Source organism: Macaca nemestrina, chromosome 15 (genome assembly GCF_043159975.1).
Source record: "Macaca nemestrina isolate mMacNem1 chromosome 15, mMacNem.hap1, whole genome shotgun sequence".
NCBI classification, from domain to species: Eukaryota; Metazoa; Chordata; class Mammalia; order Primates; family Cercopithecidae; genus Macaca; species Macaca nemestrina.
Window position 1 is genome coordinate 102,756,295 of NC_092139.1, and position 264,225 is coordinate 103,020,519.

The 264,225-nt window shown below is 47.3% G+C and overlaps 2 protein-coding genes and 1 long non-coding RNA gene across 13 annotated transcripts; 2 read left to right on the plus strand and 1 right to left on the minus strand.

Moving 5' to 3' along the window:
• Window positions 1–361: 361 nt before the first annotated feature.
• Window positions 362–96,821, minus strand: LOC105493978 (uncharacterized). 2 transcript variants are annotated; one of them, XR_011614110.1, is made up of 7 exons: window positions 96,694–96,821; window positions 86,027–86,143; window positions 72,070–72,122; window positions 52,848–52,963; window positions 51,574–52,774; window positions 3,828–4,514; window positions 362–3,150 (listed from the first exon to the last, which is right to left on the minus strand). It is a non-coding gene; the product is annotated as an uncharacterized lncRNA (long non-coding RNA). The 2 variants fall into 2 exon arrangements; XR_011614111.1 differs by lacking the exons at window positions 362–3,150; window positions 3,828–4,514 and adding an exon at window positions 49,535–49,908 and having other exon boundaries at window positions 50,416–52,774.
• Window positions 96,822–122,248: 25,427 nt separating this feature from the next.
• LOC105494012 (HMG-box containing 4) lies at window positions 122,249–176,388 on the plus strand. 5 transcript variants are annotated; one of them, XM_071080491.1, is made up of 11 exons: window positions 122,249–122,327; window positions 141,121–141,219; window positions 141,883–142,031; window positions 142,617–142,695; window positions 143,469–144,424; window positions 163,927–164,008; window positions 166,236–166,300; window positions 167,900–168,005; window positions 168,793–168,962; window positions 173,251–173,373; window positions 173,869–176,388. In XM_071080491.1, exons 2-11 carry the CDS (start codon window positions 141,189–141,191, stop codon window positions 173,911–173,913), a joined length of 1,806 nt encoding a protein of 601 aa, XP_070936592.1. In that variant the 5' UTR covers window positions 122,249–122,327; window positions 141,121–141,188; the 3' UTR covers window positions 173,914–176,388. The 5 variants fall into 5 exon arrangements, with proteins under 5 accessions (XP_070936592.1, XP_070936590.1, XP_070936594.1 ...); XM_071080489.1 differs by lacking the exon at window positions 122,249–122,327 and adding an exon at window positions 136,265–136,351; XM_071080493.1 differs by lacking the exons at window positions 122,249–122,327; window positions 141,121–141,219 and adding an exon at window positions 136,278–136,351.
• A 2,621-nt stretch (window positions 176,389–179,009) lies between these two features.
• LOC105493977 (target of myb1 membrane trafficking protein) lies at window positions 179,010–227,540 on the plus strand. 6 transcript variants are annotated; one of them, XM_011762018.3, is made up of 16 exons: window positions 179,012–179,574; window positions 198,583–198,667; window positions 202,658–202,736; window positions 203,728–203,877; window positions 204,197–204,331; window positions 204,469–204,615; window positions 208,474–208,590; window positions 211,211–211,344; window positions 213,836–213,869; window positions 214,259–214,352; window positions 215,188–215,308; window positions 219,561–219,636; window positions 223,739–223,792; window positions 225,265–225,324; window positions 226,500–226,542; window positions 226,631–227,540. In XM_011762018.3, the coding sequence occupies exons 1-16, from the start codon at window positions 179,523–179,525 to the stop codon at window positions 226,783–226,785; spliced, it is 1,536 nt and encodes a 511-aa protein (XP_011760320.1). In that variant the 5' UTR covers window positions 179,012–179,522; the 3' UTR covers window positions 226,786–227,540. The 6 variants fall into 6 exon arrangements, with proteins under 6 accessions (XP_011760326.1, XP_011760320.1, XP_011760322.1 ...); XM_011762020.3 differs by having other exon boundaries at window positions 179,013–179,574; window positions 226,500–226,539; XM_011762024.3 differs by lacking the exon at window positions 198,583–198,667 and having other exon boundaries at window positions 179,010–179,574.
• Window positions 227,541–264,225: the final 36,685 nt, after the last annotated feature.

Genomic DNA, 264,225 nt, shown 5'->3' on the forward strand with positions numbered 1-264,225 from the left:
GTGCCTGTAGCCCCAGTTACTCAGGAGGCTGAGGCAGGAGAATGGCGTGAACCTGGGAGGCAGAGCTTGCAGTGTGCCGAGATGGTGCCACTGCACTCTAGCCTGGGCGACAGAGCGAGACTCTGTCCCCAAAAAAAAAAAAAGAAAGAAAGAAAAGGAAGGTGGACACTGGATTCGAGCACAGATCCCAGCCCCAGATCCCATAGCTGCTAGGGAAGGGTGCAAATGTTTTCTACGAACAGCCAGATAGTAAATAGTTTAGGCTTTATGGGCCTTAGGATCCCTGTCGCAATTACTTAACTCTGGAGCTGTAGCTCAAACGTAGCCAGAGACAACACATCGGTGAACGGCATGGCTGTGTTCTAATAAAACTTTATTTACAAAATCAGTCTGTGGATTGGATTTGTCCCACAGGCCATCATTGGCCCTTGGTAATCCCAAAATATTGCTGGCCTCCGGTGGTGTTAAAGAGGATTTGAATACAAAGTTGCTGTGACTGGCCATTTTTCTCACCACCCCACAAAATCTGCCTTGCCAGTGACACTCAACTGGATTCTGAGAAATCCCAGTTAGAAGATGCAACAGCGCCTTCCTTCTTCAGACCAAGCTCCCAGCTGGGTGACGTTGGGAAAGTCTTCCCACCTCTCTAAGCCTCATTCTCCCCTCGGTAAATGTACTTATTGAAAGCCTCCCCTAGGACCAGGCACAGTGGCCAGGTACAGCAGGGTATCCAGAGAACAGTCCCAGAACATTGGCACCAAAATCCGCCTTCTATGGAGGTAGAAATTGGGACTCAGAGAGGTTAAGCAACTTGCCTGAGATCACAGAGCTAAGAAGTGTTCGTAAGGGAACTAGAACCTAGTGCTTTGGGCTCCAGAGGCCAGAGCTCCTACCTCTGCCCCTCTCAGGCTAGGATGACTCCAAGGCCCCATCGGGTCCATGTCTCTGAGTGCTGGGAAGGTGCAAAGTCCAGCAGGAGAGAGCATGGGGATGGTAGAGGAAGACCTGGGAGCCGCCTTTGCTATCCACCAACTGTGTGCCAGGATATAAGCTCAGTTATGGGAGGTATTATCCTCCCCCAGGAAAAGGTGTGGAAACAGGCCCAGAGAGGAAGAGGGCCTTGCCCAAGGCCACAGAGCCAGTAAGTGGTGAGTCAGGACATGAACCCAGGCCAAGGAACCCCATATGGCCAAGCTCAGCTGACTTCCCTGGCCACACTCTCCACCCCTCCCTTTATGTGCCCAGAATGAGACAGGAGCCCGGGGAAACTTCCTCCCCAGGTGGCATAGAAGTGAGAGCCCAAAAAGGTGCACCCCAGTCCCAGTGCCCTGACTTGGGAACACCACTCAAGCCTACAGGTGTTCATCAGTCCAAGTTGAGAACCATCAACAATGGCCCCCTTCATTCAGACGCTGAGAAGCCCCAGGACTGGGGCGCAGCCGGGTTCAGCACGAGGAGGATTATCAGTCACCCAGGAAATGCCTGGAGGTCTTGAACTTCTGAACTCCTCTCTCACCTCCACCTGAACCCAGCAAAATGGCCTCTTTCCTGTTATTACTTTATAGCCTTGATTGTAAATTCTTTCCTGATCCCACATTACAGCTGCAGGATAAAAACGTGTGCCCCAGGCATAGCTTTCAAGGAGAGCACCTGGTTTATAAAGTGGTGCTGTCATAGCACAGAGAAGGGGTGCAGCTCAGCCGGCCAAGGCAGTGCATCCTGGGGCTCACTCCTGGCATCCAGGAAGGGCAGGCTGACCAGACTCTGCCAGGGCACCGAGCCAGGTACGCTGCAGAGCCCTGGAAGCCGGGCAGCAGTTCCCACCCTTACCAAGGATGGCAGCATGCCTTTGTTCACTGCATCCTCGAGGCAACCCTGAGAAACAGGCCACGTGCTATGGCTACCTTCACTCTACAAGTGAGGGGGCTGAGGCTGGGAGAGGTGGCGTGTACAGGACCACACAGCCAGGATGAGAACTCAGACCCAGAGCTCCTTCACCACCTGCTCTCTCAGAATAAACCCTCGAGTGTCTACAAGACAACTCATCTCAACAGAATTGCTTCAGCCTCATTGAATCCTCATCCATCCTGGGAGCATGAGTATCACCCTCCCCACTTTGCAGACCCTCTTACTACACAGGTGTTTACGAAGCATCCTCTGCCTGCCCTCAGCACCCCACTCCTGGCCCTGCTGCCCTCATACCTGTGGATTGATGGGGAAGAGAAGCGGGTCCCCTGCAACGATGCCCTTTTTTCTTCCCTCTCTCTTAGGAGCCAGATGCTCAGATAGAGGACCTAAACCCTTGGTCCTCTATAGGGATCCCTGTCCATAGATAGATTCAGGGAAGGGCGGGGTACTGTGCCCACCCAGCCAGTACCCCGGGTGGGCTATGAAACCCTGGCCTCCGGATTTAAGCCCCATTCGCCATGCTAGGCACTATCGGTAATGAAGGTGCTATTTGGGCTGCCTTTCTCCATCATCTTACTTCCAGATGCAGGCCGAAGCTGAAAGATGGAAAGTGCTAGTGTGTCTAGATGATGGTCAGATCCAACAGAAGCGAAGACCCTCTCTCTCACCATAACGACAGTCCCTCTCAGTACTCCTTCTGCCATAACTTTCACAATTCCTTGGTCCTGGGGTGTTTGGAGGCCCTGACTTGTGATATAATCAAGGCTGGCCAGAAGAAAGTGGCCTGTGGGAGGACAAGGCCATAAGAGGGGGGGACCAGGGAGAAACCAGAGCTGCCCAGGAAAGGGATGGCAAGGCTCACATTCAAGGCCATGGCTGCAGAGCAGAGTGGTACGAGAAAAAGCCCCACACCAGAGCCGGGAGATCCGCTTCTAGGCCCCACCCACGCTCAACACGCCCTTCACGCGCCACCTCAGCTTCCTGGGCCTCAGGTTCTTGACTCACCTGTGAAATGGGCGAAGACAGGGCACGGAACGAGAAGATCTCAGGAGATTGTTCTAGAGCTAGGATTCTGCACCTTTTCCTTCAGCTGTGACTCTCAGTCCAGGCCACACGCTAGAGCCTCGTGGGGAAGCTTTTATCAACACCGATGCCCAGGTCTTCTGACTACCGTGCTATAATGATGTCCAGCCTCAAACTGGGATATGTTGACTTTAAAGCCAAGAACAGAAGCTGGAAGGACTATGAAGAGGTGATACCAGGAGATGTCCAAGCGTAAGAAACAAAGATGAAATAAATATCAGCATAGTAGGTGAGAGCTGGGTTTTGGAGTCAGACAGACTTGAGTACCAAGTCCTGCTTCCTTACTCACCAAGAAAGGCCACCCAGGAAAGCTACACCTTCATTACCGATAGCACCTGGCATAGAGAATGGGACTTAAATCTGAAGGCCAGAGTCTGACAGCCCACCCAGGGCACTGGCTGAGGGGGCACAGCCTCCCGCCCTTCCCTGAATCCATCCATGGACAGAGATCCCTATAGAAGGCCAAGAGCCTTCAGTGTCAGGTGGCCTAAGCTCAGTAGTGAATCTGCCCCGTGACTGGGTCTAGGTACTTGACTCATTTTTTAGTCCTACCTGCTTTGCAGCATTGAGAAAAGGGATATGAAAGCCCTCTGCTACACACCTCTGAATGTTTTAACTATAAAATGAGCACAATAACACCTTCTGCCTATGACTGTCCTAGCGATTACATTTTTAAAGGGGCCAGTGCATGGCATATAGCACCCATTCAGAAAGGGGAGCTTTCTCATTAAGAATGCACTGCGCATGCCCCATTTCCAGGGCAGGTGGGCATGCATTACCGTTAAGCAGATGGACTCTGGAGTTGTCATACCGGAATCAAGCTCTGCCTCACTCACCGGCTAGCTGTGTGTCCTTGGGTCTGCCAGCTCTCTCCTCTGCGCTATAGCAAAGCTGATGATAGTGTTAGCTTTCTGGCAGGGTTACATTAAGGAGTAAGTGAAAGTGTCTAACACAATATAAAGCTACTGTAGGTTTTCAGTGCGTGTTTCCTTTCCGTTTCCTTTTTCTGCAGCAGTGGTCCCAGGATGCCAGCTATGTTGGTGACAAGGATCCTCTGGTCCAGGAAGCACTTGGGGCTCCCCCTAGCCCTGGCCTTCAGTGTCAGGTGGCCTAAGCTCAGTAGTGAGTCTGCCCCGTGACCGGACCTGGGCATTTGACTCATTTTCCAGTCCTGTCTGCTGAGCAGCATTGAGAAAAGGGATACGAAAGCACTTTGTCGATATGGAATACTTTTGCAGAGGCACAGACCAAGGCTGGAAAGAGACCAGAGTGGCTGGAGAATCTAATCTGTGGCTCTGATCCCCACCACCAGTGTGCTGAGCAAAGGTCACAAACTCTCAGCAGCAGGTTTGACATCAGAAACTTCCTCTTCAAGGTAGAGCCTGGAGGGTCCCTCTTTCCATCTGTCTCAGAATCCAGGAGGAGAAAGAGAAGTGATCTTGGAGTCAGACAGCCCTGGGCTTGTGTGTCCTGGTCCCACCACTGATAAGGGATGTCCTTCTCGTGGGCCTCATTTTCCCCACCTGTAAGAAGAGAACATGTCCCTAGCCCCAGGCGTTCATTTTAAAGATCAACTGAGAGCATGTCTGTGCAAAACCTTCAAGAAATCCAGAGATAAGGCTCGTTCTTACCAGCTATGGGACCTTAGGAAAATTACTTCATCTCCCACAGTCTCAGTTTCTCAATCTGTAAGACAGGGATAATGGTATTCACTTCACAGGGCTGTTAGTCAAATTAAATATGATAATGGGAGTCAACACTTAGGTCACTGGCACATAGTAAGTGCTCAATTCACAGCAGCTAGTGTTACTGTCACTGTAGCTTATCCCATGGCACCTTCTTCCCCCAGACCTAGCCCCTGGAGGGCAAGCATGGCTGTCTCCTCTCTGCGGTTGAAAAAAGCTTTTGGTCCAGAAGATCCAAGCCTTTGGTGGGGGTCCAGCCTCCCAGAAGCCCCCCGCAGGCATTACCCCTTGCACCTGGGAATGAAGCCATTCTCAGCTCTTACGCTCACTCATTGTTCAGCCTGACTGGACATAAGCAGCTCTACGTGGAGTTATTTTAATCTTTCCTCACAAATCAATAGCTGCTTACCTTGAAGCAGTTTTAATTAGTTAAGACCTGCTGAGTGCTCTGCTGATAAACTAGCCTGCTATTAATGCTAAGTATCTGCCATGTGGTTGCTATTTTTATTATTGTTGTTCTTATGAAATCCTCATTTCCTGAGCCACACAGCTGGGACTATTATTTAAAAATCACCTTAGGCTTGAGGCTCCTTCCCTGAAACCTGAAGAAAGGGCCGTTTCCGGACAGCTCAGCTCACCCCGTCCCATGCCTACCACATGCAATACCCTTATCACAAAATTATATTAATAAAAAGATGCTTCCTTCAATAACAGAAAACAATAACAATAAAACATATACATAAATAACAGAAAAACCTCCACGACTTTTGATTTCTGACTTCTGTAGCAACAGAGCCCCCTAAGCTCTGTGAGCCCCAAGGTGAGGATCACCTCACCCGCTTAAATCAGCTACCAGTGAGGAGGGAATATTTATTAAGTGCTTACTGTGTACCAATGGCACACATTGCAATGGTGCAATGTGCTTACTACTGGGACCTCATCTAGTCTTCGGAGCATCCAGAAATGCTAACATGAGCCCTGTTTCCTCAGTGAAGTAACTGGGGCTCAGAGAGGTTAGGACATTTGCTCAAGGTCATTACATCAGCAAGTAGGGAAATGTGGAGCTAAACTTCTGTCTGTCGTTCTAGTTCCCACTGGGGTAGGCCCCTGGGAGACCTTTCCTGGCCTTGGCTTTCTCCCACTCTTTTTTTCATTATTATTATTATTGAGACAGGGTCTCATTCTGTTGCCCAGGCTGGAGTGCAGTGGCGCAATCTCGGCTCACTACAACCTCCACCTCCCAGGTTCAAGCGATTCTCCCATGTCAGACTCCTGAGAAGCTGGAACTACAGGTGCACCCCACCACGCCCAGCTAATTTTAGCATTTTGGGGTAGAGATGGGGTTTCACCATGTTGACCAGGCTGGTCTCAAACTCCTGACCTCAAGAGATCTGCCTGCCTCGGCCTCCCAAAGTGTTGGGATTAAACGCATGAGCCACCAGCGCCTGGCCCTCTCCCACTCTTTATACCTCTTTGTCGTAGGCTCTAGGACCCCAGCCTGCCTATTTGTGTTGCTCTCTTTCCCACTGCCTCCTCCTACGCCATCTCTTGGTTTTATGGCTGGTAGGGGAGGATTGGGGCATGGTCTTTCTAAGTCAAAGACCAGCTTCATAAACCTTTGTAATCATTGTTCTGGTAAAGAGACAAAGGACACAAATAAAAACAACAACCAAAATCCATCTTGGAAGAAGAACCAATATCTGGGCAATGTGACAAAGTAGTTTTGAACCTGGGCAGGGAGAGCAGGAAAGCCTGGGTTCAAATCCCGCGGGTGCCTCTTATTAGCTGTGTGACCTTGTAAAGCTTGCTGAAGCTCCCATTTTCTCATCTGAAAATGGCCTTTCTGGTAGCATCTTCCTCCCAGGGCTATTATAAGGATTAAGTGAGAGAAGTTATGTTAAGGGTTTGATGTGTAAACCGTTATGCAAAGTTGTACTTTTTCTTTTTTTTTTTTTTTTGAGATGGAGTCTTGCTGTGTCACCCACGTTGGAGTACAGTGGCGCCATCTTGGCTCACTGCAACCTCCGCCTCCCAGGTTCAAGCAATTCTCCTGCCTCAGTCTCCCAAGTAGCTGGGACTACAGACGCCCGCCACCACGTCCAGCTAATTTTTTGTATTTTTGTAGTGACAGGGTTTCACCATGTTAGCCAGGATGGTCACGATCTCCTGACCTCGTGATCCTCCTGCCTCGGCCTCCCAAAGTGCTGGGAGTACAGTTCTTTTTATTGTTAGTAGTATTATTGCTAACATATAACAAATGGTTACCATGTGTCAGATGCTGTTCTGAGTAACTGTCTTGTTTCATTTCATTTATTTACAGCAACACTCTGTGGCATTTCCATTTTACATTTGCGAATCTTTGTATCATCTCCATTTCACAGATGGTAAAATCTAAGGGTGAGTAACTTGCCTGAAGTCATGCATTTTTTAACTAAACTTTTTATTTTGAGATAATCGGAGCTTTATATGCAGCTACAAGAAATAATATAGAGAAATCCCCCAGTGGTAACATCTTACAGAACTACCACAGCCAGGATATTGACTGATATAGTCAACATACAGAACATTTCCATCACCACAAAGATCCCTCTGGTTGCATGTTGCCCTTTTATACCAATCCACTTCCCTCTAATCCCTACTGCACCTTAAACATTGTTTAGAGAATTTCTCCTGTCCATTCTTTTTTTTTTTTTTTTTTTTTTTTTTTGAGATGGAGCCTTGCTTTGTCACCCAGGATGGAGTGCAATGGCACAATCTAGGCTCACTGCAACCTCTGTCTCCCAGGTTCAAATGATTCTCCTGCCCCAGCCTCCCGAGTAGCTGCGATTACAGGCACCTACCACCATGTCTGGATAATTTTTGTATTTTTAGTGGAGATGGGGTTTCACCATGTTAGCCAGGCCAGTCTGGAACTCCTGACCTCAGGTGATCCACCCGCCCCAGCCTCCCAAAGTGCTGGGATTACAGGTATAAGCCACCGCGCCCAGCCCTTCCGTCCATTCTTTTAGGATAGGTCCGTTGGTGGCAAATTCTTATTTTCCTTGATCTGGGAATGACTTGATTTCCCCTTCATTCCTGAAGGATATTTTCACTGGATATAGGAATCTGGATTGACATTTCCTAGGAACTCATCACTCGATTTTTCCTCAGATCCCAAAGTCCCTAGCCAGTCTGCCCTCTTCTCCACCGTTTAGTCTTGTGTTTGTTTTGTATTTCACGTCCAGGGTTTTTAGTGGCATGTAGCAAGAGAAATAAGGAAAAGTATGTCTGTCCTACCTTCCCAGAAGCAGACATTGCCCACACACTATTTTATTTTATTTCATTTTTTTGAGACAGAGTCTCGCTCTGCCGCCCAGGCTGGAGTGCAGTGGTGCCATCTCAGCTCACTGCAAGCTCCACCTTCCGGGTTCACGCCATTCTTCTGCCTCAGCCCCCTGAGTAGCTGGGACTACAGGTGCCCGCCACCACGCCTACGCCTGGCTAATTTTTTCTATTTTTAGTAGAGATGGGGTTTCACTGTGTTAGCCAGGATGGTCTCGATCTCCTGACTTTGTGATCCGCCCGCCTTGCCCTCCCAAAGTGCTGGGATTATTACAGGCATGAGCCACCGCACCCGGCCGCCCACACACGTTTTAATAAGTGATTGAGTCTGGATTCATCCCTGAGCAGCCGCAGAGCCCATGATTGTAACCTGGGCTATACTGCCCCAGACCTGGCCAGGCCACCTGAGTTTATTCAGGTGTGCTCCTCTGGAGACACAGGCCAAAATCTCTTCTCAAGAATAACAGTGGAAAGTCCTATTGGTTCAGCACAGACATCTTTGTAGAATGTGGACAGACACCTCTCAGAGGTCCCACGCTCACATTTCATTAGCATGTGAGCTAAGCCATTTAAATATACATGTGAGACCCTCTTAGGAAAGGCCAGGCACTTACTCTTTTCTTTCCTTCATCCATTATTTATTGAAGGCATGTAACCAAGGATACAAAATCATAACTGCCTTTTAAATTGTTCTCTTATTTTGTACCAGAAACTTTGCAAAACACTTTACATATTGGCCACTCCTTGGACGTCACATCAAATCTTATCAGCTTCGTCTCTTATTCCAGTCACTGTTGTGAAGAGCAGAATTGTGCAGGCTTAGATCAATTTCATGAGTGTTAAACCTGACCTGTGCCTTATCTCAGGCCCCTACTATGCATTTCTTACCTCCTGACCCCAGGTGCCTGGGAAAAATCCACTCAGCACTCACTAACATGCAAACTGGAAGTGGAAGGCAGCTGACCCCCTTCAGACAACTCTTGACCAGTTGGGGACAGACACCCCCTTTCTTTCCTCCAGTAGATGGTTCTGAAACCTAACCCAGGCTTTTAGAAGGAACTCTGGGCTGGGCACAGTGGCTCACACCTGTAATTCCAGCACTTTGGGAGGCCAAAATGGGCAGATCACCTGAGGTCAGGAGTTTGAGACCAGCCTGGCCAACATGGTAAAATCCCATCTCTACTTAAAATACAAAAATTAGCTGGGTGTGGTGGCACATACCTGTAGTCCCAGCTGAGGGACTTTGGAGGCTGAGGCAGGAGAATCGCTTGAACCTGGGAGGTGGAGGTTGCAGTGAGCCGAGATTTTGCTACTTCACTCCAGCCTAGGTGACAGAGTGAGACTCCATCTCAAAAACAAAACAAAACAAAAAAAAAAACAAGGAACTCTGAAATTTAATAAGTAGTCTTCCTTAGGGTTGGCCAAACTCATCGGAAGGACAGCAGGTCTTTGTACTGGATTTACTTCTTCCCTGTTTTTATTCCCCCCTATCCTCACTCCTCCTTCCTGGGATCACATTTCCAAATAAACTGTCTTCACATAAACCTTCCGGAAAACCCAGGCTAAGACTCTGAGTACTGGGAGTGGCCCTGGAAAGCAATCCTGAAAGTTAACATTCTGCAGCTATTAATAACCCCTGAAATTCCACAGTATCACAACCACTCAGGCCTCCATCTGTGGTTGAACAGAATAAGGTACAGCTGGATAGTGAAATTCTGAATTGTGTAGTGACTGTGGCACTTGACCAGCCTAAGGGGAAGAGTAAGTATGAAGATTATGCAGTGAGCCAGCTTTTCTTCACTGCTTGAGAAACATTAAAAACAACAAATGACAGGCTCAGATAAGCCAACTGTCAATTCAAGGCAGAGCTGTGCTGCATCTATGGCACTATTTAAAGATACCCTCATCTCCTGAAGCTGCCTGGCAAACCATGCTGAGAATCAGGCCCGGATCTGACTATAAGAGTGGAAGAATTACAGAGGAACCTGAATGCACAGCCACAAGACTCCTGTGATCATCAGAGGTCTCAGGGGAAATGAGTGGGACCCTGAAATCCAGAATGAGGACAGTTAGGTAAACTAGCCTGAGAATATTGGACCCCACATGCTGTGAACATATCAGGCCGATAGAAACATCCCCTTCCGGCCGGGCAAGGTGGCTCATACCTGTAATCCCAGCACTTTGGGAGGCTGAGGTGGGTGGATCACCTGAGGTCAGGAGTTCAAGACCAGCTTGGCCAACATGGTGAAACCCTGTCTCTACTAAAAATACAAAAATTAGCTGGGCATGATGGCACATGGCTGTAATCCCAGCTACTCAGTAGGCTGAGGAAGGAGAATCGCTTGAACCAGGAGGCAGAGGTTGCAGTAAGCTGAGATTGCACCATTGCACTCCAGCCTGGGCAACAAAGCAAGGCTCTGTCTCAAAATAAAAAAGGAAAAGAAAAGAAAAGAAAGAAACATCCTCTTCCCCTCTACAGAGCAGTGCTATATTTCCTTGCCTAGAGACCCTTCAGAGACTGAGGCTGGTATCTCACAAATTGATGCTTGTCCTCCTCAAGATCTACTCCTACAGCCCCTCATTACCTTCAGGATGATAAACAGAATAAAGCCTAGGCACAGCCCAAGCAATAACATACAAGTGCGGCTCTGGGTTGGGCTAGTTTTCACACTGAAGGAGTTGCAAGATCCAGCTAAAAAGACTCACGGGTTAGGGAAGAATGTATTGACACAACAATACTTGATTGTGACCTGTTTTAACAAGGATACTGGGGCTCATCCTAACACTCTGTTGGGACAGCTCCTTGTAGCTGGAACACAGTGATTTATTTGTTGGGGTTTTTTGTTTGTTTTGTTTTGTTTTGTTGTTTGAGATAGAGTCTCACTCTGTCACCCAGGCTGGAGTGCAGTGTCGTGATCTCGGCTCACCTCAATCTCCGCCTCCCAGACTCCAGCAATTCTGCCTCAGCCTCCCAAGTAGCTGGGATTACAGGTGCATGCCACTACCACCTGGCTGATTTTTGTATTTTTAGTGGAGTCGGGGTTTCACCATGTTGGCCAGGCTGGTCTTGAACTCCTGACCTCAAATGATCCACCTGCTTCAGCCTTCCAAAGTATAATTAGATGAAGTGAAGATGCTAGAACTGCTCTGGCACAATATTGAGAAAGGGACCAGAAGGCTTAGGGAGGCAGGGCAGCTAGCTAGATTTATTATGTGAGATGAGCAAACCCACCCTCCACTGAGGCAATAAGCCACACGCTATTGGGAGGGAGGCAGGCAGGCAAGGGTGTAGGAACTGACCTCTGCAGGCGTCAGTTCCAAAATGAAATGTCATCTGGAGGATTGCTTTCAAGGGACACTTTCAGTTCCCGATGTTTATCCTGGATTCCCCCAAAAGTTAATGTGGATAGTTTATTTGGGAATGTGATCCCAGAATGAAGGCATGAGGATCAGGGGGAATAAAAGCAGGAAAGAAGGGGAGCTAATACAATGACCTCTTATCCTTTCGATAGAGTGGGAGATGTTGCCGCGGAACTGGTAGGTCCAGTGTTGGTGGACATGGTGAATCCCAGTCAAATGGCAGCTGCTCATCTTCAGAGGCCAAGTGGATGAATTCACTGAGATAGCAAGGTTGAGTGGCAATGAAGGGATTCACTCATTATCCTTGGACCCAGGCTTTCCTTTGGGGGAAACCCAGATTTATCTGGCTGGGGACATTATCTAATTTTAGTATCGCTGAATCCCACTAAGCTGAAATAGCCCCAGTCCTTTTTACAGGTGAGGAAACTGAAACTCTGAGAGGTTGCCTAAGGGAGGGATGAAAAGAAGCGCTCTGACCACATCCTGGCCATCATCGCCACAGGATTCGAGGAACAAGCCCAGGGGAGTTGCAGTATCCTCTCTCTACACTATCTATGTGACCTCCCTTTGTGGTTTTAAATCCCACTGCTTGCTGACAGATTTGTCACCTGTTGTAAGGGCAGAATCCATTATTATTATCAATAGTAGTAATGGATAATTAAACAATAAATGCACTAGTCTCATTAAGCCACTTATTTAATTAATTTATTTTAATTCATGTAATTAGTTAATATGATAATGCTTCCTTTCATCCAAAGGCAGCCTGCAGGCTCTCCAAGCATGGTGTATTATGATTAATGGATTTTCACATGTTGAGAAGGAAGGAGTTTGGGGAGATCTCAAAGTCAGAGTTGCCTGGTGGGGGTCGCTTAGCCCATGGAGAAGCCCACTGCTCTCTATCTGATGACTGTTCTCCCACCCACCGGTGCTAAGCTCTCACTGGCTTTCTTGATTTTGCACTAACCTGGAAAGTCCTCTCCTTTTCTCCCTGAGTAGCAATACCACCCATCCTTCAAGACTCAGCTTAGGGGTCACCTCCAGCAGGAAGCCACCTGACCTTTCCCAGCTGGATGAGACAGCTATCCTGAGATACCCTGTGTAGCGCATGTCACAACTATGGAATGTCCCCTGCTTAAAAACAAATCCTTTGAGAGAAGGGGCTGGGCTATGACTACAGCATCAGCAACCACAAACGCAGCAACCACCATTATTCACTAAGCATCTATTCTGCACCATGCATCTTCCCAAGCACATTGCAAAGATAGTCCCTTTCCATCTTCCCCCAACATCAAACAGTGGGAATTGTTTCCTTGTTTCTTTTGGAATAAGGAAATAGAAACTTCAAGCAGTTAGATAACTTGCCCAGAGCCACCCACCAGAACCAGGATTCGAACTCAGGTTCAGATGGTCCCAAAGCCTGAATCCTTAAGCACCATGCCAGACCTCTTACTTGTCTTCGCAGCCTCCACCCCCAGCACAGGGCCTGCTTACTCAAAACTTGTATAATGAATGAATGCCCCAAAAGCTTTCTTAACAAATTTGGATCTCATAGTGAGAGAAACGAGAAGACCTTGCGGCTGAAAGAGCAGTGATCACCAGAGGATTAGAGGAATTCTGTTATTACGTTGATCTTTCATGGTAATGTTTAAGGACATTAAAATTTTCAATACCGTTGATGGAATTACATTTTACTCTAAGGCCTAAAACCACAAACAAACAGAAATAGTAATTCCATTAGTGGTTGAAAATGGTAATAATCCTGGTGAGTACAAATTTTATTGCTATAGCAACTGGAAAGCCCAGAAATGATAAATAAAAAGTTCTTGCATGCTGTGAGGAGTACATTTTCGTTGCCAATACTCCGTCAAACATTATAATTCCATTAGTAGTTAAAAATTGTAATGATACCCTTGACAATAATTTTTATTGCTATACCTGTAAAACACAAAGATAAATAATTTTGTCAACTGGAACGTGGTGATCATAACTCAATGGTATTAGTGAGAAGCCCGTGGTTCAGTTTCAGTGTGACTAGCATCTCAATTTGGAGCCTTAGCACCTGAAACCGTGACTCAAAAGCCATTTCAAACTTAAGCCATTTCCCTCTTTCATTTCTAGTGTTCTCATGGCAAAGAAAGACCGCACTCAGAAGTAGGTTGATGGTGGCTCTGCCACTATCTTGTGACCTACCCTGGCTCTCAGTCTTCTCATCTGTTAAATGGGACTATATAGGCTCTATTTTAGTTTAGTCTAATACCTGGGGATACAGTCATGTATTATGTAGATGGTGACCCTGACTACATGGAGCTTATGGTTTGGGGGGAAGATGGATATTATTTATTATCAGCAGCATTGAAGGTAGTGATTTTCAGGAGCTCGCCCAGAGGCCACCAAGAAGCTCCTCCACCTGCGACCCGGACGTAGGTGATTCTCAAGAAGCTCCCCTGGAAGCTGCTTCCAGGCTCAAGCCTGTACACCTCCCTCGCTGCTATGCCTCTGGAGAGCAAAACCTTCTTCCTCTTCCATGGCTCCTACTTCCCATGGGCACTTCCATTGGCCAACTCTACCCCAGAACCATCTTAGGAAGGGCATTCTAGGAAGGCTTCTCAGAGGAAGTAACATTTAACTTAAAAACCAAAGGATGAGAGGAGGCCGAGGCAGGCGGATCGAGAGGTCAGGAGATTGAGACCACCCCTCGCTAACATGGTGAAACTCCATCTCTACTAAAATTACAAAACAAAATTAGCCAGGCGTGGTGGCAGGCGCCTGTAGTCCCAGCTACTCAGGAGGCTGAGGCAGGAGAATGGCGTGAACCTGGGAGGCGGAGCTTGCAGTGAGCCGAGATTGCGCCACTGCACTCCAGCCTGGGCCACAGAGCGAGACTCTGTCTCAGCAACAACAACGACAACAACAAAAAGGATGAGTAACACGTGGTCAAGGGAAAAGAATAGAGAGGAGCTGGGGAGGGAGAGGAGAAGGAAAAATAATCCCAGGTAGTGGGAACAGCCTGTGCAAAGTAGAGCTTTGCTGTCATTAGCAACCTCTAGGGATCTCCTTCCTGCTGCTCAGTGAAATTCCCCACTGGTGGGCTGGGAGTAGGGTAGGGGATGGCACAGCGGTTTCTCAAATGTGGTGATGGAGTTTACTCCATCAATTCCATCAAGTGCTAGCATCAGTAGATTTCACCATGGTGCATATAATTTTTTTTTTTTTTTTTTTTTTAAGACAGAGTATCGCTCTGTCACCCAGGCTGGAGTGCAGTGGCGCAATCTTGGCTCACTGCAACCTCCACCTCCCAGGTTCAAGCAATTCTCATGCCTTAGCCTCCCAAGTAGCTATGATTACAGACATGAGCCACCACACCCAGCTAATTTTTGTATTTTTAGTAGTATATTTTTATATAGTATAGTATATATTTTATAATACATTTTTAGTAGTATATTTTAGTAGGAATTTTTGTATTTTTCGCCATGTTGGCCAGGCTGGTCTCGAACTCCTGACCTCAGGTGATCCACCTGCCTCGGCCTCCCAAAGTGCTGGGATTACAAGCGTGAGCCACCGCACCCGGCCACTTATCATTTTTTTATGAAAAGTTCGCCATGAATATTGCATCTCAGAGTGAACAGAATGGTGACTCATGTTTCACAACTTGTTTCTCATCTAATTTATTTTTGACAGTCCTGTCATATTTTTGACAACTAAATAACTTTTCCCTCTCCTTGGGATTTAAGGTCATGCAGCCTCCATGACTCCTCCCACCTACATTGCCTCAACATTCTCCCACATCAGCTGGCTCAGGATTACAAAAATATTTAGAAGAAAGACTAAACAGAACCAGGTCTTTAGGGGTGGTGTGGAGATGGGGAACAAGGAGATCATGGGTTTAGTTTTGAATATGTGGATTTTGTGATCACTGGAGACATCCAAGTAGGGATGACAAGGGACAATTTATATGTTGGTCTGGAACCCAGCCGAGGGAGCAGATATAAATGCTGAAGACATGGGATGCAGGTGGCAACTGAAAGCATGGCAGCAGATGAGAATGTAGTGAGGAAGAGCAGAGGAGGCAGGATGGAGCTTTGAAGAACATCAACATTCAGTGCCTGGTAAAGGATGCTCAACCATAATGAAGAAGACAGAAGACAAGCATCCAGAGAACGAGGAGTTGAGCCAGGACATTCTTGTCTCAAGTAAGCCACCAGGGAGCTGTTTCAAGGAGATAGGTCTGAAAGTGTCCAGGACTTTGGCAACGTGGAGAATGTCCATGATGCCCTCCATGAGAGCTGTTTGTTGGAGACAATGGGGAAGAATCCAAATAGGGGTGGGTTGAGGAGGGAGAGGATGGGGAGAAGGAGCAGTGATCAAGAGTACAGGCAACCTTTGAAGAAGTGTGGCAGCCAAGGGGAGGAGACAGGCGAAGGAAGCCACAAGGGAGTGTGGGGCCAAGGTTGTTGTGATGGTGGTTGTTTCAAAACACAGGTGGAATTTAAGCATATTTTAAAGATCCAAGACAGTAAAATGCAGGGTGAGGGGAAAGGCAACTAAAGCAAGGCTAAGCTAAGGCAAGGGAGGTCCATGGCGAGTAGGGGGTTGGGGTGGTAGCAAAACTTAAGGAGACACTCATTCCTTAAAAGGCAAGGCCAGCGTTTGCCCAACGCTGAGAGCATGTGCCTCCTTAATTTCGCATTCTATAAGCCTGACTGGCTTCACCCTGGCCAGAGCCCAGAACTGAGATCTTGGAGTCCTTGAGGTGACAGCTCCAGAGCACAAGGGTGACTCTCAGAGTGCTACCCTTTTCCAAAAAAAAAAAAAAGCTTGACAAGGAAAGTTATAACCAAACTTTTAAGACTTGAAAGAATCCTAGAGGCCACTTCCTTCTGTGGCTTTTCAGGATGTCTTTAGCTATGAAACACTTCCTTTAATCTCATGTGGAGGCCCAATAAGTAAAACAGGAAACACAGATGGCTCTAGAGGAAGCTGGGAGCCAGGAGCCTTGAGCTCTGGTCGCTGCAACACCCGGATCCACAGAAAGCTTAAGCTGCACGGATCACAGTTTGCAAACCTCTGGGCTGGTTCAAGATTTCCATATATTCATTTGTGAGTTCATTCCAGCTTTCAGTGCAGCCTCTGAGGCTGTTGGGGAGGCTCAGCAAAGGGAAGCCCGACAATAGCCTTGCATCTGCGGAATTGTCTCGGTTTCATAGGTGGACTTTGCTTCTACTAACCTGACACATTTAAATTAAATTTATTTATCTCTGCCCTGCCTTGTTCCCCAAAGGATTTGAGGTAGTGTACCAAGATATACATGAGACACAAGATAAAGCACCTAATAACATAAACAAGGAGATAGTAAAATAAGGAAAGGGAAGTTAAAGGAAGAGAGGCTTAGATCTGGGATTTGCTCAGTGTCCCAGCCACTTGCTGCAAAGTGGTCACAGATTTGACTCTAAGCTTTCTAACAATTAAAGCAAACAATGCATCTAGCGGACAAAGGCCAGATAATTGAGGATTCATTTGCCCATTTAAAAACAACACCATCAAGAAGATTTGAGTTAGAGCCACGAAAATATAATTTGATAGGCCGGGCGCGGTGGCTCAAGCCTGTTATCCCAGCACTTTGGGAGGCCGAGACGGGTAGATCATGAGGTCAGGAGATCGAGACCATCCTGGCGAACACGGTGAAACCCCGTCTCTACTAAGAAATACAAAAACTAGCCAGGCGAGGTGGCGGGCGCCTGTAGTCCCAGCTACTCGGGAGGCTGAGGCAGGAGAATGGCGTGAACCCGGGAGGCGGAGCTTGCAGTGAGCTGAGATCCGGCCACTGCACTCCAGCCTGGGCTACAGAGCGAGACTCCGTCTCAAAAAAAAAAAAAAAAAAGAAAATATAATTTGATTTGCAAAATTTTAATTTACTCCTGACGTTCTAAGAATGTTTCCAAGGTTTTTAAAGCAAGGTAATCTGTCATGAAGGAGGTCTGACCAGATGTTGAAGGGTCAGAAGCTACCCTGTGTTAAAAGAGCTAGTGCCTACTAACTCCTCTCTTCCAGAATGTTCTGGGTCCTTGAGATACAAGTGTGGAGGCCATGACAAGAACAGAAAGTTCAAGATGGTTGTCCCTGGGGTGCTGAGAGACTGGGGGTCTGTGTGTGACAGGAGCACCTTGCCTACTCTAAAGTTTCAGTTAACCTTTTTTGACTCCAGGAATTCACCCAGGAGCGTTGGCTCTTCATACAGTCTCCTATGTCCACTTTCTCCTATGAAGCAATATTTTCTACTATATTTATTCATGAATTATTTTATTCATCAAACATGTATTAATGTCTACCATATGCCATTTATTTTCACATCCGCTATCTCACTCAATCCTCAGACAACCTTACCCACATGAATCTTCCCATTTTATAGATGGGAAAGTTGAGGCTTAAAGAAGTTAAAGTAACTAATTCAGGATTTCACAGCTAGTAAGTGGTAGCGCTTAGCTTTGAGCCAAATCTCTTCACCCCTAGCCTGGTGCCTTTTGCGTTTTATCATAGAACCACCTGAGCTGAACACATCAAGTCTGAGCATCAGAGATTGCTAGTGGCTCCCAACCCAGCTGATATCTGAGAACCAGGAAAACCAAACCAGGGGACCAAGAGGCTTGTTGGAGTGAAAGGGAAGTCTGCTGTCTTGAGATGGTAGGATTAGAATCGGTATCCTTGTGTGCAAAATTCAAGCAGTAATCTCTCCTTTGCAGGTTTGCTATTGTTTAGAGCCACCATGTACATGTGTGCAGGTCGTGCACTGCACGACTCTAGAGGGTACCATTCATAGCAGCAGCAGCGTGGATTTGTATTTTACTATTATGGTCTTCAAGTAGGCAGCAAGAAAATGTACCAAAGAGTAGGCATATTTTCCTAATTTGTACATAGATGCCCGGTATCAGCAGGAATGCTGGTGTGTGCCTCACAGGTGTATGTTTAGTGATTGGCACAGAGAAAGCCCTTGATAAATGTTAGTTTCCCATATCTCCTTCTGTAATATGAGAACCATCAAACTTGCTCAACCTGCCTTACCACACAGTTTTGAAGATCAAATAAAATAATAGAATTGAAAGTGTTTTCATAGACACACTGGGCCACTGTTGAGTACAAGTATAGGGAATTAATGGTTTGGCTAAGGAAGTTGAGGGGAGGCTCTGGCCCCAAGGCACCGAGACATCAAGGCTAGGTCCCAGTCCACTCAGGGAACAGGTTATGTGCTTCCCATGGAGTCCGCTGCCAGCTTGGGCTTCTGCAGTTGAGTTGGGAGCAGGGCCCCTGTGCCGCTCACTGGCAGAGGAAACAGGGAGAAGCAGAGGCTACCTGGGCCCTCATGTAAAAGCAGTTTGCAGGGAGGGAGGAAGAGAAGGGGAAGCATAATATCCACAGAGCAGCGGGAGATGCAGAAGGCAGACAGAGACTGGAAGATAAATGAGAGGGAGAGAGGTAAGGAAAGAGAGCAAGGGAGAGGCTGAGAGGGATGGAACAGGGCGGCCAGAAAACAGAGAGCGAGAGCAGGATGAGATGGAGACAAGGGCAGAAGAAAGGAGAGAGGCGACCTGAGGAAGACCCAGGAAAGAGGTGAGCGAGTGTGCATGTGTGTATGCATGCGTGTGCGTGCAGGTGAGAAAGAGAGACAGAGAGGGGAAGAAAGGAAAGAGAAGGGGAAAGGAGGGCCCTGAAGGAGAGGGGAGGGAAAACGAGAGACTGGCGTTCCAATTCCAGCTCTTCTCTCTACTGTCTCTGGAAGGTCCTAGTCTCAGTTTCCTCAACCATGAAGTGTGGATAATAATCTTTACTTCTCCCTGCCCTCCCTCCACCCTCCCCAGTCCCACCCACTCTTTGGACTGCCTTAGGCATCAGGAGATGACAGATGTCAGTCTCTGGAGTTTGACTGATGTGGGGAATGCCGTTATGTTCCTGAGAAACGTGAGTTTTTCTACTCAGCCTGGCGAGCTTTGCGCAGCCCCTTGATTTGACTGGGCTCAGGGAAGTCCCAGTGCCTGTTACAGGGCCTGGCAAGAGGACCATGAGGATGGGGGCTTTGTCTGGATCTAGGGGAGCTAGATTCCTTTCACTGCTTCCTTTCACCAAATGGAAAAGCCAGTTCTGGGATATTTTCTCGCAACGACCCTGAAACTCTCAGACAGCCCTCAGGTGCCTTCCCTATGTGGGCTCCACCACACCTGGGTTTTGGGACTCAGGAGTGGTTGACAAGGAGGTAACTGTAGAATAGAAGCCTCAGAAATGAGATGGAGGTGGCCGGCATTTCTCCTCTCTTTTCTGAGTGTGAAGAGGCCATAAAACAATTAGAGCTCCATGTTGTTCTCCCAACAGAGGAGGGCGGGTGTCTCTGCCTTGTTGAGTGCAATCAGCACCGAGATAAGGGTTCCCCTGCAACTGTAGGAGAAGATAGGCTGCCCCATAAACCTGGGTCACCAGCAGGGCACCGGGGTGAAAAGGTAAAGGGAGGAGCCGTGGCACCTCGTGCTGTCCCAGGGAAAGCCTCCAGCTGGAATTCTGACCTGATAGGGGAGGGCCGCAGGCCCCTCGGCCTGAGTACCTTCTTCCACCATGGGGCTTGTCCCAGATTTGGGGAAGATGCCTGGCAGGTGGGCATCAGAGGTTAACCCACTTCTCACCAACAGCCAGGGTAAGTCTGGAGGCACAGGGACAGGCAGACCATTTGTCATTGAACCATTTCTGTTCTAAGTCTGAGCCTCTGCCACCCTGCCCCTCCCCCAGGGCCAACTACACCATCACTACCTTCCCCCGCCCACCCCCTCCCCACCCCACCCCACCCCCCCCCATCCCCGCTTCATTCAGCCTCAGGAGCCACAGGGGGTCTCTAGGACTCTGCTCTAGCTACCGTCTACATCAGCCCTGCTTGGACAGTGCCGGGGTCCTGCTGGTGGTTAAATATTCTAAATGCCTCCCCTGCCAACAACCCTGATTTCCTGAGCGTGAAGATCTTAGAGGAGAATGGCTCCATCTGTATTTGAAAGCAGGAGGCCAGGGAGAGGACAGAAGAAGGAACAGCCCTTTCGCCTGCCCCTGGGGAGTGACTGTGCCTTTCATCAAATGCTTTCTTTCATTTATTCCTAACCGCAGGGAAGTGGCGCTGCTCTTTGAGAGTAACAAGAAAGAGAAAGTAATTTACCAAATCTCCTTCTGTGTGTCTTAAGAAGAGACTCTGGCAAACTGAAGGTGAAGGGTGAAAGCCCAAACGCTCAGCCATCCTGACCTGGAAAAGAATTCCAGATGGAACATCAGGGCCTGGTCGCGGCCTAGATGTTGTTGCCATTTGGATAGGGTTCGAGAGACCGGTGGGCAAGCACTGGGACCAAAACCCTTTGAGGGTGAGATGCAAACAGGGTCAGGAGGCCAGTAAGCTGACAGTTTCTCTTCATGACTCAAAATGTGTCCTCAGCTGTAACTTCCACCCCATGGTTGTCAATTTTCTCATCTATAAACTGAGAGGCTTGGATTTGTTGATTCCAATTCTATCTCCTCCTTCTCTGATTCTATGATTCTCATCCAACCACTTATCCACTGGATGGAAGGAATATCTGTGAAAGAGGCAAAAGAGGAGGTGATTCTATCTGGCTGCAAGATGGCCCAGTGTGTCTTGAAGAGCACAGGATGAGGAGACAGACCTGGACAGGGCTGTCATGTACGTTTGTTGAAGTTCCACACTGCACAACAGTGCTCAGCTGAGGGGACCGGGGGGGTTGCAATATAGCCTGGGCTCTGCTCACCAAGCTGTGCATGCTGGTATGGGGTTTCATCCACCTGAGGAAATGTACCTTCTTCTAATCTGTGCAAATATGCCACAAAGGCTGGTGGCAACTCTGACCTTAGGAGAAGACGAAAAAACCACTAGGGAGAGGGAGCTCATTAAATCCAAGTTTTGAGACTTCCTAGCTCTATGACCTCAGCCGATTTAAAGAATCTGAACTTCGTTGGGCGCAGTGGCTCACGCCTGTAATCCCAGGACTTTGGGAGGCCAAGGAGGGTGGATCACCTGAGGTCAGGAATTCGAGACCAGACTGACCAATATGGTGAAACCCCATCTCTACAAAAAACACAAAACTAGTCGGGCGTGGTGGTGGACGCCTGTAATCTCAGCTACTAGGGAGGCTGAGGCAGGAGAATCACTTGAACCCAGGAGGCAACGGTTGCAGTGAGCCAAGATTGCACCATTGCACTCCAGCCTGGGCAAAAAGAGCGAAATTCTGTCTTAAAAAAAAAAAAGAAAAAAAAAGAACCTGAACTTCAGTGTTGTGATTAAAAACTGGGCTTGTTGTCATTTCTTGGCAGAAATGATGTGAGGCTGAGCCCAGAAAATAAATCTCCAGCATGAAGCACAGAACCTGAACCATAACAGGTACTCAGTTGAAAGAGTTTTCTTCCCACCTCCTCCCTACCTGGGTTTCTCTTGGGAAAATGTTCATCAGTGTTCTGGTGTTGGAAATGACTTCCTTTGCCTGGAAATTCTTCCCTGAGAGTCCATCTGCTGGTGGCAACCTCCCTTACCACCTGCCCTCACCTCCCAATGTTATTGCCTTAGCATTCCATTTCCATCTTAGAATGCTCACCAGGGTAAGACATGAAGCCTCCCTACGGCAAGAAAGTCGAGACCAGGAGGAAATCTGGTGAAGGTGTCACACACAATAATTGTAGGATTGGATTTTCATTTTTGCATGTGAACCCAAGCGCTTTCAACAGGTAGCTCCCTCTCTCTAGTGGTTTCTGCATCTTATCTCCCCTCTCCCCACTTGAGAAACAAAGAAACTATGCATGGATCATGAATGTTCAAGCTGGAAGGCCTCAGAGAGGTCATCTGGTTCCATCTATCCACCAAGGATGCTTTAAAGCATCATCAGGCATTATCCAATTATCACACTCTCTTGAACTCACCCGCTGACTGTTTCCCACTGTGCTGAGCACAAGTTGCTAACAGCTTTCTCAGTGGGCGTAATTACCCAATTTTAGGGCTGGAGAGGCACTGAAAGGTGCCAATGGGGATGCACTTAGCAGTACTGTCCCTGGTTACACTCTCCCGCTGTGTTCTGGGTTACTCGTTCTTGATCAAGTCTTGCCTTCAAGACTTCACCACCAGAGGACTTTCATCTCTTAGAATTTAAAGAACAGGGATACGTCTAGAAAAATCTGAAACAGTGCTTTGTGTACACTGGGCCCTGCTTCCAAACTTTCAGTGGCTCTCTATTGCCTACAGGATTAATCCCGGTTCATTTAATTGGCCTTTTGTTCTGTATTACGGAAAAATAGAAACAAATGGCACTCAGTTTATCCTCTTAAGGAGTCCAAGTTCTACTGAGAGCGATGGGTACAAAGAAGGTCAATAAGTAAGTCAGGAATGAATAAGACAGCAACCACAATAATTGCTGCCAGTGGACAGGGAGGATGGAGGAATGGCATGTGTGTAGGGACTTGTGGGCCTTTGACGGTGGAAAGTATTTATTCAAATGTCATTTTATAGGCAGAGTATGAGACCCAGAGAGGAAAAATGAGTTATCTCAGGTTGCACAGCAAGACAGAGGCAGAGCCAGAACTAGAATCCAGGACTCCTGAGTCCATGTTTGAGTTCTCTTTGTTCTGTTTCAGTGTTTCTTTTATAGAGTTCTTAATTATTGAGTCCCCACCTTTCTAGAACACAGCTACAGCCTGGCACTGTGAAAAGCGCACCAGGAGACTGGGTAAGGGGTCTGGAGTCTCAAGTGTGAGTCCTGGCTGGCTCTCTGCCCTGTGACACTTGAGAGAGACGCTTAAGCTCTCTGAATATTCTTTTTCTGATCTGTTGTTCATCTACCAGAATTCAGCTCCATTAGGGCAAGAAAAACATCTCATTCATCTTCCTCAGGATAGGTCTGGGGGTCTTTGAGAAAGACAGTAACAGATCACAAACAGGAATATTCAGCAGTCTGGGGCTTGGGAGACAAAACTGTGGGGGAAAATAAAGGTTTGGAAGGGGCCAGCATATTGACGACTTGGCAATGGACTAATGGAAGACGGGGAGAGGAGAATGTGAGGGGGGAAGAAGGGTCTCTCACACTGTTGACTCCCCCTCCAACACCAAGGAAATATTGAGAAAACACCTATTAAAACATGAAGGTTGGCCAAGGGTATAGGCAGCTCACTGCTCAGGCCTCTCCCAATTACAGAACCAGAGAGATGCTGGGACATTTGTTCTAGCAGGAAAAGCTTAGGGGATTCCACTCCATCTCTGTCTTTGCTGACAGCATCACCACGGACAAGCCACCACACTGCTACAAGCCTCAGTTTGCTCACCTGTAAAATGGGGGTTGTACTGACTCAGAGGCTATGGGAAGGGTTCCATGTATAGACAATCTGGGACAGAAAGGGGTGGCTAGCATTGCTCCGGGCACCTTGCAGTTATCAACCCATCCTAGTCCAGGCCCCCGAATCATATCTGATGAGCTGTGGTGATCAACAATGCTGGAGCTGACTACAACGAGTGCACTGCCACAGCAATTGGCCCTTGTAAGGCCATTTGTCTCATTCTCTTCCCATCTCCCAACAGGTGGCGAGGTTGAATGCACCACATTCAGAATGCACAGGAAACCCAGAATGCGATTGCTTAGGAGTCAGGCTGTGCTGCCTAATTAAAACAGGGGCATTTGTAGACAGGAATGTGGCTCTCTTGAAAGTCCAGGAATTCTGGGTAATCAACACTCAACCATCAACAAACACTCTCCATTTCAGGCACTGGTAATGCCAAAAATAAATAAATAAATAAGTCAAAATTTTGCCTCCAGAGGTCCCATGAGGCCCTCGTCTACTGGGGAAGAAGACAGGCAAGTAAATGGAACATCACAGCCCACAGCAATATGTGTCAAAAGACCAGGAATGTCAGGATCACGAGAGTGCAGGGGAAGCGTGCCAAGATGTAGAAGAGGTGACACCTGGGCTGAGTGTTGAAGGTTGAATAGGAGTGTGCCACCCAGGGTAACTGCATTCCACAGAGAGGAGATGGCCCAGATCAGGTCTAAGAGAGGGAGGCCAGGAGAGAGAAAATAAGTGCCCTCTCAGTCCTGCCATAAGGAGGGCCAAGGGGGTTCACCATCGATGATATCATGCGACAGCCAGACCACCAAGCCAACTCAGGCCCCTTCCTGAGCAGCCCAGTGGCCAACTGGATCATCCAGCTGGCTCCAGATATTTTATACTAGACCTCGGGCACCTCCCAGCCCAACTGCCTCATACCCCAACCTGCCAAACACCTGCCCTCCCTTCAAGGCAAGTCCAAGGGACACCTCCTCCCAAAAGCTTTTCCTGAGTTTGCCAGAAGACCTCTGTTACGGAACTCGGGGGTATTAGAGTCAACCATCTGCATCTGCACTCAGCTGTGAGCTCCTTGAGGGCAGGGGCTGTGCTTCATTATAATAGCACAGTGTATAGAACCCAGAAGGTACACAATTAATATGAAAAACAGTCATGACGACTGTAATGACTCACAGTAACTGAGCACTAGTGCCAGACATCAGGCTTAGGGATAGGCTGTAAGTATCATCATCATCCTCATTAGCTTATTGAATCCTCACAAAAACCATTTGAGATAGTGCTATTGCTATCCCCATTCTACAGATGAAAAGACTGAGGCTCAGAGAGGATGTGGCTTGCCCAAGGTCAGACAGCTAGTATATTTCAGGGTCAGAATTCAAACCCCAAAGGCTGGGTCTTATCCACTGAGTATCATGCTCTGTTATGTGATAAATTTGATTGAACCGAGTTGATGCCATAATAAAAGGGGGGAGCCAGCCAAGCACAGTGACTCACACCTATAATCCTAGTGCTTTGGGAGGCCATCACAGGAGGATGGCTTGAGGCCAGGAGTTCGAGACCAGCCTGAGCAACATAGCAAGCTCTCATCTCTACTTAAATAAAAAGTTTTTAAGTGGGGAGCAAAGTTATTCAAACGAGAAGAAAAAACTATAGGAAATGACATTTCAACTGCGCAAGGAGCATTGTCAGGAAGGTCATTCCAAGAAGAGGAAATAACAGGAGCCCAAGGTTAGAAACCGCTGTTTGAGGAGTGTGTTCGGCATGTGCTCGACAGTAGCTCATTATATGTGTTTTAAAATTCAAATTGAGGCCAGCCGTGGTGGCTCGCACCTGTAACCCCAGCACTTTGGGAGGCCGAGGTGGGCGGATCACCTAAGGTCATGAGTTCGAAACCAGCCTGACCAAATTAGTGAAACCCCGTCTCTACTAAAAATATAAAATTAGCCAGGTGTGGTGGCACATGCCTGTAATCCCAGCTACTCAGGAGGCTGAGGCAGGAGAACCACTTGAACCCGGGAGGCGGAGTTTGCAGTGAGCCAAGATGGCACCATCGCACTCCAGCCTGGGCAATAAGAACGAAACTCTGTCTCAAAAAAAAATCAAAGTGAATTGGAATCTGTGAATCATCATGAGTAATAACGTGTAAATTGCTCAGAAGAGAGTAGCAGGAGGAAGGTCTGGAAAGACACAAGGGGCCAGCTCAGGAAAGGCCGGGAATGCCAGGCTAAGGACTTGGCTCTGACCTGAGGCTTTGAAGAAAAGATCTTCACTGGGAAAGGAGACTTTGGGTTTCAGGGCTGACTCGCAGGGAACGGAAATTTCACTCCTAATGAGAGGGATTATGGGGAGACAGCGCCCCCACATGGGAGAGCCGGCTGCTCCCCTGAGTAATTCAAGCCTGCGATGTCTTGGGCCACATGGCCCAAGGGGGTGGATCAGCTCCATGCCTGACATTTGTGGGGTCTAGAGTGAGAGTTTAAATAGAGCCCATATGGCATCCCCAGTATTGCCCCTAGACCACTGCATGTTCCAGGGGCCCCTCACTGTACCCTGCCGTCCGCAAACACTCTACATCCTCCGCCAGGGCCTGTGACCACCCAGGGCCAGTAGTGCAAACCTAGGGGTGCAATCCAGGCCCAGGCTGGGTCCCACGTGGGCTGCAGTCCCCATTTCTCCCCTGTGGGGCACTCTCTGACCGTCTCCCTTACCCCAGCCTCCGTCCTCTGGCCCAAGGCCAGACTCCTGCTCCGGAAAGGAGCCAACAAGCAGATGGCTCCCACTGGCCGGTTTTTCTTGCATGAGATGACCTGTGATTGTGCCAGTAGACTGGTGCTGACACTTATACGGGGTGACAAATTGTTTAAACAGGGACATTAAAATATTTGCCCCAGGCCAGGTGCAGTGGCTCATGCCTGTAATCCCAGCACTTTGGGAGGCCGAGGCAGGTGGATCACTTGAAGTCAGGAGTTCAAGACCAGCCTGGCCAACATGACAAACCCCGTCTCTACTAAAAATACAAAAAATTAGCTGGGAATAGTGGTGGGTGCCTGTAATCCCAGCTACTCTGGAGGCTGAGGCAGAAGAATTGCTTGAACCTGGAAGGCAGAGGTTGCATTGAGCCAAGATCGCCCCACTGCATTCCAGCCTGGGTGACAGAGTGAGACTCTGTCTCAAGAAAAAAAAAAAATTGCCCCAGCTCCTACACACCTTAGAAAAATTTGTCCTAGCTCCTACACACCCAAGAAGCAGCCTGACAATACATTAAAATATTTGAAAGTTATCACTCAAACTAAGTTCATAAAATGCATTCTATCCACCTATCATGACAAATAGACCTTCATAGCACCCTAGAAGCCTGGGTCCAAATTTAGGCTACTCCAACTCCTTGGTGTTCCATGCTAGAACATGGTGGGGAGAGGGTTTGAGGTGTGAGCCCCCAGCGTGCAGCCCCTTGTGTCTCTGTCCTGAATCCTGTGTTCCCCAGTCCCTACCTGCACATGTGTGGACCTTCTGCCTGCACATCCAAGCTCCACACACCCCCCACCAACTTCCCCCTGGTACCCTCTGAGCTGGGAGCGTACCCACCAACAGTGGGGTCCACCTTGTAAAGAATAAGGACAGGAAAGAGGCCTCCAGGTACCGGAAGTTGCCTTGAGGCCCTTTGGCCAGAAAATTCCAGGGTTCTGAGTACCCAGAGCATGATCTAGAAGGGAAGAGAGCACAGCTCTGGCTATCCATGTTCCCTGAGAGAAGGGACACAGCTGGAGGAGAGCAAATAAGACCTTTTAAAACACAGGACCCCTCTTTCCCAGGCCTAAGTCACTACCAGACAGAGCAACTGTGCCTTAAAGGTAGGTCCCAAGAATCAGCCTTCTGTCATTACCTGGGCCCATGCAAAGGAGGATCTCCTCCTTCTCATTATGCCTTCTAGAAAAGTTCCCATCTCTCAACATCACTACCACCAAAGCAGGCTCTAGGGCCTTCTACACACGGCTGATTCGGTGACAGGATGGAAGCCTGCTCAAGCTGCAGAGGAGAGAAATGGGACCTGAACCTCTCCTCCCACATGGCTTACCAGAAAATCCTACATTTAGGATGGAAGTTCGGGGCTCATTTGTCAGGTATTTGCCTAGCATTAAAACTTCTATACATTTCCCATCTGGCTATTATTTCGTTACAGGGCCTACCACAGATGGAAGACATTAAATTAGTCAATTGCAGTACTGAAACTCCAGCCCTGGCTATCCTATCTAAAAGGTTTGTGCGAGACTGAAGTCCAGTTAGAAAGACATGTAGAATTTGTTATCACTCCTCCGTATTTTATGCAGGAATACTCCTATATTTTCCAGTCGTCCTTGTAGCTGGCTGACCATGTGATTGATTCAGGGCAATGCAATGGAGTGGGAAGTATGTAAGTCACCTCCAAGGAAAGGCAGTAAAGTACCTGGTGTGCCTTCCCCTCATGCACACAATTGGAAGAGAAGGACTCCAAGATGGTCTCGTGATGGATGAAAGGGGCTTGGATCCCTCAGTCACCACTTGGAGGAGGGAAGCCTAAGAGAGCTGCCCAACCCTCATCAACTTGTTACGTGAGTGAGAAATTAACTTTTACTGTGTTAAGCCACTGAGGTTGGCGATTGTTACCACAGCTGATGAGTGTTATTTTATATAATATGGAACCTGTCGGAGTAGTCAAGGTGAGACATGGTAATGTTAAGGCAATAGTAGGATGGGGTGGATATGAGAAATATGAGGGGGAGAGATGCTCAGAAGTGAGGGAGAGGGCAAACCGTGTTCCTGCATAAGTCTAATCCAAGGTGGACGATGACAAGAGCCAAATGGGAGGTTCACACACGGGGCTGTGGGCTGTGAGGAGGACAAGCAGATGACACCGAGAGATCACAGAGGCGATCGGTGGAAGAGAAACAGAAGAAAATAAAGAAAATTTCTCAGTCTGACGACTCCCCAGCTGCAATGCGCTGGTCGCTTCTTCCAGAGTGGTGCGCCCTGCTGGGACATGGACGAGTGGCCGTTCCAGCACCCCCCAGGAAAGGGCTCCTCTTGTCCATGGACACACACAGAGCCAGCCAGCCTGGTTGATTCCATGAGCAGATGTCCTTGGGGTCTAGCCCCAGGTCTGGCTGTGAATCATGGGACAGTCAGCCCCCTTCTCTGGGCCTCAGTTTCCCCTATGTCAAATGAGGAGGTGGGTTTGATCTAAGTACCTAATAATGACATTGACGGTGAAGGAAACTAAGCAGAAACAAAGGTGGAGGGATTTATGGCTCTTCCAACGGAATCATGATGATAGAGGAAGGGGTGAAGGGGCATCCCCTCAAGAGAGGCCAACTCAGGGGCTGAAACACATCTTTGTCTGTGTCTCTTTGCCATCACCTTTATCTTCTCTTACCGCAGATGAGCTTTCTCTGTGTGGCGAGCATGCGGCCCCAGCATGCTCCAGGTCCCCTAACATACCTGTCTGAGGACGAAGCATTCTGACAGGTCCAGGCTGGATCTCATGCCCCCGCTGTGGAGGGGGGTGTTACCAGGAGAAACAGTCACAGAACAGGTTTATGTCTGCTGTCCTCCCCAGATGCCTCCTGCCCCGATCCTAGGTGATGCGACCTTCTCGGCCCAGCAGACTCTCCCACCTGCACTCGCCTGGTGGTTACTCCTGGGTAGTGCCTGGCAAAAGCTTTTCCAGCTCTTCTCAGAGGTGACCTCCCCTTCCAAGAAGGTGGAGATGGTTTTCTCACCGATTTGCAGATGGAGCCATCAGGTCGGAGAAGGTTAAATAACTCAGCTGTGAGAGGTCACCAGGAAAATTGGAGACACCTGGGGTATGCGCACGCCTTCTTTGCTGGCAGTTTGTTCAGGGCTTGGCCCGCTGTGCTAGTTCAATGGGCTTGAGGAGGCCTTTTGCTTCCTTGGAACTTCCTGAGGAAAATGATGTCCAGCCAGCATAATGCTCAAACACGCAGATGAGTGGTGGGAGCCATGCAGACCCCTACATCCATCTCAGCTCCACCTGCCCTTCCTAGGCACCCACCTGGCAGAAGGGAAGATGGAGGAGGAAGAACGCACTGACCTCGGGCTCCTGCTGGGTGCCACATTCAGACACCCTTCATCTCACACTTTAAATGTTTTTAAGGTGGCATTAAATTACACCAATAATACAACAGCCTTCTAGTAAAAAATGTAAAACATTATGGATAAGTCTGTAAGTGACTTTGATCACTGTAACCTCCCTGCAAACTCTCCCCCAGGAACCACTGTGACCATTTAGCCAACATCATCCTGTCTTTTCTCATGCATTTACTTTTAAGCACATATGTTAAATTTTGGGGGGTTCCTAACATAAATAGTATCAATTGTACCAATTTTGCATGCAGATCATAATACTGAATATATTTTTTCTTTTCTTTTTCTTTTTTTTTTTCTTTTTGTGAGATGGAGTCTTGCTGTGTCACCCAGGCTAGAGTGCAGTGGCATGTTCTCGGCTCACTGCAACCTCTGTCTCCTGGGTTCAAGCGATTCTCCCACCTCAGCCTCCCGACTAGCTGGGATTATAGGCGTGCACCACCAAACCCGGCTAATTTTTGTAGAGATGGGGTTTCACCATGTTAACCAGGCTGGTCTTGAACTCCTGACCTCAGCTCATCTGCCTGCCTTGGCCTCCCAAAGTGCTGGGATTATAGGCGTGAGCCACTGCACCCTGCCCTGGACATGTTTTATATAAGTGGCAGGCTTGTGAAAACCACCAGCTTCAATACTTCCGGCTCAGATTCCTGGCCATGTCAGTGTCCCTGGATTTTGGCAGCAACTCCTCTAACCTCTGACACCGCAGATCTTCCAGCCATTCTGTCAGTTCCTGCTTCCGGCAGTCCCATAAGCCCCTGCAAACTTCATGCCTGGAACGCAGAGAGGTTCCTGTTTTTCTGACCAAACTCTGACCAATATAAAAGTTAATGCCAAAAAAGAACATTGACTTTTGACTATTGATTTATGAAAAGTGTTGAAACTTTAGAAAGAGGTTTCTTTATGTTCTATTAATTCCCCAGAAGGGCCATGATCCAGAAATGAGCTGAATTCATAACGCGTGTCCAAAAGGGAGCTGAGCTTTGGGGACAGACTTGCAAGTGACCATGACTGGCAGGTGAATGGTGACCCAGACTGGGCCTCTCCCTACCAGAACTGTCTCTGGACCATTTTGTCTTTGGAATCCCATTTTAGGAAAATTGAGGGATGCACAACATAGCTCTTTTTCAGAGGGTGCAGGAGAAGCAGGGAGAGGGATGAAGGCAGGGAAGGAAGACAAGACCCACTCTGACCACACAGCTGACCTCCACCCAGACTGCCCCCGGCTGTCATGCTGGATTGGCCTGGGAAGCCCTGACGATAGACCATGTCTCCCGCCAGCAGCTTGGCCTCCCAAGAATGGCTCACTCCATTCCTATTAGGTGTGGCAGGCTGAAAAATGGCCCCCAGAAGATACCAAATCCCTGGAATTTGTAGATGCACCTTATTTGAAAACGGGGGTTTTGGAGATGTTATTAAGTAGAGGATCTTGAGAAGAGGAGCTTAACCTGGATTATCCTGGTGGGCCCTAAATATAAAGATTTCAGACAGACACACAGAAGAGAAGACAATGTGAACATGGAGGCGGAGATTGAAATATTGCGGCCACAAGCCCAGAAGCATCAAGGACTGCCAGCAGCCACCAGAAACTAAGAGAGAGGCACAGAATCCTGCCTCTCCAGAGCCTCTGGAGGGAGCGCAACCCTGCTGGCACCTTGATTTCAGACTCTGGCCTGCAAAGCTATGAGAAAATAAATTTCTGTTGTTTTAAACCACCAAGTTGTGAGGGTCATAGGAAGCTAATACAGGAAGATATACTGGAGGGACTTGGAGACCCTCTCATCAATAATCTTTTTGTTTGTTTTTGAGACAGAGTTTCACTCTTTCACACAGGCTGAAGTGGTACAATCTCGGCTCACTGCAGCCTCCCCACGGCACCCCACGGGTTCAAGCGATTCTCCTGCCTCAGCCTGGAGAATCGCCCGGCTAATTTTTGTATTTTTAGTAGAGACAGGGTTTCGCCATGTTGGCCAGGCTGGTCTCGATCTCCTGACCTCAGATGATCCACCCACCTTGGCCTCCCAAAGTGCTGGGATTACAGGCGTGAGCCACCACACCCGGCCTGGTCAATAATCTTTAAACCTTGCTCCTCAGAGGGCCTTTTGGGGTATCTTCAGGCAGGAGTGCAGGAGTGCATGGGACAAGTAGGTCAGATTCCATGCCAGCCATCCCTCGTGGAGCAGAGCAGCTCCCCCACAATCTCCTCTACACACTGGGCAATGAAGTAAATGAAGTAAGATTAAGAACAAGCGATGGGGAACTGGGGGGAAGCAATTGTGGAGGGGGTGCAGGTGAGTTTTCAAGCCAAATATCCAACTGGTCCCTTCGGTTTTCCATTTTCTCAGACAGACGGAGTGACTTGCTGCTGGTCATACAAGTTAGTAACAGAGCAGCAATCAGAACCTGGGTCTCCAGCCTTTGCACTGCAGCGCACAACCCCATACTGCACAATTTCACAGCGCCAAGGACTAGGATTGGAAGGGACTGCAGGAGGATACGTTATCTGTCTCCTGTCCTCTAATTAGATGGTGGGAAGGTTGTAACTTAGGTAATTTTGCTGAAAAGGAGCTGCAGCGTCTGCTGACCAGCTGTCGTGGCTTTTCCTAAGCAAGGTCTCTTCCCTTGGCTGGCTGTGCAGCCAGTTGATCAGCTTCTCTCATAGGTCTGTGAACAAGAAGGCTGGAAACCCAGGTGACCCAGGTCATTGACACGCAAGAATCAGCTTGCTTCTCGGATTGGGCTCACTAGAAACTGACCCTGAGGTGGAGAAGTGCATGTAGGCAGTTCCTTGGGGAACCCTTTCAGAAATACCATTTATAAGAGAGTGAAAGATACAGGATTGGGGAAAGGGTAAGGGAAGAGATGAGCTGAGATGCAATTAATGATGTAATAAACAGAAACTCGGTTCTACCAAGGGAAGAGACTTTGCTTATGGGAAGCTATGGCAGCTGGTCAATACATGCCACTGTTCCTTCTCGCCTGTTACATAAGTCACCACCTTCCCACCATCGAATCAGAGGTCAGGGGACAGATGACATAACCTCCTGCAGTCCCTTCCAGCCCTAGTCCTTGGTGCTGTGAAATTGTGCAGTGTGGAGTTTCTAGTTGCTATAGAGCTGGGACAGACTTAACTGTCCAAACTTGGGAGAAAGTTTTCCTACATTGTATTCCTAAATAGACCAGTCACTGGATACAGATATCCCCTTGCGGACGGGGGCAAGCAGGACCTAAGACAAAGCCACTCCCTTCAACCCAGTGCAATTCCAGGAAAGGGATCATAAGCCATCAGCAGCCCGCAATCCTGGCAGCTGGGGGAAAGAAGAGAGAACCCCAATCCTAAAGGGGAGAGCTGGGTAGCACGCAAGAGTGTCCACTACATACATACATCTTTTCAATCATGTAGAAAAGATGATTTGAAGGACTTGGCAAGAAGCCACAGTAAGGAGAATATTATGGCTGTTTTGATCATAGGATGAATATCCGTAAGATTTAATAAGATATCAGTGTTGGCATGAGCCTTAGAGTTCATACAGTCCAGAGAGGTCGAGTGGCATGTTCATGGCCACCCTCCCAGTCTTGGCCATGGCAGACATCCCCAATTGAGTACAGCCATTCTTTGAAGAGTCCCATGTAGCCTCCAAACCCTTCTCAGCGTGACCTTCAGGCAGCCAGTCAAACAACACTGACCCGCAGGAGAAAACCTACTCCCTCATTTTCCAGAGGAGGCTCTGCTTAGAGGAGTGGCTTATTCCCCAGCACACGGTCAGTCCTGGAATGGGACTGAACTGGGATGGGACCCAGAGCTGGAATGGGACACCCAGTACTCTTTCTGACAGTGCCTGTCTCACTGGGTGAGTGAGTGAGCAGCAGGAACTCAGCTCCCTTCTCTTTTTGAACATCTGCCTCACCATACCAGGCCATAGCAGCAGGCCTGCTGGCTGCTGGAACAAGTCCTCACACCCCCTGCTCTGACGGCCCTGCACGAAGAGGGGGTGGGTTTGTACCTGTGCCGATTTCTATCATCCTTTCAGCGGGTTAGCAAGAGCTTAAAGTAATCTGTGGCCGAGGCGCTAGGAGGCCCTTCATTAAGCATTATCAGATAATCCTGATTGTATCAAGGAATCTTTCCCTAACTTGGGAGAAAAGAAATTGGCATGCACAAAAAAGACAGGGGATGCATCCAAACAAGTTGTCATCATCTGTCATGCTGCTATTTTTATTCCTCTATGACAGCTGGAGATTATGTCCAGATGTGGTAGCTTGGCAGCCCCCTGGCAGAATGCTAACTGGAAGGAAGTTAGGGAGCAGGGGGCAGAGCATCTCCGTTCCACAGATGGGGAGTGCCCAGAGCTGACAAGTGACAAGCCCCAGGACACCGCTGCACCCACCGAGTCCCCTCCAACCCAGGACTCTAGACATTCAGGACAGGGCTGCTTGTGCCACTCTGCTGCCTCTGAACTGGGGTCCTGGGTTTGTGCCAGTGACGGGGTGGGAAGCCCCCGGCTTGCCCCAGCAGGTCTGGCTTCCTGCACTGGGGCCAGTGCTACGAGCTCTGGCTCCCCCTGCTGGCAAGATCAGAAACGAGCTCAGCGTGATTGTCCAGTGTCAAAGACTGCAGAAGGAAGCAGAGGAGGGAGGAACCAGAGGAGGAAGATACCACCATCACTGCCCCCAGCCATGCAGCCTAAAAGTCAACATCCTTTCCTCTCTTAGAGTTTTTTCGTCCAGCTTCCACCCCCATCATAGTAACAGAAGGAGCCTTGGGCCCAGTTACAGCTAAATTTTGTCCTCGTCAAAGTTTGTATGTTGAAGCCCTAAACCCCAGTACCTCGGAATGTGACTGTATTTGAAGATAGCACCTTCAAAGGGATAATTAAGATAGAGTGAGGTAATGAGAGTGGACCCTAACCAATGTGCCTGGTATCCTTATTAGAAGATATTAAAACACAGACACACACAGGATGGAGACCATGTGGGGACCCGGGGAGAAGACAGCCTTCTACAGCCGAGAGGTCTCAGAAGAAAGCTGCCCTGATGATCTAGAACTGTGAGGAGTGAATTTCTATTATTTAAGCCGCCTAGTGTGTGGTACTCTGCTTTGGCAGCTCCAGCCGACTCGTCCACCCCTAGTCCTTTTCCTTCCTGGCCTCCCGGCCTGCTTCTCCCCTCCCTCTCCCCTGCCCTACTCTCTTTTTCTCTCCATATCTGAAGATCCCCCTTTGCTCATTTATTCTCCAGATATGTACTGAGCCTGATGATGGACTCGTTCCTAGAGATAGAGAAATGAGTAAGAACTTTTATTCACCAGTAAATATTTACTGAGCACCTACTAAGTACCAGGCTGTGTTGTAGGCACTGGGTTATGATGACACAAGGCAGGCATGATCCTCAAGGTGCAGTCGGTATGGGTGGGGTTGGGGGGTGTCCAGCCTGTCTTCCACTGAGCACTGGGTGCAAATCCCATACGGAATAAGGCAGAACCCAACTCCCACAGAGTGGGGAAAAAAGAACCCAGGAAGCCAGTAAATAGAGGTGAAGTTTGTGCTAAGCTTTGAGGTGTAAGGTGGAGTTCTCTCTCTCTCTTGTTCTCTATAAAAGTCTATCACTAAGCAATGCTCAGTGAATATATGGTGACCACATGAGCAGAGAAATAGGATTAGTGACACGGCTCTGATGAGTGGATGAACACCAAGGCTCTTCGTCTAGAGTCAAATTAGATAAAACGACACGGACACACATGGAGTGGTTTTAAGGAGCGGAGAGTTTGATAGGCAAGAAAGAAAGGAGGAGACAGAAGGAAGCAGCTCCCCTGTACAGAGATGGCAGGGGGGCTCCAAAGCCGAGAGGGAAGATCCCAAGTGCCGCAGAAATCAGCCAGGTATATGAGGAGGCTGGAGGAGATGGTGTCTGATTTGCATAGGCCTCAGGGGATTGGTTTGACCAGGCACATCATTCATGTAGCCCTGGGAAAAAACTGGCCCTCCCACCCTGGCTTTTAATATGCAAATACAGGGTGCCATGATGTTCTACACACACAGGGATATGTAGGGGCGGCCATGTTGCCAGGCACATGTAGGGACAAAGGCAAGAGGACAACAGTGGGAATCGCCATGTTGGGTGGACCCACTTTCTTTTTTTTTTTTTTGAGATGGAGTCTCGCTCTGTTGCCCAGGCTGGAGTGCAGTAGCTGAATCTCAGCTCACTGCAAGCTCCGCCTCCCGGGTTCACGCCATTCTCCTGCCTCAGCCTCCCGAGTAGCTGGGACTACAGGCGCCTGCCACCTCGCCCGGCTAGTTTTTTGTATTTTTAGTAGAGACGGGGTTTCACCGTGTTAGCCAGGATGGTCTCGATCTCCTGACCTCGTGATCCGCCCGTCTCGGCCTCCCAAAGTGCCGGGATTACAGGCTTGAGCCACCGCGCCGGGCCTGGACCCACTTTCTAATGGCCTGCATTTGCATATCAAAGGTTGCCAGTGGGCCAGAGCCATGTCTCTAATCCTATTTCTCTGCTCATGTGGTCAACATATATTCACTGAGCATTGCTTAGTGATAGACTTTTATGCAGAACAAGAGGGAGAGAGAGAACTCCTCCTTATACTTCAAAGCTTAACACAAACTTCACACACATGGAGATATGTGGGGGCTGGGGCTTTCCTGCTAGACAAGAAATGTTTCTGGAGCTGCTTTAAAAGACAGGAAAACTTTCCAAGGACCCCTTTTCCTCTCTATCTGGCCAATTTCTTAATAACTCCTACCACATTAGGATGCAAGTCTAATTGATGGGGGAGGGGAGACACAGGTGAGGGACACGCAGGCGGCTGCAGGAAGAAGAAAAAGAGACTTGCCCCAGAGGTGTGAGTCCTCCCCAAGTTGACATTTGTTCTGATCTGAAAGTTAATTATGATATTTGGACGTTTTATTTTCGATCCTGCTTAATAATTACAACAGAACCCAAAGTGTGAGATAACGCTGAATCATTAAATGGGATTTAATTATTCTCCCGACTCTCAGGAATGAAGGGGCTTTGGAGGAAACGCATGCTTTCACATAACAAAGCACGTGTTTCCCTCTTAATTCCTCCAGTCTCTCAAGGCAGAAGGCAAAGGGCCAAGATAGCAGCACGTGTAGCACAGTGGCTACAGGTATCCTGTCTGTGCAAATGGTCTAGGTGTTCCACTGGGTTTGCAGTATTCCCTGCAGTCAGGGCAGTAGATATGCTCATTCAGCCATTCATTCACTCAGCAGAAATTCATGGAGTGCCTACTACTACATGCCAGGCATTGCTTGTTCTAGGCCTTAGGGAGACAAAGTGGGCAAGGCAGACAAAATCCCCCCTCAAACCCTGATTACACTCTAGTCATGAAGTCTAGACTAATAAACAAGTGGAATATTGGACAATGAGAAGTGCTGCGCAGAGAATTTCAATAAGGCGTTGGGCCAAGAGGGGCTGGCTAGATGGCCACTTCAGACCACAGGTTCACCGGGGAGGTGACAGGTAAATGGAGGTCTGAATGGAAAGAAAGAGCCAGCGCTCCTAAAGCAAGCTCAGGGACAGCAAACGCAGAGATCCTAAGGTGGGAATGAGGGACAGAGAGTAAGAGGGGATGGGATGAGTGAGGGGTGAGCAGGACCCCCTGCATAGGACCAGGCAGCAGGAGAGCCTTGCAGCTCAGATAAGGAATTAGGTTTAATTTTAAGGGAAAAGGGAAACTGCTGAAGAGATTTCAGGGGTGGGTGGGGTCATCCACTGACTTTTTACTTTAAAATATCACTCTGGGTCAGGTGTGGTGGCTCACACCTGTCATCCCCGCACTTTGGGAGTCCGAGGCGGGCAGATCACGAGGTCAAGAGATCGAGACCATCCTGGTCAACATGATGACACCCCGTCTCTACTAAAAATACAAAACTTAGCTGGACATGGTGGCACATGCCTGTAGTCCCAGCTACTCAGGAGGCTGAGGCAGGAGAATCGCCTGAACCCAGGAGGCGGAGGTTGCAGTGAGCCGAGATCGTGCCACTGTACTCCAGCCTGGCAACAGAGCAAGACTCTGTCTCAAAAAAAAAAAAAAAAAAAGAAAAAAATCACTCTGGCTGCAGTGTCGAGAGTGGGACAGGAGCTGCAGCTGGGAAAACAGAGAGGAGACCGCTGCAGCTGAGACAATGTTGTTGTCAACAGCTATCTACCCTGCTGCAAAAAAAAATTACCCTTTATCTCCTCGTAATGGCCAAATCCCCAGTCGCCCCTCATTTTTTACGGCACTCTGCAGCTTAGAAGGTGCTTTTGCTTTATAATGACATTTGATTTTGATGCTTATAATAAACCCAAGAGACAGATACTGTCATCCCCGTCTCAAGGGCTCAGAGAGATTGAGTGACCTGTCTCAAGAAATGCAGCCAGTGAGTGGCAGAGCCAGAGACTGGAAGAGTATCAGTCCCTGATCAGAGAGACGGCTTAAAACAAAAAAAAAAAGCGGCCGGGCGCGGTGGCTCAAGCCTGTAATCCCAGCACTTTGGGAGGCCGAGACGGGCGAATCACGAGGTCAGGAGATCGAGACCATCCTGGCTAACACGGTGAAACTCCGTCTCTACTAAAAAATACAAAAAACTAGCCGGGCGAGGTGGCGGGCGCCTGTAGTCCCAGCTACTCGGGAGGCTGAGGCAGGAGAATGGTGTAAACCCGGGAGGCGGAGCTTGCAGTGAGCTGAGATCCGGCCACTGCACTCCAGCCTGGGCGACAGAGCGAGACTCCGTCTCAAAAAAAAAAAAAAAAAAAAAAGCTTTGGGAGAGAGTGTGATGTCTAGACCTGCATTGCCCAGTAGCGAGTTTTTCTGAACAAAAGGAGAGAAGTTCTACAGCCTCAGACCTTTGTGCCTACACTTTTTACAGAAGTCCCCAGTACAAACTAAACACTGACTCTAACAAGGTGCTCCATGCTCAGGACATTTCTGGAGCCAAGGTGCAGGGGCAGAAGGGACACGGGCTTTCTAGTCGAAGATCCTCAAAGAGGATTCCAAGTCAGTCACCTCCCACCTGGACCCTCTGTCTCCTCAGTGACAAGGTGAGTTAACCTGGCTTTGAGGATGTCTCCAGGTCCTGAGGCACCTTCTCTGAATCTTCTCTGTGGGGGACATCTTTATCCTGAAGGTTACTTTTTTTTTTAAAACATTCCAGAGCCGCTGGGAGTAGGGGAACACATGGGTGCAGGCGGAGGGGATGCTACTTGAAATCCAAAACATTTGTGCCATCTGGCTGAGCCGCTCCTCGCTCTTCTTCGCAGGCATCCCACTGCTCCAGCCATTTTGTCCTCGGCCCAGGCAACACCCCCACCTAGTGGCTACCTTCTCCTCTCTCTCCAGGACTGGTGAAGAGTCAGGCTGACAATGAGGCTTCTCACCGTGCAGACAAATCACCTGGGGATATTGCTAAAAAGCGGATGCGCATGGGGCCTGAGATGCTGCATTTCCGAGGAGCTCCCAGCAAATCCTGCTACTGTATATCCTCAGACCCCACTTTGAAGGGTGAGGAAAATGGAATTTCTGAGCTGTGCTGACCAGTTGCCAACTTGCAAGGGCTCATCTACGCTGCTTTTGTGTGGTTCCAGTGTGGTTCCAGTGTGCCCAGCTTCCCCTTGATCTGACCCAAAGAAATAGAGTCCGATTGAGGAACACATGAGGCAAAGCTTTCAGTATCACCAAAACATTGCACACAGGAACAGTATCTGCACAAGCTACCAGACACAGGGCCAGGTGCTCAGGATGCAAAGGACGAGGTGCTCCAGGTGGCTGGTGGTCGTGGAGAACTGTGAAAGTTGATTCCTGCATATGCTTAAGAACAGCGACTATTTCCAGAAAAGCCAGTAGGAGGCAGTAGAGGGATGGTGGGGCAGAAAAAGCTCTGGAGATAGCACTCAAAAGACAAAAATTCTCATCCTAGTTGTGCCATTACTAGGTTGCATGACCTCAAGTAAATGAATCCCCCTCTCTGGTCCTCAATTGTTAAAAAATAAATAAATAAATAAACATGGAGGAGGGGGTGGGGTGCTGGCTGAGATCATCTCCAAGGCATTTTCCAGTAATAAGATTTCAAAATTCTCAAGAGGCAGGCTGTGGACATAGTGGTTAGGCACACAGACAGCTGGACTGCCTGGGTTTGCAGCTGGTCTCTACCACTGGCTAGCTCTGTGACCTTGGCCAAGTTACTTAACCTCTCTGTGCCTCAGTCTCCTGATCTGTTAAAAAGAAGAAGAGTCCCTACTTCATGTCTCTTAGAATACGTGAATTGATGTGTAAACTATGTAAAACACGACCTGGTCCTCCTAAGTACCCATGAGTATTCACAACGCTATAAGGTGAGGTGTTCTTAACGTCCTTATCAGTCCTTTGAAAACTTCATTAAGCCGTGCCGACTGAGAGGAATTCTAAAATGGTGACGTCACGGTTCTAGATTTTTGGAATACTTTGAAAGCGAGGTAGTTCTAAAGTGTCCAGCATACATACTTTCCTTGCCCCATTTTCCTGACAACAGAGCAGATTTTCAGGAAAATCCCATCCATCCATGCCAGCCTCAGCAATACCCTAAATCCTAAACACATACACATACATACACACACACACACACACACACTCTCTCGCTCAAGGAATAGCCATGTGACCAAGGTTTGGCCAATCAGAGCTCTCCGTCCCCCTGGCTCAGTGATTGGTTCAGGAATGGGCACATGACCTAGCCCAGGCCAATCAAAGGAATCTCTGGGGCTTTTGCTAAAAACCCTAGAGAAGGGAAATACTCTTTTCTCTGGGATCAGTAACTATGAAAAAATATCATTATGGAGCTACTTGATCATCCTAGCTGCTACAGGAAGAGTGCGTGCCTGAGAATGGGATCAATACAGAAGAAAGATTAGCCAAAGGGTGGAAAGAGACGGAGTTCCGAGGGCATGATTTGACTTCCTGGATCCAGGCACACCTGACTCCAGACACCCAAACTTCTGAGTTATACAGCCCAGTCATTTCTTTTTTATTTATTGAGCTGGGTTTCTCTCACCTGAAACTTGACTAAAGAGTCCGAAGATACGTATTATGGAATGTCTGATCCAAACAAGGTTACACAGGTGGCAGAACTTCATTGAACCAGTGTAGGCAGCTTTAAAGGTCATACTTTCTACATTAATCCATATTGCCTTCTGTGAACCACCCACTCCCTCAGGAGGAATTACTCACTTGAAAACAATGACGTCGGATGTTGATTGGTGGTCCACAAAGGGTGGTTCCTGGTTCTGCAGCAGCAGCATTGCCCGGAAACTTGGAAACTTGTTAGAAATGCAAACACCAGGCTCCAGCCCAGATCTACGGGGTCAGAAGCACTGAGGGTGGGTCCCATGAGTCTTTTTAACAAGCACTCCAGGGCATTCTGATGTACACTCAAGAATGAGCACCTCTGCCAGAAATGAGCAAATCAACTTCGTTTTGGTTTAATCATTTTCTGGGCACTGTTTGCCAGAGCTGGGGGAGTACAGATAAGGCAGATGAGGCTCTTGACCTCAAGGACTCCGAGTCTGGTGGTGATAGCCAAATCAGCACTGCACATCCAGCCAGCCATCTCTGAGTTGGAGGCATTTGCAACCAGCATCCATGTTTTCCTGGTTCATGGCAAACTTTCAAACCTCCAGCCCTTCATACTCATCTCCCCTGCCTCCACTCTCTCATCTGAAAGGCTCCTCCTCATGCTTTAATACCCAGCTTCAATATCCCCCTCCCCAAGGCCTCCCAGCAGAAATAATTGCCCCTCACCTGAGAAGGGTCCTGTAGCAGGGCCTTCCGTCCTTGCTCAGGATGTAATCACATTGCATTAGCAGTGCTTGTTGGACAGTAGTGTCTCCAGCCCAGCTGTAAGTAATTTGAGGGTGAGCACTATATTCCCTTCATCTTCTATCCAGAGCCCAGCACAGGGCCTGGCACATAGTAGAAACTAATAAATGCTTGATGAATGAATTAATACACAAATTAAAGGCAGCTCTGAAGGACAGCAAAGGCTCACATGCACAGCCTGAGAGAGTACAGAGTTGACCTGAGTGGGAACCCAGAGCCCGCACCCACACACCCAGGAGCTTGTCAGCAACGCACAGTTCAGGACCCACCCCAGACTTACTGAATCAGAGGCAGCTTTCACACAAGATGCCCAGGGGACCTCTGTGCCTTTTAAAGTTTGAGAAATTCTGCAAAGGGCAACCTTACCCTTCTGCATTCATAATTCAAGGGATTATAACCAAAGTTGATGTCATCTACACAGAACACCTATAGAGGCTCTGTCAGTTGAAGCCACTTTCTCCTTCCCTTGGGAAAACTCCCAACTTGACCTGTTCTGGAAAACTGAGGGGCCCAGGGAGAGCCCTTTATCATCTCTTACCCAGGACATAGCTGGTGGGTAGCATTCTGAGAAGAGGGCAGACACCACTTCCTCCCTTGGCCGAACCCTTGGCATTGCAAAGGCTTCCAAGAAAGATACACAGAGCTTAGTTCTGGTCGAAAAGTCGCCACTTATCTAAGAATGCAATCAATAATGGCAAGGGGAAATCAATGGGGCCAGGAGATCTATCTCTCTGTGTATTTATGGAGCGTGGATCCCTTGTTGGCAGGAGGCTTTAGCGGACCGGATGGAGCCTGTGCCTGCTTCCCAGAGATCCTGATTCCCTGTCCAAGAATTATGGGGTGTCCTTTGTCTCTGGTCGTTAACACCCTGGAGTTACAGAGCCATTTAGAAATGAATTGGCTCATTTTTCTCCCTCCCCCTTGCTTATAGTGACAGGTCATCCTGGCCAAGGAGTTATTAAAGGGATAGAAAGAACACTTTGTACGTTCCATCTGGCCCGTGTCTGGCTCCACCAGCCTTCCTGTCAGCGGCAGGCCCCAAAGCTCTAACTCCTTGTCAGAGATATAACATTCCAGGAAAAAAAAAAAAACAGGTAAAAAACTTGAGGCAAGGGTATTTTATTTTATTCCTAGTATTTTTTCCATAAAATTTCCAATTATCCCTCACCTCTAAATATGCATTTCCTAAAAGTCTCATGAGCAAACTGAATGACAATGCATGGTTTATTTTTCCCAAAGTTAGCAAAACCATCTCCTAAAATTAAATTTACCTCCAGAGGAGAATTTAGACAAGTCACTTAACCTCTCTGGTTTCAGTTTCCCCATCTATGAGAATGACAATCCCGGCTGCTAAAGTCACTCAAAGAAAGTCCTTCATACGGTGCGTGGAGCCTAGGAGATACTCAACAGTTATTCATTCATATTTATCTACAAAGTATTATTATTAGAATATTAATCGCCATTTCCTGAGCTCTTACATATCTCAGGCTCTGTATGAAGTTGTCAGAACTTTTCACCGGCAGTGGCTTGAGCAGAGGTTGAAGCTCTGGCCCTGCCACTTACTAGCTGGGGATGGGGTGTTGGGCCATCACGGGAAAATCAACATCCCTCTAGGCTTGGACCCAGGGCGCCTGCAAGGTAGGGGTGGAGATCCTGCATGAAGCCGCGCTGAGATGAGGGTGCCTAATGTAGACTCAGCTCCACTCTCTGCAACCACAATTCTATTATGCCCTCCAGAGGGATCTGAGCTCCTCCTGGAAGCCTCTGGTAAGGATTCTGAGGTGATGTTGTGTATCTCAGTCCCTGGGGCTGGAGCTTTTGGGGTAGTTGGTAATACTAATAAATTCAGAGCTGTATTTAAGTTCTGGTCCTTAATGTTCTCTACAGCTCACGTGACTGTCTCCCTGTCCAGGGCTGTGTTATGGCTCACTAGAAGGCAGCTTTTCCAAACTTATCAAATGGGTCCTGTCCAGCTCATCTCTGTAAGAATGGAAAGCCTCCTGAGAATGTGCTCTATGACCTTCCACTCACCCCTAGATTAGGATATGTGGGATGCCCATAAGACCCCAAATCCAAAATACTCTACTCTTGCAGAGTTAAAAAAAAACAAACAGAAAACACCGCCGGGCACGGTGGCTCACGCCTATAATCCCAGCACTTTGGGAGGCCAACGTGGGTGGATCACGAGGTCAGGAGGTCGAGATCAGCCTGGCCAATATGGTGAAACCCCGTCTCTACTGAGGATACAAAAAATTAGCTGGGCATGGTGGCGCACACCTGTAGTCCCAGCTACTCGGGAGGCTGAAGCAGGAGAATTGCTTTCACCCTGGAGGCGGAGGTTGCAGTGAGCTGAGATCGCACCACTGCACTCCAGCCTGAGCGATAGGGAGAGACTCTGTCTCAAAATAAAATAAAATAACACCTATATTCTGTAGCAGACTGGCTGACAAACTGATTCTGTAACAGAACAATTCTTCCTCCTTCCAAGTATCCATACCCTTTGCCAGGTAACTGCCCCACACCCTTGACTCTGGGCTCAGTGATGGGGCCTTGTCCAGACATATAAGAATGCACCTGCTCATTTTGTTCTCACTCTTCCATTTGCTGTCATGAGAAGGACATGCTTGAGACAGCCCGCCATTCATGACAGCATAGATTTTTCTATTTATTACAACCACTTCCTGGCAGATGGCAACAAAATTTCTAATTTTCTCAAAGGTGGGCTAGCAGAGGTCCCAACACCATTCTTCCCCACACCTCAGTATTGACTTCACTTCCTGTGTATTTCTCAAAGCAGTCCCCCTTCTCTACTTTCATGGTTTGTCTTTTTAATCCCCATCTAGCAGCAAGTTTTGCGCCTTTTTTTTTTTTTTTTTTTTTTTGAGATGGAGTCTCACTCTGTCGCCCAGACTGGAGTGCAATGGCACGATCTCGGCTCACTGCAACCTCCGCTTCCCAGGTTCAGGCGATTCTCCTGCCTCAGCCTACTGAGTAGCTGGGATTACAGGCACGTGTCACCACTCTTGGCTGTTTTTCGTATTTTTAATTGAGACAGGGTTTCACCATGTTGGCCAGGCTGGTCTCGAACTTCTGACCTCAAGTGATCCGCTTGCCTCAGCCTCCCAAAGTGCTGGGATTACAGGCGTGAAAAACCGCGCCCAGTGCTTTATAAATATGTTCTGAATGAATGAAGAATCAGCAATAGAGACATTAGCAGAGAATAGTAAGATAAGAATATGAGAAAATATTAAATATGTTGTTGCTGCTGTTGTTGTTTTAGACAGTGTCTCACTCTGTCACCCAGGCTGGAATGCAGTAGCACGATCTCTGTTCACTGCAACCTCCACCTCCTGGGTTCAAGCGATTCTCATGCCTCATCCTCCCAAGTAGCTGGGATTACAGGCATGTGCCACCACACCAGGGTAATTTTTTGTTTTTGTTTTTGAGATGGAGTTTCACTCTGTTGCCCAGGCTGGAGTGCAGTGGCACGATCTCAGCTCACTACAACCTCCGCCTCCCAGGTTTAAGCGATTCTCCTGCCTTAGCCTCCCGAGTAGCTGGGACTACAGGCACGTGCCACCATGACCAACTAATTTTTTGTATTTTTAGTAGACATAGAGTTTCACCATGTTGGCCAGGCTGGTCTCAAACTCCTGACCTCAAGTGATCCGCCCACCTCGCCCTCCCAAAGTGCTGGGATTACAGGCATGAGCCACCGTACCTGGCCTAAATATGTTTTTAAATCTGGGACTGCCTGCCCATGAGAAAGGTAGGGAGAAGGGAATTCCCATGGCAGTAGCATCCCAAGGCAGTAGCAAGGGGAGAGGAGGGAGAACTAGGGCCTCCCAAGGCAGTAGCAAGGGGAGAGGAGGGAGAACTAGGGCCTCCCAAGGCAGTAGCAAGGGGAGAGGAGGGAGAACTAGGGCCTCCCAAGGCAGTAGCAAGGGGAGAGGAGGGAGAACTAGAAAGAGAACTTACACCTTTGGATAAGGAGCTGTTAGTGGGAGAGTTAAGGGGAGCTTCCAGGGGAAGTGCTGCAGAGAGAGATCTTTGCTGTGCAGGGGCCTGCAGGAGGGCCTTGGATCGGGGTCCTGTGGGGCAAGGGTGGGCTGGGTGGAAAGGTGGGTAAGCAGGCCTGACCCTGCGGCCAGGGCAGGTAAAGCACAGTTGCTGCTCCTCCGCCTGCGTTGCCAGAGAGCTGCATGGTTAAGATGCAACGTACAGCACCCTCGGGAAGCTGGGCTCCAAAGACTCCCGGAGCCCTTTCCTCCCCCTACACCTTCCACTCCCACAGGGGTAAAGAGCAGGCCACTCTCTCTCCTAAGCCTCCATGGATGGAGGACTGAGTGGGGTTGTTTAGGCCCTGCCTTTCCTGAAACAAGAGCATCATAAAGTTTCTACAGCCCCCTCTGCCCCCAACTGCCCATAGCCCTCGTCCTGGGCCATCTCCAGTCCCATTCTGTGCCCACGTTGTGCTCATCTCCTGACTCTCTCAGGTCCAGGGAGGACAGTGCTGTCTCCGTTTCTGCTCTGGTGGAGCTGTAACCACAACATGCCATCCTGCTAAGAACATGCTTCTACTGGGCTGTTTCCATGTGTGACATCTCCTTAGTCTACTGCCTTCTTCAGGGTAGAACTCTCTATTTCCTCAGTCCTCACTTAGTGAAGCGTGGCTGCATCACCAACCATCTGTGAGATCTTACGTGACTCTGGCCTTTTTTCCCCCACATTGAAATTACCAGATCTGGAGCGGGTGATGGACAATGTCCAGGATCTGTTTCCAAGAGCTGTCAGTCCATTAGAAAGATTCCTACAGCTCAGAATTTTCAAAGGGGGTGGGAGAAGGAAAGGAAAGATTCTCCTTTCTCTGCTGAACTACTAAAGGATCATTAAGTACTCAAAAGTCTAAGGCAACACAAAAATGCTTAATAATTGCCAGGGATTATCTGTGAGGAATGGAAGACAGGAAAGAAATGGGGAAATGAATGATCTCAAGCTGGCAAAGTGGTTTTGCTCCCAGAGGATCAACAAAGATGCTTAAAATTCAACTCCTTTTGAAGACAAAATGAAGGATTCAGCGAGCCAGGGGTTGCAGGTCGGGGGCTAACTCTATGGAGAAGGATGTGGGCCAGTGCCTTTCTCAAAGGAAACTGGCAGGGTTGGGGGTTAACCTGAATGACACTAGCTCCCTGCCCCTATTTGAAAAGAAGCTTTGAATAAAGAGAACAGGTTTGCCACAAGTATTACAGAACCAGGATTAATACCACTATATGCAAATATATCATACAAATAGATAAGAAGAAAAAACCATTAACCCCAGTAGATAAATGAGTGAAGAACGTAGACAGTTCATAAAGGAAAAAATAAGTCACTTTTCTGTTAATAAACAAAATACTGCAAACCCTCACTAACAAAGACATGTACATTAAAATGACAATTAGACACAAAATTTTACCCATAACATAAACAGAGTTGTTTTCTATTAAGGAATGTTCATTATTAGAACATGTCAAAAGCTGAGATAATATTGTCTTAGTTTCCTTGGGCTGCTATAGCAAAATACCATAAACTGGGTGGTTTGTAAATAACAGAAATTTATTTGTTACGGTTCTAGAGGCTGAAAGTCCAAGATCGAGTACTAGAAGATGCAGTGATGCTGAGGACCCATTTCCCCACAGACGGTGACTTCTCACTACTGTGTCTTCACACAGTGGAAAAGGCATGAGGTCTCCCTCGTGTTTCTTTTATAGAGGCACCAATCTTTGTACAAGATTCCCACCCTCATGACCTAGGGGTCATGAAGCCCCACCTCCTAATACCATCACCTTGAGGGTTATGATTTCAACCTATAAATTTTGGGAGGACACAAATATTCAGACCACAGCAGATTCACTTGCTAATAAGTGGGTAAATGTGTCCAATCTGCTTTGAAATATGTAACAACAGTCATAAAAAGTTCATATCCTTTGACCCTGTAATTCTATCCCTAGAAATTTAACCCAAGAAAATAATTAAAGATATGAACACAGTACCTATATAGGAATAGTCATCGCAAGATTAATTACAGTAGAGAAATATTGAAGCAACCAGGTTGTCAAACAAGGAAATGGCTAAGTGAAGTAAGGTACGTTCACATGAAGAAATACATGAAGGCATTAGAAGGCACGTTTTCAAAAAACACTTCAATGGCATGAAGAATTTCTCCTAATGTTGAGTGAAAACTAATGTTTTCACTCCTAATGTTGAGTTTTCTGGCTCATAAGCCAGAAAACTGAGTATGTCGTAATATCCATAGGTAAAAATGTGTACTTTTGGAATATATAAGCATGGGCATAGAAGAGAAGGTGGAAGAAGCCAGGCGCGGTGGCTCATGCCTTTAATCCCAGCACTTTGGGAGGCTGAGGCGGGTGGATCATGAGGTCGGGAGATCGAGACCATCCTGGCTAACACGGTGAAACTCCGTCTCCACTAAAAATACAAAAAATTAGCCAGGCATGGTGGCAGGCACCTGTAGTCCCAGCTACTCAGGAGGCTGAGGCAGGAGAATCACTGGAACCTGGGAGGCGGAGGTTGCAGTGAGCCGAGATCGTGCCACTGCACTCCAGCCCGGCGACAGAGCAAGACTCTGTCTCAAAAAAAAAAAAAAAGCGGGGGTGGCGGGTGGAAGGAAATACATCAAAATGCTAACAGTCATCAGGACTGGGGAAAGCAGAGCAGAAGAACCTCATAGTGGCCAACATCCACCAGGAAAACAAAGAAACAGAGAAGCCTATTCAGACTGGAGAGGAAGACCACCCTTGGGAGGAGGAAAAGACCACCAGCCTACAAGAAAGAACAAACAGAAACAGGCTCGCCATCTTGCCCCTAATTTTCTTTTTTTTCTTTAACTTCTGGGATACACGCGCAGAACGTGCAGGTTTGTTACATAGGTATACCTGTGCCATGGTGGTTTGCTGCACCTTTCAACCTGTCATTTAGGGTTTTTTTGTTGGTGGTGGGTTTTTTTTGTTGTGTTGTTTTTGTTTTTGTTTTTGAGACGGAGTCTCGCTCTGTTGCCCAGGCTGCAGTGCAGTGGTGCCATCTCGGCTCACTGAAAGCTCCACCTCCCGGGTTCACACCATTCTCCCACCTCAGCCTCCCGAGTAGCTGGACCTACGGGCACCCATGACCACGCCTGGCTAATTTTGTTTTTGTATTTTTAGTAGAGAGGGGATTTCATCGTGTTAGCCAGGATGGTCTCGATCTCCTGACCTCATGATCCGCCCATCTTGGCCTCCCAAAGTGCTGGGATTACAGGCGTAAGCCACCGCTCCTGGCCCGTCTAGGTTTTAAGCTCTGCGTGCATTAGGTATTTGTCCTAATGCTATCCCTCCCCTTTCCCTTCACTCCCCCAACAGTCCCCAGTGTGTGATGTTCTACTCGCTGTGTCCATGTGTTCTCGTTGTTCAAACTCCCACTTATGGGTGAGAACACGCAGCGTTTGGTTTTCTTTTCCTATGTTAGTTTGCTGAGAATGATGGCGCCGACCTTCATCCACGTCCCTGCAAAGGACATGAACTCATTCTTTTTTACTGGCCCCTAATTTTCAATGGGCCATACCCAACAGGCAGGTCACTGATGGGATGGATAGAGGTGGAGATGATATGGGAATGTTCATGGAGAAGATGAGAGGAATCAGGAGAGAAGAGGGAGCTACAATTGAGGAATTGCCTGTGTATCCTTATGGGAAGCTCTCTAATCCCCATGACCATCATGATGAATTTTGCCTATGCCTGGACTCCTGCCATTTTCCATGAAGTTAATATTGTGAGTCCCATTGTGTTATCTTTCCTTGCATTTTCCTAATATGTCTTTACTCATTTGCTGTGAACGTTATGTTTTTTCCATGTGTCAGGTGAGTCTTGTGCTTCTAGCTTCTAACTTGATGTTTGTAGATAATTGATAAATATCAATAAATATAGCCTTTGTACCCAGTGTAAGTTTCTGTCATCAGTAGAGTTTTGCTCATTTGCATGGAAAAATATAAAGTTAATAGAGCAATTAAAAAGCAATCTATACATTTATTATCGTCTCATTAAGAATGTATACTTACATGTAACATACAAACCAAAAAAAAATCGGAGATTAAATACACCAGAGTGTGTGTTAGGACACATTTCTGCATGGTAAGATGATATGTGACATTTTTTTCCTTTTATCATCTGGAGTTCAAGAAAAATGAAAATAATTTTTCAGTGGCATCCTATGAATGTAGTACAGATACATAATAGTTACTGGCTCAGCAAACTTAAAAAGTAAACCTTAAGTATCTTCCAGTCTTAACTGGAATCATAAAAATATTATTTTTATTTATACTTTATAAAAAATAATTTTTATTAAAAATATTTTAATATAAATATTGGTCAAATATATTTAAATAATTAAAATATTCCAGTTATTTAAAACAAATATAAAATATGTTATATTTTATATATCTTTATATAAATATTTTTAAATACTAACAGTGAGTTATAAATAAGAAATAAAATTTTCAGATATAAAAGGCCTTCAGGCCAGGGACGGTGGCTCACATCTGTAATCCCAGCACTTTGGGAGGCCAAGGCGGGAGGATCACTTGAGGTCAGGAAATTTGAGAGCAGCTTGGCCAATATGGCAAAACCCCGTCTCTACTAAAAATACAAAAACTACCCAGGCATGGTGGCACACACCTGTAATTCCAGCTACTTGGGAAGCTGAGGCAGGAGAATCACTTGAACCTGGGAGGCAGAGGTTGCAGTGAGCCAAGATCATGCCACTGCACACCAGCCTGAGCAACACAGCAAGACTCCATATCAAAAAAAACAAAAAAACAAAAACAAAAAAAGCCTTCAGATGAAAGTTGAGATCCTACAGGAACAATTAAGCTCAGATGATATTTCCTTCTAAATTATATAATATAAGCCTTCCACCCTCTCTGAATAGAACACTGTAAATATATATATAATATTACATATTATATATATATTAGCCATTTATTCCACAAACACAGAGCACATTTGTGTCCAACATTATGGTAGATTTTAAAGATATGAAGATAACGAAGTCAGAGACCCTGACCCCAAAGACTTTGCAATGGGGGTTGGGGGAAGTACACTAGTAATTACGGTAGAATACAAATGGCACAAAAGAAACATGCTGATGGCGAGACTAACTCCCCAGCCAGTGATGGGAAAGTTTCTTGGTGGGAAGTGGGGGAAGTTATTTGAATGGGTCTTCAAAGACGCATAGAGGTTAGCCAGATAGATAAAGAGAAGACAGGAAATTTCAGGTAGAAGGAGTTGCGTGTGTGTGGTAGGTAGAATGCCCCCTGCCAACCCATCAAAAACATTCCTGTCTTAATCCCCAGAACCTGTGAATATGCCACTTTAAGGTAGTGAGCTTCTCTGATGTGATTAAGGTTAAGGCAATTAGCCTGGATTACCCAAGTGGGCCCAATCTAATCACGTGGGTCCTTAAAATCAGAGACTCCCCTGGCTGTGGTCAGCGGGAGATGTGGCTACATGAGAATGCCAGAGAGCTGAGATATTGCTGGCGTTGTAGACAGAGGGAGGGCTGAGACACATGGCAGCCCCCTGGAGCTGGTGATGATAAGGAAACAGATTCTTCCCTAGAGCCTCCAAGAAGGAAAACAGCCCCACCAACGCTTTGATTTTCAGCTCAGTGAGACATGCTCCAGACTTCTAACTTATAGAAAAGTAAGACCATTTGTATTGTTTCAAGCCACTAACCTTGTGGTGATTTGTTACAGCAGCAACGTACACTAATGCATCTGCAAAGGCATGAAGACGCAGACTGAAATCACATTCCTTGGCCCTCTTGGCCCTTACCTCTGGCTTTTTCTGCAGACCACGTTCAGCAGCACCTCCTCCAGGAAGCCTTCCAAAACTTGCCCGGACTAAGCAAACTCTTCTCCCCCATGTGCCCCCACTGTGCCTCCGCACACTTCTCCTACTGAATGGCTCACCTGAGGACAATGGGGGTCTGCATCAGAGGCTGGTCACATGCTAACAAACTCGCCTCTTCTTCAGCTCACAGCCCATTGGTGTCTCGGTGGGACCCTGTGCCTCGTTCTCACTGATGGAATCTGAGCAAAAGTGAGGGATCACTTCCAGGTCAGGGCAGTCAAGGGCAAAACGGGCTCCTCCAGGCTCTTCTTCTTCCCCCTCCTCCTCAGATGCTATGTATGAGCTCCAGATGGAAGGAACCAAAGCCCTGAGTCAGCACTGGGAAGAGACCTGCCTAATAGGAGCCTCCACAGAGGTCCGCACATAAACAAGAAATTGGTGTTTATTGTCTTAATTCTTTGCATCTGGGCAAATTTATAGCAAGAGAAAGCTAAGCAACTGGCCAGGCGCGGTGGCTCACATCTGTAATCCTCGCACTTTGGGAGGCTGAAGTGGGTGGATCACCTGAGGTCAGGAGTTCAAGACCAGTCTGGCTAACACGGTGAAACCCCATCTCTACTAAAAATACAAAAAATTAGCCAGGCATGGTGGTGGTGGGTGCCTGTAATTCCAGCTACTCAGGAGGCTGAGGCAGGAGAATTGCTTGAACCTGGGAGGCAGATGGTTGCAGTGAGCCGAGAGCGTGCCACTGCACTCCAGCCTGGGCAACAAGAGCGAAACTCCATCTCAAAACAAAGACCCTCACCTCGTCCAAGACGTCTGTTGTTCCCGAGCTGATGCTCTCTGATCCCCAATGCCTGTGGGCTCCCTGCTTCTTTGTAGGTGCCTTGCTCTGCCTGCCACTGACCAGAACGTGAGATTTTTGCCCCCTCTTCAGTTTATACACACTTACATAAAATGCTGCTCAGAGAAACACATTGTGAAGATTGGCAGGGGATCAGAGGGGTTCCCACTGCAGCAAGGCCCCCTCCCACGGGAAAACCCCTGGCCCTTGTCCTCATCTGGTTCCAGCTTGCTTCCCTGTTTCTGGTTCCTCTCTCTCCATCCTCCATTCTATCTCAACTCCTATTCAGCAGGAAAATCAGTATCTCATCCAGGTGGCTACGCCTCTGAAATCCTGCACCTGCAAAATATCAAAGCCACCTGAAGCAGAGATTAAGCAGACCAGACTCCTGAACCTACTAAATGACACTTACCTGTGGGATGTGGTGCACACCTGGCGTCTTTCTCAGAGACCGGCCAGGTGAAGCCACGTGCTTCTCAGCTGACCGCCCATTCTATTCCCCGGGGAGCTTTCAAACAGCAGCTGTCCCTGAAATTGATTTAATTGGTGAGAGGCAGGGCCCATCTCATAAGATGACTATAATGTGAAGCCCAGCACGAGAGCCCCGGCAGAACCTCCACTTTGGGATGTGGGAGCTCAACACTGTGATCTCAGTACTGAAGCTTGAGCCCTACCAAGGCACTTTCCCAAATGAAGACCCTCCCTCCCTTAGGGGAGCCCCCATGCTGGCTGTTAAGACTTCTTTACCTTATTACCTCTGATTCTGTGCCATTCTCCCTCCCTGGGCTGCGTGCTGTCTGCTCCTGGCTGGGGGCTGGGTCTTACCCTTCTGGATGAAGCAGGTGCTCAGCCAATGTTTGGAGAGGGATGGAGTGGGCGGGAGTGGGGCAGTGGGAAAGGGATGGAATGGCAGGACAGGAAACCCAGCCCAGAGGATGGAACCAAGGCATCACCAGCCTGCTTTCAGAGAGACACTTCCTATTGCAGAAAGGGTCTGGGTCCCATAACCCAGTTAGACTAGCATTCTGCACCGCAGCTGAGATGGAAATTATGATCCCCTGGCTTTACTGCCAGCCTGCTTCTCCTAGAGCACCATTAAATGCAGTTCTACTGACATTTTAGGTCAAATAATTCTTCATCAGCCTAGGAGGGATGTCCTGTACATTGTAGGATGTTTGCAGCATTCCTGGCCGCTACACACTAGGTAACCCAACTGAAACAACTAAAAACTACTTCAGACACTGCCAAATGCCCCATCGGCAGCAGAATCACCCCAACTGAGAACCACTGTCCTGGAGGTTTAGGGCTTCTCAACTACAGCCCCTGCCCCAGCCGCATCCAGGCTCCCATGAGCCGCTCACAGCAGTTTCGAGAATAGAATGAGCTTTATCTGGTAATGTACTTAGCACAGCACTGGGTAACTACTGTGAAGGACTTAATACATGTCAGTTACCAGTAGTACAAACTCTGAGAGACAGACTAGTCGCATGCATGGGGAAGGAAACCGAGCTTCAGAGTCACAGGTGACATGCCCAGGTTCACACAGCTGGCATCCAAGTTTAGACCTGTTTGACTCCAAAACTTTTGTCCTATTCATCTGAGACACCGTCTCTCTTCATCAGGCAATGGAAAGAGGGCATCTGCTCCCACACCTGTGAGCTGAATCCATCATACCATCCTCAGCAAGGTCTGCAGCCAGGATGGCCCAGCCAAGGGCTGAAATCTGTAAATCCATCAAGGCCCCAGCCCTGAGGTCAGAGTGGGAGTGACAAGGAAGGACTCCCATGACCTGGAGGAGAACCACGTCTCTTGCCATCTCTGGACCGCTCTGTCTCTGCATTTCCACACATGGGGTGTGTACCTCCCCTTCAATGGTGAACCCCAAAGGGCAAGGACTGTGTCTGTTGGTTTCTCAGAGCCAGGTAGAAATGCAGTCTGAGGAAGAAGAAAGAAGCTTATCATTAAGACACAAAATCAGAGTAACTCTAGTAGCAGAAACGAAATGAAAACGCAGTTTTGTTCTTATAAACTCATGCTACATCAATCCCTCTAATCTGAGGGAAAGATTGGCCCAGAAGCCCCGGGCAGGCCTGAACCTTCAGGTCAAGGAGCTGCAGCTGTGGGAGCCAGGAGCAGGTGGAGGCCAGGAAGCAGGGCACGTCATGGCCCCCAAAAAGTCTTGTTACTGCCCAAGACCAGGCTCCCAGGTCTCTGATGTCTCCAGAATTCAGGCAGAGTCAGTGGCTGTAGCCACCGCCTGGACTCCCCCCTGTAATGCCCCTGAGTATTGTGGTGAAAGGTGACTTCTTTTTCCTTCCTTTTAAGCCCAGGAGGCTAATAATAAAATACTCTCTGTTTCCGAGTCTATAGGAGAAAATGCCTTCTAAATCCATTAAGTTGCTAATGCGTGCATTTGCAGACCAGAAAGTAAGGTGCAGGATTGATGGATGTACTTGTCATATTTATGGTTTGTAGCCATGTGATTAATGGGCTTTGTGGTTTATAATGCAATGCTCATTTCACTCTCCTCTTTAAGCTCTGGGTGATTTATAGAACATTTATAGGGCATTGCTGTTGCATTTCAATGGAATGACAGTGATAACATTGTATCACCCTGGATTATCAATTAGTCTCCTTTGAGAAAAGGATGTCCCGAACTTAGTATGGGATCAGGGTGAGGAGAGGGGATGCTTCTCGGGAACATTACGCATGGTCACCTGGAGTTCACGGCCTTTCTCCCTGAGAGCTGCCTCCTCGTTCCTCTCTAGGATGAGTGGGCTGCACGTGTTCAAAGACAGGACAGGAGCTGGGAGCCTTCTACTCCCAAAGCCTCCTCTCATCCCTCACCATGCTGTACAGCAGCTATCCATGGGTCTCTCTACCCACCCTGAGCCAGATTCCGCATGCAGCCTCCAGAGAAATCCCCTTCTCACATCACACCCTTTCCTGACCCTCCACAACCCTCACTGCTTTCTCAATGTGTGACCTTGGCCACACTGGATGGCCCCTCTGAATCTCAGTCTCTTCATCTGTAAAATGGAAAATGGGAAACGTTTTTGGAAAAAGTAAAATGAGAAAAAAAAAATTGCAGAGTGGTCAAGAGCACCAAATTGTTTAGCACAGTACCTGAGATGCACACCTGATGCTACAGCCACAAACACACAAACACACACACCAAAACACACACAAACACACACGGAAAAACACACAAACACACACACGCACGCGCAAACACACACACACAAACACTAACACACACACACACAGAAACACAGACACACACATGCAAACAAACATATGCAAACACATATACATGCAAACACACACACGCAAACACACACACAAACACACACAGCTTGCTTTTCATCCATCCAGCTGCTGTTACCTCAGGCCAGAATTCCTTCCACTTCTTCATCCAGTGAAATCATATTCCTCCTTCAAGGCCCAACCAGAATGCCCCCTCCTCTCTGAAACCTGCCTGATTCTCCAATATGACATTATTCCCCTGCCCTTTCTCTGCACTCATCCCATTGAATTTTCCCCTGTTTCTCTTTGTTCCACAAGCCTTGTTTCCTCTGTGAGTCTGTGATGTCCTTGAGGGTGAGACTGAGCCCAAGACACCAGTGCAGGGCCTGGTATCTAGTAGGTGATTAATACAAGGACTCAGAAGGGGCAAAGGCAAGCTGAGCAGGAACCTAGGGCATAGGCAGGAGCCCAGGTATATTCTGGTGAGCTCTTGAGAACCAGAACACACACAGCACAGCCAATGAGGAAACCCAAACATGGGTGTGACCTATCCACACGCAGCCACCTGTCCCTTCCACTTTATTTTCATCGTCTCTTTATCCCCATCCTCTGTTCTGATTCTGCCCTATCACTAATCCAACAGCTATGAATAGATTCCCACAATATGCCAGATGCTAAATATGCACAGTGAACCAGAGACAGCCCCTGCCCTCATGGGCTTACAATCTAGTGGGGACTGTAGTAAACAAAGAAGCACACAAATGAGTAATTACAAATTTGAGAAGAGCTAAGAAAGCCAAAGAGGGAAGTGAGAACTGAAACAGCAGGGAAGACCTACTCCAGAGAGGATATTAGGGAGGTCTCTCCAAGTGTCTTAGTCTGTTTGCTGTTGCTGTAACAGAATACCTGAAACTGGGTGATTTACTTGAAAAGAGGTTTATTTAGCTCATGATTCTGGAGGCTGGGAAGTCCAAGGAGCATAGTGCTGGCATCTGCTTAGCTTCTGCTGAGGGTCTCGTGCTGCATCACAATATTGCAGAGAAGTTGAAGGGAAAGCCAGAGTGTCAAAGGGCAAACACAAGAGGCAGCCATTCTCAAAGGTAACTATTCCAGACCCTTGAGAATAAACCCAGTCTTAAGAGAACTGCATTAATTCATTCATGAGAGCAGAGCCCACATGACCCAAAGGCCTCTTAAAGTCCCCACCACCTCTCAGTACTGTAACATTGGCAATTAAATTTGAACATGAGTTTTGGTCTGGACAAACCACATCCAAACCACAGCATCCAGGAACTAGCATTCTAGCTGAATGGTGAAAGGAAGCAAGGGTTATTCATAGTCAGGATACCAGCCAGTCTATGTGGCTTTGTGTGAATCAGGAAAAAAAAGGCGCCCTTCTCCAGGCAGACACAGCCATGAGCAAGCACTCATCACGGGAAGAACGCAGGCTGATTTCAGTCACCACTTGCCCCCCGTGGTAGGAGTGCCCTTGTACAGTGTACAACCTACACAACTGAACACAGTGTATGAGTGTCCCATCTCTCCATTTCTGGATTTGATGACCCCATTGAATTTCCTGATTTTAACCTTTTGGGTGTCTGAAGGTCTAAGTTCACATTTGCCATTTGTCCCCTCCCATTCCTGGCTGCCCTGGATTACACCCCACCCCACAGATCCAGCTGTTGACTCTGGAAAGCAGATCTTGATTTAAACATCTGACTGTTGTTTCTAGGAACTCCTATCAGCCAGCAAATAAGAGGATATAGACACCAAAGCAGAAAATTAATCATCAGGTTATAAGTTAGCACACAGAGAAAGCAAAGAGCACTGACTAGAAACCCCCTAAGGGCAGGGATCACAGTAGATCTCCAGCAGCCACACAGTGCGTGGCACAAAGAAGGCACACCGTTGCATGAGTAGAAATAGACATCTGTCAGATAGATAGCTGTGTAAATACATCTGTAGTTCAAATTTTTCCAGGCAGAGGATATAAACTGGAAAGGAGTCAATGTGAAGAAGTCCAGGGGTAGGGCAGCCTTTGGAAACTGGAGAAGAGGAAGAGCCAGACAAGGAGAGTGAGTGGAAATGAGTAATGGGAAGAAAACCAGGAAAATATGGTTTCCTGAAGCCAAAAGAAGGGAGTGCTTCTAGAATGACAGAAAGCTGTCGAGAGGTCAGTTAAGACAATAACACAAATATCCACCAGATGTGACTGTCTGGGAGTAATGTTTGTGGGAGAGTAGAAAAATGCCTGATTAGGGTGGATTCAAGAGCAAATGGGAGACACGGAATTGGTGACAGTGAGCATAGTAAACTCTTTCAAAGAGTTTAGCTGTAAAAGGGAGTAAAGAAAAGTGGGAGCAATGGGAAGGGACGTGGGGTCAAGGAAGAGTTTGGTTGGAGTTGGAAGATATTACAGCCTGTTTGCATTGTGTGTTCATGGGAAGGATCCAGAGCTTAGAAGGAAACCTGATGAAACAGGAGAGAGAGAAGAGAGTGGCTACAGCAATGTCCTTGAGAAGCACAGGTGGAGAAGGTGGCCTTAGATAGGAGCAGGGATAGCCCATCCAATCTGTTACCAGGAAGGAAACAGAATAAATGGACAGAGACACCAGCCTCACACACATAAGATGCTCAGTATATGTGAAAATTACACTATCCCACCCGCCTGATCCCAGGTGGCTCAGCTGCTTGCCACCTGTCTCCTTGGCCCAGACCCACAGACCTGTGGCTGCCTGGCCTGATTCCTCTGTGCCTCCCAGGCCCACTTTTTCTCACTGCCCCCTCCTGGCTTTTCAAGAGCTGGCCTCCATTTTTAGCATGCCAGCAAGCAGCCTCCTGGACATGCACTGACAGACAGGAGAACGTGGCCAGGCCCTTGGCAGCCACCGTGGAGCTTCAAGAAGCTGGCAGCCTAGGCACTGGGCTGCCTGCACAGCCACACAGAGTCGGGGACCTTTTGCCAAATGTTGGTGAAATGTCTCAATGGCAAATTTAATTGTGCCTGAGTCTCCATTCTCTGTTTCCTCTCCTCTCTGCAACAAGCCCCTCCACTGCCATGTCTCCCAGAAATTAGAGAAGTGAGGCTGGGCAGGGATGTCTGCCAATACCAGGCGCAGACTTGATTGAAAAGGGAAATTGCAGGGCACTGAACATCTCAGGAATACTAGGAAGATGAGGCCAACCTCCTCTGTGGAGTCTCAGGGTTGGGGCATCCACACGGGCACATCTAAGTGTCCCGCACTGCACAATGGTAGAATGGCTGGCAGAGTGGTATAGCACATTCGGGGAAGTTCCCGGTGATTCCAAATGGCAGTTGATTCCCTGTCTTCCTTATAGGGAGCTGCCATCAACAACACACAGCTGGCAGGGGAGCCCAGATGGAGCGAGAGTTACAGGCAAGCACGGCATCTCCCCACCCACCCAGGGCACCGCCGACTCTGGGGCCAGCTCTGGGAGGACCATTCCCCGGCCCGGTGCAGGACTCTGCTGAGGTCAACCTTGCAGCAGTGAGCAAGAGCCACGGTTATTTTGTCTGTAGATATTTCAAAATAGGGAATGATGGTACTGAAATCCCTGTCTTTAGTGAGTCTGAAAGAACATGGTTCCTGACTTATCTCTCATCAGAGTTCAAATGTATCTGTCTCTCTATCTCTTCCTCTCCTCTTCTGCTCTCTCCCTACGTGTCTTTCATTCTTGTTCTCTCTTTAACTTACCTCTCTTCTGCCTCATCAACCTTCCTCCTTTGACTATTTCTCTTTATTCACCATCATGCTTGTGCTCCCAAAATAATCAAGATGGGACAGTATATTCCTTAATATTTACTAATGAGCCTCTATTCCATGGCATAACTGTAAGTATCAATAATTGAACTAAAATCATTAGATAATAATACATATAGAAAATAACACTATATACATTTATATATACAGTCACACATTGCTTAATGACTGGGATATGTTCTGAGAAATGTATCACTAGGCGATTTCCTTGTGCAAACATCATAGACTGCACTTACACAAACCTAGATGTTATAGCCTACTACACACCTAGGCTATATGGTATGGCCTATTGCTCCTAGCTACAAACCTGTACAGCATGTTACTGTACTTTACTAGTCCAATCTCGCATTGGTATAAAGAAATAACTGAGACTACCTAATTTACAAAGAAAGAGGTTGAATTGGCTCATGGTCCGCAAGCTGTACGGGAAGCATGGCAGCCTCTGCTTCTGGGTAGGCCTCAGGGAACATACAGTCATGGCGGAAGGCAAAGCGGGAACAGACATGTCTCACATGGTGGGAGCAGGAGAAAGGGTTGGGGGAGGTGACACCCACTTTTAACCAGATCTCACGAGAACTCAATTACAAGAACAGCAACAAGAGATGATGCTAAACCATTCATAAAGGATCCACCCTCACAATCCAATAACCTCCCACCAGGCCCCACCGCCAATACTAGGGATTACAATTGAATATGAGATTTGGGTGGGGACATAGATCCAAACTGTATTATGTACTGAATACTGGAGGCAACTGTAACATAATGGTGTTTGTGTATCTAAATATATCTAAACATAGAAAAGGTATAGTAAAAATACAATATTACAATCTTATGGGACCACTGTCATATATGCAGTCTGTCATCAACCAAAATGTCATTATGGGGTTCAGGACTGCATATAAAATCTGTATCATAACCCCACAAGGCAAAATAACATTATTAATCATTATAATAATAACCTACATACTTACTGTGTTTCAGAAACTTTTCAAGGCCCTGTCACAAGTAATAATATGTTTAATCCTCTCAATAACCCTAAATCCAGGTACTATTATTACCCCTATTTCACAAAATAAAAATATCGAGGCACAAGTAATTTGCCCAAAGTCACACCATTATGTATTTTGAAAAGACAGAATTCAAATTCAAGTAGTCTAGATTCAAAGCCTGTGCCATTGAAACTCAAACTGAGTGACTTGTGTAAAGTCACACAGCCAAAAATGTGTAGGAACAGGATGCAAGCTCAGGAATGTCTGATCCCAAATCCCAATTTTTCCCTCCCATCAGAACATATTGTCCCCACTTCTAACTTGGAATGCAAGAGATGGACATTTTACACATTATTTTCTAATTCCTTGTCAAACTTCCAATGTTTCTTTTATAAATGATGCTGGATGAATTATTTTCTCCCTGTGGATCCCAGATTGCCACTACAATTAAAAATTCCCCACTCCTTAACCTACCTGAATTACCTCTCTTCAAAGGACCCATACAACGAAGTACACTTCCTACTAAAGTTACCATGAACAGGCACTAATCTTTTTTTCCCCCTCTGAAGATTTATAAGTCCCAGTGGTTCACATGAATTAAATCACTTAACCAACATATTTTGAGTATTCACGATGTATCAGAAGATGAAGTGTTTCCCAGCCCTCAAAAAGCTCATAGTCGGCCAGGCGTGGTGGCTCACGCCTGTAATCCCAGCACTTTGGGAGGCTGAGGCGGGTGGATCACAAGGTCAGGAGATCGAGACCATCCTGGCTATCACGGTGAAACCCCGTCTCTACTAAAACTATAAAAAATTAGCCGGGTGTGGTGGCGGGCGCCTGTAGTCCCAGCTACTCGGGAGGCTGAGGCAGGAGAATGGCGTGAACCCGGGAGGTGGAGCTTGCAGTGAGCAGAGATCGCGCCACTGCACTCCAGCCAGGGCGACAGAGCGAGACTCTGTCTCAAAAAAACAAAACAAAACAAAAACAAACAAACAAAAAAAGAAAGCTCATAGTCTGGTAGGACAGAGAAGTCAAGTCCATTAACTCAAAGTCAAGGTAAGAAAGTGATATGAGCCCTAAAAGTGGAACAGATAAATATTACAATGGGAGCTGGGGGAGCTAAAAGGGTCTTAGAAGACTTTCTAAGGGAGGAAGCAAGATAGCTGGGAAATCTATAAGAATACACTGACTGGATTTGGAAGGTAAGAGTCTTGCAGCGTCTCAACACCACCACTGGAAGCCCTGCAGATACAAGGACATAGAAGGTTGTAAAGATCGGACATACTTTACATCATGCTCTGAGAGTTGGATTTTTATTACTGTTATCCCCTCTATGACCATCTGACCCACATCACTTTATATAAGCTAATTCATCTCTTTTTTTCTGAAAAGAAAAGCAAAAAAATACTCTACATTTTGTTGTCGTAGTTCTTTGTGTGTTTGGGGTTTTTTTTAAGCTTCCTGGTTGTCTCAATACCAGAAAAACAAAACTAGTCTTCTTCAAACACCATTTTTATCAAGCCTCTTCTAGGCTTAAAACTCTCAGTGCCTCCTCACCCCACATGCCTGCAGGATCTTGTCCAAACACATCAGCTTGGCATTGAGGTCTTCCATGATCCAGTTCCAAATGACTGCTCTGGCCTTATCTCCTGCTATTTCTGCACATGCATTTCCTCTAGGTATACTGTGGAAGTAACCTACTCGCTGAAAAAGAATACAGACTGTGCTGAAGTTTGATTAAGAAGGAGAGTTTAAAAGTGTTACTGGATCTAAAACCAGAAATACCATTTGACCCAGTAATTCCATTACTGGGTATATACCCAAAGGATTATATATCATTCTACTACACATGCACATGTATGTTTATTGTGGCACTATTCACAATAGCAAAGACTTGGAACCAACCCAAATCCTCATCAATGATAGACTGGATAAATAAAATGTGGCACATATATACCACAGAATACTATGCAGCCATAAAAAAAGGACGAGTTCATGTCTTTTGCAGAGACATGGATGAAGCTGGAAACCACCATTCTCAGCAAACTAACACAGGAACAGAAAACCAAACACTGCATGTTCTCACTCATAAGTGGGAGTTGAACAATGAGAACACGTGGACGCAGGAAGGGGAACATCACACAATGGGGCCTGTCAAGGGGTGGAGGGGTAGGGGAGGGATAGCATTAGGACAAATATCTAATGTAGATGACGGGTTCATGGGTGCAGAAAACCACCATGGCACATGTATAACTATGTAACAAACTTGTACGTTCTGCACGTGTATCCCAGAGCTTAAAGTATAATTTTAAAAAAGTGTTCCTGGTAGTAAGGGGCAACACTAAAGACCTAGAATATTCCCCAATGAGCTTCCCCTTCCCCATTGAATTTTCCCAACCGGCTCCTCCCTAAATCACAAGTAGTGGCCTAAAAACATCAACCAAGCACTGAAATAGAACATGAATGAGGCATCCGAAGACACAAACCAGTGCAACTTTTTTTGGCCCAATAGGTCAAAAATGTCAACCATGTGTTTCCACCATTATGAAACATCTAATAAATCACAGGAACAATAAAATATAATACAACAGATAAAGAGACTTATGAGGCTTGCTTAAAAAATTGGACAGACAAGGAGGACTAGAAAGTACAAGGTAAAGGGCATAATATCCTAATAATAATAATACATAAAAACCCTAGAAGAAAACCTAGGCAATACCATTCAGGACATAGGCATGGATGGGCAAAGACTTCATGTCTAAAACACCAAAAGCCATGGCAACAAAAGCCAAAATTGACAAATGGGATCTAATTAAAGAGTTTCTGCACAGCAAAAGAAACTACCATCAGAGTGAACAGGCAACCTACAGAATGGGAGAACATTTTTGCAATCTACTCATCTGACAATGGGCTAATATCCAGAATCTACAAAGAACTTAAACAAATTTACCAGAAAAATGAAAAACATCAAAAAGTGGGCAAAGGATATGAACAGACACTTCTCAAAAGAAGACATTTATGCAGCCAACAGACACATGAAAAAATGCCCATCATCACTGGTCATCAGAGAAATGCAAATCAAAACGACAATAAGATACCGTCTCATGCCAGTTAGAATGCCAATCATTAAAAAGTCAGGAAACAACAGATGCTGGAGAGGATGTGGAGAAATAGAAACACTTTTACACTGTTGGTGGGAGTGTAAAATAGTTCAATCATTGTGGAAGACAGTGTGGCCATTCCTCAAGGATCTAGGACTAGAAATACCATTTGACCCAGCCATCCCATGACTGGGTATATACCCAAAGGATTATAAGTCATTCTACTGTAAAGACACATGCACACATATGTTTACTGCGGCACTATTCACAATAGCAAAGACTTGGAACCATCCCAAATGCCCATCAATGCCAGATCGGATAAAGAAAATGTAGCACATATACACCATGGAATACTATGCAGCTACAAAAAAGGATGAGTTCATGTCCTTTGCAGGGACATAGTTGAAGCTGGAAACCATCATTCTCAGCAAACTATCACAAGAACAGAAAACCAAACTCCGCATGTTCTCACTCATAAGTGGGATCTGAACAACGAGAACACATGGACACAAGGAGGGGAACATCACATACCGGGGCCTGTTGTGGGGTAGGGTGCTAGGGGAGGGATAGCATTAGGAAAAATACCTAATGTAGATGACAGGTTGATGGGTGCAGAAGACCACCATGGCACATGTATACCTAGGTAACAAAACTGCACGCTCTGTACATGTATCCCAAAACTTAAAGTATAATAAGATTTTTTTAATAATAATAATATCAGCAATAATAGTCATCATTACAGATGAAATCACAACCCAAAAACTCAGGGATATAATAAACAAAACTTTTATTTTGCCATCACTTTATTTACTTATTTATTTATTTTTATTTTATTTATTTATTTATTTATTTATTTATTTATTGAGATAGAGTCTCACTCTGTTGCCCAGGCTGGAGTGTGGTGGCGCAATCTTGGCTCACTGCAACCTCCACCTCTCAGGTTCAAGTGATTCTCCTGCCTCAGCCTCATTTATTTATTGAGATAGAGTCTCACTCTGTTGCCCAGGCTGGAGTGTGATGGCGCAATCTTGGCTCACTGCAACCTCCACCTCTCAGGTTCAAGTGATTCTCCTGCCTCAGCCTCCCGAGTAGCTGGGATTACAGGTGTGTGCCACCACACCCAGCTAATTTTTGTATTTTTAGTAGAGATGGGGTTTCACCATATTGGCCAGGCTGATCTCAAACTCCTGACCTTGTGGTCTGCCCGCCTCAGCCTCCCAAAGTGCAGGATTACAGGTATGGGCCACCACACCCAGGCTTATTTTATTTTTTTGAGATAGAGTCCCGCTCTGTCACCCAGGCTTGAGTGCAGTGGCACGATCGTGGCTCACTGCAACCTCCGCCTTCCAGGCTCAGACGATTCTCCCACCTCAGCCTCCTGAGTAGCTGGGATTACAGGCACATGCAGCCACACCCAGCTAATTGGTTTTGTATTTTTAGTAGAGACAGTGTTTCATCATGTTTGCCAGGCTGGTCTTGAACTCCTGACCTCAGGTGATCCACCTTCCTTGGCCTCCTAAAGTGCCGGGATTATAGGCATGAGCCACTGCGCCCGGCCCACCATCACTGAATTTAACTACTTTCTTAAACTTCATTTTGCTTGGTGGCAAAAACTGAACATCACTCAGTTTCTGATCTACTTTCCTGCTAAGGATTATCTAAATTCTCAAAAATTTAGTAATGTCAAAGTACAGAGTACAGAGAGCAGAATCTGATCCTCAGTCATTACCTTCTGGCCACTTGACATCTTCAAAGAGTCTGTACTACTGTGTGTCTTTGTCCCAACAGCAAAGCCTCCAAGCTTTCTCACAGCTAACTTCCATTCAGGTCCTTCATCAAGCTCTCTGAGGATGACTAAGGCTTTTCTTGACATCAGGGCTACAATTGGGTTCCCAAAAAAACAGTCATTGCTCCGCTTTCCAGGAATTTTATGAGGCTCACCCAATAATCTCTGTCTGGACACCTGAAATCAATTCTATTCAATTCTTCTGACCAAAACAGGGCAGAGAGAATCATGGATCTTGCCATGTTCCAAAGTCTTATGCAGGAAAAGGGGCACATGTTTCCTCTACTATGAGGCACAAAAACTAATTGGGAAATTCTATCGCCACCATTATTTCCCTTTTATTCTTTCCTAGAAAGAAAGTAGAGGTAGAGGTCTTTCTAGGGACTAGACATCCAAACCCCAGTCTTCACTGACTATTCTCTCTTTCTTAATTCCAGAAGATTTGTATCTCTGCCATAGTGGGAAAAGTTTTAAATCATAATGCATTTTTTTCAATATATTGAGAAGAGTGGAAACTTTATGTGATGATTGGTGAGTTGATCAAAGTTTAATTTTTTTATTTTTGTTTTAAACTTTATCTCCATATGAAATTCAAAAGTTTATTATAGGCCCACAGATCCAAGAAGAACAGTGAATTCTAATCAGAATAAATATAAACAAATCCTCAGTGGAGCACATTATGGTCAAACTGCTGAAAAGACAAAGCCAATATGCTTAAAATTTGATAGAGTGTAAAAATACGAGTATCTTAAAAAGAGAAAAATGTCACATCATATGTAGACAATTCATAAGAATGACAGCTAATGTCACAGTGGAAACCAAGGTGGCCAGAAAACAGTAGAACTGCATTTTTGTAGTGCTGGAAGAAAAAAAAAAAAAACAACTGTCAACCAAGTCAATCAAGATTTCTATATCTAATGAAAATACCCTTCAGAAACAAAAGTGAAATGACAACATTTTTAGACAAGAAAAAAGCTAAGAGAATTTGTCTCCAACAGACTTGCACTATAAGAAATGCTAAAACAAGTTCTTCAGGCTGAAAGGCAGATGAAATCAGACGTGGAAAGGAATAGAGACATAAGAATAATAAACATCAAGGTAAATATTTATATGTTAACTATATTTGTTTTATATATTATATATTTTAAATTATTTTAAAAGACTGTTTAAGGCACAAATAATAACTACTGTGGGATTTAGAATATACAGAGAGGAAAAATATATAAAAACAAGAGCACAAAAGGCAAGAAGTGGATAAAAAGAATTGCTTTAAGGTTCTTACATTGTTTGTCAAACAGTATAATATCCTTTGAAGGTACAGTGATGAGTTAAAGATACATATTGTAATCTCTAGAACAATCCCCTCCAACAAAAGCAATTATAGCTAAGAAGTTAATAAAGGAAATTAAATTGAGTAACAAAAATTACTCATTTCATCCAATAAAACTCAAGAAAGAAGAAACAGAGAAACAAAGAACAGATAACTCATCAGGCAGGTCCTCCAGGCCTTGGCCTCCAGCCACCCCCCACCAGAGCTATCAGACCAGGAGTGCCAAGTCACGACCTACAGCTAGCACTCAAGGGAGATCCAACTATTCTAAATATGTATGCATCCAACACAGGACCACCCAGATTCATAAGGCAAGTTCTTAGAGATCTACAAAGAGACATAGATTCTCACACAATAATAGTGAGAGACTTCAGCACTCCACTGACAGTATTAGACAGATCATCAATCAAGGCAGAAAATTAACAAAGATATTAAGGACCTAACAACAATGTATACATTCTTCTCATCACCACATGCCACATACTCTAAAATTTACCAAATAATTAGACATAAAACAATCTTTACCAACTGTAAAAGAACAAAAATCATACCAAACAAACTCTTGGAGCATAGCACAATAAAAATAGAGGTCAAAACTAAGAAAATCGCTCAAAACCATGCAATTACATGGAAATTAAACAGCATAGTCCTGAATGACTTTTGGGTAAATAATGAAATTAAGGCAAAATCAAAACGTTCTTTGAAAATAATGAGAACAAAGATACAACATGCTAGAATCTCTGGGACACAGCTAAGGCAATGTTAAGAGGGAAATTCACAGCACTAAATGCCCACATCAAAAGCTTAGAAAGATCTCAAAACAACAACCTAAATTCACAACCAAAAGAATTAGAGAAGCAATAATAAATCAACCCCAAAGCTTGCAGAAGACAAGAAATAACAATTCAGAAATGAATGAATGGGGAGAATGATGAAGAAGCTATATTTAAAGAATAAAAACAAAATGATTAAGATTATACCGGCACTGATAAAAGACATGAAACTAAAGATTCAAAGAAACCAAGAAAGCCTTAACCAGGATAAATTTAAAGAAATCAATCTCTTCATACGTCAGAGGCAAAGTTCAAAATGCCAAAGACCCTAGAGTGTAGGTTCCATGATGGGAGGGGGTACCTAGCACATAATAACCATCAATAAATACTTGTGCAATTAATGAATTAAGTAGGAAATCTTAATTCAGAGAAAAGGGATATATGGTATTACCTACAAAGGAGCAATTAAACTGACAACTGACTTTGTAGCAACAATGAAAGCCACAAGAAAATAGATTAATATTTTCAAAGTGTTGAAAGTAACTACCAGGTTAGAATTCTGTATCAAGAAAAAAACTATATTTCAATCAATAAAGGTGAAATAAAGGCATTTGTAGAGAGAAAAAAAGACAGAGAATAGACTATTAACAAACAAGGACATGTTTCACAAGGAAGGAAAATGATCTCAGAAGGTTTCAGATACAAAAAGGAATAGAAACAAATAAATGGTAAATGTATGGGGAAATCTAAACAAACATTGATTTTATAAGACATTCACAATGACATGCAATATGTGAAGTTAAAAAATCAAGAGAGAATTGGTGCAGCACACCAACATGGCACAAGTATACATATGTAACAAACCTGCACGTTATGCACATGTATCCTACAACTTAAGGTATAATAATAATAAATAAATAAATAAATAAAAATCAAGAGAGAATTAAAATACAAAACAATAACAAATAAGTCAGGAGGCAAGTAATCAAAGTATTCTAAGGCTCTTGCTTTGTTCAGGAGAAAAATAAAATTGTTAATTAACTTTAGAATGTTCATATATACATAAACTTACATACTATATATTATATTCTTATATGTGTACAATTATATGACAGTATATACTATTACATATATTTTATACAATTATGTGTTATAATATAATGCACATATATTTCTAGAGAAACCAGAAAAACAGAAAATAAGTTTAGTATAACTTCAAAACAAGTGGAGAGAAAAGTAAAATAAGGAGAAAAATATCTCAAGGCAAAAGAAAATAGAAAATAAAAGAAAAAGCCTAGAAAATGTGGGTCACAGAAAAGTTAAAATCAGCAGAAATGAATCTAAATAAATTAAAAACCAGTCTGGGCCTGGTGGTTCACACCTATAATCCCAGCATTTTGAGAGGCCGAGGTGGGTAGATCACTTGGGTCAGGAGTTTCAGACCAGCCTGGCCAACATGGTGAAACCCCATCTCTACTAAAAATACAAAAATCAACCAGGCATGGTGGCACAAGCCTGTAATCCCAGCTACTTGGGAGGCTGAGGCACGAGAATCACTTGAACCCAGGAGGTGGAAATTGCAGTGAGCCAAGATTGTGCCACTGCACTCCAGCCTGGGTGACAGAGCGAGATTTCATCTCAAAAAAAAAAAAAAAAAAAAAAAAAAAAAAAAAAAACCAATTAAAAATCAAAATAAATGTAAATGGGCTAAACTCTCCAATTAAAAGACAGAGACTATAACACTGTATTAAGAACTCAATCATGGCTGGACATGGTGGCTCACATCTGTAATCACAGCACTTTGGGAGGCCAAAGCAGGTGGATCACCTGAGGTCAGAAGTTTGAGACCAGCCTGGTCAACATAGCAAAATCCTCTCTCTACTAAAAATATAAAAATTAGCCAGGCATAGTGGTGCACACCTGTAGTCCCAGCTACTTGGGAGGCTGAGGTACAAGAATCACTTGAACCCAGGAGGTGGAGGTTGTGGTGAGCCAAAATTGCACCACTGCACTGCACTCCAGCCTGAGCAACAGAGTGAGAATCTGTAAAAAAAAAAAAAAAAAAACCAACCTCAATTATATGCTATTTATAAGAGGTACAAAAAGGTTGAAAACAATGAAAAAAACTAGACAAATTCCAACAAAGAGATAGCTGTCAGACTGAGAAATATTAAGGCAAAAAAATGCTATCAGGAAGACACAACAATTCTAAACTTGTATGCAACTAATAACATGCATTCAAATACATAAAGCAAAATGTAACTATTAACCTAATATTCACCAAACACATCAGTTAATATACCAAACATGAAAGAATACAGTACCACTTATTGAGCACTTATTGTGGGTGCTCATTTCCAAAAATCATTTTGCTTAGTCCTTATATCAAGCAGGTACCATAATTATTTCCATTTTATACATAAAGAAATCAAGGATTAGAGAACTTAATGTTCTCAATATCACATAGCTAGTAATGGTAGAACTGGTATTCTAACTTTAATCTATCTAGCCTTATAACTCAGAACCTTAAAGTGGGTAGTATACAGAAATATAAGGTCGGCACAATACTGCTAAATAAAACTTGCAGATGGCATTGGGGAATTTGTTATAAATAGGCGATTTCCAGTCAACAGAATGAAATTCTGGGAAAATGTCTTCTCCCTATACAGGAGACTGTCCAGAACAAGGAAGAGATGAGGCAGGAACACAGTCCAAGGCAGAAGAATTGGTACCATAATAGGGTACAGAGTAGGTTCACAGGGACTTACAACAACCAGAACTGGACATCTCAGTGGAGCTAAATCAGCAGCCAGAGCATGTTGGTGTCACCCTCAAGGTTATGGGGTTATAGCTGGACCAAAGTCCTGTTTCTCCAGTATAAGATGGGCCTGGTGAGTGGAAGATAAGACTGAGCCTAAGATGGGATCAAATGGTTCCAACTGTGAGAAAGAAACATTAAACAGGGGCTTATACCAAGACTGATCTCAACAATGCATAGAATAGTACTTCATAAATGTTTGCAGAAGTGAGTTAAACACAAGAGAAACCCTGTGATTCTATCAATGTCAAAATCTTAACAAATTTTTTCCCCAGGATGTGTGTGCCTCTTGTGCCTCCCTTGCTAAAGGTACAACTTGGGTCATAAAGTAAATAGCTTCCATCACACAAAAGTCTCTCTGAAATGATGCCATGATGGTGTTACATGGTTGACCTCATTAATGAAAAGTAGCAATTTCACACAGAGCCAGCATGGGTGATTTCCAGTCGTGGAACGGCTTGGCCTTAGCAGAGTCATCAAAACTCTCTGGGGTCACTGAACTCAAGTATGCATTGAGACATGGTTTAGCTCAGAAAGCCACTTAACATGCTTAGAAAATCGTGGGTCTAAGTCCCTGCATAAAAATAATACTTACAAGGGGTGTATGAAATTATGCTCTAAAACCAATTTACCACATAATAAAATAGGTCTCACAAACAAACATATGACCTGGCCCCTATAACTTCTCTGATCTCATCTTCTATCACCCTTTCATCTTCTCATTTCCCTCTAACTCATTGCACTCCTTTCAGTTCATTGACCCTGCCAGAAACTCATGCATCTCGGGTTCTTTGCATGTGCTATTTCCTCTCCTTGGAATGTTCTTCCAGATGGCCTCATGGCTCACTCCATTCCTTCAAGCCTTTGCCCAGGGTCTCCTCATCAGCAAGGCCTTCCCTGACAGCCCTGAATAAAATAGCAACCCTATCCATGCCATTTGTATCCTGACCTTTTCCATTCCATTCTCCTGTTGTATGTTTCTTTACAACACCTACCACCATCTACAGGACTGCTAAATAGGGGAGTGTGGATTGGGCCTGGGGTAGCAGAAGAGTGACAGGATGAAGTTTTCTTTTACAGTCACCAAGTGCCCACTAAACTGTGAACCAGCCATGTTTGCCATCAGGGAGGCCACGTCTCTAATTTACACAAAAACAACAAATGGGCTGTCAGATACCCTGACCATCTACTACATTGTATGTATCTTTGTCTATTTGTTTTTATCTGTCTCCCTGTACAGAAAAGAAAAAAAATTTAACCTAGCACTCACAACTGCCATCCTTCAGAAGCCCTGTTTATAAGGTTGGCCCTTGGCTGGCATCAGAGAATTTGGAAAGCAGAGTCTGAGGCAAAAGCACATGTGCTATGACTTTATTAGGGAGTGTCACCTAGGGTCATTGGCATGGCTGCTGCTTGTTATCAAGTGCAATGGATTGCTCAGTCGCGTGGGGCTGTCACTGGAGAAGGAGGAAAGATGTGACTGAAAAAAGTCCACTTGGGAGACAACAGAGGAAGCCCTTATGGCTGGTTCCCATCTCCTGTTGGTCAAAGGCTTGCACCAAGTACAACTTTCCTGTACTTCTGGGCAGTGTGGGCACCAAGAGGGTCCCACAGAGTCTGCTGTCACACAGGTGTGGCTATCAGAGAAGCACTGCTGGATTGTGCCACTTGGAGCCAGGCAGAAACCATACATAGCTGGTTGCTACAGCAAGTGGAGCAGACCAAGTCTAAATGCATACCCTCTCTGATGTCTGGCTTGACCCAGGGACAAAATTGATAAGAAATAGGTAATGATTCTTTCCTACTTACAAGTTGTGGGCCACTCTGAGAATTCAGTTATAGAGGTGTGTCTAAAACATGTCCTGAAAGAGATAACACATTTTCTGAGTCCCAGTTCCAGTTCCCAGGAAGTCCTGCTGTATTGATATATTATCCTGGGATTCCATTAGAGCAGAATAATAACAATAACAACAATGACATTCATAATAAATGATAATAATAAAAGCAGCAAGAACAAACACTTATATAGTGCTACGTAACAGGTTTGTTTTTAAGCACCTGGATGAATTTTGTAAACTCTTCCCCCAGGCACACACTCATTTTTCTTGAGCAAGCTTGTGCAGATTTTCTTTCCTTAGGCAAGGTGTAGGCATATCTTTTTTTTTTTTTTGAGACAGCCTCGCTCTGTCGCCCAGGCTGGAGTGCAATGGCGCAATCTCGGCTCACTACAAGCTCCGCCTCCCAGATATATATATATTTTATATATATTACATTTATATATTATAGATAATTTTATGTATATATTGTACATATTATATACATTTATGTATATAATATAAATATAATTTTGTATTTATATTTATAATTATAATATATAAATATATGTATAAACAGAAGCATTAAGAACATCTGATAATTTGATGAAGGGAGCTGTGGAGAAGGAAGTTAAATATAGGTGTCCTTGCATACGTTGCTTTCTTCTGGGCTTCAGTCTCCCCATTTGTAATACAAAGGACTCAAACAGTCTCTGATTCTCTAATAATATGAGCTAGCACTTGGGAGCAGAGGCAGTGCAATAGTGGGTGATGTTATTATGTGTTGATTGATTTAAATTGCTGGCCTTGAGGTGCTACAAGAGCCTTCTGAACACAATGGAAAGATTAAATTACAGTCACTCCAGCTTTGTGGCTGAGTGTCTTTTCTTTTTTTTTTTTTTTTTTTTTGAAAGGAGTCTCACTCTGTTGCCCAGGCTGGAGTGCAGTGGCACAATCTCAGCTCACTGCAAGCTCCACCTCCCAGGTTCACACCATTCTCCTGCCTCAGCCTCCCAAGTAGCTGGGACTACAGGCACCCACCACCATGCCTGGCTAATTTTTTTTTTTTTTTTTTTTGTATCTTTAGTAGAGATGGGGTTTCACTGTGTTAGCCAAGATGGTCTCGATCTCCCAACCTCATGATCCGCCCTCCTCGGCCTCCCAAAGTGCTGGGATTACAGTCATGAGCCACCGCGCCTGGCTGTTTATTCATCAAGAAGTTCTAGAAAGGCTATTACGTGCAGTACCCTGAGCTGGGGACTCAGATAAAGACGTAGTCCCCGTCCTGGAAGAGCATCTAGGCTGCAGCCCCTACCTGTGGGGGAAGAGCAACGTCCTCCAGGTGCTCAAAGCCCAGCCTAGAAGACAAACATACAAAGAACCAGTGGAGACCAGACATGGGTGAGCTGCCTGAGCTTGTACCTGGGCTCTGGGGGCTCAGAAGAGGGTCTGATGGATTCTAATGCTGCTGCTTAGAAACAAGCTGTTGTTCAGTGGAAAACAGGAAAAACCGTGAAGATGATTTCATTCTCCTGAAAACAAGTTAAATCTTGAAACCTTATTACATGGGGAGAAATGTCACAGGGATTTGAACGCCATTAAAAAATAATCAGGGCTCTTAAGCACATTCGGCTATTTTATTGCCTATGTTCCAGCAACCACAAACTTCTGTCAAAAAAGAAATAAATAGCCAAATGCCAATGTCAACTTTAAGAGATGGCCTGGTGGGGCAGGAAGAAAAAAGGACAGGGACTTCGTCTAGTCTGTCCTAGGCAAGTTATGACAGCTCCTTGGATTTTAATTTCCTTGAGCATAAAGTATCTGTAACTATTTCTGCCCCACTTCTCTCATAAGCTTCACAACTACCACTTATTGAACACATATGATGAGGCAGACACCGTACTAGGAAGTATGCATGTATTTATCATCTTGATTCATCTCCACAGTGTCAGAGCAAGGGCAGGTGGTCATTATTCCGCTGTGACCAAGGCCACAGAGGGTTGATGTAACTTTCTGAAGTTCAAAAGCTGTGTGGGGTAGAGCTATGTTCTGAAGCAGGGCTGTCTTGCTTCAAAATCTGGGCAACTGAAGCCATCTTTGGGAGTCTGGAACTCCAAGAAAATAAACCTGGTGGATCCACCCTAATTGTGAAGCACCTTGACCACAGAGCTGAGGAACATGCCTGAAGCATGTCCTCTCCTTACCTAGGCAACTCTGAAGATGACATTAAGGATTCAAGTGTCCAAAGAAAGACATAGGTTCTGGCGAGGTGCAGTGGTTCACACCTGCGATCCCAGCACTTTGGGGGGCTGAAGCAGAAGGACAGTTTGAAACCAGGAGTCAAGACCAGCCTGGATTCCACCTCTACAAAAAGTGAAAGAAAAAAAAAATTAGCCAGGCATGGTGGCACATGCCTGTAGTCCCAGCTATTGGGGAGGCTGAGGCAAGAGGATCCCTTGAGCCCGGGAGGTGAAGGCTGAAGTAAGCTATGATCATGCCACTGCACTCAATCCTAGATGATAGAACAAGACCCTGTCTCAAAGGGAAAAAAAAAAAAAAAGACATAGGTTCTTAGCACTTGCAACCAAGTCAGCAGGTGCCTATGAAGTCACAAGTGGATGGAGTTGGATGAAATATTACCTCCCACCTCCACTGCCCTCCCTCCTGCCTCAGCCCCCTCTAATGGGAAGGGGCTGCGCTTTCCAGTCCAGCCCCCACCTCCACGGAACCAAGCATGCAGGCAGACCCACATAGGAATCCTGAATTAGCTCGACCTGCCTCCCAGCTGCTGGATGAGCCTAATTAGACCAAATTAATAATTTATTCAAGCAAAATGAGACATGCCAAGACACTCCAGGGAGGCTGTAAAATGATAATGCCTTCTTATTAGGGAAATGTGTCAACACCCCATGCAAACTCTGGGTCTGGGATAGAAGCAGGAGGCTTAACTTGATTCACCTTCCGAGGACAGTTCCTGGGTCCTTCCACCCGCATCTCCCCATGTGTGGCATCTCCTGTCTCACGACGCACTCCTCCTCCTTCTTCATCCCCCCTCCTCCTCCTCTTCTTCCTCCCCCTGGTAATTCTCCCCCTCCTTCTGCTCCTCCACCTCTCTTCCTCCTCCTTCTCCTCCCTCTCCTCCTTCTTCACCCTGACACCTCATTAACCTAAACTTTCAAATCATTCTCCCCCACCAGAAAGGAAAGCCGGATGACAAGCTAATATTTCCATGTCACACACTGAGTGATTCTTACATAAAAATTAACAGGCACTTGACAAAGTCATAATTACTAACTAATGATGCATTATGCAATTTCCATAATTAGTGGTGTTATTGATATATCCTCCCAACCACAGAGATGGGGGGGCCACCTTTATTTATAGCCAGAGAAATGGCTAATCTGTGTGCAGGTTGTTGAGAGATAATCTATAGAAAACAGTTCCCTTCTCACCCATGCCCAGACCCAGCACCTGCCCCTCCAGTCCCCTCTGGAGCTGGTTTCTGTCTTCAGAGCAACAGGAACAAACTGATTAATCGTGAGGAAGGATTAATTGAGGATATTGAGATGTAGCACTGGGGCAAAGTTTTCAAGTATCCCAGCCACGCGAGGCATACCACAAAAGCAGATGTGGAGACTGAAAACTTTCATAGAACTTTGCAAACAGCCTCCTTCACCCCTCATCTCACAACGATCCTCCTGGAGGCTGCATCTATTAATCCATTTTTCAGGTGCGAAAACTAAGGCTTGCAGAGGTGAAACAATGTGCAGTGGGCATGCGCAAAGCTGGGATATTAATGCATATCTTCCAGTTAAAAGCCTGGGAGGCAGAAGCTGTAAGGTGGATTCAGATAGCAAGTTCAAACACTCCCTCCCAGTAGCTCTGAAGGCTTAGGCAAGTTACTAACTTCTCTCAGCCCTAGTTTCCTCCCTTTAAAATGAAGGGGGAAAAAAGCCAAAACAGGCCGGGCGCGGTGGCTCAAGCCTGTAATCCCAGCACTTTGGGAGGCCGAGACGGGCGGATCACGAGGTCAGGAGATCGAGACCATCCTGGCTAACACGGTGAAACCCCGTCTCTACTAAAAAATACAAAAAACTAGCCGGGCGAGGTGGCGGGCGCCTGTAGTCCCAGCTACTCGGGAGGCTGAGGCAGGAGAATGGCGTGAACCCGGGAGGCGGAGCTTGCAGTGAGCAGAGATCGCGCCACTGCACTCCAGCCTGGGTGACAGAGCCAGACTCTGTCTCAAAAAAAAAAAAAAAAAAAAAAAAAAACCCAAAACAAAAACCATATCACAGAGTGTTGTTATGATTAAATAAATCCCTCACCATCACATAATTGGTATTACATGTGACATTATATGACCCTATATTACATTATATCATGTGATGTTTGTTATATATCTTTTTCATTGTTCATTGCTTGTTTTCCTCCCTAGACTGTAATCCTGTGGGCAAGTACTTGGGTTGTTTGCTGTTATAGTTCCCTGTCTAGAACAGTGTCTGGCACATATTAGGTGCTCCAAGAATGAAATAATAAATGAAATGCTTAGTACATTGCCTGGGCCATCATTGACACTCAGTAAAATAAGTCCCCTTCTTTCCCTGTTGCCACAGTCAGAAGCTTTGCCTGGCCATGGTCAAGCTGGACAGGGCTTGGATTTCCCTAACATAAACTGGCCTAATTTGAGATGAGGAATCTCCCAGGGACAAGACCAAGCCTCCAATCCAATCAGCCACTGTTTGTTTGATGACCATCAGCATGGAGATTGCTCTCTGGATGATCACACAAACAGATGCTGCAGGCCCCTTGTCTTTGCTGCTTACCCACAAGGGGACAGACTGCAGGTGAAGATCAAAAATAGGAACCACCGGGCAGGGTGCAGTGGTTCACACCTGTAATCTCAGCACTTTGGGAGACCAAGGCAGGCAGATGGCCTTGAGCTCAGGAATTCGAGACCAGCCTGGGCAACATGGCAAAACCCCATCTCTACAGAAAAAAAAAAAATTAAAAATTAGCCGAGCATGATTGCGCATGCCTGTGGTCCCAGCTACTCAAGAGGCTGAGGCTGGAGAATCGCTGGAACCTGGGAGGTGGAGGTTGCAGTGAGCTGAAATCGCACCACTGCATTCCAGCCTGGGTGACAGAGCAAGACTCCGTCTCAGAAAAAAAAAAAATAGCAACCACCATGACAGGTGTGCAAAAGGCTAAGTGAATAACAGAGATAGTGAGTGACCTGAGATGCTGGGAGGGAGAGACAGGGACAGTTAGGTTTGATCTAGAAAGGTTTTATGCCACGCAGAGACAGTGGATTGGGGTTCCCAGAATGCACCATATTTCTTCATCTCCACACATTTGCACATGTTGCTCCTTCTACCTGGGATGCCCTTGTCCTCTTGTCTACCTGCTGAACAACTACTCAACCTTCAAGATTCAGCTCTGATGGAGCCTCCTTTAGAGAGAGTTCCTTGAGCCCTCTAAACACAGATAAGCACCTCCAGTTGATGTAAACTCAGATCACTCTATAGGAAGATGAATTATCAAAATATACACATGCAAGCATCTACTGTATGCACAGCAGTCTGCTAAGCTTGGTGAAGAATATCATGACTGCCCTCAAAGAACTTACCAGAGTACTCTAGTTATGGGGCGGGGCAAGGGATGCAAAACCTACTTTTAGGTGGAAAAATATTAGATTAAATCATATGAAACTGCCATTTTAGTAGGTGATATGGTTTGGCGTGTCCCCATCCAATTCTCATCTTGAATTGTACTCCCATAATTCCCACATGTTGTGGGAGGGACCCAGTGGGAGATAATTGAGTCATGGGGCAGTTTCCTCCATACTGTTCTCATGGTAGGGAATAAGTCTCACGAGATCTGATGGTTTTATAAGGGGTTTTCACTTTTGTGTCTTCCTCATTCTCTCTTTGCCTGCTGCCATCCATGTTAAGATGTGACTTGCTCCTCCTTGCCTTCCACCATTACTGTGAGGCTTCCCCAGTCACGTGGAACTGTAAGTCCAATTAAACCTCTTTCTTTGTAAATTGCCCAGTCTTGGGTATGTCTTTATCATCAGCATGAAAACAGACTAATACAGTAGGTCAAAATGGCTGAATATTGGTAATTCCATATGGTACAACCTAATAATTAACAATGCAAGCTTACCTATAAGCAATCTCATTTTCTAATATCTGCACAGCATTTTCACTTTGCAGGATGCTTTCATGCCCATGATCTCATATGAGCCTCACACTCTCTCTGTGCCTTAGGCACTTTCATTTATTTAGAGATGGGGTCTCGCTCTTGCCCAGGCCAGAATGCAGTGGCACAATCATAGCTCACTGCAGCCTCAACCTCCTGCCCTCAAGCGATCCTCTTGCCTCAGCCTCCTGAGTAGCTGGGACTACAGGCGTGTATCACCACACCTGGCTAAGCTTTAGACACTTTTGTTGTCCCATTTTACAAATGAGAAAACTGACGCACAGGGTCAGTGACTTCCCCAAGGTTCCTGCAGTTAGTAAAAGGCCAAGACAGAACTGGATCCCATATCATCTGAATCCTAATATGATGCTCATGTGTATTGCTCAAGGTTAAACAGACTACTCATGTTGAAGGGGCTGGAGAAGGTATACAAGGAGGAAACTAGAAAAATATAGGAAATATCATAAAATTGAGAATTGTGCAGGGATGGGAACTCATCAATCATTCATTTGGCCAACACTTATTATGCAACTACTAGATGGTAGGCCCTAAGCTAGATACCAGAGAAACAGAAGTGATCTAGGAAAATAAGGTTTCTACCCCCACGGCGGGCAGGGAAGACAACTGTACGCAGGTAAATAAATGATAAGACACACTCAAAAAATCATTAAGTGCTACGAAGAAAATAAAATAGAGTATGTAATGAAGAGTAGGGGATGGGTGAGTGAAGGAAGCCTGAGAGAGGTGAGCAGGGAAGGCCTCCTAGGCATGTTCCCTGTGTGCCAAAAAGTACGGAACCAAGCAGAGTTCTAAGGGAAGAGCATTTCAGGGAGGGTAATTGATATGGTTTAGGCCATGTCCCCACCCAAATCTCATCTTGAATTGTAGCTCTCACAATTCCCATATGTCGTGGGAGGGACCTGGTGGGAGGTCATTGAATCATGGGGGCAGATCTTTCCCATGCTGTTCTCGTGAGAGTGAATAAATCTCATAAGATCTGATGGTTTTTTAAAGGGGAGTTCCCCTGCACATGCTCTCTCTTGCCTGCCACCATGTAAGACATCCCTTCCTATTCTGCCATGAATGTAAGGCCTCCCTAGCCATGTGGAACTTTGAGACAATTAAACCTCTTTCCTTTATAAATTACCCAGTCTCTGGTATGTCTTTATCAGCAGTGTGAGAACAGACTAATACAGTAGTCAATGCAAAAATTGAGGTTAGAATGAGTTTGGTGTCCCAGGTCAGAGACAAGGGCAGTGTGACTGGAGCAAGGGACAAAGAGGGAGTGGTATGAGATGAGGTCTCGGCTTGCAGGAGTCAAGTCAGAGAATAGTTCCTGGGGAAAGTAAGCTGTAACCCACACTGCAAAGATGGCGTAGGATTTGGAGAGGGAGCAGGCAAAGAGGGAGACAGCTCTACCACAAGCATCGTCTCTGATCCCTGGCTAGTCCACTGACTCAGTAGGGGCAGTGATCCTCACCATCCACAGTTTCTTGATGAAGAAATTTCATCAGGATGAAGTGGTTGGATTTAGACTGCAGAACAGACACTTCTAGGAGATTCAATCCTTGTCTTCATCTTCAAACCATAGAAGAAGAATAAAGTTTGTGGCACTCCAAAGTGTTGAATCTGGAGCCTTGACCAATGGGTGGAAGCTTCAGAATAGCAAATTTGGATGCAACAGATGGAGAAACAAGCAGAGCTGAACTCCAAGACAGTGGGCTTATGCAGAAAGCAAGGAGAGTTCCATCCTTGGAGGCATGCCAGCCAAAGCCCAAGCAGCATCTAACAGGGATCTGAGAGAGAGCTGAGTGTCAGAGGAGGTTCAAAAAGGATGACTTTAAGTAGAGTGATCCTGTATTGCAGTTCACCCAGCAGGCCCTGTTATGCTTGTTGTCCCCATGTAGTTGTCCCCATGTAGTTGTTCCCATGTAGTTGTCATTACTGCTACCTTCCTTCATGGAAGTGTCCCAGAATGGGAAATAAATATATGGACCCCTAACTGTAAGGCCTCTCTCAACTCTGACACTCTGTGATTCTCCTCCCTACCACGTTGCCAGCCTCTTCAGCCTCTTCAGCTGTCATCCTACAAGACTTGCTTAAATGTCCCTTCCACCAGGGGCCCTGTCCTCGGTCCTCTGAGCCTGCAGGGAACACCTGCTGGTTCCATCTGCCCAGCAGTCCTTCTGCTGTAATGCCAGCCTGAGTTTCCTTTGGGAAACCTACTCTTCATTCTCTGGGAGTGGGCACAGGACTCCACCTGGCCAATCAGAGCATGCTGACCATCCTCCTGACCAGGTCATCAGTGTGGGGTTGATGACGCCACTTTGACAGTCTGCTGAGAACAAAGCTCACACAGGGGCAAACTGAGCAGAGGCATCGTGCTAAAACCAATTTGAACAACAGGATGCAGCCATGCCTGAAGCCAACCCCAACCCCAGCTTGTCACTTACCTGAGCCAGTAACAACCCCTTTTGGTTAACCCAGTTGAGTGGGGTTTCTGTCATTTGCAGACGAAAGACCATCTGGCCCCTACCCAGTCTAGCCCCCCTGCTGTGTGTCCTCAGAGCACCCTGCACTTTTCCTCTGAATATTTATGTCATCCTTCATTCTAAATCCAGGCTGCACATCTGACTCCTACAAAAGCAGAAACCCCACGAGGGCAGGAACATCTGCCTAAACCCTCCCAGTCCAGTAGGGAGCATGGTTCACTTCTTCCCATCCTGGAGAACTCCACTCAAAAGTGACCTCCTTGGAGAAGCTGCCTCTGAGCACCCTGTCTAAAATAGCTCCTCCAGTGATGCTTTTCTTCCCAGGCCACCAGCTTCTCTTCAGAGTGCCTTTCCTGTCACTTTGCAACGTGTCACTCTAGATTACCTCTCTGTTAACTTATCATCTTTCTCCCCGCAAGAACGTAACTGAAGTCACTGGCTCATAGCAGGGACCTTGCTGTTTGATTTTCCACTGTCTGCACAACGCCTGGCATAGCCAGAGCTTCTGATAACCATGGTGAATGAATGAGTGGGAGTGAATGAAGGAATGAAGTGTCAGCTTGGGAATTCGTTGAAATCCTGGGTGGAACAAGCATAACAAAGTGCCTTGGTAAAGGTGAGGGCTCAATAATTGTCAGCTGTTCTTTCTACTACTTCTACTGTAGTCATTCTTCCTGGGCATTAACCATACCCCAGGTCTGTGCCAGGCACGGCACAAGAGCCCTGCTCCTTGCTCTGGAATTGGCAGCCCAGTTCCTTGGTACCAAGTGGTAGGCTGGAGACTCTAGAGCCTAGTTTGAGAGGAAGGGAGTTCAGACCATAAGAGAGACTAGGGAATCAAGATTCCTGGGTTCTCTTTCCTTGTCCTAACACATTAAGTACTATAGCTAAGAGCTTTACATACATCATTTCACTTAAGCTTCCTAACAACCTCAGGAGGTAAGTAGTATTATTATTCCTGGTTTACAGATGAGGAAACTAAGGCACAGAGAGGCATAATTAACTTGCCCTGAGTCACACAGCCAAATGGCAGAGCCAGGGCTGGGATACAGGACACCTGGTACACCATCTGTCACTTAATCACTAACTAAATGGCCTTTGCATCATGGAGGTTACAAAAAAAAAGGCAGAGCCACTGCTCTCCGAGTAGCCCAGATACATGAAATAGTGTGAGTGCCCTGCACATAAGTGCTTAATAAATTAATGCATCATTCATTGAATTGAGGGGAGGGAGAGAGAGCCAGTCTGACCACAGAATTCAAACCTACTTTGTCCCCTCTCTGGTCAGCATACATTTACCCTCATTCAAGCTAAGAGGTCATTGACGCCATAATTTCAGCTTCCTGCAACTTCAGAAGAATCAATGGAAAGGCAGCCTTCCCTAAGATCTTTTCCTCTGAAAAGAGACGTGGGAAGAGGTGGGTGTGCAGAGAGGAGGCAGAAAGGAACTGTTGATTATATTCAAGATTATATTTGAAATAATTTATAAAGTGTCACATGGTAAATGGGCCTTTAAATGGAGCCTGATACTCCTTCAAACTGCCATTTCTCTCCTTTCCATTCAGGAGAAGTGTTCTCGCCTCACTCCCTCCGCCCCCAACGTCTGAGCAGTGTATAGGCACATTTCAGAGGAGCCAAGAATTAAATCACAATTACATTTCTCTCACCATCTCTTGGACAAGTGCAACGGTTCATTCTTACTGGCTTCTGGAGGCTCAGGGGGCCAGGGGAGGGTTAATAATAATGCTGTGTATTCATAGCCTACTGTTCAGCAAGGAGGGCCTGCAAGCATTATCTTGCAGCAGCCTGTGTTATTAACTGGTAACTGAGCTTTCAGCCCTAAGTCACAGGCTGGAATGAGGCCCCTGAGGTGAGTGAGAACCGAAAGCTGTTTCTAAAAATGGCTAGATCAGGCCAGGCACAGTGGCTTATGCCTGTAATTCCAGCACTTCGGGAGACTGAGGTGGGAAGATTCCTTCAAGCCAGGTGTTTGAGACCAGCCTGGGCAACAAGGCAAGACCCCATCTCAATTAAAAATAAAAAAGAGAGAGAGAGAGAGAGAAATTAGCCGGGCATGGTGGTGCATGCCTATAGTCCCAGCTACACCGGAGGATGACTTGAGCTCAGGAGCGTGAGGCCGCAGTGAGCTATGATCTTGCCACTGCACTCCAGCCTGGGCAACAGAGCAAGAGCTTGACTCTAAAAAGAATAAGAAAAGAAAACGGCAGGTTCCCTCTCCTGTCTGAAGTTTCTCCTGTAAGATGGAGCCCACAAAGGGACAGGCAGAGAGGCTGTAGCAGTTAGGAATGCTTTCTGCTGCCAGTAACAGCACGTCTGACTAATACAAACAAGGAGCTCACAGGTCGATTCAGTAGCTCAGTGATGTCAGGGCAGCGTCCCGCCAATCCTCTTGGCCTTTCCCTCGTGGTTATTAGATGGTCACTATAGCTCCAGACATCACACCGAGGTTGGATGAAAGGGAGGGAAGAGCTAAGACAAATCCACCCATCCCTTTTACCAGTAAAGCAAAAGCTTTCTCAGAAGCCCTACCCTCACCTCCCAGCAGACTTCCACTCACATCCCACTGGCCAAAATGGGGTCACGTTAACATACCAAGCTGCACTCTAAATTAGTTATTAAATGAGAAATAGTGGGGAGAGGCTGCTGGATTAGCCAGCTAACAGTGCAGGGGAGTGAAAAGAGCACTGACCCAGGAGGCAGACCGTTGGGCTCTTCTACCATCTAGGTCCACGATCCCGGTCTGAGTCTCAGTTTCCTCACCTGTAAAATGGGAAGCACTGAACCAGATGAACTATCTCTCTGACACCGAGTCAGTTTATGACTTCTACAGAAATGACCGTGCTGACCTCATGGGGGCCTCCACTCAAGGGTGACCTCCTTGGAGAAGCTGCCTCTGGCCACCCTGTCTAAAATAGCTCCTCCCCTGCTCCTTGCTCTGGAATTGGCAGCCCAGTTCATTGGTACCACCTAGTTTGAGAGGAAGGGAGTTAAGATCATAAGAGAGACTGGGGGATCAAGATTCCTGGCTTCTCTTTCCTTGTCCTAAGATTTTGAGCAGGTCCAGAATAGAGTCTTCCAATCAAAAGTCACGTAACCTGAAATAACAGTAATAACAATAATGATGCAAACTTTGAATGAAACTTTACTATGCACCAGACACTATGCAAGAGCTTCACCAGCATAATCTTCTCAGATTCCAACAATCCCACAATGTAGGTGTTATTAATACACCCATCCGATAGACGGGTAAACTGAGGCTCCACATCATGCCCTCGCCTGATCTCACACAGCTAGGAAGTGGAGGAGCTGGGGTTCAGCTCAGGTTCTTACCAACAGCCCAGGTTCTTAACAGAACATTTTATCCTCTACCCATTCCAGCAACTCTACCGTTATCCTGCTTATCCTTCTTCCCATCGCAACCCTAGAAGGTTGTTTTAGTCCTTTCAGGGTGCTCTAATAAAATACCTTAAACTGGGTAATTTATAAACAATGGAAATGTATTTCTCATAGTTCTGTAGGCTGGGAAGTCAAGATCAAGGGACCAGCATATTCCATGTCTGGTGAGGGCCCATTCTTGGATGGCAACTCCTATATCCTCAAATGACAGAACGGCAAAGAGGGGCAAACAAGCTTTCTTGAGCCTCTTTAATAAGGACACTAATCCCATTCACAAGGACCCCACCCTCATGATTCATTCACCTCTGAAAGGCCTCACCTCTTAATACCACCGTATTGGGGTTCAGGTTTCAATATATGAATACTGGAGAGACGCAAACATCAGGCCATTGCATTCCACCCCTGGCCCCCAAAATTATGTCCTTCTCACATGCTAAATATATTTCATCTCAATAGCCCCAAAAGTCTTACTTCTTTCCAGCATCGACTTTGAACTTGAAGTCCAAAGTGTCATCTGATTATCATCTAAATCAGATCTGTGTGAGACTCAAGGTATAATTCATCCTGCGGCAAGTATCTCTCCAGCTATGTGCCCACTAAATCAAACAAGTTGTGTGCTTCCAAAACACAAGGGTGGGACAAGCATAGGACAGACATGCCCATTCCAAATAGGAGAAATAGGAAGGCAAAAAGGGATAATTTGTCGAATGTAAGTCCAAACCCCAACAGGACAAACAACATTAAGTCTTAGGGCTGGAGAAGAATCTATGACTCAGTGTCTTTGGAACATATTGGGGCAGGGGTTGAGCTCCCAAGGTTCCAAGTGGTCCTGCCCCATGACTTTTCCAGGTACAGCTCATGCAGCAGCTCTTACAGATTGGAGTTGCGTGCCTGTGGCTCTCCCAGACTGGAATCACTGGCCAGTGGCTCTACCGGTCTTTTTCTTTTTTGGGGGAGCTGGGGGAGGTCTGGGGTCTCAGCCCCACCCCCATGGTTCTGCTAGGTTTTTCCCTAGTGGGGATTCTCACAGGTATTGTTCTGCAGCAGTTCTCTGCTTTGGCCCTGAGTCTGTCTAGGGAATACCTTGAAATCTAGGAGGAGGTAGCCATGCTGCCACAGTTTGTGCACTCTGTGTGGCAGCAGAGGTGGCACTATGTGGACATTTATAAGGTTTACCACCTGAATGCTTTGTAGAGAGGGAACAAGGCACACCTAAGGCTTCCAAGGAGTGCTGCACCAGAATGCAGGCAGCAGAGTCCTGAAATCATTCTGCCCCTAAGGCCCTAGCATTCTGGGCCTGAGGTAGGTAGTGTAGCCCCAGAGATCTCCAAAATATCTTCAGGGTCATTTTTTCCACAGTCTTGATGAATAGCGCCTGGATTCTTCTGAGTCATACTAATCTCCTATCAAATGACAGCCTTGGCCACACACTCCATGTGCTCTCCTGAACATGCTTTTTCATTCTTTACAATATGGTAAGGATAAGAATTTTCCAAATCTTTAAGTTCAGCTTCCCTTTTGATTATAAATTCCATCTTTAACATGTGTCTCTCTTCTTGCATTTTACTATTAGTAGTCAAGAGAAGCCATGCCACATCCTCAACACTTTGCTTAAAGATTGATTCTACCAAATATCCTATTTCATCACTGTATTCATCCATTTTCACACTGTTATAAAAAAATACCTAGTCTGGGAGCGGTGGCTCATGCCTGTAATCCCAGCACTCTGGGGACCGAGGTGGGCAGATCACGAGGTCAAGAGATGGAAACCATCCTGGCCAACATGGTGAAATCCAGTCTCCATTAAAGATACAAAAATTAGCTGGGCATGATGGCACATACCTGTAGTCCCAGCTACTTGGGAGGCTGAGGCAGGAAGATCGCTTGAACCCGGGAGGCGGAGGTTGCAGTGAGCCGAGATCATACCACTGTACTTCAGCCTGGCAAGAGAGCAAGAATCTGTCTCAAAAAAAAAAAGAGAAAGAAAAAGAAATACCTGAGACTGGGTAATTTATAAAGGAAAGAGGTTTAATTGACTCCCAGTTCAGCGTGGCTAGGGAGGCCTCAGGAAACTTACAATCATGATGGAAGGCAAAGGAGAAGCAAGGTGCCTCTTACATGACAGTAGGCGACAGAGAGTGTGTGCAGGGAAAAGCAGCAGACACTTATCAAACAACCAGATCTCATGAGAACTCCCTCACTATCATGGGAACAGCATGGGGAAAACCACCCCCATGATCCAATCCCCTCCCACCGGGTCCCTCCCTCGACATATGGGAATTATAATTCAAGATGAGATTTGGGTGGAGACACAGAGCCAAACCATATCAATCACTCAGATGTTCTACCTGCCACAAAGCACTAGGACACACGCACAGTTCAGTCTCATTCTTTGCCAGTGTATAACAAGGATGGCCTTTCCTCTCATTTCCATCTGAGACCGCATCATAATGCCCTTAACCATTCATGTTTCTACCAGCATTCTGTCACAACCTCTTCGGTAATCTCTAAAAAGAAGGCTTTCCCCACAGCTGTCCTTTTCTGAGCCCTCCTGAGAATCGCCCTTAATGTTCCATTCACAGTACTCTAGGCTTTTTCTAGCTTGCACCTCCACCTTCTTCTATTCTCTATCCATTACCCAGTTCCAAAGCCATTTGCACATTTTTAGGTATTTGTTAAAGCTGCACTTCACTTCTCAATACCAATTTTGGTCTTAGTCTGTTTCTGCTGCTATAACAAACTACCATAGACTGGGTGGTTTATAAACAGCAGAAAGTAATTGCTCATAGTTCTGAATGCCAAGAAGTTCAGGATTAAGGCACCAGCAGATTCAGTGTCCGGTGAGGACCCGTTCCTCACAGATGGTGCCTTCTGTGTCATCATATAACAGAAGGGCAAAAAGGGACAAACAAGATCACTTGAGCCTCTTTTATAAGAGCACTAATCCCATTCACGAGAGCTCTGCCCTCATGACCTAGTCACCTCCGAAAGGCCTCAGCTCTTCATATCACCACATTGGGGTTTAGGTTTCAACCTATGAATTTTCTAAGGAACACATGCAGGGGTATGTATCATCCTCATCTTTTACAGAAAAGCAAGTCTCAGAGACATTATGTGATTCATCTGAAGTAACTGCTGCTAAGTGCTAGAGGCACTCAGCTAGAGGCCACGTTGGAATGGAGCATTCAGTCAGAGCCATGCTCTTCCACAATACCATGCCATGCAGGCGTCCACCCAGGCAAGGGCCTCTGGGAGGCTCCTCATCTTTGGAGCTGCTCTATATAAACCCTTGCCAGCATGGCAGGTTCCAGAAAGCCAATCAATGCTGACCCTGCTTGTCTTTCCTGCTAACTCTGGAATTTGTGTTGTCAAGAAGAGCCTGGGAGGGGCATACTGAGTGGGCTTTGCTCCTGTGGGGACTCCTGGGGGTGAGGGGATGGTCTTTGAAGCACTGCATCACGACCAGAGGCTGACTAACACCATGATTCAACCTCTGCGGCAACCAGTTGTTCCAGGGCTCAGGACAGCTGGTAATGGGGTATAAGAAGGGAGACTCTGAGCCCCACAGTCCCCTCTGTTTCTCTCAACCTACAGAAGCAGAAAATAGGATGATGGCCATAGGTTCCCAGATGACAAAACACCAACACACTGACTTGAGGACTTCTGGAAGCCTAATCCTTTGGGGCCATACTCAGTTCCAAGGTGGAAGGGACAGGAATATTTCTTATGCGGACGTAGTATCACTCAGATGCCTTTGGGAGTCAAGAGGAAGCTTCGGAGATCTGCTGTGCTCCATCGCCCCTCTAGGCTACACATTCCCATGAAGCAAAGAGGGGGCCCTGCAACAACGCAGGCTCCTGACAACACCCCTACTTTTCTCTCCCTTGGCCCAACACCACCTCAGACTACCAATTGTCTGGAGACCCCCAGGAACAGTCCTGGGGGGACTGTTCCCATCAAGCCCTCGATCCCTGTTTGTGTCAGCCCTGGTGAGCAGCCCAGGACTCCCAGGGTAGCCTCATCCTCTGGACTCATCCTCATTCAGTTTTACAGAGAGGAGAGGTCACGCCCAGGATCCCCTTCTTGACATTATTTTTCTCCACAGCACCCATCCCCATCTGAAATTCTCTATGCCTTACTGGTTTGTCCCTTTCTGCCTCCCATGTCATGAAAGTAGGCTCCATTAGGGAGAGACATCACGGCCTTATCCCAAACCCTTGGAAGGTCCTGATACATAGTGGGACTTTGACAAGTATTTCCCACATAAATGAACTACTGAATGAATGATGAACGGCAAGCTAATAGGTGCCAAACTAAAAGTGGCTTTCTATGTTGGATCAAATAGCAGCTCCATGCTGTGAGGTGTCTCTGTGGTTCTCCTGGCTTTCCCATCATGCTTGTGAGATGGCTGCCCCAACCCAAAGCACTGCACCTTCATGTGACAATGCCCTAGGACAGGAAGGACAAGTCTCTGCCCTGTGCCCCTTTAGAGGGATGAAGAAAACCTGCCCAGTAGCCCCCAGCAGCCTCACTGGGCAGTTTGTGTCACATGCCTGTGCCTCAGCCCATCACTGGCCAAGAGAATGGAATTCTGTGTTCTGTTTATACAGCATTTCCTGCCCCTCCTCCAGTAAAGGAAGGGACCTGAAGCACCTGGGCTTGAGGTCCCTTGAGCAAAGCCTGGATGCTCTAAGAAGAGAGGAGGTGGGAAGACATTGACTGTGGGGAGGCAGTGCTCCAAGTCTGCCATGAATGCCTTCATTTTAAGTGCAATCTTTTCTTTGAGAGGATGTTTGTGTCCCTCCAAAATCTCTTCCTTAAGAGCTTTATTTTTCTGTGCTTCTTTGTCTTCCCAGCATAAACAGGTCCAGCCAGCCTCAGCAGCTTTCTTTCCTTCCCCCAACTCATTATCGCAGCCCTGCACAAGGGCCGAGGAATCCACCTGACAAAGACAAAATGCCCTCAGCAGCTGGAAGGCAACAAGGCTGTACAGTTTCACATGGTCAGCCATGAGTCAGAAGTTCCGAGAGCGTCTCCTGCCAAAGTTGCTTCTAGGAACACCTGGTGAGGAACTGCTGGCTCAGAGGAGAAGGATCTGGAGGGCGTGGTGAATGAGAAAACATATATAATCTTCCCCCACATTCCTGGTAGCTTCTTATAGTCTAAAAAGCAGTTTGCCTTAGATTTCATCTAACCTTTATTAGAAGCCCAAGAGGTGACCATTATGTTCACCCCCATTTAACAGATGCAGAAATAAAGAATCAGAAAAGTAAGAGTGGGTTGCCCAAAGCTAGGGTCAGAGACCTAGAAGGACCCTGCCACATCACCATTGCACACATGAATGCCTGCTTGAGTGCGCACGTGCATACCTGCATCCATGAACATATGCCTCCAACACATATACATTTTTCAACATTTCACACTGCCCCCAAGGCAAATACTACTTCTGAAACCATCCACAAAGGACCCTTCTCTGAATTTCCTTCTCACGTCCCCTAGCTGAGATGGCTGAACTGGATTGGAGGTGATTCCCTGACCAGGAATTCCAGAAACCATTTTCGATGGTGGCATGAGATTAGTCCTGGGGCTCCACCAAAAAAACAGGTCTTGGTTTCTTGCTGGGGTCCCAATCCATAGGGCTCTCCTCTTTCCACAATTCTGCCCCTGCTGTGAGTTCAGCCCCCATCAAAACAGACACAGAGTAAGAAAAGAGCCTCAGCAGGGAGGACGTAAGTGCTTGAAACTCAGTGTGGTCCCTAGACTGGCAGCATCAGAATCACCTGGGAGCTTGTTAGAACTACAGAATCCCCGACCTTCTGAACCAGAATCTTCACTCTTATGAGATGCCCAGGGAATGCCCAAGAGACAGCAGCCTCCAACTTTAAGATGCAACCTCCAGTTGCCCACACGTCTTGCCTGAACCTTCCCCCTGCTGACTTGTGTAACTAGAGTATTGCATACTTTCCAAGACAAATTCCTACCTGCATTCCACTTATGATAACTATATACCTGAGATGTTCCCTGTGACTAAATGCTTTTACAGGGGTTGGGAGGGCTGTCTACCAGCCCAGGCTGTCTGTGACCAGGAGCCTCAGTCTAAAATCCCACTATCTCATCAGAAAAGAAAGGATGCTGCTGTGGTATATAGATCATGGAGAGACTTTGAGATTAAAAAGACTTGAGTTTGAATTTGCTTGAAGTAAACTGCAAACTTCCTGTGTCCTACTTATGAAATGGAAACAATAAGCCTCCGTTGCAGGACTTTATGAGATCACATAAGAAAAGGTGTTGGCCCAAGGTAGGTGTTCAATATATCTTAGTACTTCTTCACTGACCCACCCATAGATGGTTGTGGCAAACCTTCAGACAAACCTCTATAATCTTGACATCACAAACCAGTGATTATTCCCCCAAATCTGTTAGAATGCTCTGGGCTACAGGTAACAGAAGACCCAACTAAAAGTGGCTTAGATGATGATATGGTCTGGTTCTGTGTCCCCACCCAAATTTCATCTTGAATTGTAATTCCCACGTGTTGGGGAAGGGACCTCGTGGGAGATGATTGAATCATGGGAACTGTTCTCATAATAGTGAGATCTCACAAGATCTGATGGTTTGGGAGGGGCTTTTCGCCCCACTTCACTCTACACTCCTCTCATTCTTCTCCTTCCTGCTGCCAAGTGAAGGACATGTTTGCTTCTCTTTCCACCATGATTGTAAGTTTCCTGAGGCCTCTCCAGCCATGCAGAACTGTGAATCAATTAAACCTCTTTTCTTCAAAAATTACCAAGTCTCAAATATTTCTTCACAGCAGTGTGAAAACAAACTAATACAGATGATAAGAAATTCATCATCTCACATAACAAGCTGTCCAAGGAAATCCAGGGTTGGTTAACTCAGTGGTCTGACACCAGCTTCAAGGACTCAGGTACTTGCTTTCTTTCTGCTCTGTGAGCTTCAGCAGGCCTCATGGGCATAAAAAGACTACAGCTCTTCTAGGCATCACATATTGCATCCAGCAAAAACAAGGGAGTTCCCTACAGCAGACTTCCTCTCAGTTCCTTGGGCCAGGATTGGTTCATACATCCTTGCCTAAACCATTCACTAGCCTGGCCAATCTTGATCTCCTCCCTGAGGCTGAGAAAGGACCCAGCATCTACTAAAGCACATGGTTTCTCTGAGAAAGAAAATAAGATAGGAGAAGCTATTGGCTCCTCAGCCAACAGTGTCTGCCACAGGCCTGCTACCCAGGGTGTGCCTTTCTGACATTGCCTGCTGCACTAAAGCAGCTTCTGGGGGCTGGGGGACCACACTCTTGATAAATCCATTCTTCCCATAGCACTGGTTCTCAAACTCACCTGCACCTTGGAATTGCTTGGATAATTTTTTTAATGCTGATGCCTAGGTCTGTATCGCAGAGATTGTGATCATTGGTCCAAGGTGAGGCCTACGCCTGGGGATTATTTAAATCTCCTCAAATGAGTTAATGTTTGAGAACCACTTGTCTAGATCAGTGGTTCTCAATGTTTAAGGCACCTCAGGGTCATCCAGAGTTTCTGATTCAGCAGGTCTGATGTAGAGCCTGAGGGTTGCATTTCTAAAAAGCTCCCAGGTGATGTGATGGTACTGACTTAGGGACCACACTTTGAGAACTGCTGGTCTGGATTAGTGCTTTATAAACTTCAATGTGCATATAAATCAGTTTGTAGTATCTCATTAAAATGAAGATGTTGGTCCCATAGGTCTGAATGGGGTCCAAGACTCTGCACTTCCAACAAGCTCCCAGGTGATGCTTGTAACCCAAACTGTGTAGCAGGGTCTAGAACAGACAGAGGTCAGCAAACTAGATCCCAAAGGCCAAACCCAGCCTGTCACCTATTTTGTAAATAAAGTTTTATTAGAACACAACCTCAGTCGCACATGGTGGCTCATGCCTGTAATCCTAGCACTCTGGGAGGCCAAGATGGGAGAATCTTTTGAGCCTAGAAGTTCGAGATCAGCCTGAGCAACATAGTGAAACCCTGTCCCTACAAAAAGTAAAAAAATTAACCAGGCATGGTGACACTTACCTCCCAGCTACTTGGGAGGCTGAGGCAGGAGGATTGCTTGAGCCTGGGGAGTCAAGGCTGCAATAAGCCACTGTACTCTAGCCTGGGCAACAGAGCAAGATCCTTGTCTCAAAAAAAAAAAAAAACACACATACACACACACAACCGCACTCATTTATTTACACATTGTCTGTGGCTGTTTTCACAACAACGGCAGAGTTAAGTGATTACAACAGAGATTTCATGGCCTAAGCTGAAAATATCTACTATCTGGCCCTTCACCAAGAAGATATTTGCTGACTTCTGTCTACAATGATCACAGGTTCTCAAATGTGGCTGTACATTGGAATCACCTATGGAGTTTTAATGTCTAGATCCCACTCCTAGAGATGTCTGGTATCTGATGTCCGATGTCTGATGTCCGGTGTAGCTGGTGTGGGATTCAGCTGGGGCACTGGAATTTTTATAAACTTCCCAAATGATGATAATGTGCATTTGAGACTCACTGGTCTAGCAGACATCGCCCTAGCCCCTGCACCCACACCTGTCCTTACATCCAGTGAAGACTTCACTTTAGCAGAGGCTCTGCTTCCAGAGGTCTGCCTTTATCAGCTGTTCTAGGAAAACAAGACAGGTCCAGCTCAGACCTAAGATATGTCCCTTTCCAAAGGGGCATTTTGGAGATGTATCTTAGTCTATTCAGGCTGCTATAACAAACAGCCATAGACCAGGTTGTTTATAAACAACAGAAATGTATTTCTCACAGTTCTGGAGGCTGGAAAGTCCTAGATCAAACTGTGGGCAGATTTGGTGTTTGGTGAGGACCCACTTCCCAGTTCCTAGACGACTGTCTTCTCGCTGTTCTCTTCACATGGCAGAAGACACATGAGAGTTCTCTGGCATCTCTTTGATAAGAACCCTAATTCCAGTTGGCAGGGGTCATGCGGGGGTGTGGGACACAAACCCTCAGTTGATAGCAGTAAGTTCCTGTGGATGTGTAAAGTTCGGCATGCCCATTTACAATAGCTCAGTGTGCATTCTTGTCCCTTCCCAGCTAAACCTCACCAGGTTTGACTTTGCTAACAAGTCCATCTGGCTCCCAACCCTACTGAGAGAGTCTGAACCATTCTCTGGACTGAACCATAGCATGAAGCCACACACCAGATATCATCTGGAAAGAAAATGTGAATTGTCCTTTCTGGAAAAAAGGAAAAGAGAGAGAATTGTCAGCAGTAGAAAGTGGGTTTTCAGGCCTCAGTTTCCAAGTGCAGTGTATAGGTCCTTGGCAGCAAGTCCCAACTGAAGTACCCAGGAGTCCCCTGGTTAAAACACTTGCATAGTCCTGGCGGGGCACAGTGGCTCACACCTGTAATCCCAGCTCTTTGGGAGGCCAAGGCAGGTGAATCACCTGAGGTCAGGAGTTTGAGACTAGCCTGACCAACATGGAGAAACCCTGTCTGTAGTTAAAAAAAAAAAAAAAAAATTAGTTGGGCATGGTGGCGCATGCCTGTAATCCCAACTATTCAGGAAGCAACTGAGGAGGAGAATTGCTTGAACCTGGGAGGCAGAGGTTGCGGCAAGCCAAGATCATGCCATTGCACTCCAGCCTGGGCAACAAGAGCGAAAACTCCATCAAAACACACACACACACACACACACTTGCACAGTCCTTTAGAAAACCTCAAACATTAGCTTTAGAAGAAGAAACATTTTTTTAAAAAGTCAAATAGATGCTGCCGACAAGTCAAAGATAAAAATGGTCCTCCCACTTCTCAATGCACCCTTAAGCTCGAGGGCTTCAGGAGATAGTGGGTAGGGACACATTACTTTGTCTGAAATCACAGCTACATCCTGGAGGATGTTTCCATACCACCCAACCATGGGAGCTGCCACTTGCTCAGCCTTTCTGCTCCTGCTCTAACTCAAGGTGGGCCAGGTATAGGAGCTCATTGCCCTGGCCTCAGTCAGGGACTGGCCCAGAGTTGGCCTTTGATTCACACCAAGCCAATCAGAACCCTTCCCCTGGATACTGGGCAGAGAAAAGAAATCTCAGCCCCTGTCTGGTGGTGAAATTAAGGAACGATGGTCCCTACGATGGGGATGAAGCCAGCCTGAGGAATGAAACTGACAAACAAATGCAGCAAAGATGGGATGGGGAGAGACTCCTTGCAGCATTCAAAACCCCCATTCCTATTGTTCCTGAAGTACAACCGAACCCCTATGCTCCTTATGGTCATCTGAGCCAAATATTCCTTTTTCGCCCAAACTAGTTCGAAGTGAATTTCTGTCTCATGTGACTGGCTACTGTAAAAAATGCAGAGTGGTGAAGTGTGTCTAGGAGGGGTGGCTGTGAACCAGGGATCCCTCCACTGGGGTCAAGTGTCACACTGTTGAGTGGGGCTTAGGGGAAAGAAAATGAGGAGTCCATGTTTTTCTGCTTTAATGTTATAGGAAGGAGGAAAAATCATGTATTAGTCATGTTTCTGCAACAATAAAGCTGCACAATTAACTCCAAAACTCAGAGCCTTTATTAAGCATTTATTTTTTGCACACAAGGGATAATAGTGTTATTCCACCGAGATGGATTAGATTATTGTTCACAATTCTTCATGCTCTCCCTGTAATAAAAGTGCAAGCCCTTTATTGTGTGATTCCTCAGGGCCTCCCTATAGAGTATATTTCCCCACCCCATTGATGTTCAGTCTCATTGTGTGACTTGTCTTGGCCAATGGAATGTGAGCAGACATGAAATGGACAGACTTTCAACATACTTGCAGGGCTTGGCTTGGCTTCTCAGGTTCCATTAGTGCCTTGAAAAGAGCATGTCCTTGGTGCTGCTAGTCCCAGAATAGACATGTGCAACAGGCCTGAACCTGGAGCCAAGCCCAGCTAACACCAGAAGAGCCCAGCAAAACCACAGCTGACCCACAGGACCATGCAAAAAAAGTAAATGCTTGTGGCTGTATGCCAGCAAGTTTGGGGAATGTTCGTTACTCAGCATTATTTCAGCAGATGCCTGACTACCGTAGGAAGTACACACTACACAGTAGGCACTGTGCTAGATGCTTAGCATGTGGTTTCTTATTCAGTCTTCACAATAACCATATGAGGTAGATATTATTATCCCCATTTTACAGATAAGGCGATTGAAGCTCACAGGGTTCTGTTCTTTTCCCAGTGTAACGCTGCAGATAATGACAGGCCAGATTTTGACATCGACTGACTCATTATTTTGAGGTCCACTATCATTTTATAACGCATGTGCATTCTTTTCATTTGAGTTAGGGGAAAAAGACATGTTCAAAGGGGTCCCAGCCCTGAGAATTGGGTATCTGTTATCATCAGATGCACTGCACTGCATTCCACAATGCAGTGGGAATCAATGGTGACGACAGCTGTCAGCCAGAGGGAGAAAAAGTTCCTTCTAGCTCCTGCCAGGCTGAAGTAAGAGGCCTGATGTGCAGGCCTTATGTGCAGGCTTAATGTGTGGAAAAGGTCATATATAACCCCCTGTCGACATGCAGTATTGACCTGGCAGATACTGACGGTGATCACTCTAGTTGTCATTTCTCCCCTCTTTCTTGTTAAGAAAACATCAGTTTTATTCCAGTAGCAAACTACCCAGCCTCAGGATATGAATTGTGATATAGTCCAAAAGAGTCCTGCAATCTTATCTCTCTTTCCCAGATACTAGGTCCAGGTATGGGCATTTGACCCAGTTCCGGAAAATGAGATGCTCAGGGAAGTCTGCTCGATGCTTCTGAGAAAGCTATTTCTCCCTAGTAAGAGAAAGACACCCTCTTCCTTACTGCTGGGTCATTGTGGTGAGGACCTGATGCCTCACTTAGAAGAAATCCCCTGCATGCTGAGAATAATGGAGCCGACAGATCAAGATCTGGGTCTAGGACAACATCACTGAGTGGTTGAAACAGTTCTGGAAGTATCTACTTTCCTGTTCACTAACAATCAACCTCCCTACTCTTTAAGCCACTGCTAGCAGGTTCTCTGTTACTTGCAGCCAAGCCTATCTGTATTAGTTATCTACTGCCACATAAAATTACTACAAATATTTCGGCCAAGAAGAAAAAAATGAATAGAATAAATGTGCTAATTATTTCATATGAGTGATGGATATATAAATGCTTGTACTATCTCAACTGTTAATTATATTCACATTTTTTATGATTTTTTAAAAAAATCTGGCTACACTTTTCTGATCTGCATAGAGCTGATAACTCCACATTAAACAGAGAGAGTTAAGGGAAACTATGTTGAGAACATCAAGAGTGGCTCTGAACTAGGGAGGGGGTTGCCCTCTGAGGTCTGCCGTTGCCTCCCCTCCACTGTGGCTCTGCGACACATATGCTCCAACCCTGCCATCCAAATACACACCCAGTTTCCCAAACAGACCAGGCTCCTTCACGCCCTACCCACATGCTTTTGCATTTTCTCTACCCTTACCTGGGAATGTCTTCCAACACCTTCTTCGATGCCATCTACCAGTTCCACCTCCAAAATTCAGCTCAGCAAGTATCAGTTCTTCAGTAAGGACTTCCCTGATGCCACCCGCTAAGCAGAATGGACCCTGCCCCCACCCCCACCCGGAACACCCATTGTTCCTTATGAAGATGATTATTATACGACATAATCACATTATGTTGCAACTATTCACCTTCTTGTCTGTTTCCCCCCACTAGGCTAAGAGCTCCTTGAGAAAGGGGTTCCCCATTCATCTCAGTATCACGTTGTTAACATAGAATTTGGCACGTGGTAAATACTAGTTAAATGTTTGTTGAATAAATCAGTGGTTGAATGAAAAATTCATTAAATAAATAAATGAAAAAATCTAGCAGCTAGCAACAACATTTATACATCCAATTTAAATCTGTAGCTTGGACAGTGATGAGCCCTGAGAGATAGTCAGCTTACCATATGATTTCTGCAGCCCTACTATGCCCTCCCTAGACCTCTGAGTTTCCCTTGGTCTAAATACGAGATCACTACAAATCCCAACACTGAGAAAAGTCTCCAAGACACTAAATTAAAAAACACCAAGCTAGATTCCTCGGTGTGACTCAGAAATAAACACCAAAAGCAATTCCTAAAAGGAACTACAGCAATTGTCTTAGAATCCGACCCGGAGAGGACAGCTTTGCTGGCAGCTGCCATTCTGTGCCAGTAGGGCTCAGAAGGATGGAGCTATGTTACAGGAAGGCAGATTTGGGCTCAATGTCATGGATTTTCTTTAAAAGTTACAGTTGTCCAATCATGGCACAGGCTGCCTCCTAGAATCAAGAGTTCCTCATTCATCCAAAAGTCAACAATTGTTCACTGATCACCTCATGGTCCAGATGTGGGGGTTACTACAGTGAACAGTATAGGAAAGGCCACTGTCCCCTGCAGATGATAGGCTGGATTAGCCAAGGCAAAGCCTAGGTAATTCCAGGAAGACTGCAGACGGGGGTCCTCTCAGTCTAGACCCCTGGATACCAGGCCAGATGACCTCCAAAGCTCCTTTCAAATATAAGATCAGGCCGGGTGTGGTGGCTCACTCCTGCAATCTCACCACTTTGGGAGGCCAAGGAAGGCAGATCACCTGAGGTCAGGAGTTCAAGTCCAGCATGGCCAACATGGAGAAACCCCATCTCTACTAAATATACAAAAATTAGCTGGGCATGGTGGCGGGCACCTGTAATCCCAGCTACTCGGGAGGCTGAGACAGGAGAATCGCTTGAACCTGGGAGGCAGAGGTTGCAGCGAGCCAAGATGGCGCCATTGCACTCCAGCCTGGGCAACAGGAGCAAAACCCCATCTCAAAATAAAATAAAATATAAACAAATATATGATGATCCTTTCCAAGTTATCAATTTCATGTAAGACCAGTGGCTTTTAGGAATCTTCCAGGGGAGGGTGGAAAAGATACTAGATACCCACAACTTCAAAGGATATAAACTTGAGGAAGCAAGAACCATAACTCTGTTCTGTCATCATGTTCATCACACATCTTGGCACTTAGCAGAGACACAATACAAATTTAAACAAATAAATAAGTAGTTTAACTACACAGAAGGGGGAAGCAAGAGTAATGACAGCTGGGAAGATGGAGTTAAGAAGGCTTTGTATGGGGGAGATATTAAAACTATGAGAAAGAAGGATAAAGGAGTTTAAAGTTTTTCTTTGCCTTTTTATGTAAATTCCCCACACCTTTTTTTTTTTTTTTTTTTTTTTTTTTTTGAGACAGTCTCACTCTGTCACCCAGGCTGGAGTGCAATGGCACAATCTTAGCTCACTGCAACCTCCGCCTACGGGGTTCAAGCAATTCTCTCGCCTCAGCCTTCTGAGTAGCTGGGATTACAGGCATGCGCCACCACACCTGGCTAATTTTTGTATTTTTAGTAGAGACAGGATTTTGCCATGTTGGGCAGGCTGGTCTCGAACTCCTGACCTCGTGATCCGCCCACCTCGGAATCCCAAAGTGCTGGAATGACAGGTGCAAGCCACCACGCCTGGCCTCCTGCACCATTCTTAAAAGGAGTATACTAAAAAATTAAATTGCCTTTTCAGTTGCTTTCTAGACTGAGGTTTCTTTGCAGTATGAGATTTGTGTTGAGCCTGGACACAAGGTGACCTACAACTCATGAGTTATCAATTTTTTAACATTGTCAATAGTCAGTTGGAAGCAACAGCTTTGAGATGCGAGTCTTGTGCAAGATGGGACTGTTCCATACACGACTACTGCCATGCTGTAAACCCGAGCCACTAAAGACCATTCCTGAGGTTCATGGATCTATGGTTGGCTTGTTGTCCAGCCTTGTTGGCTTATCCAATTTTCCTTTTCAGGTTGCATTCCTACTCTTGCTAAGGAAGGAGTCAGAATGTACTCAACTGAGAAAGGACTGATGAGATTAGTCATGTCTCATTTCGATTGGCTGGTGGCACATACAACATCTTTTGATACAAAAGGCCCCCATAGCTCTTGCAGCATGGGTTGTCCACAGCAACAGAAGTGGAAGTCTTGGACAGGTTCAGTTAAAATTTTCGTACACACCTGAGTACTGACTGCTCCAGAGACTCTGTGGGTCACTGGGACAGGCAACCTCTTCACTCGTGGGTGCCAAAAATGCTCCTGTACCCCGACTGCTCTCCTCCTGCTGCTGTGAGGCGTGTCCTGCTCTATCACTTTCCCAAACAACCCCAGGCTTCAACATTTCCTGTCACTCCAACACAACATATTCCCTGGATTAATCCACACAAAAGTCCCAAGAGTCAGCCACTATTGACCTAATTTTATAGATCCTAAGGTCGCACAGCTACTAAGTAGGGAAATATGCCATAGATGGAGTATTCCAGTGATTCTGTCATAGACTGAATGTTTGTGTACCCCCCCCACAAATTATATGTTGATGCCCTAACCCCTAATGTGACTATATTTGGAGATGGGATCTTTAGGGAGGTGATTAGGGTCATAAGGGCAGGGCCTAATCTGATAGGATTGGTTTCCTTATAAGAAGAGAGGCTGGGCACTATGGTACATGCCTGTAATCCCAGCACTTTGGGAGGCTGAAGCAGGAGGATCACTTAAGCCAGGAGTTCAAGACCAACCTGGGAAACACAGTGAGACATCGTCTTTATACAAAATTTAAAAATTAGCCAGGTGTCACAGCATTCACCTGTAGTCCTAGCTACACAGGAGGTTAAGGTGGGAGAATTGTTTGAGTCCAGGAGTTTGAGGCTGCAGTGAGCTGTGGTTGCACCACTGTACTCCAGCCTGGGAAACAGAGTGAGACCTGTCTTTAAAAAAAGATAAAGAAGGGGCTGGGTGTGGTGGCTCACGCCTGTAATCCCAGCACTTTGGGAGGCCGAAACAGGTGGATCACCTGAGGTCAGGAGTTCAAGACCAGTCCAGCCAACATGGTGAAACCTCGTCTCTGCTAAAAATAAAAAATCAGCCAGGTGTGGTGGTACACGCCTGTAGTCCCAGCTACTTGGGAGGCTGAGGCAGGAGAGTCACTTGAACCTGGGAGGCGGAGGTAGCAGTCAGCCAAGACTGCACCACTGCACTCCAGCCTGGGTAACAGAGTGAGACTATCTCAAAAAAACAACAAAAGAAAAGAAGAGGAGAGACACAGAGGGCTCAATTTCTGTTTGCACATGCGCAGAGGAAAGGCCATGCAAGAACACAGCAAGAGGCAGCTGTCTGCAAGCCAGGAAGAGAGTCCTCACCAAAACGGAATTGGCTTGAACCCTGACCATGGACTTCTAACCCTGAGAACCATGAGAAAATAAATGTCTGTTGTTTAAGCTTCTGCCGACTCTGAGCCTTTGCTCATCCTTCCTCCTCTGCACTTCAGTCCCTTTCTTGACTCAGGTGCACCAACACTGCTCAAATCTCTAAATGAGCATCACCTCCTCCTCTGTCAAAATGTAACCCAGGGTCCCCGGATTTGGGGATACTCGCTGTGAAAAAGTACCCACTTGTAACTGTTGCACTTTGAGTTTTTGTTGTTTCAAAAGTTTCAAAAAGAAGCCTAACCCTGGCAAAACAAAAACTGGTTGGCTCCAGAGATGCCTGAATTCGAGTGAACTTTGAGGAATTCTCCTCATCACCAAAGTAAAACACCCCACCCAGGGAGGAGCTTATTGGCCATCTTCTATGGCTGCAATGTCTGTAGAAGCATGCTCAGCAACTGCACCTGTACATATAATGACTCAGCTAATCAGCCTAATAAATGCCCTGTTTTCACCTTTGTTTGGGAAGGCACTGCTTTGGACACTGTCTCCAATGTCCTCCTTCCTTGTTGCAAGCAATGAAATCCCCATGTTAAATCTTCCTTTGCTGTGGTCATTGGACTGTCACCCACCTGATGTGTGTATAACGAAAACATTCCTTACTCCTTACATTGAGCTCTGTACGGATATCAGTAACAGTGGTAGCAACAACTAATATTTATTGAGCACTTACTATAATCGGGCTCTCGGCTATGCTTTTTTTTTTTTTTTTTTTTTTGAGACAGGGTCTCACTCTGTCACCCAGGTCAGAGTGCAGTGACGTGATCTCGGCTCACTGCAACCTCCGCCTCAGGGTTCAAGCGATTCTCCTGTCTCAGCCTCCCAAGCAGCTGGACTACAGGTGCGTGCCACCACACCCAGATAATTTTTGTATTTTTTACTAGGGACAGAGTTTCACCATGCTGGTCTCGAGCTCCTGACCTGAAGTGATCTGCCCGCCTTGGCCTCCCAAAGTGCTGAGATTACAGGTGTGAGCCACCACGCCTGGCCTCTGCTATGCATTTTATCCTCACTATGTCACCTCACATCCACCCTTAGGCAGACAGTATTTCTAGCCCCATTTCATAAACGAGGAAACCCGGGTGAAGCATCTTCCGCATCCAAGTAAGTGGCAGGGCCCAGATTCCAACGCTGCTGGTCTGGCTGCAAAGCCTGCAACCTTGCCTGCTTTTGCAGCATGCTAACATTCACCACCTGACCTGCCTGCTGCTCTTGTCCCCACCACCAGACTTTGAGTCCACAGGGCAGGGACGTTGTCTGATTCATCTCTGCATCTCTGCACCTTCAACGCCCCGCACAATGCTTGGCACATCTGGGGCCTCACAAAGGCTTGAAGAATGAATGAATGAATAAAGGAATGAATGAATGCCTCCCCTCACACTCGGAGCCACCTGTCACAGTGATCAGGAAATATCCAGTTCCTTTGACTGTGGCTATTCACAAAGAATCTCAGTGTGGGATAATGGAAGTTAGAAGCATGTGCTATCTGTCCACACAGCCTCCAGTCTCCACGCGTGCATGTCTGAGTGAACAGATAACTCATGCTGAGATTTACTTAGAAGGCATTTAACTCAGCTCACATGTCTGCCGACCAAGCCTATTACTTCCAGAAATCTATTCCATGCATTACCATTTTGATTTCCAGTGCTGAGACAGTGGTGGTTTGGTAGGATCCTTTTTTTTATTTTTTCTCCTCTCACTAGTTGAGTTACTGTCTGCGTTTGTGGAATAAATTGCTATAAATTGAGTTACCAGCACTCTAGAATGGGGAAATATATTCTCGATGCTCTATGGGCAGCTGACAACATTATGGAAATACACAAAGTGTGTGTCAAAGCTTATGTGAATGGTGATGAGTTGTGATGGATGTCGGAAGAATGGGGGGCAGAATGGGGGGTGAATAGCGGTGGCCTCAGAAAGAGTGACACTCTCTGTATACCCTTTTCTTCCCACTGCAGCTGGCCTCAGCCTCTCAGACAGGAGTTTCAAAGGTAAAAAGCTAGGGTCAGACAAACAGGAGGAGCTGGTCACTGGAAAAACAAGTTTGGACAATAAAATAAACAGCCCCCAGAGCCCAATAAGCATGATGTTGGGGACACTGTAGGTGCTCTACTTGTATTTTATTATTATTATTATTATTATTATTTTTGAGGTGGGGGTCTATGGAGTCTTGCTCTGTCACCCAGGCTGGAGTGCACTGGTGCGAACTTGGCTTACTGCAGCCTCCACCTCTCAGGTTCAAGCAATTCTCCTGCCTCACCCTCCTGAGTAGCTGAGATTACAGATGTGTGCCACCACACCCAGCTAATTTTTGTATTTTCAGTAGAGACAGGGTTTTACCATGGCGGCCAGGCTGGTCTCCAACTCCTGACCTCAAGTGATCCGCCTACCTCAGCCTCCCAAAGTGCTGGGATTACAGGCGTGAGCCACCGTGCCTGGCCTTTTTATGATTCTTACTGGGTCCTGTGTGCCTTTGCTTTGAAAGACTGCAGCTGCTGAGTGTTTCTGGAAGCCGGCCCTTGGGCACCTTCACAGGCCCCTGGGTGCAGCCCTGAGCCAATGACTGGGTAGTGTGGGAACATGAAAGGCCTGAAACCTCACTGAGTCAGAACGAACTCCGAGGTCTAATACACACCGCAGAGCTGCCCACAGAATCAGACTGACGCTGGGGCTTCACCTGAAGTTATTGCCTTGCTTGGCCTTTCTCCCTTCCCTTTCCTTCTGTCCCAATGTGCTCACAGCCTTCTCCTGGGAGCACCTCCTGAATACACCATTTGTCCATGAAACGTTCATCTCAGGGGCAGCCAGCCCCTGAGTGTGCCAGTCAGGGGATCTCAACCAACAGCGAGGGTCTCTGCATCTGTGTGAGTGGGTTCTGGAAAATCCAGCAGTTGGTGGGGCAGCAGTGCCCAGGAGCACAGGATGGGAGTTAAGGGCAGCAAGGGAATCTCCAGAAAACCCAAGTGCCCGGCGGACAGTCAGCTCCCATCTCATACCAAGTCAACGGATTCAGAGAGGAAAGAACGTCTTCCCCAACATAAGAATACAGCAGGAGAAACAGGTTTCAGTGGTAAAATCAGAGGTGCGTCATCATCATGTCAATAAGCTGCTTCGGACCATGTTGTGTTCCCCTGAATTCCTCTATTGAAGCCTTAACTCCCAATGAGATGGTGTTTGGGGCTGGGACCTTTGGGAGATAATTAGGCTTAATGAGGTCATGAGGGTGGGGTCCTCGTGATGGGATCGGTGCCCTTATAAGAAGAGAAAGACACATCAGAGCTCTCCCTCTGCCTTATGACGACACAGTGAGAAGGCAGCTTTCTGCAAGCCTGGAAAAGGGTCCTCACCAGACCCAACCACACTGCACCCGTATCTCTGACTTCCAGCCTCCAGAACTGCAAGAAATTAATGTCTGTTAAGCCATTCCGTCTATGGTATTTCATTAGGGCAGTCTGAGCAGACTAATGCGTAAATGCTGTGCAGTGCTAAGAAAACAGGTTTTCCCTATTGTCCCAAAATTGTGCATAAACCCCCAAACTACGGACAATGGACACGAAATCCTCTCGTATTCTAAAGAGCACAGTGACACAGCCATGCAAGATGAGCCAAGAAAGGACAGAAGCACCTCTGCTCCGTGGCCATTACCCCTTCCCAAGCCCCTCCAACCTTTATCAGCAAAAGACCTGGAGGAATTACAGAGGACTCACGAGACAAGGGAGTATTTGAATTACGGTAAGAGCGCTGTGTCTTTTCCTTGCCTACTGTACAGCCCTGGCCCCCACCCAAGCCAACTTCAAGAAGCCCATCTGCAAAGATTAGGGTTACGGCATCATTTGGGTTCCCCAGAAGGAGACCTTGAGGCAAGAATCCGAGGACAAGTGACTAACTTGAGAGATTATCCAAGGAAACTCCAGGAGGGGAATAAGAAAGAGGGCTGGAGAAAGAACGACAGTGAAAAGGGTGTGCTTGTTCAGAAGTGACTACTATGGATGACAGGGAATTCATCCTGCTGTGAAACGCTGGGAGCCAGTGAGGAACACGACTCTCAGAGTCATCCCACCAGGCGGCAAGGGACCTGGGCATTTATTCATACGCGCCAACACTCACCGGGTCAACATGGAGGGCTGCTGCTGCGGTGTTAATTTCCTGGTACTTAGGTTCACTACTCTGGCTGGGAGCCTGGCCACTGTAGAAAGCCTTCAGGCAAAGAGATACAGGGGCCGCCCTGGAGGTTAGCCAGGGAGCACTTTAGCAGAGACAAGGAACGTAGGTGGGAGATATCACCCATGCCCCAGCATCTGCTAGGGGCTGCCTGAAAGAAAAGGACCCTAGATCTGTGTTTCTGTAGTAGACTCTCTGATCTGCTCCTTAAGTCTAACAGAACAGGGGAGGAAAGACCTGGAGCGAGGCACAGGGAAGCAGGTGGAGGTGCAGTGGCAGGCGCTCCCTCTATAGCATGGCAAACATGCATGAGTCTCCCACAGGCAGAGAGAACACCACAGAAGGACCAAGGCTTGAGCAGTTTCCATGTCCAAAGATCTTAAACATCAAGATCAGGACTTCAAGACCAGGCTGGGCAACATAGCAAGACCGTATGTCTACAAAAAATAGTTTTTAAAATGAGCCGAGCATGGTGGTGTGCACCTATAGTCCCAGCCCCTCCAGAGACTGAGGCAGGAGGATCACTTGAGCCCAGAAGGTCAAGGTTACAGTGAGTTATGATCACGCCACTGTGTTCCAGCCTGGACAACAGAGTGAAACCCCCCGTTGAAAAAGAAATGTTCTATGTCATGATCATGGTGGTGGTTACACTATAGTATGCATTTGTCAAAACTTAAAATGACTGATTTTATATAAATGTTTGCCTACATAGAGCTGATAAAACTGTTGGATGCCTTGTGTTGAAGGTCTCAGGGGAATATGATGGCAGAGATGGGCCCGGAGCTCAGAGAAGGCATGTGGGCTGCAGAGACGTGCAAGTCCTAGGGATGTCTATGAGAGACACCTGGGAAGTGAATGAGGTTACTAGAGAGAGTTCAAAGGGCAAGAAGGGCAGAGGAGAGGAGGGTGCAACCTTGCAGAACCCCAACATTTATGGGGCAAGCTCAGGAAGGAGACTGCAAGAAAAACATCAGAGCAGTGGAAGGAAAATCAGAAGTAGTGTCCAAGAAGTGAGCAGGGGGGCTGTTATCTAAGTTTTTGGCTTTTCCCAGGCTGATGTGGCCTGCAAAGCCTGGTTACAAGATGGGAAGACGGGTGGAACTCATGGAAGCAGCAGAGATGGATCAGGGAGGAAGGGAGCAGATCCCTTTCCAGTGGTGAGGAAAGACAGGCTGAGCTAGCTCCCTCTCCCCTGCCCACTGCATTCACACAGTGCTATCCTTGGTTCCTCAAACACAAAAATCCAGAAGACCACTCCCCACTGAGAGCTCAAGACCTCCCTCTAAAGAAAAAGCTACACAGTTTGCTCAGGATCATACAGGCTATGCACAGCAGAGTCTAAATGCAAACTCGGGCCATTTTCATTTTGGTGCCTCGTTCATCAACTGGAAGGTAAATTATGGTATGCCCATGCAATACAATACAGTCAGTAACAAGAAGAAATGAATGACAGATGTATGACAGAACCTGGATGAATCACAAAAATATTAAGCTGAATGAAAGGAGGCAGACACAAAAGACTACTTTCTGTAGGATTCCATGTATATGAAATTCTAGAAAAGGCAAAGCACAGTGCCAGGGACTAGATCAGCAGTTGCCAGAAGCCAGAGACGGGAGAAGCAATGGGGCATGGGGAAGATTTTTGGGGTGGTAAAAATGTTCTATACCATGGCCAGATTCTGTGGCTTATGCATGCAATCCCAGCATCTAAAGGAGTTAGCAGAGCCAAGGAGGCTCTAGCCGTGTGAAGGCATGGGCTGCAGAAGAGGACAGAACTAGAGAAATAAAATGAAATGACGGGTGGTACTGTTGAGAAAGGGATAGACAGGGAAAAAATCCTAGAGTAAACATCTGACTGGAAAGAGACTTAGAGATGAACTCTAATCCAATGCCCACCCCCACCTTTAAAGTTGGGGAACTGAGACCCAAAGAGAAGATTGAAGCAGCGGCTGTTTACCTCTGTATTAGTCCATTTCACAGACTATAAAGAACTGCCTGAGACTGGGCAATTCATAAAGAAAAGAGATTTAATTGACTCACAGTTCCACGTGGCTGGGGAGGCCTCACTAAACTTATGATCATGGTGGAACGGGAAGCAAGCGTGTCTTACACGGCAGCAGAAGAGGAAGCTTGTGAAGAAAGTGAAGGGGGAGGAGCCTCTTATAAAGCCATCAGATCTCGTGAGAACTCACTCACTATCACGAGAACAGCATAGGGGAAATCGTCCTCATGATCCAATCACCTCCCACCTGGTTCCTCCCTCAACACCTGGGGAGTACAGGTCACTATGAGGTATGGGTGGGGATACAGAGCCTAACCATCTCAACCTCCTTTGTTTCATTCATTCAACAAACATTTACAAACAGCTTGTTCTACATAGCAGACAGTCCAGGTCAAACAGGGCAGAGCCCCTGCTCTCCGGGAGTCCACAGCCGGAAGAGGGACAGCCAGATGCCCTGGAAATCCACACTTCATGATGCTCAAGACGGTCAGTGTCCCAGTCCTCCAGGCTGAGTTACCAAAGTATTGACATAAGCCGGGGGGACTACAGATTTGAGGAGCCTGCAACTTATTCAGGAAGCTCTCTTATGGGGAAATTATACAAAATTATAAATGCAAAGTTGGGTACAAAAGTAGAAGAGGTCTGTACAGGTGAGAAGTCCTGAAGCTTAAGCTTGTTTAGCTTTTACAGCAATTCCTTCCCTGACCACACCTGAATTCAATCACAAAAACGTACTTCTGAACTGGGCCAACAGCGCCCTCTAGTGGATCCACAGAGGAAGGCCTCAAGGAGTTCCGAGCTTCGGACACACCCACGCAGGCAGCGTATAGCTAAGCAGGTAAATTTGGCCATCGGCTTCCTAGACACTTTCTCATCAGCCCATAGACCTGCCCTTCCTAACCCTAGAGGTATGCAATTACTATTAGAAGCTCAGAGCTCAGCGTCCAGATGGACAGTTCCTTGTAGTTCCTTGATTTGGGGCAAGTAACTTTACCCTTTCACGCTTTTTTCCTCTCCTGCAAATAAGTTGCGCCTTAATAAGATTAAATAAGTCCCTACTTCAGAGGATGGTTGTAAAAATTAAATTAGATGACTCACTTTCATGATGTCTCTAAAATAAATTTTAAAAAGACTCACTTCTAAGTGGTTTATACAAAGGGCACTTTGATATGTCTTTTTTTATTTTTTATTTTTTATTTTTATTATTACTGTTATTATTGAGACGGAGCCTCGCTCTGTTGCCCAGGGTGGAGTGCAGTGGCGCGATCTGGGCTCACTGCAACCTCCGTCTCCCAGGTGCAAGCGATTCTCCTGCCTCCGCCTCCTGAGCAGCTGGGACTACAGGTGCATACCACCACGCCTGGCTAATTTTTGTATTTTTAGTACAGACGGGGTTTCACCATGTAAGTTACTTTTCAAGGAAAATGTATTCACCTGGCCATATTTTTCTGCTTCTGCATGAACTCTTCTACACTCCTACAAATTACCCTTACTACACACTCACAAAGGACCACACAAGGCCCAGTTTACACAGTGCAGGGTAGAGACAAAGTGTGTGTCTGTCTCATCCATCACCCACAGACCCCCAAAGAGTGAGTTGGGAGTTTATTCATTTCCCCATTCCCCCCAGCACATCCCTGGCTCATGGTCCATCACAGGAAAAGTCACTTCACAGATGAATGTCTGGAGAGGATACAATGTTGGTGTGAGATTAATGAATACTGAGTACTCTTTATGTTTTCTTCTAACTTTATATTTTGACATAATTTCAGATTTAGAAAAAAGTTGCAAGAATAATAAATTATGACTTCTCAGGGGCTCTTCCTCCAAATCCCCCAAAACATACACATTAAACTCAGAACCTTCTGTGTCCTCTGCCCCTTTCTCTCGATATGCTTGAGTGTGTATGCATCATCTTCTGAACCATCTCCAGTTAGTTGCAATGTGGTCCTCTTTTGCCCCCAAATCTTCAGTACATAGTTCCTAAAAAGAAGGACATTCCCTTATATAACCACAATTCAATTATCAAAATCAGGAATTTGGCATAAATTCAATACCATTATCTACCCCACAAACCCTATTTAGATTTTACCAACGGATCCCAATAATGTCATCTATCCAAAAGAAAAATCCAAGATCGTGCACTGCATTCCACTATTACCTCGTTTCAGTCCGACCAGATTCCTCCCTCAGCCCCTGGGGGGTACAGGTGAAGATGAGATTTGGGTGGGGACACAGCCTAATCATCTTAACCTCCTTTATTTCATTCATTCAACAAACATTTACAAACAGCTGACCCTAAGCAAGCAGCTAGAATTGAGAGACCAGCAGAAAAGTAATGGGATATCAACCCTCCCTCATCACACCATTTGCTTTTTACTTATTTATTTGCAACCATAGTTTTACATATGATAAGTTCCTCCAAAGAGAAGAGGGAAGAGAACTCTGATCTCTCCCCTCTGAAGTTTAAAATCATTAAAATACACCTTATGGTCTGGGGTAGCCTCAACTGGAGCCCAATTGCTGGAAAGGACAGGACAGACCCTGGGAGGAAGTTTGCCCTGGAATGGATAGCTGGGAATTAAGGGGCGTGATGATAGGAGCCTGGACAAGTAACCAGGAATCAACCCTGAGAATTCTGTCCTCAGAGAATTCTGATCCATCATAACCTATTCATGGTCCGTCCAGCCCCCTGGCACTGTGGTCATGCCTTGGAAAGAAGATATGGCGTCCATCCTCCTCAAGGAGCTCATCACTGAAGAGCTCCTGGGACACTTGGGGACCATGTTTGTCGTGTGATCATGTGCTTGCCAGGTGACCCCCCTAACTAAGCAAAAGCAAAGAGCTGAGGAAGGTGAAGCTGCGCTCACAGGAGGTGGGCAGCTCTGTTGGAGCCATATCAGTGCAGATGTTCTGAAGATCACAAGGTCATCAGGGAAGGGTGCTTCGGGCAAATAGAGGCAGATTGAAAGCCAAATCCTGAGACTGCGTAAGAACCTTTAGGCACCTGGGAAAATTTGGGGAACTAGAGAAAGCTGGACCCCTTCTGAGTAAATTAAGTGAGGGCTCAGAGCTATTGCCATTTGAACAGGCTTCTGTAGGAGATTGTGCTTGGGTCCAGGGAATGGAGAACTTCAGGTACATTCCCTGAATCCCTGGTCATTGCAATAGAGTTATCAGCCTTCAGACAGAAGGAAAGGGGGAAACAAAATTTGTGTCTCGGAATCTGAGTTCCCAGACACCAGCCGAGGACCAAACCTACAAGTAGCCTTTTCTAAGGACAGCAGTCTTCACTTTTTTCTACATATAGATCTTTTTACTCTGGCTGTTTTTTGAGATTTTCTCTTCATCATTGGTTTTAAGCAATTAGATTATGATATACCTTAATGCAGTTTTCTTTACGTTTGTAGGTTTGGAAATTTTTGACCCATTATTTCTGCAAATTTTTTTTAGTATTCATTCTCTCTCTATTTTTTCTTCCAACTTTTATTTTAGGTTTGGGGTACATGTGCGTGATTGTTACATGGGAAAATTGTGTATCACAGGGGTTTGGTGTACAGATTACTTCATCACCCAGGTAATAAGCATAGTACCCACTAGGTAGTTATTTGATCCTCACCCTCCCCCCACCCTACACCTTCAAATAGGCCCCAGTGTCTACTGTTCCCTTTTTTGAGTCCATGTGTACTCATTGTTTAGCTCCCACTTGTAAGGGAGAACATGTGGCATTTGGTTTTCTGTTCCTGCGTTGATTTTCTCAGGATAATGACCTCTTGCTCCATCCATGCTGTGGAAAAAACAAACAAACAAACAAACAAACATGATTAACATGATTTTGTTATTTTTGTGGCTGTGTAGTATTCCATGGTGTAAATGTACCATATTTTCTTTATCCCATTTACCATTGATGGGCACCTAGGTTGATTCCATGTCTTTGCTATTGTGAATAATGCTGTAATGAACATATACATACATGTACCTTTATGGTAGAATGATTTATACTCCTACGGGTATATACCCATTAATGAGATTGCTGCATCAAATGGTGGTAGTTCTGTTTTAAGTTCTTTGAGAAATCTCCAAATTGCTTTCCACAGTGGTTGAACTAATTTACGTTCCCACCAGCAGTGTATAAGCATTCCCTTTTCTCTGCAACCTCGCCAGCATCTGTTATTTTTTGACTTTTTAGTATTAGTCATTCTGACTGGTGTGATATAGTATCTCACTGTGGTTTTGATTTGCATTTATGTAATGATTAGTGATATTGAGCATTTTTTCATGTGCTTGTTGGCCATGTGCTACGTCTTCTTTTGAAAAGCGTCTGTTCATGTCCTTTGCCCATTTTCTAATGGGGTTGTTTTTTGCTTGTTAATTTGTTTAAGTTCCTTATAGATTCTGGTTATTAGACCTTTGTTGGATGCATAGTTTGCAAATATTTTCTCCCATTCTGTAGGTTATGCAGAAGCTCTTTAGTTTAATTAGGTTCCATTTGTCCAGTTTTGGTTTTATTGCGATTGTTTTAGGTGTCTTTGTCATGGAATCTTTGCCAGGGCTTATGTCTAGAATGGTATTTCCTAGGTTACCATCAGACCTGCCTTACAAGAGATCCTTAGGAAGTGCTAAATATGGAAATGAGAAACTATTACCAGCCACCACAAAAGCACACTTAAGTACACCATTGACACCATGAAGCAACTATACACTCAAGTCTCTCTCCTCATTCAGGTACTCAAATAACACTTACATTAAACTTAAAATTGTCCCACAGCTCACTAAAATTCTTCATTTAGGGGTCTTTCTTCTGTGTTTGATTTTGGATGGTTTCTATTACTGAATCTTAAAAAAATACTTTTCTTCTTCAGTGTCTAAATGGCTATTAATTCCATTTAGTGCATTTTTCATGTCAGGCATTGTAGCTTTCATCTCTGGAAATTTAATTTGAGTCCCTTTTTTGACATTTTGACACCTTTATTGAAGTATATTTGACGTATACTTAAAGTGTGATATTTGATGGATTTGTAAACATCAATAAAATAATGATCACAATCAAGATAATAGACATATTTAATCACACCCAAAAGGTTTTTCTTTCCTTACCATTTTGCCATATTTGCTGTTATCTCCATTTCTTTCTCCATATATATTCATTTTTCTGAACCATTTGAGAGTAAAATACATACATCATGTCCCTTTACCCCAAAATAGTTCAGTATTTCTTTTCTGGAAACAAGGACATTCCCTTACATAATCACAGTGCAGTTATCAAATTCAGGAAAAATAATACCGACACTGTTACTAAATCTATAGACCACGTGCCGATTTTGCCAATTATTACCATCATGTCCCTTATAGCAATGGATAGACTTTTTAATTAAACTTTTTATCTTGAGATTATTGTAGATTCACGTGTGGTTGTAAGACGTAATATAGAGAGCTCCATGCACTCTTTACCCAGTTTCTTCCATTGGTATCCTCTTGCAAAATGAGAGTACAATATAATAACCAGAATATTGACATTGATACAGACAGGATTCAGAATATTTCCATCTTCACAAAGATCCCTCATTTTGTCCCTTTATAGCCATACCGACTTCCCTCCTGACACCCTTCCCTCTTTAATCCCTGACAACTTCTAACCTTTTATTCTATTCTTAATTTTTGAGGAGCCTCCACACTGTTTTCCATAATGGTTGTACCGATTTACATTCCCACCAACAGTATAAGAGGGTCCCCTTTTCTCCACATCCTCACCAACATGTGTTAGCTCTTCTGTTTTTGATAATGGCCATTCTAATAGGTTTGAGGTGATAACTACTTGTGGTTTGGATTTGCATTTATCTTAATGAGTAGTGATGCTGTGCACCTTTTTGTATATCTGTTCACCATTTTTATATTGGAAAAATATCTATTTAGGTTCTTTGCCCATATTTTAATCAGGTTACTTGGGTTGTTTATTTGCTATTAAGTTGTGTGAGTTCCTTATATATTTTGGATATTAACCCCTCATGCAATGTGGAGAAAGAAAAACAAAATTGGAGGCTTCACACTTCCTGATTTCAAATTATATTAAGCTATAGTTATCAAAACATATGGTACTGGCATAAACAAACACATAGACCAATGGAACAAGAATAGAAAGCCCAGAAATGAACCCAAGCATGCACAGTCAACTAATTTTTGACAATAAGAAGACACAAAAGGAGAGTCTCTTCAATAAATGATGCTGGGGAAACAGGATCCACATGCAAAAGAATAACACTGGACCCTTATCTTTTACCATATACAAAAATTAACTCAAAATATATTAAAGACCTAAACATAAGACCTGAAACTGTAAAACTCCCAGAAGAAAACAGGGGGAAAGCTCCTTGATACTGGCCGTGGCAATGATTTTTTGAATATCACAACAAAAGTTCAGGCAACCAAAGCAAAAATAATTGAGTGGAATTACAGCAAGCTAAAATGCTTCTGCACAACAAAGAAGACAATCAACGAAATCAAAATGTAGCCTACAGATGGGAGAAAATATTTGCAAATCATATAGTGTTGAGAGTTCTTTATGTATTCTATATTCTAGTCCTTTTTCAGATATGTGCTTTGTTAATATTTTCTCCCACTGTGTAGGCTGGAGCACAGTGGCAGCATCTCGGCTCACATATATACACACACCATAGTTTCTTTGTCCATTCGTTGATTGATGAGCATTCGGGTTGGTTCCATGATTTTGCAATTGTGAATTGTGCCGCCATAAACATGCATGTGCAAGTATTTTTTTGAATAATGACTTCTTTTCCTCTGGGTAGATATCCAGTAGTGGGATTGCTGGATCAAATGGTAGGTCTACTTTTAGTTCCTTAAGGAATCTCCACACTGTTTTCCATAGTGGCTGTACTAGTTTACATTCCCACCAGCAGTGTAGAAGTGTTCCCTGATCACTGCATCCATACCAACATCTACTGTTTTTTTATTATGGCCATTCTTGCAGGAGTAAGGTGGTATTGCATTGTGGTTTTGATTTGCATTTCCCTGATCCTTAGTGATATTGAACATTATTTCATGTTTGCTGGCCATTTGTATATCTTTTTTGAGAATTGTCTATTCATGTCCTTAGCCCATTTTTCGATGGGATTGTTTGTTTTTTTCTTACTGATTTGTTGGAGTTTGTTGGAGATTCTGGATATTAGTCCTTTGTCAGATGTATAGATTATGAAGATTTTCTCCCACTCCATAGGTTATCTGTTTACTCTGTTGACTGTTCCTTTTGCTGTGCAAAAGCTCTTTAGTTTAGTTAGGTCCCAGCTATTTATCTTTGTTTTTATTGCATTTGCTTTTGAGTTTTTTGTCATGAAATCCTTGCCTAAGCCAATGTCTAGAAGGGTTTTTCCAATGTTATCTTCCAGAATTTTTATAGTTTCAGGTCTTAGGCTTAAGTCCTTACTCCATCTTGAGATGATTTTTGTATAAGGTGAGAGATGAGTATCCAGTTTCACTCTCCTACATGTGGCTTGCCAATGATCCCAGTGCTATTTGTTGAAAAGTCTGTCCTTTTCCCACTTTATATTTCTGTTTGCTTTGTCGAAGATCAGTTGGCTGTAAGTATTTGGGTTTATTTCTGGGTTCTCTATTCTGTTCCATTGGTCTATGTGCCTATTTTTGCACAAGTACCACACTGTTTTGGTGACTATGGCCTTACAGTATAGTTTGAAATCAGGTAGTGTGATGCCTCCAGAATTGTTCTTTTTGCTTAGTCTTGCTTTGGCTATCTGGGCTCTTTTTGGTTCCATGTGAATTTTAGAATTTTTTTTCTAATTCTGTGAAGAATGATGGTGGTATTTTGATGGGGATTGTGTTGAATTTTTAGATTGCTTTTGGCAGTATGATCATTTTCACAATATTGATTCTACCCATCCATGAGCATGGGATGTGTTTCCATTTGTTTGTGTCATCTATAATTTATTTCAGCAGTGTTTTGTAGTTTTCCTTGTAGAGGTCTTTCATTCCTAAGTATTTTATTCTTTTTTTTTCAGCTATCGTAAAAGGGGTTGATTCCTGATTTGATTCTCTGCTTGGTCACTATTGGTGTATAGAAGAGCTACTGATTTGTGTACGTTAATCTTGTATTGGAAACTTTGCTAAATTCTTTTATCGGTTCTAGGAGCTTTCTGGAGGAGCCCCTAGGAATTTCAAGGTAAATGATCATATTGTTAGCAAACAGTGACAATTTGACTTCCTCTTTACCGATTTGGATGCCCTTTATTTCTTTCTCTTGTCTGATTGCTCTGGCCAGGACTTCCAGTACTATGTTGAAGAGGAGTGGTGAAGGCAGTCATCCTTGTCTTGTTCCCGTTCTCAGAGGGAACGCTTTCAACTTTTCCCTTTTCAGTATTATGTTGGCTGTGGGTTTGTCGTAGATGGCTTTTACTACATTAAGCCCTTGCATGCTGATTTTGCTGAGGGTTTTAATCATAAAGGGATGCTGGATTTTGTTGAATGCTTTTTCTGCATCTATTGAGATGATCATGTGATTTTTGTTTTTAATTCTATTTATGTGGTGTATCACATTTATTGACTTGCACATGTTAAACCATCCCTGCATCCCTGGTATGAAACCCACTTATCACAGTGGATTATCTTTTTGATATATTGTTGGATTCAATTAACTAGTATTTTGTTAAGGATTTTAGCATCTATCTTAAACAAGGACGTCGGTCTGTAGTTTTCTTTTTTGGTTGTGTCTTTTCTTGATTTTGGTATTAGGGTGATGCTGGCTTCATAGAATGAATTAGGGAGGGTCCCTTCTTTCTCTGTCTTGTGAAATAGTGTCAAAAGGACTGGCATCAATTCTTCTTTGAATGTCTGGTAGAATTCTGCTGTGAATTCACCTGGTCCTGGACTTTTTTTGTTGGTAATTTTTCAATTATCATTTCAATCTTGCTGCTTGTTATTGGTCTGTTCAGGGTATCTAATTCTTCCTGATTTAAGCTAAGAGGGTTGTATTTTTCCAGGAATTTATCCATCCCTTCTAGATTTTCTAGTTTATGCACGTAAAGGTGTTGATAGTAGCCTTGAATGATCTTTTGTATTTCTATGCTGTCAGTTGTAATATCTCCTGTTTCGTTTCTCAGTGAGGTTATTTAGATTTTCTCTCTTCTTCTCTTAGGTAATCTTGCTAATGGTCTATCAATTTTATTTATCTTTTCAAAGAATCAGCTTCTTTATTCATTTATCTTTTATATTTTTTGTTTGTTTCAATTTCATTTCATTCTGCTCTGATCTTGGTTATTTCCTTTCTTCTGCTGTGTCTGGGTTTGGTTTTTTCTTGTTTCTCTAGTTCCTTGAGGTGTGACCTTAGATTGTCTCTTTGTGCTCTTTTGGACTTTCTGATGTAGGCGTTTAGGGCTATGAACTTTCCTCTTAGCACTGCCTTAGCTGTATCCCAGAGGTTTTGATAGGTTGTGTCATCATTGTTATTCACTTCCAATAAGTTTTTAATTTCCATCTTGATATTGTTTTTGATCCAATGCTCATTCAGGAGCAGGTTATTTAATTTCCAGGTATTTGTGTGGTTTTGAAGGTTCCTTTTGGAGTTGATTTACAGTTTTATTCCACTGTGGTCTGAGTGAGTGCTTGATATAATTTCAATTTTCTTAAATTTATTGAGGCTCATTTTATGACCTATCATATGGCCTATCTTAAAGAAAGTTCCATGCGCTGTTGAATAGAATGTGTATTCTGCAGTTGTTGGATGAAATGTTCTGTATATATCTGTTACATCCATTTGTTCCAATGTATAGTTTAAATCCATTGTTTCTTTGTTAACTTTCTATCTTGATGACCTATCTAGTGCTGTCAGTGGAGTACTGAAGTTCCCCACTTTTATTGTGTTGTTGTCTATCTCATTTCTTGGGTCTATTAGTAATTGTTTTATAAATTTGGGAGCTCTGGTGTTAGTTGCATATATGTATAGGAATGTGATATTTTCCTGTTGGACAAGGCCTTTTACCATTATATAATGTCCTCTGTGTCTCTTTTAAACACTGTTGCTTTAAAGTTTGGTTTTGTCTGATACAAGAATAGCTACCCCGGCTTGCTTTTGGTGTCCATTCGCATGAAATGTCTTTTTCCACCCCTTTACTTTAAGTTTACGTGAGTCCTTTTGTGTTAAGTGAGTCTCCTGAAGGCAGCAGATAATTAGTTGGTGAGCTCTTATCCATTCTGTGGTTCTGTATCTTTTAAGTGGAGTATTTAGGCCATTTACATTCAATGTTAGCATTGAAATGTGAGGTACCATTGCATTCATCATGCTCTTTGTTGCCTGCATACTTTGGGTTTGTTTTTTGGTTTTGCTTTTTAAACTTGTATTTTTGTTTTATAGGTCCTGTGCGATTTATGCTTTAAAGAGGTTCTGTTTTGATGTGTTTTCAGGATTTGTTTCAAGATTTAGAGCTCCTTTTAGCAGTTCTTGTAGTGGTAGTTTGGTTATGGTGAATTCTGTCAGCATTTGTTTGTCTGAAAATGACTGTATCTTTCCTTCATATATGATGGATGTTTCACTGGATACAAAATTCTTGGCTGATAACTGTTTTGTTTGAGAAGGCTGAAGATAGGACCCCAATCCCTTCTACCTTGTAGGGTTTCTGCTGAGAAAGCTGCTGTTTATCTGATAGGTTTTCCTTTATAGGTTACCTGGTGCTTCTGTCTCACAGCTCTTAAGATTCTTTCCTTTGTCTTAACTTGGGATAACCTGATGACAATGTGCCTAGGCAAAGATCTTTTTGTGATGAATTTCCCAGGTGTTCTTTGTGCTTCTTGTATTTGCATGTCTAGGTCTCTAGCAAGGCCAGGGAAGTTTTCCTTGATTATTCCCCCAAATATGTTTTCCAAGCCTTTAGAATTGTCTTCTTCCTCAGGCACACTGATTATTCTTAGGTTTGGTCATTTAATACAATCCCAGACTTCTTGGAGGCTTTGTTCATATTCTCTTATTCTTTTTTCTTTGTCTTTGTTGGATTGGGTTAATTTGAAGACCTTGTCTTCAAGTTCTGAATTTCTTTCTTCTACTTTTTCAGTTCTATTGCTGAGACTTTCTACAGCATTTCACATTTCTAAAAGTGTGTCCAAAATTTCCTGACTTTTTTACTGTTTTTTCTTTAGGCTATCTATTTCCTTTAATATTTCTCCCTTCACTTCTTGTATCATTTTTTGGATTTCCTTGCATTGGGCTTTGCCTTTCTCTGGTCCCTCCCTGTTTAACTTAATAGCTAACTTCCTGAATTCTTTTTCAGATAAATCAGGGATTTCTTCTTGGTTTGGATCCATTGCTGGTGAACTAGTGTGATTTTAGTGGGGGGTGTTGATGCGCCTTGTTTTGTCATCTTACCAGGGCTTGGTTTTCTGGTTCCTTCTCATTTGGGTAGGCTCTGTCAGAGGGAAGGTCTAGGACTGAAAGCTGTTGTTCAGATTTTTTTGTCCCATGGGGTGTTCCCCTAAAGTAGCACTCTCCCACTTTTCCTGTGGATGTGTCTTCCTGTGAGCCAATTGCAGTGATTGTTGTCTCTCTTCTGGGTCTAGCCACCTAGTGAGTCTACCCAGCTCTGGGCTGGTACTGGGGGCTGTCTGCACAGAGTCCTGTGATGTGAACCGTCTGTGGGTCTCTCAGCCATGGATACCAGCGCCTGTTCCAGTGGAGTTGGCGGAGGGTGCAGTGGACTCTGTGGGGGTCCTTAGCTTTGGTGGTTTAATGCTCTATTTTTGTGCTGGTTGGCCTCCTGCCAGGAGGTGGTACTTTCCAGAAAGCATCAGCTAAAGTAGTGTGGAGAGGAACCAGCAGTGGGCAGGGCCCTAGAATTCCCGAGATTATATGTCCTTTTGAGAGGTGAAGCTGGCTGGGCTTCTGGGTCAGGTGGGGACTTGGAGAACTTTTCTGTCTAGCTAAAGGATTGTAAATGCACCAATCAGCGCTCTGTAAAAATGCACCAATCAGTGTTCTGTGTCTAACTAAAGGTTTGTAAACACACCAATCAGCACTCTGTAAAAACGGACCAATCAGCACTCTGTAAAATGGACCAATCAGCGCTCTGTAAAATGGACCAATCAGCAGGATGTGGGCGGGGCCAAATAAGAGAAATAAAAGCTGGCCACCCAAGCCAGCAGCAGCAACCCACTTGGGTGCCCTTCCAGGCTGTGGAAGCTTTATTCTTCTGCTCTTCACAATAAATCTTGCTGCTATTCACTCTTTGGTTCCGCACTAGCTTTATGAGCTGTAACACTCACTGCAAAGGTCTGCAACTTCACTCCTGAAGTCAACGAGACCATGAACCCACCAGGAGGAACAAACAACTCCAGATGTGCCACCTTTAAGAGTTGTAACACTCACTGCGGCTTCACTCCTGAAGTCAGTAAGACCACGAACCCACCAGAAGAAAGAAACTCCAGACACACCATCTTCAAGAACTGTAACATTCACCACGAGGGTCCGCGGCTTCATTCTTGAAGTCAGCTAGACCAAGAACCCACCAGAAGGAACCAATTCTGGACACATTTTGGCGCCCAATGTGGGGCTATCACCAAGCGGTGAGTACCACCAGACCCCTTTTGCTTGCTATTCTGTCCTATTTTTCCTTAGAATTCAGGGGCTAAATACCGGGCATTTGTCAGCCAGTTAAAAGTGAATAGCGCAGCCACCGGACTAAAGACATGGGTGTCAGGCTTTCTGGGAAAGGGCTCTCTAACAACCCCTGACTCTCCAGAGTTGGGAGTGTTGGTTTTCCTGGAACCAGCTTCCACTTTTCCTATACTTCTGGGCTGAGCTGAGGGTCGACAGAAAGGAAAGCCATTCAGCTCTGGGGTCCTTACAACAAGTTGGTTGACCCTGCAGCAGCCATGAGCAGAACTCTCAAAGTCATGTCGTCCAAGAGAGACTTGCCCATCTGTCCTATCTATCCTGACCCTTGCCTCCTGGATCCTAATGCCTGCCAGACAAACTTCCTCTCACCTCTCTTCTCCGATTCTAGTCCCACTTCTAAAAACCACTCCCTGTCTCTGGTGCTTTTCTAGTTTCTCCTATAAGAAAGATTTCTAGTATAAACTTCAGGACTCTGTTACCTTCTTTAGGCACCCAGGCTCACCAATCAGAAAGACATAATTTTTGCCCAAAGCCCCATCGTAGAGGGGACTATCTGGAAGTTTAGGATCCCTCCTCAGGCAAGCAGGCCTAACAAAAGCTATTCCTGAAGCTAGGATATGGGGAGCCTCAGAAATTGTATCCTTCCTATTCATACAAGTGAGGACAAAAGGCATCACTCTTCCAACTCTCTCGAATGGTTCCTAGTAGATACACAATGGTTTTTTCTCCAATGGGAAAATAGAACACAGGGAGCCATTCAGTTTGCTCCCAACACCCCTTTCCAGTCACTCACCGAAGCTACCTTGGCAAGTACTCTAGGAGTATGGGAAAATGAAAACAACAAACTCACACACCTTTTTAACATACACAACCAGTTCTATCTACCCAGCCAAGGTATATTCTTCTTATGTGGAATGTCAACTTATATTTGCCTCCCCACTAACTGGACAGGCACCTGCACCTTAGTCTTTCTAAGTCCCAACATTAACATTGCCCCAGGAAATCAGACCCTATCAGTACCCCTCAAAGCTCAAGTCTTTCAGCACACAGCCATACAGCTAATACTCCTACATAATAGGGTTAGGAATGGCTACTGCTACAGGAACCAGAATAGCCAGTTTATCTATTTCATTATCCCAGTACCACACACTCTCAAAGGATTTCTCAGATGGTATGCAAGAAATAATGAAATATATCCTTACTCTACAATCCCAAATAGACTCTTGGCAGCAGTGACTCTCCAAAACCACCGAGGCCTAGACCTCCTCACTGCTGAGAAAGGAGGACTCTGCACCTTAGGAGAAGAGTGTGGTTTTTACACTAACCAGTCAGGGATAGTACGAGATGCCACCTGGCCTTTATAGGAAAAGGCTTCTGAAATCAGACAATGCCTTTCAAACTCTTATACCAACCTCTGGAGTTGGGCAACATGGCTTCTCTTCTTTCTGGGTCCTGTGGCAGCCATCTTGCTATTACTTGCCTTCGGTCCCTGTATTTTTAACCTCCTTGTCAAATTTGTTTCCTCTAGAATCAGGACCATCAAGCTACAGATGGCGTTACAAATGGAACCCCAAATGTTAGTTAGCTCAACTAACAACTTCTACTGAGGACCCCTGAACCGACCCGCTGGCCCTTTCACTGGCCTAAAGAGTTCCCCTCTGGAGGATACTACAACTGTAGGGCCCCTTCTTTGCCCCTATTGAGCAGGAAGTAGCTAGAGCAGTCATCACCCAATTCCCAACAGCAGTTGGGGTGTCCTGTTTAGAGGGGGGATTGAGAGGTGAAGCCAACTGGGCTTCTGGATTGGGTGGGGACTTGGAGAACTTTTCTCTCTAGCTAAAGAATTGTAAATGCACCAATCAGCGCTCTGTGTCTAGCTAAAGGTTTGTAAACGCACCAATCAGCACTCTGTAAAAACGGACCAATCAGCACTCTGTAAAATGGACCAATCACTGCTCTGTAAAATGGACCAATCAGCAGGACATGGGCGGTGCCAAATAAGGGATTAAAAGCTGGCCACCCCAGCCAGCAGAGGCAACCCACTCGGGTGCCCTTCCACGCTGTGGAAGCTTTGTTCTTTCACTCTTCAAAATAAATCTTGCTGCTGCCCACTCTTTGGGTCTGCACTACCTTTATGAGCTGTAACACTCACTGCGAAGGTCTGTGGCTTCACTCCTGAAGTCAGCAAGACCACCAAACCCACCCAAAGGAAGAAACTCTGGACACATCTGAATATCTGAAGGAACAAACTCCAGACACACCATCTTTAAGAACTGTAACACTCACCACGAGGGTGCGCGGCTTCATTCTTGAAGTCAGCAAGGCCAAGAACCCACTGGAAGGGATGAATTCTGGACACACTTTGTCTATAGCTACCAGGTTGGGTAGGGAAGGACCATCAGGTGGGGGCAAGGCTAGGCATGTATGAGCTCAGACTCCCCTTGGGCAAGTCTTGCTCTGGCTGCTATGGGAGATGGGGGTGAGATTCCAGGTCACTGGAGTCGTGTACCTGGGAGGATTATGGCTGCCTCTGCTGAGTCATGCAGGTTGTCAGGGAAGAGGGGAAAAGCCAGTCACAGGGCTTATCCAGCTCCCAAGCAAACCCAAGGGCCAGTCTCACTCCCACCATGCCCCCTGCAACAGCCCCAAATCTGTTTCCAGGCGGAGGGTAAGTTGAACTTGAAAACTTGCCCAAGGCTTTCTGCCTCCCAATGGGGAAAGAAAAGGGCTTTAGTTCTTCCCCTGCCTGTGAAGTCTGCAAGCCAGACTTGTGCCCTCCCCCGAGTTCTGGCCGAGAGGCTTCTTGCCCCGTTCAAATTGTTACAAAGTTCAGCTAGAAAAGTCCTTGCCCCTGTGGAGTTTCACTCCCTACTCTTCTGGCCACCCTCCTGATGGATCCCGGTGGTGCCAGGCAGGAATGGGCTGCTTGGGGATCCATTGAGCTCCCAGGGCCTCCCTGCTGCTTCCTCTACCCCTGTATTTCGCTCGGTTCAGCTCTCTAACTTGACTCAGCTCCAGGTAAAGTCAAGAACTTCCTCAAACAGACCTTCAGTTTCTCCCTTGGGGGTGTGTGTTCACAAGAGGGGGGTCTCCCTTTCCCACTTCTGCAATTGGGGCACTCACAGTATTTGGGGTGTCTCCCAGGTCCTGCAGGAGCAGTCCACTTCCTTCAGAGGGTTTGTGGGTCCTCTCAGGATTGCTGGTTTGTTCTTGCAGTCGATCTGGGGCTAAAATTCACAATGCAAGCCTCCGCATGCTGCTCTATCCAGAGCTGCAATCTAGTCCTGCCTCTTGTCCGCCATGATCCCTTGTCTTGCTAATATTTTACTAAGGATGTTTGTGCCTATATTCACAAGGGATATTAATCTGTAGATTCCTTTTTTATACTGTCTCCTCTGGTTTTGCTCTCAGGGTAATACTAGCTTCATAAAAGAGACTTGAAAGTGTTCTCTTCTGTTTTCTGGAATATATTTTATAGATTTTTAAAAATTCTTCTTCAAACATTTAGGAGAATTCTCTAGCAAAATCATCTGGGCATGGAGATTTAATTTTTGAGAAATTTCAAATTAAAATTTTTGGTTTCCTTAATAGTTTGTAGGGCTAGTAAAAATATCTATTTGTAATAGTGTGTGTTTTTTGAAGAATGGATCCATTTCATCTAGGTTGTTAACTTTATAATTTCGATTTCTTAATAGTTATAGGGCTAGTAAAAAGATCTATTTGTGGTAATAAATGTTCGTGTTTTTTTGAAGAATTGATTTATTTCATCTAGGTTGTCAAATTTATGTGTGTAGAGTTGTTCAAAATACTCCCTTATTATTCTTTTGGTGTCTGCAGGTTCTGTAGTGCTATCTCCTGTTTCATTACTGATAATAGTAATCTTCTCTCTCATGCGTTCTCTCTCTCTCTCTCTCTCGCTCTCTCGCTCTCTCTCTGGTCTTATCAAGGAACTAGCCCTTTGTTTCACTGATTTTCTCCATTGTTTTCCTGTTTCCAATTTCACTGATTTTGCCTCTTATTTGTATAATTTGTCTTCTTCTGCCTTGGATTTAGTTTTCTCTTCTTTATCCAGGTTCTTGAGATGGGAGCTTCAATTACTGATTTAGACCTCTTTTCTAATATATTCATTTAGTGCTATATATGTCCCTCTCAGCCCACCTTTAGTTGTGTCCCATAAATTTTGATGTTGTGTTTTCATTTTCATTCAGTTTAAGGTACTTGTTCATCCTTTTCAGACTCCCTCTTTGCCTCAAGGACTCTATAGAAGTGTCTTGCTTAGTTTTCAAGCGTATGGAGATTTTACTATTATCTTTCTATTATTAATTTCTAGTTTGATTCCATTTTTGTCTGTGAACAAAATTGTCCCTGTATGATTTCTTTTAAATTTGTTGAGATTTGTTTTATGGCCCAGAATGTAGTCCATCTTGGCATATATTCTGTTGGCACCTAAAAAGAATGTATAGGGCCGGGCGTGGTGACTCACTCCTATAATTCCAGCACTTTAGGAGGCCAAGGCAGGTGGATCACCTGAGGTCAGAAGTTCGAGACCAGCATGGCCAAAATGGTGAAACCCCATCTCTACTAAAAATACAAAATTAGCCAGGTGTGTTGGCTCACACCAGTAATCCCAACTACTTGGGATGCTGAGGTAGGAGAATTGCTTGAACCTAAGGGGTGGAGGTTGCAGTGAGCCGAGATCACGCCATTGCACTCCAGCCTGTGTGACGAGAGCGAAACTCCATCTAAAAGAAAATAAAAAAGAAACGCTGATATTCTCCAGAAACACATTCACAGACACACCCAGAAATAACACTTTACCAGCTATCTGGGCATCCCTTAACTCAGTCAAGTCGATAAGTAAATGAACTGTCACAGATATTTAACAGTTGTTGTTGTTGTTGTTGTTGTTGTTGTTGTTGTTGTTGATGACACAGGGTCTCACTCTGTCTCACTCCACCCAGGCTGGAGTGCAGTAGTGTGATCTCAGCTCACTGCAACCTCCGTCTCCAGGGTTCAAGCAATTCTTGTGGCTCAGTCTCTCAAGTTGCTGGGATTCCAGGCATGTGCCACCACACCTGGCTAATTTTTGTATTTTTAGTAGAGACAGGGTTTCACCATATTGTCCAGGCTGGTCTCAAAGTCCTGGCCTCCAGTGAACCACCCAGCTTGGCCTCCCAAAGTGCTGGGATTACAGGTGTGAGCCACTGTGCCTAGCCAACAGTTCTTTCCTTAATGCACCTGAAAAATATTGCTCCACTTCCTTCTGGCCTCCATGATTTCTGATGAGAAATTTTTTCTCATTCAGGTTGTTTCTCTTGTATAAGGAAAACATTTTTCCCTGGCTGCTTTCAAGATTTTTTTTTTTTTTTTTTTTTGTATTTAGTTTTCAAAAGTTTAGTTATGATGCGTCTTGGAATGAATTTCTTTGTGTTTATCTATTTTGGGATGTGTTCACCTTCTTGAATATTTAGGCTTATGTCTTTTGCCAAATTTGGGAATTTTCAGCCATTATTTCTTCATATACTCTTCCAGTCCTGCCCTTTTATTTCCTCTCTCTAAGACCCATGATAGGAATGTTAGATCTTTTGTTGTAGTCCCATGAATTCCTGAGACCCTGCTGTAAAAAGTAACATAGAGGTTCCTCTTCAAAAACTGTCCTCCCCATCTAATTAAGAATAAATAGTAACTTCTCTTAAAAACAAAATGTATTCAAAGACCTGTGCTAATAACATTCTTAAATATCTACTAGCCGTAATAAAGAAATCAATGTACTTTATGTTCTTAACTCCCACAATTTAGCCTAAATATTTGCCCTGGCATACTTATTAGGTCATAGCCTGTTCCTCTTCCTTACTTAAAGGTGTTTTTACCTTTCTCAGCATTCCACAAGTTACCTCCTCCTTCCTTTGTTCTCCTCTGCCTTTGCCTCTTTTAAAAAGTTCTAAGTTGCTAGCCAATCGGGACAAATACAAAATACGAGGTACTGTTCCAGCCAATGGAAACTGGACACAGCAGAAGGGTAAACACGTCAGGCGTCAGATTATAAATGACCCTGTCTCCTTTGTTCAGTATACTCTCGTAACAAAACTGGTGGCAACTGTACCCTTTCTACAAAAAGTATAAAAATGACCTTACTGAGAACATTAAATTTATGTTCAAGTACTATTTCTTTACAGCACCGGGGAAGAAACATTTCAAACAAAGCGATTATCCTGCCTCAGCCTCCTGAGTAGCTGGGATTACAGGCGCCTGCCACCACGCCCAGCTAACTTTTTCTATTTTTAGTAGAGACGGGGTTTCACCATGTGGGCCAGGCTGGTCTCAAACTTCTGACCTCATGATCCACCCACCTTGGCCTCCCAAAGTGCTGGGACTACAGGTGTGAGCCACCACGTCCAGCCCATATTGGTTATTTTATAATATTCTGTCTTTGAGTTCACTTGTCCCTCTACTTCCTCTGCTTAGCCTCCATTCTGCTGTTGAGCTCATCTATTAGGTTTTTTGTTAGCTCTTCTATATATTCTTTATTTCTTTTCATCTTTTATTTTATGAAACTTTCTCTTTTTTTTGCTGAGACTATCTTTTTTCTCTTTTTAATATTTTGTATTTATATTCTAGTTTTTTATTTTACTGCCTACAGCCCTCTTGAGAATTTTTTTCTTTTTTTAACTCATGTTCATAATTGCTCACTGAAGTATCTTTATGATGGCTGCTTTAACATCTTTAACAGTTAAATGTAACGTCTCTGTCATCTCGCTGTTGGTATCTATCAATTGTCTTCTTTCATTCTGCTGGAGATCTTCCTGGTTCTTGGTAGGATGAGTGCTTTTTGATGGAAATCTGCACATTTGGGGTATTATGTTAGGAGACTCTGGATCTTACTTAACCCTTCAGTTTAGTTACCTTTTCCTGATACCACTCCAGCAGGGGGAAGAGAGGGCTGCTGCCTCATTACTGCTAGCTGGGGGTAGAAGTCCAGGTTGCCACCATTGACACCAGAGGGGGGTTCCTCATTACTGCTGCCCAAGAGTAGGAGCTTCAGCCCTCTGCTAGGCTTCTGCTGCTCTCTCCTGGGTGGGAGGGGCAGGAGCGCCTCGTTATTGATCCCCACAGGGTCCCACTGACACCAGGTCCAGGGTGACCTCATTACTGCCAGGCAGTGGTGGCAGTCCTGACTCTCTCCTTGGCCGCCTCTGACACTACCCCAGCCAGCTTCCTCCTAACCTTCCCTGACACCACCTGGGATGGGAAGGGGGTGCAGGAGGGCAGGGTTGAGGTGCTCAAAGAGGGTGGAAGTCTGGGCTCCCCACTCAGCCTTTGCTGGCACAGGTGGTGTGGGTCCACCACCTATTCTGTGGTGTTTGACTGGAGTGGAGCAATTATTTTCTCAAAGTTCTCTGTCTTGCTAGGCTGCCACTTTTCTGGTGGCTGGCTAGAAAGAGCACGCTTCTGTTGGGCCTTGTGTGCCCCTGTTGGCTCTTATACGTTGCCCACTCCTCCAGCACCCCATCTGGTATATATCAGGCAAAAAGAAACCCCAAGGAACTTCTTCAGGTCCTGAAGTCCCCAGTTGTTCTGCCTTCTCCCCACCTTGAAGTATCGTCTTGCATTTGTTTTGTATATAAGGTTCAAGGTGTTTAGTTATACTTAGCAAGGATAGGAAGAAGCACACCCACGTCATCTTCCTGGAACTAGATGACTTCTTGAGTCCCATTTACATCTTCTGTGTCCCTGCTCGGCACACTTAATCTTCCCTCCCCCTTCTTGAACATATGGAATATAGTTATAATGACTGCGTTTATTGTCCTTGTCTTCTAATTCTGTCATCTGTGTCTTTTCTGGGTCTGTCTATAAGGATTGATTTTCCTCCCCATTGTGGGTCACATTTTCCTGCTTTTCTTCATTGCATGGAGATTTTCTTATTGAATGCCAGGTATTGTGAATTTTACCTTGTTTGGGCACTGGATATTTGTATTCCTAGAGACTATCTTGAGCTTTGTTCTGTGACGCAGTGAAGATACTTAAAGACAGTTTGATCCTTCAAGGTTTGTTTTTAAGCCTTGTTGGCTGGATCAGAGAGGCCTTTACTCTAGGGCTAGTTTCCCCTACTCCCAAGTGCACCACCAGATGTCCGTCCTGGCTGATGGGAACCCAAATGATTCCAGCACGCCACAAGCTATGGAGATCGTTCCCTCCAGTCCTTGAGGTGGCCTTCTCCAGCCTTGAGTGCTATCTTTGCATGCATTCGCTGATCAGTATTTGCTGAAGATGCAAGAGGGACTCTCACAAGAGCTGGAACTGTCTCTCTCCAGTTAGCGCTCTCCTCTTGCATGTTCTGCGTGTGAATGCCAGCCACTGTGGCCTCCCCAAACTCCCCACTCCATCTCCTCAACTCAGAGACACCATGGGGCTCCAAAGAGGTCACTCCTTAATAAACTGTTCTGGAAACCCTCTAGGCAGTAAGCCAAGGCAGCCGTAGAGCTCACCTTGTTTGTCTCCCTGTCTCAGAGGTCACTCCCTTGTGCTGCCCAATACATAATGTCTGAAAACCACTTTTAGACTTTTTTTGGCTGGCTTTTTTTTATTGTTATTATTATCTCAGGCAGCAGGGGAAATCTGGTCCCTGTTACTCCAACTTAGCTAGAAGCCAAGTCTCCCAAAGACATCATTTTAAGTGAGAAAAACAAGTTGTTAACAAAATCACGTGTCACTTAACAACAGGGACACAGTCTGAGAAATGCATCATTAGGTGATTTTATTGTTGTGCAATCACCAGAGAGTGCACTTACACAAACCTAGATGGGATAGCCTATCACACACCAGGCTACATGGTATAGCCTATTGCTCCTAAGCTACAAATGTCTGTAGCATGTACCCTGAGTACTTAGGCAATTGTAACATAATGGTATTTGTAACACGAATACCATTGTATCTAAAAGTATCTAGACACAGAAAAGGAACAATAAAAACACAGTATAAAAGGTTGCAAAATGGTACACCTGTAAAAGGCACTGTGTTAGCCAGTTCTTTCATTGCTACAAAGAAATACCTGAGGTTGGGTAATGTGTAAAGAAAGGAGGTTTAATCGGCTCATGGTTCTGCAGGCTTTACAGGAAGCATGGTGCTGGCATCTGCTTCTGGTGAGGCCTCAGGAAGTGAACAGTCAATCAAGGCAGAAGGCAATGGGAAGCCAACATGTCACATGGCGAGAGCAGGAGCAATGGGCAGGGGAGGTCCCAGACTTTTTTTTTTTTTGGAGATGGAGTCCAAGAAAAAGAAAAGAAAAAATTATTTTAATGGAGAGAGTCACCATGAGATCCAAATGTACCCATGGGAGGGAGAGGCAGCAGTTCTGGAGGAGAAGGTAGGGGCTGGTCCAGGTCCTTCTAGGTTAAGTATAAACCCTCAGCATTGTCCCAACCTTCCCTAAGAACTCTCAGGAACTGACACCACAGACCAGAAAATGCCACGGCTTGTCATTCCAAAGACACAAGGCAGTACTGACCCTCCTTCCCTCCTTCCACCCAGTTTCTCCCATCAGGAGTGTCCTCCCATCCTACCCCACCACACTCCAACCCACAGACAAGGACCAGCTCAAAGGTCCCCTCTTCCCTGAAGCTGCATGTCCTAGTTCATTTGCATTACTATAAAGGAATACTTGAGACTGGGTAATTTACAATTAAGAGGGGTTTATTTGGCTCACAGTTCTGCAGGCTGTACACGAAGCACAGTGTCGGCATCTGCTTCTGGTGATGGCCTAGGAAACTTATAATCATGGCAGAAGGGGAGTCAGCGTGTCACATGAAGAGAGCAGGAGCAAGAGAGAGGAGGGAGTTCCGGGCTCTTTTAAACAAGCAGATCTTACATGAACTCATAGAACAAGAACTCATTCATTATGCATATTTAGAGTGAGAACTCACTCATTACACGAGCACAGCACCAAGCCATTCATGAGGGATCTGCCCCCATGACCCAAACACTTCCCATTAGGCCCACCTCCAACCTCGAAGGTCACATTTCAACATGATATTTGGAGGGAACAAGACATTCAAACCATATCACCTTATCAAATGGGAGGTCCTCTTGGTTCCAAATGACAGAGGAGCAAACCAGCCAGCTTACACAAAGGGGAGAGGGAGGAGATGCTTGGCTCACGTGACATAACACGGAAGGGGCAGGGGCAGGGACCTCAGGGATGACTTGAGACAGGCACTGAGCATCTCTGAGCCTCTCTCTGTGTCTTTCTCATTTTCACAGTCTCTCCCCACATGGCTTGGGGCAGCCTCAATTTCCTTATAATCCTCACCACTTGATGAGAGCTACAAAGGGCCTTTTGCCTCCTTCCGAAGTTTTCAAACACCTGCAGGAAAGCTCAAGTGGATGTATTGTGATTCCCTTGGCTGGAGTTATCTGCTCACTCCTGTAGCCTGGGCAGCGGCCTTTTCTGCTACAGACAATGGGGGATGGACTGGGCAAACCAAACCAATTGCCAATACAACTCCTATCACTTTCTTTTTTTTTTTTTTTTTTTCCTTGAGACAGAGTCTCGCTCTGTCACCCAGGTTAGAGTGCAGTGGTGCAATCTCGGCTCACTGCAAGCTCCGCCTCCTGGGTTCATGCCATTCTCCTGCCTCAACCTCCCGGGTAGCTGGGACTACAGGCACCTGCCACCACATCCAGCTAAATTTTTGTATTTTTAGTAGAGAGAGGGTGTCACCGTGTTAGCCAGATGGTCTCGATCTCCTGACCTCGTGATCCGCCCGCCTCGGCCTCCCAAAGTGCTGGGATTAAAGGCATGAGCCATCGCGCCTGGCCTACAACTCCTGTAACTTCCCAAAACAATTCTCTTCTCTCTCCTCTGAGTCCCAAGAAAAGTTTTTTGTCCCACTCTTCATTCAGTGACATCTAATCAAAAGTATTCATTGAATGCTGTGCTTACCATGTGCCCAGAGGGACAAAGATGACTTAGAAACAGGCCATGTCCTTGAGGAACAGGGGAACAAGGTGTGTAAAAGGATTGTTGCAATGCAATATGGGAAGTGCAGTAATAGATGCATGTTACTAGGTGTGTGGGAAAATAAGATGACTTGGAGAGGGGGCATTCAAATTAGATTCTTTTTGTGGCTTTATCTTATCTTTTTTAAACAGTTTTATTGAGGTATAATTGATATGCAAAGAAGTACACATATTTAATATGTAAAATTTGATGACTGGGACATATGCAGACACCCATGATACCATCATCAAAATCAAGGTAATAGACATGTCCACCACCTCCCAAAGTTTCCCTGGGTCCCTTTGTTTTTGTTTTTGGTGTTTTGGTTTGGCTTGGTTTTGGTGGTTAAAAAAACACTTAACATGGTAGTTTTGGCCAGGTGCAGTGGCTCATTCCTGTAATCCCAGCACTTCAGTAAGCCAAGGAGGATGGATCACCTGAGGTCAGGAGTTAGAGACCAGCCTGGCCAACATGGTGAAACCCCAACTCTATTAAAAATACAAAAAAATAGCCGGGCATGGTGGTGCATGCCTGTAATCCCAGCTACTTGGGAGGCTAAGGCAGGACAATCATTTGAGCCCAGGAGGTGGAGGCTGCAGTAAGCCGAGATCGTGTCACTGCACTCCAACCTAGGCAGCCGAGAGAGACTCTGCCTCAAAAACAAACAAACAAACAAAAAACACTTAACATGAGACCTACCGTCTTATATTTTGAAGTTCACAAGCTATATTGCTAACTGTGCACACTATGTTGTATAGCTGGTCTCTAGAACGTAGGCATCTTGCATAACCGAAACCTTATACCCACTGGACAACTTTCCATTTCCCCCATGCTCCAGCTCCTGGCAACTATTGAATTCTCTGTTTCTATGAGCTTGACTATTACAGAGACCTCATAGAAGTAGGATCATGCAGTATTTGTCCTTCTGTGATGGGCTTGTTTGACTTCGAATAATGTCCTTCCATGTTGTCACAGATGGCAGGATTTCCCTGTTTTTAAGACTGAGTAATATCCTACTGTATGTATATGGCACATTTGTCTATTTATCTGTCAGTATCAAGTTAGATCTTGAAGAATAAATAGGCGCTTTCTAGGTGCATGGTGCTAGCTAGATGCATGAGCTGGCAAAAGTGGTGGAGTGTGGGGGAACCATTAGAGACAAGAAAATGTGGCCAGGCATGGTGGCTCACGCCTGTAATCCCAGCACTTTGGGAGGCCGAGGCAGGTGGATCATGAGGTCAAGAGTTCGAGACCAGCCTGACCAACATGGAGAAACCCCATCTCTACTAAAAATACAAAAATTAGCTGGCATGGTGGCACTCACCTGTAATCCCAGCTTGGGAGGCTGAAGCAGGCAGATCACCTGAGGCCAGGAGTTCGAGACCAGCTGGCCAACATGGTGAAACCCCGTCTCTACTAAAAACACAAAAATTAGTTGGGTGTGGTGGCACATACCTGTGATCCCAGCTACTCGGGAGGCTGAGGCAGGAGAATCGCTTGAATCCAAGAGGCGGAGGTTGCAGTGAGCTGAGATCACGCCACTGCACTCCTGCCTGGGTGACAAGAGCAAAACTCCGTCTCAAAAAAAAAAAATAGAAAGAAAAAAGTCATTAACTGGAGTATAAGCTCATGTTAGCAGTGCTTTATCCTGATGGCAATGGCAGATGGACTTGGAAGTGGGGAGGGGGCCCTGAAGATAAAAATCAGTTAGGAAGCTATTGTAATAGCCCAATGAGAGATGGCCCATCTACTGGGGCACATCCTGCTTTTACATTTGTACCATGGTAATTATGGACTTGGACTTGTTTTACATTGCCCACAAAACACATACACAGAAGATAATAAGTTGTTCAAAAGCAGGAAAACAAGTATCATTGCTTCACCATAGGGGACATTTATTATTTGTCTTCCCAGAATAGATCCCCTTTCCTTTGTGGAAGGACTAATGCCCTATTGCAACTTTGCGGTGTGCCAGGAACTGTCTATCACAATACTGAATGATCACATGACCCCATCCCAGCCAATTGGAGTTCTTCTCTTGGATTTAGTGCGTGCACATGTATGTATGTGTGTGTGTGTGTGTGTGTGTTGCTGATGTGGGATCATGTTCTTTCCTCTCTGGTCAGGAGACTATAAAGATGTAAGCCTGAGCTACCTGTGGCCATGATTCCAGACCCCTAAGAACTGCCAGCCTGAGAGAACAGAGGGAAGAGGGAAGGATTTGAATCCCCGGACCCAGCTGTCCAGAGGGCCTGCTTCTCTCTGGCTCTGAGTGGGTTTTTGTTTTGTTTTGCTTTGTTTTGGTTTTTACATGAGTTACATATTTTCTACTGGTCTCTTTATTTTTTTATTTTGCAATTTAGGGCACACACACAGACTGAGTATCTGTGGTATGTCCCTCTCCCTGTTTCTTAAGGTAGTTTTAATTAGGTCCTGTCACTTCTGGCAAAAGGCCCTGGCCTAATGTATGTACCCAGGATGGCATCCTCCCATCAGACCTAATACAAAGAAGCTGCTCAAAATACATCTGGAAAGAAAAGAGCACAGAAAAACAGTCTGAGGGAGATGCCCAAACGAAGCACAATTTGATAGGCCCCACCTGTTGCTGCCATGCACCGGGCAGTTTTCCTTAGGTCAGGTGGACCAGAGAACAGCCCCACCCTTAGGGAGTGCCCCCTCTTCACATATCCTAGATGCCATCCTCACTTGCCATGGGAAAAGGCATTCTTACTCACAAACCCCACCATGACTAGGCCTGCCCAGGGAGTCCTCCTTTCTCTCTTTCCAAGTTTCAAACATGCAAGAGAACTGTGAAAAGATATTCAACAAGGAATACTTTTCCATCAAGGTACAGAGGAAGCACTTGAATCCATTCAAGTAACTATGACCTCCTGGCTCCCACCACCAACCCACTTCTAGCTGAGCTAGCTCCGGTGTGCACCTTAACAGAGAAGCCTCCCTGATTACTATTTTAAAGAACAAGCTGTTCCTACCTTCATCCCCTGCTGGTACTCTCTTAGCCAACCTGGCATCATTTTCTCCACCTCTGATTATCACTGAATATAGTATTCATATCTTAATTTTGTGTGCCCCAACCCAACCGGAATGTAAGCTCCCGGGGAACAGGGGCTCTCAATTCTCTTCACTGTTCTGTTCCCAACACCTAAGACAGCACCCACCACATGCTGTGTTTTCGACAAATATCTGTTTAATAAATGGACGTGCAATGATCCAAGACTGGGAACAAGTTAATAGCATTTTGTGATTGAGAGAGTAGGCTGAGGAGAGATCTGACTTCAGGTCTCCAGGAGCTTAAAATGAGCAAGAACTTGATATGCTCCATCTTCAGGTGGACTAAAAGAAGAAATGGGACCAATAGGGCTCATTACACTTTTAGGTCCAAGCTAGTGGTACATTGCATGGACAGCTACTATGTTTGCCTACTTAACATGCACTTACTCTTCTGACAGCAACCCCTGATTTTCCTGGTGTCTACCCCGACCTACTTTTGGAGGTAAGCAGGTGACCTCATTTGGCCAATCAGCAGACCCCACCCCTTTGCTCACAGTGATTGCTTTTTGTCTGGGCACATGATCCAATTCAGGCAAGAAGAATCAATCCCATTGCTTTTACCAAAACAAAAGGGAAAACGAAACCCCTTCCAGGGCCAGGCATGGTGGCTCACACCTGTAATCCCAGCACTCTGGGAGGCCAAGGCAGGTGGATTGCTTGAGTCCAGGAGCTTGAGACCAGCCTGGGCAATATGGTAAAAAAAAAAAAAAAAAAAAAAAAAAAAATCTCTACAAAAAATACAAAAATTACCTGGGCATGGTGGCATGCACCTGTGGTCCCAGCTACTTGCGGGGGCTGAGGTGGGAGGATTGCTTGAACCCAGGAGGTCGAGGCTGCAGTGAGCTGTGATCGTGCCACTGCACTCCAGCCTGGGTGACAGGGCAAGACCCTGTCTCAAAACAAACAAACAAACAAAACCTCCCTCCACAGGGACACTGCTAGCAGGAAAGATGATGAAGCTTGGAGCTGCTGGAGTCATCACCTGAATCTGAGAATAAAGCTAACTCAGAGGAGAGCACCACAGAGATGTCAAGGGACCAGCCTGAGTTATCTCCCTGGATGTAACCCTGTCTGCAGATACTGGAAATTTCAATCATGTGAGCCAATACATTTTCTTCTGGGGAACCACATGGAAATGGCTTTCTGTCACAACTGAAATCATCCTGACCAATGGATTTAGGGCTCTGAAGAACAAAAAGGAAATACATCATTAGGGCTCTTAAATGCCTCAGAGGAAAGCCTAACATCAGGCAAGGTGTCCCAGCAATGCAATCTAACACCTTTTGGTGAAATTCATTGCCTGTCTTTTTGGTGAGTAGGATAGGAGCTGCGGAGAAAAAGGCCATTCTACTTTTATTAAGTATGTGCGGTTACATTTTGCAAATGATTTCAGCAACTTTATCTCAGGTGTTTTAACATCGCAGCACCTCACAGTTGTAAGGAACAGAATCAATCTTGTACTCAGTGCACAGGGGGAGAGAGCACGATAGAGCAAAAAGAGCACTGAACCAAGAGTCCAACAATCTGGCTTTTCATCTTTATCTGATCACTGATGAGCAGTGTGGTCTTAGACAAATCACCTTGCTTCTGTTGGTCTCATGACTACCTCGTCTTCAAGCACTCACCCAACTCTGCAATGGAAAATCTGCTAGGACAGGGGTTCTTAATTTTTGATGGGGCCTGAGTCCCAGGAAAACACACATTGCGCACATGATTTTACGTTGCATGGGGTTGACAACTCTAGAAGCCAGTCTACATCTCTAACCTCTCTGCTTTACAGTAACACCAGCTTTTGCTGGAGCGCTCCTCCAGTGAGAGGGAGCTCACTTCTCACAAGGAAGCCCATTGTACTATTGAACTGTACAAGAAAAATAAGTTCTTCATATATATATATATATATATATTTTTTTTTTTTTTTTTTTTTTTTTTTTTGAGATGGAGTCTCGCTGTGTCCCCCAGGCTGGAGTGCAGTGGTGCGATCTTGGCTCACTGCAACCTCCGCCTGCCGGGTTCACGTGATTCTCCTGCCTCAGCCTCCCGAGTAGCTGGGATTACAGACATGTGCCATGCACCACCATGCTCGGCTAATTTTTTGTATTTTTAGTACAGACAGGGTTTCACCATATTGGCCAGGCTGGTCTCGAACTCCTGACCTCAGGTGATCCACCCACCTCAGCCTCCCAAAGTGCTGGGATTACAGGCGTGAGCCACCGCCCCTGGCGTTCTTCTTCATATTAAACCAAGTTCTATACACTGTAATTTCTACTCATTGGTCCAAGTTCTCCACGGCAAATCAGAAAACTTGTTTCTCGCCTGTAAATGACATCTCTTCCTCTCTCTCTGAAGACTGTTTCTAACTAAAAAGTGTAGATGATTCGCCATGAAAATTATTTTACTGTACATTGTCACAAAGATAAGTTCTTCCACCTCACCCCTAATATGCCAAATGCTCAAATGTAGATGCTGAAGTCTAAATAAGCACGCTGCTATTAATCTGCATAGATCTAGGTTTTGCAAAGAGGAGAACTGCTGTATAAAAATATCTTGAAAGAAAACAGCATAGTATTTTGGGGAAAGCACTGCATTAAGAATCAGAAGACTTGGAGTAATACTCGGTCTCATATTCCAACTACCTGTGTATCCTTGGGCACGTCACTTCTCCCAGCCTGGTTCTCTTCTGCAAAATGCGACAGGAATGCAGTGAGGATCAAGTGAAATAATGTTTGTAAGCTTCTAGCGCAAGGCTGGGAACGTAGCAAATTCTCAATAAATAAATGCCAGCTCCCGCGCTCAGCAAGCTCCGAGTTTTATTCGATGCGCTCGGCGCTCTTGGTCGAGCGGGATTCCCCCTCCGGAGCCCGAGTCTGCGCTCTGGGCTCGACTGAGGCTCCCTGGCCGCTCGCGCTTTTCTCTCCTTCTCCAAGATGGCGGCGATCGGCGGCGCTGAGGCGGGATCCGGGCGAGTCGAGTGAAGGTAGCGGCGAGCGGAGACCCCAGGAGACCGGGCTGGACCCCCACCCTGAGGGGGCAGCAGCCCCGCCCCGCCGCCACCTGCCGCCCTGGGCCCGCGACACCACCTCTGGGGTGCCCCAGGCCCGTCGCGGCCTACCCCAGGGGCCGAGCCGGGGACTGGAGTAGCGGCCGCAGCCGCCCCCAGGAAGGGGCTGGAGCGGGCAGAAGGAGGAGGGCGGGCGGGAGCTGTTCAAACGGGGAAGGCGGGAAAGCTGCGGGGCCGGGAGGGGGCGTGCGGCCGCCCCGGGGGCCTGCGGACCCGGGCCGCCCCTCCCCCTGCCCGGGCCGTCTCAGCCCTCGGGGGCGCCGTAAGGCCGCCGGGGACGCGGGAACCCGGGTCCAGGTCGAGCTGTGCGGCTCGGAACCCGCGATGCGGGGGTCCCTCGGGCTGTCAGGGGATAGGCGCTCGTGGCCGTGGCCACGGGAGGGCTGGGGCCGCGGCTGGCAGGAGAAGGTACGAGGAGTTTTCTTCTTTTCCTTTTCATAGAGCTTTGTTGAACTAGCTGTTGCTGCAGAACTGCCGGGAGAATCCCACTCGTTTGCCGTGGGGACCACAAAAATGGTGGTCCTGGGGGCTGTTTGTGTAAATCACCGGGTATTGTGTGTATTCTTTGCGTGCAACCCGGCTTGGCCATGCCTTCGTGGTGGGAGCCTTCTCCGTGCAGGCCCATTTTCCCTCCACCAACTACTACTTGTAGATTCACTTTATAGCGTGCAAAAGCGGAGAAACATCTCTGTCCCCTCTTGCTGAGGGCTAAGCTGGTGGCTGATTATATTTCCTACTAATAGAACAAATTAAAAAAACTGAATCCCAAGTAAAGCCTGTTGATTGGACAAGGCTTGTCAAAATTTCTATCGCTGGTCTTAGGGAATGTGTGTTGTCAGCCAATCTGTGCGGTGGTCGTGGTTCCGCTTAATTGCACTGCAATGAGAGGATTCCATCCCCATCCCAGACTGTCGGGATCTCTGCAGCTTCCAGAGCTGGCAGGGGCTGGGAGTGCTGCCTAGGTAGGTCCCTGGAGAAGGGAGTGGCAAGAGGATTCGTAGTTACTGTGTTCGGAGATTGGAGGAAACCTGGACGAAGATGAGAAGGCATCACTTGCCTGTATCCTAGAAGTAACAAGAAAATTTCCGAAATTGCCAACCGGCGGATGTGCCTCTTCCTTTCCCTGCACTGACTGGCATTTTGAGTTATTGAAAGGAGTGTTGGAAGAAGATCTTGGACCTGGCTCTCATCCTGGAACAGACCTGGATTTCAGAATTTCTCTTACTGCCGGTTTACGGGACTCACTTTGTTTCCTTTTTTTCAATGCTCATTTACATTATGGGGTGAAGAAGCTTGTTGATTGCGGGAGCTCAAGTTACCTCAAAAAAACAAACATCTGAAACCTTTTTTTTAGTATAATTTGAAGTTGCGAAATAACAAAGTACTATATGTGAGGATTTTTTCCCTCCTAAATACTTTGGTCATCCCAAAGGCCTATGCCTGAACATAACTTGTATACTTGTCTACAAGAGAAAGAGCAACTCTGCCGCCTCCTTTTCATATCCTAAAGAAAAGTCCCCGAAGAGCTATTTAACAATTTGTGCATTTCATAAGTATACATTTTTATGGTACCAGTTTTTTACTTGTATCAGCAGTATGAAATAATGAACTTACGTTGTCATATCTTGGCACACTGAGACAAAATTATTCCTGCCTCTTGGGAGTTGACAACATTGAATTTTATAAACTCCCAAATTATTGACTTGAGAATGGGTTAACACCTGTTTCACATTTGCCAACATGTAATGTAATTATGACCTCCCTTTTCTAATGTGAAAATCAAACCTAGTATTTTTCATTTTCTTTAATCCTCACAATCTACTCTCTACCCCTGGACTCTGAATTTTCACAGATCGTATTCAAGACCTGGAAGGAATACCAGGGGTTCGTCTGATCTTATATAAATGTTGCCTGAACTCTGCCTTTCTTTCACACTGTTGCTTGAGATTTATCTGGTATCTTTCTTCTATGAGTCAGCAACCAAAACTAAACCCTGAGCTGCAATAATATCCTGATTTTAAAGAATGTAGAAATTCAAGGCCCATGATCTGCCCAAGCTGTGAGTGATAACAGTCCGTTGTGTTTAATTTTAGTTTTCCAACCTCTTGGCTGCCCCAGTTCTTTAGTGAATTGGACTTGTCTTCAGGCCTCATTCCTTTTTTTTCTTCAGGTTATTTAATCCAGTAAATTATAAAGTGCTCTTCGGTGTTTTAAAGAAAATGTAAACAGTGGCAGACCTAATCTAATATGTAATGCTAACACATTTTCTGTGTTGGCCTGTGCCTCTGAGAAGCAGTTCCTAATTTTCTATTCCCTTTCACACAACTTTTTAATCCACAAGTTTTTTAAAGCAGCCAGTAACAAGACCACGATACAGTCATCTTCTTTCTTTCTGTTTTCAGAGGTACTTATTTCTGTTCTGTTAAGTTGCCCAACTCTGTTTTATGTTGATTTTGATGTTACCAAAGGGAAGGCCTGTTTGTAAGTCTCAGGACCAGCCTCTGCTTATATTTACAAGTGCATTTTGTTGTTGACAAAACATTGATGACTGTATGTATGACATGGAATATTTAAGTTTTTTGCCATTATTTCTTAAATATTCTTTGCCAAAATTCATGCATGAAAATTCATGCACAGAAAGTGTTTAATTTGAGGTCTCCAGTGGTTCTTGGCGTTATCAGCCTATGAAAACCAATATAATCTGTATATTTTTCTTATACACTCAGTATTTTAGTGCCTTTGAGAGGGTATGCTGTTTTCAAATAAATGGATATAATTCCCTATATTTCCCTTGTCCTACCTGCACCCCTTTTGGAGTCAGCACCACTTGGGTGGAAAGGGGAGGACAGTAGTTTCCACTGAGAAACTTTCATCCTTAAATGCTGGAACATGAAAAACTGGCTACATTATGTATCTTGCCTCCTCACATTTTTATCTGAGGCCTGACCTTATGTCCCCTTCGTTTCCTGTGAAAAGGCCCTTCGAACAGGCAGTTCTCTAGTTTATCTTTAAAACAATCCAGTTAATGTAGTTTCATTACTCTAGTTTCTGTTACTTTGACCAAATCCATTCTTTATTTCACTTCTCAGAGAAGTGAAGAAATGCTTTATGTTTCTTTTCTTATAAATCATTCTTCGTAATGCTTCATTTTCCTATTCAGGCCTACCTGTACATTGTATTTTATCTGATTTGTGCAAATAAGTCTTTTTAATGTAACTTACGAAAGCTTCCCTTGTTAATCAAATTCATCTTTTCTTTCACAAAAGTTCCATGCTTCAGTATTGTCCACAGTTGCCTGAAGGAATTAGTAATGTGTCATTTAAGTGTCCTTCAGTATTTCTAAATCCCCTTATAATAATGAAGGTCAAATTAAATTTAAATAAATGATCAATTAGATTAACTTTGTAAGCATCTGACTTAATTGGATGAGAACATTGCCAAAATATTTAATATGTAATTTTAAATTTCCTGAAGGACTTGTGACATTACTTGTTCTTAAAACTTTTAAAGAACTTTACCTTGGCTGGGCGCGATGGCTCACACCTGTAATCCCAGCACTTTGGGAGGCTGAGGCGGGTGGATCATGAGGTCAAGAGTTCAAGACCAGCCTGGCCAAGATGGTGAAACCCCCATCTCTACTAAAAATACATAAATTAGCTGGGCGTGGTGGCAGGTGCTTGTAATCCCAGCTACTGGGGAGGCTGAGGCAGGAGAATCACTTGAACCTGGGAGGCAGAAGTTGCAGTGTGCCGAAACTGCCACTGCACTCCAGCCTGGGCAACAGAGCAAGACTGTCTCAAAAAAAAAGAAAAAAAAAAAAAAACTTACAGTGCATTTTATAGCATTGTTATCGTCAAAGTCAAAATGGACATATAAACTCAAATGCCAAAAAAAGATTGTAAAAATTCAATAAAACTCAATACAATATCTAGAACATTTAAATTATAGCAATTCTTATTAGTGAAGATCTTATTAATCATAAAAGTTTTATGACCAGTGGACAAATGATAAATATCTCCCTATTTTCACCTAGCCTTTAAGAAAGCCTTGGTGGTGGTGACAGCTGTCACATGGTCAACTGATGTAAGGAGTGTACCTGCTTTTACAATTACATAAATTTGAACAAATTCATGTAACCCCCCCCAAAATGCAAAAGAAATTATGCTCTAAAGATATTTAATATTCCTATACAGTTAATCATTTCTGTTTAAATTACAATGCAATAGATGTTACCAGTTCACCAATCCAGTTGGTAGGATTTTATGGTCTTCAAATGTTTGGTGTGATCTGTCTTCTCTGCGTCTTGCTTTACCTGTGTATTTTATAACCATGATTGAACCTATCCCTCTGACTTAATGTTGGTTTCTACCCTGTCTCAGTGTTGTCAGTCCTGTTGGCATTTCAGAAATTCTCATTAATTTTGAAAATATTTTTTGTATTGGAGGTATTTTATATACTTCCCCAAATGACAACTTTAATTCATGACTGAAATCTAATTAAGCCTAGTGTACTTCCTGCAGTATCAACCCCACTATATTTACAAAGAGAATGAGGAGGTGACAAGACACTCCTTTATTTCTTGCTGCCCTTCCAGTCGGCCCTTGGATCACTACACATTTCCATCTGGAAGGTTGCTTCTCCTCTGATTTCGCATTACAGGAGGGTTTTCCTTCTTTGTTTCTCAGACCTGGTCCTGTAGACGGGAAGGAGCCTGGACACAGTGACACATTCTCAAAGGCCCTGCAGGACCACCATGGCTTATGATGACTCCGTGAAGAAAGAAGGTATGACCCCATAATCTGAGAAGCATTCCAAAGGGGGTATCCTCTTCAATCCTTGCAGCCCATGGATATAGAGACCAGGACTGGGCACCACAGCCTGGACTCCCAAGTGATGGTCTAGAGCACTGTTATGACACTCAGCCTCCACGCCATCCCCAGACTGGGCCCATGGAAACGAAAACCAGGACAGGGGTTCCAACACGAGAGTCTGAAATATGAGTCTCTTAGTTTATTGGGGTGATCCCCTGCAGCACTCTTGGTCCTTGCCAGCTCCAGTGTGCAGGAGTCTGGGGATAGGAATCACATCCTGGACTCCCACAGAGAGCAGCACAGCACATGAATCATGAATCCTTATTCTTTTCAGCCTTTCGTCTGCAAGTCTGTGTCCACCTACCAAATCACAACTAAGAAATCATATCTGAGGTCGCACATGGGGCCTTTGCATAGCGTGGAAACATTGTTTCTTCAGGTTTGATTCTTGTATTTGCAGCCAGGTCATCAAGAAATATTCTGTTCCCCTGGGTCTAGCCCTGTATTTCAGTGGACTTGATTGAAACATTGTTTTAATTTGGAAATAGAGGAACTGTTGCATTACCTGCATGGTGATTTGGTCGTTACTTACTTGACTTTCTCATTTCCTTTCCCAAATAAACCTGTGCTTCTCAGATTGTTTTGATGGTGATCATACCTTTGAGGACATAGGACTTGCAGCTGGCCGAAGCCAACGAGAGAAAAAACGTTCTTACAAAGATTTTTTAAGGGAAGAGGAAGAAATTGCTGCTCAGGTCAGGAATTCTTCCAAGAAGAAGTTGAAGGTAAGTCCTAAAAATTTAAATTAGGAAAGTCTTAAACTACTTTTTTTTTTTTTTTTTTTTTTTTTTTTTTTTTTTTTTGTCTGATGCAGAGGTTTTTTTTTTGCTCTTGTGGCCCAGGCTGGAGTGCAGTGGCGTGATCTCTGCTCACTGCAACCTCCACCTTCCGGGTTCAAGCGATTCTCTTGCCTCAGCCTCCCGAGTCGCTGGGATTAACAGGTTCCTGCCACCAAGCCCGGCCAATTTTTGTATTTTATTAGAGACAGGGTTTCACCATGTTGGCCAGGCAGGTCTCAAACTCCTGACCTCAAATGATCCACCTGCCTCAGCCTCCCAAAGTGCTAGGATTACAGGCCTGAGCCACTGCACCAGGAAAGTCTTAAACTACTTCTTACCATATTTCCTAATATTTGAAGAAGGAAGTGTTTTTTAATAACTTTAGAAAAGAAAAATAAAATGTTGTGCGCATCTGTTTTTATTATTTCTTGTGCTTTGTTTCCCAAAGTCAGAAATCATCAAAGACAAGAGTGGTTCCAAACTGCATTTGCCTCATCATCTTATTATTGGTCAATTCTTCTTTAATTATAGGATAGCGAACTTTACTTCTTGGGGACGGACACACACAAGAAGAAGAGGAAGCACTCCTCTGATGATTACTACTATGGAGGTGAGGATGGGAATGGGCAACAGGTGGGATAAACACATCGCTGGTTCTTGGAGTCGGGGTAGGGGAAAGGGATCCAGATGTTGCTGACTCAGTGGCCTATTTAACAGGACAGTGGTTCTTGTTCTGAGTGCCGATAAACCAGTGTGAAGGAGGAGAGAGGTGGAGGGCTGGTATTTTGGAGGATTCAGCATAGAAGAACAGTCTGCATTTGTGATACACCAGGTACCAGGTTCCTTCTCCCCCCAATCATCCACTTATCTTGTGCCCATTGTTATCTAGCATCCCTTTTGCCATATGTAGTCCTCTGGCCTGCACCTGTGGGTCACTTCTCAACAAGTGTATATCCACTCACAGAACCAGTTTTCTTAGCTGTGTTATGCACGTAGCTGACGAGACTCAACTTTTCCCAGAATGGATTTGTCCTGAACACAGAAACAAATGATACTCTGTCTGCACTCTGAATTGTTAACTTCCCACAATCCCACAACTATAGTCAATTCTTCTGGGTATGTGCTCTTTGGTTGCTTCTGAAGACTCAATGAAGAGAAACAACTTTAGTGGCAAGAACTATATCCAGGGTCAGAGGCAGAATCCGCCAAGCCAAGAAGCACGAGGGCATCATTTCTTAATGTTAGGAATCAGTTAAAGGGTCTCCCTTCAGATCATTCCTGTTAGCCTCTTTCTCATGTTAGCTAGGTGCTTTTGATGAGAGAGGAAGCTTGTTAGAAGTTGCTTCCCACCATATTGACAGTACTTCTCCTGATTATTTCTAGACATTTCGTCTTTGGAATCGTCACAGAAGAAAAAGAAAAAGTCCAGCCCACAGTCTACCGATACAGCTATGGACCTGTTGAAAGCTATCACTTCCCCACTGGCAGCAGGCTCCAAGCCCTCCAAAAAGATGGGGGAGAAATCCTCTGGCTCTTCAAGCCATTCGGAGAGTAAAAAGGAGCACCACAGGAAGAAAGTCAGTGGAAGCAGTGGGGAACTACCCCTGGAGGATGGTGCCTCCCACAAATCCAAAAAAATGAAACCTCTGTATGTGAACACAGAGACACTGACCCTTCGGGAGCCTGATGGTTTGAAAATGAAACTTATTCTCTCACCAAAGGAGAAGGGAAGCAGCTCTGTTGATGAGGAGTCTTTTCAGTATCCCTCTCAACAAGCAACTGTGAAAAAATCCTCAAAGAAATCAGCTCGGGATGAGCAGGGTGCTTTACTCCTAGGACATGAGTTACAGAGCTTTCTGAAAACAGCCCGGAAAAAGCACAAGTCATCCTCAGACCCACATTCATCTCCTGGCCCTGAAGGCTGTGGGTCTGATGCCTCCCAGTTCCCAGAGTCCCACAGTGGTAACCTTGATCTTTCAGGGCTTGAACCTATTCTGGTAGAATCAGACTCATCCTCTGGTGGGGAACTAGAGGCTGGGGAGTTAGTGATAGATGATTCTTACCGGGAAATCAAGAAGAAAAAGAAGTCAAAGAAGAGCAAAAAGAAGAAAGACAAGGAGAAGCATAAAGAGAAGCGACACTCCAAATCCAAGAGAAGTTCAGGACTTTCTGCTCTGCCAGTGGGAGAGGTCACAGTGACATCTGGCCCTCCTCCCAGCATCCCTTACGCTGGAGCAGCAGCACCTCCCCCGCCACTTCCTGGCCTCCACACAGATGGGCATAGTGAGAAAAAAAAGAAAAAAGAAGAGAAGGACAGAGAGAGAGAGAGAGGAGAAAAGGTAAAGCATCTTTTAAGTGTGGTGGGGATAAGAGATGAAGCAGGTTCTTCCTGGATAGTCAATGGACTTTTAAGTTAAGTAGTTGAGGTAAACCATTGGGAATTAAGCACATTTGGGGGATATGTTGGAATGATATAAAGTATAAAATATTACCAGTGGCCCAGTCCGTCTGATACAAAAATAGGAGCAATCTTCTTTTTCTTTTATTTATTTATTTTTTTTGAGATGGAATCTTGCTCTGTCGCCCAGGCTGGAGTGCAGTGGTGCAATCTGGGCTCACTGCAACCTCCTGCTCCCAGGTTCACGCCTCACCCTCCCAAGTGGCTGAAATTACAGGCACCCACCACCACACCCGACTAATTTTTTTTTTTTTTTCGTATTTTTAGTAGAGACGAGGTTTCACCATGTTGGCCAGGCTGGTCTCAAACTCCTGACCTCAAGTGATCCACCCACCTCCACCTCCCAAAGTGCTAGGATTACAGGCATGAGCCACCATGCCCGGCCTAGGGTTTCTTAATAGAGTTACTCTCCCGTTGTGCCAGGAATAGGTTTAGTTACACTGTGGCTTATTCCAACTAGTTCTTAGAATTCATAGAAGGAGCTAAACCCAGTTTCTTTCACTTAGCATCACTGTCTGCTTAGGGCAGTTGGGAGATGTCAAAAGGTGTTCTTTGAGTTCATTTTGAAAAATAGACTATCGGCCGGACGCGGTGGCTCAAGCCTGTAATCCCAGCACTTTGGGAGGCCGAGACAGGCAGATCACGAGGTCAGGAGATCGAGACCATCCTGGCTAACACGGTGAAACCCCGTCTCTACTAAAAAATACAAAAAACTAGCCGGGCGAGGTGGCGGGCGCCTGTAGTCCCAGCTACTCGGGAGGCTGAGGCAGGAGAATGGCGTAAACCCGGGAGGCGGAGCTTGCAGTGAGCTGAGATCCGGCCACTGCACCCCAGCCTGGGCGACAGAGCAAGACTCTGTCTCAAAAAAAAAAGAAAAGAAAAGAAAAGAAAAATAGACTATCAAAATTGGTAGAACACTGAGCAATCAAGTTAACAGAATAGCTAATGACTTTCCACCAGCTGGTGTTGGCTACTTTCTGGTATTCTTTTCAGTGTCGAATGTATGTTCTTTTACTGTCTGAGTGCTTACTGTATGCCAAGCTCAATGCTGTAGATAGTACCAGGAAGTAAAAAAACAAGCAGGACATAGTTGACTTTAGGGAGCTCACTGCTGATTAGAGAGATAGGAATGATAAATCAGTCACCTTGGTTTGATTTCTTTCCTCACAATTCAACAATTTCTAGCAGTGAACTTTAGGGTCTCGTAACTATGTCATTAAAGGTTTCTTTTTTTATTTATAGTTCTGCAAAATGCAATGTGAAATAAAATCTGGAAGAAAAGCTACTAAGAATGAGAAAATCAAATGTATTAAGAATCTGGGGCTGGATGTGGTGGCTCACCCCTGTAATCCCAGCACTTTGGGAGGCTGAGGCAGGTGGATCACTTGAGCCCAAGAGTTCGGGACCAGCCTGGGCAACATAGCGAAACCCAGTCTCTACAAAAAAAAATACAAAAATTAGCCTGGTGTGGGGGTGCACATGTATAGTCCCAGCTACTCAGGAGATTGAGGTGAGAGGATTGTTTAAGCCCGAGAGGTGGAGGCTACAGTGAGCTATAATCTTGCCACTGCAACTCCAGCCTGGACAACAGAGTGAGACTCCCTGTCTCAAAAAAAAGAATCTGGGAATGGGAATTCTCTGCTGTAAAGGTTGCCTTTTAAGAAAGTCTGTTTATATCTATCTGTTTATGTCTCTCTATAGATCTATATCTGTTTATATCTATTGGTATGTATATACATATATATATATACACGTATCTGTTTATATCTGTCTCAAAAAAAAACAGGACTCTACGACTGAGCCAGGAATCAGTGTGAACATAAAGACCTGGATATTCCAATACTAAGTCAGGTGTTATTCAGTTGTTTATTTGAAAATTGCTTTATGAAATAAACACTATGTGTTCTTTATAAGATTCTGTTTATCCTAAGAATTTCCAGTCTAGTGACGTGATAATGCCATGAACTAATCATCCAATGCTGAATGTCGGAGCACAGGGTAGTCAGGGAAAGCTTGAAGAAGGAAAAGGTTTCAGTGGAAGTGGACACATGGAGGCAGAGAGATGTTCAGGAAGCAGCAGAGTAAAATAACTCTACCTATGCAATTCCAGCTGCCTGGTAAATATTTCTACTCGAATGCCTTGGGTACCTCAAACCCTTACTTATGTCACTAATGGACATAACCTACCTACATCTTCTGTATTGCCAGTATCCCGCCAGTCAACCCAAACTCAAAACTGAATGCTTATCGCTTTTCTCAACATTTTATTATGAAATTTTTCAAACAAAAAGGATTGAAAGAATTGTATAATGAAAACTGCATATTCTCCACCAGGAGTTTACAGTTAATATTTTCTTTTTGCTTTATCATATATCTGCCCATCTTTTCATCCACCAGTCCATGTTATCTTTCTTAATGTATTTCAAAGTGAATTGCAGGTAACATACACTTCACCCCTAAACACTTCAGCTTACATATCATTAACCTGAGTTTAATATTTGTTTTCAGGAATTTGTAAATATGAAATTTACATATAGGGAGGCTGAGGCAGGAGAATAGCTTGAACCCGGGAGGCAGGTGCTGCAGTGAGCCAAGATCACGCCACTGCACTCCAGCCTGGGCGACAGCGCGAGACTCGGTCTCAAAAACATGAAGATAAAATTTACATATGGTGAAATGCATAGACATTGAGTATATAATGAGTTTTGATAGATGTACTCACCTGTGTGGTGAAGCCTCTATCAAGATACAGACATAACCATCATCCCAGAGAACTCTCTCATACCCCTCTCCAATCCATCCCCAATCCCAGAGCTGACAACTGTTTGGATTTTTTCCAGTCTCATGGTTCACTTTTACATTTCCCCCTTCCCTGCTCCCTTCCAACTATTTCTGCACAAATATTAAGCTTGATGGTCTTCCTTCTTAATATCTTTCAAGCCTTTAGCTCCTCCATTACCACTGCCACTGTCTTAGGCCTCATTCCTTTCTAAACTTACTGTAATAAGTGGCCTTGTTTTGTTTTTTTATTCTTCTACCGTGCAGTTAATCTCACACATTGATGCCAGAGTAATCTTAATCTTAAGTAGCACCTTGATGATGGCAGTCCTGTGTTCTGCATCTTCAGTGAATTCTTACTGCTTTTATGGTAGACTCTAAGCTCCAAGAGGACCAGGACCACGTCTGTCTTGGTATCCCTAGCGTTTAACCTGCCATCTGGCCTATTGTAGACAGTCGGTAAATACTTGTCAAAGGAGTAAATATCAGGTAAGTTCAAACCTTGGCCAAGCATTCATTTAAGTGTCTGGATTTAGCCTAATCCTCCCTTTTCAGCTTTACCTTTTATTAGTCTATTGTACATACACTGTGTGGAAATCAGACTTGTTTCCCATACATTCTTATCTCTATTCCTTTGCTCATTTTTTACAGTGACCTTCCTCTTCTTACATATTGAAGCTCTGCCCTCTTTGCAAGACCTAATCAAATGCCACCTCTTCTAAGACATCCTGAACACCCCCCATTAGAGTTAACATCTAAACTCCCATATTACCTTGCTGTCTTATTGCACTTATTTTCTTTCTTGTATTGATTGGCATTATCTTTATACATATTCTCTTTCCCTTACTAAAGACTATAAGGGAAGACTGGTTCTTAGAATTCATAGAAGGAGCTGGTGCAGTGGCTCACACCTGTAATCCCAGCAGTTTGGGAAGCGGAGGCAGGTAGATCACGAGGTCAGGAGTTCAAGACCAGCCTGGCCAACATGGTGAAACCCCATTTCTACTAAAAATACAAAAATGAGCTGGGTGTGGTGGCATGCGCCTGTAATTTCAGCTGCTCTGGAGGCAGAGGCAGGAGAATTGCTTGAACTTGGGAGGCGGAGGCTGCAGTGAGCCAAGATTGTGCCACTGTACTCCAGCCTGGGCGACGGAGTGAGATTCCATCTCAAACAAAATAGAATTCATAGAAGGGGCTACACCCAATTTCTTTAACTTCTCAGCGCTGTCTGCTTGGGGCAGAACATAAGCTCCTTTACCACCTTATAGTATCTTCAACTCCTCAATGTCCTTAGTAAGCACTTTGTAAGTATATGTCAAATGAGTGAATATGTGGATGAAAACATAGTACTGAAAAGGTAGGTCAGGAGCAAATTGTAGAGAATCTTAAATGCCAAAATAAAGGACTTGGCAGCGGGCAGTGTAGGGTTTATAAGCAAGATTTAGTTATGATCTAAATGATAAGAATAAAATGATAGAATTGTACAAGGTAGATTAGACTAGGGAGAGACTAATAACCAAGAGAGTTATTATAGTCCAGAAGGTTAGTAATAAAAACCTAAGAGACAAGAGGATCGCTTGAGTCCAAGAGTTCAAGACTGGCCTGGGCAATCAAGCAAGATCCAGGTGTGGTGTGTGACTGGAGTCCCAGCTACTCCTGAGGTGGAAGTGGGAGGATCACTTGAACCCAGAAGTTCCAAGCTTCTGTGAGTTTTGATTGTGCCACTGCACTCTAACCTGGTTGACAGAGCAAGACCCTGTCTCTTTAAAAAAGAATTTTTTAAAAAAAGCTTGAGAGAAATAAAATTGAAGAGATCGATTCAGGAGAGGCTCTGAAGGAAAAATTGACAAGATCTACCTAGAGCAGGGGTCCCCAATCCCCAGACCACAGACCAGTAGCCATACATAGCCTGTTAGGAACCAGGCCACGTAGCAGGAGGTGAGCGGCGGACAAGCCATAGAAGCTTCATCTGTATTTACAGCCACTCCCGTCGCTCACATTACTGCCTGAACTCCACCTCCTGTCAGATCAGCAGGAGCATTCGATTCTCATAGGAGCACAAACCCTGTCATGCTCTACCCTGTCGCAAACCCCAAAAGGCTCCTTATGAGAATCTAATGCCTGATGATCTGTCACTGTCTCCCATCACCCCCAGATGGGACCATCTATTTGGAGGAAAACAAGCTCAGGGCTCCCACTGATTCTACGTGATGGTAAGTTGTATAATTATTTCATTGTATGTTACAATGTAATAATAATAGAAATAAAGTGCATAATGTAATGCACTTGAATCATCCTAAACTCCACCCCTGCCCCTGCCCCTGCCCCAGGTCCATGGAAAAATTGTTTTCCATGAAACCGGGCCCTGGTGCCAAAAAGGCTGGAGACTGCTGACCTAGTGGGCTTGTATCTGGGAAGCCAGAAATATAAATGAGTCTAAGAAATATCTCTTCAGCTTTGAACCTAGATACGTTGGAAAAATAATAAGCTCTTCAAAGTTAAGGACTTATCTATAATTTGCCCATGTGGCTAGCAGTTGCTAGTGAAAAATGAATTTTAGTTTATAGCAAAAACCTTATTAAGAGTTAATATTTGATTGTGGCTGTCCAAAAAATCTGAAGTAGTCATAATCTGAATTTAATCATTTATTTGTCCAGCAAATATTTGTAGTGTATACACTGCGGTTTTTAAACCTGATTTATGCATAAAAATTCCTGTAAACCTTTTTAAAAATATATTTTCCTGGGTTGTGTTTCAGTGTAGAAAAGAACTATATAAAAGTCAGGGACAGGCAGGCACAATGGCATGCACCTGTAATCCCAGCTACTTGGGAGGCTGAGGTGGGAGGATCACCTGAGCCCAAGAATTTGAGACCAACCTAGGTGATACAGCAAGACTCTAGCTCTTAATTTTTTTTTTTTTTTAAATTAACCAGGCACGGTGGCAAACACCTGAGTTTCAGCTACTTAGGAGGGGGAGGCAGGAGGATTACTTGAACCCAGGAGTTCACAGCTAGCTGGGCAATATGACAAGACTCTGTCTCAAAAAAATAAATAAAAAGTCAGGGACGAAGTTCACCCAGAGATAGAAAAGAATGATTTAGGAGCAGTGTTTCTTCAGCCTACAGTGAGCAGAGACTGGAGAGACAACTGTTAGAAATGCCACAGGCCTCTGTGGGCCCCTTCTACCTTCAATTCTAGGACGAGGACTCTAATAAAAATAGAGAAGGTGAGAAGAATAGCTGGTTTTGGGAGAAGATAAGTTACATTTAGATCAGGAGATTCAGCATAGCTAAGTGGTTGAGAGCATAGGCGTGGAGCCCACCTGAGTCCAGTTCCTGGCTCTATTTGACCACTTAGAAACAATGTGATGTTGGATAAGTTACAGAACAACTCTAAGTTGAGGATAATAACAGACTTACCTCCTAGGGTTGTGAGGATTAAATGAGGCAATACATGCAAAAATGTTTAGGACCTGGGTGTGCCAAGGTGCTCTGGGATGCCACATCAAACTCACCAGGATAATGCTTGATATTTTAAATACATTTTGAGACACACAGCAATACTTGACATCTCTCAGATACCTTATGAACTACTAGTTCAAAGTAATTCCCAGTTTCAACGAGGTATGTTACATTCTTTTCAGTAGTGCCCTATCTTTTCAAAGCCAAATGTGTGTGCTCTAGAGGTAAAAAGCAACTACCACATTGAAAACCCACATAAGCACTGTGAACCAAGAACATTGGAGAACTTTGTCTTTGCACAATGCTCAGCACATTAGTGAGCCTTCAGTAAATACTATAATCATCTCAGTGGCAATGGAAGTTCAAGACCTAGAATTTGGCTGGAACTTGGGTGAGAAATTGGGTGTTCGTGTGTGATAAATGAAATAGGTAAATGGATAAGAGGAAATTGAGCTCAGAGCAGAATTTTATAGAACAGCTATGTTGGAGGAGAAACACAGAAGGGAGGAGAAAGACAGCTTCAAGAGTAGACTGATCTCATGCCAGAGAGGCCAAGGAGTTCAAGTGCGGTAGGTAGGAATGGAACTGGATCGGGGGTTGAGGAAAGAGTGAGCGGTGTGGAAGTGAACGTAGCAGCGGTGGGCTCTTACTCGAGGATTTTGACCAACACAAAGAAGGGAAATTGCACTATTTCCTGGGTGAAAAGTAGCCTTTCCGTTGTTTCGGAGGTGGTTTTTGTTGTTTGGTTGGTTGGTTGGTTTTATTGGTTTTGAGTCCTGCTTTCTAAGGAAGAGTAGAGAAATCATGTGGTAATATCTTGATGATTTCCCACTAAAAATCATCTCATTGAATTGGAAGCTTTTTGTTGGAACAGCAAGCAAGCCTGTAATCCCAGCACTTTGGGAAGCTGAGACGGGCGGATCACGAGGTCAGGAGATCGAGACCATCCTGGCTAACATGGTGAAACCCCGTCTCTACTAAAAAATACAAAAAAGCTAGCCGGGTGAGGTGGCGGGCGCCTGTAGTCCCAGCTACTCAGGAGGCTGAGGCAGGAGAATGGCGTGAACCTGGGAGGCGGAGCTTGCAGTGAGCCGAGATCCGGCCACTGCACTCCAGCCTAGGCGACAGAGCGAGACTCCGTCTCAAAAAAAAATAAAAAATAAATAGGAGGAGCAGGATACAGTTACATTTTAAATATACCTTACTTTTGGTTTTACCCCAAATAAAAGCCCATTTTTTGTCACTTAATAGCCAGGTGCAGTGGTTGACACCTATACTCCAGCACTTTGGAAGGCCGAGGTAGGTGGATCATGATGTCAGGAGTTCAAGACTAGCCTGACCAACATGGTGAAACCCCGTCTCTACCAAAAATACAAAAATTAGCCAAGCGTGGTGGCACGCGCCTGTAATCCCAGCTACTCAGGAGTCTGAGGCAGGAGAATCGCTTGAACCCAGGAGGCGGAGGTTGCAGTGAGCTGAGATCATGCCACTGTACTCCAGCCTGGGTGACAGAGCGAGACTCTGTCTCAAAATAAATTAATTAATTAATTAAAATCCGTAATGTTGCCATTTCAGAGACTTGCCTTTAGTTATCTGTATGTTTCCAAAATATGCACATTTTCTCTAAACCTACAGCTGGGCCAGGTAGCCTAATGTCTTACTAATAAACAAAAGTTTGAAACATAACTAGACTTGTGATGCTATTACATTAGTTCTCTCTCTGGCAAACCTGAGGCTAAGTAACAGCAACAATAAATGGTAGAAAGTAGTCACTACCATTTACTGAGTGGCCACTAGGTGCCAGGCTCTCCTAGGCATTTTCTGAATGTTACCACTCTTGATTAATAAGTAGTATCATTTGCCCCACTGACAGAGGAAGAAGCTGTAATCTCTCCACTATGCCACATGCCTTTCCACAACTTTAAGACATGGTTACTTGGTGCCATGATACATCTTTGACTCAAATTCAGCAGACTTGGATTCTTACTCTGGTCTGCTACTTACTAGGTCTGTTCTCCTGAGATTGCTTTCTCACTTCTGCTCATTTGTAAATTGGGGTTAGATTAAATTAGGTGGTACATGTAACATGCTTAGCACAGGGCATGGCTTAGTAAATGTCAGCTGTTACAGTTACTTTCGCTTACATCTTAAGTTCTTCAAAAGCACAAAATATATTTGAAAACATTTCAGCCACTCATTTCACATATTAGACTAAGCAAAGAGACTATGTTTTATGCATATAATACCCTACCTTAATATAACCTCCCACCTTTAGGAACCAAACTCTGTGGTTATGTCACATATTTGGAAAATAGTTAAGAACCAGAAAGAAAACAGGGCCTCTAAGGGGCAAAAGCAGATGTTATAAAACCTACAGCTCATTGGAGAGCTTCATCGTCACTGGAGAAGGACCAGTGAGGTGAGTCATGTGACCTCTGTGCCTCTGTTCCTTTATGCTTAAAATGGGGAGCTAGCACCCAGCCTACTTCACTTACAAGGATGTTGTGGAAATCAGATGAGGTGCTACACATGAATACACACTTGGCCTCTTTACGCACAGTTCTGAGACTTTGCTATTCAATAGTACATATTTACTCTGCTCTTACATCCTGCCAGGCAGTAAGGACACAAAGATGAGGATACAGTGTCTGCCCTCAAAGAGCTTTCAGTCTAGTAAAAGAGGTTGGAAAGGACTTGGTGTGTTAAACCTCAACAGAGGCATCGGCGGAGTACTGAGAGAGTGCAAGGAAAGCCCGGAATGGCTGGCTTCCTGGGAGAGCTGTCATAGGAACCAAATCTTAAGGCCAAGTAGGAATTATCAGGTGGAAAATAGGAGTAGGCACCTCAGTTATGGAATGGAAAATATTTGTGAAGGCCCTGAGACACCAGAGGGCACAGGACATTCAGAGAAACCCAGGAATTTGACATGACTGAAGCAAAGCCAGCAAAAGGTATGTAGAAGGCAGGAAGAATTGTTGCCAGACTGGCCTTCTAGGAAGGGGCAGGAGAACTGAGTAGGAATTGGCAAAGCACGATCCTAACAGCTGTACATGTAGAGTTCCTCGTATGTTCTAGGCACTGCACTAGTTTTTTTATCTACTGTATATCACTGAATTTTCTTTTTTTTTTTTTTGAGACGGAGTCTCGCTCTGTTGCCCAGGCTGGAGTGCAGTGGCCGGATCTCAGCTCACTGCAAGCTCCACCTCCCGGGTTTACGCCATTCTCCTGCCTCAGCCTCCCGAGTAGCTGGGACTACAGGCGCCCGCCACTGCGCCCGGCTATAGTTTTTTGTATTTTTTTTTTTAGTAGAGACGGGGTTTCACCGTGTTAGCCAGGATGGTCTCGATCTCCTGACCTCGTGATCCACCCGTCTCGGCCTCCCAAAGTGCTGGGATTACAGGCTTGAGCCACCACTCCTGGCCTATCACTGAATTTTCACAAGAACCCAATGAGGTGTAGGTATTGTCATCTCAGTTTCACAGAAATAAGCTTAAATAAATGAAATAGCATGCCCCAGGACATACCTGTTACTGGCAGAACAGGAATTAGAACCCAGGTTTTTCTGACTACAAGAACCATGCTCATTTCAATATACAGAAAGTGGTTAAATTATATTCATTGATGTGGTATGAGAGAGAGCGGAAGTATAGAGTACATGTGGAAAGATTTTCTTTTTTTTTTTTTTTTTTTTTTGAGACGGAGTCTTGCTCTGTCACCCAGGCTGGAGTGCAGTGGCCGGATCTCAGCTCACTGCAAGCTCCGCCTCCCGGGTTTACGCCATTCTCCTGCCTCAGCCTCCCAAGTAGCTGGGACTACAGGCGCCCGCCACCTCGCCCGGCTATTTTTTTGTATTTTTTAGTAGAGACGGGGTTTCACCGTGTTAGCCGGGATCGTCTCTCGATCTCCTGACCTCGTGATCCGCCCGTCTCGGCCTCCCAAAGTGCTGGGATTACAGGCTTGAGCCACCGCGCCCGGCCAACATTTTCATTCAATGTAGTTAAAATAAAAACTTTGGCATGGAAACCTTACTTATCTGCTATTTTTCCTTTTAGCCAGATCAGATTTGGGTATGTCAGTCAAGTTAGTTCAGAAGAGCATCAGGTGGTAAAATGGTTACAAGTCCAGGCTCCGAAGCCAGGCTGTCTGTGTTTAGTTGCCCTGCCACTCCATGGAGTTGTGAGTCTGGATCTCAGTTTCTTCATTTTTACACTGGCAGGAATGATGGAACTTACTTCATAGGGCTGTTATGATGTTTAAGGGAATTTCTATGGGTAAATGTCTTATAATAGTGGCTCCTATGTAATATTAACATCACCAAATTTTTTTTTCTTTCTTTTCTTTTCTTTTCTTTCTTTCTTTTCTTTCTTTTTTTTTTTTTTTTTTTTTTTTTTTTTTTTTTTTTTTTGAGAGACAGAGTTTTGTTCTTGTCACCCAGGCTGTAGTGCAGTGGTACGATCTCAGCTCACTACAACCTCCGCCTCCCGGGTTTAAGTGATTCTCCTGCCTCACACTCCCAGGTAGCTGGAATTACAGGTGCTGGCCACCACACCCAGCTAATTTTTGTCTTTTTAGTGGAAACGGTTTCAACACCTTGGCCAGGTCTTGAACTCCTAACCTCAGGTGATCCACCCGCCTCGGCCTCCCAAAGTGCTGGGATTACAGGCTTGAGCCACCACGCCAGGCCAAAATATTGTATTCTTTAAAACAGGATCTTAAACTGGAGTTATGAGGAGAGATTTTTCAACAGGTTATTGGAGTTCTATGACCCAAAAGAGTTAAGCAGGACACTTTATAAAGAGCATTAAGAAGTTGCATTTTGGGCCAGGAGCAGTGGCACACACCTGTAATTGCAGAGTTTTGGGAGGCCAAGGCAGGAAGATCACTTAAACCCATTCAGGGTTGCAGTGAGCCATAATGAGCCACTGCACTCCATCCTGGGTGACACAGCGAGACCCTGTTGCTTAAAAAGAAGTTGCTTTTTGAATATTCTTGATACTGTGACATACCTCATCAAATATTTAAAAGGAGATCCTGGCAGTAAAAAACGGTCATCTCATGAGTCACATGCAGTTAAGTGGACTTGTTGCAAGTAATTTGCTACTAATAATAAAGTATCCAAGTTTTTAAAATACTAACATTTTATTCATGAAAGAAGCTTCTGTGTATCCCAGCTGTAATCTACTTCCATCCTGTAGGTTTTCTTTCATGAGAAAATTTAGAGTGGAATTATTGACCTTGCATTTGGAATCTCATGGAAATGTTTTGTATTTGTAGAGATCATCCTTTATTTGTATATTTTTAATGTATAAAAATGTGCCATGGAAAATTTTTAACCCTTAAGTTTGAAATCTGAACTTTAGGTCCACAAACTAGAGTTGCATCTTACATAATGGTTAGGTTTTAAGTCAGCTTGTAAAGCGAACAGTGTAAGTAGTCAGAGTTTCCCTTGAAAGTCCTTTAGGAAGGCTCTACATTGAAGGCTGACAGAGTCTCAGTTCAACAGAATGTCATTCCAGCGCAGCTAGATTTTTCTCTCCACCACCAGATGAAGTCATTGGCCTTGTTCAGGAACCATGATTTTATTTCATTTTTTAAACTACCTTAGCTACAAACATCAGAATCACACTTGGGTAGTGAGTTGCCCACACTGAGAGAGACACAGAAACTATCTGGGGAGAATAGATTTATATCTCCTGTCCCACTCATTCCAGGTATAGGTTCTTAGAGTGGAATGAGTGGCAGGTGGAACACCCAGACTAATTAACCCATACCTCGCCAAATGGCCACGAGTACCCCTTACATGAACTCTTGTGCGAGTGTGTGTATGTGTTTGGGTGTGCATGTGGTGCCTCTCCATTGTATCTTAGGCCCAATAAAGGAGGATTTGAAAGAGGGGATCTTTAAAACACTTAAGATGTTGGGAAATAAAAAGCTGATACTAAATTAATAAATGAAATCCAGCACCCACAATATACTGCTTTATCATCTCTAAACAGAACTGGCTTCACCAGAAGAATACTAAAATTTAGTATTTTTAGTTTGGTTTGCTATTTCAGTGAAAAATTAAAATGGCTTGATACTATTTGTCTGATAAAGGTCAAATGATTTCACCCTATCCTCCTTCACCACAATTTTTATTTTTTCAAAAGCTTGTGTTGGCTTTTTGGGTGCCACAACTGCTATTTTGGAAAATGCATAGGGAATAGAAAAGAATTCATGCTAGTTTTCTCTTGTAGCATAACAAATTATCACAAGCTTAGCAGTTTAAAACAATATCCATTTACTATCTCACAGTCGTGTAGCTCAAAGTCCCCCTGGAGGACTCAACTGGGTTCTCTGCTCAGGGTCTCACAAGACTGAAGTCAAGGTGTCCACTAGAGCTGGGTTCTCATCCAAGGTTCAAGCTCATTCAAGTTGTAGGCCACTTTCAGTCCCTTATAGTTGTAGGACTCGTGGCAATTTGTTTTCTAAAAATTCGAGACCAGTCAGAGACTGTTGTGCCGCCTTCTCTCATTTTGTTTCTGTGTTTCTTAATGTTGGTTTGATGTGGGTTTTTTTTTGTTGTTTTCTTTTTGTTTTTGTTTTGAGACATTTTTACTCATGTTGCCCAGATTGGAGTGCAATGGCACCATCTCAGCTCACTGCAACCTCCGCCTCCCAGGTTCAAGTGGTTCTCGTGCCTCAGCCTCCCGAGTAGCTGAGACTACAGGCACATGCCACCATGCCTGGCTAAGTTTTCTGTTTTTAGAAGAGATGGGGTTTCACCATGTTGGCCAGGCTGGTCTTGAACTGCTGACCTCAGGTGATCCACCCGCCTTGGCCTCCCAAAGTGCTGGGATTACAGGTGTGAGCCACCGCGCCCAGCCAGTGTGGTTTCTATTCATGTGAAATTTGTTCAGGAAACTCTTTTAAGATTTTAATTTTTTGCAGCAGCAGCAGCTTTAGGTTAACAACAAAATTGAGAGAAAAGTACAGAGATAACCCATATATCCCCCATCCCACAGGTGCACAGCCTTCCACACTATCAACATCCCCCACCAGACTAGTACATTTGTTACAACTGATGAACCTACACTGACACATTATTATCACCCAGAGTCCATAGTTTACACTGGGGCTCCCTCCTGGTGTTGTCCATTCTATGGGTTTGGACAAATGTATGATGACATGTATCTGCCATTACAGTCTCAGGCAGAGTATTTTCACTGCTCTAAAAATCCTGTAGTCCACCTATTCATTACCTCCCTGGCAGCCACTGAACTTTGTACTGTCTCCATAGTTTTGCCTTTTCCAGAATGCCACATAGTTGGAATCATACAGTATCTGGCCTTTTCAGATTGGCTTCTTGCACTTACTAATATGTACTTAAATTCCCTCCATGTCTTTCCATGGCTCGACACCTTTCTTTTTTTCCTTTTAGCACTGAATAATATTCTATTGTCTAGATATAGTACTACAGTTTATTCATTCACTGATTGTAGGACGTCTTGGTTGCTGTCAAGTTTTGGCAGTTATGAATGAAGCTGCTATAAACTTCCAAGTGCAGGTTTTTGTGTGGACATCAGTTTTCACCTCCTTTGGGTGAATACCAAGGAGCACAGCTGATGGATTATATGTTAAGAACATTTAGTTTTCTGAGAACCACCAAACTGTTTTCCAAAGTGGCTGTACCATGGGATCTCAGCCCCATTCGGACAAAGATCTTGGTCTGTCTCATTTGCCATTGAGTCCCCAATACCTTCAATATTTCTTGCCTCAAAGAATGAGTGACTGAAAAGTCTACCCAAGAAATGTCATTAAGCCCCTTCCAAACCACCACCTGGGGTCTGGGGCTTTTAAATTTTATGTATTTTTTTTTTTAATGTTATTATTTTTTTTAAGATGGGGTCTCACTCTGTCACCCAGGCTGGAGTGCAGAGGTACAATCCTAGCTCACTGCAGCCTCGAGCTCCTGAGCTCAATCGATTATCCCACCTCGGCCTCCTGAGTAGCTGGGGCTACAAGCACATACCACCACACCCAGCTAATTTTTAAATTTTTTGTAGAGTTGGAGTCTCACTGTGGCAACACAGCAAGACTGCATTTCTACAAAAAAACCAAAAAAAAGTCAGGCATGGTGGCATGTACTCGTAGTCTTAACTACTCAGGAGGCTGAAGCCGGGGACTATGATCACACCACTGCACTCCAGCCTGCATGACAGAATGAGAGCTTGTCTTAAAAAAAAGAGATTTTTGGATAATAGTTCTTTATCAGCTATGCCCCTTGTAAATATTTTCTCACAGTCTGTGGATTGTCTTTTCATTTTCTTAAGTGACTTTTGCAGAGCAGAAGTTTTTGATTTTTTTTTTTGAGACAGAGTCTCGCTCTGTCGCCCAGGCTGGAGTGCAGTGGTGTGATCTCCGCTCACTGCAAGCTCCGCCTCCCGGGTTCCCGCCATTCTCCTGCCTCAGCCTCCTGAGTTGCTGGGACTACAGGCGCCACCACCTCGCCCAGCTAATTTATTGTATTTTTAGTAGAGACGGAGTTTCACTGTGTTCGCCAGGATGGTCTCAATCTCCTGACCTCATGATCCGCCCGCCTCGGCCTCCCAAAGTGCTGGGATTACAGGCGTGAGACACTGCACCTGGCAGAAGTTTTTAATTTTAATGAACCCCAGTTTATCAGTACCTTCTTTCATGGATTATGTCTTTGGTTTCTGTTTCTGGAAGGTAATTGCCAAGCTCAAGATCATCTCCTGTGTTACCATCTGGGAGTTTTATAGTTTTGTACTTTACATTTAGGTCTGAGACTTATTTTGAGTTAATTTGTGAAGGGGATAAGGTCTGTGTCTAGATTCCTTTTTTTTTTTTTTTTCTTTTTTTTTTGGCATGTGAATATCCAATTGTCCCAGCATCTTTTGTTGAAATACTATCTTTTCTTCATTGTATTGTCCTTGCTCCTTTGTCAAAGATTCGTTGACTTTATTTAGGTAGCTTGTTTCTAGGCCCTCTATTCTGTTCCATTGATGTATTTGTGTATTCTTTCGCCAGTGCCACACTGTCTTGGTTATTGTAGCTTCATAGTAATATTGAAGTAGGGTAGTGTCAGTCCTCCGACTTTGTTCTTCTTCAATACTGTGTTGTCCATTCTGGGTCTGTGGCCTCTTCATATAAACTTTAGAATCAGTTGATGTCTTCGAAACAGCTCACTGGGCTTCTTGTCTCTTTTATGTGCTCACCTGCTACGGTCAGGCCCAGTCAGGATAATCTCCCTTTTGACTAACTCAGAGTCAACTCACTAGAGACCTTAAGTGCATCTGCACAATCCCCTAGCCATATAACATGACATGACCATGTCTTGCCCACCCTTACGGGAATGCAAACCCAGGAGAAGGGGTCTTGGGGGCCATCTTAAAATTCTGCTTGCCACAGAAATAACATTGAGTACCTACTGAAGTGCCACACACCAGTGGAGTAATTCCCACCTTTGAGTTAAATGGTGTTATCCAAGTTTTACTTGTAGGGAAACGAAATGTCAGGCAAATGAAGCAATTCACGTAACTAGTAAATAGCATGGTCAGGATTCTAACGCAGATTTGCTGGTCTTCAAAGCCATTTTTGCCACACTATCTCTAACAAATCCTGTCACATCTTCCTCCTTCCCAGTTTATTTGCTTTTCTCCCAACCCACTGTCTTGATTGTGGGTCATCATCATTCATCCCTTCCCCACACTCCTGCAGCAGCCTCCTGATTGGTCTTCCTGCCTTTGCTCTTGTTCTTCTCCAGTTTGTTCTCCATAGTCCTTAAGTGTAACCCTGACTATATAACTTCCTGCTTAAAATACTTGTATGGCTTCTTCCAGACAGAATCCATACATTTTAATATGGGTTACATGGCCTCAGTTTATGGGCTCTGCCTGCTTCTCTAACATCGTCTCTTACCTCTCTCTTCTTTGATAAATGTGCCCCCATGTTGTTTCCTCTGCCTAGAACACTCTTAACCACCCTTCATCTGCCTACTTCTACCCATCTCTCTGGTTTAGATTAAATGTCACTTCCTCCAGAAGGCTTTCTTTGACTCCCTAACTTGGGAACGCACTCCTACTACATGTTCCCATAGCACCAAATGCTTTCCCTATAATAGCACTGTGTTTTATTACAATGACATATTTAACTGCCTCATTTGTTAGATTCTACATCTGATCCTTATCTGTATTCCCAGTGTCTGGCACATATGGATACTCAGTAAATATTATTAATACATGAATAGTAGAATACTTTAATGGGTTACTTTTTTTTCTGCTTCCTTTGAAATCTTAGTCTCTGCTTTTCCTTAATTGCCATTGAAATACTTTTAATATCACTTATTAGAAAAGCTGTCCACTTCCCATGTGTTTTATTCAGGATCAAATAATTAGTATATGGGGAAGCTGACACAAGATTGTGGGTCTTTAAACTGTAAATTTCATGTGTTTTCCACTATTTTATGCAGCTTAACTTCCTTATAATTAGATCTAGTCTTCAAAAGCTTATCCTCCTAACTACTTGCTATACCACCACCCAGCACAGGTACTCAATAAACGCTAATCTGTTTTCTACATAATTGAATAAAATCCTGTGTAAGAGTTATGAAGGAAACCTTTTTCTTCAATATGTGAATTTGAATCTATAGTATATTAGCCAAGAATTGTGATTAGTGTGACAGCTATGGATAGCCTTATAGAATAGGAACATTAACCTTTTACAGTATTATATTGTGTTTGAGAAAACGTTGTTAAATGCCTTCCTTGTAGGTTTTATAATATGGCCAAACAAGCTATGAAATCTCTCAAGCATATATATTTTCTAATGTTCTCAGTATTTAGACGTGAGATTGATTGTACAGTTGGGAAAGATTTGGCAGCGTATAGACTTCCACAAATTATTCTCTCATCATGTATTCTAGTAAATGTCAGGCATATAGATAAGCCATGATTAAAAGATTAGTATGAAATTTAACAAACATACCACAAATTTTATCTCAAATAAGTGCAATCTCATTCAAAGCAGTTACCTTGGAAAGTGTTCTAGGAATATTTCCATTCATCAAATGATTTCAGAATAGCTTTTGGAATTAAAGTCAGAGTCATCACATGAGCTTTTTACTGCCATCAGCCTCAGTCAGTCTTTGTCCTTTGAGGGTCGTTATTTTGTGGGAACAACATGAAGAACTAGGGCAGCTAGGCAGAGTGCACGATCGAGCTTTGTTTAAAGCAAGATACAACTCTGAAGTTATGAGACAGGACTGTGTGACTGGTTTAGTTTTCGTCCCAAAATCTCACTCTTAAGGCAAACAAAAGCTCCCAAGGGCGTTGAAAGCACCAAACACTCATGTCTTTTTTTTTTTTTTCAGGCAGAGTCTCACTCTATCGCCCAGGCTGGCGTGCAGTGGCGCAATCTTGGCTCACTGCAAGCTCTACCTGCCGGGTTCACACCATTCTCCTGCCTCAGCCTCCCGAGTAGCTGGGACTACAGGCGCCTACCACCACGCTGGCCAATTTTTTGTATTTTTAGTAGAGACGAGGTTTCACCATGTTAGCCAGGATGCTCTTGATCTGCTGACCTCGTGATCCACCCGCCTCGGCCTCCCAGAATGTTGGGATTACAGGCATGAACCACTGCGCCTGGCCACATTCATGTCATTTTAATAACTGTAGGGCCAGAAAGGACTAGGAATAGATGAAAGACTGAGAATCACATTTTGATGCTTCCAGATAAGTTTTTGCAGAAAGCCATACTGAAAATATTTGTTTGTTAGATTAAAATTATTAAGTGATAACCCTTTCTTTACATTAAATAGCTAACTTTTTCTGTAAGGGAGCAACATATATTCTTTCTTGGGCCCATAACCCTGAAAGTCAGGGCTACCTGGGTTGTGGTTATAACTGCCAGGGTCTAGTGTTACTACTAGCTTAGTGATGGTACCCTCAGCAAGTTACAATTTCTCTGACTTTATTTTTTCCCATCCTCACAATGAGAAATTTGGATAGATGAATCTAATTGCATGTCTCTTTCTTGATAGAAAAAACTTAACTTTTTCCCCTTAGACCATGTATAATTGTAAAATGGAATGCATAAAAATATAATCATCTGTTTTATATGTCTCTTATTGAACTGACTTTAAAAATAATTTGATTTTGTTTCTCAAAAATCATATATTCCTTTTGGCATTGGGTCAGAATATAGTGAAGAACAAACATGCCTCAGGTAGTACAGAGCAGTTTGTTGAAGTGAAGACATTTCATCTGACAGTGACTACCAAAGAATTGTCTTCAGTTATTTATTCGCTTCTTACCTTGAACCCAAAGAATGTGAATAGTCCAATAATGAGAAGCTACAAATGACAATAAAAGCAGGATGATGGAAATTACAAGATTAGAAATCAAAACCAGAGAAGCAAAAAGAACATAGATTTGGCTCTTGCATTTCTGGCTCCAGAGTTTAAAAGGAAATTATATGGTTCAGATTTTCAAAGGTGAGAAAAATAGATACCCCAGGAGTGATAAAGATTTTCTTAACACTGAATTCTGAAAGAAATATGTAACATGGGATTGTATATAGGGAGAAGGAAGGTCTTTACAAATAATTTAACATGTGGTTTTTACCTACTAAAATTAAAACTGATGTTCATCTCTGAGTGGTAAGTAACATGGATTAAAAATGTATTTTCCTGGCCAGGCACGGTGGCTCACGCCTATAATCCCAGCTCTTTGGGAGGCCGAGGTGGGCGCATCACCTGAGGTCAGGAGTTCGAGAACAGCCTGACCAACATGGTGAAACCCCATCTCTAGTAAAAATACAAAAATTAGCCAGGCATGGTGGTGGGCACCTGTAATCTCAGCTACTTGGAAGGCTGAGGCAGAAGAATCGCTTGAACCCAGGAGGGGAGGTTACAGTGAACCAAGATTGCGCCACTGCACTTCAGCCTGGGCGACAGAGCAAGACTCCATCTCAAAAAAAAAAAAAAAATTATTATTCTGTTTAGGAAAGCTGGTTAGTAGTTTGGAACTCTTCCCTTGATGAAAAAGTTTAGGTATCCTTCTATTTTATTACTGTGGTTTCAGGGTTACTAAACTTGGGTTCTAATCAAGTCTTACCCTGTTGTATCTTCTATGTGGCACTAGCCAAAAAAGAAGAACATGTCGGCCTACCAGGTGTTCTGTAAAGAGTATCGCGTGACCATTGTGGCTGACCATCCAGGTATAGGTAAGAACTTTGCTGATCTGTAGCGCTTTTGCTTTCCATTTATATCTTGAAGCAGTGCAGTTAATTTCTTCTTCCTGTAGCATTAGAGCATAGATAATCTTGTTTCTTTCCTCAGCTCTGCAAATCACTTTAGATTTTGCCTTAGTTTACCTCATCTGTAAAAGAGATGAACTTTCTATACATATCTCTTAAACTGATAAGGTGGGAAACTACGTAAAAATAAATGTTATAAAGCACATACATAAATGCACAAAAATAGGCCAGGCGCGGTGGCTCAAGCCTGTAATCCCAGCACTTTGGGAGGCCGAGACGGGTGGATCACTAGGTCAGGAGATCGAGACCATCCTGGCTAACACGGTGAAACCCCGTCTCTACTAAAAAAATACAAAAAACTAGCCGGGCGAGGTGGCGGGCGCCTGTAGTCCCAGCTACTCAGGAGGCTGAGACAGGAGAATGGCCCGAACCCGGGAGGCGGAGCTTGCAGTGAGCTGAGATCCGGCCACTACACTCCAGCCTGGGCGACAGAGCGAGACTCCGTCTCAAAAAAAAAAAAATGCACAAAAATATACAATTGTTTATTTCCAAGATTCTACAATTGGCCTTTTCCTTAAACTGCCCTTGAATATAAAGTTATAATGAGATGTCTTGTATTATATTGTTGTAAAGATGCTCTTCAAGTTACGATAGTGTTACATCCCGATAAACCCATTGAAAGTTGAAAATACTGTAAGTCAAAAATGCACTTAATACACCTAGCCTACAGAACACATTTAAGGTGGGCCTTAAATGTGCTCAGGACACTTAACATTTGCCTACACTTGAGCAAGGTCATTTAACACAAAGCCTGTTTTATAATAAAGTGTTGAATATCTTGTGTAATGTATTGAATACTGTACTGAAAGTGAAAAACAGAATGGTTGTATGGGTACTAGAAGTACAGTTTTTACTGAGTACATATTGAAAAATCAAAAGTCAAACCATCATAAGTCAGGGACTGTCTGTATTTGTCTCTGTATTAGAAGTTAATGAGGTGAGACACATGTCACTTAACCGCTACAGATTTCCTTTGCCTAATGTGTAAAATCGCTGCCCTACCAACTCCAAAAGGCCGCAGTGAGGCACACATGAATATGCTTTATAAAGCATAAAACTGTTATACAGTGGAAGGGTAAGATTACACATCTAGAGGATTGCTTCTGAGCTGCTCTAGGGAAATCCTTCTTTGGTTCTAATTGTTCAGAAATTTGGTAAAAGCCTAACACCTTTTTTCAAATTCTACACATATTTTTTAACCTAAGTTGATAGGCCTTGTATTGTGGGATCAAATTAAAGACACCAGAGGGAGGATGCAGTGGCTCATGCCTATAATCTCAGCACTTCGGGAGGCTGAAGTAGGAGAATTGCTGGAGCCCAGGAGTTTGAGACCAACTTGGGCAACATAATGAGACCTCATCTCTACAAATAATAATTTAAAAAAATAGCCAGTCACAGTGACTCATGCCTGTAATCCCAACACTTTGGGAGGCCGAGGTGGGTGGATTACACGAGGTCAGGAGTTCAAGACCAGCCTGGCCAACATGGTGAAACCCTGTCTCTACTAAAAATACAAAAATTAGCCTAGCATTTTGGTGCACACCTGTAATCCCAGCTACTCCGGAGGCTGAGGCAGGAGAATCACTTGAACCCAGGAGGCAGAAGTTGCAGTGAGTCAAGATCACTCCATTTCACTCCAGCCTGGGCGACACAGCGAGACTCCATCTCAAAAAAAAAAAAAAAAAAAAAAAAAAATTTTTTTTTTAAATTAGCTAGGTGTGGTAGGTAGCCCGTGCCTGTAGTCCCAGCTATGTGGGGGGGTAGAGGTGAGAGGGTGGTTTGAGCCCAGGTGGTTGAGGCTGCTGTGAGCTATTATCACACCACTGCCCTCCAACCTGAGCAACAGAGCCAGACTCAGTCTCAAAAAAAGACACTAGAAAGATGCTTAAGGAATAAATCCCTAGGGAATAGATGGGTTAGGAGTTGAGACTGTCTTGTGACCATCAAAACATCCCCTTCCCTATAGAAAAAAATCAAAGAAAAGCCATGGGATTGGGGTTGGTTTTCTCAAAGAATCTTGCAATATTTAAATCTGACCTTCAAAACCCTTTTCACAGTTTTCGCTCTCACCAATCTTCTGTTTTGTTAATGGCTAACCCTTTACTGTATTGAGTGTTTTACTCTTTTATGCCAGATTTTGGGGAACTTAGTAAAAAACTGGCTGAAGTGTGGAAGCAATTGCCAGAAAAAGACAAACTGGTAAGTACACTTTCTTACAAATGTATTTTTCAGTGCTTCTTGCCTTCCAAAATACCTAATTCTTCCATAGACCAGCCAGCCAGACAGCACTGAAAATAGTGAAGAAAATTACAAATCAATAGAAAATGGTTTAGCAGAGGACATAACACTGTTAGTGCCAGTTCACTGTACGTGAGGATTTAGCTATAGCAAGGCTGTCTTTTCTAACCTGGTCTAGTTTTTTCCAACAGTGTTACATTTGAGCCAAAAGATGTTCTAAGTTGAGGCATAACTAAAGTGTTAAATTATAAAATCAGAGCCCTTTACTGAAAACACCTAGTAATCAGTCATGGTCTGAGAACTGAGGAAAGTTATCCACTTAGCAGTCACTGCAGACAATAAAAACATGAGAATGTGCTTACTAGGTAACCAGGTTCAAGGTCATTATCCTCATCAACCATTACCAAATAATGTACCCTACTGTCAAGAAGCTAGTAAGACACTGATAAACAGTCATATCTGGACTGGGCATGGTGGCTCACACCTGTAATTCCAGCACTTTGGGAGCCTGAGGCAGGTGGATCACCTGAGGTCAGGAGTTCGAGACTAGCCTGGCCAACATGGCGAAACCCCGTTTCTACTAAAAATACAAAAAATTAGCCAGGCTTGGTGGTGCATGCCTGTAATTCCAGCTACTTGCGAGGCTGAGGCAGGAGAATCGCTTGAACCCCGGAGGCAGAGGTTGCAGTGAGCCAAGATCTCGCCATTGTACTCCAGCTTGGGCAACAAGAGCAAAACTCCATCTCAAAAAAAAACAAAAATCAGTCATATCTGAATCATTGAGACTTATGATATGAAGGTCATATAGGAGCAATATGTCATCTAGATGAACAACTATTTTTCACCCAGATAGATTATCCTTAGTTTTTGTTTTCCATGTTATTGTTATCCTGCTGTTGTGTTGGTATTGCCAACCAGCAGATTAGAAGAACCACAGAGACATTATATTGAACCAGATGTTTAATCTGTGATTTTACATTTCACCTTACAGTGATCTAAAAATCAGTGCCAAGATTTGACCATTAGCATTGAGGAATGTTTATAGTCCTCTACTAAGATGTTAATGTAGGCCGGGCGCGGTGGCTTAAGCCTGTAATCCCAGCACTTTGGGAGGCCGAGACGGGTGGATCACAAGGTCAGGAGATTGAGACCATCCTGGCTAACCCAGTGAAACCCCGTCTCTACTAAAAAATACAAAAACAAAAACTAGCCGGGCGAGGTGGCGGGCACCTGTAGTCCCAGCTACTCGGGAGGCTGAGGCAGGAGAATGGCGTAAACCCGGGAGGCGGAGCTTGCAGTGAGCTGAGATCCAGCCACTGCACTCCAGCCTGGGCAACAGAGCGAGACTCCGTCTCAAAAAAAAAAAAAGATATTAATGTAGTCAGCTGTCTGAAGTCAGTTCAGTGACCCCCAGCTTAAAAGTTAGCATTAACCCTCTGCCTGCCTGCCTCCTACTATTGCCTTTCTTTTCTCTGTTTTGTTCTTTCATAACTGCTTTTCCTTTTACTTTTTTGTCCTTTTAAATTTATTTTAATTTAATATTCACTGATGTGATTGCAGATTTGGAAGCAAAAAGCTCAGTATCTGCAGCACAAACAGAACAAAGCAGAAGCCACAACTGTGAAAAGGAAAGCATCCAGCTCAGAAGGTTCCATGAAAGTCAAAGGTATTGACCACATCCCCATCCTGCTTTTCTCTAAAGCATGTGAATTTTGCTTCCTTGCTAAGAAACTGGGAAAAAAGCTTGCAATATTAGAAGTGGACCTTGATTCCCAGGTATTATTACTGAATGTTACAGGCTACCAAAAAGAGATGTTCAAATTTTGAAAATGTAAATCAGAAGTCAGCAAACTTTTGCTTTAAAGGTCCAGAGAGTAGACCAGGCGCAGTGGCTCATGCCTGTAATCCCAGCACTTTGGGAGGCCAAAGTGGGTGGATCACCTGAGGTTGGGAGTTCGAGACCAGCCTAACCAACATGGAAAAGCCCTGTCTCTACTGAAAATACAAAATTAGCCAGGTATGGTGGCGCATACCTGTAATCCCAGCTACCAGGGAGGCCAAAGCAGGGGAATTGCTTGAACCCGGGAGGTGGAGGTTGTGGTGAGCTGAGATCGTGCCATTGCACTCCAGCCTGGGCAACAAGAGCAAAACTTCATCTCAAAAAAAAATAGGTCCAGAGAGTAAATATTATAGGCCTTGTGTGCTGTATGCATTCTCACATTCTCTGTCACATATTCTTTGTTTTTCTATAACCCTTTAAGAATGTAAAACTATTCTTAGCTCACAGGCCGTAAAAAAAAAAAAAGGAGACCAAGGACTGAATTTAGCCCACAGGCTGCAATTTTGCTAATGCCTGGTATAGTTCATAAAAAGGGAAAATCAGGAAGAACAATTTTGTGTTGTTCAAGGCTGTAGGCAAGTTTTACCTGTCTGCCTCATTGCTCTGTTCTCAGCCTCTTCTGTAGGAGTACTGTCACCCCAGAAGAAATCCCCACCCACCACCATGCTCTTACCAGCCTCACCAGCCAAAGCCCCCGAGACAGAGCCCATTGATGTTGCTGCTCATCTTCAGCTGTTGGGAGAGTCCCTAAGCCTCATTGGACACCGTCTGCAGGAAACTGAGGTGAATACAACTATCAGCAGTGTGACTACAGTTTCCCATATAATTTGGATTCATTCACTCATTTTACATACATGTATTGAGCATCTACTTTATGCTAAATTATGCCAGATACTCAGGATGCAGTGATATAGAAGATATAATGATAACAGAAATATCTATAGAGATATTCAATCTACCTATTAGCTCTCAAAGTTTCACTAACGATATCCTATTGAAACAATGGCACAAAAAGAAATTGGAATACCCTGTAACTTATTTTTATTTTTTTAAAATGCAGTGGAGACTGGGCGCAGTGGCTCACGCCTGTAATCCTAATTTGGGAGGCCTAGCTGGGAGAATCGCTTAAGGCCAGGAGTTCGAGACCAGCCTGGCAAGCATAGTGAGACTCCATCTCAAAAAATACATATATTCAAAAAATTTAAAAGAAATAAAAATGGGGCCGGGCGTGGTGGCTCATGCCTGTAATCCCAGCACCTTGGGAGGCCGAGGCTGGCGGATCACAAGGTCAGGAGTTCGAGACCAGCTTGGCCAATATGGTGAAACCCTGTCTCTACTAAAAGTACAAAAATTAGCCAGGCATGGTGGTGTGCACCTGTGGTCCCAGCTACTCGGGAGGCTGAGGCAGGAGAATCGCTTGAACCTGGGAGGCGGAGGTTGCAGTGAGTCGAGATCGCACTACTGTATTCCAGCCTGGGCGACAGAGTGAGACTCCATCACAAAGAAAAAAAAAAAAAAAAGAAGAAATGCAGTGGCGGCTGGGCACAGTGGCCCATGTATGTAATCCTAGCAATTTGGGAGACTGAGGCAGGAGGATTGCTTGAGGCCAGGAGTTGGAGAGCAGCCTGGGCAACATAACGAGACCCCATTTCTACAAAAAATTTAAAAATTAGCCAGGTATAATGGTGCACACCTGTAGACCCAGCTACTCGGAAGGCTAAGGCAGATGGATTGCTTCAGCCCAGGAGCTCAAAGGCTGTAAGCTATTATTGCTGCACTGCATTCCAGCTTGAGTGACAGAGCAAGACCCTATCTCTTTTAAAAAAACAAAAACAAAAAGGCAAGAAAAACGATGAGTACAAATTCCATAGCAGTTTTGATTACTTCTATCTACTTCTAAGAGACTTCGCATTTTTCTGTGCATTTCCAGCAAAGTCTTGAATAGATTCAATTGTATAGGAGATTAAGAGTTCTTCTATTTTGAAAATAGGTAGCAAATGGAGAAGTTAAGTACCCAGCTCTCCAGTACTCTGCACTTAAATTATACAGTGCTATGTGCCCTAGGGAGATTTTTGTCCTTTTAAGCTTCGATTTCAAAATCACTTAACCTGCACAGCTGTCGTGTTTTGCTTCTATCACCATATTCAATTTCTAACTATACTGTCCCCTTAGCTAACTCAGTAGTACAGTAGTTCTGCTTTCTACCAAGTTATAGTAAGACATTTCAGCAAAGAAGCCAGTTTAAGCTACTAAAGCCATTTTTAAGCTAAGAAATTAGTGTAGGAATGTAAAACTAATCACTTGCTTCAGTGTGGAAATTGAATTATTCAACAAATAAAATGCCAAAGGCCACAAGAGCTGAAGCTGTATCTAAATTCTTTGGCTAGTTTCTAAAAAACTTAGCAGGAGTCAAAAGAACTTCAGCACTTTCACATAGTCTCGATATCTGAATGGATATAGGTATTTCCAGAAGAAATATTCTGTGACCTTACTTATTTTTCATATTTAATCATTCTTAATTTCATAAGAAGTAAAAATGGTTTATTTTAAGCATATTCTGAATTTTCCCAGATATTTCTATTCAGTTTAGTAAGCACAAAGTTCACCCCTTTAAAGTGCAGAATTTAGTGATTTTTAGTATATTCACAGAATTGTGAATCACTACTATTTCATTCCAAAACATATTACTACCCCTAAAAGAAACCCTGTACCCATTAGCAATTTTTCCCCATTCTCCCTCTAATCCACTTTTGGCCTGAATTTAATCATTTGCAGAGATCCCCGTAATTTTACAATTTCCACATACCACTTACACTATTATTTACTTTACAGTTTTATTTAAATAAACTTGTCTGTGCTTTTATATGACATTCATGACATCTCAAGGGTTATATTCTATTTTTTTAATGTACATCATAATGGACATAAAATTATCAAAATAATATGTTCAACAGTAAATTAATGTTCATCATTTTAGCAGTAAAACTAGAACATACAATGCATAAGTTAGATAATTAAGGCTAGAGGCTGAGCACTCTGGCTCATGCCTGTAATCCCAGCACTTTAGGAGCCAGAATGAGAGGATCACTTGAGGCCAACAGTTTTGAGACCCGCCTGGCCAACATGGCAGAACCCTGTCTCTACTAAAAATACAAAAATTCGCCAGTCGTGATGGTGCACACCTGTAATCCTAGCTACTTGTGAGGCTGAGGCAGGAGAATTGCTTCAACCGGGAGGTGGAGGTTGCAGTGAGCCGAGATCATACCACTGCACTCCATCCACCATCCAGCCTGGGCAACAGAGTGAGACCCTGTCTCAAAAAAAATAAAAATTAAAAAATACATATATATGTGTGTGTGTGTGTGTATATATATATATATATATATATATATATATCTTAAGAAAGTTAAGGCTAGAACCCAAATTGCAGAGGGACTTCATAGACATTCTGAAGTGTGTATACTTTACTGTTGGGGAACTACAGGGGTTTTTAGAGTGGAAAGGGATGAGATCAGAGCTCTCATTTACTTTTCTCTGAGAATATCTTTTATTTTAGATTGGAAGTGAAAAGAGACCAGAATTGGGGAGAAGTTATAACAACAATCCAAGTCTAGATGTGACAAAGATAAATTAGCTATAAATAACTATAGGGCAAAGGTAATGGAATAATATTGCTAATTACTTACATTTTTAGGGTTTTAGATATTATCTTCCCTATATATTAACATTTTATTGAATGCTTACCCAACTTTGGTTCAGAGTGCTTAATATGAATTACATCATTTAATTCACACTGCAGCTTTGTAAGACAGAATTTTTGTTCCCCCTATTTTACAGAAGAATAAACAGACTTGAAGAGGTGAAGTCACTTTCTCTAGACTTCAGCCCCTTAAGTGGTAAAGCAGAGACTTGAATTTGGAATGTGACCTCAAGGTCCGGATTCTTAACCTCTTACTGCACTGCTGCCCTCAGAAAGTATAGAGGGGAGATGTTGACAAGGAGGATGAGGGAAAGGAAGAGTCATTGATGGCTAGGCCTTGAAACTGGGCAGTTATGTGAATGGTGGTGACTCGGGCAGAGAAGTGGATGCTAAAAAGAGGGCTAGATTTGGATGGGAAGGTTATTCTTCCTTACAGCATGTTGAGATGGAGAAATATCCAAAAGGAGAGACCCAAAAGACAGCCAGAAATGCAATTTTGAAGATCAAGATGTTGATAATAATAGTCATAATTACTGATATTTTTTGAGTACTTAACCATGTATTAAGCACCATCCCAAGTATAGTATATCTATTATCTCAATCCCATCTGCTGCAGATGCTGTTAGTATTTTACAGGCACAGCATAGTAAGCAACTTGCCCAGGTACAAAACAGTGAGTAGTGGAGCCAGGATCTGGACCCGGGCAGTCTTGAATCCAGAGCTCATTTTCTTAAGGACTCTGCTGTGCTGCTTCCCAACATGACGTATCCTCACAGTGTTTCTAGTTAAAGCAGATTATACAAGAACTGGGCAGTAGCAACAGTCTTTCTTATCTCTTTGAATCACAAATATATAACTATGAATTACATAAAATGTTAAAATTTGAACCAAATTCACCTCTCTTTGAGAGTGAACAACTCAACCTACAAAAATTCTATCATCAGCTATCAAAAGCTACATACATGTAGGGTTGTAGGATTCTCATAGTAATCACATCTGAGCTATATTTGTGGAGTTTATAACAGATACACTTTGCATACATAATCACAAATCTTACCAACAGCTCTCCAGAGTAAGTAAAGCATTTTTTACTATTCCTGTTAAAGAGACAGAAGTATTTCACCTCCCCAAGGTCACACAGAAGGTAAGATGGGCTAGGATTATAGAAAGGAAACCTGGGAATGTGTTGTAAAAGTTTTCTTTCTAAACAACTTACAGAGTTATCAGAGTAAACTTTCCATTTCTGCTATAAAGTTTCGAATTGTAAGATTAGAACTGCCTAGGATTTAAAGTACTGTGTGAGGAAGTCAGCCCAAACACAGAGAGAGCATCAGGAGTGTGACTCAAGCAACAACCTCCTCTCCTTTTCAGGGTATGGTGGCTGTGTCTGGCAGTTTGTCAGTGCTTCTGGATTCCATTATCTGTGCCCTTGGCCCCTTGGCATGTCTCACCACACAACTACCTGAATTGAATGGCTGTCCCAAACAGGTCTTGGTGAGTTTTCCCTGGATTTTTAGGGTCAGACCCATTGGGCATCAGAGATGCCCTGCCTTAATGAACACTGTCAGACACAGGCTCATAAGGCTTTGTGACACATAGTGTTTCCTTTATCTGTTAGCTCATGGAACATGATGCTATATTATCAAATGCATGCTGTGCTTTCACTGAAACTAGAAAACAAGCCATTTACCAAAATAGTGCTTAAGAAAGAAGCATTCTAGCCTTCGAGGTACTGCGATTCCTGTGTTTCCTGTTTGCTATTCTACACCCAAGGACGGTACAGGAATTGTCTCCCTCTTTTTTTACTAGGATTAATGGGAGAAGTCAGCAGAAAAGTTCCTAGCATAACAAACAACAGGATGCCGTCTTCATTCTCACCTGTTTTTCTAACTCCATTTGATTTTTTTTCTCTCTCTCCTTGAACAAAGAAACATGTCAGGAAACCAAGGTAAAGTACTCTTCAGTTGAACATTTTTCTTTGTTTTGCAGTCAAACACACTAGACAACATTGCTTACATCATGCCTGGACTGTGACAGCAAAGAATCCTGGGACAGAAACCTTATCCTACACCATTGCTGGTTTGTGTATATATGACTGTTCCAGATTCCTTCACTGGCCTCTGGGTGTAGGTTTTAAATTTTTATATCTATACATACATATATACATATATATATAATGTACAGTATATACATAGGACTGTAACTACTTTGCTTTTAATAATTTTATGAAATGGCAAAGGTTTAGCCAAGAGGAAATTTTGGCATGAATACAGGCTTGGGATTCTTTTTTCTCCTGCGGTGGATAAATCTGCCTTAAAAATCAATGTAACTTGGGGGCTGGGGGCTTGTTCTGGGTGCCAAGCGCATCTCTTTATGGACAGCTAAAATGTGATTATTTTCCAAACTCAGTTGGACCTCCAGACCCATCACTGACCATTTGCCTTACCTGTCTTAGTCTGAAATATGTAATAGAAAAGATAACGGGAAGATGCCAGTTGACTGAAAATTCAAAGCCTTTCAATTTGAAGTGACCTAGGTGGGAGGTGATAAAATTTGTTCCCATTATAGTTAGGAAGGTGGCTTAGGTGAATTGAGTAGGGGGTTCATTCCAATTCCTACTGTATAGGTGTCCATGTCTCAAAATTTATTGTAATCATTGGTACCATTGGCGGCCTCAACAGAGGCCAAGGAGTTCTGTGAGCCCTGGCAGCATAAAACACCTTGGAGGGTGAAGCTGTCAGTGCCATCAGTTGGACCTCCATACATTCTGAGCTAACCCAGAATATTTAGTCTGCAGAACTAAGAGCTAGTGTCTTTCACTGGTGGCATGAAGTTAACCACCAAGTCCTCACAAGCCGTGCTGCTTAGTGACTTGGTGGTTATGGATAAACTTTGCCCAGCATGATTTTTGGATTCATCTTATCGGTTCCCCTGGTGGGCAGATACACAGTGTTCTGCATATTCCACATGTAAGTGAATTGCAAAAACAGAACAAAACTCACTTGTAGGTTTATTTATGTGTGTGTGAATGTGTATTTTAATTATGTGTATTTAACTCTTTAAAATCTCTTAGATTTTAATTTATCCTGTAAATTTCTGTATATATAATTTAATAACAAAAGCCTCCACCAGCAACAGCATGTGGAAGATACATATTTGTCATTTCTCCTTCCTTCCCTCCCTTCCTTCCTTCTTTCATTCTTTCTTTCCTTCCTTCCTTCCCTCTTTCCTTCCTTCCTCCTGATCTGTTCCAAAAACTCTGAATCATCTACATATTAAGGTATTTTACCTCAAAAATGAATCATTGTGTTAGGATTCTAATTCTTTACAAAGAACTTCATGGGCTTCAATAATGTCTAGAAAGTAAAATAAAGAGGAATGTTACCATCCCCAGCTGCCCTCATTTCCAGAGAACCAGACTTTTGCTTCCCAGTTGGAAAGAAGACAGTTGAGCACTTCAGGATGGTTTTCAAATCTGTTGTGAGATTCTCTGCCAACACCAAGCTCTGAGCTAACTGTGCTTTCTTCTCCTGGCCTAGACAGCACTACAGCATCAAAGTAGATCTTCAGGGACAGTGTAGCCCGTCTGCATCCTATTTAATTTCTTCCCTTCTCCCCACCAGTGTTGTCACAGGGCTATGTTGCTTAAAGGTATTCTGGCTGCTGAATCCCTTTCTCAGCTCAGAGCAGTTTTGAGATTTAATTGGGAATACAGAGAAAAAAACAGGATTGTTTGGGAACCAAAATCAAGAGGAACAGAAATCTTAACTTGATTTCATGTATTAGAACATTGGGCCGGGCGCGGTGGCTCAAGCCTGTAATCCCAGCACTTTGGGAGGCCGAGACGGGTGGATCACGAGGTCAGGAGATCGAGACCATCCTGGCTAACACGGTGAAACCCCGTCTCTACTAAAAAATACAAAAAAAAAACTAGCCGGGCGTGGTGGCGGGCGCCTGTAGTCCCAGCTACTCAGGAGGCTGAGGCAGGAGAATGGCGTGAACCCGGGAGGCGGAGCTTGCAGTGAGCTGAGATCCAGCCACTGCACTCCAGCCTGGACGACACAGTGAGACTCCGTCTCAAAAAAAAAAAAAAAAAAAAATTGTACCATGCCTCTTCTCCATCTGGAAGTTTCCTGTTTGACACAGGGTATCTAGGAGGGGTGGAGAAGACATGGATAGTACAGGAAGACATTAATCCTAGCATTGTCATTTATATACATTAATGAAATCCTGATGAGGACCTGCTTTTTGTTTGTTTTCCTTTGAAACCCAGCCCTATTGTATTTGTATTTAAAATTTGTACACATTTGTATAATAATCTGTACCTTGTGGTATTTGGTACTATTAGAGGAAAAACTTTGGATTCAGACCTTCTTGCAGTTTTTATATCATTGTTTTATTTTGTTTTTTAAATAAATTCTAGTGGTTTGATCCAAATCCCATTACAGTTGTATAAAGAAATAAAATTTTGTACTTATATTATTAAAAATCACATTTTTAATATTTGTAGTCCAGTCTCAGCTGTCTTTTCCCTAATCATGATAATCATAGTTGCTATGAAATTATGAAATCTGTTTTTCACTTTATTCTACCATTATTTTCTTAAGAAAAAAACCCACAATGGAGATTAAATTTCTAATCTTAGCCATTTTCCTAATATACTCCTTACTCTGTTTCTATTAATTTTAACATTGTAGAGGCTCTCATTTTCTCTTTTGCAAACTGCAAATGTAGTGAATCTGATAACGGCACCTTCATTTATTGGCAAACAAAACTATGTGCATTATGGTGTTGGCCTAAATCAAGAAAATGTTCGTTCATCTTATATAAGGGTTGCATCTGAATCATGTGCTAAATGATATGTTTCAGTACTGTCCTGGCTTAGTCAGTAATGCTATTGATAAGTTACTTAATCTTGATAGGCTTCCAAAGTCCCATCTATAGAACAGTGTTAAAGTCACTTCCCTGTCTCTAGACCTGCAGCCAGCCAGCCTGACATGAATGTTTTAATAATATGAACATTGGATATATGGAGATAAGACCTTTCAAGGTAAAAATTTCAGTGCAAACACAAGGTGTTAAAAGTCATAAATAGTGAAATAATGTGATTAATTAAAAGGCTAATGTCTTATGGAAAGGCAGCAAGGAAGAGACCACTGTATCACTGACTGACTGTTAGAGAGAGTGATTTGCATACCTGGTCTCACTCATCCCCCCACAAAGCCTTATGAATATTATCTCCCTTTATAGATGCGAAAATGTACTTTTCCCAGGAAGGTTTATACTGCTAGTAAATGGCAAAGGCAGAATAAGAACAGTGGAACAGGTGACCTCAAACCCTAGGCTCTTTTCTACCCCAAGCTACTTTCAGATTTAAATCGTGCATATAATTCATCAGAAGGCTTTCCATTATCTCAAGTCCCGAGCAAATGTGATTGTAGGAATGCCATCTGAGATCTTTGCATTGTTCAGCTATCTAGCTGGCTTTCACTCTTGTCATACTATTGTCTTTAAATTTTGAAGGCAAAGTATCTTGATTTTTGTCTGTAAGCGCTTAAAGGATTTAATAGATTACATTTATGCAGACTGTCAGTCTTAAGAAATTTGAACATTTTAACCCTCAGTAAGGCATGATATTAATATTACTAAAACTCTTGAAAAAGTAAATTGAAACACTTTTTACTAAATGAGTTTGCTCCTTATTAGCACACTTCTTTTTTAAGACAGTTTTAATCAGTTTTGTACTAACTTAATGTTTGCCATTTACATCCCTATCTACTGTGTTGATAAAATCCATATACTGGCCAGAGGCAGAGGCTCATGTCTGTAATCCCAGCACTTCGGGAGACTAAGTCAGGAGGATCGTTTGTGGCCAGGAGTTTGAGACCAGCCTGGGGAATATAGCAAAACCCCACCTCTACAAAAACTAAAAGATATTAGCCAGGCATGGTGGCATGCATCTGTAGTCCCACCTCCTCGAGAGGCTGAAGTGGGAGAACACTTGAGCCCAGGAGATCGGGGCTACAGTGAGCTACAATTGCACTGCTGTACTCCAGCCTGGGTGACAGAGAGTATGTCTTTAAAAATAAATCCATATAGTCCCATTTCTGTTTGGATAGCTATATAGTAAACATTCTGCATGGAGTTGTTTTTGTTTTTTGTTTTTTTGAGACGGAGTCTCGCTCTGTGGCCCAGGCTGGAGTGCAGTGGCATGATCTCAGCTCACTGCAAGCTCCGCCTCCCCGGTTCAGGCCATTCTCCTGCCTCTGCCTCCGGAGTAACTGGGACTACAGACGCCCGCCACCACGCCTGGCTAATTTTTTCTATTCTTTAGTAGAGACGGGGTTTCACCGTGTTAGCCAGGATAGTCTCAATCTCCTGACCTCGTGATCTGCCCGCCTCGGCCTCCCAGAGTACTGGGATTACAGGCGTGAGCCACCGCGCCTTGCTTAATTTAGGTTTTCTATCATCCAAAATTTGTGCAGTCAATTTACTAGTCTTTCAGATTTAAAAACCACAAACATTACAATAAATACTAAAGCACCCACAGTAGCCAGACTACTAAGGCCATGGTTATTGTATTTTTGGAGTACATGTCAGAAGAAAAGGTCATAACCCATAGATAGGTATCTAGTGTGTGGGGTCAGCAGACACACCACACACAGCCAGGAAGGCTGAAGAGATTAGTCTCAACGCTGGGAAAGGCCTTTGAGATTCTTAGCTTGGGGTCCACGGTTGTACTTCAGGGACCCCAGAAACTCCCTGAGGTTATAAGCAAAATTCTATCGCTGCTTTTTTTCTTCAGAAAGCCTCATGGCTTTTGTCAAATTCTCCAAGGAGACTGTGACCTAAATAAAATATTTTTTTTAAATGCTTACGAGTCCTTGATCTAATTCCAGTATCTAGAGAAAATGGGAGCTGTGTTTGGCTCACACAGTAAATTTATGGCAGAGATGGGTATCAAAGCCCCACTCGTGACTACATCTGCGCTTTCTGCCATCCTGGGCGCTAGAGGGAATTGCGCTGCAATTCATTCAATTATTTCTCAGTCTCAGTAGATGACAAACCCCTTGCCCTTACCTCTGATTTAAGGTAAGATAATTTGGGCTGCAAGCAGGGTGCATCTTGGAGCGGGGAGACCTTGACATCAAACAGGAAGAGTCCTATCGGGGCAAGGAGACAGCAGCCCAGAGAGGCTGTCACCCAGAGTAGGTGTGCAGTCACAGTGAGGTCCCAAGGACTAAGGTCTGTGACACTAAGAGTCTCGGCTTCTGTGTAATCTCACCCAAGTCACTTCCCTGGTCTACGACCCAGTTTCCCAAATGTGTAAAGGGTCCTTTAGACCCCGCCCTAAAAGGTCAGGGGCGTGGCTTAAAGAGGACCGCGCTTCCCGGGCCCCGCCCCCAGGCTCTACGTCGTGCGTGACGCCCGCCGCCGCCTAGGAAGCGACGATGAGGTCATCGCCCTCCGCCTCGGGGGCGGGACCCTGGCGCGTCAGGGCGGGGCCTGTGGTCCAGCTCCGCTCTGCCTCCGCTCCGCCCACGGCTCCTCGCCGGCCTTCGGGTGCGTCACGTGACGGGTTGGCGGCGCTGGCGGTTGCTGTCAGCTGATTCCCGGGGTTGGTGGCAGCGGCAGTAGCAGCAATGGACTTTCTCCTGGGGAACCCGTTCAGCTCTCCAGTGGGACAGCGCATCGGTGAGTCCCTGGAGCCCCCCACAGCTCCGCCCCGGTGCTCCGCACCCAGCTTCGGTCCCCTGGGAAGCCTCCGGGTGCCTAGTCACTGAGGCAGGGAGGGCAATGAGGCTGGCGTGTAGCTCTCCGACTTGGCCCCGCCCAGCTTTCCTCCCACTCTTGATTGACAAGAACTTGGGCCATTAGGAAGCCTTGGCTTGTGATAGATGTATACGACAGCCAGTAGATAAGGAGAGAGGGCGGGTCCGGATGCCCACCCTGCAGCCAATGTGTGTCTGCTGGGGTCCCGAATCGAGGGAGAAAGTTTTCGGGGTTAAAGGGACTGCGTGGTTGGCAGTGGCTGGGCCGCTGTGCTGGGTCCCGCTGCCTGGGCTTTGGCCAGCTCCTTTCTGGCTCTCCGGGCTCTCCGGACATGGACACCTGAGAAGGGCTAGAAGTCCATTCTCCCAGGACCGCGAAGCCTGGGGCTTGGCGTCTTGGGGGCGACTGGCCAGAGGGGACCCAGCGCCAGACAGCCCGCGGCCAGGCCTCACAGACCCGGATCTCAGGACGTGTCCGCCTGGGCTCTTATCTCGACCCAGCCTCAAATGGACCCGCACAGACTCAGAACCTGAGCAGAAAGTGGTCGGAGAAACCCTCCGGATCAGCCCACCTCGGTGCTCCGTAGGTGGGGCAGCCCGGCGCTCGAGCCAAGCCGAGCCCAGGGCACCTGGCGCCTGAGTGCTGGTCCGTGGTTCTTTGCACCCTGGTGACAGGATACTTATAGTTCTATGACGCAGCCTCCCTGGGCGGAGGTTTCCTCACCTGTAATTGGCGGGTAATAATGGTCCTTACCTCCGTGGGCTTGTTGTGAAAATTAAATTCCTTAATAAATGTGAAATACTTAGAACAATGCCTGGTACGTGGCCAGTGCCATATAAAAAACCGGTTGTGATATTTATTAGCATTGGGCTGGGCGCAGTGGCTCCCGACTGTAATCCCAGCACTTTGGGAAGCCAAGGCGGGCAGATCGCTTGAGCCCAGGAGTTCGAGACCAGCCTGGGCAACATGGCGAGACCCCCGTCTCTACAAAAAAAAAAAAAAATACAGAAATTAGCCGGGCGTGGTGGTGTGTGCCTGTGCTCCCAGCCACTCGGTAGGCAGAGCTGGGAGGATTGGTTGCACCTGGGAGGTCAGGGCTGCGTGAGCCCTGATGGCGCCACTGTACTCCAGCCTGGACGACGCAGGGAGATCCTATCTCTTGAAATACATACATACACACACCCACATTATATATAAATATACACATACATACAGGTACATATACATACACATACATACATGTATATATTTACACACCCACATTGTTCCTGAGATACCACCAAGTGAAGGTTAGGAATCCCTGGAAATCACTGGGCAGTAGGTCTCATAAGTGCTCGTTCTTGGACACCAACACCGTGAGAACCGACATGCCTTGACCCAAACAGCCACACTTCTCCAGAGGATGGTCTGGGTGTTCCCCATTCTTGCATGAAGAAACCATCGCATTTCCGTGAAATCACTCTTTATCTTTTTTGATGATGACTTTTGGTCTTAAGTCCATACTGGGAAAACTTTAAGACGAGACATTCTTTCCATTCTTACTGTCTTGCCAAACCTCACGAAAGCTTGTCGACCCGGCTCTGTGTTGTAATCGCCACCGTGGCTGTTGGTGGCTCTTCCGAGGGTTTTGTAATCAGTGCTCTCCAAGGGGGAGGTGGCAGTCCAGGATTTACACACCAGGAAGCTCCTGAACCAGGGAGAGGAACTGCCCTCTCAAAGGACCCCCGACCTCCCCTAGACACACCCACCCCACAGTGAGTCATGGTTTTTTGGAGCTGAGAAAAGAAAGCAGCTCTCCTCTCATCTTTATTTCTCTGGCTACAGAAACCACTGCTTTTATCACATGCCAAGTTTAAGACTTACTACTTAAAAATAAACAAGTAAATAAAAGACCCGGCTTCAAAGTCAGCCGCATACTCTTAAGGCTTTCTGGAAAGCTCACCTGGGTTCTGGATTTCAGCTAGACAAAGCAAGCTTCTCTTCTTACCCTGAAGGGTTGCCTTTCTTGGGCAAGAAATACTCCCGTGCAAAGAGAATGCTATTAAATCATCATACCTTAGAGCACAAATAGAATTTTACGGCTAAAAGAGCTTTGCCTTTGGAATTTTCTAACCCAGTGGTTCTCAGCAGCATTCCTAGGAAGGCGTGTTAAAGCAAATGATATCTGGGCCCCAACTCCAGAGTTTCTGACCCTCTAGGTCTGCAGTGGGACTCTAGCATGTGAAAATCTTTTTTTTTTTTTTTTTTTGAGACGGAGTTTCACTCTCATTGCCCAGGCTGGAGTGCAATGGTACAGTCTTGGTTCACTGCAACCTCCGCCTCCCGGGTTCAAGCGATTCTCCTGCCTCAGCTTCCCAAGTAGCTGGGATTACAGGCATGCGCCATCACACCCAGCTAATTTTGTATTTTTAATAGAGACGGGATTTCTCCATGTTGGCCAGGCTGGTCTCAAACTCCTGACCTCAGGTGATCCACCCACCTTAGCCTCCCAAAGTGCTGGAATTACAGGCATGAGCCACCGCGTCCAGCCTAGAATGTGAATTTCTGGCAAGTTCCCAGGTAATGCTAATGCTGTTCCAACCCATCGCCTTCATTTCACACTGGCAGAGACTGAGATCCAGAGAGGGGAAAGTGGAGGCTGTGACTCACCCAAGACCCCCGTGAACTGACAGCGAAACTGAGCCATTGAAATTTAAACCAAAGCTGAAGAGGCTCCAAAAGTAGAATTAAGAGTTTGAGTTAATCCCCTCAGTATCCCATGTTCTTTTAGATAAAGAGGCGGAGGAAGTACTGCTCACTGGCTGTGATTACTGATGACATAGTATAGCTGCTTATACTTCTGTAAACCAGGCCCCTCCTTGCTGCAGGAGTACCGTCCCTTCTCAAGCCTGCCGACTCCCATGCCCTTGTTGAAAGGAGAGCTGTAGAGCCATATGGAATTGACATCCCTCAGCTGGCGGGTTCTAATGCTGCTAATCAGGAATGAGTATCAGGCACTTAAATCACAAAGTTCTTATTCACCTCCCCTCCCAACACACACACACACACCCCTTTGTGCTTGCTGGTCCCTCTGCCTGGGTTGCTTCCTCCTGTGCCCCCACTGAGGAGCTCCAGATCACCTTTCAAAGTACAGGATATCATCACCTCCTCCCTGAGGCCTGCCCCAAGCCCAACATTGCTCTTTTACTCTCCCGTTATCCCAGGTCCTCGGACCCCCTTACCGTATGACTTTGGGCTCTGACTCTCAGCTTCCTCCTTGGTAAAGTGTTGCTAACAGCATCTGCCTCACAGGGTGGTTGCTAGAATGAAACAAGATAGTCCTCTGAGAGTGCCTGGCACAGTGTGAGTGTATGGAAACGTTAGCTCTTCCCGTCATCATCACCACCATCATCATTTTTATTATTTCTTTCTTTTTTTTTTTTTTTTTTTTTTGAGACAGAGTCTTAAAAAAGGCTGGAGTGCAGTGGCACAGCTTCAGCTCACTGCAACCCCTGTGCCCCGGGTTCAAGCAATTCTCCTGCCTCAGCCTCCCGAGTAGCTGGGATTAGAGGCGCATGCCACCACGCCCAGCTAATTTTTGTATTTTTAGTAGAGACGGGGTTTCACCATGTTAGCCAAGCTGGTCTTGAACTCCTGACCTCAAGTGATCCGCCCGCCTCAGCCTTCCAAAGTGCTGGGATTACAGGTGTGAGCCACCGCGCCTGGCCTATTTTTATTATCTCTACCCTCATCATACTAATATGCCACCATCCCACTCTCTTAGTGGTTGTGCATGTGTGTCTCCACAGCTAGGCTGAACTTCTTGAGAGCAGGAGCTGTGCCTTATTTCTCCAGACCCTCAGCACCTAGCACGGTGCCTGGCACATAGCAGGAAGGAAGAAGGGAGAAAAGGAAAGTAGCATTTTGTGAGCAAACACCATAATAACTCTGCCAGGTATTCTGCTAGCGTCCTGGGTGTTAATCTCATGGTGACCCTGTGCAGTTTTGCTATTTTTTTCCCATTTCACCAAAAGTCAGTGTAAGGGAAAGCATCACTTTCCAGGGTTCCACAGCTACTCAAGGTCAGAATCCAGACCCAGGCCTTCTTTTGTATTTTTAATAGAGACGGGGTTTCTCCATGTTGGCCAGGCTGGTCTCAAACTCCTGACCCCAGGTGATCCACCTACCTCGGCCTCCCAAAGTGCTGGGATTACAGGCATGAGCCACTGCGTCCAGCCTAGAATGTGAATTTCTGGCGAGTTCCCAGGTAATGCTAATGCTGTTCCAGCCCATCCCCTTCATTTTACACTGGCAGAGACTGAGGTCCAGAGAGGACCTCACCACACTGCCTCGAGCTGCCCAGTGCCTCTTTTGAATTGATGTCCATCCAGCCTTCCAGGATCCACAACTCTTGTTCTACCCCTTGTCCCAGATAAGGACATGCACGTGGGCCCCACACTTGCAGGTCCCTCTCCCTTACCGATGAGTAGGGGAGCTTCCCAAGGGCAGCACCCGTAGCTGAGAGGATTCCAGATCCTTTGTACCAGCTGGTGTTACCACAGCCCTCTTCTTTCAAGGATTTCAAACCCTTTCCAGGTGTTCTCTGCAGACAGATCTTACTGGCTCTGTTTTATAGACAGATGTCAAGAATCCCAGTTTCCATTTCTGGCTATCAGCCTACCCCCTAAGCACTTGGAGTCCAAATCCTAGCTGATTGCCGAGAGCAAGTTGCAAACAACAGAGATGGTAAATGTGAGCAGTCCCTGGGGATGAGCCTCAGTGGTTGGGGTGGTGGGAGCTGGATGTGAGGGGAGAAGAGCCCAGAGCCTGAAGACTGAGCCCTGGAGGGGATAAGTGAAAAAGTCAAAGAGAGCTGTCTTTGATTCCACAAAAGCCAAGCCAGGGGAGCCACAGGAAGGAATCACAGAAGTGAGAGACCAGTTCAGGCCCTTGGGGGGCCAGTTGGGGAATGATGAGCTGGAAAGTGGACACTTAAGCAATGTCAAGGAGACACAAGGCTGGGAGGCGGGACACCTGGTTCCAGCTCTGGTTCTGCTCCTCTGTCATGATCCCTCTCCATTGCCTGTCTCCCCTATTGGCAACACAGAGGTGCTGTCATTCTCCCTCTGCTTCCCAGAGGATTGGTAATGAACAACAGAGGGCATATATAGGGACAGGGAAGGGTTGATGCCAGAGGGAAGAAAGAAACAGATGGCGGGCTGGGTGCGGTGGCTCACGCCTGTAATCCCAGCACTTTGGGAGGCCGAGATGGGCGGGTCATGAGGTCAAGAGATCGAGACCATCCTGGCCAACATGGTGAAACCCCGTCTCTACTAAAAATACAAAAGTTAACTGGATGTGGTGGCATGCGCCTGTAGTCCCAGCAACTTGGGAGGCTGAGGCAGGAAAATTGCTTGAACCCAGGAGGCGAAGGTTGCAGTGAGCCAAGATCATGTCAGTGCACGCTAGCCTGGTGACACAGCGGGACTCAATCTCAAAAACAAAACAAAACAAAAAACAAAACTGATGGCTGCTGGGGAGGACTGATAGAACTGATTGTGCAAGGCCCAAAGGGCAGAGTGTGTGGTTACAGGAATAAGCAATTCGGTTTCAGTATAAATAGCTATCCCTAGAGCCTTGCAAAGATGAAACTGGCTGCCTTGTTCGGTAGTGAGCTCCCCACCACTGGAGCTGTGAAGGCAGAAGCCGGGGTGGGGTGGGCGAACTAGAAAGAGGATTCCTGTGTCAGTTAGCAGAGTGGACTAGGCCAGGGTCAGTGAGCTTTTTCTATAAAGGGCCATTAAGTAAATACTTGTGGCTTCGTGAACCAGATGGTCTCTGCTGCAACTACCCAGCTCTGCCATTATAGCACAAAAGCAGCCATAGGCCATAGGTAAATGAATGAGAGTGACTGTGCTCCAATACAACTATTTATGGGCAATGGAATTTGAATTTCACGTAATTTTCACATATCATGAAATAGTATTATTATTCAGCTTTTTTTTTTTCCAACTATATAAAAATATAAAGACCACCTGTAGCTCAAGGACCATACAGGTGGGTCTGAACTTGGCATGTGGGTTCATAGTTTGCTGACTTCTGAATCGGAGCAGCTGGCCAGAGGCAGAATGATGAAGCACACTGTTCCTCAAAGTGGGGTACCAGAGCACCCACACTGGGGATGCTTGAGGTTGCTTATCCCCACAGTGTGCCTGCGGGAGCCCTAATACCTTGAAGCTTCTGGTTGCTGATCCGTAAGTACAGGACCCACATTAGAGCCCGAAGTTTCTGTCTTGAGTATGACAGAGCTTTGTCTAGAAAAGGCTTTGTATCAGGTATACATGTATTAGTAGAGCCCAGGGTGAGCTTGAGTCAGACTGAATGATCTGAGTTGTGGTTCAGTCCTCACCAGCTTTGTTACCTGGAGCAAGTTACTTAACCTCTCTGTTCTTCAATTTCCTCATCTGTGCAATGAGACTAATAATAGCACCTATCAAATAGGGCTGTTGTGTTGTGTTGTAAAGCACTTCCTGCCAGACAGGAAATGTCTGTAATTATTAGCTGATGTGATTTTTCACTGATGTTATCATTCCTGGGACACAGTCTAAGTTAGTAGCCAAGCTAAGTGCCAGCCCAGGATTCTGGCTCCAGTGCAGCCTTTGTGATGGTCTTTGTGTCCCTGGCAAATGAGCAGTCACTGGCTGGGTGGCCGCCACATTCACAGACAGGTCAGGTTTCAGGCTGTGGGGAGGAGCGGATTCTTACTTGGAAATTAGGGCCTTTGCCTGCCCCTGTGGATAGAACTGGCGAATAGGTTTTATTCTTAACCTTAGTGAGCTCAAAGAAATAAGAGTAAGGTCCCAGACTTCCACTCTTTTGGTTTTAGAAAAAAGAAACCCGGCCGGGCGCGGTGGCTCAAGCCTGTAATCCCAGCACTTTGGGAGGCCGAGACGGGCGGATCACGAGGTCAGGAGTTCGAGACCATCCTGGCTAACACGGTGAAACCCCGTCTCTACTAAGAAATACAAAAAACTAGCCGGGCGAGGTGGCGGGCGCCTGTAGTCCTGGCTACTCGGGAGGCTGAGGCCGGAGAATGGCGTGAACCCGGGAGGCGGAGCTTGCAGTGAGCTGAGATCCGGCCACTGCACTCCAGCCTGGGCTACAGAGCGAGACTCCGTCTCAAAAAAAAAAAAAAAAAAAAAGAAAAAAGAAAAAAGAAACCCAAACCCTCAGTGTCTCCTGATTAGCTTGAGGCCATCACCCCGTGAGAAGCAGGAGGATTCAGGACAGGTGTAACTCTTTACTCCCTTACTAAGGAGATCTTGATCTAGGCCGGTGCCCTCCAAACTTCTGTCTTTCATGTAGCTCCTTTATGATTTGTGTCTACCCCCACGCCATCTTCATTATTATTTTCATAGGGTTTTCTTTTCATTAGCTTATCTGTTAAAATTTGACCTCATCCTATGTAATTATATCCATGAAATCATGGCTTTGATGTTCGTGTTTTTTTCCTATCCTGCATTAAAGTAAATATGTCCCTCTAAAAATGTCTTTAAGTTGCCCGTGAGCCCACCTGGCGTGATCCCAGGTAGCTCATTTTGATCGCTGGGACGTAAGCAGCCTGAAATGGGGTCACAGCTTAGTCTCCGCATCAGAAGAGCTGGGTTCAGGTGCCAGCTCCGCCCCTTCCTGGCTGTGTCCCCCAGGTCTCCACCTCAAGGGACATGGGCAACTTAGAAGCTGATCGAGCACTGCAAAGTGCAGTGGAGAAGCACGGTGCAAGACCTGAGGAGGGGAACTAGGCCTCGCTCCTGCTGGGGAAGATAGAGAAGGGAAGGATGGAGCCAGGGGAGGAGGGAGCAGGAGAGAAGAACCAGCCAGACCGCAGGGGCTGAGACAGACAGAGAATTTAAGGACAGACAGAGGGGTCTACTGTTTGAACTTGTTTGTGTTGGTGCAGTATAAACCCTGTAGTGGTTAACTTTATGTGTCAACTTGGCTAGGCCAGGGGAGACAGATATTTGGTCAAACATTATTTTAGATGTTTCTGTGAACGTATGTCTTAGATGAGATTAACACTGAAATCGCTAGACTCACGTAAAGCGTATTGCCCTCCATAATGTGGGTGGGCTTCGTCCAATCAGTTGAAGGCCTGAATAGAAAAAGACGGACCTCCCCAGAACAAGAGGAAATTTGGCCAGCAGCTCCCCTCGCCCTTGCACTCAGACAGCGTCTGTTCCCTGGATCTCCAGCCTGTCAGCTCACCCTACAGATTTTCAACTTGCTAAGCCTTCACAACTGCATAAGCCAATTCCTTAAGTGCTCGCTTGCTCTCTCTTTCTCGCGTGTGTGTGAGTGTGTGTATGTGTGTGTGTGTCTGTCTCTCTCTTTTTCTTTCTGTTACTTCCTTTTCTCTTATTTATTTATTTGAGACGGAGTCTCACTCTATTCCCAGGCTAGAGTGCAATGGGGCAGTCTTGGCTCACTGCAACCTCCACCTCCCAGGTTCAAGCAATTCTCCTGCCTCAGCCTCCCGAGTAGCTGGAAGTACAGGCACATGCCACCACACCTGACTAATTGTTATATGTTTTGTAGAGACGGGGTTTCACCGTGTTGGCCAGGCTGGTCTTGAACTCCTGACCTCGTGATCCGCCCGCTTTGGCCTCCCAAAGCGCTGGGATTACCGGCATGAGCCACCACACCCAGCCTAGTTCCTTTTTCTGGAGAACCTTGACTAATACAAACCCCACTCCACCCCTAACCATCCAGATTGTCAGCAACACCTTTTACGCTCCCAAGTGGGGAATGAAAACAGTTGCCGTCTATACCTCAGCCAGCCACTTCAAGCCTCTGCCTTCACAGCCTCTCTTCTTCTTACCTGGGGAGTTTTAGAAAACCTTTCTTTATCTCACTGACATTTCCTTTTATTAGGTACTATAGTTAGTTACATCAACTTTAAGATTGTAGGCTGCCGAAGCAATACCCTCTGTAAGGTATTTTAGGTTTCTCCTGTGGTTTGTGGTTAAAAAAAAATAACAGGGGAGAGGCAGCCAGGGTTTTGAGGAAGGGCGGCTCAGCAAATTAGGAGGTGGATGGAACTTTCCACGCTGGGTCTGGAAAGAGTTACTCCATTGGAAAATAGTTTTCAAGACAAGTTTCTGGCTGAAAAAAAAATGGCTTCTGCATATTTGCGATTTAAAAATCTCTTATGGGAGTGCTTGAAATTCTCAATCATGTTGTGGTTGATATGTTTGTAGAGGATAGCATTTATTTTGGTGCTTGAAATGTATACTCTCCTCCTCACACATACCTGGAAGGTGAGTGCTTTGGTCATCTTTATTCTGTAGAGGAGGAACTGAGGCACAGAGAGGCCGAGGAGTCACCCAGGGTCACACAGCTCGTAGGTGCTTGAGTCTGGGCAGGATTTGTCTGTGTCTGCATCCCATCCTCCCAACTCTTCCATCTCACTGATTCTCCCTTGGAACTGAAAGAGGCCAGGCATGGTGGCTCACGCCTGTAATCCCAGCACTTTGGGAGGCCAAGGCAAATAGATCGCCTGAGGTCAGGAGTTCGAGACCAGCCTGGCCAACATGGTGAAACCCCATCTTTACTAAAAATATAAAAATTAGCTGGACATGATGGTGAGTGTCTGTAATCCCAGCTACTCTGGAGGCTGAGGCAGGAGAATCGCTTGAACTGGTGAGGCAGAGGTTGCAGTGAGCCGAGATCGCACCACAGCACTCCAGCCTGGGCGACAGAGACTGCGTCTCAAAAAAACAAACAAACAAAAAAAGAACTAAAAGAGACGTGCTGGGTTTCCCTTTGAGTGAAAACATCTGTGTCCATCTAGAATGAATTCGTTCAGTAATGACTCCTTCTGTATTTTTGCCTAACCTTCTTGACCACATTGGTTTCATCCTCGTGCTTGCATTCTCATGGTAGGAAGCACAGGTGAAGGAACCAACTGTCTGTGTCTCTGTTACCAAGAAAGCAAAACTTTCCCCAGGAGCCACGCAAGAGACATCCGCTTCCATCTCAGTGGCCGTAAGTCCCACGGCCACTTCTGGCTGCAAGAGTGTCTAGAAAAGCTAAATGCTGCGGGTCCAGGGGGATCATCTTTCACAACTAGTGGAGTCAGCTCCGTATGGTGGGGTTAATAAAAATTTCACATAGTCACTGGATGCAGCAATAGAAATACAGTATCTAACAAGGACAGGATAAGTGTGGCGTGTGGGTTCCCACGCTGCATTTCCAGATGGACAGCACAGCTGGCCTATATCCAGAGGGGTCGGTCAGAATAGTGAAGGCTCTGGAGATCATTACCAGAGTAGAGTGGTCACAGGTCCTGAGGATGTTAGGTTGGAGGACAGATTAAGGAGGGACGCGGTACTTTTTAAAACTATTCAAAGGGGCGCGGTGGCTCACGCCTGTAATCCCAGCACTTTGGGAGGCTGAGGCGGGCGGATCACGAGGTCAGGAGATCGAGACCATCCTGGCCAACATGGTGAAACCCCGTCTCTACTAAAAAATACAAAAAAATAAAAAAATTAGCCAGGTGTGGTAGCAGGTGCCTGTAGCCCCAGCTGCTCAGGAGGCTGAGGCAGGAGAATGGCGTGAACCCGGGAGGCAGAGCTTGCAGTGAGCCAAGATCGAGCCACTGCACTCCAGCCTGGGCGATAGAGCAAGACTCTATCTCAAAAAAAAAAGTATTCAAAGGGGCACGGCGGCTCACGCCTGTAATCCCAGCACTTTGAGAGGACAAGGCGGGCGGATCAAGAGATCGAGACCATCCTGGCCAATGTGGTGAAACCCCGTCTCTACTAAAAATACAAAAATTAGCCGGGCGTGGTAGTGCATACCTGTAGTCCCAGCTGCTTGGGAGGCTGAGGCAGGAGGATCACTTGAACCCGGGAGGCAGAGGTTGCAGTGAGCCAAGATGGCGCCACTGCACACCAACCTGGGCAACAGAGTGAGACACCATCAAAAAAAAAAAAAAAAAAGTATTCAAAGGACTGCAAGTTGGAAGAAAGATTAGGATTTCCACACAATAGTTTCTACAGGATCCATGAGTGCCAAAGTGTGGAGGTATTTTATTTCATTTACATTGTTATAAAGGTTTATTGTGCTGGTGAATATGGCCTCATCCTTCATTCTGTCATTCAGCAAACAGGCACTGCAGGTTTATCATGGGCCAGGTCCCTCTGGGGTAGACAGTTGGACCATTCGTGAGCTATAACCTCCACCCTTAAAGGGCTCACAGACTCCTGGGAAAGAGAGATGTAGAAACAAAGAAATCACCCAACAGAGTTACTGTAATCACTCCACGAAGCAGTGCTTAGAGTTGTGGTCTGTGGAAAATGCTCTTGGCCGCTGGCTGGAAGGAATAGGCCCTGAGGGGGTGTCAGGGCGGACTCCACCAGGAGACCTGACCTTTGGTCTGGGCTTAGGAGCATGAGTTGAGGTGGTGAGGAGTACATTTCTTCCTGGAAGGAGGGCAGCATGTTCAGAAGCACAGAAGCCTGAGGAGGGTGATGGGGCGGGTGCAGGTGGTCAGCTGAGCCGGAGATGAGAAGGAGTGGGAGGAAGGGCTGGGCCAGGTCTCAGCACCGGCTCCCGAGGGCTTCCGTGGAGCCCAGTGCCTTCAGGTCTGTGCCCTAGTTGTCCATCGCGGAGCAGTCCCATGGGAAGGCCAGGGCAGCTGGGCCTCACTCTTTAAAGAGGAAAATTAATCATGAATCCTCTGAGCTGCAGGTAACAGGAAACCCACCCAGCAGAGTCTGAAACCACCACCACAACACACTTTGTTTACCTAGCGAGAAGCCTGAAGGTCTGCAGTTTCAGGGTGGGTTTGACAGCTCCACGACGTCTCGAAACACGCAGGCTCTTTCTTGTTCTGTCCTTAGCCTGGTGGCTCATCAGTGAAATACAGTGAATATTGTTCTGGGAAGGCGGGGTAGGCAGGGGCGGTCAGCCTCAAACTGAGCACCTGGGCAGTCTGAAGCCTCAGTCTGTCATTCCAGGAGTATGTAATGCCCCGCTCTGCTCTGTCCCACCAGAGGGTGAGCCCCCAGTGTCTGCCCCAGACAGGCAGAGGCAGTCTTCACGCGGACAGAGCAGAGTGGAGAGCGCACGAGTTTGGAGCACGCAGGCCTGGCTTTGCATCGAGCAAGTCACAAACCTCCGCACATTGGCTGCCCCCACGACAGTCGGGGGTGTGGGGAGGTGACACGAAAGGTGGGCCCCCAAGCATCCCGCACAGGCTGACACTTGTTCACTGAATGATGCTGTTTGTCATTGTTCTCCATGATGATATTGTCATGGTGCAGGGTGAGGAGTGACATGGTCTGCCCAGAAGGAGGCACCACTGAGGAGCCAACCCTGGGTGGGGATTAGAAGATGAGGGGTGTTCGGCTGGGCGCGGAGGCTCACGCCTGTAATCCCAGCACTTTGGGAGGCCGAGGCAGGTGGATCACGAGGTCAGGAGATCAAGACCAGCCTGGCCAAGGTGGTGAAACCTCGTCTCTACTAAAAATACAAAAAACTTAGGCAGGCACTTGTAATCCCAGCTACTTGGGGGGCCGAGGCAGAGAATTGCTTGAACCCAGGAGGCAGAGGTTGCAGTGAGCCGAGATCATGCACTGCACTCCAGCCTGGGCGACAGAGTGAGACATAGTCTCAAAAAAAAAAAAAAGATGAGGGGAGTTCAGGAGTTCAGCTGACTCATGCCTCCTCTTCATCAGCACGCCTGGCACTGTCTCAGCACCTGGTCTTTCCTGCCATGGAACCTTGACCTTTTGGAATTGTCAGTCATGGCCTCCCACTGGACTGTAAACCATAGCTGAGGCAGGACCTTGCTGGATTTGCTCACTGACGTCTCCCTGTAGCCTGGAAGACAAGTGTGGAGAATGCCTGAGAAGCACATAGCGTAGTGGTTACGAATATGGACTTGAGAACCATACTTCTCTGGCTTTGAATCTGCTCTGCATCTCACAGACTGTGTGACTGCAGGCAAATTGCTGACTTCTCCATGCCCCTCAGTTCATCCTCTGTCTTAAAGGTTGTGGTGACGGGTACTGTGCTGAGGGTGTGACGTGCTTATTAAGTCCCATGCCTGGTGCGTGCTAAGTGCCAGATGAGCATGTGAATGGGATGAGCCTGACTGAATGAGGAGTGGCATTGCAGACAGGAGCTCAGAGGCATGAGAAGACAAGCCACATTGAGGGAGGGGGTACAGCTGACTGTGGCTGACACCAGTCCCTGGAGAGTTCAGGCTTTCGATCTTCAGGCAGTGGGGGTGATGGACAATGTTTAAACAAAGGAAGTTGTGCTTGGAGTTATGTTTGAGTAAAGTGTGGAGGTGACAGTCCAGGCCTGGGGAGGTGGCAGCCTGAGCCAGAGCTGTCTCAGTGATCATGAGACTGTTGGAATGTGCAGGGTGGGAGCAAGAGGGCTCCAGGCTGCTTCCCAGAAGGCTGGCGTGGAAAGGGGTGATACTGGCCAGACACAGTGGGCGGTGGCTCACACCTGTAATCCCAGCACTTTGGGAGGCCGAGGCGGGCGGATCCCTTGAGGTCAGGAGTTCGAGACTAGCATGACCAGCATGGTGAAACCCCATCTCTACAAAAAATACAAAACTGGGCCAGGCGCGGTGGCTCAAGCCTGTAATCCCAGCACTTTGGGAGGCCGAGACGGGCGGATCACGAGGTCAGGAGATGGAGACCATCCTGGCGAACACCGTGAAACCCCGTCTCTACTGAAAACTACAAAAAACTAGCCGGGCGAGGTGGCGGGCGCCTGTAGTCCCAGCTACTCGGGAGGCTGAGGCAGGAGAATGGCGTGAACCCGGGAGGCGGAGCTTGCAGTGAGCTGAGATCCGGCCACTGCACTCCAGCCCAGGCGACAGAGCGAGACTCCGTCTCAAAAAAAAAAAAAAAAAAAAAAAAATACAAAACTTAGCCAGGTGTGTTGGCAGGTACCTGTAATCCAGCTACTCGGGAGGCTGAGGCAGGAGAATCGCTTAAACCCAGAAGGCAGAGGTTGCAGTGAGCCAAGATCGTGCCACTGTACTCCAACCTGGGTAACAGAACAAGACTGTCTCCCAAAAAAAGAAAGAGCCAGGCGTGGTGGCTCATGCCTGTAATCCCAACACTTTGGGAGGCCGAGGCGGGCAGACCCTTGAGGTCAGGAGTTCGAGACCAGCATGGCCAGCATGGTGAAACCCCATCTCTACTAAAAATACAAAACTTAGCCAGCTGTGTTGGCAGGTACCTGTAATCCAGCTACTCAGGAGGCTGAGGCAGGAGAATCGCTTAAACCCAGGAGGCAGAGGTTGCACTGAGCCAAGATCATGCTGCTGTTCTCCAACCTGGGTGACAGAACAAGACTGTCTCCCAAAAAGAAGAAAGAAAGAAAGGGGTGATACCATGTCATGGCCCCCATCTCTGATGCTGCCCATGGTGTGGCGTGTCTTTGGTCCGTTGGGCGATTTCTTTATTTCCACATCTCTCTCTCTCCCCAGGAGTCTGTGAGCTCATTCTTTCTCTTGGTCCAAATCATAGTCATTGTAGCTCGGTTACTCATTGCTAGCCTTTCCTGATGTCATACTGACATTGTCTGGCTGCAAGGTCACAACATCCTGTGAAGCAGGCAGTCTTACCCTGATTTTATGGGTGCAAAAACAGACTCAAGGGCTGGATCTTTGCCCATGGTCTCTGAGTTAGGTCAGGCCAGACTCATCCCACTCCATCCTCATCTCCATGAGGGACAAGTGGGTCTTGCCATCGTGCCAGGCAGGTTATCTGGAGCCCTCCAGGGAGGTGGTATCTGCACCAGGCCCAACAGGGAGAGGACAGACTGCCGTACCGATGCACAGGTGCCCAGTGATCCGAAGCCACAGACTTGCCAGCCATAGACAACCGCAAAGCCGCCTGATGAAAGGTGGAGGATTGCAGGGCCCGGCTCTGACAGGAGCTGGAAGACAAGAGCACGGCTGCTACCCAGAGGCCCTTGAAGTTTATTGCCAACAGCTCCGAGGTCAGGGAATCAGTTGTCATTCTCTTGGTAACTGGTAACCACTGTCAGTATTTTTATTCCCCCTTCTTAAAATAGCAAGCTGAATTACTTCTGTGGTTAAGAGCAAAAACAAAGCAAATATTGCCAGGTTCCTGTGGGTTTAAAATTCTGCCCTGATGGAATATGGCTACCCTGTAGGCATCTGAAGGAAATCCATGATTCTCCCCGGTTCTGTAGTCCATACCTGGACCTGGAGGAACCTGGACGAACCTAGAAGGGGTTGGCAAGTGATGGTCTGGGCAGATGTGTCCCACAGCCTCCCAACAGCTGTCTTGTACTGCGCACAGATTGGCCTTGTCCCAATTTTGTCTCCTCCTCCTCTTTCTCTTCCCTTTCTCTTTTAGGCCACATGTCCCCTCCCACCCCGCAGAAAACCTCCATCTTCTGATTGGCTCTGCCCACTGCTGCCTGCTACCACTCAGGGCTAAGGAGCTTGCCCGCGCTGCTTGGGTCACATCAGACTCGCACCAGGGCAGGGCGGAGGGGAGGCGGTCTTTCTGCACCCACCTTATTCCCGGGTATGGGATTTCTCTTATTTATCAATGTCCCCGCTTCCCTTTAAAAGCCACTTGCTTGCCTTTCCAAAACACCCACAGCCTCTCCTGAAACACTGATGTTCTCTCCTCCAGGAGATGAGAGGTGCCCATCGTTTTCAGGGGGTGCTAGGGACAGAAGGGGATCTGATGGAGGGGACCACGGAGGGGCCTGCCAGTGGAGCTCAGGGAGGAGAGGGCCGACTGCCTGCGTGGTCGGGAAGGACACTTCTGGGAAAGCAGAGCTCCCCGCCCCCGCCGAGAGATGCGGATGGCACAGACGCCTCAGGCACCTGCGCCACAGCCTCAGCAGCCGCCCCGCCCTTACCTCTGTGTACCCTTTGCAAGTTGGTGACCTCTCTGTGCTTCAGTTTTCTCATGAGATGAGGGCAATAATGCACACCTTACAGCGTGTGAAAATTGAATCTCATTCTTCATGTGAACAGCTAATGCTGCTTGATATTCTACAGCATATAACTTGGAAAGTTAAAATATTATCGTGGAAGGGCATGCAGGCCAGGCCGAAGACTAGGGAGACGCGGAAGGATTTGGGCAGGAAGGACACTGTCATTTTCAGGTTTCAGAAAGTTCCCTCTGGGCAGCGTGGAGAATGGGTGGGAGGAGGGAGGCAGGAGGAAGGAATAAGCTGAGGCGGTGGTCTAGCAGGTGGATGGTGGCCGGGCTGGGGCAGGGACCGTGGCAGAGGGGTGGTGAGAAGGGGATGGTGTGATGGACAGAGATTTGGGAGCTGACTTGGCAGGACTTCGTGGCCTTTAGATGTGGGCGGGGAGGGAGATGACACTAACCCTCTGGCCCGTGTGACTGGGGCTCGCTGAGATGTGGCCTGTGGCAGAGGAGCAGGTTCTGTAGGTTAACGCTGACGTGACTAACCCCTGCCCCCAAACCCTCCAAAGCAGGACATGGCCCTCTGCTCAGAGGGACACTTGTTCAGCCCGCTCTGTTCTTCCCATGTGGCTCTTTAAGTGTGGAACCCCCAAGGGCAGGGGTGTGGTATAAAGAAGCCACACTCAGTAAACCTTCGCAGGATGGACGACTCTGTCTTTCAGCCCTGTCAGAGGAGCCTTCCTCATCCCCTCCTCCAGGCCTGATCTGGGGGTAAAGCAACTGCCCTCTGCCTCAGCCGCCTGGCATGTGTCCTGGGCCACCCTGGCATCCTTCTGGCTCAGGACCTAAGGGTGGAACTGAAGTTGGGCCAGTTGCAAAACCAAGGTCTCAGAGCCACAGTTTTAGAGTTGGGTGAGCCAACGTGGCTAGAAGAGGGCCCTGTCCAGTCCCATGGAAACTGCCCTCCTCTGTCCTCTGGCAGACTGGGTTTGGCATGCCCTGTAGCTTCTTTTGGGCACCCTAAGGCAGGGACCATGCCCACCGTGTCCACCATGGTATCCCAGTGCCTGGAACCGGCCTGGCTTACAAATAGCTGTGTAGCAAGCAAGGAGTCACCCACCCTCTCCGAGCTGGGGCACAGCCGTGAGGGGAGAGCCTCCCTTGCAGGACAGCATGACATCACATCACGTGGAATAACAAGTTCTACATGCCTACCCAGGCACACACTCCTGATAGATAATAGCCAGCAGCACTGTGCCCAAGTGCCAGGCCCGCCAGCCAGCAGGTGTGCCGAGGCCGGCAGGATGGCTACAGAGGACAGCAGGCGGATGAGTACTCCGCATGTGACCCTTGCCGGGGCGAGAGCCTTGGGTAGTCCCTGCGTCAGAACAGGGTCTCACCCTTAAAATGCTGAGCAAGGCCTGTCTCATCACACAGTCCTCCATGTACTCACAATACATACCAGCCAGAGTGATGTGCGTAATAGAACGTTACCTGCGAGAAACAGGGCACATTTCCTGTGTGCACGTGAACTGGTCTGCGTGAAGATGGCATCTAGGAAGGCGCAGAGAACAAAAACACAGGCCATGCGGCACCTCCCTTTCCTGAGGACCATTTACAAAGGTGCTGGCATTGCCAGTTCCCGCGTTCATCTTTCATGTCATACCAATCAGTGCTTCCCACACTACAGTTTACAAAAGGCTGCCAGCCCGGTACTTGCCACCGTGCGGACCTGCAGCCAGTGGTCCAGGCCATGGCCCTGACGGGCTTCCAGAACTCTGCAGCCGACTCCCGGCCTGGAAACCTTACCCTCGGAACTGCCACAAAGTGAAAATTTTCTGGAACTGAATAGAGGTGGTGGTGGTTGTATTTAGTGTTACAAATGTACCAAATGCCACTGAATTATACACGGGAAAATGGTTAGTTTTATTTTATGTGACTTTCGCCTCAACTTTTTTGAACCACCGCCACTTGCTGAGTGTTTATTTTGGGCCCATACCGTGCTGATACCTTGCATGAATCATCGCCTCTCTTTGGGGCAGTTCTGCCGGGTGGCTTGGCGTCGGTCCCTTCTGTGGGTGCCTCAGAAGGGTACAGGAGGGCAGGGTGACCTATTAGTAATGGAGCCTTTGCTTCCTAGGTAAAGAAGGTCTCTGTGAGATTCTAGAGGAAACTGGTTACAGGGGATGCCTCTAGGAAGAGGGCGCTGGGGCAGGGGCAGAGATAGATCTACCTAGCTGCATCGTATACCACTTGAGAACTTTTAGATTTTGTATCCTGTGAATGGTTACCAACTCAAAAGATAATTCTTTTTGTTTGTTTGTTTGTTTTGGAGATGGAGTTTTGCTCTTGTTGCTCAGGCTGGAGTGCGATGGCTCAATCTCGGCTCATTGCAACCTCCGCCTCCTGGGTTCAAATGATTCTCCTACCTCAGCCTCCCAAGTAGCTAGAATTACAGGCATGTGCCACTATGCCCGGCTAATTTTTTGTAGTTAGTAAAGACGGGGCTTCACCATGTTGGTCAGGCTGGTCTCAAATCCTAACCTCAGGTGATCCACCTACTTCAGCCTCCCAAAGTGCTGGGATTACAGGCATGGGCCACCACGCCCAGCTCAAAAGATAATTCTAGTCAAGGGAGAACGTCTTATCTACAGAAATGAAGCAAAGCATTGTCACCATATTATATCATGTCAGGAACAAGCACACGGAGACCCGCCTAGATTCCCCTCTGGTGCATCCCTTTGGTACACTCAGAGCCATGGTTTCCTCATCTGTTGAAGGACAGAGGTACTCCCAGCCTCACTGGCTACAAAAATCTAGTGAGGATGGGATGATGTGTGTAGAGCAGTCTCACACAGCGCCAGGCCCTGTGCCCGAAGCGTCTGTCATCTTCCTCCTCCCCATCTCATCCGGCCCTGCACCCCGCTCCCCTCCCACCCAGGGTTTGGGTTTACCCATTCAGGACCCCCACATGCCTTTATGACTCATGGTTTCTTCTCAGAGAAAGCCACAGATGGCTCCCTGCAGAGCGAGGACTGGGCTCTCAACATGGAGATCTGTGACATCATCAACGAGACGGAGGAAGGGTAAGGGCCCCCCAAGGAGAGGTTGCGGGGCACAGGCAGAGATGGCCATCCACCACGCAGCGCACACCTGCACCCTGCCAGGGAGCCCCTGCCCCAGCCCCATTGCTGCCATAGCCAAGTCTGACCCACCCCGCTTGGCTGCAGAGGCCATCTGAGCCCCTAGTACCTGAGCGCCATCCAAGGTAGGCATTCACAGCAGGAGTACAGCAGGCCCCCGAGGGCTGCCTCCCCACCCCGCCTCTCTTAGTGGCAGTACAGATTCCACACGGATCTGGAAGCCCAGCCTTGTGTGCAGCGTCTCCCTAGGACAAGGCAAGCTGGAGACTCTTACAATCAGAGTTGACCCCAAGCGCCATCTGCATTCTGCAGGCGGGAGTATGCGCTAAAGACACTCCGGCTTTTCTGTGAGCAAAAACAGACTTCCATTTCCTTAAGATTTGAAACCAGCCTTGAGTGTAGGGGAGATCACAAGGATGACAGGGAAAGTGAAGCTGAACCGTGAGCCTGAACAGCACTGGCATTTGCCAGGCATTTCTGGTGTTGGGGTCATGGTATCCTCTTGCTCAGTGCCAAGGAGCCAGGCACGTGGTGTGGGGGAGGGATTGGGATCTTGGCCTCCGATGTCTGACTTGTTGTCACTGACCTGACATGTGACCTTTGGAAGTCACTTTACCTCTCTCTCTAGGTCTTTGTCCTCAAAGGTGCTCTGTTGGATCCTTCCAGCAATAAGCCCGAGTCCCTGGAGGGAACAGAATGGGGATGCGAGGGTCCCTGTCCTCTCAAGAAAACCCAGTGAAGGATGGGGAGAGGTGTGGGGCCCATGGGCAGCAGGAAGTGCTGCCGGGCGAGGCCTCCATCCTGAGAAATCGGTGTGGACCCTCCTTTTCCTCTCCAGTTCTCACTGGGATCATCCAGCTGTCCCGTGGCCAGCGCAGGGTTCCTCAGCCCGGGAGGGCTTTGCATGGAGAGGGGCAGGCCGGACGCAGGTGGAGAGCAGGGAATGCTCAGCTCTGAGCTGGAGGGAGGCTGTGGACATCTGAGTCACACAGTCAAGGCCCAGTTAGGAGAGGGCATTGGCTGCCAGGAACCTGCCGGTGTCTTCCTCAGCCCTGCTCCCTGGTCTTGCCAAGGACTCATGAGAGTGAGCGTGAGGGAAGGAGTGGTGGGCAGAGGTCAGGAGAAAGAAAGCAGGAGGCAGAAAACTTCACCAAGCTTCTAGACAGGCTTGGGAGCTTCATGGACGTCGCAGCTGCAAGTCACTGCAGTATCCTTGGGGTCAGCAAGCCCCCATGTCCCTTGTAAACATGGGGGGATGGGCTCAGCGTCATTCAGGTGCATTGCTGTTTATTTGAGCACCTTGTGTGTTCCAGGCACCATAGGAGGCACTAGGGACCCAGCAGTGGTCAAAGGCGGGTGTGACCCTTGACCTCACCAAGCATGGCACCTAAACTTAGCCTCATTACTAAAGTGTCTCCCCCATTGGGTTGTGGCCTTCTTGTCATACACGCTCCTAGCAGAGTACTGGACATCATGGGCCCACAGCAGTGGCAAGGCCAGAACTTCCGATTCCCAGTGCTTCCCTCTAGGGAGGGAAGGTGTCCAACAAGCATGCTGTTCCTGCGCTCTAGGAGGCTTCTTCTCTCCCAGGGCGGGCCCCCAGGTCAGTGGCACATGGCAGATCACGCCAGGGAACGATTCTGATTCCCTTGTCTCTAGGCCACCCTAGAAGAGGTGGAAACAAGTCCCTATAAAGCGCTGAAGTAGCCCGTGGGTCAGTGACCAGGCCAAGACCAGGAGCCAGGGACAGGCGAGGGGCTGCCCAGAGAGGCAAGGATTGGAAAGTGCTCTCAGGCTTCTGGGCCAGGACCCCCCTTGGTGGGCCACCATCCCTTTCCCCACCATGTCCCTTCCACCCCAGGCCTGACTGTCTCCACAGCCCTAGCCCCCAGGCAGCCTCCGTCCCTAGGAAGCCTTGCCTCTGCCTTTTCTCCTGCTGAGAACCAGTGCCAGGGTTCCGGGCTCTCCTGCCTTAGTCCTGGATGGGGTCAGCGCTGACAGCCAGGCAGACAGCAGGATGGGCCCCAGTGGCCACTGGCCAGGCTGGGAAGTGTTACTTATGCTTCAGCAGCGTGCTGGGCTCTAGGGGGAAGCTGTCCAAAGAGGACACCATCCCTGCCCTCTAGCAGGCTGCTTCTCTACCCAGGGCGGGCCCCAGTTCAGTGTGGCAGGGCAGAACAGCCAGGGAGACTGGAGGACCTGGGAAAGTGTCGTGGATGGGGTGGATTTTAGCTGAGGCTTCACCTCATGGATGTGGAGGTCAGGAGCCTTCAGGGTGCAGGTGGGGGCCCACAAAGGCTTTTAGACAAGAGCAGTGAGGACAGCACTGAGTATATCTGTATAGGGCTGAGGATGAAGGGTGGTGGGAATCACAGAGGGGACAGGGAGAGCAGACTGGCACCCCAGCTTCCAGGGGCCTCCCACCACTGTGACCCCTAGGCTTCTTCAGCCCTGCCCGACCTCCCCCACACTCACGTGGCTTCCTCTTAGTTCCTCCAAGGCACCAAGCTCCTCTGCACCCATGACCTTGGTCCAGCCTCTGACCTTGACCCAAACTGCTCTGCCCCCACTCCCCACGGCTGGTCCTTCCCATCTTTCAAGGCCCAACTCGGAGGTCTTTTCTGACCACCCCCATCCTCACCTCTGCTCTTTTTCCAGGACCAGCTTATTCCCTGCTCTTCTTTGGGTCTCCCCACAAGGTGGGGAGGAGGCAGGGCCATATGGTCTCGTTTGCCACTGTCTCCCCAGCACCTAGCATGGTGCCACGCACACATTGGTGCTTAATAACACTTGAATGGGCCAGACATGGTGGCTCACACTGGTAGTCTCAGCATTTTGGGAGACTGAGGCAAGAGAATCACTTGAGCCCAGGAGTTCCGGGCTGCAGTGAGCTGTGATTGCACCATTGCACTCCAACCTGGGCGACGGAGTGAGACTCTGTCTCAGAAGAAAAAAAAAAAAAAAAAGACTTGAATGGAAGGATAAATGGGCAGATAGAGCAGCTGGCCAGGGCATCAGAACACTATGCTGGCTGGGCTCAGGGACTCATGCCTGTAATCCCAACTCATTGGGAGGCCGAGGTGGGTGGATCATTTGAGCCCAGGAGTTCAAGACCAGCCTGGGCAACATAGCAAGACCCCGTCTCTATTTTTGTGATGAAAACACTAGCCTCCAGGTTCTTTGTTCTTAAACTTGAGCATGCATAAGAACCCCCTGGGGAGCATGAGAGCATTCAGATCCAGGGGCCCCACTGCCTGAGAATTTGGTTCAGGTGGTATATAGTGTGGTGACCTGGCGTTCTGCTTTTTTTTTTTTTTTTTTTTTAAATGTCTTTTGTTTTTTTGAGACAGCGTCTCACTCTGTCACCCAGGCTGGAGTACAGTGGTGTAATCTCGGCTCTCACTCTGTCGCCCAGGCTAGAGTACAGTGGCGCAATCTCAGCTCACTGCAACCTCTGCCTCCTGGGTTCAAGCGATTCTCCCGCCTCAACCTCCCAAGTAGCTGGGATTACAGGCTCATACCACCACGCCCAGCTAATTTTTGTATTTTTAGTAGGGACAGTGTTTCGCCATGTTGGCCAGGCTGGTCTTGAACTCCTGGCCTCAAGTGATCCACCTGCCTCAGCCTCCCAAAGTCCTGGGATTATAGGCGTGAGCCACCGCGCCCGGCCAGGTTCTGCACTTTTAACAAAACACTCTCACCTTTTCTCAAAGTGACTCTGCTGCAGGAGGTCCAGGGGCCACAGGTTGTGAGTCCCTGCTGAGCAATGGGCTAGGAAGATTCTGATGTGATCAGAACCTGACTGGATACACCAAACAGGTGGGGCACAGGGAGGATGGGCCAATAAGAGCTGTTCCAACTCTCCAGGGCCTCTGCTGTTGGGTAAGAGGGCTCTATTCCTAAGCCCACCCTTTTTCTTGTCCTTCTTCTTAGTCCCAAAGATGCCCTCCGAGCAGTAAAGAAGAGAATCGTGGGAAATAAGAACTTCCACGAGGTGATGCTGGCTCTCACAGTGAGTGCCCCATCTGTCCGTCCCGTGGCAGGACTGCAGTCCTCTGAAAGTCACCTCCCCTCAGACCCAGCAGAACTCCCAGCCTCCCCTGAGCTCCTCATTTGAGTGCTGGAAAGGAAAGGTCTGTGGGCAACACACTGTCCTGTCTACACTGCAGGCGGACGCAGAATGGCAAGAAGCCCTTTGGAAAGGTTCTGCCCGATCCCCCAGCATGGGAACAGATGCTTACATCACTCCAGAACCACTGGCAGGGAAAGCCTGGGCCAAAGGACCTGCGGGTGACATTGAAGCTCAGTAAACCCAGGCCTCCGTGGGGGCAGGGAGGCTGGCAGACTGAGTTGGGTGCTGCCTGGCACTTTGGTGCTCTGGAAAATGAATGTAAAATAAATACCAGTGGCTGAGAACAGTCTTGCCCACACCACTGAACCAGCCCAGATCTCAGGACGGCCAGACACGCGTGGGCCTCCTAGCTGTCAGCATGGGTTTGGCTGGGGAAGATATAAACGCTGTCCCACCCTCCTCCACAAGGAGCATTTATATCCAGGTGAATTGGCTTAAGCGAAAAGCAAAGGCAATTCCTGCAGTGGGAAGTGGAGAGTGGGGAGGGAAGTTCAGTGTCTTTTCCCTGGGCCACAGGCTTACCAGTCAATTGACATCTCAGATTCTTGATTTCCTCTTGGAGAGCCCCTTCTGTCTAGACCATGCTCAGCTCAGAGCCAGCACTGGGATTCTGTGTGCACGGACACCAGTCAGGGAGGGAAGTCCAGCCCACACACCACACCGCTGCCCACCCTAGGCCGTGCCCTCCAGTAAACAAGTCCCCCAGTCCTGGCATTGTCCCAGTCCTCCACGTTCAAGGGTCTCACTCCAGGAAGTCCCATCTCCTCTTCCGGACCTCCCCTCTGGTCACAGGAGGAGCCACAGAGGTGGGGGTCCTGGGCACCGCCTCTCCTCTGACCAAGGTGCCTGACGGCACCTCTCGGCCCTCCAGGTCTTAGAAACCTGTGTCAAGAACTGCGGGCACCGCTTCCACGTGCTGGTGGCCAGCCAGGACTTCGTGGAGAGTGTGCTGGTGAGGACCATCCTGCCCAAGAACAACCCACCCACCATCGTGCATGACAAGGTGCTCAACCTCATCCAGGTGAGTGCCAGGACAGGGCAGCGCCAGGAAAAGCTGTCAGCGCGGGAGCCTCCTGCCCAGTGGAGAGCTCGAGGCCATCGTGCTTGTCCCAGGCTCCACTTCTCATTTCGGGGTGTCTCGGTTGTCTGCTGGTGGGATGTCCTGTGGGGAGGGAGGCTTGCCAACTGTGTGCTTTGCTGTGGAGTGGGCAGGGCAGATGTAGTAAAGAAAAAAAAAGAAAGGAAAAAATCAGGGAAAGAATGTCTGTTCTCTGGGTGCCAGGTGGGAAGGCTCACAGGTGAGCTGTGGTTACCGGCTGTGTCCCCTTGTTCCCCCTCAGTCCTGGGCTGACGCGTTCCGCAGCTCGCCCGATCTGACAGGTGTGGTCACCATCTATGAGGACCTGCGGAGGAAAGGCCTGGAGTTCCCCATGACTGACCTGGACATGCTGTCGCCCATCCACACACCCCAGAGGGTGAGAGAATTGCCGCACCGGGAACCGAGGGAAGGCAGGCAGGACTCCTCCCCAGAGACATCACCGGGCCGGCCCCTGACTTCCTGGGCTCTTGGCGTTCCCAGGACCCCTCACTGATCCTGTTTTCCTCCCACTAGACCGTGTTCAACTCAGAGACACAATCAGGACAGGATTCTGTGGGCTCTGACGCCAGCCAGCAAGAGGACTCTGGCCAGCACACTGCCCCTCTGCCCACCCCGCCCATGCTCTCCGGCGACACACCCATAGCACCAACGCCGGAGCAGGTACGCAAGCCTGGGGTCAGAACCGTCAGGTCCAGGCAGGTGGGCCACACACGTCAGGGAGGGGCCGTGTCAGAATTTACCGTCCACGGAGCCTCCGCTTCTTCCTCACAGCAGCCCACAGGGTATGTGTGATTCTTCCTGTTTGAGCGATGAGGCTCAGACAGGTCCATTCACTTGCCCGGAGCACACAGTCATCGGAGACAGTTGGGATTCAAGCTCACGCCTGTCTGACTCCTGGCAGGCACTGCCCTGTACCTTGGCCATTTTCCAACCTGTGTTTTCTGCGGGGCCCTCTGACAGCACCATGGAGAGGAGGTGTCCTGTAGGCGGCTCCTTCAACCAGGCCAGCTCCACCTGTGTGGTTTCTTACACACTCACAGCTTTCATTTGAGCTGAGCATAGTCACATGTGTCTGTGATCTCAGCTTCTCAAAGGTTCAGGCGGGAGGATGGCTTGAGCCCAGGAGTTCGGGACCAGGCTGGACAACGTAGACCTGTTTAAAAAAAAAAAAAAAAACAAAAGACTTCATTTGAACAGAGGTTCTGCCTGAAAAGTTTTAAAACATCTGTGCAAAAAATAAATAACAAGCCGGGCGCGGTGTCTCAAGCCTGTAATCCCAGCACTTTGGGAGGCCGAGACGGGCGGATCACAAGGTCAGGAGATCGAGACCATCCTGGTGAACACGGTGAAACCCCGTCTCTACTAAAAAATACAAAAAACTAGCCGGGCGAGGTGGCGGGCGCCTGTAGTCCCAGCTACTCGGGAGGCTGAGGCAGGAGAATGGCGTGAACCTGGGAGGCGGAGCTTGCAGTGAGCTGAGATCCGGCCACTGCACCCCAGCCTGGGCGACAGAGCGAGACTCCATCTCAAAAAAAATAAATAAAAAATAAAAAATAAAAAAAACACATGAACATTGTACCATGCTGCTTCCCATGAAGTCTCAAGAAGGTTTGAAACTTTCTTGTTTGTTTTGAGACAGTCTTGTTCTGTTACCCAGGCTGGAGTGCAGTGGCATGATCTAGGCTCACTGCAACCTCTGCCTCCCAAGTTCAAGCAATTCTGCCTCAGCCTCCTGAGTAGGTGGGACTATAGGCATGAGCCACCATGCCCGGCTAATATTTTGTATTTTTAGTAGAAATGGAGTTTCACCATGTTGGCCAGGCTAGTCTGGAATTCCTGAGCTCAAGTGATCTACTCATCTCGGCCTCCTAAAGTGCTGGGATTACAGGCATGAGCCACCATGCCCAGCCAAGAAGGTTTGAGGCTTAGTATGAGATTCTAGGGGACAGATTCTCCCAGCCTTGTGACTAGCTTTGAAGGATTACCCACCTCAGAGCAGGTGGCATCCTCTGACTGAGGCAGCCTGGGCATCTCCCTTCCTTCTGTGGCTGGAGGTGGGACGATTTGCCCACTGGGCCATGAGTTGCTTGTGGAGTGCCATGGCTGCTGTATCTGCTGAGTGACTTCTACAGCCATGACCAACTCGTAGAGCTGGGGGCTTGTCATTCTAGACTTTTGGCTGCTGGGGTGGGGGCAGAGTCCTGCACACTGTGGGAGCACCCACATTAGAGGTGTTGTACACGCATCAGACCCATCACATCAGTGCAGCTTAAAGGCGGAGCTGCTGCGTGTGCTGGTGAAGAAGACACGGATGCATGATGGAGAAAAAAGTGAAGCTTAACTTTCCCAATAAGCATCCTCAGGACCCGCTTTATGTATCATTTGAACTCATTCTAACCCTAACCTATTTGAAGAGAAACTTCCGTGACTTGTTTTCTCTTAGCAAGTTGTGAAATCACCCCCCAGAGTTACAAATATTACTAGAAAATGTTGCTAACTGGACAAAATTATTAACACATTGCCTGTTTACCCCAAGGATACTCTTGTCTCTAATCCTAATGTAACATCATATACATTTCTGTTACATTAGGATTGGAGACGAGTTCTGTTTAGAAATAACTCCAAGAACAGTTTTTATGTTTTATTTTCATGTTGAAAATAGTCAGGTTTACTTCAGCCTCAAAGAGCGTGTTTATGTAAAATTAAATGAGTGCTGACAGCGAGCTGCACTTTTTTTTTCTGAATGGGTTAAAAGTGTGTAAAAAATTGTAAAAGCACCTTATGATCCAAAAAATTGTCCAACTCAGTTACGATTTTAACCAGTTGCCTGTAGTCTAGCATCTATGTGGATTAAGACGCTAATTACTCCTAATTCAAGAAGGTGCTTGCTAAACAAAACTAATCTTTGTTTAATTCAAGAGTCCCCTTTTGTCTCTTGGGACATGTGAAGACATCAGGTGTGCAGTGATGTTACTCCCAGGCTCCTTGGTAATTAAGTCTGATTTGGATGCAGGGGGTTTGTGATCAGTAGTTTTTCCACTCACTCATACCAAGAGTATTCATTAAGTCAGCCAAATAGATCAAACATTTTACAGGTTTTGGAAGGTGTCAATGAACCATAGTGGATATACTACTTGTCTCTACATTCTATTTCTTCGTCTGTAAAAGCAGGGGTATTGATATCTACCTATGGCAAAAAATTAAGTTAGCAATATATGTTCAATGCTTGGCACTTATTAGGTAGTCTATAAATGGTAGCTACTATCACAATCATGAATGTATATAGTGACACTCTGAAATCAACTATAACTCAGCCACATGATTTACAATGTACCAGCATTTCTCAAAACGTAAAAAGGTGGCCGGGCGCGGTGGCTCAAGCCTGTAATCCCAGCACTTTGGGAGGCCGAGACGGGCGGATCACGAGGTCAGGAGATCGAGACCATCCTGGCTAACACGGTGAAACCCCGTCTCTACTAAAAAATACAAAAAACTAGCCGGGCGAGGTGGCGGGCGCCTGTAGTCCCAGCTACTCAGGAGGCTGAGACAGGAGAATGGCCCGAACCCGGGAGGCGGAGCTTGCAGTGAGCTGAGATCTGGCCACTGCACTCCAGCCTGGGCGACAGAGCGAGACTCCGTCTCAAAAAAAAAAAAAACGTAAAAAGGTTCTTCAGTCAAATAAATCTTGGAAGCTTTCGTATCGATCTTTTCCTGGGCATCCCCAGTATGCATGAGGGTATTAAACACGCTACAAGGTCCCACAGCATAAGATCCTTATACCAATGGCCTTCCCCAACCTAACCTCTTTGAGGAGACTACAGCTTTATTGAAAATGTTTCCCCAAGCCCAATTCCTTGGAACCCTTTGACCATTGAAAACCTGCCCACATCCCTTGGAACAAGTGCTAAATCTGAGTTTCATATTCAAGGTGAGGGACACGGCAAGGACTATCCTTAGAAGAGCCTGAGACACCAAAACAGACAGAAACAAGACAAAATCCCAGTCCTTTAGGAGGAGAAAGAGGGCAGAAGCCTCCTAAGAGATAGAGAGAGGGCGGAATCCCAGTCCTCCGAGGAGGAGAGAGGGCAGAATCCCAGTCCTCTAAGGGGAGAGAGAGAGAGGGCCTGCAGCCTCCCTCCTCCTCCTGTGGGGAGCCACCCTCCAGGGCCTCGTTAGCTCCCGTGTTAGACCCAGGAGATGCTGGAGTCTTCCAGCCACACTTGGTGGCTCATTCCCCCTCAGCTCATTTCCTTTCAGCTTCTCCCTGCACCAGGCTCCCCGGTGTAGAGATGGTCACGGTTGGTAGCGCCTCTGTGAGGGGTCTGTAGGAGGGGTGGGGCAGGTCTCTAGTGCAGGGCTGTCACTGTGGGAGCCAGGAGGGAGGCTGCCTAGAGAGTCTGCTAGGAGGTGGGCTCCCTGGTGCTGCACCCAGGATTGGTGGTACTGGGTTCTGTCCCTGTGAGTGACATGGGCTCCAAACCCCTGGCTTCTCTCATCACGACCAACCGTGTGTTTCAGATTGGGAAGCTGCGCAGTGAGCTGGAGATGGTGAGTGGGAACGTGAGGGTGATGTCGGAGATGCTGACGGAGCTGGTCCCCACCCAGGTCGAGCCTGCAGACCTGGAGCTGCTGCAGGTGAGCAGATGGCACCACCCCCTGGGGCTCAGATGACTCCTGCCCAGTTGCCCACGTGCGTTCTTTCCCAGTCCTCATGACGGTCTTCGTGGCTTACTCCATACTCCTTGGTCACAGTTGGGGCCATGTTACCACCAGGGACTTTGGACGCCATCAGATTGGAATCAGACCGCAGCTCTACCACTTTCTGGTTTGAACAAAGTAGCCCCCCCTTGCCTCAGTTTCCTCATCTGTAAGGTTGCTCTAACAATAGCCTTTATGGCACAAGTTTGATGTGAGAGTTAAATAAGGCATTGCATGGAAAACACCCAGGCTTGTCCCTGGCACAGAGTAAAGCACCCAGTACGGGGTCCTGAGAAAAAGCTGGAAGGTGAGATTTCCACCATTCACAATCCGAGACTCAGCAGGCAGGTGTGAGAGGCTGGTGCCAGCCTTGAGATGCGCCAGCCACTGGTCTTGGGGAGCCGAGGCAGGTGCAGCTAGTGGTGCCTGCTCCCATGTGTCACGTGGTATTGCCATGGCCCCAGCCCAGATTGGGGGTCACTGGAGCGGAAGGGGCACTGAATTTGGCAAAAAGCACCCTCCGCGTGGAGGTCGGTCATAGAGGCACCAAGAAAGCTAGGAATCCCCAAGGCCCAGGAGTCACCAGAATTCATGAGGGGACGGAGTGCTTTGTGTAACTGTGCAAGTTCCTGCTGCTTGTCCACCAGGCCTCAGACTCCTTGAGGGCAGCGCTGTGTCTTCCTCGCCACCGTGTCTGTGTGCCTGACCGAGCCGACTGTGCAGGGGTCCTCACTTGGTGGTGCAGGGTGGGGAGAAAAGGAGCAGCCTCAGAGTCGAATGAATACGCAAACTTGAAACCCAGTAAGGGCTCCGGAAGAGAGAAGACTGCGCAGGCAGCTTCGTACGCCCCAAGCCAAGGCCGTGAGGTGTGAGCAGTTTGGGGACTCAGAAGGCTGAGCAAGGTGGACGCAGAGACAGCTCCCATGCATTGGGCACTTCCCCTGCCCCGAGCTGTATGTGGACACTTGGTTCACATCACTCACGTAATCCTCACCACCCCCATTTTCCAGGTCAGGAAACAGGCATAGGGAGATCAGATAACACGTCAAGGGTTATATGGCTGGTAAATAGCAGAGCTGCGATTTGAACCTGGCTCCAAGTGCTGCTCTTCTGCTCTTGAGAGGAGCCAGCAGGGAAGCAGAAGCAGAGCCACCCTGTGCTTAGTCATGAGAGCAGGAGGGGAGCCCACAGGATGTTGAAAGGACCCGCCCTGCCCCCGTGCTAAGGGCAATGAGGAAATCCCAGAGGCCTGACCTTGGAGGGGGCGGGGGACAGGGTCCACATGACAGCCAAAATAAACACTGGGCAGTGCCTAGCCTCAGCGTTGCCTCCAGGAGAAAGGCATGCTGGCGTGAGGCCGCAGTCGGCAATGCCAGGCAGCTCCCTGGACCTCAGGACCCAAGCACCTGCCCTGACCCAGGCACCTTCACCTGGTGACAGGTACCTGAAGAAACAATTGAGCAATCTTAAAAATGAAAACCCGTATGTCTATGGTTTTTTATTTTTTATTTTTTATTTTTTTTTGAGACGAAGTCTCACTCTGTCACCCAGGCTGGAGTGCAGTGGGTGCGATCTTGGCTCACTGCAGCCTCTGCCTCTTGGTCAAGCTATTCTCCTGCCTCAGCCTCCCAAGCAGCTGGGATACAGGCATACGTGACCACACCTGGCTGATTTTTGTATTATTAGTAGGCACAGGGTTTCACCTTGTTGGCCAGGCTGGTCTTGAACGCCTGACCTCAGGTGATCCACCTGCCTCGGCCTCCCAAAGTGCTGGGATTATAGGCATAAGCCACTGGGCCTGGCCAATATTTTTCTTTTTCATAAGTTTAAATATGATGCTTACTGGTTAAAAGTCAGTGACGTGATATCTAAATGCACTGTGGGATCCTAGAACAAAGGACCTAGTGAAATCTGAATAAAGTCTGCAGTTTAGTTAATACTATTTTATCAGTTTTAATGTCTCAGTTTTGACAAATGCCAGACTAAGGGGAAGCCAGGGTCAAGGGTATATGGGAACTTGTGGTACTATCTTTGCATCTCTTCTGAAAAATCTGAAATTATTCCGAAGCTAAAAGTTTATTTAAAAAGACAAAAAAATCAGCCAGTGAGAAAAGTGAGGCAAAAATTCGAAATCGAGGTTTGTGGCTAATGGTCGCAGTCATCTAATTCATTTTGTATGCTTTGGTTGCAAAAATCACAGCGTACTTCCAGAAGTTGCAGTTTGTTCAACGTCAGCCTTTGCAGACTCAGTTTTTTCCGACTAAGGAAAGGTGGCGGCACAACCTTTATTCTGGAATCTGCACGAAGCCAAGTTAAACCGGCAGTACAGTTAGACATGTTGATGGTTTCCTGTGGATTAAATTTTAGCATCTAACACTTGGAAGTGAAGTTCAAGTTCATGTGTGCCTGATCAAAAAGCTGTTCCGTGGAACCTTGAAGTCCAGTTTGGACACCTCTCCCTCCTCCAAGGCTTGTGCAGGGGCTGGAGGCCCGTGTATGAGAGATGGCCTCACTCTGAGGCACGTGACTGTGGTTGCCTCACTTCCTTTCCTGGCAGGAGCTCAACCGCACGTGCCGAGCCATGCAGCAGCGGGTCCTGGAGCTCATCCCTCAGATCGCCAATGAGCAGCTGACAGAGGAGCTGCTCATCGTCAATGACAATCTCAACAACGTGTTCCTGCGCCATGAACGGTAGCCCCAGCACCTCCCCTGGCCTCTGGCCAACTGCCCCAACCTTCTCCCTTCCCTTCTGCCTTGTTCTCCTGGTCTCATACCGTCTGAGCCTTCTCTCGTCCTCTCAAACACAAGGCAGGCTCCTAGGGGCGTGTGGCCTCAGCTCTCTTCTTCCAGGATGTTTTTGAGGGCCCGTCCTTACACCCACCCTACATCCCCCGCAAGGGTCAGCCCTGCTGCCTGTGCCCAAGTCCAGCCCTGGGGGATGGTCACAGGTCACAGATGAGAGCGTGGCCCTGCAGCCAGACCGGCCTGTTGTGTCCTTACTCCACCACTTCCTGGGTCTGGGGCCTTAGACAAGTGACTTCACTGCTGCAAGCTACACAAAACATTTCCGGCTAACTTAGGCAGAAAAAGAATTTGTTAGGATAATAATCTTTATTAAATGGGTAGCTTTCAGAATCCAGAGAAAAGTGAAACTGACATCTCCCAACAGAGCAAGAAAGACAGATCCCAGAGCAGCTCAAATGTCTCAGGAGCAGAAACTTCTGGACCATGTCCCCAGGGTGCTGCCATCAATAAATGGATCAGCGCAAACACCTGTTCAGAAACATCTGCCCCCGCCCCTTTTTTTTTTTTTTTTTGAGGCACGATCTTGCTCTGTCACCCAGGCTAGAGTGCAGTGGCATGATCACAGCTCACTGCAGCCTCAACCTCCTGGGCTCAAGCAGTCCTCCCACCTCAGTCTCCCAGGTAGCTGGGACTACAGGCATGCACCACCACACCCAGCTAAATTTTTTTTCTTTTTTTTGTTGTTTTGCAGAGACAGGAGTCTCACTGTGTTGCCCAGGCTGGTCTCCAACTCTTGGCCTCAAGCAATTCTCCCTCCTTGGCCTCCCAAAGCATTGGTATTACAGGCATCAGCCACCACACCCGCCTGCCCACCTTGTATCATTCTGTTCAAAAGTCACACTCCCAAGAGAGAGTTGGATTGGCTTAGCTTCATTGTGTCTACCAGCTGGGGTGGGGGAGAGGGCCCTTTGATGGCAGCCCCACCGGGATGATGTGAAATGGGGGAGGAGCAGTTCCTCTAAGGAGCACTTGGGTGCTATTACAAAAGAAGGAGAAGGGCTGGGCACAGTATCTCACACCTGTAATCCTAGCACTCTGGGAGGCCAAGGCGGAAGGATCACTTGAGGTCAGGAGTTTGCAACCAGCCAGGCCAACATGGTGAAACCCCATCTCTACTAAAAATACAAAAAAATTAGCCAGGGGTGGTGGCGGGTGCCTGTAATCCCAGCTACTTGGGAGGCTGAGGCAGGAGAATTGCTTGAACCCAGGAGGCTGAGGTTGCAGTGAGCCAAGATCACACCACTGCACTCCAGCCTAGGTGACAGAGCAAGACTCCGTCTCAAAAAAAAAAAAAAAAAAAGAGAAGGAGAACTGCTGGGTCTGCAGAAACTGCATGCCCATCACACCTCCTCTCTATCTATAAAATGAGGCTTGTAGCATAACTGAGAGTCCATGAAACAGTGCCTATAAAGCACTTAGCAGTCCAGGGTGTCCAATAAATGACACGAGTTATTCCAGCCTCCTCCAGCCCCTTGTTCATTTTTTATGTCATTCTCCATCAAAAGACACTCACTGATTGATTCTAAAACAGTGGAGAGTAGGGGGTACGCTGCAGGTCACATCTGCCTAGCTTCTCCTGCTCATTGGCCCAGTGGAATGAAAGTCCTCTTCCCTGCCATTTTGGGGTTTGGGCTGTGAGGTGACTGAGGGGCCCCATCTGGTAGCAGCTGGTTCTGTTGGATACCCACAGTCATTAGGCTTAATGTCTGCCAGTGCTTTCAAGTTCACAGTCACTTATACTCATGTCCTAATTTGGGCCTCACCACTTCTGGGAGGCAGGTGCCTGCAGATACTAGACAAGGAGACTAAAGTTCAGAAGGAACATAATTTACCCAGGGTCATGTGATAAGTGACAAGGCCACAACTCAAACAGACCCCAGACTAAAGTCTTCTCCATCTACCTCACTGACCCCTAAGTAGCTCCATAAAGCAAGGTTAGAGATACATGTATCTTTCTTACACCCCTGAAGAGAGCCACTAACCTACACACACACACACATATGTAATTGAAACAAGTTTCATGAAACAGCCCTTACCTTTCCTGTGTGCCATACATTCCTATTTTCTTTGCTGTTCTATTTGCTTTCTTTGCTGTCCCTATTCCTGTTTATTTGTTTCATGCTACTCACGACTAAGGTTGCCTTATAATTGGTCATCCAAATTGAGACACTTTTGCAAGTGAAAGAGGAGCACTGCTAGTTATCCAGGGACAGCAGGCATGAACTGGATCTGTCCAGGGCACACCAGATGTATCGTCACCCTGATCATAACCCAGTGTGTTGATGTTGAGACCCACGGTTTGAAGAGCTCTTCCTGGCCATGCGGCAGGGGCCTGTCTCAGTCTGTCTCCATAACTCGCGTCTTTTCTATCTTGTAGGTTTGAACGGTTCCGAACAGGCCAGACCACCAAGGTAAAAGGCTTCTTTTCTGTGACTAGATCAAGCCACGTTCATGGGAAGAAGGAGTGTCGTTCTCAGCTCCCTCCCCCAGTAAACCAGACAGGGTGGTGCTGTTTTATCCAGGCCTGGAGAGAAATCCCCTTTTAACTTTTTACGCCCCTGTCCCTTTAAGGTAAATAAGGCTCCGCCACCACCTGATGCCCAAGGGTCTCCCCAGCCTCCCGGGGAGTCCAGTTAAGCTGGAGCCAGAGGGGAGGAAGGAAATCTCCTGATGCCCAGTCCTAGCTACTGGAGCCCTGGTGACAGATCCTTGGGCAAAGCTTGCAGGCCCCAGTGCTTGGGACAGAAAGGAACGAAGCTGCAGACAGAGGGGATGATCAGGGCATCTCCCTTCCCACTAGGCCCCAAGTGAGGCTGAGCCGGCAGCTGACCTGATCGACATGGGCCCTGAGCCAGCAGCCACCGGCAACCTCTCATCCCAGCTGGCAGGAATGAGTAAGTGTGGTTTGGAGGGCTCCAGCTGAGGGTACATTATGGTACTGTTGGCACCCCTGCAGTTTTTGGGGGTGCCCTTGTTATACACCCACGGCAGAATGTCAGTCTAGACCCCACCTTGCTGGGGTCCCAGGCTGAATCTTGCTGCAAGATGGGACACTCAGGGTAACTGCCCCTGGCAGCCGCACAAGTCCTGGGCCGCCTTGGATCTCAGAATCCCACCATCCTAGGACTGGCCCTCGACACTGAATTCTCCATGGCTTCCATCATCCACGTGAGCCTGGGCAGGTTCCTTAAACCTCCTGAGCCTCCCTTTCCTCCTCTGAAGCCGGAGTAGGGAGCTCGTGTATGAGAAGCGCTTAGACCGTGCCAGGCCCAGGTTGCACTCTGGCTGAGTAGCTGGCCATTGTCACTGTTATCACTGTGATAGGTTTTAATATAATTTACTGTCTGCTTCATGCCAAGCCCTAGGAAATCATTAGCATCCCGTTTTGAATCACTAATGCTATACTTTTGGAAACATTGGACTACCCATCTGATTACTGTCCTCCTGCCCAGCCACTTCCCCTAGCAGAATCAGTGGATAGCATTTTGCCTGTTCTCTGATGCTCACAGCAGCCCCAGGAGGGGTGAGTAAACTAAAGCTGGAAAGAGGAAGCCGCTTGCCCAAGGCCCCACAGCCAGCAGGTGGCCTGCCTCGCACATTCCCCCACCCACATGCCGCTTCCCCAGCACCAAGCGCCCCCTGGGCCTGGCAGCAGGCAGCTCAGCAGCAGCTCAGCACGCAAGGACGGCATGTGGATGGGTCCTTCAGGTGGCCTTTTTGTCCCTGCAGACCTGGGCTCCAGCAGTGTGAGAGCTGGCCTGCAGTCTCTGGAGGCCTCTGGTCGACTGGAAGATGAGTTTGACATGTTTGCGCTGACACGGGGCAGCTCACTGGCTGACCAACGGAAAGAGTGAGTGTCCTGGCCCTGCCTTGGTCCCCTGCAGTTTAGGTGGCTCTCTGCTGGGGAAAGCCTCTCTTGGGGTCCTTGAACCCGGCTTGATGGTGGGCACACCATGAGAAAGGGTATACGGTCCCTGCTGCACTCCCCTTAGGATCCCCTAAGTCAGTGCAGCATGGCCTGGGAGCCCTGTGGTCAGTTGACAGACTGCGTTCCTCACAGGCCGTGCTAGGTGGGGGATGGGTACCTAATGACCCACTGTATGCCAGAGTCTTACACAGTCTGATCAGAGGGGGAAACTGAGGCACAGAGCGGGGCAGGGTCGTTTGCCCCAGGTCAAGCAGCTAATATTTGGCAGCACTAGGTTAGGAGCCTAGGGCTGTCTGGTTTCAAAACACAGTGTCTCCACCCAGCCCCCTCTTCCCTGCACTGTGTATTGCATAGTAAGCCCTCCAGGAGCAGGGAAGTTTCCTGATAAATCCTCAGGGACTTTCAAGTCAAGTCTTTTTCTGTTGTTCCATAGCCACCGTTAATTTCCAGAGAAGATTAAGCAGGTTCTGTTGGCCTTGTCCCAGAACTGGGGCTCTGCCCTTCCCTGTGCACCATGCGTTTTCAGGGGGTGCTTTCAGCAGCATAGGCACGTGGCCTGAGTGTATCCACCAGGGTCCAGCCCCTTGCCAGGACCTGTGGGAGAGCTGGCCCCATACAGGCTTGTAAGAGGAACAGTCTGCTTGATATTTTCTTCAGCCCTTTGCTTGTGACCCCCAGGGCTGAGCTCTGGGCAGCCAGGATTCTTTTTTTTTTTTTTTGAGACGGAGTCTCGCTCTGTCGCCCAGGCTGGAGTACAGTGGCACGATCTCCCCTCACTGCAGGCTCTGCCTCCCAGGTTCACGCCATTCTCCTGCCTCAGCCTCCCGAGTAGCTGGGACCACAGGCGCCGCCACCACGCCCAGCTAATTTTTTTTTTTTTTTTTGTATATTTAATAGACATGGGGTTTCACCGTGTTAGCCAGGATGGTCTCAATCTCCTGACCTCGTGATCCACCCACCTCGGCCTCCCAAAGTGCTGGGATTACAGGCGTGAGCCACCGCGCCTGGCCGCCGGGATTCTTTTAGCTAAGGAAAGGTCTACATTATGGGATCCTCCCACTGACCCCACGCAGCTCCTTAGAGGTCATTCTGGTGTCTTTTGAAACTTTGTCAATGGGCCTCCAGAGAGCCCAGGGATAGCCTCTCCAAACCCACAAATCCAGGTCAAATCTGACAGGCTGCAGCCTGCTGGGTCATTAGGGCTGCCCCAGCTGTTAGCTATGTCGTCTTTAGTCTGGGCAGAGTCCGTACTTTTAAGCCCAGGTACCCTGGGACCAGCAGCTCACGGTTGCCATGGAGTTAGGGTTGCTGCCAAGGCTACCCTGCAGAGACAAGCTAATGAATGTGGTGCGACTTGCAGCCAGGCAGGTGGCCCGTCCACAGAGGCCCCAGCAGGCGACACTGCTGGCCACACTGGAGAGTCCTGGCGCCTGCCCTGGTCACCAGCCTGGCTGAGGTTTGCTGTTGCACCATCATTCCTCTGGGGAGCAGGCCCTGGGAGACAGGGAAAAGCACACCAGGAGCTTGTCCTCTAGGGCCTGCAGTCTCACAGGAGTGTGACGTGCACCGAGACCACCGCTGTGAAGGCAAAGGGCTGCCCTGGAGGGGGCGCCAGGCTCTGTGGACACAGAGAAGGGGGCATGCAACTCTGCAGAGGGCACTCAGGGCTGGACCAGGTGCTGGGTGATAGGAAGGCCATTTCAGGCACTAGGAACAGCATGTGCAAAGGCTCAGAGGCAGGGTGGGAGAGAGGTGCCCTGGCTTCCGCACAGCAGCTGGGAAAGACGCCCTTCACACAGGGAAGGGGGCAGGATGCTGATGGGGCCCACTGGGCTACAAAGAAGCAATTGATTTTATTGTAACATGAGCAGGAGGGAACATGAGCAGGAGGGAGCACAAGAGGGATTTTTTTCTTATCAGATTTTCATCTTTGAAATTGTCTTCAGTTATGCACAGCTGAAATGACATCACGCACCTTCTCAGGCCATTGGTTCTCCTGCAGGCGCTCCCCAGGGCTTGGTTTCCACCCTGGCAGAAAACATCCCGCAGGCTCAGGCATGGACCTGAGCATCCATTTCCTCTTCCCTGTGTTCTCCTGCCTGGCTGACCCCTTTATGTTTCTGGTGGATCTTCCAGCTCTGGTCACCTGACTGGCCTTTTCTGCCTGCCTGGTGTCCAGCCTGCCCCTCCCTGTACCTGCCTGGCTCCCCACTTCACACCAGCCTGCAATCGGCTCTGCCTTGGCTTGCAGGGAAACCGGCTCCTTATCAGCCGCTGTTTCTGCTCCAGCCTTGACCACAGCTGGCACCGTCAGCCTTTCCTGCAGCCAGTCCCGTCCACTCAGTGCCAAGGAGCAGTAGGGCTTCCAGGCGAGCCACAGCAGGGATGCCTTGGCCAGGCCTTCACAGAGGCGGGGTGTCCTTCCGCCCTCTTCGCCAGTGCTGCTGTACACGGAGGCCTTGTCTACAAGGAGCACTCAGACAAGTGTCACCCCAGTGGCCCAGGTCCAGCCCCTGCCCACAGCCTCACTGGGACCACCTAAGGAGTGACCCTCCGCCCTCCTGCGCTGGGCGGGGGGCAGCAGGCGCAGGCCCAGGCCCAGGGGCCACCACCGAGTGCAGGAAGCGCAGGCTTCCTCCAGGGGAGTACTTGGCCCTCTACTGCCACAGGCATGGCCCTCAGGAACAGCCAGGCTTCAGGGCCATGTGTGGGCAGGAAAGAAAGAGCTGGCAAGGAGCGCTTAGGAAGGGCAGATAGTTTTTTTGAGTGAAGGGAAAGCATCGGTTTCTGCGTGTTCCTGGGGCTGGGCGTGCCTTCTTCAGCCTTGCCCACAATGCGCCAAGCATGTCTCAGAGACCGCAACATGCCACCGCCAGACCCTCAGTTAGCAGGCCTTCTCTGGGTCAGAACTGAGCGACCTGACGCCCCACCTCCCCAACCACTGGCTTTAAGGTTGGCTCCAGCAGGGCCCTGCCGTAGTGACTGGCCCACTTGCCATGGATGGGAGCCGTTTAACCAGGGAATGCCCCAGCTAGTGGTCACACTCCACCAGCAAACTCTGCCCCTGGTGGGACGGAACAGACAGCAGCACTCTTCAAAATGACTGCGTGGGAACTGGGGGTCATATTCAGTAAGCCCTTTTCAGTGGCAGCCTACTCCATTCCTGGAAAGCAAGCTGGTACTGCAAGAGTTAAACGTGATGCAGTCCCAGTTCCTGAAGCCTTCGGTGAGACCAGCCCCGCTTCGCTAGGCTTCACTAGCTTCACTAGCGTGTCAGGTGGCCTTGTTCATAACAGGAATCCAGGCCTTCCCCTTTGTGACCAGAATTCTGTGGCTTCTTCGCCTCAAAGCTGGACTGAGCCGGTGCTGATATCCTCTCTGGCGGCAGTTCAAGGCGAGAATAACGGGGCTCTTTCCCTGCAACAGGGCTGGGTCCCCAACACCTGCCCTGGACACCCCCACTGCAGCAGCTGGGAAAGACACCACAGCCACCTCTCGTCCTCAGCCAGCTTCTCCTCTCACTTGGGCTCTTCTCTTGCTCCCCAGGAGACTTAACCTCACACACAACATGCCCCTCCTTGCCTCTCCTCATCTGCCCAGCAGCTGCAGGGTCAGCCTCTGCCGCTCCCAGCCCATCAGCCTTGCGTGCCGTCCCAGTTCCTGCCTCCCCACCCTGCCTGGCTGGCTGGCTGGCATCCCCCAGGGGGACATTTAGAAGAGCTGTAACGAAGCCACCTCCCATGCTTCTGAGACGGGTGGGGGCAGAGTATGGGTGGTCGTCTTTGTGCTGGTGAGCCAGTGCCAGACAAGATGGCACCGCACCCAGCAGTCTACGGATGTGTTTCAGCAGCAGAATGGAATCCCCTGTTCAAATACAACCTCATACAGAACCACAGTCTATCGAATAGGAAACAAGACTGCTCAAGAAAGGGTCTGCGGGGATTCTCATGAGCCGAGCGGCACTGGAGCTATTTCCCAGTCTCCTGAGTTTGGCCAATCCCGATCCTCGTCACTTATCAGATCCTAATTTCCAGAGGCAGGAAATGAGACCCTTTCTACCATTTGCGGGGAGGCCTGGAGGCTGGGAGCCCTCAACCTGTGCCCCAACCTGCTCTGTTCTTGCATCAGCCATCGGTAAGGGCAGTATCCAATGGCTGGGTGGTCTCTGTTTCAGGGTAAAATACGAAGCCCCCCAAGCAACAGACGGCCTGGCTGGAGCCCTGGACGCCCGGCAGCAGAGCACTGGCGCGGTAAGCAGAGGGGCCCTCCTGAAGGAGGTGAGGGAATGCTCACCCACTGGGTGCCATTATAGGCCGAGCACTGGCCCAGCACATCCGCAGGCCCTTCCTCGTTTGGCCCTCAAGTCGGTTCTTTTTGGCTAATGTGGTTATTCCCAGTTTACAGCGGAGGAAACCGCTAGAGAGGCCAGGCCATTTGCCCCAGCTCGCAAGCAAGGATTCAGACCTGAGCCTGACTTGAAACTGGAGACCAGTGGCCCGGGCTCCACATTCCAGCTCTGCCACTTACCAGCTATGTGTCCTTAAGCAAATGATTGGCCTTTCTGACCCTCAGTCTCTTAATCTGTACATTGGGGCTTATCCTAGCACCTCTACTTGTTTATAATAGAAGTGTGAGAGGATGCATGTAGGGAGCTTTACATGGAGTTAGAGCCCGTTCCATAGTACTCCTCTCTGCCTCTCAGGAGACTCTTGATTTGCAGGAGTGTGGGCAGAGAGGAATAGAAGAGCAGACCCTAAAGCGGCGGGGAGAAATGCAAGGGTGCTGTTTGAATTCCGTTTAGTTCCTTGACTGTGTGTTGAGTGACAGCCACTTGTCCAGCACCAAGCACACTTTGTGGGTGACCCCCACACCCTTTGGCAAGACCTCCAAGAACCATTCTCTCATGCATTTCAACATGTATCTGGATGCCTTTCAGGCTGTGTGAGAATTTCTGCTCCAGTAAGTGAGAGACAGAGCAGGTCCTATGGGAGACGGTTAGAAACGGCAGGACCTGGGAGTCAGGGCGGACCCGGGGCTGAGGAGGCTCGAGGCAGCATGGGGACTTCTGAGGTCAGTGTGGGGTTGTGGGTAGAAAATGAAGCTCTAGGGGTATATCAGGGACCAGGGGACCTCAGGGCAGCTAGGAGTCCTGTGGATAGCATCCTAAGTGAGGTGGAGGCCGCAGGGTAAGTCTTGAGCACAGGAGGGACTTGACTTGCAATCTAAAAGATCAGGATGGAAGCTCGGAAAGCAGGGAGGGCCGGGCGCGGTGGCTCACACCTGGAATCCCAGCACTTTGGGAGGCCGAGGTGGGCAGATCACTTGAGGTCAGGAGTTCAAGACCAGCCTGAGCAACATGGTGAAACCCCATCTCTACAAAATATTTAAAAATTAGCCAGGCATGGTGGCACACACCTTTAGTCCCAGCTACTCAGGAGGCTGAGGTGGGAGGATCTCTTGAGCCCAGGAGGTGGAGGTTGCAGTGAGCTGAGATTGTACTACTGCACTCCAGCCTGGGCAATGGAGTGAGACCCTGTATCAAGAAAAGAAGGAAAGCAGGGAGGGAGGAGTTGTGGAAACCGTCCAGGCCAGTCCACTGTGGGCAAAGTCCTCGTGACTCCCAAGGGCACTCCGTCTCCGCTCCTGGGTCTCCCAGCATCTCAGGAGCCATTCCCAAGTCAGAACAGGGCAAGGTAGGGGACACTGGGGTTGGCCACCTGGGCCTCTCATGTACAGAGGTTGACTCTACCACCCAGTGGGCAGCAAGAGAATCCGGTACCTTCCATGTGTGGTAGTGTGTGACCTGCCACCAAGCAGAGCACGTTGCACACCCATGTCACATCCACTGCACACACCAGTCAGAGCCTCGTCCTTTTTCGGGTGTAAGCCATCATTTGCTGAGCCTGTGCTACGGGCCAGGCCTGCACTAAGCACTTTGCATCCCCTCTCTTAGCGAGTCAAACCCTTAGGGTATGTTATTATCCCATTTTACAGATGAGAAAACTGAGTTCCAGGGAGCGGTTAAGTGAAACCACAAGTGTGATGTCCTCAGCATGGTGCCTGGCACACAGTATAGTATTACGGCACTTAAGCTTTACAGTACCTCCACGTCCTGATCCCTTTACAGATGAGAAAACTGAGGCTGAGGACTGGGAGATACCCTGCCCAGAGTACAGGTGTTGTTCTGCCTGCCTTCTAAGCCATGCTGGTAACCTTAGAGCTGTGAAAAGCCCTAAGTGCAAAGGAGAGTGAGTGGAGGTGTGTGTCTCCCTCCTCAGCCTCAGGCTTCCAGTGTGTGGGGATTCATCAGAACTGACATGCTGGTAGCCTGCCGTAGGAGCTCTCCTCTCAGGCCACCTGGCCTCTTGTGGTCAGAGGTTGACTTCACCGCCCAGTGGGCAGCAATCCCAGCCAGTCCGCCCCCACTGTAGCCCAGAGACAGGGTTCACTTCCCCAGGGATGCACAGCAATTCAGGCATGACTAGAACTAGCGCCCAGGTGTCCTGGCTCCCACACCAGCTTGCAACCCGCCCACAGAGAGAAGACACACCACATAACTCCACTGGCAGCAAAGAGAAGCTGAGAAACCGGTTAGCACTCACTTCTCTCTGATAACCTGGGAGATTTAAGCCATTTCTGCCAAATCAGGGTATGATTTCTTAAAACTGTGAGCAAATGCCTGCTCCTGGGGTGCTGGAGTCTGGCTGGTGGTAAGGCCTTCACCCACTAAACCGTGAGAACATGATTCCCAACGGCAAAGTACAAAACGGCATCGAGACCAGGCGTGGTGGCATGTACCTGTAGTCCCAGCTACTCGGGAGGCTGAAGCGGGAGGATCACTTAAGCCAGGAGTTCGAAGTTATCATGAGCTGTGATTGTACCACTGCACTCCAGCCTGGACAACATAGTGAGACTCTATTTCAAAAAAAAGAAACAGAATCAAGTGCCAATTGTGGGCAGCCCATGTTCGCGCCCTGGGATTCCGAGCAGGACTCACAAGTCGTGTGACGAGGTGGTGGTGCATGCTGTGTGCCAGGCTGTAGTTCCTTCACTCCCTGACGTGCCCGCTGTGTGCCGTGTGCCATGTGCCAGGCCCCATGCTGGTCTGAGTAGGTTGGGCCAGCCAGGCACAGGGCGATGGGCTGGGAGCAGGACTCTCGTCTCCCTCCACTCTGGGGCCCTAGGAAACTGCTTGTGTGCCATGGATGAATGTAAGAAGGTTGGATAAACTGATGTTTATAAAACCTGAGTGCCCATCACACCCCACTGGGAGCCTCCAGACCATCTCCAGCCGCCTGCCCTGCTGTCCTGGGGTCACTGAGGCCCAGCCTCTGGGATCTTTGTGGAGAGAGTTGAGAAGCTTTGTTTAGTTTGCTGTCAGCTCTGCCCCAGCCTACCCAGGGCGCTGGCATCCCAGAGTTGTTGTGGTTCACCCCCCGGTGGGTACCGCAATGCCTGCCTCATCCCTCTGCACCGGCCGCCACATCCACCACACAGACCTCCACACACCACACCTCCACTCATACACCTACACACACACCCCTACACACACCCCTACACACACACCACACACACATCTGTACCCACCACACACCCCTACACACACGCCACACACATCTGTACCCACCACACACACCTACACACACACCACACACACATCTATACCCACCACATGCACCTACACACACCACACACATCTACACCTACACACGCACCTACTACACATAAACACATACACACCTACACATACACCTATACCACACACATCTACACCCACCACACACACCTACACATACGCACCTACATTCATACACCTACATACACACCCCTACACACACACCTACATACTCAAACACCTACACACACCACACACACATCTATACCCACGACACACACCTGCACACACACCACACACACACCTATACCCACACCTGCACACCACACATACCTACACCTACATACACACCTACACATACACCTACATACACCACACACATCTACACCCACCACACACACACATACACACCTACATTCATACACCTACATACACACCCCTACACACACCATACCTACACATGCACCTGCACACCTGCACACACCGCACACCTATACCCACCACACACACCTGCACACACACCTACACATTGATACACTGACACCTACACACACCTACACACCCCCTACACACACCTACACACATACACCGACACACCTAAACACACCCCTACACACTTCTCCCAAAGTGGCAGCAGGCCTCCTGACCCGAAAGGCGCACCCCTGTTAGAAGCTGCGCCCTCCAGTGGCCCTGGCGTTGCCGGCCCTCCACCATCATCATGACTCTCTCTCACCCAGATGGGAGGCGGCTGTGAGAAGAGCCTCAGTGACTGGATGGTGAGACAAGGCATGGTGAGCAGGGGCCAGGCCCGGCCGCCAGGAAAGCTGGGGTTGCTCGCAGGGCTCCTGCCAGGCGTGGGCGTGGGGCACTGTGCTGCTGTCCAAGGGAGTGGGACCCAGGAGAAGACCCAGAGGAGCGAGGAGGGGCAGCTGAGGGCCCTGCGGCGCCCCAGGGCTCAGGCTGTTCCCGGGTTGGCCCGGCCAGCCCAGCTTCCACAGCTTCTCTGTGCCCAGTTCCCACTCTTGAGTCTCGGGCAAGGGCAAGGTAGCCCCTCTGGCAGCTAAGAGGCGATGGGGATAGCGGAGCGGGAGAGGGAGCCGGTGTGGGCAGCTGGGCGCTGGCTGCTGCCACTGCTGCTGGGAAGTCGGCTCCTGCCTTCTCTCTGGGCTCTGCTCCTGCCTTGGGGGTCCTCAGGTGCTGGGTGACGGAGCTTGGAAACCAAACTGGCCTGGTTGGGGAAAGACTGTCTTTTCTAAAGTAGCTAACTAGTAACTAGTGCTATTAGTGCCATCACTGATTAATTGTAAATAGGAACTGGCCTATCGGTTTCTTGAGCATCTCCTCCATGCCAGGCCCTGTGCTAAGCTTTTGACATCCCATTTCATCCTCACAGCCACCTGGACGGTAAGTACTGCTGCTAGCCTCACCCTAAGGACGAGGGAAATCAGGCGCAGAGAGTTAAGTAACCCGCCCAGAGTCACACTGTGTTAAGGGGTGAGCCAGATCCAGCTTTTTCTGAGTCTGAAGCCTGTGCCCCTGACCTCCAACTGGAGTCTGCCACCGCAGAAGCTGCTAGAGGAGAAAGCCCCCAACTCCTGCCCCTGTGTGGGACCATCGTGGCACAGCCCATGTCTTTGTGGCCCAAAGTGAAATGTCGCCATCTGTAATGCCGCCTCTCTGGGTCTACCCACCTGGCCTTGTCTGGTCAACTTGGCACCTCTGCTCTCAGGCCCTGCTATGCCCCCTTCTATCGTGAAGTCTGCGTCTGCAGAGGCAGCAGGGAATGGAACCTGGGGACCCCTGGCCCACTAACCATGTCCCCACCCCAGCCTTCATGGCTAGAGAAAATGCCTGGGGTCCGTCCCTGGGCTTGGTGTGTCTTTTGTCAGGTGCTCCTGAGAACCTGCGGCATAGCCCCTGCCCCAGGCCGTTGCCCAAAGCCCCTCCTCCAGCCTAGAACGCTTACCCGCAGGGTGTGTCGGACCTGGGGTTCCTCTCCTCAAGGGGAGGGAGCTCCCTCTGACCCCTGGCCCTGCTCCAGCTGCTGGGAGCCCTGTCCCCTGCTTACTCTCCTGGCTCTGCACCTCCCTCGCCCACAGCCTGGCACAACGGGCCCAGTGGTGGGTCCGGGCAGCTAGGCAGCTGAGCCTGGGCTGGGAGGCTGCCCAGGGCCACTCAGCTGCCGGGCACTGAGCTAGCACGTCTTCCACCTTGTCACCCAGGGCACTGCCCTCGCTGCCTCACCCTCTGCCCTTCCTTCCAGATCCCAGTCACCCAGGCCTGCCTCATGGAGGACATCGAGCAGTGGCTGTCCACTGACGTGGTACGTTGGGGCCCAGTCAGCTGGACGCAAAGGCTCAGGCCCACTCCTCACCCGCACAGCAGGAGGACCCGTTGTTCTCACCAAGAAATGACCCACGGGGCCAGGGTATTCTTGTATAGCATATAGCACCCTGAGAGCAGAGGGGCACACTTAAAGTCCCCATCTCCTGCCACCTGCCCACCTTGTGTTTGGCACACCCCCTCCCCCAGAGAAGGCCTGGGCACAGTAGCCTCTCAGCTGCTTCCCAGAGCCTGCTCCCAAGGTGAGGTGCCAGTGGGTGTCGGCCCACCTTAGGGATGTCGGGGCAGGCTAGAGAGGCTAACCGAGGAAGCATAACGGCGCCAGGCTCCTACCTGCAGTAGCTCAGGAGACTCCAGCCACTTGCAGAGAAAACCCATCCCCACCCTGTTTACAGATCAGAAGACTGATAAGCAGCTGTCCTCTAAAGGGAAGCACCCGGGAGGAGGAGGGCGGGTGCCAGTCATGGGGACCCCAAGCCCTGCCACCCTCTCAGGGTGCAGAAGAGGCAGGGCCAGACCCAGCTTCTCCATCCAGGGCTCCTACCCCAGCATCTGCCATCCCCTCTCTGGGCACCAAGGCCCACATGGGCACCTGGGCACTTCAGGCCCAGAAGCCGCCTTCTGCAGGTGAAGAGACCGTTTCTGCCCAGGACTAAGCCACAGGGCACGGACTCAGGCTTTCTGTCTGGTGGCAGAAGCCTCACCCCTCCCTCGTTTGCAGTGTTAGCATGAATGACCCTCAGCCTCTGGGTGTCAGCCTTTGCCCCCAGGGGTGAGGACCGTCCACCCCTTGTGACCCTCCCAAGGAAAGGAATCAGCACTCATCAAGGACCCGCTGGGCACCAGGTGCTGGGCTTGGCGTGTGACATATCATTTCAGCTTCCCAGCAACCCTCCGAGTTAGCTTCAGCCCCCACCCCGCCCCCATTTTACAGAAGGAAAAACAAGGCTCAGGAAGTCAGGTGCCACCCAAGGAGGGCCCACGGCTCAGGGAGGAGCCCAGGTCCAGGTCCTGGGACCTGGGTGGCGGGGGCATGCAGAGACTGCTGGGACCCAATGCTCAGGTTCAGCAGGGCCGGAGCTGTGGCCCCACTGCCCCAGGCTGACTGTGCTGGGGGCCCCGCTAACCTCTGCCTCCTTTCTTCTGCCTTCCCAGGGGAATGATGCGGAAGAGCCTAAGGGGGTCACCAGCGAAGGTAGTAGTCCCCGCCCCTGCCCGCCCGTTCCTTTCCCCAGGGCTCTGGCCTCAGAGCCCACCCTTACCCTCACCCTCACCCCTTCCTCTAGAATTTGACAAATTCCTGGAAGAACGGGCCAAAGCCGCGGATCGATTGCCCAACCTCTCCAGCCCCTCAGCTGAGGGGCCCCCGGGTCCCCCACCTGGCCCAGCACCCCGGAAGAAGACCCAGGAGAAAGATGATGACATGCTGTTTGCCTTATGAGTGTGGGGTCTGGCACCCTGCAGCCCAGGTCCCCACTGCTCTCACACCCTTAGGCTGGGACCTCCCCCCCTCCTCTGGTGTCAAGGCTGCTTTGGGGGTGGCTCGTTACCCCCTTTTTCTCCTCTTTGAAGATGGAGCTGCCTCAGCTGCGGCTGGGGGTGTGGAGGCAGTGGGATGAACTGGGGACAGGTCTGCACTGCAGTGGGATCTGGTTGCTCTGCCTCCTTTCCCACCCCAGCTGACCATGAGACTTTGCTGAGAAGTGGAGGCCCCAGGACAGGCTGGCTGGCTGGCTGACCCGGTGTGACTCTCCTTCACTGAGTGATACCCTGCTCCGGGCCCATGCCCCATGGAGCCCTTCAGAGCCCACACTGCCAGTCGAGGCCTGGCTGGAAGCTGGCCACAGTGGAAATTGTGCCGAGCCTGTTGTCCATTCCCCGCTCTGCTGCGTGGGGCCCCATGGCTTTGGCTGGCCATCAACGGCAGGGTGTGGAGGTGTGGAGACCCTCTGAGGAGCTGCGGCGGCCCAGGTACGAAGCTGCAACTCTGCTCGCAGTGGGCCAGATCTCACCAGCCCCAGGCTGCAGGTGAGGCTTCAGGGGCCGCTGGGGCCCCACTGCCCCTCCACTGCCTTGTCCTCCATCCTTCCTCTGTTCCTTCTGGCCGGGCACCACAGCACTGGGGCTCACCTCTTGGTTGATCCTCTTGTACTGGGAGGGGTGCCTTTTGTGTCCCCAATTAAAGGTAGAAAACCACCCTGCTAGCAGCATTGTCGAGTCTCCCGGTGAGAAATGACTTCTTGGCCTCACAGAGGCAGCGACTACTTTGGGCAGGGCTGGGGGCCACCCGAGAGGTGAGCATCTGTAGATGGTGCAGGTGGAAGGACAGGAGCAAGCACCCAGCTACACTACACAGGTGCCGCACCTCCCACCTCACATGGCAGGCTCCAGCCACCGCCCCTGCCCGGAGGATGCATGCCCTCCCCAGCTGACATCCCTCCCTCCTCGAGGCACTTCACGCTGCTGTCCCGTGAGGCCAGCTTCTGCCCTGCACAGAGCACACTAATCACAAGGGCTGGGGCCCGTGTGGACTGCGTGGGCATGTGGGGTACACAGGCCACGGGAGGAAGCTGGCCTTCCGAGGCCGGGTGCCAGGCACTGCCTGGGGCTACGCACTGGCTCGTATCATCACAACAGCCTGGGAGAAGCAAAGTGAGCATCCTCGATGTATGCACGTGGAGTCGACGACTCCATGAGCCACTCAAACCGCCCAGCTCGCAGGAGGAAGCTCCTGCAGTTGTTTGTCATGTGCCAGCACTTCCTCGTGCCATTTTCCAGGCACCGAGGCTAAGTTGGGAAGACATGGCACACATTTCCAGACGCTGGGCCCCAGGTCAGGTGCTGGGGGTCAGCTCTTACCTCCATGGCAGCTCAAGAGCCCCAGGACTTGGGGTGCCACCTTTTCAGGTGTGGGATCTCTAGGCCAAAGTCCCCGGGAGTCACTGCCGAGGCATGTTGGAGCCTCCTGGCCCAGGACACGGTCGGGGAATAGAGGGGGGCTGGTGTGGGGCCGAAGCAATTGAGTCCACAGGGTCCTGGGTTCCTGGGAGAGGGCCCAGGTCTGTGTGAGCAGCCACTGGTTCCCATGGGCAGTGGGCAGGCAGCACCTGCTATCTGAGGTATGGTCTGGAGCTGGGCATACAGGAGACCAGGCCCAGCCCAGCCATCAAGATGGAGTTGGGGCAAGGAAAGCAGCTGAGGGCAGGCACAGTGGCACCAGGCAGGGGAACGGGAGGCCCTGCCGCCATCAGGATGCTCATGGTCCAGGCCAGGCGCTCTCTGCCACATCCAGGGCATCTGTGAGCCCCTGCCAGGTGCCCTACCCTGGCCCAGCCCTTTCCGTACCTCACAACAGCCCTATGGGGTCAATGATGTTGGCCACCAGTTACAGCTGGGGAAACTGAGGCTGGGGGAAGAAGGGAGTTGCCTGGTTATACACTAAGTAATGGAAGACCGGGACCCCCAGCCTTCCTCACTGCTGCCTCACCTGCCTGCCCCACCCACACCCCACCGCCTGCTTCCCTCATTCTCTCCCTACTTAACTGGGGACCTCTTAGAGGGGAGTTGTGATTTTACAAGGATCAAAGCTGAGGCCTCGTCTCCCCTGTGTTAGCTGGGAAACACAAGGAAACTTCCACAGATGGCTCCCAGGGCTGGGGGCGGGGGTCTCAGGGCCCTGCTAAGGGTGAAAACTGCCAGGTCGTTCATTCGTCCCTGTGGGTGCATCCCCTGGGAGCCAGCTGCACACAGCATAGCGCTAGGTGCCTGCCAGACAGAAGTGAGGCGGCCAGGTGCCAGCCCTGTGGGCTCACGTGGGAGGGAAAGGGACGAGAAAGGCATAAACTCAATCATTGTTTTGCACTGTGAAATGAAGAAGATGGGACTGGATGCCCAGGGCCAGGAGGCTCTCTGTGAGGACGGCCCAAGGCTGCAGAGGTAAGATGGGGTGAGCCAAGCCATGGAGGGCCTTGAATGACAGGCAGGAGGCGGCCTCTGCAGAGGTCTCAGCTTGTCTGGCTGGAACAGTCCTGGACTGCCTGAGGGCCTCCTTTAGAGAGAAGGCTGCTGGGGCTGCGTGGGGGCTGGGGGGCGCTGGCAGAAATTCATCAGCGCAGTCAGGCTGGGTTTCCTGGCAGCAGGCTGTCTGAGGCCGCAGGCCTGGGCCAGATCACTTTACAGCTGCAGGAAGTCTTGGCCCCAAGAAAATGAGGGCCAGCTGCCTGGTGGGGGCCTTGGGCAGCAGCGGGGCCTCCACCTGGGACCGCAGGGCAGGATTAATGAGGTGCGGCAGCTCCTGCTGGGCCCAGCTGCATCAGAAGGCACTGGCCCCGGGGCATGGGGGAAGGGGTTGAGTGGAGCTGGGAGGGACTGGTGGGCAGGGGAGAGGGCACCCCGGGCCTGCCTTTGAAGAAGCCTTTGGCAGAGCCTCCACCGAGCCCTCTCCCTCCTGGCTCCCCTGGGCCACCACCATCCCACTCTGGGCCGGGACACTGACCCCTCCACGTCCTGCCCCAGTGTCAGTACCCACCCCCTGACCGGCCACTTCTGGGCTGTGTGACCTTAGGCAAATTACTTAACCTTCTGTGCTTCCGTTTTCTCACTGGTAAAATGGGCAAATAACAGTCGCCCCCTCATACGGTTCTTAGGGTTGACTGAGCCAACAAGTAACCCAGCACCTGCCATGTAGAAAATGCTCTGTACATGTTGTTATTGTCACGGATGGTCCCCCCTCACTTCCAGAATGGCCTCTGCTCCAGACACCTGGCTCAGAGCCCTGCCCCTCAGACTCCTCAGTAATTCTAGGGACCCCTGCTCTGCCTCTGGTATTGCCTTCCCAGCTCCAGAAAAACCTCTGTCCCTACTCCCCACTGGGGGAGAACCAAAGGAGGGTGTCTGTCTTTCCTCCTGGTTCTGGGCTGCCACCCCTAAGAGGGTCAGGGCTGACTTGATCCGGGCAACGCGGCAGGGTCCCTCTGGAGGTCCTGGATTGGGCTCTGCTGACTCTCAGTAGGCGCTTTAGGAAGCCTCTGACCTCTCCAAGGTGGCTGGCTGGAGGTAGGCCCAGTTCTGAGCCCTGAGCACGTGCTATCGCCCCGGCTCAGGGTCAGTGTTCCAGGGCGACCACGAGATGGCAGCAGCGCTGCATGTACAGGGCTTGCCGGGGCGCTAGGGCGGAGTCCGCCGCGGCCAAGTCAGCCCCTCCCGGGTACGGACACATCTCTGGAAGTCTCAGATCTTCTTAGAGCTCCCGACTCACAGGGTTGTGGGGAGGATTTGGTGAGACAAGCTGGGAGCTCGGCCACGGGAGCTTTGGGTGGGCAAAAGCCAGCCTGGTCCGCTCCTTCTCTTAACAGAGCCCCGGGTGTGCGGTCCCTGGGGCCCCTGCTCCCGCGCCTTCTCGCCGACACACATCCGTGTGCATTGCTGTTTCTGTCTGCACGTGTAGACAAATCATGAGCTCGCCCAGTAACTCCAGCTCCACCACAGATTCCTTCTTTTCCGCCCTTCCCCTGTGTGTAACTCCCTCCTCCAGCAGTGAGAAACCTGCTTCCCGCCGTCCTTCATTCCTTCTCTCCCTCCATCCCCGCAGTAGCCTATCTCTGTTGCCACCACTGTCCCGTCCTGCCCAGTGCCTCCCACCCTCTCCAGGTGGACCGCCACCACCCTGTCCCACAGACAAGCCCCTAGACACAGAAACCTCCTTTCTCACAGTTCTAGAGGCTGAAGTTCAACATCAAGGACACGGAGTCCATCTGCTCAGTTGGTTCCTTCGGGCCCCTCCTTGGCTGTAGATGGCCATCTTCTCCCTGGGGCCTCACGTCGTCATCTTTCTGCATCTCTCTATGTTCAAAAGTCCCATTTTTGTAAGGACACTATTCATCAAGGATTAGAGTCCACCTAATGATCTATTGTACCTTAATCACCTCTTTGTTTGTTTGTTTATTTTGTTTTGTTTGAGACGGAGTTTCGCTCTTGTTGCCCAGGCTGGAGTGCAATGGCGCGATCTCAGCTCACTGCAACCTCTGCCTCCCAGTTTCTGGCTGAGGCAGCGATTCTCCTGCCTCAGCCTCCCGAATAGCTGAGATTATAGGCATGCGCCACCACACCCAGCTAATTTTGTATTTTTAGTACAGACAGGTTTTCTCCATGTTGGTCAGGCTGGTCTCAAACTCCCGACCTCAGGTGATCCACCCTCCTCAGCCTCCCAAAGTGTTGGGATTACAGGCATGAGCCACCGCGCCCGGCACCTTCATCACCTCTTTAAAGCCCCTACCTCCAAATACAACCAAATACAATTGCATTCTGATAGGCCGGGCGCGGTGGCTCAAGCCTGTAATCCCAGCACTTTGGGAGGCCGAGACGGGCGGATCACTAGGTCAGGAGATCGAGACCATCCTGGCTAACACGGTGAAACGCCATCTCTACTAAAACATACAAAAAACTAGCCGGGCGAGGTGGCGGGCGCCTGCTACGCGGGAGGCTGAGCCAGGAGAATGGCGTGAACCTGGGAGGCGGAGCTTGCAGTGAGCTGAGATCCGGCCACTGCACTCTAGCCTGGGTGACAAAGCGAGACTCCGTCTCAAAAAAAAAAAACAAAAAACAAAAAACAATTGCATTCTGATATACTAGGGGTCAGAGATTCAACATATGAATTCAAAGGGACAAAAGAGCCCTGTATTGCCCTCTGCTGCCCTCTAGGCCCTGGGTCCATTCTCCCAGGCACACTGTTCTTTGGCAGGTGGCCACAGTGTCTTCAGAGGGGCTGTCACATGAAACACCCGCCTCCACTCCCTGCCCCCTGCCCTAGTGGGAGTTTGAGAGTGGCTAGATTCATACTAGGGCAGCCTAGCCTTAGATCCAAGGATTAGCCATGGGACCAGGAGCGAGCAGGGGTGCTGGCAGAGTGGAGGGAGATACAGACGCTGGGAGCCGGGCTAGGGGCTGCTCCCCTGGTCCCCACGGCCGCTCGTTGTTTCAGAGCAGACCCAAGTGGGTGAGCTGGCAGGTTTCACTTCCACCCACCCTGGTACAGGGCGAGACCGGAGGAAGCAGTGTCGCCAGGCCGCATCCTCACCCCTTGCCTCTGACTCAGGACTCCTCTGATGTCTTCCTTCCCCTGCTGTAGGCTGGCCCTGCACCCTCTGTGCACCGTGGACCAGGCTGGCCAGCAGAGGGAAGGAACCCAAGCTGACCAGGGCCCCAAATCCCCAGTGGGTCAGAGTCAGCTTGTCAGGGCACTTGGACCTCTTGAGGCCAGTGAGAAATATACAGACAGGGAAACGGAGGCCAGGGAGGGGAGGGACATGCCCTGGCCAGTGTGCTGCCTCCCTACCTGATGCAGGGGCCCAGGAGGCTCCGTGTGCCAGCCCAGCCTGCCCGGGGAGGGAGCAGCCCACACCCACCCACGAGCACGGGGAAGTCAGTGCAGGACAGAGGGTGGGGACTCCTGGGTCACCAGTGTCAGGCCCAAGCACTGCCCAGGAGTCAGCCAACCTGGCTTCCAGCCGTGCACAGCCACTGACTTCCTGTTTGATTTGGAGCAAGCCTTTTCCTCTCTCTGGGCCTCAGTTTCCCTATCTGTTAATAGGCTTGAATTAAGAGAGCCTAATGCCCCTTTGCACTCTGCTTTTCTGCCCTAACAACCCCCAAATTCCATAATCCTCCTTCCAAAAAGGAAAGAAATACGAGGACAGACACTCAAATATCTACAAGAGGGGGAAGTAAGGCCCCTGGGTTCATCTCCCCTTCCAGGACCAACAGGGGTAGGAGAACACCTGCCCAAGGTTCAGTGGGACCAATGGGACAGCACAGGAGGTGACCACCCACACCCTGCTGAGTGCCTGAATGGGAGCTGGCTGCCTAGGGGCAGGAGGGAACCGAAACCCAAGCCAGGGACATCCTTGCACCTGCCCTAGGGTACCCCTGGGAAAGGGGAAGTGGCTGAACTGAGGAGTGTGCGTGCTGCCCATGCTCCCCACAGGACCCTGCCCTCACTGGAGCCCTTGGAAGCCCTGTCAAAACTGAATCTTCAGCCGGGCGCGGTGGCTCACGCCTGTAATCACAGCACTTTAGGAGGCAGAGGTGGGTGGATCACCTGAAGTCAGGAGTTTGAGACCAGCCTGGCTAACATGGCAAAATCCCATCTCTACTAAAAACACAAAAATTAGCCAGGCGTGGTTGGGGGCACCTGTAAATCCCAGCCACCGGGGAGGCTGAGGCAGGAGAATCGCTTGAACCTGGGAGGCAGAGGCTGCAGTGAGCCAAAATCACCCCACTGTACTCCAGCCTGGGCAACAAGAGCGAGACCCCATCTCAAGAAATATATAAATTAAAACAACCACCACCACCAAAAAAAAAAAAATGAATCTTCATTTTACAAAGGAGGGGTGAGATCAGAAAAGTCAACTGACTAATCCAAGGCCACATAGCTGGCAAGTGGAAACACTGAGTCCTCTTTTCTGGGGAGAAAAGGTCCCTGGGGGATCAGGGTAAAGTTCATTTTATTCTGGGCCTGGAGCTGCGCCTAGGGCTGCCTTGGGCTGGAAAAGTCACTGTGTACATGATCTGTGTGAGTGGCCCTGAGCCCTGCAGGCCGCTTAGGCTGCAGAGGCCGCTGGACCCCTGCAGGGAGAGGGCTGGCTGCTGAGGTGGGGCCCTCCCTCAGGATCCCTTCTCAGGCCCAGACTGGTGCAGAGACTTGCCCAAGGCCACACAGCAAATTTGTATCAGAACTGAGACTAGAAACCCGGTCCTCTGCAGCACCTGCCCCGCAGGAGGGGGGCGAATGGAGGACGCTGGGAAATCTGTCTTCAGAACCCCTCCCCAGCACCCTGCACCCTGCTCTGGGCTCCCACAGAACAGTCAGCCTCAGAGACCAATGAGGCCAGTGGGTTCCAAAACCACCTCTCCCCAAGGAATTCTTCTATCGTGGTCTCCTCAAGACTCTAGATTTAGAAGAGTTTTGTTTGTTTTCATTTTTGGCCACAAAACATTCCGGAATGCATTAAGTTGTTAATATTTTTCCCTTTTGGGCATCAGTAATCAGACTTTTTTTTTTTTTTTTTTTTTTTGAGACGGAGTCCCACTGTGTCCCCCAGGCTGGAGTGTAGTGGTGTGATCTCAGCTTACTGCAACCTCCATCTCCCTGGTTCAAGTGATTCTCCTGCCTCAGCCTCCCAAGTAGCTGGGATTACAGACACATGCCACCACACCCGGCTAATTTTTGTATTTTTAGTAGAGATGGGGTCTCACCATGTTGGCTAGGCTGGTCTCGAGCTCCTGACCTCAAGTGATCCACCCACCTCGATCTCCCAAAGTGCTGGGATTACAGGCGTGAGGCACTGCCCCCGGCGGTAATCAGACTTTTAATACACCAACGCAGTATCTCATTCCATCCAAAAGTGCTCCAATTGCCTGGGCAGCCTCATCCCAGGGAACTAACAGCACAGCCTCTGTTTACCCAGCCCCTCTAGGCCCACCCACTGTTTGGAGCAGAACCCCAACCCAAAAGGGCAGGAGCTGAAGATGGCTGTGCTCACTTCCAGCCAGGGGCTCCACCATGGCTCCTGCCAGCCTTGGCCTTCACACACTCATTGGGCACCTCCATCGATGGCCACCCTGGGTTCTGTGCCCTCCCCACGTAAACACAGCCCTGCCCTTCCATCCCCTCACCGCAACTCTGCAACACAGGGACCCAGGAGACAGAGGCAAGGAAAGGGGAGCAAAGGAGCTGGCCATACCCTTCTGTAGTGCTAAGGGGAGGAAGAAGGCGATATTAAATTCGATGTGAGATTAAACTTCAAGACCGGACATTTTTTTTTTTTTTTTTTTTCTGAGACGGGATCTCATTCTGTCACCCAGGTTGCAGTGTAGTGGCACTATCTCGGCTCACTGCAGCCTCTGCCTCCTGGGTTCAAGTGATTCTCCTGCCTCAGCCACCCAAGTAGCTGGGATTACAGGTGTGCACCACTATGCCTGGCTAATTTTTGTGTTTGTAGCAGAGATAGGGTTTCACCATGTTGGCCAGGCTGGTCTCAAACTCCTGAGCTCAAGTGATCCACGCACCTCAGCCTCCCAAACTGCTGGGATTACATGCGTGAGCCGCTGCGCCCGTCCAAGACTGGACTTCTTCATACTTAAAAGTGAGAAGAAAGTTAGCAAAACCACCCAAGATGTCACAAAGGACTCTGGTGGAGGCTGGCCATGGTTGAAGACAATGGTTGGAGAAAAGGAAGCTCTGTCATGTCCAGGTTTGTGCACAGTGACTTTGGATCTGCAGGCTTGGGGAAGGAGCTGGAGAGAGCTGGACTGCTCTCCTCGTAAGAGGGAGGTGAATCATACCGGGCCATCTGGAAGAGGGCCTGAGAGCACAGAGACAAGAACCGGGAAGGGGAAGAGAGAGAAGGCAGGAGAGGGTGAGCCACTGGGCCCCAGGCAAAGAGTTGGGGGAGGATCAGAGGTGAACTGCTGGGGTGGAGGGAGGGCAGGGAGAGGAGTAGCCAAAAAAGATTCAGAAGAACAGATGCTGTGTTAAATTGTTCTCTTTTTTTTTTTTTTTTTTTTTTGAGACGGAGTCTCGCGCTGTCACCCAGGCTGGAGTGCAGTGGCCAGATCTCAGCTCACTGCAAGCTCCGCCTCCCGGGTTCACACCATTCTCCTGCCTCAGCCTCCCGAGTAGCTGGGACTACAGGCGCCCGCCACCTCACCCGGCTAATTTTTTGTATTTTTTAGTAGAGACGGGGTTTCACCGTGTTAACCAGCATGGTCTCGATCTCCTGACCTAGTGATCCGCCCGTCTCGGCCTCCCAAAGTGCTGGGATTACAGGCTTGAGCCACCGCGCCCGGCCTAAATTGTTCTCTAGGTTCTGTCTAATGTCACCCCTCTCTGTGGCCCTGAGATCTTTAGTAAATGCTCTGCTCACAAGTATTTGTCAAGAGCAGGATTTTGGGCCTGGTGCCGTGACTCACCCCTGTAATCCCAGCACTTTGGGCGGCCGAGGCAGATGGATCACCTGAGGTTAAGAGTTCAAGACCAGCCTGGCCAACATATGAAACCTCATCTCTACTAAAAATACAAAAAATTAGCCAGACGTGGAGGCGGGCACCTGTAATCCCAGCTATTTGGAAGGCTGAGGGAAGAGAGTTGTCCAAACCCAGGAGGTGGAGTTGCAGTGAGCAGAGATGGCACCATTGCACTCCCGCCTGGGCAACAGAAAGAGACTCCGTCTCAAAAAAAAAAAAAAAAGGGTTTTGGGGAACAGGGGAAGGGGCAAGTTTCATTTCTGAGTCAGCACAGTTCAGAGCAGAATAGGAAGAAGCTGGGACAGCGGGGCGAGGGAAGTGGTGAAAACACAAGTACCAGGGATCGCTGGAATCTTCAGGAGGACTTTGGGCTTTTACTGGACATGAAGTTAGGGGAGGACTCTGCCCTTCCCTCAGTGACTTCTTCACATGCTGCCAAATACATCTCATTTTTTGTTTTGTTTTGTTTTTTTTTTTTGAGACGGAGTCTCTTTCTGTCGCCCAGGCTGGAGTGCAGTGGCCGGATCTCAGCTCACTGCCAGCTCCGCCTCCCGGGTTCATGCCATTCTCCTGCCTCAACCTCCCGAGTAGCTGGGACTATAGGCGCCCGCCACCTCGCCCGGCTAGTTTTTTGTATTTTTTATATTTTATTTTTTATGTATTTATTTATTTTTTTTTTTTTTTTGAGACGGAGTCTCGCTGTGTGGCTCAGGCTGGAGTGCAGTGGCCCGATCTCGGCTCACTGCAAGCTCCACCTCCCGGGTTCACGCCATTCTCCCGACTCAGCCTCCCAGTAGCTAGGACTACAGGCGCCCGCCACCACGCCCGGCTAGTTTTTTGTATTTTTAGTAGAGACGGGGTTTCACCGTGTTAGCCAGGATGGTCTCGATCTCCTGACCTCGTGATCCACCCGTCTCGGCCTCCCAAAGTGCTGGGATTATAGGCTTGAGCCACCGCGCCCGGCCTATTGTATTTTTTAGTAGAGACGGGGTTTCATCGTGTTAGCCAGGATGGTCTCGATCTCCTGACCTCGTGATCCTCCCGTCTCGGCCTCCCAAAGTGCTGGGATTACAGGCTTGAGCCACCGCACCCGGCCCATTTTTTGTTTTTTTAAGAAATGGGATCTTGGCTGGGCGCGGTGGTTCAAGCCTGTAATCCCAGCACTTTGGGAGGCCGAGGCGGGCGGATCACGAGGTCAGGAGATCGAGACCATCCTGGCTAACACGGTGAAACCCCGTCTCTACTAAAAATACAAAAAGAAATTAGCCGGGCGTGGTGGCGGGCGCCTGTAGTCCCAGCTACTCGGGAGGCTGAGGCAGGAGAATGGCGTGAACCCGGGAGACGGAGCTTGCAGTGAGCTGAGATCTGGCCACTGCACTCCAGTCTGGGCGACAGAGCGAGACTCCGTCTCAAAAAAAAAAAAAAAGAAAAAAGAAATGGGATCTTGCTCTGTTGCCCAGATTGGAATGCAGTGGCATATGATTGTGCTCACTGCAACCTCGACTTCCCCTGTCCCCTCTTTCCCCCACCCCTTGCTCAGGCAATCCTCCCACCCAGCCTCCTGAGTAGCTAGGACTACAGGTGCATACCATCATGCCCAGCTAATTTTTATTTTTATTTATTTATTTATTTTTAGAGGGAGTCTTGCTCTGTCACCCAGGCTGGAGTGCAGTGGCACGATCAGGGCTCACTGCAACCTCCGCTTCCTGGGTTCAAGCAATTCTCCTGTCTCAGCCTCCCAAGTAGCTGGGACTACAGGCGCACGCCACCACACTCAGCTAATTTTTGTATTTTTAGTAGAGACAGGGTTTCACCGTATTGGGGTCAGGCTGGTCTCGAACTCCTGACTTCAGGTGATCCACTTGCCTCGGCCTCCCAAAGTGTTGGGATTACAGGCGTGATCCACCACACCCAGCCATCATTTTTTTTTTAATATATTTTTTTAGAGGTAGGGTCTCACTATGTTGTCCAGGCTGGTCTCCAACTCCTAGGTTCAGGTGGTCCTCCCACCTCAGCCTCCCAAAGTGCTGGAATTACAGGCATGAGCCACTGCACCCAGCCGAAAATATATTTCAAAGGGCAAATCCAACCGTGTTTTACAATACCCTCAGTCCCAAACCCAAGACACACACCTAAAGCCTTTCACTTACTCTCAGGCTAAAGACCCACCTCTTGGCCTGGCCTCCAGGGCCCCTGGAGTCTATCCCCTGCCACATTCTTCAGGTTCTCTGCATTCAGACAGGCTGTCTTTCCCACCTCAAAAGTTTCATGCTGGGCCGGTGTGGTGGCTCACGCCTGTAATTCCAGCATTTTGGGAGGCCGAGGCAGGTGATCATGAGGTCAGGAGATCGAGAGCAGCCTGGCCAACATGGTGAAATCCTGTCTCTACTAAAAATACAAAAATTAGTAGGGCATGATGGTGCATGCCTGTAATCCCAGTTACTCGGGAGGCTGAGGCAGGAGAATCACTTGAACCTGGGAGGTGGAGGTTGCAGTGAGCCAAGATCACGCTACTGTATTCCAGGCTGGGTGACAGAGTGAGACTCCATCTCAAAAAAAAAAAAAAAAAAAAGTTTCATGCCCTGACCACAGGGCCTTTGTAAGTGCTATTTCCTCTAAAACAGACCCCCCCGACCTTACTTAATTCATTCATCCTTCAGGGCTCAGCTACAACGTCACTTCCTCAGACAAGCTACTCTAACTTCCTGGCTGGTCATTCATCCATCATGGAATTCACCTGAACAATTACGCTGGCAAAGAGGAATGGGATGACCACAAGATGGCTTAGAATCTCTGCCTCAGAGTAACCATGACTCATCTCTGGCACTGGGCACACCCTCCCTAAATCTGTGATTCCATCTGGATCCCAAACAAATTGGGGTTCTGTTCCCGAGGGGAAAAGGAGATGACTGTTGTGTAGACAGTCGACAGTGTCCACCACATTGCCATACACTGCACTTCCCAACCCACCATCACTTGCATAGGAGGAAGGGGGCTATTAGACCTTTCTGGAAGGTGATGGCAGGAGCAAGAGTGAGAAGGAAGTCGCCATGCCTGGGCACTGGTCTCAGACTGGCCTGACAAGATGGGAGGTTGGGTGATACATGATGAAGCCTCACTATTGGACAGCTTGTTTTTAATACAGGTAACTGCAGGTCAAATCATGACCTCTGGGACACACACATACCAAACACATAAATAAATAAATACACAGGAAAACCTCCCAGCTTAGTTAAGAATATGTAAGGCTTTTCGTCTCCCCCTCCAACAAAAACCTCATAAAGACTCACTTAGAGTCAGACTGATGGTGCTGTTTCAGCCAACCCGTATCCCACGCTTGCATACCTCCAGTGACAGGGCACTCACCACCTTTAATAGGAGCCATCTCACCTGGCCAGCCCCCCAATACTGATCCATAAATTAAGCTATAAAATCTAGTTGGCATATTGTTTAATAGGTACAGAGGTTTAGTCTGGGATGATGGAAAAGTTCTGGAGATGGATGGTGGTGATGGTTGTACAACAATGGGAATGTACTTAATGCCACTGAACTGTACACTTAGAAGTGGTCAAAATGGGCCGGGGGTGATAGCTTACTCCTGTAATCCCAGCACTTTGGGAGGCTGAGGCACATGGATCACCTGAGGTCAGGAGTTCAAGACTAGCCTGGCCAACATGGCGAAACCCTGTGTCTACTAAAAATACAAAAATTTGCTGGTCATGGTAGTGCTCGCCTGTAATCCCAGCTACTCAGGCAGCTGAGGCAGGAGAATCAATTGAACCCAGGAGGTGGAGGTTGCAGTGAGCCGAGATCATGCCATTGCCTGGGTGACAAGAGTGAAACTCCGTCTCAAAAAAAAAAAAAAAAGTGGTCAAAATGTTAAATGTTATGTGTATTTTACTACAATTAAAACACACACACACACAAGCACCGTCTCTGAGGCTTCACAACTTACCAGCTGTGTGGTTTTGAGCAGGTTACTTTTTTTAAAAATCTGATTGGCAGTTAAGGCAAACACTTAGGCCCACTCTCCCCTTTGATCCTGGTTTGCTTTGGTTCAGCCTCATCTCCCAAGCTCAGAAATTTGGGCTCCATTTTTAGAGCTTCAAATCCTCCCTCTTTTCTCTGTAGAGGCTATAGCCACGGTCATCCTCGCCTGCTAGGGGCCTACTGTGTGCTAGGCTCTGAGGATGTAAGTAGCAAGAAATGGGTCATAGCCTTTGTCCTCCCAGACACAGGGAATAGTCAGGGGAAAACGGGTCAATCAGGTAGGTAGGTAGGTAGGTAGGTAGTGGAAACCTACCAGACTCCGGTCTCCATGAACCCCAGCCCAGCTGTGAAACTCCTGAGGACTGGCCCCTGATGACCCATGTCCCCAGATGACCTCATTTGGGTGGAATGACCACAGCACAGGATGACACTGGTCCCTGAGCTCTTGGCATGAACAGAATGTGTGTGGGGAGCCTGTGACCTGGGAATGTCCACTGACACAGGTGATCATGTGCCCAGGAAGAGGAGGCAGGAATTCTTATCTCTGAGGCCCACTCTGCCCCGGGAATCGCAGAGGAACCAAGCAATTTGGGATCAGAAAAGCCAGCCAACCCAGAGCAGTCAAAATGGCGGCCCCAGGGCCATGTCAGGTCTTGTGGCGGGTGGTGGTGGTTCTTTTTTCTTTTTTTAACTGAGTCTATTGTCAATGTTTAAAAAACTGAACATTTCTTTTTTTTTTTTTCTTTGAGACAGAGTCTCACTCTGTCACCCAGGCTGGAGTGCAGTGGCACAATCTCACCTCACTGCAGCCTCCGCCTCCCAGGTTCAAGCAATTCTCCTGCCTCAGCCTCCTGAGTAGCTGGGACGACAGGCACCTGCCATCACGCCCCGCTAATTTTTGTATTTTTAGTAGAGATGGGCTTTTGCCATGTTGATCAGGCTGGTCTTGCACTCCTGACCTCAGGTGATCTGCCTGCCTCGGTCTCCCAAAGTACTGGGATTACAGGCGTGAGCCACTATGCCCAGCCACAAGTGCATTTTGGTTACATGGATATATTGCCTGGGCTTTTAGTTTAACCATCACCCAAATAACGTACATTGTACCCAGTAGGTAATTCCTCATCCCTCAGTCCCCTCCCACCAATTATTATTAATTTTTTCAGACTGGGGTCTTGCTTTGTTGTCCAGGCTGGTCTCCAACTCCTGACCTCAAATAATCCTGACTCAGCCTCCCAAGAAAGAGCTGGGATTTCAGGCATGAGCCACCATGCCCAGCTGTGGTTACTGATTTTTCAGCAAGAGTCAGCCCTCCCCTTGAAAAGAGAAGAGTGTCCCCAGCTGAACACCTATTGTGTACCTCACACTAGGTACACCAAGCTCCTACACCCCAATCTCATCTGGCACTGGTAAACTGGGATTGTCATTCCCATTTTCCTGATAAAGACATGGAGATGGCCGGGCGCGGTGGCTCACGCCTGTTATCCCAGCACTTTGGGAAGCCGAGATGGGTGGATCACGAGGTCAGGAGATCGAGACTATCCTGGCTAACAAGATGAAACCCCGTCTCTACTAAAAATACCAAAAAAAAATTAGCTGGGTGTGGTGGCGGGCACCTATAATCCCAGCTACTCGGGAGGCTGAGGCAGGAGAATGGTGAGAACCCAGGAGGCGGAGCTTGCAGTGAGCTGAGATTGCGCCACTGCACTCCAGCCTGAGTAACTGAGCGAGACTCCGTCTCAAAAAAAAAAAAAAGAAATGGAGATTCTACAAAGTGAAGAGGTCACAATATGGGTTAAGTACAGAGTCCAGCACCCAGCTCTGTCTGATGCCAAAGGCCAGGGGCTTTCCACCACACCCCCATGCCCTCTTCCCAGGGGATGCCGCTTCTCCAGAAGTTCTGAAATTTCTTCAGGGAGGACCTTGGACCTTCATAGAGGTCCTTTCTCACAGCTGCTGGGGAGGCCCTGAGAACTAAACACTTCCCAGCACTGGACGGGTGACACAGTGGGTCCACAGACACTGCCACAGGTGGCCGTCATGATGGTCAAGAGCCAGGTTTTTGTTTTTTGGTTTTTTGTTTGTGTGTTTGTTTTTGAGACGGAGTCTCACTCTGTCACCCAGGCTGGAGTGTAATAGCATGATCTTGGCTCGCTGCAACCTCTGCCTCCCAGGTTCAAGCGATTCTCCTGCCTCAGCCTCCCAAGTAGTTGGGACTATAGGCGCGTGCCATCACGCCTGGCTAATTTTTGTATTTTTAGTAGAGACGGGGTTTCACCATGTTGGTCAGGCTGGTCTCGAACTCCTGGTAAATGATCCACCCACCTCAGCCTCCCAAAGTGCTGGGATTACAGGCCTGAGCCACTGCACCCAGCCTAAAAGTCAGTTTAATTAGCTCCAACTTAAAGGAGGAAACAGAGGCTCAGCCGAGTACTCCATCTGGGACAGACCCCCTTCTGTTCCCCACAGTGGAAATTGGCAGGGCAGGAGACGTGAGTTGTGGTCCCACCTCTGCCACTCACTCTCACACCATTGGCAAGTCCCCTTTCTCTCTGACTTCAGTTTCCTCACCTGCATAACAAGGAAGGAATTGCTAGAGTACCCTTGGGATAGATCCATCCCACCCTGCTGGGCCGCCTGTCACCTGTCACCTGCAGCACCACGCAGGCTCTGCGCTGCCCAGCCAGGGCCCATTCACATGGTCCAAGTGTGGACGGTGCCCCTGCAGTTATATAACCCAGTGTCCTGCATCCTGTGCTCCTCAGAGAGGCCCGGGACATCCATGTCTTTACTCCTCTGTGGGGCTTGGCTCAAGTTCAAGCTCTGGGCATGTCCCTCTCTTCCGCACCTCCACCTCACTCTGCTCATTCACTTTGGGGAACAGGGAAGGAGGCAAGTAGCAGGGCACTTTTATTTGTCAGTAATTGTAAGTATTTTATATATATATATATATATATATATATATATATATATATATATATATATATATATAGAGAGAGAGAGAGAGAGAGAGAGAGAGAGAGAGAGAGAGAGAGAGAGAGAGAGAGTTTCACTCTGTCACCCAGGTTGGAGCGCAGTGGAGCAATTTCGGTTCACTGTAGCCTTGCCTCATGGGTTCATGCGATTCTCCTGCCTCAGCCTCCTGAGTAGCTGGGATTACAGGTTCCCGCCACCACGCCCGGCTAATGTTTGTACTTTTAGTAGAGACAGGGTTTCACCATGTTGGCCAGGGTGATCTCAAACTCCTGCACTCAGGTGATCTGCCCAACTCAGCCTCCCAAAGTGCTGGGATCTAAAAATACAAAAATTAGCCAAGTGTAGTGCATGCCCATAGTCCCAGCTACTCAGGAGGCTGAGGCAGAAGAATTGCTTGAACCCGGGAGGCAGACATTGCAGTGAGCCGAGATTGTGCCACTGGACTCCAGCCTGGGCAACAGAGAGACAGACTTCATCAAAAAAAAAAAAAAAAAAAAAAGGCCGGGCGCGGTGGCTCACGCCTGTAATCCCAGCACTTTGGGAGGACGAGACAGGCGGATCACGAGGTCAGGAGATCCAGACCGTTCTGGCTAACATGGTGAAACCCCGTCTCTACTAAAAAAATACAAAAAAAAATTAGCTGGGCATGGTGGCAGGCGCCTGTAGTCCCGGCTACTCGAGAGGCTGAGACAGGAGAATGGCGTGAACCTGGGAGGCGGAGCTTGCAGTGAGCTGAGATCCGGCCACTGCACTCCAGCCTGGAAGAAAAGAAAGAAAAGGAGAGGAGGGAAGGAAAGAAGGAGAGAAGGCCTCCCAGAATGCTAGGATTACAGGCATGAGCCACGGTGCCTGGCCATTAAGCAATTCTTAATCAAAAAGCGTTATGATTCCAATGTCAGCGATTCTAGGGCTACGTGACTTTCGGTTACGAGGAAGTGGGTCAAAGAGCAGCCTGATTAATTATAACAATATTTCTGTCCAGAATCCTTGTTAACACTGTGAGGATGGCTTCAGTTCTTCTTAACCCTGTGAAGACAGCTTCACTATTATTATCCCTATTTTACAGATAAGAAAACTGAGGCCCAGAGACATTGAAAGACTTGCTCAGGTCATTATTAATGAGATTCAAAACCAGGTCTAAGGATGTTTTTAGCCACCAGGCCTTATAATAAAGGAAATGTATCATTTCTATTAACAGATCCCGGCCAGGCGTGGTGGCTCATGCCTGTCATCCCAGCACTTAGGGAGGATGAGGCGGGTGGATCACCTGAGGTCAGGAGTTTGAGACCAGCCTGGCCATCATGGTGAAACCTTGTCTCTACTAAAAATACAAAAATTAGCTGGATGTGGTGGCAGGAGCCTGTAATTACAGCCACTTGGGAGGCTGAGGCAGGAGAATGGATTGAACCCAGGAGCTGGAGGTTGCAGTGAGCAGAGATCGTACCATTGCACTCCAGCCTGGGTGACAAGAGTGAAACTCTGTCTCAAAAAAAAAAAAAAAAATCCCATTTCCCTTTGTTTAGCAAGGGTCTCCCACTTTACACAAAGACACTTGTCTTTATTACATAAACAGTCATGAGTTCAAGCACATAATCTAGTGTCGGGGAACAGTATGTCATGCCTGTAATCCCAGCACTTTGTGAGGCCAAGGCAGGCAGATCACTTGAGCCCAGGGGTTCAAGATGAGCCATGGCAACAGAGTGAGACACCATCTCCACAAAAATTACAAAAATTAGCCAGGCATGGTGGTGCCTGTAGTCCTAGCTACTCAAGAGGCTGAGGTGGGAGGATCACCTGAGCCCGGGAAGTGGAGGTTGCAGTGAGCCAAGATTGCACCACTGCACTCCAGCCTGGGTGACAAGAGTAACAGCTTGGCTGACCCTGTATCAAATAATAATAATAATAATTTTATATATATATATATATATATATTTTTTTTTTTTTTGAAACAGCGTCTCCCTGTCTCCCAGGCTGCAGTATAGTGCTTCAAGCTCTGCTCACTGCCACCTCTGCCTCCCGGGTTTAAGCAATCCTCATGCCTCAGCCTCCTGAATAGTTGGGATTACAGTTGTGCACCACCATACCCCCACACCCGGCTAATTTTTGTATTTTTTTTTTGTTGTTGTTGTTGAGACAGAGTCTCGCTCTGTCGCCCAGGCTGGAGTGCAGTGGCCCATCTCAGCTCACTGCAAGCTCCGCCTCCCGCGTTTACACCATTCTCCTGCCTCAGGCTCCCTAGTAACTGGGACTACAGGCGCCCGCCACCTCGCCCGGCTAGATTTTTTTTTTTTTTTTTTTTTTTTTGAGACGGAGTCTCGCTCTGTAGCCCAGGCTGGAGTGCAGTGGCCGGATCTCAGCTCACTGCAAGCTCCGCCTCCCGGGTTCACGCCATTCTCCGGCCTCAGCCTCCCGAGTAGCTGGGACTACAGGCGCCCGCCACCTCGCCCGGCTAGTTTTTTGTATTTCTTAGTAGAGACGGGGTTTCACCGTGTTATCCAGGATGGTCTCGATCTCCTGACCTCGTGATCCACCCGTCTCGGCCTCCCAAAGTGCTGGGATTACAGGCTTGAGCCACCGCGCCCGGCCTGGCTAGATTTTTGTATTTTTTTAGTAGAGACGGGGTTTCACTGTGTTAGCCAGGATGGTCTCGATCTCCTGACCTCGTGATCCGCCCATCTCGGCCTCCCAAAGTGCTGGAATTACAGGCTTGAGCCACCACGCCCAGCCTAATTTTTGTATTTTTAGTAGAGACAAGTTTTCACCACGTTGGCCAGGCTGGTCTCGAACTCCTGGCCTGAAGTGATCTGCCGCCCCCCCAGCCTCCCAAAGTGTTGGGATTACAGACACAAGCCACCAAGCCCAGCCCAATAATAATAAATAATAATCCGGTATCAAAATGTATCAAAACTCTGCCTCCAACTTGCTGGACCTTGGTTTCATCACCTCCGTTATGAGAGGTTTTGTTTTTCCTGAGATACAGTCTTGCTCTGTTGCCCAGATTGGAGTGCGATGGCGCAATCTCGGCTCACTGCAACCTCCGCCTCCTGGGTTCAAGCGATTCTCCTACCTCAGCCTCCTGAGTAGCTGGGATTATAGGCACCTGCCACCACACCCAACTTTTTGTATTTTTAGTACAGACAGGGTTTCACCATGTTGACCCCGCTGGTCTCCAACTCCTGACCTTGTGATCCACCCACCTCAGCCTCCCAAAGTGCTGGGATTACAGGCGTGAGCTGCCACGTCCGGCCTGAGGGGTTTTACTATCACCATAAGAGCATTCTTGCCTAAAATGGTTAACCAGAATCTAATTTGAGGAAAAAGACAAATTTAGAATATGGGACATTTTTAAGACAACTGATCTGTCTCTGTAAAACAATCTTCGAGCCAAAGTCATGAAATACACGCAAAAGACATGAGTGGATGGTGGGTGAAGGGAGAGCAGACCTCTAGAGAACAGTTTTGGAGATAACTGAGGAATTGTGACTGTGGACTGAGAGTAACGAACATTGTGTGATATTCTTAATGTGCAAATAATAAGATGGATTGATGTCCTCGCTCTTAGGAGCGAAGTGTCATGATGTCTGCAACTTACTCTCAAATGACTCTGAAAAAATTAATACATAAAAATGAAAGCGAGAGGCTGGACACAGTGGCTCATGCCAGTCATCCCAGGACTCTGGGAGGCTGAGGTGGGTGGATCACTTGAGGCCAGGAGTTTGAGACCAGCCTGGCCAACATGGTGAAACCTTGTCTCTACTAAAAATACAAAAAGTAGCCGGGTGTGATGGTGGGCACCTGTAATCTCAGCTACATGGGAGGTTGAAGAGGGAGGGTCACTTGAACCCGGGAGGCAGAGGTTGCAGTGAGCCAAGATCATGCCACTGCACTCCAATCTGGGTGACAGACTGAGACCCTGTCTCAAAAAAAAAAAAAAAAAAAGCAATTTGACTTCTGGGTATACATCCAAAAGAATTGCAAACAGGAACACGAACAGATTTTTGCGCACCCACATGCATAGCAACGTTATTCACAATGACCAAAGGTAAAAGCAACCTGTGTCCATTGATGGATGAAAGGATAAACAAAATGTGGTGTGTGTATACAAATGAATACACACACACATACACACACGGAAACATTATTCAGCCTTACAAATTAAGGAAATTCTAACACATGCTACAAAAGAAAAAAAAAGAGAAAGAGAAAAACCAAATAGCAAACTGCTGACCATGGGCAATGTGGGTGGAGGGTGTACTGTTGTGTTCATGGTGCTATTCTTTTTTTTTTTTTTTTTTTTTTTTTTTTTGAGACAGAGTCTTGCTCTGTCGCCCAGGCTGGAGTGCAGTGGTGCGATCTCGGCTCGCTGCAAGCTCCGCCTCCTGGGTTCATGCCATTCTCCTGCCTCAGCCTCCCGAGTATCTGGGACTACAGGCGCCCGCCACCACGCCCAGCTAATTTTTTTGTATTTTTAGTAGAGACAGAGTTTCACCGTGTCAGCCAGGGTGGTCTTGATCTCCTGACCTCATGATCCGTCTGCCTCCCAAAGTGCTGGGATTACAGGCGTGAGCCACCGCGCCTGGCCTCATGGTGCTATTTTTTTCAGCTCATTGGTATGTCTGAAATTTTTTTCAAAATAAAAAGGGAGAAAGAGAGAAGAGAGGAAAGAAGAGTTGGAATGAGCCTCTGTATTCAAAGCCACTCCCTGTCTTAGAGTCTGGGACCCTGTGCTCGTTGGCTTGGGCCACCATAACACAGTACCACAGGCTGGGGGCTTGGACAATGGAAATTTATTTCTCACACTTTTGGAGGTTGGAAGTCCAAGATCAAGGTGTTAGCAGGGTTGGTGATGAGAGCAAAAGATCACCTGGTGGCCATCAAACAAACCATCCAGAGGCAAAACTCCTCATCCGAGGAATGTAGAAGTAATTAGACTTTCCTATTATCTGAAGCCAGCATCTGGCGCCAGGCTTCTTTCTCAAAAATTTATAAGTAATTAGAATTTCTCTACATCTCCGGAATGCATGCATATAGAAACTCATCATGCAACCCTTGCTGACATCAAGGCACTGAAATGTTTACAAATGTAATCATGTACCATGACCTACGTGGCTAACATGGTCCAAATTACCCTTAAGTTCCTGGTTTAAGGTCCATAAATGGTCCTAAGGAAAATCTACCCTGGCACGCCCAGTCCTCTCGCTGAGGCACCCCGCTGAACTCCGCTGCGGCGTTCTTTCTGTCTAATACAACTTCCCTTTTCAAACCTATACTGTTGTTAGTAAATTCCCTTTATTACCCGTGAGCCAACCATTCTCTGCTGCCAGCGCTCTGACACCTTGCCAAGCAGCTGGTTTCTTTGGAAGCCTCCCTCCTCAGTTTGCAGATGGCCACCTTCTCCCTGTGACCTCACAAGGCCTCCCTTCTGTACCTGTGTCCTAATCTTTTCTTATAAGGACACCAGTCATATTGGATTAGGGTTCACCCTAACAGCCCCATTTTAATTTAATTATCTCTTTAAAGGCTCTAATACGGGCGGGGTGTGGTGGTTCATGCCTGTAATCCCAACACTTTGGGAGGTCGAGGTGGGTCGATCACCTGAGGTCAGGAGTTTGAGACCAGCCTGGTCAACATGGTGAAACCCCATCTCTCCTAAAAATACAAAAATCAGTGACGCATGGTGGCAGCCGCCTGTAATCCCAGCTACTCGGGAGGTTGAGGCAGGAGAATCACTTGAACCTGGGAGGCAGAGGTTGCAGTGAGCCAAGATCACACCACTGCACTCCAGCCTGAGTGACAGAGTAAGACTCCATCTCAAAAAAGAATAAAATAAATAAATAAATAAATACCTTAATACAATCTCCAAATAGTCTGAGTTCCTCCAGGTTAGGGTTTCAACATGTGAATTTGAGGGGTTTCAGCTATTCCCGTAACAGCCTCTAAAGCCACCTTGAGCTTCAGCCCTCCCCCATATTCCACAGGGGCGCAGAGAGGGCTTTGCCAGCCAATTCTATTTCTCTTTCCTGCACAGGTCTGAGGCTGAGCTCTGGGCAGGAGGGCCCCGCTGCAGGCATCGCTGGAAGGGAGAGGAAGGGAAAGCCTTCCCCCAACCTTCTCCTCATCCATTCCTAGCCAACTCCCCCGATCACGCCCAGCTGCCCAGGGGCCCCGTCCTGCCAACTCTCCTTCGAGGAGGCTTCTCCCTGCCCTGGGCTCCAAGGAACAGGCCTCCTCTTGGAGCCCAGGGTCCTTCCTGCCTTCCTTGGCAGGTGGGTTCCTGACCTTCTGCATTGTAGTCACTCCCAGTCAAACACCTCCTGGGAGGCAGAAGTTGCAATGAGCCAAGATCACACCATTGCACTCCAGCCTGGGCAACAAGAGTGAAGCTCCGTCTCAAAAAAAAAAAAAAAAAAAAAGCAAAAAACAAAAAACAAAAAAGTTGCCCTTTCGAATCCAGGGGCTGCTGTTTTTGCAAGTGGATGAAGGCTCTCCATGAGTATTCCTCTTGCTTCCTCCCACCTCCTCCTGTAGCTGAGGGATTGTCCTGTCCTCCTGAAGCATTTTTTCTTCATGTTACCCCAGCCGGACCAGGAACCCCAAATACAAATTTTCCTCCATTCCTCTAATCACTTCCATGCCCTTCCCAAAATGTATCAAGACCCTCAAGGTCATATTCAAAGGGAGGGTAGTCCAGTCCCCTTGAGGCAGCTGGCTGAAAAACAGGTTTCTCATCTACTTAAAGAACGTGGGAAATGGGAATCAGAAATGGATAATCACTTTGTTACTAGAATGCTCCAAGCCGGGGTCATTACAAGGTGATGGAGTCAAGGATATAGGCTGGCCCAAGCCCATAGGCACAGGAGACAAAAAAGCCCACAGGACAGAGATGAAGGCTGATCCCAGGCTAACAGATGACCATTAGAACAGAGATAATGGCCAAGTTAAACTGGTTTATTCTGGACCCCCAAGGATGAAGAGGGTGCCCCGCCACCCCGTTCACTTCAGTATCTCCTCTGTTCTCAGTGGGTAATTATGATGAGATGGGGCTAAGGTTAAGGGTTCACAGTAAGACTGGTTCATTCCGAAACCCCAAGGACGAATGGGGGACGCCCTGTTCAGGAAAGGATAACAGGAAAATAAGAGGATGCCTTCTTTTCTGTTTTTTTTTTTTTCTGCTTTGTTCTCTCTTTGCAGGTAGGTAATCACGTCATCTTATGTCAGGACATGCCCCTGCATTCTCAAAAACTGGGAAGTTTGATCACCCAAATCTTAGAACAAAAAACTACTTTTCCTTTTTTTTTTTTTTTTTTTTTTTTTTTGAGACGGAGTCTTGCTCTGTCGCCCAGGCTGGGGTGCAGTGGCCGGATCTCAGCTCACTGCAAGCTCCACCTCCCGGGTTTACGCCATTCTCCTGCCTCAGCCTCCTGAATAGCTGGGACTACAGGCGCCCGCCACCTCGCCCAGCTAGTTTTTTGTATTTTTTAGTTGAGATGGGGTTTCACCGTGTTAGCCAGGATGGTCTCGATCTCCTGACCTCGTGATCCACCTGTCTCGGCCTCCTAAAGTGCTGGGATTACAGGCTTGAGCCACCGCACCCGGCTACTTTTCCTTTTTAATACCGTTTGGCGTAAAAATGAACTGCGAGAAAATTACAAAAGTCAACCTTTCTTTCTCCAAAAGAATCCAGTGCCCCCTATGCAGGAAATCCTCAAATTAGCCTTCTCAGGTCTTTTATAACCAACAGCAGAATAAGGAGGACAGGGATAAAGAGAAGGAGAAATGCAGGCAACAGAGAGAGGCTCAACTATTGGCTGCTTTATAAGCCCTCCAGTTCCATACAGGCTGCCCTCAGAATACCCTCCGAGGTAATGGCCATCAGTGCCAGAAGCCAGGCCACTGGCAGAAAAACTGCCCCCATGGGATAAATGGGGAAAAGTCCCACATGGCTTGCTCCCTTTGCCCCAAGCTCAGCCACTGGAAATGGGACTGCCCTGAGGGCCAAAGGACCCCCAGGACAGAATCCCAACCCCTGATGGCCGTGAGCTGAAGGGGTTCTCTGCCCTGGCTGGCTTCCAAATCAGACACTGTCATTAACAGGACAAAGCCAAGGGTAACTTTGGAGGCGGCAAGTAAAATTATAAATTTCCCTCTTGCGTTCAAGAGCTGCCTACTCTGTGCTAATCTCCTCATCTGAGCAACTCTCCTCCAAATCCTGTTGGGTAATGGGGGAAAATGGCACCTTCTTTCTCCAAAAGAAAAAATTATTGATATTACTTAAGGGACCAAGGAGTTTGAGACCAGCCTGGGCAACATAGTGAGACCCTGTCTCCATCAGAAACACAAAAAAATTAGCCAGGTGGATGTGGTGGCACAGGCCTGTGGTCCTAGCTATTTGGGAGGTTAGGGTGGGAGGATCACTTGAGCCCGTGTGATGGAGGCTGCAGTGAGCCAAGATCGTGCCACTGCACTGCAGCCTGAGTGACAGAGTGAGAACCCATCTCAAAAAAAAATCAAGGATGATGATGATAATAGACTCAGGGAATATCATTAAGAACGATAAATTATCTTTATTCCTCACTTTTAACATGGGGAAACTGAGGCCCCAGGAAGACAATCAAGCATTGGCTGAATTGAACTGAGGGAGATCTCCAGTCACTCGATAGGGACCACCAACTTCCCAGGCAGCTATTGAAGTTCTCATAATGGGCAGGTGGATCACCTAGGGTCAGGAGTTCAAGACCAGCCTGGCCAACATGATGAAACCCCGTCTCTACTAAAAAAATACAAAAATTAGCCGGGTGTGGTGTAATCCCAACTGTAATCCCAGCTACTAGGGAGGCTGAGGCAGGAAAATTGCTTGAACCTGGGAGACAGAGGTTGCAGTGAGCGGAAATTGTGCCACTACACTCCAGCCTGGGCAACAGAGAAAGACTCCTAAAAAAAAAAAAAAAAAGTTCCCACGGTGCTGCCGAGCCTGTGATTGGCAGAGGCATTGGTTATTCGTTCAAGGTTTTTTGTTAAGGGACCCGGTGAGTATCAACTACTTGGCAGTTCTCACTTCAGCTCACTTCTGGGCTCACTTAAGCCTCCCAGCAGCCCTGCAGGCTATTAACCACCCTTTAGAGGTTAGAGAGTCGAAGAGGCAGGGGCCAGGTCCTAAAGAAAGGCACGCTGTCCCCAGAGCCTGGGGCGCGATGCCACCACCCTGCCCCAGGCGCACCCCCTCGCCAGGCGCACCCCCTCGCCAGGCGCACCCCCACGCCAGGCACACCCCCGCTTTCCCCGCCAGCTAGCCACGCCCAGCCCGTCTGGCGCCACTCCGTCCCTGCTGACTAATCCTTTTCCGAGCCACGTGGCTGTGTTTTTCCTGCTGAGTCACGGTCCCGAGGTCTATTTTCGCTAAGTAACCGTCCCGAGATCTGTTTTCGCTGAGTCACGGTCCCGGTGTCTGTTTTCGCTGAGTCACGGTCTAGAGATCTGTTTTCTCAAGAGTTCCAGCTGCTCCAGGTTTAATCCCTTGGGGCAAAGTCCGGAATGTCCGGGTGAAGTCTGGAGCCTGGACGTGCCTCAGCCGGCACGTCCTCGGTCTCGTCTTGGGCCTAAATCCTGGGGAAGCCACAGCAGCTCCTCCACCCTTCCTCTCACTCCTCTAGCCTCTTGCTACTTCCCGCACCACTGTTTTAGGGAACTTCTATCTCCCGACGGCCTGCCACAGGTCAGGCACTGTGCTGGGGCCTTCACACTTTAAATCGCTGTTGAGCGGGGCGCGGGGGCGCTACAACCTAAAGGTGGGATATACTCAAATGGAGGGGCATCTGTAAAATGGCTGTCCTGTCATTTTCAAAAACTTCAAAGGCTGAGGACCCCAAAGAGGCAGGACAAATAAATGCAATGCATGCTCTTGGGCTGGAACCTGGACTGGTAAACGGCTAAAGAGGAGGTTATTGGGGCAATAGGGGACATTTGAATATAGGCTTTATATTGAAGGAGTTCAGGATATGCCACCCAAAATGTGCCACTTTGGATTAAGGATTATTATTATTATTATTATTATTATTTTGAGACAGGGTCTCACTCTGTCACCAAGATGCAGTGCAGTGGCACGAACTCGGCTCACTGCAACCTCTGCCTCCTAGGTTCAAGTGATTCTCGTGCCTCAGCCTCCCAAGTAGCTGGGGTTACAGGTGTGCGCTACCACGCCCAGCTCATTGATTAAGGATTCTTTTGAGCTGGCCAGGCGTGGTGGCACATGCCTGTAATCCCAGCACTTTGGGAGGCCAATGTGGGGGGATCGCTTGAGCTCAGGAGTTCTAGACCAGCTTGGGCAACATGGTGAAACCTTGTCTCTACGAAAAATACAAAATATAAAAATTTTGCAGGCATGGTGGTGCATGCCTATAGTCCCAGCTACTTGGGAGGCTCAGGTGGGAGGATTGCTTGAGCCCAGGAGGTTGAGGTTACAGACCACTGCACTCCAGCCTGGGAAACAGAGTGAGACCCTGTCTCAAAAAAAAAATAATAATAATAATAAAAAGATTATTTTGAGGTAAAGGCACTTTAAAAAAAAAAAAAAAAAAAACCGGTGTAAGAAGGTTGCTCTGAGCTGGGCGCAGCCACTCGCGCCTGTAATCCCAGCACTTTGGGAGGCGAAGGCCGACAGATCACCTGAGGTCAGGAGTTTGAGACCAGCCTGACCAACATGGAGAAAGCCCATCTCTACTAAAAATACAAAATTAGCCGGGTGTGGTGGCACAAGCTTGTCATCCCAGCTACTCGGGAGGCTGAGGCAGGGGAATCGCACGAACCTGGGAGGCAGAGGTTGCAGTGAGCAGAGATCACGCCACTGCACTCCAGCCTGGGCAACAAGAGTGAAACTCCATCTCAAAAAAAAAAAAAAACAAAACGTTGCTCGGTTGCTCTGACCTTTTTTCCTTCCTGAAAGCAGGAGATGAAATTCCATACGGAAGACTTTTCTCTATAAGAGGAGAAAATTAGCATTCTTCTCATCCATGGCAGGAAGTTGAAGCCAAGATAAATCTGTACAAACAAACCTTGTTAAAGCCAGTTCTTCCTAGTCTCTTCTCTATCCAGTCCGTTAACCACCCTAACCCACGCCCATGCCACTTTGCCTTGTCACGTTTTCACAGTTTGCTACTCTGTGTCCAAATCAGCATATAAGTGTTTGGTTCTGTTTCCTTGAGTCTTCCTTTCCTTAGGACGGCTCACGTGTTATGTAAATGCACGTTAAATAAATGTGTATGCTTTTCTCCTACTAATCTGTCTCATGTCAGTTTAATTCTCAGGCCCAGCAGAAAACCCTAAAAGGGTACAGGTAAAATTTTGCCTCCTCCACAATATAATGAATTTATCTCGAAGTCAGATTTCCTGATTTTTATAACCATATGTCAGGGACTGCACTCCGGATATAATACATGCTAAATCATTTGGGGTTAGATGGGCATGGTGGCTCACACCTGTAATCTCAGCACTCTGAGAGACCAAGGCAGGAGGATCGCCCCTGACGTCAGGAGTTGGAGTCCAGCCTGGGCAAAACAGCAAGACCCCATCTCTACTAAAAATGAAAAAACTATCCAGGTGTGGTGACATAAGCCTATAGTCCCTCATACTTGGGAGATGGAGGCAGGAGGATATATATATCTGTATATATTCAAAAATATAGGCCGGGCGCGGTGGCTCAAGCCTGTAATCCCAGCACTTTGGGAGGCCGAGACGGGCGGATCACAAGGTCAGGAGATCGAGACCATCCTGGCTAACACAGTGAAACCCTGTCTCTACTAAAAAATGCAAAAAAAAAACTAGCCGGGCGAGATCCGGCCACTGCACTCCAGCCTGGGCGACAGAGCGAGACTCTGTCTCAAAAAAAAAAAAAAAAAGTGCATATATATCAAGAGAGAATGAATATGATAAAGCAAATGTGACAAAATGCTAACAACTGGTGAATCTGGATGAAGGTGTACAGAAATTCTCTGTACTATGCTTGCAACTTTTCTGGACAGTTGAAATTATTTCAGAGAAGTTTACTTTTTGAGAAAAAGGTAAATATGGGCCGAGCGCAGTGGCTCACACCTGTAATCTCAGCACTTTGGGAGGCCAAGGCAGGTGGATCACCTGAGGTCAGGAGTTCGAGACCAGCCTGGCCAACATGGTGAAACCCTGTCTCTACTAAAAATACACAAATTTCCTGGGCATGGTGGTCCACGCCTGTAATCCCAGCTACTCAGGAGGCTGAGGGAGGAGAATCGCTTGAACCCAGGAGGTAGAGGTTGCAGTGAGCCGAGATCGCACCACTGCACTCCAGCCTGGGCGACAAGAGCGAAACTCCATCTAAAAAAAACAAAAGGTAAATAGGAAGAACCTGAGATTCAAAACTCCTGACTGAAATCAAGGTTTGTTGGATGTTAGTGACCCCCGCCCTACTGCAGAATCATCCACAAATTTCTATATAGGAAAAAGGCTCTGGCTGAATCATGAAAGGGGAGCTGGATGCCTCTCTGACCAACATAACGGCTAACATTTACCTTGTGCCTCCTCTGCCAGGGCTCACTGTGAGCTTCTCACATGCGTCAAACGGATTTAGTCCTCACCACATCCCCTTGAGTCAATGCTGTTATTATTCCTCATTTTGTCAGATGAGGAAATAAAAGCTTAGGGGGTTCCAGTGTACGCAAATGGGAAGTCATGGATCCTGGATTTGACTGCAGTCCTTTTGCCTAGAGTTTATTGCTTTAACTAGTCTATACTATACTGAGAGTACCTTGATCAGGTTGAACCAGGGCGTATCAGATCTGGGAGGTATGGTCAGGCTCCATTTTGGCAAGACTGGCCTGGTAGTCTGTACCCTTCAAAGGCTAGAGTGCCTTCTTGTCTGGCTGTGGGTCTTTGGTCACTGGGTACGTGCTAATAGAGACTGCACGATGTTTGGAAAAGACGTTGCCATTCTATGCCCTTTGCTGCCTCAGGCCCAGGGTCTCCTAAGGTAGCGATGTGGAATCTGAGTGAGCCAGACACACCTGGCCTCAAATTTCAGGTGAGTTGTGTGATCTTAGGCAGGGAATTTCACCCCACTTGCTAAGCCTCATTGATTAAATATGTAGTGAAAACCTGGCTTGTGCTAGGGGCATAGGAAGGTGAATCTGACATGGCCCTTGCTGACTTCAAGGAGCCCACAGTCAGGATGGAGGTGGGGGCAACTGGGGCCCCTGGAGGGGTCCATAAGGTGAGGAGAAGAGCTTCAGGAAAGCTTGGGCAGAAACTGTTTTACAGCTTCATGAAGATATAATTGACATACAATAAACTACACATATTTAAAGTATACAATTTGATGAAAAGTGGCACGATCTCAGCTCACTGAAACCTCCTCCTAGCTTCAAGCGATTCTCCTGCCTCAGCCTTCCGAGTAGCTGGGATTACAGGCACCTCCCACTATGCCCAGCTAAATTTTGTATTTTCAGTAGGGATGGGGTTTCACCATGTTGGCCAGGCTGGTCTTGAACTCCTAACCTCAGGTGATCCACCCAAAGTGCTAGGATTACAGGCGTGAGCCACTACACTTGGCCCAGCCTATGGATTTTTTTTTTTTTTTTTTTTGTAAGACCGTGTCTCACTCTGTCACCAGGCTGGAGTGCAGTGGCACAATCTCAGCTCACCGCAACCTCCGCTTCCTGGGTTCAAGTGATTCTCCTGCCTTAGGCTCCCAAGTAGTTGGGACTACAGGCACACACCACCAGGCCCAGCTAATTTTTGTATTTTTAGTAGAGACGGGGTTTCACCATGTTGGCCAGGATGGTCTCGACCTCTTGACCTCGTGATCCACCTGCCTCAGCCTCCCAAAGTGCTGGGATTACAGGTGTGAGCCACCGCGCCCGGCCAAGTCTCTGGATTTTTAAAAAATGACTTGGGCTTGTCTTCCTTGCTGAAGATGGCTGTTTTCCAGCCTGTCACACAGCAGTTAGCCTGCAGACCCCCACTGGGGCCTCTGCCCTGCAGAGTCAAGCACGTGTTCTTTCTCGGTCTGTGTGGGGTGTGGGTGTGGTCAGGACACCCTCTGTGACCTTAAGTACTGGGGATATCCCCTGCTTGAGGAGGATATCCAGGCAGGGTCTCCTCATTCTCCTTAGCCACCATCCAGCTTGGCCAAGAAACCTCCCCATGATTCCTCCCATGCCAGGGCCTCGCCTTGGTTTTTCACTGTTAGGGGCTGGTGAGCCACTGACCCTCCCCCTCCCTGCTGCCCAAACCACTTCTGTTTCCTGAGGGCGCCTTGGGGAATGCTGAGTCGTGATTTCCTCATTCCCCTCGTGCAGCTGCATTTCTGCTGCGTCATGGTTGGGAGGGGGGACTCGCGGAAACAAAGAGAAGGCGGATTTTGCTAGATTTTGCTGAGTCACCAGTGCTGCCTCAGCTTCTCTTTGGGTGGGAGGCGAAAGGGCAGATTTAATGGTAGGCAGGAGGAAGTGAAACTTCTAGAAAAAGGCAGAAGCTTCTTGTTTGTCTTTTCTAAGTCTGTGCCTTTCCCGTGCTGGGTCCCCAAGCTCCCACCCTGTGAAGTCCACCTCAATCTGCCCCGATTTAAGGTTGCAATCCACCGAGGCCGCCTTATGTTTCACATCTCTCTGACTTCTGCATCTGCCCCATCTCTTCTGCCTCCAGCAGGAGAAAGTTCTCTACTTTCTTTTTTTTTTTCTTTTTTTTTTGAGACAGAGTTTTGCTCTGTCTTAGGCTGCTCTGTCACCTAGGCTGGAGTGCAATTGTCAGGCCTCTGAGTCCAAGCCAAGCCATCGCATCCCCTGTGACTTGCACGTATATGCCCAGATGGCCTGAAGTAACTGAAGAATCACAAAAGAAGTGCAAATGCCCTGCCCCACCTTAACTGATGACATTCCACCACAAAAGAAGTGAAAATGGCCAGTCCTTGCCTTAAGTGATGACATTATCTTGTGAAATTCCTTTTCCTGGCTCATCCTGGCTCAAAAAGCTCCCCCACTGAGCACCTTGTGACCCCCACTCCTGCCCGCCAGAGAACAACCCCCCTTTGACTGTAATTTTCCTTTACCTACCCAAATCCTATAAAACGGCCCCACCCTTATCTCCCTTCACTGACTCTCTTTTCGGACTCAGCCCACCTGCACCCAGGTGAAATAAACAGCCATGTTGCTCACACAAAGCCTGTTTGGTGGTCTCTTCACCAAACAGACGCGCGTGACAGCAATGGCATGATCTCGGTTCACTGCAACTTCTGCCTCCCAGGTTCAAGTGATTCTCCTGCCTCAGCTTCCTAAGTAGCTGGGACTACAGACACTTGCCACTATGGCCGGCTAATTTTTGTATTTTTTTAGTAGAGATGGGGGTTTCACCATGTTGGCCGGGCTGGTCTTGAACTCCTGACCTCACGTGAGCCACCCACTTTGGCCTCCCAAAGTGCTGGGATTACAGGCATGAGGCACTGCACCTGGCTACTTTTTTATTCTTGAGACAGGGTCTTGCTGTTACCCAGGCTGGAGTGCAGTGGCATGATCATGGCTTACTGTAGCCTCCACCTCCTGGGCCCAAGCAATCCTCCCCACTACGCCTCCCATGTAGCTAGGACCATAGGCATGTGCCGCCACACCTGGCTAATGATTTTATTTTTGTAGAAGTTCTCTACTTGTAAAAGCTCCTGTGATTAGACTGGTCTTACCCAGAGAAGCTAAGATAACCTCCCTATTTTAAGGTCTGTAACCATAATTACATCTGCAAAGTGTAATCAAGTATTCCAAGGCAATATAATATATTCCCGGATTCAGGTACTAGGGCCTGCGCATGGAGGGCCTATTCTGTCTACCGCGTCCTAAGGATTACATGGCTGGCCGCAGTGGCTCACGCCTGTAATCCCAACACTTTGGGAGGCCGAGGCGGGCGGATCACAAGGTCAGGAGATCGAGACCATCCTGGCCAACATGGTGAAACCCCGTCTCTACTAAAATATAAAAAATTAGCCAGGCGTGGTGGTGCGCGCCTGTAGTTTCAGCTACTCGGGAGGCTGAGGCAGGAGTATGGCATGAACCTGGGAGGCAGAGATTGCAGTGAGCTGAGATCACGCCACTGCACTCCAGACTGGCAAAAGAGCGAGACTCCGTCTCAAAAAAAAAAAAAAAAGGATTACATGAGACCGTGCTTGGGAGCATGCTTGGCTCAGAACAGACCTCATACAAGGTATCTTTCCGACTTCTACACCCATTTTTATCTTCTGTGGCTCTGCCCCCTCTGTGGGTCACTTTCCCTATTTCGCAGGCTTCCTCCACTGGGAACCTGAGCTTGTGCGCATGCGCCGTCAAGCGGGCTCCCATCTCCTATCCTCTGCAGCCTTGTATCCCCAGCACGCACACAGAGCTGGCCTGTTCCAGCTGCCTAAGCATTCGGCTCTGAAAGGAGAGCCGGGAGAAGGAGGCGGTGGATTACTGACAGAATAATTACTTTCATAGTGGACAGCAGACCGCACATTGAAAGATGCATCCTGGGAAAACAGGAGTAGTTGAGGAGAACACCGCAGGGTCCCTAGGGTCGCTATCTGTCCTACTTTGCTTCCCAAAGCTGAGGGTCTGCCCCAGGTATGAGCAAGGCAGGCTTTCGGTAGGGGAGAATTCATTTCCTGTTGCTGCCATAACAAGTCACCAACATCGTGCCTTAACACAGCATGAATTTATTCCCTGGCATTCTGGAGGTCAGTAGTCCTAACATGAGTGGGCAGAGCTGCCTTTCTCTGGAGCTCCAGGAAAGAATCCATTTCCTCACCTTTTCTAGCTGCTGGAAGCTCCCCACATTCCTTGGTTGGTTGCTTCATCCTCCATCTTCTTTTTTCTTTTTTTTTTTTGAGACAGGGTCTGGCTCTGTTGCCCAGGCTGGAGTGCAGAGGCATGATCTCGGCTCACTGCAACCTCCGCCTCATGGATTCAGGTGATTCTCCTGCCTCAGCCTTCCGAGTAGCTAGAATTACAAGCATGCTGCACACCCAGCTAATTTTTGCCTGGATAATTATTGTATTATTAGTAGACACGGGGTTTCACCATGTTGGTCAGGCTGGTCTTGAACTCCTGACCTCAGGTGATCTGCCCACCTCAGCCTCCCAAAGTGCTGGGATTATAGGTGTGAGCCACCGGGCCTGGCTTCATCCTCCATCTTCAAAGCTAGCAGCATGGCATCTCCCAGTCTCTCTATCCTCTGCTTTCCTTGTCACCTTCTGTATGTGCAACTGTCCAGCCTCCCTCTTATAAGGCCCAGGAGGATAATCCAAGATAATTCCCCATCTCAACATCCTTGACTTAATCATGTCTGCAAGATCCTTTTACTACGTAAGGTAACAAAAAGGTAACCTATTCACAGGTTCTGGGGATTAGGATGTGGACATCTTTAAGGGGCTTTTTTTTTTGGCCCACCAGGAGGAGAGAGAATAGCATTTGGATCATTCTGTTGCTTGACTAGAAAGAAGGGGAAGTCAGGAGGCTGAATCAGCATGTGAAAGGGTCACAGGCTCAGCCCTGGGACAGCAGAGAGGACCAGAACAGCTCTGGCCTGGCCTCTTCCACCCCAGCAACCTCTGTGTGGGAGGTCTGTTCTAACCAAGTCTGGGGCTCCCAGAGAACAGTTAGAAAAGAGAGCAAGCCCGGACCGGGAGCCAGGAACCCTGGGTCTCTGGAGGTTCTCTTTCCAATGTGGGGCATAGCCTGGCCAAGTCCCTCCTGCTCTTGGGGGTCTCTGCTTCCCTGTGTTAAATAAAAAGGGTTCAGATCTCACGAGTTTTACCCTGTAGGGTCGCTGAATGGACAGACTCTGGATATATACATGCAAACTCATCTCCCCTAAACTCCTGGACCGTCTGTGAGAGGGATTGGGGTGTGGCAGTCAGGACTGTGGGGACTGGCTTCAAAGGGCCGTAGTTTGAATCCTGGCTCTTCCATCATTAACTGTGTGACTTGGGAAAATGACTTATCCTCTTTGTCCCTCAGTGCTCATGCGGGCAAAATAGAGACGAAAACGATGATTGGCTATAGCTTGCAAGGCTGTTGTCAGGATGGGCTGAGATCGCGCGTATAAAGTCTCTCTGCACATAGTAAATTCTCAGTAAAGCCTGGTTAGAATGACAGTTTGGAATTGTAGCTTGGTTCCAGCCCATTCTATCAGCCCAGTAATATTACAGCCTAACAATATTATTTTTTCCCAGAAAGAGACTTTGAAGCATCTATTCGTTCAGGCATGCATTCAGTATTAACTGTCTGTGACCTGCCAGGCACTATTCCAGGAACTGGGAATTTACAAAGCAAAGTAGGCAAGGTCTCCATCTTTGTGCTTTACATGCCACTGTTGGGGCTCAGAAAGTGACACCAGGACAACTGGTGATTTGACATGATGAGAGGCCTTAGGAGCTGCCTCAGGGTCAAAGTCCCTCGAAGCTTGTCTTGTTCCTCCGACAAGAACAGGGAGAGACTCTGGAATTTCCTTATCTGACCAAGAACACTTCTTTCCAAGAGAAATGCAATTGTATTAAGTCCTTTTTCTTTTGAGATGGAGTCTCGCTCTGTTGCCCAGGCTGGAGTGCAGTGGTGCTATCTCGGCTCACTGCAACCTCCTCCTCTGGGGTTCAAGCGATTCTCCTTCCTCAGCCTCCCAAAGTGCTGGGATTACAGGGGTGAGCCACCGCGCCCAGCCAATGTTAAGCCCTTTTTCTAGGAATCTCATCAAATATCCAGGAAAGATCCTGGAGAGAGAAAGAAACCGGGAGTCATCACCAGACCCAGACAGATTTACCCGTTCTTCTGAAGGCAGTGCCCAGAGATAACCTGGGCGACTTTATCTGCCTAGGACAATCTTTGTTCCTGTGCAGCTTCACCTCCACCTTCCCTTAAAGTCTGCCTTTCACCTCCAGGGCCATTCCTTCTTGCTAATGATTTACTGACTTTCAAAAGAATTGTCTGTATTCCCTATCTCCCTTCTCCCCTATAAAAAAGGCTAGATAGCCACTGTACTGCACTGGGTTACAGGGTTACCATTCTTCCGTGATTGCCCCATTACAATACATTTGTGTACGTCTTCTCCTCTTAACGTGACTTTTGTCAGTTGATTTTCAGGGAACCTTCAGAGGAAGAAGGGGAATTTTTTTCAAGGCCGTTAGCTCACCTTTGGGAGAATGATCCTTTCCAATACAATCTCAGAAGTGCCTCTGGGCTGTAGTGGCCCTACCTTGAATTCCAGGAAGTTGTTTTTTGTTGTTGTTGTTCTTTGTTTTTTTTTTGAGAGACAGGGTCTTGTTCTATTGCCCAGGTTAGAATACAGTAGCGTGATCACAGCTCACTCCAGCCTCTACATCCCAGGCTCAAGCGAACCTCCAGCCTCAGCGTTTCAAGTAGCTGGGACCACAGGCATGTGCCACCATGCCCAGCTAATTTATTTTCTTTTTTTTTTTTTTTTTTTTTGAGACAGAGTCTCGCTCTGTCGCCCGGGCTGGAGTGCAGTGGCCGGATCTCAGCTCACTGCAAGCTCCGCCTCCCAGGTTTACGCCATTCTCCTGCCTCAGCCTCCCGAGTAGCTGGGACTACAGGCGCCCGCCATCTCGCCCGGCTAGTTTTTTGTATTTTCTAGTAGAGACGGGGTTTCACCGTGCACCATGTTAGCCAGGATGGTCTCGATCTCCTGACCTCGTGATCCACCCGTCTCGGCCTCCCAAAGTGCTGGGATTACAGGCTTGAGCCACCGCGCCCGGCTTTTTTTTTTTTTTTTTTGAGACGGAGTCTCACGCTGTTGCCCAGGCTGGAGTGCAGTGGCGCGATCTCGGCTCACTGCAAGCTCCGCCTCCTGGGTTCACGCCATTCTCCTGCCTCAGCCTCCTGAGTAGCTAGGACTACAGGCGCCCGCCACCGCGCCCGGCTAATTTTTTGTATTTTTAGTAGAGACGGGGTTTCACTGTGGTCTCGATCTCCTGACCTTGTGATCCACCCGCCTCGGCCTCCCAAAGTGCTGGGATTACAGGCTTGAGCCACCGCGCCCGGCCTTTATTTTCTATTTTATAGAGACAGGGTCTCCCTATGTTGCCCAGGCCAGTCTCGAACTCAAAACAATCTTCCCACCTCAACTGGGCTCAAAGCAATCTTCCCACCTCAACCTCCCAAAGTGCTGGGACTACAGGTGTGAGCTACCATGCCAGGCCTGAAAGCCATCTTATAAAAAACAAAAAAAATTAGAATGAGAATCATAGCATTGGGAAATGACTCTATGAAATCTATGAATCATCTGGTCCATTTGTTTTGTCCTCTGGGTTCACCCAATGACCCTCTTTTCCCCAAGTTCTCAGCAGTGCACCTCATGCAGAATTGATTCAATAGGCGATCAGCAAGGGCCAGCTCTGCTCTGGGCCCTGAGCAGGCACTGAGTATAAGTCAGACCTGAATGTGCCTGGAAGAGTGTCCCACGCAACCCAGCAGGGAAGCAGTTTGTATGACAGGTGTCCCAGTCCAGGCGGGCACCAGGTGCTGCCGGAGTGTGGAGGAGGCAGGCGGGGACTTAGTCTCCTCCCTGGGTTTGGACACTGGCTTCCTGCTTTATGTGTGACACCACTGCACCCCTCTGAGCCTCAGTTTCTCCAGCTGCAAAATGGGAGCGATCTACCCCCACAGGTCAGTTGTAGGGATGAACCATGAAAATACTGGAGTCTCTGTTTTTTGACAGGAACTAAAAAACCAGATCCTAAATGTACATTTAAAGGGGGTGTGAGGAGGCAAGCAGTCAGCAGAGGACTCCAGAAGGTGGCATTTTAGGGAGCTGGAGACAGCAGGGTCTGGGGTTGCTAAGTTCCTGATGTTACCCACCAGCCTCTTGCTCTGAGCAGCGCTGCCTCCCAGCTTTCTGGAAC

Bases quoted from the DNA above. Each gene is read 5' to 3' on its own strand.
- LOC105494012 (XM_071080491.1), top strand. From the start codon at position 141,189: ATGGCTTATGATGACTCCGTGAAGAAAGAAG. The intron at 144,425-163,926 runs GTAAAGCATCTT...ATGTGGCACTAG, and splicing joins AGAGAGAGAGAGGAGAAAAG to CCAAAAAAGAAGAACATGTC. The intron at 164,009-166,235 runs GTAAGAACTTTG...CTTTTATGCCAG, and splicing joins GGCTGACCATCCAGGTATAG to ATTTTGGGGAACTTAGTAAA.
- LOC105493977 (XM_011762018.3), top strand. From the start codon at position 179,523: ATGGACTTTCTCCTGGGGAACCCGTTCAGCTCTCCAGTGGGACAGCGC. The intron at 213,870-214,258 runs GTAAAAGGCTTC...CCTTCCCACTAG, and splicing joins GAACAGGCCAGACCACCAAG to GCCCCAAGTGAGGCTGAGCC. The intron at 226,543-226,630 runs GTAGTCCCCGCC...CCCTTCCTCTAG, and splicing joins GGGGGTCACCAGCGAAGGTA to AATTTGACAAATTCCTGGAA.